Consider the following 252,330-nt stretch of genomic DNA (forward strand, 5'->3'; position numbering starts at 1 on the left):
TTGACGCGTCCAAAAAAGTATTATATTGAAAGATTTTTCCCAAATACGTAGATAGCAATTTAATACTTTGAAAGTGTCTCAGATTTGTTTATTACGTCACATCTTAGTGTGGCACAGGTCTACTACAAAAGTGGAATTTCGTAACAGAAATATGAACCCACTCCTTTTATTTCGTAGCCGATTTCATCTTGAAACTGAAATTAAGAAAATTAGTTAACAATGTCCTTGGTAAACAATAAAAAAATGTGTTAGACCCAATTCTTTAATACCTTATCATAATCTTTATGGCAAGTTTAAATTTTGTTGTAAGTCCACTTTATGCAAAAAAAAAGAAAAAAGGTAAAGTTCTCACCTGTGCTTGGCTCTATGCCATGAAGGCTATAGGGGGTGTGGGGGTAACGCCCCACACTTTCTTGATTCGTTCGTGAGTGGGAGTGATGTGATCAGCATCACGCCCCTGACCGCTTTTACTCCCAGGGTTTCCCCCACGTACCCATGTCATTCGACGCTGGGTGGGCGCTGGGGCCGCTTCCAACGTTAGAAAAGTTCCCGGGCTTGAACCGGCCGGGAATCGAACCCGGGGCCTATAGCATGGTAGTCAGACGCGTTACCGACTGAGTCACCGGCACAGATAGACTAATCTGAAGTGCATACAGTTTAAAGTGGGATCCGAACCACTATGTGCGATCACCTGGTATCGTACCCCAGACCCCTTGATTACAAGGCCTTCCACTACGCCATCAGTGAGGCGCACACAATCTTTGTATTTCGACCTTTTTAAACCTATATGTATCATATAAGAGGTTGTTTAACGTTGCTATGCCTCTATGGATTATATTTAGCCAGTATTCGAGCACATAGCGTCAGATTTCATAGAATATAAGCTTCTCTTCCATGTTTATGGTTTCCTGTCTGCAGTAGAAAAACTGGCAGGTTCCCATAGCTTTTCTTTCAATAGTCTTCCAATGGTTGCATATCATATCACTCAAATTTGATTCATTCGTTTCGAACACAATCCCCGATGGCGCAGTGGGATCGTGGGCGCCTTGTAATTAAGGGATCCCGGGTTCGATACTCGGTGGAGGAACATAGTGGTTCGGATCCCCCTTTAAACTGTAGGTCCATTGACGATTAGCCTAACAGCACATAAAGTGGACTTAAGACACCAAATCAAGCAACCAACACAATCCCGTTATTGTCCAGATTATCGAATCCAGAACCTTCGTCGCGAATAACATAAGCAGGAAGACAACGTGAAATAACCGAACAGAAACAGAACCTAAAACCTACATCGGATAGATTGAATTAAGTCGACGATACAGCACGGGTTCTGAAATGAAAAAGAATACGAAAGTTGAAGGACCTCTATACGCACCCACTTTTCCTCCACTCAATGGGGAAGATATCCTTCTAGCTGAGAAGCCTTTACGTAGGAGTGCCCTGAGAGAACTTCAAGGCCACGACGATAAAGTGTTCTACGTGCAATGACGGGACCATAACATACGTCAGATAGCTGTGTTCCTCCTTATTTCGTACGCCATTGATAACTGGAACACGTGACCTCGTCTATGGTAGAGCAGAAGCCTGCTTGCTTGCCACCACCCTTTAGTTCAGTGACCTTCGCCTGTAGTCAGCAAGAGTGAATGACTCACCATATACTTGTTGTCTGTGAGGCTACACAAGAATAGATATTTCGTCAGTGGCTGTAAGTATTGTTTCATCTGCAGTTATATCAGTTAACATTTCAATAGTTTCCTTCCTAATGGTTACGTTAGTGATAAACATGTAAATTAGCTCTCGAGAGTGAACGTTTTATCTATTTGAACGGGGGATTTTTATACAGCCTGCATGTATTATTTTTTCCTGAAACAAGAAGAAATTCGAAGACGCAAAAAGAGTTGTATAAGAGTAGTTAACAAAAGGAAAAAAGAAGAAGAAAACGAAAATGTAAATGCTGAAATAAATTATGGTAGAGATCGAGTGAATAACATTTTGTCATGGGGCCTCCTCGATGGCGTAGTGATAACGTAGTCGCCTTGTAATCAGTGGATCCCGGGTTTGATACACGGTGGATGCACATAGTGGTTAGTATCCCACTTTAAACTGAAGGTCGAGTCCAGATTATCATATCTGTGCACCAAACCAAAACTAAGAAAGAAATTGTCACAGTGTAAGAAAATTTCATGTTCAACCAGATACGAAACAAAAGGGAATAATATATTGCAGGTTGGAGTTCACATCTGTAGCATCTAACCAGCACAATTATGAATCGCAACATATCGTATCAGATCCATTTTTATTATACATGTATGATAATATAAGAGAAGTAGAGGAAATAGAAAACCAAGCGAAACACGGACGCCTTCTCCAGAATTTCAAATCTCGTTACATAAGGTTCTGGGTTGGAGTCCCGAACAGGCATGACTTTCTTGTTTTTGCCCTTTTATCTGCTTCATTTCATCATAATTCATCGTTATGGTTTACCTGCAGGGGAAGAATAATGACAATAATTGCCAATACAAAGCCAATGACAAACAGAACAACTCGATTACGGAGGTGCCAAGAAGAAACGAGACTTGACAGTGTCTCCGTCTCTCGGTTTGTCGAATTGAAAATTGCTCTCCCGTTCTCGGTCTCGATTAGTTAAATATAGAAATCGAAAATGTATGTGAATGAATATACATGTATTTTATATATTCCGGTTTTGTAGGAGATTTCGTGAGAGATGAAATAAGTACTCTTCCATCGTATTTATTTTTATAATTTTTATTCCCTGTTCGATGATCGCGACGATAAGGACGAGTGACCATTACATGAAATTGATGACGAAATAGTCAAACACCCCGACAAGGACGGTACTCAAACCCGGGAACTTTGGCGACGATATCGAATGTCAATCACTTAATGAGCTTGACCATCGAGCCTGCTTAATGTTGTTTCTGTCAGGTAATTCGTAATAATATCCCACATTCACTATCATTTGCTTCATAATTTATCTTATTGTTGTGATTAACCTGAATTCAAAGAATGAGTTGAAAGGCAAAAATGGAAGATTGAATGTCTGATGTTACTTCGTGCCGAATAATATGACGTGGTATTATGATATGAATTTTTTAATCATATAATATGCCTATTCATTCCATTGATTGATCTCAATTGAGCACACAAAATATGGTATAATGTCCACTCCATGGAGGAGCGGTTAGCACAGCGTGCTACGATGCCATGGGTCCCTGGTTAGAATCTCGACTTGGGCGTGGGTGTCCTTGGTAAGTGTCCCTTCATCAATTTCATCATAGCATCACTCATCTTCATCGTCGCTATTTGCCAAAAGTGAAAGAATAGCAAATCTAAATAACAAACATCCAATCAAATCGAACATCTCTACCAATTTAATTCTATACGGTACCGAATTCCCACTTTATTACTGCATCTTAAGTCATTTTACAGCATCTCAATTGCTTTCCGATTCGAAAACATTTGGAATGTTGTTTTGTGCAGTTGATTGTGCATTGTTTCGTTGTTTGGATTTTTTAATTAACGTCGCATTAATTAGTTTTAGACCAATCGTGACGGGGGAAGCAAGAGCACAAAGAAAGCGAAAAAGACAAGGAAGAGACCACGGCTTTCTTTAAAGATAGCATCCCGTGAATACAACTCAAGTGACTGCAGAATATTATGAATAAAATTTATTTCGCTTTTTCCTTTTATTTCTGTTTCAGTTATTTTACTTCGCTTTTCTTCTACCACTCGCGTTACTCGAGTCGGTGAGGAAGAATTATAAACTCGTGAAATGGACGATGGTACAAAAAAATATATGCCTCTCCCACGGTTCGATTTGGTTTGGTTTGATTTGGTGTTTTAAGTCCACTTTATGCGCAGTAAGGCTAATCGGGACTGGACCTACAGTTTAAAGTGGGATCCGAACCACTTGTGCCTCCACCGGGTATCGAACCCGGGACTCCCACGGTTCGAAACTGTCAGTACAAAATATTGTCTTATTTTTAAAATTTACGGGCAAATATGGTTTGTCACGTAGCAATTTTCGCTTATCTCTTTCTCAAGGGGTTCCATTGCCTCTCTGATGTCGTAGTGGTAACGTCTTCGCCATGTAATGAAAGGCTTTCGAATTCAATACCAAATAGAGAGGCATTTGGTTCGGATCCCATTTTAATCTGTAGGTCCAGTGCATGAACTGGACTTAAACAATTAACGTGTGGCATGTGGTCTGTGTTGAGAACCATCATTTCAGCGAACCTTCTTGACAATGACTCTAATATCACTCGAAAGAATAGTATTTTCTTACGAGTAGCTCTTGTCAAGAAACCAGTTCCTGAAATTTTCTTCTGGAGGCATCGTAGCACCCAGCTGTTTGTTGTGGCTGGGGCACGAGTCATGTGACTCATGCTATCAAAGCTCAATCCTTCCCGAGAACTCAGAATCACCAGGCAAACTTAAGCGAATATTTTGTTATTTGGGTTGCATAAACAACAGGCTTTAAGACGTTACGAAATTCTACGTCCCGTGGCCCAGGTATTTTTTTCTAAGACTGTACGTCCCGGTTGTAGTTTGGCGCCAGTGGTGGCAAGTGAGTGGACGTTACCAGTGTTTTTCATTTCTTTGGTTTGAAAGTGATTATTGAGGTTTGCTTTCCAGTTGTGATTTTTACATGAAGAAGGTAAGTTTCCGTTACTTTTTTACGTTTGAATCAGTAAAGATGAATATTGTTTGTGTATTATTTGCTTTCATCCGTTTTCCGAAAGTAAAAAAGGGGAAGATTGGGTACAGTGTACAGTACAGAAATTGATATCTCGTTCGTTTTCTTTTATTTTTGTTTCTTCAATTCGCAAAAAGTTGCAAGGGAAAAAGTAACAATGTTTGTAGACGTTATATAATTTTCTCTCTCTCTTAATATTTATTGTTATATGTATGTTTTTACAGTATAAAACTTTGTTGTAACAACGTGCCCCGGTACTGTAACAACTTGCCCCACTGTGGGGAAAGTTGTTACAATTTTCCGAGTTCCAAAAGTGTAACGTTTACAAGTTCATAATGTAAAGCTATTCCATTGGGAAAAATATATGCATTACGCAAAGGTGGTGACGGTTTAATACTGAAAATTTGATTATTGCATGTGCAGTAGGAAGCTCATAAAAAATCCGAAGACGAAATTTTAACAACTAGCACAGGTCTCCCCTACCTTCATTTTGATTATCGTGTGGATATTTGTTTAAATGGAGTTGTTACAAACACTGTGCGAATTAAACTTTTTGCTTTGGGGGGGGAGGAGCCCACACCAAGGCCGCTTGCAGGATATTTCTCTGGGGGGGAGCGAGATTTCATATCTTGTCCTGCGGTGATGATTGAGACTTGTATTGTTGTTTTCTTATTATCATTATTATTACCATTATTACATTATTATTATTGCTATATTATTATTATTACTTTACAAATCATAAAATTCAAACTGCTATCTACATAGAAACTGGATTCGCCTTTCCATAAACATCTATCACTTTGATGATGAACAGTTATCTGTCTTATGGTACAGTGGGATCCATGAGTATTGCCCTGCATATTGCCCATGACTATTTTGATTAATTTTTCTCTTACATCCTACGTGTTTTTAAGCAATGGATTTTTATGTATGCTGGTGCAGAAATTGTCAACAGCTTGTTTTGAGTTTTCTTTTAATTCTTGAAGCTCATATTGCGTCAAATGAAGTGCACGAACACGGTGATGGACAATTTGCACGGTAATGCTCATGGATCCCACTGTACTACGTATTTCACAAAGCACAGATATGAAACAGATATCACTTAATCTTCTGTCGCTCATGGTTCCTCTGATCCATGTTTTTATACACGCTGAAGGGTAGGTCTACTGTATAAAAAAGTAATAATTGAAAATAACGGAGTGTGTATTATCGAGGTTAGATCCTCACTTTTCGTAATCCGGAACAACCGAGAAGTTCCAAAGGATTTTATTTAAAAAGAGGTTAATTCTTCAGATTCTCTGCACCATAAATGTCCGAAATTTCTTGAAATTATCAGTTTTCATTCCGGAAGTGCAAAAACAATCAGATGAAGAGGAAATAGTGTGTACAGTCAACGGCAAAGATAATGGTAAGCAAATTGTCCACCGCTATTTTCTTTACTTTTTTTATTCTACATCCTGTGATGTTTTAAGGAATGAAACTATGTTCGTTAGAAGCAAGCATTGTTCTCTGCTTATTGACGTCTTTATTTCAATCCATTGTCAACACATTGTGTAATACCAGACCGAATGAAAATGGGTGTGGACAATTAGCCTACCGTTTCTTTCGCGGTCGGGTGTACAATTCGAGATTTAAACCTCAAAGGGAAATTTCCAAACTGAACTCACGCTCTTTGTAAAGCGTACACAGTACAGGCAATGGTTGATTGATTTGCTTTATTTTACTTCGCTTTTTGTGCCACTTTTGGCTAATTTGCGAAGATGGAGGTGAGTAATGATATGATGAAATTGATGAATGGACACTCACAAACATCCATGCCCAGGCCAGGATTCGAACCCAGGACCCCGGACCCCAGACCCCAGACTATAAATGGACACGAATGATTCTTCAGTTGTGATTGTTACACTTAGAAAATGGTATACTCTGTGCTTCGAGTTCAGTTTTCTTTGAGCGGGATAAAAACGTCCCTGGTAGGGATAAAAATAATTTTGTGGTGGGGTGGGGAGAATATCCGGCATCCACCCCGTTACTTCGCACACTGGTTACAAACCAGACATTTCGATAACACTAAATGGAAAGAAAATAGTTTCGAAAAAGAAACATAGATGGCAGCACAAGTAAAAGAATATAAAAATCGGAGGATAAGTATCGATCTAGTGAAAGTAGAAATATGATAAAAATCTGTAGAAAAGATTAAGACGTTGTATAAAAAATAGATAATGGATTAATACTTTCATAGACTTGCGTAATTACGAAACTATTGAGAATATCTAGATAAAAGCGGAAGCAAACCACATGAAAATTCATGTCAATGCTCTAGAAGGAATTCTTAACTGATCTTTTTTTTTCAGATTTTGAAATACCATAGCAATTTTTCGAAAGGAGGGGCAAATTTAAGGAGGGCACGTGTCACTTTGCTCCCGCCAAGTTACGCCTATGATCACGGTTGAACTGAGGGTAGAAATACGAGACGGTGCCCTCGGCAAATACGTCACTCGGCGTTGATGGGAGCCAACGAACTGACCAGCACGTTTCGCGTCCAATTTGCAAGGTCACGGGTGACAAAGGAGTCAGACGCTCGTTCAAGGTTACATCACGCCAGAGCGGTTCTCGGGAGAGATGATTTAACAGCATCTGCAGCCGGTGTTGGGAGAGGCAGGCCACGGACACGCAGCCCGTAAGTACCCATACGCATTCATTCAAGCCTTGTAGGCAAACAAGCGCCACTGTTTAAACCGCGTGTTGCTACTTTACTGGTAGCTCAATCTTACAAAAGCTTTGGTGAAGTCAATTTTGTGTACTACAAGCAAAACTCCGAAACAAAACTAACAAACTTTATCTTATGTACACTTTATATTAAGCCGTTTTGATGGCCCGACACCATCAACTCAAGATATCGAAGTGGGTTGGATAGGGGTGGGCGACCGAAAGGGGTTTACACAAAAAATTGTAATAAACAGAAGTGAGAAAGAGCTAATTTTGTGGGCAACAAAACTAAAACATTATGTTTTTTTCCGGTTTTAGATTCTAGTTAAACGTTACAATCTGAATCAATGCGTCAAATATTAGTATTTGAAATAAACCAGACAATAATCGTGTGATTTTAGTATATTCGGAAAACTAAATAAAGGAATGAAAAAAACTGGCGCGATCTCTTAAACAGGCTGATAAGCGAAACACAAATTTTGGCTTCTCATAACTTGCCGGGTCGAGAACATAGAGAAACATTATATACACGAGGAACAAGACAAAAATTCACGAAATTTCATAGACATGGTGAAATTGCCTTCGAAATATGCAACAACATTTCAGGCATATATCTTAAAATAAGAGTCACAATTGTTATCTAAGTTCCGAAATTCAAAATGAACTGATACAATTAACGAATAACAAAGTCAAAATGGTCATATAAAAAAAGTCTATATAGATTTACGAAGTTCACGTTCAGTTTCAATATTTACCTACTCAAAGTTCGTAACTTCTTCTTTTAAATCTTGGATAATTTTGTAAAGGTCAACAAGAGTTGGCACCTCTGCTGGCATGGCGGATTGTGGTCTCGCTTTGGAACAAGAATAACAACGCCATGTTTTACCCTTTATCTTACTTGCGCACATTTTAAATTGTATAACTCAATACACTCACACTACTGCACGTTCACTTTCTGCCTTGATCTGGCACAACACCTTCTGTGGTTGGCAATACTGTTTGTTTACATTTTGTGTAGGAGGTCACTGGAACGGGCTAAATTGATTGAATATCTGTATCAATGCTGCATATTGGATAGTAATTCTTATTCTACATTGTACTATAGTACATACAATTCTCAATGGGTTAGAATAGTCGTCATAACTCACTAAAAAGTCTTTAAATTCCATAAAATTACGGAGCACAGTCTACATCGCCCGTCAATTTGCCAAGGTTGCCAGGTTCTATATTATCCATAGAGAACGACATCACTACATCTCTAGACTCTTTAGAAATCGTGAGCGAATTCAGATCCAGGAAAAGCAGAGTAAGACTTTTTTAGGGTGAGTGAAATCATTAAATAGAATTTTAATTTTTAATTGAAGACTAAAATTGGTAAACGCTGTAAGTGCCACAATAATTCAAACACCGTTTTCCACGTTAAACTGTGAAATGTGGTAAACGTGAAATGTGGCTGGTAGCCCTCTAAGTAGTTCAAAGGGCGTGTAAAGAGGTCACTAGTGTGCACGTTCTTACAGGCTGATGTGCGGAACGATACGATTTCCCAACACTTTCGCTTTTGACATTTACAACGTTTACCACTTTTAGTCCTCAATTATTCTTATTATTATTTAAATTTGATAATCCTTTTGCTGATGTATGGCTGAAGATTTTGTATCGATTCACATTGAGATTTCAAATTTTAAGAACAGATTGGGGTCTCGCATTCTAATCTCGCCCTGGGCCCCGCGATATGTTGCTACGCCAATGTATGCAAATCAACTATCAACATATATCACTTGCAACATAGAAGATATATAATTATGTACACATGCAACGAGAAAATTAAAAATGCTATGTACTTACGTCATTCAACTTCAGGGTAATGTGCAGTGAGAAGGCATGTTCTGCAAGCACAACCGATTCTCGCACCAGGAGCAGATAATGACGACACTCGCATTAGTCAGCAACAATGCAAACGTCACACTGCGTAAAATTTATTTCCAGCACGTTACGGAACAACGCAGCTAATCATGTGACACATATTCTGAAGTTTTCGACGCATAACGCCGCATAGGTTGTCCAGGGCCGGCACAAGGGGGGGGGGGGGGGGCGAACCGTGCCACCGCCCAGAGCGGCAACATTTGAAGAGAAGAAAAAATAAGCCCATTGAAAACTTGAAAGTTATAATATTATATTATATAACTTGGAAGTTAAATATGCCAACCCGCCGTTTTCAAGGAACATATCAGTAGTCTCACTTTAAAACCTCTGAGTGCCATAAGGTGGGAAAGCAGATTCGATGCCTTAACTCCGTAGAGATATCAAGTGGGAGATGTCAATGATGCGCTCCTTCAAATAATTGACGACAAAAAAAAACTGTCCAAATGGTCGCACATGAGGCTCAGTGTATTCCTTTGCTCACTAGTTATCTGGTATGACTTTTTACTCCACGTAGTGTTGCCCACGGGACGAGACGGGACAGGCTTTTAAAAATTCGAGACGAGACGAGATTGATCATGTGTCCCGAGACAAACGAATATTTTCGAGACGAGACAGCATTTCACAGCATTTCCACGAGACGAGACAGGCCAAAGTCTCGTCTCGTGGTCAACACTAACTCCACGTAATGTAATGAGCAAATATCTTCAAAACATTAATCCACGATGTGTTAGATGCTGTTACATGATTTCTTTCAAACATATCAGCAGGAGTGATGACAAATTTCAAAGTTTCGATTATTTTAGCTCTAAGAGAAAGCTTTGAGCAGCTTAAACATCATAGTGAATCTTTCAATTTCCTTTATGATATTAGTAAGCATAACGAAATGCCATCTGATCTTTTGTCTGAAAAGTGTAGAAAACTTGCCGGAATGTAGGCTACTGTATTAAAAGATGAACTTGCTTTCGCCTATAACAACGCAATTACACTGAGACCTTAAACTGATAAAGGGTCATGATTTTGCACCTAATGTGAGTGTACAACTTCGAATTTATTAACTTTGTCGGTAACCGTGGCAAGTGGCGAACAAAGTTTTTTTTTGTTGGAAATTGAGGCTAATAAGAATACTATATCTTCGGCCAATCATGCCTAAAACACGCTTGTTTTCATTTTATGCAAAATAGCATTGTACGAAAAAGAATATTACATGTAAAGGTAAGGTTTCCTGTGCATATATTTTTTTATGTGTCATGAAGACACATTTAGGGAATGTGGGGATAGGGCATTCTCGATCTCGGCCATTTTGGAGATAATGTGATCAGCACCACTCTTCGGCCGCCTTTATCTCCCAGGGTTGCCCCCAGGTACCTATTAATTTGAGGCTGGGCGAACCCCAGAGCCGCTTTATGCGTGGACAACGCAGGAAAGAATTCAGGCCTTAGATCACCCACGCGGGAGATTCGGGAATGTTGCATGTAATTATTTTAAAAATCCAATCATTAAATCACAGACCTACAACGGTAAACATATGAAGTCAAGCCTTCATTTCTTTCCTAATACTTGTTACATTTAAGATACGTTTAAGAGAGAGAGAGAGTTTTCATAAAATATAATAACATAAAATTAGTGTCGCATTTTCAAAAGTTTAACCACAGAAGAGGAAGTATCTTAGTATGTGGTTTAACTGTGGTCAAGCGAGTACTGAAATAGCGTAACAAGCCTCATTATTTATTTTATAGTTTGATGTTTTACATAGGAATATATTGATTTTCAATTTCCAGTTGCTGCGTAATGACGGGGGAGGGGAGGGGGCGACATGCGCCGCCACCGCCCAGGGCGGCAAAATGACTAGCACCGGCCCTGAGGTTCTCAATCTGGTGCAATCAACTGATTTATATTAAAGGATGTTTTCTTTCATGCGTCATGCAAACAGTTTACTTTGACGAAAGAACAAACATCAAGAGCCTGGCAATACTAGGTGGCTTTACGTGGTATGATCTTTGTGTGCAAATTATCATTCCTGTTTCGAAAGGCTTTGGCAGGCAAATTTCTGTCCATTTGACCAGACCACGAATCAAATGAGTTTTATATCCGGGTCCAGTACTTCACACAGTGGACATCGTTCCATCTTTCCACTGCCATGCAGTCATATTCTACACTGGATATTTATAGGTTTGCTGAGTTGCCATGTTTCGGAAACACGTTTGCCAGACTTACCACCCGCTTCTTAAAAGCATACAGTTCGCTGGTTATTGTCTTCGTTTATGCATGTGTATGACCTGTTTCTTACAGAGGAGCAACCACAAATTTTTGTCTAAGGGGCGGGGAGAGGGGCAACCAGGATAAACGTGCCAATAATAATAATAATAATAATTTTGGTGGCTGTGCTAGTAGTAGTATCAGTGGCGGCAATTGGTTTCCAAAATGGGGGCAAGGACAGTTTCCGTTGGTACATCAGGTTTGGCATAGTGCGGAGGTAAACGTGACAAAAAGTGGGACGGGGCAACTGGCCCCCGCCTCCTAATCGCCGCCACTGAGTAGTATCACAGACATTATTATCCTCGTAAATCACGGAAAAATGGGTAGAAATCGGTGCTAAAGCATTTGTGTTGGAACTAACGAGTTGAAATATTTTTTCAACACGTTCAATTTCACATTAGCTAATAATGGAAAAGAAGCACACAAACTGTATTGTTGAAAGACAGAAAACGCATGACGAATAGAATTTCTTATACTTTTACATACTTAGAAACTATCAATCATTAGGATTTGCTGGCAGTGACAAACTGGTTCCGTGACAAATGGAACAATACACCATGTGGTTGCATGTGTTTCAGGCACGCCTTCTAAATATACTGACCAAAGTCAAGGTGCGCGGCCTGTTGCGAAATGAAGCTCTGCATACTTGTAACTTATCGTCCTAGGTTTGGAGTTCTCCTTGTGAGCATAAAATGAACTTCGTCACGATCTCGCAAGCACGAGATTCTGTATTCCAGATGTCCTTTCCTTTCTTCAATTCCGTTTCACCATTCAAGTCATCCAGGGTCAACAGGTAATTGATTTGGAACCTCCTTTTGCTATCGAGGATGCCAACATTTGAAAATTATCTGCATTATTGTTCGTTTGGACTCCTTACGCTTGATGGAACAGACACAAAAGAACGTTCACGCCCAGGCCGGGTGAACTGGTAACTCCGACAATTTCTGCTTATTGCCAAACAAACGTATTGTTTATTAGTCATTATAATGAATGTTCAGTGTTAAATCTTCAACTGTAATACAGACATCCCCATGACATTTTCCCCCCAGGGAGGTGCAATCCAGGTGTTGTTTTCAAGACAATACTGCGCCTCTTATTTCAAGCTTTAAATAAAGAAAACAACCATATCATAAACTCTCAAATCTATAGCTCCATGAATTGAAAATGGACCTCCTCCATGATGTAGTCGCAACACAATAGCCTAATCAACGAGGCCCAGTTAGATAGTTGCTGGGCGGATTCCACTTTAAACTGTAGTCCGTCCTAGTCCCGATTAGTCCATCTGTACTAGAAGTTGGCTTAAAACAATCTTTGACAAACTTATCTTGATTGGAAAACATAGTGAACACCTTTCAAAATGAAAATTGCAAAACGTGCAACAAACTTTAGAAACACCCTGCACTTCGTGTAGACATTACGTCATTATCATCTGGGTATCTCTTCTCGACTAAGAAAACAGGAAGTTGCGGAGTTAATGCTGCGCTAGTTCTACACGAAAAACAACAGGTTCCTTTCCTTGAATGCTTGGAAAGTCCTCGCGTCCTTTGATGCAATAGATCGAAATCAGCCACGGATTTTCTCACAGACAACCTGCAATTATCATGCCTTCCACCAGATGTCACCAGCAGAAGATAATTTCGTGCTGCTTGTGCCTAATGGTGAAGTGTGCGATGCAGTGTTCGAGGCTTTTCGTGTTGAGATATTAGGAGTTGTTTTACGTACAACAGATTCAACTCAAATCACACAAGTAAGTGTTTCTATTGCCTTATCTAAGAAAGTAAATTCATGGACAAAAACGGCTTAAAAGTTGTAACAACAGAACGACTGGATATCTAACAAGGTCATGCTTTTGGTAGGGTTTGTTTCTTTGATTTGTTGTCTTAAGTCCACTTTATGCGTTTAGTTACATACTTTCGAACTGCATAATTTGTATTCATGTCCAGATATTATTAGAATAATTGGTAACATTATCGTATGAGGGAAACGGATTCCTTCAAATTTACAGGAGAAAGTACTTACGGAAATCATTTTCTTTAGCGTTGTTGAAGTTCCTGAATGTAGATTTTGATCCATTTTAATGTGAATGCGTGTTGTTTTCTGTGAAAATCTCTGTCCGACACGCTGTTTCTGCTACCGCCATTTTTTTAAACTATGCTTGCCTAACCTAACTTAACCTAACCTAACCTTACGGAAAATGGTTTTTGGGGCTAACGTGAATGGTTTTTGGGGCTAACGTCAATGGTTTGTGGGGCTAACGTCAATGGTTTGTGAGGCTAAAGTCAGTGGTTTGCGACGTATTAGCATAATTTCAAATCCGGGCATGAAAGTAGATATTTTCCGGTGAACGAGGTTGCAACACTGCATAAATCGACAAAACACTCTCAGAACGCCCCCTAAACCAGTATGCTATCACGGCCATAATGTGTTACAGATTCGAAACAACAAGTAACAGTAAGTACTCGTAAATCTAAGAAATAGACATTGATATGCATTATTTCACTTTAGGAAATGTTCCACATTCGAAAATAACACGTTAGCAATGTAAAGAAGTCCGAAATATATGATTTGTAGGTGTTTCCCTCATACGATAATAGTACCGAATAATTAAATCAAGAAGACTTAGATGGGCAGGACGAGTGAAGAGTTTGTAGGATTCTTGTTGGGAAACCTGATGGTAAGAGACCAGTAGGATGGCCAAGACGAAGATGGAGCGACAACGTTGAGATGGACCTAAAGGAAATTGGTAAGGATGGAAAAGATTGGATTGATCTTGCCCAGGATAGGGACAGATGGAAGGCTTGTGTTGCAGCAACCATAAATCTACGGGTTTAAGAAAGGTAGTGAGTGAATGAGGGTAATCGGGATTGGACCTACAGTTTAAAGTGGAAACCCAATCACTGTGCAAAATGCCTCTACCTGACATCGAACCTGGTACCCCTTCATTACAAGGCGACGACTTTTAGGAGGGTTTATTTGCTTCTTAGTAGTGATGGCATGTACGTACCGAGTTCAAACCCTTTGAAACCGAGAACTACTCTATAGAAGTGATAGGAGACAGAGGCACACTGTGCCGATCTCCGTTGTTGAGTGGTTAGCACAGTGCAGCACGACGCCAGAGGTCCCGGGTTCAATCCCGGCCTGGGCATGGGATGTTCTTTGTGCCTCTCCCTTCATCATTTTCATCATATCATCCTCATCGTCGGGATAGGTCGAAAGTGACAGAAAAGAGATGATAAATGACAAAAATCGGTACTACTTTACTATACCGGAGACACCTATCAATGATTTATTTCGCAATTTTTTACATTGCTAACGTACTATTCTGCATTGCGGAACATTTCTTTAGGTGAAATAATGAATTTCTAACGAAAATAATGTCTATTTCATACATTAACGAGTACTTACTGTTGTTCCTTATTTCCCACAAACCATCCACGGGTAGCCCCAAAAACCATTGACGTTAGCCCAAAAATTCACGATAGCCCCCATGAACCATCACGGGGACGAGGTATGCCTACTAGGTTAGGTTAGGCCTGTTAGGTTAGGTTCCATTAGCACTCCTTTCGTTCAATTTAGCATATACGGACAACATCGGTTTCTCTCGAAAGAAAATACACGGTATTCTTTTAATTTTAACCTTCCACGTCCTGCATTCCACTTCTTTCTTCAAGATTCCGTGTTGAATTACAAATTCCACGGCATGTTCCACACCCGGCAACAACTTCACGACACATCCTCGACACGTCATCTTGTAGCAGCAGCAATAGCGCGTATTTTGCTCTCGTGCAGAAAGCAAATGGCGGCAGCAGCAATAGCGCGTCGGAAAGAGATTTTCATAGAAAACCACATGCATTCGCATTAAAATGGATCAAAACTACATTCCCGAACATCAACAACGCTACAGAAAATGATTTGCGTAAGTACTTTCTCCTTTAAATTTGAAGAAATCCGTCTCCGGTATAGTAAAGTGTTACCCAAAAATCAAATATAGAGACCCCAATGATCGTTAAGTCTGGCTTCTATCGAATTCCTCTCACTACCATATTTTCCCTCGGTTATTCCAGCTTAATGTTGGGGTGGTAATTTTAATGAAGTCCTCTCACTCTTTCTCGTCGTAATGAGTGTAATGGTTAATCTCTTATTTTCCATCTATTCCATAGCTTTACAAATTACATCAACGCGTGTCATAAAAAATAAATAGAGATGCACACAAGCAAGCAGTATCAAAATATAAATAAAACACCTCCAAGTAATAAGCCAATCCGAAAACCTAACCTACACAACTGACAATAAGAAGGCATCAAGGGGTTAAGCACGGGCTAAGTATACGACTATCTCTCCCACCTCAGAATTTTTTAGCTTTCCCTGTAAATATTAAGTTTTTAATACAACATAAACGGATTTTAAAGAGCGGAGACATGATATATGAATGTGCAATGAAATTATGCTCCATAATATCCGATCTTCATACTAGGTAATAATAACATCGTAGTTGGTTCTTTTGATGATATTTTGATGCCTGTCATTGTCCTAAAAGTGAATTTTGTACGGAATTCACGAGAAGGCACTTGTGCCAGAATCGCACAAATACAGCAAATGAACAAATACAAAATCTATACATGTATCATTTACGAACTTAACTGACTTACCTAACCGCCACTGCAAGTGAACAAATGAATAACAAGAATTACCTTGGAAAGGATACAAGAACTTACTGCCTACCCTAACACTAATTTATAGATAATATTTTGAATAGGAAAATATAATGCTCTAATATTCTTATGAAATTGGGCATAAAAGCCCCACTGTATAGTGTTCGAAATTGTAGAACAGTAACAGTAATGCATAAAAATAATTGGAAAAAATCATATTTACATTATTTATTAACTGAATATAATATCACTAAGAATAACTGAATGCATACGTGTTTTGTTCGGATTTTCTGTTCCTTGACATGTCTTTAACATTGGACTATTTTATATACAGGGTAAGTCAAAATGATGGACCCGATTACAGAAATTTATTCTGTGAAATCTAATAAACAGATGTTATTGTGAGACATGCGCTTCGAAAGGTTAACTTTCAAAGTTTAGTTTCCACGCAGTGTTTCCACTTTCTACCGCTAGGAGTCAGCAGCGAGCAGGAATATGGCGTTGGCTGGAGAACAGAGATCTTTCTGTGTGCTTGATTATCACGTGAACACAGGCACGTATCCAGGAATTCCTTTCGGGGGGGGCTCAACACTATTTTTTTAAGGGGTATAGTAAGAACCTCACAATTGTATGTTCAAGACCAGTGGTGGCAATTGGGTTCCAAAAAGGTGGGGGGGGGGGGTAGTGGAGTGCGGTGCAAGGAAAGTTTACTTTCTCTTAGCAGATAAGGCTTAACGTTAAGAGGCCATAATGTTGAGGCAAGAAAATAAAAAATGGGGAGCAACTATCCCTTAAATCGTCGCCACTGTCATTTTAATCAGAACGTGAAATCGGAACATTTTTTACCACTCGACTCCTCTGTTTACATGCATTAACATTGTGTGCCGGAACCATCTCGGTATGTGTGTTTGTCCATTTCTTCTCATCTGGCATAAAAACATCTATGGTGTCTTTGAGTGTTTTTACGAAGCTGTTACACATGCAAGGGATGGACAATCCACTCAACAACGCGAGATTCAAATTGTGGGCTGCGAACTGGACGCAGACAATTCTCGAGTATTTCACACTGTAGCGACACAAAAGGCCGCACAAACCTAATTTCGACTTGTGAAATCCTCAGGCGACACGGTGTGAAATCTCCCTTATTAGGCTACTGTCATTGTCACCTCGAAGTAGTAGCTCTTGTTGACCACAGAAAAAAATTCACCTCAACCGATGGGAATGCTCCTCAGTTTTCTTCTCTCTCCTATATTTTCTGTGCTTGTTCACTACAGGCAACACCTTACGATTTGATATACACAGGATATGTACTATGTAGACATTTTAACGAAAAATCGGTTGAAGTCTAGGTGGCTCAGTTGGTAGAGCCCTGATTCGGGTTCTGGCAGAGCCTGCAATTTCCACCTAAAATGTCTACATATGCAACATCTTCCTTTCTCTTCTCGACATTCATAAAATTTTCGGCTCTCTTTATGGTAGTTAAGTGTTTGAATGTGTTTCGAACCCAGTAGGCTTAAACAAAAGTTTTTATGTTTTTTTTTTTACCATGAAATTCTCGGACTGCATATACGAAATTTAGTTCTGGCAAAACTAAATCATCACTCAAAACTTTGATTTTCAGTTGATCTATGCAGCTTATTTCTGTTTTAATAAACCACTCCAGTATCCGGTACTGCTGAAATATTCACTTTAGAGAGAGAGAGGCCTTGATCTCTTCGGCCCTCGGACCCAGCTAGCACTACTCTGAGGCCCCGATTCGTTAATATTGCCAGTACTTCGACTCCTTCTCTCATTCAAGAACGTTCCCTCTCCCGCTTTCCAGAGATTAGAAATTACAACGAATCGCCCTACGTGTGGTGCTACCTTTGTTGTGCAGCTTCCAAATGCTGACAAGTCTCTACATAGTGCTCAAGTGCGCTGCGACAACACCGAAAGCGTAAGAAAAGTTTACGTGCAATATTATCAACAACAGGGTTATAGAACATTCTCCGTCTTGCCTCGATAATTTTCTATCTCCTTAAATCATCGTCACATTATTCAAGAAGCCAAAAACCTAATTTTATCTAGTGTAAAATAGAAAATTTCCTGGGGGGGGGGGGCTCGAGCAACCTCAATCCCACCTTGGATACGTGCTATTAACAATAACAGGGTTACAGAACATTCTTTGTCTTGTCTCGATAATTATTTCTCCCAAATTATCATCACATTATTCAAGAAGCCAAAATCCTAATTTTATCTAGTGTAAACAGAAAAAATTCCTGAAGGGGGCTCGAGCCTCCCGATTTCCACCTTGGATACGTGCTATTGACAATAATAAGGTTATAGAACGCTCTCCGTCTTGTCTCGATAATAATTTCTCTCAGATTTATAAATTTATTATCTTTACATTTTTGAAGACGCCAAAAATCTAATCTTATCTAGTGTAAATTGAAAAATTTCCTGAGAGGGGGCTCGAGCCACCTCATCCCCACCTTGGATACATGCTATTAACAATAACAGGGGTATAAACATGCTCCGTCTTGCCTCGATAATTATTTCTCTCCTTAGGCTACATTATTTTCACATTATTCAAGATGCCAAAAACCTAATTTTATCTAATGTAAACTGAAAAATTTCCTGGGGAGAGGGTCGAGCCCCCTGTGCCCCATCTTGGATACGTGCTATTATCAATAACAGGGTTACGGAACATTCTCCGTCTTGCCTCGATAATTATTTATTTCCTTAAATTATTGTCACATTATTTTATTTCACACCACAAGAAACCAAAAACCTCATTTTATCTAGTGTAAACCTAAAACTTTCGGGGGGGGCTCGAGCCCCCTAAGCCCCCCCTCTGGATACGTGCCTGCGTGAACAAGTCTGTGATTAGTGTGCAACGGCATTTCCGTACCAAATATAGGAGAGAACCACCTACGGGGAAGGCCATTCGTAAGTGGTATAAACATTTCAGAGATTCGGGCTGCATCTATAAACGAAAATCGACTTGCCATACGTCGACTGGGGAAGAGACAGTGGAACGAGTGCGAACATGTCTTGTGCGGAGTCCACAGAAGTCCACCTACCGGGCAGCGAGAGAACTTCAACTTCCACAGAAAACTGTCTGGCGGGTTCTGCGGAAAGGTTTACAAATGAAACCCTACCGCTTGCAACTAGTTCAAGCCTTAAAAGACACTGATTATGATTTGCCCTCATCCTTCTGTGCTGATTTCCTCGCATTAATGGAAACGGATGGGTTCTCTGAGAGGTTAATTTACAGTGATGAAGCAACTTTTCACCTTTCAGGGAAAGTGAATAGACGCAACGTAAGGATTTGGGGAACTGCTAACCCCCATGAATTTGTGGAACACGAACGCGATTCTCCCAAAGTGAATGCCTCTTGTGCCATTCCATGAAAAGATTTATGGGCCCTTTTTCTTCCATGAACGTACTGTGACAGGACTTGTTTTCCTTGATATGCTGCAACTATGGATCCTTCCACAGCTTGCAGAGGATAGCACAGATTTCATTCTCCAATTGGATGGTGTCCCTGCGCATTACCATGGCAACGTTTGCGACCATCAATGGGGCATTGGAACAACGTTGGATAGGCCGTGCATCTCCGGAGGATCTACCTCTCCTTCATTGGCCACCTCGTTCTCCCGACTTGCCCCATGTGATTTCTTCATGTGCGGTTTTGTCAAGGATCATGTTTACGTACCACCACTTCCAACAACATTGGATGACCTGCGTGCCCGCATCACAGCAGCCATTGCTGATATTGACCGCAACATGCTACACAAGGTTTGGCAGGAGATAAGACTATCGGCTTGATGTGTGCAGTGTTAGGCGAGGTGCTCACATAGAACACTTGTGATTTGTTTGAAAAAAACTTTGACAGTTTACCTTTCTTAGCACATGTCTCACAATAACATTTGTTTATTATGTTTCACAGAATAAATGTCTGAAATCGGGTCCATCATTTTGACTTACCCTATATATATATACAGATGAGGGACAAAATAATACGAACACCTGTGAAATTAGAGAAAATCTTTATTAATATGGGGTTGGACCACCCTGTGACTGAAGTACACTTTCTATGTGACGTGGGATGGACGCATAGAGGTCATGCACAATGTTTAAGGGAATATGGAGCCATTCTTCCTCCAGAGCAGTCTTCAATTCCGAAAGTGTGGCTGGAGGCGGAATTCGGCACGCAGCTTGGACTCCAAATATCGTCACAAATGTTTTATAATGTTCAAGTCAGGAGACTGTGGGGGCCATTCAAGATGTCCTACTTCATCGTCATGTTCTTCGAAACATGTTTGGACAGACCCAGCAGTGCGGATAGGAGCGTTGTCGTCTTGAAAAAGCGGCCGCTCCCCAGGAAATAAAGTCTGGGCAAAAGAATGGAGATGATCCCCCAGAATGCTCCGATAGTGATTGGTGTTAATCTTCCCATGCAGAAAAACAAGTGGTCCCACACCGTGCCAAGATATCACACCCATATCCATAATGGACCCACCTCCATGCTTCACAGTCGGCAAGAGGCAGTCAGGATGAAATGCATCTCGGGGCGTTCTCCACACATAAACGCGCCCGGTGGTCTGAAATAACGTGAATGTTGATTCATCAGACCAGATGACTTGTTGCCACTGCTGTGGGGACCAACTTCTGTGAGCTCTGCACCATTGGCGTCGCTTGACAGCATTACGTGATGTCACCAATGGCTTACGAATTGCCACTCGGCCATGAATGTTTGCAGCATGGAGTTCCCTCTTGACAGTTTTGGTTGAAAGGGGTCCTGGAGATGCCTGTTCATTTCAGATGTTATCTCGGATAACGATTACTTGTGATTTCGGGCCACTATGTGCTTCAACACCCTCCTATCCCAAGCAGCAAGCCTTGTCTTTCGTCCACTGTTGTGCTTTGAAGACGCCATCTTAACTTGTGTTGTGTACGCTGTCATAACGGCTGATACTGTGCTCCTTGCACACCCCACAAGGTTTGCGGTTTCTGTCACCGTGGCTCCAGGTGAACGTACTCCAACAATCATGCCTCTTTGGAACTCTGTAAGGTCTGACATTGCAGCGTCTCTTGAGAGCGTACGATAGACGAATGCACCACCAATGACTGCTGTTGACAGACTAATGCTTTCCCCTTCACAGCCACTAGGTGGCAGACTTCAGTGCCAGGTGGTGCTGCTGTACTGCCGGTGTGAAATGTGGCATACTTTTTCACAGGTGTTCGTATTATTTTGTCCCCCATCTGTATATCTTCTTGTCCTTGCCAAACATTTTGTATTTTATTCGTATGTTCATTTTCATCTTTACTTTGTGACATTTGATTATGATTGTATGTGTAACAGTGGTGTACATTGGAATTTTCTGTATAATGTTGGAAATGAATAAATAAATACAACAGCGCGAATGAACGAAATAATCTAAATAAAAATGGAAATGTGTTGTGAAACAATACAAATATCATCAAGCTACGCATATGCCGGAAGACGTTAGACCCAGTATCATATCGAAGCAAATAGGGGAAAATAGATTACATTTAAGCACAATGTCATGGTCCAAAGTAACATACCCTCTTCCTTTTCCCCAGACATCGAAAATAAACTACCTAGATCTATCAGGGTGTCTCGATCATGTCACAGGAAATAAGGAATATGATGTATATGACATTTATGTTGACTTGATCAGTGTAAATTGCACAGCTTAGATTGTTGTTCACGATTTTTATTGTTGCTTATTTACGTATTTCAGAAAGATGGGACCCATTACGAGCACATGCATTGCAACAACCAGCCTAATCATTTTGTACCTGTCCTTTTATGGAATTTCAAGTCAGAAGACTGACAGGTAAGTTCGATATTTATTAGTCTAATTGTAAGAAATACCTTGAACGAGTGTCAAAAGTATTGTAATATTGGTGTAATTCAGTACATTAAATTAAACAAAGAATCACATCGTCTCATTGCTAAAATAAAACATTAATTGTTTCATTTTAATAAATGACACTGAATTTACTTTTATGTATGTAAGCTACCTATATAAAACACTGGAACAAGCCATATTAAGTCGTTGTAAATAAGAATAAGAATTTTATCGATACAGCACAAAACTTTTCACAAATACTGAGACATGAGACGAGCACAATCATATGCGTAACTTGGCGGGGGCAAGGAGGAACTTTTGAATCTTTCCAATTTTCAGGTTTGTTTATTAAAATGTACAAGTTAGGGGATCTGAGGAGCAAATAAAGAGTAATATTTGTGATTTTGCAAACGTCACAGTTATTTAGCAAATAATCCTGTTTTTATTGGATGGAATCTCTTCCCGCAAACTCAAGCCCCCGGTTGATTCTGCCCCCTCAAAATTACGCCCAGCTTGAATCTTCCCCCTCAAAATTAGGTCGCAAGTTACGCCCATGAGCCCAATGCTATTAAATAATTTAATATGTTTAGTTTATATGTAATAGTATGTAACTTGTTTTTCCAACTGAAAAACTGTGTTGTAATGAGAAACACAATTATGGGCTGAAATTGCCAATTGAGCATTATGTACGTACATTTTCTTCTTCTTTTATTCCTGCATTATTTTTGTTGATTTAACAAATAAAATTCTACATGTGTAATATTGTACTGATTAAACCATGGAGCTTAAAAGAAGAGTTTTGTAGTTTCTAAAAGGATTATTGTATTTAATTAGAAGAGTATGTCACTGAGCTAAGTGTTAATTATAGGGTTGAATTCTCTGATCGGTTGGATATTGAATATTAATCCTAATATTCTGCGTTAAGAATGCAAAAGTTTGTGTTACTAGGATATACATTGCTATCCCATATTTTGTGCATTTTTATTTTACTTAGTTCAGTGACATTAATTACAAATAACTGGACTAGATTTCAATATTAGATATTCCTCAGACATTTGAATATAGAATTGTGTTAATTTCTTCCAATCCAGTGATACAACAGAATCTTCGTTTCAAATGGCTTTTACTAGTTTATAAGAGAGATGTTGTTTTCATCAACAAGTAAATTTGATCCGAAATCTAGTGGGAAATGATGTTGTGAATTCTTTAAGGAGCTAAATAGCAACTCTTGGAATGGTTTATTGAGTGTGTCAGTTCTTAAAAATCATACCATATTTTTGCTTCAAAGACAAATGGATTTACAGGAAGGCCAAGATCAGAAATGTGTGGGACCCTACCAAAACACAACTTGTGTGCCTTCGTGGTACGATGCAATAGCTTTATCTTTGTTTTGTAGTCCATGTGGTTTTCAGTTGACCTTTCATCCTTTGGGTATATTGACGAACCAGATGTGACCTGTGATATCTGAATGGAATATGGAATCCCTACATTCTATGCAAGGACCTTCTGCTCACTACGCTCAGATTGTAAAAGTATTAGTTTGCTAGTCAACCTCCTAGCTAGATATCTTGACCCCCCCCTACCAATGCATCGACATTTTATGTGCATCCTTCTATATTTTCTTCGCACCTATTGCATGCGACAGTTGTGTGCCGAAGTCTCATATACTTGAGGGATTCTAAAGGGTTTTCCAATAAGGGCGGGTCGATGTTGAAATGGAATAAAACAAGCTGTGTGTGAGGTATGAACGAAATTATTTTTTTGTTTGAAAGGCCCATGTATGCCATTCTGTATGGAATATAACATCGTTCAAATGTCCGCCGTGGCTTCTCACGGTGGCACGTATCCGAGTGGTCCAATTTTCAATGACTCTGCCGCATATATATGGCTGAATTTGAGTGATGGCCTGGCTGATGTTGACTTTAAGGGCATCGGTCGATTGCGGCTTATTGGCATAGACCTGCGACTTCAGTAAACCCCACAAGAAAAAGTCTAGCGGGGTCAAATCGCACGATTTTGGTGGCCAGTTCACGTCACCTCTGCGAGAGATAACCATACCCTCAAATCGTTCATGCAGAATGTCCATCGTGGCGTCCGCTGTGTGGCACGTAGCGCCGTCCTGCTGGAACCACATGTCGTCTATGTCCATATTGTTCAATTTGGGTCAAATGAAATCGGTTATCATCGTTCTGTATCGCTCGCCGTTGACTGTGATGGCCTCACCAACGTCGTTTTCAAAAAAAGTACGGACCAATGATGCCGCCGGCCCAAAATCCGCAACAAACAGTAACTTTTTGTGGATTGAATGCCACCTGGTGAACCTCGTGTGGGTTGGCGTCGTCCCATATACGGCAATTTTGCTTATTAACATAGCCATTCATTCAAAAATGCGCCTCGTCGCTAAAGATGATTTTTAGGCCAAAATTGGGATCCTCTTCCAAACGCTCCGAAGCCCAGTCAGCGAACAAACGGCGTTTTCTATGGTCATTAACTTTGAGCTCCTGGGTAAGTTGGATCTTGTACGGGTGTAGGCCCAAGTCCCGACGCAAAATTCGCCAAGTTGAAGTCTGCGAAAGGCCGAGTTCTTGTGCACCTCGAGGAATTGACTGCCTGGGGTTCTCCTGCACTCTTTCACAGACCGCGGCGATGTTCTCAGCCGATCTGGCGTTCCTTTGACGTACGGGTGTTGGCTGATTGTTTACCGAACCGGTCGTTTCGAATTTGGTCACCAAACGTTGGAGAGTCGACTTTGAAGGGCCACCGCGTCTGCAGTAAAATGGGCGCAACGCGCGCAACGTTTGCACTAACGAACACTCATTTTGATAATAGAGTTTTATCATTTGGACGCGCTGCTCAATTGTGAAACTTGCCATGGTGATTTGGCATCAGTGCCTGAAAAAGAAACAACAGATTAGACAGACGCCACCAAAACAACATGGCCGCCACAGGCTGCCAACATCGACCCGCCCTTATTGGAAAACCCTTTATTTCATTTTCAAAAAATAATCAAAAAGTTATTGTACTTGCTAAACCATATCTCTCGAGACATAAGAGGCAGTTAATTGGGCGATGTTGGGTAACTACGGTTACCAGATTACTATAGGGAATTTTAGGACATGCTGATCCAAGATGTATGACTTTTATTCAAAATGTAGAACACAAATCATGCGCAGTACATAATAAACATTACTAGAACATGTTAGTAAGGAATGTGAAATTGTCACATTTTCAGTTTATAAAAATTATTATTTTTGAGTTTTCTTTTCACAAAATTTCCTAACTTGTATTCAATATTAAACAATACACTTGTTACTACACGTGTTTTCAGTTGTATTTCTCAGAGGCGCCAATTTTTCTAAAAATTTCATGTTTAGTCAAAATATACTTATGAAACTCTGAAATTATACTGAACCAGTACCAAACATATTAAAGAATCTATGAAAAACTATTTCTCTCAACAGTTAATAAAAATTAATGAAAATGCTCCCTTAACATTAACATTATGACCTGGGGTCTCTTCCTCACTCGGGGTCTTGGATGAGTGATTTTTCTTCATCTACGTAGAAATTGAAATCAGCGATTCCAATGTCTGACAATGAATCAAAATAAAATTTTAGTGTTGAGTTTTGGAGTGCAGTCCATCGACTTATAACTTGCTTGATTTCTCTTTGTTCAATCGAAAAGCGCATTTTCTTAATTAATATTATGTGATACTAAAAATGTAGGACATTTATGATTTTTTTAAAATTCCTCCAGGACTCTGGACGTAAGGCTAACATGTAGGACATGTCCGGGAAAGAGAGGACGTCTAATAACCCTATGGGTAACGAATACACCATTTCTCTCTCTTTCCAGAAAGCACGTCATCTGGTCGTGGAATTGCGTGTCGGGGCGCTGCAAGAAGACACAGGTGGCTCTCGGCAACTCCTCCCAGTCCCTGTCCTCCTGCAAGCTGACATGCGGCGAGTTCAGAGCCCTCTGGCCGAGTCCCACGGGGGAGATCGAACTGGGGACCCGCCTTCTGCCGTTCTGCGCCGAGGATCTCAAGATCTCGCTGAGCAACGTGAGCTCGAGGAGGGTGGAGGACATGCTCACTCGCGCGTCCCAAACATTCCTCAGGCAGCTGAAGAACATGATGCCGAGCAGCTCTGCGTGTCTGCTGGGTAAGGGCGATGTGTTTATTACGGTGGAGATTAACGTGAGAAGCGACGATGTTGCTCTCAAGTGGGGAACGGACGAGAGTTATACACTCTGGATAGTGACGGTGCTGCCACGCATTCAGGTACGGATCACGGCCAACACTTACTTCGGGGCTCGCCATGGAATTGAGACTCTGAGCCAGCTCCTAGTGTGGGACGATTCTTCGGGCCATTTCAGCATAATTTCCCGCGCATATATTGTCGACCGACCCATATACACGCATCGTGGACTTCTGATAGACACTTCGAGGCATTTTTTCAGCATCAAGTCTATCAGAAGGACCATCGACGCCATGTCGTACAGTAAGTTGAACGTTCTCCACTGGCATCTCACGGACAGTCACAGCTTTCCGTTCAAATCGGAGAGGGTGCCTCAGATGGCGGAGTGGGGGGCGTACTCCGCCTCGGAGACTTACAGCATGAGCGACGTGAGGAGTATAGTCGAGTATGGACTTCTGCATGGTGTTCAGGTGATTCCGGAACTGGACGCTCCTGCTCACGCAGGAAATGGCTGGCAGTGGGGCAGCGAGGATGGTTTGGGGGAGCTTGCCGTATGCGTGAACGAGCAACCGTGGAGGGGTTACTGCATACAACCCCCATGCGGACAGCTGAACCCCATCAACGACAATGTGTATAACGTCCTCGAGAGAATCTACAATGATATGCTGGAGTCGTTCCAGAGCAGCGCGTTCCATATGGGAGGCGACGAGGTCTTCTTCCAGTGCTGGAACTCCACGGATGATATCGTGGACTGGCTGGAGAGAAGGAACGGTACCCGAACCGTGGACGACTTTGTAGACCTGTGGTTGATCTTCCAGGACAAAGCTTTAAGAGCTCTGGACAGGGCCAGCGCTGGAAACGCCTTACCTGTCATTTTATGGACGAGCAAGTTGACGGACAGAGACGTCATCAGGTACCTGGACAACAGACGCTACGTGATCCAAACCTGGGTACCAGCAACCAACAACCTACCAACGATACTCATGGACTTGGGGTACCGTGTCGTAATATCCACCAAAGACGCCTGGTACCTCGATCACGGCTTCTGGGGAACCACCTCGTACCACAACTGGAGAACTGTCTACGACAACAAGATCACTTCCTTGATACCTCGAGGAAAAGCAGACCGTTTACTTGGGGGCGAGGTCGCCATGTGGTCTGAACTTGTTGATGAGAACTCCCTGGACGTGAAGGTGTGGCCCAGGGCTGCTGCCTTGGCCGAGAGATTGTGGAGCGACCCCTACGTAGAGTCGAAGTTTGTGATGCATCGTTTCGCTCACCACCGCCAGAGGATGACCGACAGGGGCATTCGTGCAGACGCCGTGACCCCCGAATGGTGCTTCTTAAACGAAGATTCTTGTCTATGAAGACGCGTCAACTAGGACAGCGCTTGTTATAAAAGCACCAGCCTTGACGGAGTAACTTCACCTCGTCTCATATTGTGGGCAGACACCATACAGTCGTGATACAGCCCAAATGCATACTAAAATATTATGTTAAGCCATGCAGAGTTTACTCAGGTTAAATAATTTTATAGAAATGTGTATTTTTCCGCAAACACAAATCACAAATCAATCACAAAACCATCTGGTGATTAATATGTTACACTTAAAAACTGCTAATTTTCTCAATCTTGAAAAAAAATCATATCTCGTCAATAAACCAATTGTAATGTTTGTAAGTTTTTAGTTTTGTTAAAGCAATTAAAGGTAAACCATTACTGGTTTCTATGTCTATAAGTGCGGGGGGAGAGGAAAGAATGTGATTTCAGTAATAAATCATTCTAATTACACAATACCTATTAAACACTCACTGTGGATTTTATTTGTACCTCTGTAACATACTACTCTTTTTAACACAGTATTTCAAGTCTGTGTATCAGAAAACGTGCAATTTATATAGGTGGGCTAGTTGGACCCTTTTTATGCTGTGTTGTACAGGTTCAATTCTAAATTTAATCAGAATGTTTGTTAAATATCTTAGGCGTACTTACTAGAGTACTGCATTGGACCACATTCGCTCGAAAATACTCGATCGAATCTCTCTCATATATAGAATATCAAATATCATTTCAATGGGACAATAATCGTACAAATATATGTGTAAAAATTCGTCATGATAGTTTCAGCCCATAATCATCTATTCATTTTCATATATTGCTATCTATTTGGTAAGATAGACGAAATTACATTTTAACATGGAGATGATGACTATGCTCACTTCAGTTTCAATTTCACTGCATCTTTCACTTCACGATCCATATTTGAGAGCCCACTACTACAGAAAAATTACTGTTACACGTGAACTTCTGGGCTTCGAGCGTAGGACCGATCGTTTGAATGATCGAGCGTTATTCGCTCGAACAAAGAAACTGTCCATTCCGTAAGCCATCTAGCGTCATCCGTGCGAACTATTAGACGATCGAGCAAAAAGGCCTCGATGCAGCACACTAGTACATACCTTTAGTCGTCAAGTGATTAAAATAGAATATATTATCACAGGCTATAATTCAGCCTATGATTACTTCTAATAATCTTGCTTATGTGTCCTGTTAAATATAAAAATACTGTGTAAGAAAAATAAATAATATGTGCCAAGAGTTGGAATGATACATACAGTTTTATACATAATTTCTATATAATAGTGTGATGACACAAAGTGTAAGATTTTCACTATTAATTACTACAGTGTTTTAAAATTCAAATTAATTGATATTGTTCTTTAAATGCACAGGCACAATTTATACATATAAGTGCATGGATTGTACTTCTAGTGTTCCTAAATACGTTGGCTAATAAGGAATTGTGTTCCAGCATACTGCACCAACATCCTATATTGTAATTTCTGAATTACATGTTTTGAAGCATGCTTGTTCTGCTTGTATTGTGCCACAAATGATCTATATCTTTTCTAGGAAGATAAGATAATTTGACATAATAAAGCAATCCGAAATACCTGTGGATTCAGTGCATATCAATGATTCTTTTTCACTTTCCTTATAACTGTAGGTTAATTATAAGTGTAAAAAAGGTAGGTAAACTGACATGAATTTACAAACGTAAAAACATTGCACTATCAACTGAAAAAGCTGCGCAGTGTAAACATAAAAAAAGTACAAGTATGTAAAAAATGAGTTCATTTAGATTAGAAATTACACATCGAAACTATTGTCACTATTCATAACAGCGTGTACAAATTGCCTTGAAATCTATAAATATTGATCAGTATAAATATTTGTGAACCTAAGGTAAATAAACATTTTGTATTTTGCATTCTTGCTTAACGTCGTTTTCTGCTCGTTATGGGACAATGACAACGATAAGGTGGCTGATGATTCTCAATCCGAAACCGATTATTTTCCCTCCAACAATATAACAAGCATTCTGATTTATTTACATACAAACATTCCATAAATAATACAAATGTAAGCGTTCTCGTCTATTTTCGTGTAATATGTCGAGATTCTCTAACGTACAGAAAAATTATATAATTCGATAAAGCATGTATTAGTTTTCACAGTGATAACTTTACATGGACTATAACGTTATTTACAAAGCCATCAACATGCGGGTGTATATATTCTAACATATATAATATTTCTTCATTCCAAGTATGGTACAGTGGAATCCATGAGTATTACCGTGCAAATTGTCCATCACCATGTTCGTAGACTTTATTTGACGCAATAAGAGCATCAAGAATTAAAAGAAAACTCAAAACAAGCTGTTAATTTCTGCACCAGCATACATAAAAATCCATCGCTTAAAAGCACATAGAATGTGAGAGAAAAATTAATGAACAAGGTCATGGACAATTTGCACGGTAATACTCATGGATTCCATTGTACCTGTGAAAATACGTGTCAATTACCTACTACGTCTTTTTAATATAGACACAAGGGAGAGCATGTAAAATCCCAATTGATCTCCTTCCTTTGTTTCTACAAGGCACAACTTCGAATACCAACACAACAGAGGAGAGAAACAGTCCTACCACCAATAGGAAGAACGCACCCTGCAAATGAGCTATCTTTATGGCAATCGGCGAGCTGTCCTTCTCTTGAACCAGAGAGCTAAGGCGCTGGTCGGTGTAGTCATGGATAACTTCATTCTCCCAGAAGAAGGTGAGTCCTGACTCTATGAGCATGTGGATCACGCCATTGAGTGATTTCTTCAGCGGAGACTTCCTTTGCAGCATGAGGGCGATGTCCCCGTCGTACGCGTACCCTTTGGTGATGTGAAGCGCCTTCAGAAGGTTCCTGTCGACATACTCCCCGTTGCAGAAGAACCCGGTATCTATCTTCTCCACGACCGCGGCGAACTTGCCGCTCCAAAGAAGCCGTTTCAGCTCATCGACGTCTTTCTTCTGCCTGAACTTCGGGTAGAGTGCGCGCGTCACGGGATCTGCGGATTCCTTCACGATCTCTCCCCAGAAGTGGTGCCTGGATCCCCACTCCAGCCGGCTGTCCAGCAACTGCTGGATCGTGTCTATGGGTGGGTAGTACACGGGGATCGTGAGGAAAGAGACCAGCCCGCTGCAGTATGCGTTGGCGATGAGGAAGAAGAAAACGAGGCTCCATATCAAGTAGTTGCGGATGACCGAAGATTCTGGGAGCTTGATCCCTAGCTGATTGAGATAACTCCACGTGTAGAGAGCACAATCTTGATATCTAGAGTAGCGAGTGCCGTCGTCGTCCGGAAGCAGTTTCTGGAGTACTCGAGCGAAGAGACATAGAGTTAGGGACACAAAGACCAAAGATGCAAGCAACCCTCCCCACATTTCCTTCTGGAATGGCAGAAAAAGAGCCATCCACTTAGGAAGCGGTTTCGGATTTGGAGTTAGGAAAGACATGAAAGTCCTCCGATACGGTATGGTGTAGTCCATGTACTGTGAGAAGTTCTCCTCGATGTAGAAGGTGCCCACTCCAATCACCGCCCTTTCGGTGTATATGTCACCCATCACGCCGAAACCGGATCCGTCCGGATTCACACCTCCCCATCTGTCCTTCTGTCTCACCGTTGCGACCCAGGTGAAGTTCAGGAGCCTTGCACACGCGCGCAAGATGCGAAACTCGGTACCATCAAACTTGGTGACGTTGTCTTCCTCGTAGATGACGTCGAAGGGTGGGTACGAGAAGGTACTGATGTTCAGCACCTTTCCATGCAACTTTCTGGTCTTGTTCGGGAACAGGTCCTGCCCCAGCAGGAACAGATTCTCATCCCACTTGTCTAGCAGCTGAGCGGAACAGTTCAGGAAAGATTGCGTCAGGATATGGTACCGAGTAGATGATTCGTTGTGAACAGATTGCATCCATACAGAGTTCGGCACTCTCTGGAAGACAGGGTGAGCCAGCGAACTCCTCACCTCGTCCTCTTCTACTACATCGGTGGAAATTATCACAATTCTCCCTTCCTCATGAAATTTAGCCTCGTTCACGCCATGAACCAGAATGGGCAAGCACCATTGATGATTCCTCATGCTGACTATATACCCATAGCAACCTTGGACTAGCACATCTGAGAGCATATCGGCTAAAACATCCTTCCACTCTGTTGAATTCAACTCATCACTCATTGAGAGCTGGATAATAACTTTCGAGCCAAGGACTTCCACAAAATTCTCTTCAATCGCATGATCTGTGATTACTGTAGTACACTGGTACTGAGAAAGATATCTTGAAGTTACCGTTTTGACAAGTTGGGACAAAGTCTCGTCATTTTCGACGTCCTCAACAATGATATTACCAGTCGAAATAAAAGACAACATGTGAAGGTACCAAATACCAAACAGAGAGACAGCTGTAGGTTTCATTTATCGAAATAACTCTGGAAAGAGAGAACATAAAGGCAATCTCATCAGCACATTCACAATATTAATATCAAGGCTGACATATTCTCATTAAAAATAAGTGTATGGGGAAATGCAAATGTCAATAAATGCAAGTGCTGTGGAACCGATGTTTTAATTTTCCATTTTCGTACGTTCTACTGCCACAAGATTTTGAAAATAATAAAACATAGCTGTGTTCACGAAACCTAATCGCTAACGTAATATGCCTCTCTGATATTACTACACACTATAGGTAGTTGTCGATCTTTTAAGTTTATTCATTTATTCATTCCATCTTTCAAGTTTCCGTATTATATGATATCGCCTAAATATTATCTTACATCGTTACATTCAAAAATAGTAAAAAAAGAGCTGTTTTCAAATTTTACTTAACAATGGATTTGCATTCGAAATCAGCATCAATATTACTGCATATTTAGTTCTTTAGATATCGAAAAAGCACATTGATTGATTTCCGGATCAATGAAGGGGATTTGTGTCCCACTACGTTTGCTATATTCGTTCACGTGATTCACTCGGTTTTCCATTCACAAAGATCATTTTTCAAATGAATGATGCTATACCAGTATCTATGAACATTTGATCATCATTCATCATCGTTGCGACAAACCTAATTTAGCAGAAAAACAACATAAAATAATAAACAATAGATATGAGTAATGAATGATAAATATGAAAAGTACATGCACACCATCTTATAAATTGTAACGCTACCTATTAAGTACGCATCTTGGTGAAAGTAAACCCCGCGACAGGTTACGTTTGCAGCAACTTTCGCATATATAGACCCAAACGTGCGCGCAGAATATAGTTCCCCTGCAATACTGACAATTTCCTCAGTGTCTGCAATATGAACAGCTCGGCGGTTGAGGCAAGACTGGGACGGACTGTACTGAGCGCCGTTTTCACGCGGATTAATACATAAAACTTGCTGGAAACTTAACCTTAGTTAGTGGTAAATATAATTTTCTGTCATCAAAGTGAACCACGTCATGCTTATTTTTTTTAAAAAAGATTATGGTCTTTCGTCTAGCAAAGTGCAATTTCTTATATCTTATAACGCTTGATAATACTACAATAGATATTTTTAAAAGTAGAGTACTCGCCTAGGTGAACGCTTGTACAGTGGGATCCATGAGTATTACCGTGCAAATTGTCCATGGCTATTTTCATTAATTCTTCTCTTACATCCTGTGTGTTTTTAAGCGATGGATTTTTATGCCTGCTGGTGCAAAAGTCGTCAACAGCTTGTTTTGAGTTTTCTTTTAATTCTTGAAGCTTATATTGGTCAAATAAAGGGTATGAACATGGTGATGGACAATTTTCACGGTAATACTCATGGATCCCACTGTACACCATTTCCTTGGCGCTTTCTTGAGGGGTCATGTTATACGCTCCACTTTAGGAATAATACTGGAAAATACGTACTGTGCACGTTTCAAGTCTTGAGTCAATGTAATGTGTCTACTCTATGTGCTTTATATTTAATAAATTCGAATCAAAAAGAAAAAAAGTTTCGTTATCAGTCATAAAATGTCCTGTCTGTGTGGAATTCTTACAGATACGTTATGATGACATGTTGGACTCACACGAGATGTTCTTGGTAGTGTAAAATGTTCTGAGTGGTAAACGTTGAGCTAGATTTGTATTGTTGTCGAATTTCCTGTCTCTGACACTTACTTGACTCTCACTGTTGAAAAATATATTTGATTCTCTTCGACATAAGGCCCAATATCGATTATCTTCGAATACACATGCACAAAAAAGACAAGTGTCTAACGAACTAACTCTCTAGCCTTCTTAAACCCGAAGGTTCATGGCTGCAGCAACACAGGCCTTCCATCTGTCCCTATCTTGAGCAAGATCTATATATTCTTTTCCATCCCTACCGATTTCCCTTAGGTCCATCTCGATGTTGTCCCTCCATCTTCGTCTTGGCCTTCCTACTGGTCTCTTACCATCAGGTTTCCCAACAAGAATCCTGAAAACTCCTCTTTCCTCTCCCATTCGTGCCACATGGCCTGCCCACCTAAGTCTTCTTGATTTAATTATTCTGATAATATCTGGACATGAATACAAATTATGTAGTTCTAAATTATGTAACCTTCTCCACTCACCTGTCTCCTCATCCCTTTTAGGTCCAAAGATTTTCCTAAGGATCTTATTTTCAAATACTCTCAATTTATGTTCCTCTTTCAATGTAAGGGACCAAATTTCACACCCTTATAATACTACAGGCAAAATTACTGTTTTGTATATTTTAACTTTTAGATTCTTAGATATTAAACGAGAAGACAAAAGTTTATGAAGAGAGAAGTAACATGCATTTCCTGAATTAAGCCTACTTTTTATACTTGTAGACAAGTGTCTACAAGAAAGAATATGATGTATTTGTTTGCTTCTTCCGTTATATTAGAGAATCTCTTTCTACCTTTATTGTCCTGTCTTCAATACATATTTATTGGCATAATGAACAATGAGTTAATTACGAAGGAAATTGAAGGGCCAGAAAAACGTGGAACTAAAATATGATGGGGGGAGGGAATAATGGGGAGAGTGTAGTCATGGTGACGAGACGAGACGAGATTTGACAGTCTTGCCTCGACAGGTGTCGTCGAATGAGGTCTCGTTCTATTCTCAAATAGAAAGTTATACGAGAGAAAGACATAAAAGGGGGCGAGATTAGTAAAATCGTGTAGGCAACGGGAGAGGATTGTTTATCACGTACGTATGGAACCACAGAGCACAGATTCAGGTTGCCACTGTCATGTATTTTCATCGGTGAATATGCTACAAGCAAAAGTACACTACCGGTGCAGTGTTGCCACCAGAGACGCCGTCAAATTATTTATTTCTTAGTAGGGCTGAAATTAACACGAAACAAAATACTACAGTGTCTGTACTCATAAAATATTTATTACAAATAGAAACCAATCTTTAATAAAGCCATATAAAGTATTCATAAATTTATTTACTTCATAAAGTAGTTCGTAATTGAATCCATTTGCTGGTAATTTCAAGGTAACAAAAAATGTATTTTTCAAGAATAATTTTGTTTGGAAGTTCATTATTGACATGAAAATTAGCCTGGGGCAGCTGTGTAGGTTAACGGTATACATCATGTTAAGCAGCAAGGAACTCGGGAAACCCTACACGTAAGTAGCAAATGCACTCTCCTTAAAATAACTCCGGATTACCAGTTCTCTCTTTGAATAACTTTTAAAACGAAGATTAAAAATGGTAATTGCGAATAATTTGTGGTGTATACCGCCCCTACTTAGAAAGTAGATATGTGATATTCTCTCTTACAATTCCAGTCTCGTCCGAAAATAAATCCTGCGTACAGTTTTGGCATATTGTCTGACAAAAGAAATAAAATGTCAGTGGCAACCATGATTTATTACTTGGTTGCATACACAAAGGAAAAATCGCCGTTCTTAGAGTGTTCGTAGCGTCAGAACGAGACATCGACGAGCAAAACCTATCGGAGAAAAGTTATTTCCCTTCATGTACTCCAAACGATGTGAAAGTTTGTTGGTGCCTGCATGCAGTGGCGTACGCAAGGGGGGTTACGGGGTTTAAACCCCCCCCCCCCTTGAGCTTGTGAAATATTAAGAAAAATGCTGTGGAAAAAATTAAATGGCCAATTTTTCACAGTCAAAGATCTGGGACAATAATATTACTATTACTACTTCTACTACTACTACTACTACTACTAATAATAATAATAATAATAATAATGTGAATTATTATTTCCATGCATCATGGAGAAAAGCACAGGATTCCAAACACACGCGTCGTTCAGAGTGATGCCTTGAAAATAACCACGAGTTTATGAGGTTAGGTTAGGATAACTATGATTTAAAAGAGAAAAAAGTTCCTTTGTATCTCAGTTGCAACAATGTTCAACACACTGGCGTACGCAGGCTTTCTTTTTCGGGAGGGGCTGGAATAGTAAATGTGGATAGCAAATGGCTTCGATTTGGAGGGCAGGATGCATAATAAAATATTTCGTATTTTTGGAGCTTTTCAGTCTATTAAAATTGTATTCAAAGACAAAAATGATAATCGGGATTCACTTTAAAAGAGGTTTCGCATTTACACATTTTGATTTTTTAAAGTTCTTAACGGATTTTTATTTGAAAATTCTGATTTTATCAAAATTTCGGTAGGGGCTGGAACACCATCGGCCATCCCTCTAGGTAAGCCAGTGTTCAACGAACATGTACTTTCTTTGTGTGTGAACAATGAGAATTAACTAAATAAAGTTATTGGTACGTTGTAAGAGGCTAATGTATAGACAAAGGCTAGGCGGACAAGAATCAGTCACCAGTCCGCCTTCCCATTGTATTGTTTACCCAGCGGCGTAGTGCCCACGTAAGGCTTGTAAGTCCACCTTACAAGTTGAAATTATTGAAGAAAACGTATTTCATTCCCGTATTTATCGCTTGAACACACACAGAAATATCAGACTGCAAGTAGAACTTTTAACGAAACAATTGAGGACTTGTTTTGATTCGAGTTGTTTCTCTGTAAGGCTTCTTCAGAGGACTTACGTGTAGGTGAATGGAAGAAATGATTTGGACTCGCTCATGGCGGGTGTGTTTGCTTACGTAGTATCTTCTCAACCAATGACAGGGCACCCCGATTCTGGGACAGATGTAAGGCGCATTACGAGTGGGTGCTAACTGGCGAGAATTTCTGTCCCCAGGCAGGCGAAGCTTACGCTGGCATGGTTGCCGCTGCGTATGACTCATATGCTTGCCACGGTCGGAAGAGAACAAAGAAATTCGACTCCCGTGTTGCTTTAACAATGCTTGACGGGAGGTGTAACAAAACGCGTGTCATTTTTAATGTCTAAACTAACTATTAAGTTCACAAACGAGATGGTTTAATGTTGGATATTACCTCCATTAGAAGCAGCGAAGTTAACGATAAAAGAGGAATGTCTGGCAATCCTAGATCTGGCAGCGCCCGCAAAGTTTGTCGCGTGCATAATACTTAGCTTTATGATTTACAGATTTTTTTTTGACCTTTTCCTTTCATTAAGTTGCTTCATATGCTTTTCAAAATTTGCGCAAATATAGTAACCATGATAATAAGTAATATTCTCGAATGTATTTGCTTGCATTTGCAAATTGTATTCTACGCATTTCCCACAAATGCCTTTTTTAGTGAAAGAAAAAGAATATAAATATGACATGACCTTTCCAGAAGAGTTTGTGTCCTTAACTAAGCTGTACAAATTTTTTCAATTGCTACCAGTTGAAAGTTGAGCTACAGGTAATTTATTCTGAAGCCGAATATCGAGTAAATAGTGTGTTTGAACTTCATGAGTACTTGCATACTACCCATTTGAATGAAGCTGTTGAACAAGTGTACAAACTAACAGAATTGTTCCTCACTGTTCCTGCCTCAAGCTAATCGGTGGAAAGGTAGTTTTCTGCACTGAAGAGGATTCATACATTTCAACGCAGCACAAGACTCAGGCAAGGAAATCTGACTTGGGACTGATATCCATTGAAAAGGAGCTGCCAAAAACATTGGCCAGAAACTCCCGATTCTACGACGACGTGATTGAGGTGTTCAGACTAAAGGATCGTCGGATCGAGTTATAGTATAAATGAGAATTTTCATTAAGTAATATGCTATTATTGTTAACATAGAGTGTGTGCATTCTGTGTTTGAAATTGAGTGTGCCCATACATGACTTAGATTCAAATAGATTCTATTTAGTTAAAATGTTTCTAGGTTTTCTTTATCCAATATTCAGGTCAGATTTATCTAAGGAGGCCTTACACCTTTCATAGAATTACGCTACGCCACTGTGTTTACCGCAACACTTTTGAATCTCTCTCTTTAAAATGTCTCACCTTGTTGACTAGACGAATCAGGGAAAATTGCGCCCGGGAAAAATGCGCTCTCGCAATAAAAGTGGGAAAAATGCGCCCTCCTAAGAGTATCCACATTAGAAAGTGGGAAAAATGCGCCCAGCACACATGACCTTCACCAACTAATCCATTGAAGGGTTGGAATTCCCGGTTATCTAACTGTGTTCATTTGATTTCTTCTATCGCAATGATCCCCGGCGAGGACGTTGAAGATGTGTGGCTCCAAATCCATAGTACGGCGCCAGCAGAAGAGAAACTGACAGCGTTTCTTGACTACTTTGTACAACAATGGCTGCAAAATCCAAATCTACCAGTTGATGTTTGGCACTGTGGAGATGAAAAGCACCGCATGAACAATACTGTCGAAGGGTGGAACTATAAGCTGCAGGAGAAAGTTCGACTTCATCCCAACTTCTACACCCTTCTGAAGACTGAAGCAGGAAGAGGAATACAGCGGATACAAATATGACAGAGCTAGCATCGGTTTGGAAGGAACGAAGAGGATGAGCAGATTAGCAAAATTTTACATACTTACAAAACAAGCACACCCAAGGATCTTACCAAGTGCCTGAGAAGTCTGGCGTACATCCAAGAAATGGAGGAAAAGATCGTCAACGGAGGTCACAACAAATGGAAACACAAATGTAAATAAAAACTTTAATCAAATAAAATAAAAATTACAAAAGTAAAATAAAAAAAGAACATATGACAAAGGATATCATCTGCAGCTTCTAAACATGCCAGAAAAGAGAATATATTTACTGTACTTTAAAAAAATATATATCTTTCCTGACAGTCCCAAGCCTGTGTTAAGTGTGAGGGGAAGCTGCGTAAAGGTTGTTTTAATCAACATATTATCATATTGGTGAAGGTCGTGTGTGCTGGGCGCATTTTTCACACTTTTCATTGTGGTTACTCTTGGGAGGGCGCATTTTTCCCACTTTTATTGCGAGAGCGCACTTTTCCCGGGCGCATTTTTCCCGACACCGACTAGACAATTATTCAAACGACAATAAGCTTAACTATTGCAAAATGTTTTGTTGGTAAGAACAGCGAGATAATTCCAGATGTGAATTATCGGGGACATTTATGCGGGGAAAAAGCCGGAAAAATTCCAACCAATTTCCGGAATCGAATCCGGATCTCAGGCGTGATTGTCACTTTTCAGGCGCTCTACCGACCAGATCACAAAAGCTCTTTGGATGAGTTCCATACTTTGATTATTTCAATTTATTTTCATATATTTTGTTGTATTTATGAATCTTCTACACCCTTGAAATGTCTCACCTCGTTGACCAGACAATTATTTCGTAACAAAGAAACAAAACAATGCTCCCAGGATTTGATAAAAATCGAATGACTAGAAAGTAATTTCGTTCTATTGTTTTCATAAATACTATATTTATGTAGATCTCTACTACTTAATAGTAGTAGTAGTGGTATTTGTAGTATTATTAGTATTAATTCAGCTAATTAAATAATTATAAGTATTATTAATTAATTGTGATTATTATTATTTATTATTATTATTACAATAAAACAACGGTAATGTGAATTTGGAAAAGGTTTTAGAAATAACACCCCCTTAGATGAAATCCTGCGTACGCTACTGCCTGCATGTACGCATAAACACACACACTTACGACACTATACGTACCTGGCAGTTTCTGAATGTCTATACGACCCTGCAGAAATGGACAGGATAAAATATCTTCATTTGAAGTGCTTCCAGTTGCTAATGGGTCTGACATTGCGCAGTGCTCAGAGAGATATCATTCAGAAAGAGATGTCCCCACTTCAATACATGTTGACTCCCGTGCGTCATTCATGAGCGATTACACAATATTTTTTCTTTACGTTACGTACAGTAGGATCCACTAGTATCGCTCGGCAAATTGTCCATGACTATTATAATTAATTTTTCTCTTACATCCTATCTGTCTTTAAGCGATGGATTTTTATGTATGCTGGTGCAGAAGTTGTCAATACCTTGTTTTGAGTTTTCCTTTAATTCTTGAAGCTCTTATTGGGTCAAATAAAGTGCATGAACATGGTGATGGACAATTTGCACGGTAATATTCATGGATCCCAATGTACGAGTGCGATGGCTAAGGTTTTTACCAATAGTAGTTGCCAACTCCTCATTTTTAATGGGATATATACACATGTAGGTATCTAGTTATTTAATATGAAATTGAGAACAGCATTTTACAACTGAAAATAAGAAAGTGAAGTATTATGACACAGGGCAGATAATATTATATATATATATATATAAAAGTAAAAGCTTTTAATCTAATTTCTGTATTAATAGCAATAGTCATTATTATAATAATCCGTTTTAAGCCTTTAATCTTATTCTTTCAAGTGTTACCGAGAATAACAATAATTTAATATTAATACAAAAATTTGAAACGTATTTGAAATGCAGGAAGGGTGTTAACCACTTTGAAGCATTGTGATTTTGTGAATTTTAATACTCGATTAAAAAGCGGAGTTAATATATCTTAGTTTTGATCGATTGATTGAAATAAAAGTTTTGAGTGCGTCAGCACTGTAGGCCATTTTGCACCCCTCATTGTATGCGGGAAAATATTCTCTTACCTAAAATTCTGACTGAAAAAAATTAAAACAAGGGGTGTAAAAAGTCCCTTGGAAAAATTAAAAGTACACAAGACAAACACAACACATTAAAAAGTCAGAAAAACTAAAAGCTTCCTTGCAGACGGTGGAAGACAAGCTCTTCGCAGAAAGCTAAACATGTTTGAAAAACTACTGTTATCATCGCCCAAAGGCTAAAAGTCTGCCGGAAGTAAGCAAGATCGGCATATTTAATAAGAATAAGCCCAATACTTGAAACTACATTACAAACACGACCCAACGGAGGGTCCTGCCCTTGCAGCAAGTGACCATGGGTTAGACGGCTGTGTCCAATACGCATCCGGGTTCGAAGAACTTCTCGGCGAGAGGGATGGGACGAGCGTTACCGTCAAGGAATATAGATGTATTTTAGGAAGAGCATTCCGAGACACGGAGCTCTATCATTGGCCAGAAGCCGCAACGAGCTCTGACGTGACCAAGGGGATCTGTCAAGTGGCGAGGCTCGCGTAGCAATGGAAGCTTACGGGAAATATTTTCATTTTTAATTGTCCATATCTTGGTTCTATTAATCATTTGCGGCAGAATAATAAGCAAAACGCAAGGAATAAGACCTAGGCAATAATATGAAGAAGTTTACAGCACGCAATTACAATAAATGGCGTTATACAAATCAAACAAAAAGTAATCACGACTATCCTCTTATATCGCCCCTACATTGAAATCTGAAGTTGCGTATGGGTAAATAAATACAATTTTACGTATTAAATATTTCGCTACCACACCAATACTTATTATCCTTCATACCATCAAATTTTCACAGATGTTTGTTATTAATAATTTGTTCATTATAATTTATATTAGGCTGTCGCTGTTGTTATATGACGTCGCTTTTCCACGTATTTAGGGTAACCGCAACAATAAAAATTAATGATGAAATGATAAATTTGATGGGAGCGTAGGCTATATGAGTGTGGCGAGCACTGGTGTACGCAGGGGGGCTTAAGGTGCTGCAGCCCGCCAAAATTCTTTGAAAATAAAAAAATCAAATGAAGACAGTAATGAAGTAAAAAAAAAAAACAACTTTAAAATGACCCCCGATAATCTTTTTTGTGTTTGAATAACTTTTAAAACGAAGGATTAAAATGGTAATTGGAGCTCGTATCTAATGAAAATAGAACAGCGACAACGGGATATCAGCGAAATTGATTTTCGGCGATACATTCTATGAACCAATCTCATTCTGTTGAGTGAAGGTTAGATTCATGGCACTGAACCCTCGTACAATTTGAATTGAATTAACATAATCCTTGAGTGAGGTGGTAATGGGTTTTGGATATCTTTTTTTTGTAGATGTGAAAATCTTTAACTAGTGATGCACACATGCTTTCGCTTACATTAAGGTTTACACTATGGTAAAATTGCAGAGATATTCTACCTAAAATGATTTGTGTTTAAAATACCGTAACATCAAAATATGTTTTTTAGAAATTAATAAATAAATAATAAATGGATAAAATGCAATGTCGTTGGAAAGCGTAATCCCTTAATAAATTCAAAGAAACTCGTGCCAGCTCGATGGCGAATTTGGTCAACCGCGTGTTCGACTTCGAATCCCATCACTGAAGTTCCCGACTTGGAGTCACGTCGTGGGCATTTATGTTCTTTGTGCCTGCCCTTTCATCAATTTTATGTGATCAACACTCATCGCCGCGATTAACCAAAAGAGGTAAAAAAGCGACGTCAAATAACAAATACATGAACAATAGGCCTGGCCTCTGTCTTGGTTTAGCAATGTGATTTGTTAATCACTATACGGTGGAGGCCGAGGCGGAAATAAATATCAGGAAGAATAAAAATTTATTACAACTTACCCTTCCTGGAGACTTATGATTTTGAAGACGATGCTACCCACTGTCGTCTTTTTCTCGCTGCACTTGCTTCCATGGACTTGAGTTTCATTAGTTTATTCAAATGTCGAATTCTAATAAAAGTTCTTGTTCTGACATACAGGGAAATAATCTTTTCGTTAACTTCAGGAAATTTTGACTGAAGTACTGTCTTTAGAGTGTCCATAACTTTATGTTGCTTGGAAACAGTTGACCCATGGAAGGATGCAAACACAATCTCAAATTGAATAACTTTTTCCATATCCGAACCACTACGTGCCTCCACCGGGTACCGAACCCGGAATCCCTCGATTATAAGGCGATGACGCCACCACTACGCCATCGGGGAGCACAAGAATGTTTACCTTTGGCACGTTTATTCATGGTACAGACACCGAATACACGTAATACGACCTAAAATTACTCGCTTTATATTCAAGACCAACAGCACAAGCACTTCTGTAAACGAATACCTGATCGCTACTACTGGACCTGCAGATTTTTCTGACATCTGGGAGAAATCTGTGCCTCGAAGTTGGCTTATACCGAACAATGAAAGCCATGTCGCTTTCGGAAACTGGAAGCAATTACTTTCCATTTGAATGTTCCCAACTGCAGGTATGAACCCCCTCGGTGTACGTCAAATCGTCTATCGTATATTCCTTACCTGGAGAAATCGTTAGCGTAACGCTCTATGAACTCAGAAGCGAACCTTGGTTGAGGCATGTGTGTGTATCATTGTGTGTCTTATCTATTTCATCTTTCATTTTCATTTCATTGCCCTAGTTTGCTCTATATGTCAAAAAGCGACGTGAAATATTAAAACAGATTGATTGAATTGGCGTTTTAAGTCCAGTTTATGCACATTGAGGCTAATTGGGACTGTACCTTCAGTTTAAAGTGGGATCCGAGCCACTATGTGCCTCCACCGGGTACCGAACCCGGGATCCCTCGATTATAAGTCGATGACGCCACCACTACGCCATCCGGGAAGCCCTCAAAATAGAAATAGATGAGAACGTTCATTGGTTCAGTAACGATCTCGCTCCCCAGCGAAGGTTTAAGGCTCGAATCCCGCCTGGACATTGTGTCACTTTGCGGGTGTCCATCTATTTCATCTATTCATTACTCATCCTCGCCTTCCAATTAGGTAAAAGTTACAGGAAAGCAACCCAAAAATAAAAAAAAAATATTTGCCTCGTAATGATGCAATTTGACAAGGACGCCCGCAAGATTTTTTCACAGGAGAGGCAGCAGTGCTCAAAGAGGGAAAGGTTTTGGAATGCTATCTCTCTAGTTAAGAAAATCCTCTTACAGAATATTCCCCCACTAGGATAAATTGCATAGACATCCTCCGCCCACTACATTTTCTCTATGATTTTGGAATATACTCGTACTTATTATGTTATGCAGCAGTAATTTCAATTAATTCTTGTCAACAATAAGTCGCCCCTGCAAAGAAGTTGCTGAAATTCTACTGCTGGAAATTTTTAAAATACAACACTACCTGAATATATGTACAATATATTGACATAATTTGATGCATGTTTCTTCCGTACCAATTGTATTAATTTCCACGTAGTACACCCTGGACTGCATTCCACATACTAGTGACTAGCGAGGCTCTGGCGTTTGGACTCGTGGCCATTATAATCCTTGGTGGGGCTCGTATTGTGTTGTCCTTACATGTTTATGATGGTCCCTTCATCCGCCTCATCTTATCACCATTCATCCTCATCTTCGCGATTAGCCAGAAGTAGCAGAAAAACGAAATAATAACAAATCCATATTTGTGTATGTGTCGTTCATTTAAAGACGAATTTCTACTGGGTTGATCGCTACTTTGAGGATGAATGATGAACTAATGAGTGGAGAATGAGACAAACATTGCTGTATGCCTTACTATTGTTCAAACTGGGGTCTCTGGCTTCCTAAAGCGTTATGCTGTCATGGAGACCCGTTATATACATGTAGAGGAACTTACTTAAGCCTTTCCGTTCAATCTTACTCTCTCGATCCTGTTGCAGTTATGTCCACGCTATAATTAATTAAGTTAGTAAACTATTTGCATGAAAATATGCGCACGAGACTCTACTCCCACCCCCCTCCAGCACACACAGGCATTTCAAATTGTTTCACTTTACGATTTTTCGGGTGCTCTATCTATTGTGCTCGTCTCAAGATGAGACTCTCATCTAATAATCATTTAACTTCATTGCTGTGTCTCGTAATCAAGGGGTCCCGGGGTCGATACCCGGTGAAGGCACATGGTGGTTCGGATACCACTTTAACCTGTAGGTCCAGTCCCGATTAGCCTTACTGTGCATAAAGTGGACTTAAAACACCAAATCAACCAATCAACCAACCAACCAACTTTATTGCTGCGTGTAGAAGTGTAGACAAATAGTGTTAAAGAACCAAAGACATGGATTCCCTTTTTGCTGAATTCAGCATGAATTTGTTCGTTTGCCATCCTCAGTTAACTTGAGAAGGTACGGGAAAGCAGTGAAGAAGAACTACATGTTATAAACATTGCTTCCAAAGAGTTATAATCGCCTCCATGAGGCGATAAACTTGTATGATTTTACATGTTATTAAGCGGCCCGCAGCTGAGGGTTCCCCTTTTTGACGTCACTCTAGCAGAAGACCTTCACGTGCCGCCGCAGCGCGGGAAGCCGGAATAGCACCCCCTGCGTTACCGTATCCCACTCTTCCTGCCAAGTGTCAAGAAGACTACAACAAAACACATTCTGCAGGTCGCTAGTTGGCAGAAGGTGGAGGAGAACGCCGCCGTCTGCATCAGCAGACTAGGCGGCAGCATCGGCTGCTTCGTTCCCCTGTATGTCCACGTGACCAGGGACCCAGCAGAAGCGGAGATCATCACTGGCAGATAAGGACACGAGCCGTCGGAAAACTCATTACTGGATGCCGAGAATTCGGCGAATCCAGAGTCTGCAACGCGCTGGTCGAATCACTGCACACAAGGACTTTCTTCAGGCCATTGAAGACTGCAAAGTCCAGTGCCTAGAGGATGACATACAACTCTGCAGTATAGATGAAACAGTCAGGATGTATCAAGTAACTGGAACTTTCAGAGTCTAGTGGCCGTGTGCCCGAACGAAGATCAAATTTTAAACTCGGATCGGGAAAGGATCACTGGAAAATTCCATTGCACGAAGACGGTTCAACACTTGATCGCGATCTAGGAACATCAAAACTAGTTTATCTTCTGATCAGCCTTTCGCCACCGTTATGGTGTCTGATCCTGGTTTACGATACTGACGCTTCGACTGCAGGCAGTTGTTTTTTTAATATAAATAGAGCGGAAAGTGATATCGAGGTCGTGCAAACGCTTTCTTCTCCTACACGTCGATACTTTAACACATCACACTAATCGGTGGGGTTCTTGATTGTCATTTGTTTTAGCCAACCAATCAGGTATAGCCTTACAAATTAATCTCGGATCATTTGAACGGAATCTCGTGAACGTCGTTTTTCGTTGGTGCAATGCAAATATTTAAACCAAGTTCATTTAGAGTGGATTAAAATTGATCTCGTTCATCTGAACTTCGAAATAATCGGCGTTGGTGCACGCGGCCATAGGACGAAGGGGGCAAACAAATGATTCAACTGACTTGGACCCATCCGTATAAAACACGTTAAGATTGGGGTGCTTCGCGCGAAGCTCTAAGAATCACTGCTGGTATACCACCATCGGTGTTCCTGTCTTTCGAACAGCAGGAGAGGAAACTCCCAGGTCGGGAGAGGCGTATTTTCGCCTCGTGTCACTACATAGCTGACGCTTCATCACTAAGATATACGTATTTCATGATTTTTGAAATCATGAAATATATCTGAGTAATGAACCGTCACCTACGTCTATGTAAAGACACGAAGGAAAAATATGCAACACTGCTACACTGTAAAAACTTGACTGAAGAAATTACGGTCAAATCACCGTAAAAAATTACCATGATTTTTTTTTTTAACGGTCATTACATACAAACCCTAATAAATATAATTTTAATAATCTCCTTTTCAAAAATATATTTATGGTTCACGCAATTTATAATCCTAATCTATTTTTATGCATTATAAAATATACAAATTTATATTAAAAAACGGCTGGGTTTCCGTTTTGGTAAATAAATAGGCGTACTGTAAAATTTTAACGGTAGAATATTCTAACTTTCAGTAACTTCTAGCAGTGTAGCCAGAAGGTGATTCTATTAGGACTGACGCCGTAGGTTGCTTGTGTTTTAGAACCTACAGCACACAGCTGAACTAAAAATAGCCATGTTTTCTCTGGCCAATTCTTATGGCGTATGAAAGTGCCATTACCGACACAAATATGCGGGAAGTAGTTTGCTGAATTGATACTGTAATTTTTGTCCCCCTGTCGATTATTCTAAAGAAAAAACTATTCATAATTTTAAACTGTTCTCTAAGAAAGACGCAATAGCTGTTTTTTTTCTTTTTTCAACATCTTCCAACAACATATTTAAAAGTTCGACATTCTTTCATTTCTTTTGTCAATCATTATGGTAGATCGATGATTTCCATGTCAATTTATTAAAGTCATATTATGCTCAGCTAGGCTAATCGGGACTAAACCTTTGGTTTAAAATGGGATCCGAACCACTGTACAATACCCTTCGAATGCAAGGCTGCAGAGCTATCACTTCATCAACGCGAGTATACCATTGTTTAAAATACTGTATTGCTATTTCCATTTTCGACATCTCTTTTACAGACAAACAGAAGTTTTTCGCGGTAGCTCAGTCGTTAGGGCGTGTGACTACCATGCGACTCTGACTCTGGAGCCCACTCAGCGTCGTATAAAGTGGGTACCTGGAGGAAACTCTGGAGGGTAAAGGCGGCAGGGGCGTGGTGCTGATCACATCACCCCCAGCTCGGCCGAGATAAAGAAAGTGTGTGCCCTAACCCCACACCCCCTATACGCCTTCATGGCGTGGTGCAAAGCACAGGGGAGCACTTTACTTTTTTATTTTATTTTCGACATTTAACGTCACCTCTGTAGGTAAAGCGTGACCATGATGATGAATGCTGATAAAGAACGAATCCACGATTCAAACCCAGAACTCCGAGATCTCAGAGTACTATAACAGTGGTTGCCATCTCGGTGGCTGAGTTGATCGGGTTCACGATTTAGGAAGAATTCGAGTGCCAGGCTGGGTATTTTTGTTCCATTGTTAGTGTCCTTTCATCTCATCATCATTATTCATTCTCATCGTTGCGATTAGTAAAAAGTGACAGAAATGATGCAAAATAAGAATAATATAAATACACAGACCGACTGTCTGAAAATAAAAAAAAGATTTGTACAACTGCTCGTGAATGACGTCATGTTGCCAAATTGTATTGAACATTTCCTCTTCATTATTCAAGATATTTGACTTCAAATTGAGCGTTCCCATCATTGACTACAACAATTTTACTTTTTTGCAATGAGTGTCTATGAAATACTCATAATGTTATTAACCGGCCGTATGGAATTACTCTATCGTGTGAGAATACCAACAATACATAATAAAACAGCCAAATAGCAGGTTTGGAGGAATAACCCTTTCTTTCCGAGTGTTTGCATTGCTACATGGGAAGTGCTCGACAAACACAGATAATTTCACTTCTTGTCACGCGAATGTAGCAGTCCTGGTAGTTATTTCAAAGATTCTTCATTGCAATAGGTTGGTTCCAAGAAAATGCTGGTTGTCACGAGACACAAGGCACGACATTTACAAGCGGAGGCAAACATTTCTTACCAATAATCACTCATTGCACAACAGACTATCATTTGTTGAATTACTCGCTTATCTACTGCTCGAGTCAAAGATAACAATTCTATAATTTGAGCAATGATGTACAGAAAGTAAACACTTCTGTTCCGTTTCGCTATTCGTGCGAGTCAGGTCCATTTCAAAATAAATATTGTACCAAAATTGATTTATACAGGTAGGTCCATTGGAAATATTCAACGAACGCGATTTTGTGACGTGACGTGGAGGCTCTAAAGTGTTCGAAGAATAGCGCAATAAACCAGAATTGTCGTTTTAATTTGTGATTGGCTCTAACTTACTCTCTCTCCCTCTAGCCTTCTTAAACCCGAAAGTTTATGGCTGCAGCAACACAAGCCGTCCTTACATCTGTTCCTATCCTGGGCAAGATCAATCCAATCTTTTCAATCCATACCGATTTCATTTAGGTCCATCTCAACGTTATCCCTTCATCCTCGTCTTGGTCTTCCTACAGGCATCTTACCATCAGGTTTCCCAACAAGAATCCTGTAAACTCTTCTTGCCTCTCCCATTCGTGCTCTAACCTACATCACACAAAAATTCCCAAATTCAAAACGTATCATTTTAGAATGACTTCTTCTGTACGAGTAGAAGCTGACGCTATATAAGGATTACAGAAACCAATTTCCTGTGAAATTCAGACTACTAAATTTCAAAACTTTTCAGTGGGAAATTTTGAAAATATTTGTGTGCTCCTTAATGCAACTATCAATTTTGAGGTCATTGCGACGTAAGAGTTTTCATAGAGAGTTTATAAATAAAAACGTCCCTTTTCTGCCACTTTTGGCTAATCGCGACTACCTGCTCTTCAAAGTTGAACTAATGAGTAATACACAGCAATACTTGAAACCTTGTCTCCCGATCAGGAACAAACAGAATAATAATGCCTGTCATGTCGTAATGAGGCCTATCGTCTAGCTTTAGCGTTACCCGGCTAGGTAGGAGGCCTAGTTGGTCCTCATTGCACGTCACAGCAGTTGGATGGAGCGGCCAGTCAGACGAGCAACTCTATGAAATGTGTCCGCTTGGAGGCCGAAAGTAACCTCTACTGTAACGATTTAATGAACAACATCAACTTCCTTCAAGCTGCATCTCTTTAATTGTTCTTGCTTCGCCCTTAATTTACGATTGTGTCAATTAAACTAATGTTTACCGTATTTATAGGACTGCCAAGGCTTGACGTCTCAAGGTAGCATTTAAACTATTCGGTACTTTCCTGATAACGCCCTTTAGTCGTTAGAAACACAAGACTGGGCTTAATTTTCCATTTATTGTAGAATTTACCCATCTTTCGTAAGGAATCAGCATCTTCCACTTCGCAAATTAAGACTGCACTTACCTGGCTTTCATGCTGGCGCCTATGAACTTCGTGGGGACAATTTTTACATCCTCACAATACGTAATCGAAATCTCTTTAGAAAATTGTCATTTTCCTTGCTTGAAGATATTACATACTTTCTACGGCAAAACTCCATATTTTGAATATCAGATATTTTGCTCAGGTTTTTAACAAAAAACTAATTTTTATAAGTTTAAAATTAGTTAGGCACTTAAATTCATGCCAAGAATCTACTTGAAAGTACTATAAAATCTTGATTTTCAATTTTTTAAATCATTGCACAATCTTCACTACTATATAGTTATCAATATTTATTTTTGCGATTATGAACATAAATACATTATAAAATAATATAGATTATAGGTGCACCAAGTGATATTTCCTAAAACCAACCTGGTCGCAGTGTTTATTTTCAATATATGAACTTCCAAACCAGGCTAAAATGAGAGAATCGTTTGTTTCTTTGAACTATTTAAATTACAGCATCTTCGTAAAATAAGGCAACTCATCTAGTGCTACTTCATATGCTTTGAGCAGCACAGGTCCTCCAATTATAGGATTTCCAAGCCTTATTTCATCTCTCCACTTTCCAGCCGGCAGGTAGATGTCTCTACTGGTGGCTCCTTCGTCCAAGATTGGTGCTACTAGAATATCCTCCCCCAGTAGGTATTCTGAAATAATTAGTATTTGACGTCAGATTGAGGTAATCTCACAATCTCAATTATTCTCAAGTTTATTAAAAGTATAGAGGTGATGACGTAACGACGGTAGAAGGTGAATCATTACCTTCTCAATCTGAAAGCCTCATGGCTTGCTCCTGTCACGTGACTAAGCGTCATCAACTGGAGGCGAGATAGCCGCCATGTTTGATTTGCTTCTTCGGAATCAATGTTGGACCTTTTTAGTGAATATGGAATTGTAATGCAAATTTAAGAACTGTAATCGAGTTTACATGACGTGTAAATATGCTTAAATGTGGAAGAGGTATGGTGTATAAGTCTTGTGTACTCAATTGCAGAGGCAATTACAATGAAAAAGGTAAGAGTAACTTTCACATTTCTTCAAGATGTTGTTAAAAATGAGAAATTTTTAGGGCAATTCAATGTGATTCAGTTAAGTAACAAATGTTTTATACTAAAAAAATAAATAAGAGTAATAGTTCATGATGTAAACATTACATGTGTCCGGAATAGGCACCAAATATACTCGTAAATGTGGACAACATGTCAACATTTTTTTAAAAATATCAAATAATTTACCCTGAATTACAAACGTTGGTTAATATTACGTCTACCAAAGCAATTTGTTAGTGTAAATTTTATGCAAGCATTCGATAAATTATTCATATTATTTACACAAATGTTCAGTTTCAAAATGTGCTTAATGAAAGAAAGCTATACAACGGGGCAAAGTTGATACATGTGTACATTTATTCTTATTTTATCCCGCTTTATGCTTCTTTACGCTAATCGGAGGTTAATGGAAGATATGTTGTACATTCAAATACAAAGATGCGATGTGTAACAAGAACTTCGATGAAATATTCGTGTGTAAAATTATCCAAGAATATATTACTTATGTTTCAAATACAAATGTTTTCACACAGAAAGCATTTTGTTAAATAGCTATGTTAATGTGAACTACAAATGTATTAAATTTTTAAAACGGTTTCATATGAACTGCTTTTTATTTTTTGTCTTTGTGAAGCTTCAATGTTCGTAACTTTGATTATTAAATCAGTGATAATGTTTATTGTTTCATAATTTATTAACATTCTTCACGATTTTTTTAACAGAATGTAAAAAACAGTGTAAGGAAATATTCCAAATGTTTATTTCCCAAGTGAACGTTAAAATGGAAATATTAATCTGCTTTTTTTTTTCAATGAAACTCTTAAGTTATTGTCACAGATCTTACTAACGACAATGAAAAGATTCAATTTGTTTATTATCTTTCGTTCAATAAAGTCAATAGGATCGAAATTACAATGTGACAAATGATTTAGGTTTAGTCTTTATCACAGAAATGTAACATTGCCCTTGTACCAATTTCTTTCGCTTTTGCTGCAAGAATATAGAAATTAAGGTTTTGTATTGATATTGTATAGCTACACAGAATATCAAATATCTGCATTATCTGGTTGATTAATTTTGGGTAAACTTAAAGACAATTTAATTGATTAGGTAACTTGGAAAGTTTACGGTCAACCTAACATGTTTTTTGTTTTATTTAATCAATTGATTTTACATACAAAAGTTCATACAAAAGCGGTTACGAGTTTTACTGTAGCTGACCAATATTCCCGATAATATTTTTCAAAGATATACAATGTTTAAATTTTTCCGCCACGAAGTTTCTAACGGTTTTCAACACTTTCTTCGTGCTATGGTAGGAATCTTTGTGGTGGCCATAGTGACTTCCTGAATGAAAATGTTGGTGTAAATATTCAATATTATACATTTTTCTTCTAACTATATTCGTCGGGAGGGTAAATGTCAAAATTTAACTTCATAAGAGAAATAAATATACCTTAATTATCTACGGTAAAATTACGACAAGGAGTTTACAGCGTTAAGACGATCGCCTCCAGATGATGACGTCTTGACTGAGCGCTGTGGCCTGAACCTCAAGATGGTCTTGGGTGAATACGCATGAAGTCCAGCAAACAGATTCGCGAGTGTTCTTGCAGTGGGAAAATTTGCTATTTTTTATACGCACACATTCCTCATATGATCATGAAAATCACACCTTGAATCACTTCGTCAAAGATCATACGCACAATGCTTACCCGCCATGTTTTCAGTACAGGATGTGATCTGTTTGCCCGAAATATGGAGGCGGGCGTGATTTCGCGCAATGAATTGTGGGGGAAGTTGTTGGCTGAATATCATCCATTTCGTTGGCTAACAACTTTTTAAACTTTGAGTTTTGAGTTGAGCTTTGTTTTTAAGTCCACTTAATGCACAGGAAGGTCAATCGGGATTGGACATGCAGTTTACGGCAAAACTCCACATTTTGAAATGTAAATCAGTATTTTAAAGGTAGTTCTTACAGGGGCGGCGCCAGGGGGGCGCGAGGGGGTGCTTGCGCGCCCCTTAATTTCCTTCCGCACCCCTACGGTCAACTGAAAACACTAACCCTTAGAGTGTCATATTATGTAATGTCGTCATATTGAGCGCCGAATAAGTACTGAAGTAAGACCGTAACACTGCTTTCAAGGTATCACCAAGTCGTGCTCGGGAAATTATTTATTGTGAGTTGTAACGTGAAGGGTATAGTTTTCTTGTTAATATGTTCTGCTGTGTATTTGTTTCAAGTAACATATCTTGTAAACGTACCATTTCAGGCTTTTTCAAAACCCGTTAGGAAGAGGCCCAATGTTCAAGAAGAAATTTTACACTTCGTTGTTGGGGATAGTGCAAGGGATATTAACGAAGACGAAATTGCTGTGCACTTTGCGTTTTGTCCTAAAGTGTCTATATATTTTGTACCTCCATGAGTTACATTGAAAAGGTTCAAAAATTGTGTTTTTAAAGACAAGGATAATTTCATTTTGTATTTCACTACATAGTTCAATAAGACTGCAACGTGTATCTGAATGTTTACACTGTATGGCCACTTTCTTGGAGTATAAGACTTATCATATCACCATGGACGTCCAGGGGGAGGGCAAGGGGGGCACAGCCTCCCTGAAAATGAATGTCAATCTAAAGTTATTATATCTCACACATATAATTTCATTTCAGTCAATAATTTATGTTAATCAGTGGCGGCGAATAGGAGGTGCAGTTGCCCCCGCATAGGGAAAGCAAACTGTCCTTGTCACCCCCCGTTTTTGCACCTTGCTCCCCCAGTTTTGAAAGGTAGCATGCGTGTCTCATGTTTTCCTTATTTTCAGCATCGCACCCCCTAAATTTCTTTCCGCACCCCCTCAGCACCCCTAGATGATTAATCCTGGCGTCGCCGCTGGTTCTTTATTTCCATCAATATAGGTTATCCCTTTACTTCCCTACATGCCTAGTCACTAGTCAAATTACAGTCATAAAGTGACGCATGAAACAGAAGTCGCCAAGCTATGCATCTTACGCATTTGTTCCTAGATGCAGCAGTATGTTGAAAACGCGTGTGCCCTTCTCATTGAACATAAACGATGAGCAATATACGTATATGCTCTTAAACATTCACTTTTACAAAGATAACAAAAGGAAACGATATACTCATCATTCATGGTCGCACTCGAAATGTTCTACTTACCAGAATCAACTTTCTGTGCATCCTCATCTGCTGGGTCCACCCACCAGATTGGAGGGTTAACGGGGGTACCATCGACTGTCGCCCTCCTAGCAGCCTCTATGATCTTGTTAGAGAACTCCAGGTGTAAGTCAGTGAATTTGTGAGCTATTTCCACAGTCTGAAAAAAGAAGAAATAATCAAGAACTCAAATACAGGTACAGGCATGTCAAAAATTGAAATTTGAACCTAGAAAAATTGTAACACAGCGTTCTAAGAATGTTTAAGAAAGTAATTTCAAGCGTTTCATCAAGAGATACGACGTCGAATTGACATCGCCTGTAAAATAACTCAATTTGTATAGGAAACAGTTATTCACATTTCATCGTTCATGAGGGAAAAAGACGCGGGGAACTTTACTTAGCGTTGACACAAATTAATTTGAATTTATCTTTTCACATTTAACTTCGGTATCTCAAGAATTTATATTATCAATTTTGAATGAAATAATACCCAAATTAAATTTTTCCTGTAATTAGGAAGTACTTTAGTTCACGAACCACAACCTTTAAATTTGGAAAAACATATATTTTAGCTATAGCCCCTCTCCCCTCCACCAAACGTATTATATTCGATATAAATTATTTCTCGGGGCATTAATGTTATGTGTATTAATTAATAACAACTTGGTTATCAACACTCTTTGTATATGCAAGAAAATGATCGTGTAAGTATAGCCTTTAAATAAAATAAAAAAATGTATGTTTCTTGTGAAAATTATGTATTTTAGAAAATTTACGGTAGATTGAAGCGAGGGCAAAATGTTAACACCATAGGCATTATTATAAAACAACAGAATGGCTAGAGTATATTTAAGGATTGAATGTGCTTGTTGTTACCAAATATCGTGAAACCGCTGATTTTTAAAATGCAAATACAAAATGTGCAAAATTTAAAAGCGAAAGAGTAAGCAAATTTCAATTGATTTTGTAATGTGAACACTAGAGTGTTGCATCGAGGCCTTTTTGCTCGATCGTCTAATAGTTCGCACGGATGACGCTAGATGGCTTACGGAATGGACTGTTTCTTCGCTCGAGCGAATAACGCTCGAACATTCAAACGATGGGTATATACGCTCGAAGCCCAGTAGTACACGAATAACCGTAATTTGTCTGTGTAGTGGGCCTTCAAGTATGGATAGTGAAGTGATATTCTATACATTCGAGCGAATCACGCTCGAGCGTTGGAGATTAGATCGAGTATTTTCGAGCGAAAGTGGTCAAATGCAGTACTCTAGTGAACACTAACGATCGCTATATTATCTTTGAGGTCTATGATATTATATGAACATTTCGTTTCGTTTTTTAGAAACTGAAAAATATATTTGATTACCTCATTGTCGTAGTCCCAAGGGACATAGGAGAACTGAAGAGAGGGCATGAAGGTGGTAGCCTGAAGCCATCGTATGAAAAGTTCTTTGGTTGGCCCCTCGCCGTAACCATTGCCTCCAATCATATCAGGCAACACAAATGGATATCCCACCATATTCATTTGCAAAAGTGTTGTGATTAAGCTCTTCAACCCATTGTCGTAGCCCCAGCTGGAACCCTTATCCATCATCCGTACGAAGGTTGGCAGAGCCTGTGTTCTTCTTCCTACGCGAACCTCTATGAATTTCCCAAAGGATGAGACCGTCTCGACGTAGCTCGTGCTGAAGATGTTGGGTTCGAGTTCGGGATTACCGTGCAGGGATGGGGATTCTGGAAGCGTTCCTGTTTCGCCAGCATCGAACTTGAAAGAGTCCACACCGTGATACGTCTTCAAGGAATCAAGTCGAGATGTCCACCACTCTACCGCGTCAGAGTTGGTGAAATCGACTATCACCCCTTGTCCGTTCCACCACGACACTACCCCAGGAGCGCCAGTCCGGTTCCTGACACTGAATCCGGTATCGACCGCGTAAGTATACGAGGAGCAGCCCTCGTTGATGAAAGGGTGCACCCACAAGGTCACACGGAATCCCATCTTGTGAAGATCCTGCATCATATCACCCGGGTTAAGGAACCTGTCTCTGTCGAAGACTGCATCTCCGTAGCAGCTTTCCCACCTATCGTCGATCTCCAGCTGGCTATTGCCGAACCCGTACGAAACAATCTCGTTTGCAAACTCGCGAACGACGCTCTCATTGATGTCAGATTTGTATCTTGCCCAAGTCGACCATATTGGGTGACGAATCATGCGTTCGTCAGGAATGTCGGTCGGGCGACCAAGGAGAGTGTTCACGGCTTCTAAGTGAACCTCTCTCGCGTCGTCGCCTTGGCAGACGGAGTACCTGAGCTCCAACTCGCTTGTTTTGTCACGTGGCGGATAGGGGTCAGCTATTTTGCTGATGAAGCAGAGCGTGGTTGAGTCTTGGGATATGAACAAGGGGATGTCTTCAGGGACGTAGAGTGCCGAAGCGAGCGAACTCAGCCAATACGATTCGACCACACCCAAGAACTCGCCTTGTCCGGTGACGTATGGAGATTCTGACAAGGTCAGTGCCTGAACCGGCCACAGTTGATTCCACACCGAGGGACCACCGTACCATTGGGCATGACGTAAGCTGTTGCACTGCCGAATCTCTGTGTCGTTTGATGTAAGACGGAATTCTGCACACTCTGAACTCTGCCTCTGAACAGATAACTTCAACCGGTTGTTCCATCGGAAGCAAACATCACCATCATTACATCTGCTGGCTTCTCCAAAATTGTCCGCAAGATGAAGTTTGCTCTCCAGAATGGTTCTTTCATCTGTGAAACAAAATAATTATCTAACATAGCAGTCTCACTATAATATCGTGGAGATGTTATATTTAAAATGTCCGATGCCATGAGAAGAGATCTTCATACATGGTACATACAATAACGATCAAATCTTGCTAACTATCAGATAAATAGATTAATCACCGTAATAAGCAATAAAAAGAATTGGACTGTGGCTGTTCACCGAGAGTGGCATTGTGGAATACAGCTGACAAGCCGGTTTCCGGAGCGAAGAGGCCGATCCTCGAGTAAAAAAATATAAAAATACAACTTTGGAGCCAACGAACGGATTCGATTGAAATTTAAGACAGCCCAGTATCAGATTCTGATCGGCAAAAACCCAAAAACACAACACGATAGGAGGTGAATTAAGGGAGATGTTAAAGGTTAAAGAGCGAGAGTTGATGACAATAGGTACAGACTCCCCGTCGCTCTCTACGAAGCGACCGTGCAGAATATAATGGATCCGGGGAGAGGGTTGCCTCCCTTCGAGGAGTCGCTGTAGATAGGTCAAGGAACTCAAATTACACGGGCAAAGATAGAAGGGTAAGATGCCACGGTTTGAGTACGATTTAACAAGGCGTAGACCGAGAGGGTATCATAACGAACATTCGGAAGAGCACATAAATAGACAAGCGGGGAAGCGGAAAACACAGTTTATCTTACACAACCTCTCGGGAACCACCCGCGTACAAGTACTCGCCTCGTGTATCTAACCAATCAGTATTGTGTTTAGTTCGCCCGGGATTGTTTACAATCACGATGGAGTAGAGACCGCGAAAGAGCCCACTTGGGGGACGTCCACCCCCTTGTCTCCCTCGAAGATGCTGAGATCCAGAAGTGTGAAGCCTTACGGTCTAGAAACCATCTCATTCATCACGTCGCCAAGAGTATCAACATCTCCAAGAGGATTACATCAAACATATCCGGCAAAGGTAAGCCGTGTGTGAAGTGAAAATGGAGAAGCTTCTTACGCCCCGTCGTAACTATAAACGCCCAATGAACTGTCATATTTACGTATAAATTACTCATTGACCTTACTTATTACGGTGATTAGATAGTACCAGCGATAATTTTACCATGTAAATCAGAATACAACTTTAAGTCATTCAATTAGGCAAAGTACTTAACCTTCAGATTGTACGACACTATAAATTGTCGAGGTAATTATGTAAAGGTGATCCAAGTTAACCTCAAAAGCAACAATATAAAGGTAAACCTAATAACATTCAATTATACCTGCATAAAGGAGTAGTGTTTTCGTCCATGCTTAAGCTCCTACCTGAACATAAGATACCTGGAAACGGAAACGTGAATGTAAAAAATAAGTAATCAATGCTACTGTTTTTAAACATCACCCGAAACTAAATTAGTATTAATTAATGATGTATTTTGAAATGCCGAAGTATGCGTGAGAGAGTGGATGTAGGAATGTAAGGGGCATTAATGTAAGTGTTTTATGCATGTTCTCTTATCTAGCAATTATATCATATAAAGTAAACTAGCCCTGTTGTGTGTAATTTGCAACTGTAACATCTATTCTACCTCTATACAATCTCTTGGGCTCCAACTGATGGCACTTACCCTGGCACAAAAAAAGGTAAATACTGTATGAATCATTGCCTTTTGTTTATTTGTTTCTTGTTTGTTTACATTACCCATGTAATGTACAGCCGGAGTGTCGTCAGGCACACAATAAGGTAGACGCCGTTATAACACTGAAAATAATTCATATCCGCACGTTACCTATTAATCATATAAAACCTTTAATATATAATGTATAACGTCATTTTTAATAAAGTTTCGTACATATAATAGCTTAAAACATTTTACATTATCCGTTTATGTCGTCCTTGCTTCATTCTGTTTTCAAGTCCACTTTATGCACAGAAATGCTAATCTTGATTGGACCTATAGTTTAAAGTGGGATCCTAACCACAATGTGCCTCCACCAGGTATCGAACCCGGGACAACGACGTTACCACTGCGTCATCGGAGAGGGAAGTATGTCATGCACTGATTTTCGATCTGAAATATAGGGACCATTTATCCGTTTTCTTTACAAAGCTAAATTGGCTCAAATTAATTGATCGGCGAAAGGTACACAACCTCACCCTTCTCTATAGGGCAATCAGTTCAAAGGAAGCGGCTTATCTCTCGAGCAGATTCTCAATGCTTTCCGAATCACACAGCCTTGACACCAGATCGCGAGGGAGAACTCAACTACTCATCCCCCTTCATAACTCAAATTTTTATTCAAAATCTTTCACCGTTTCTACTTCTCGTCTTTGGAACTCACTGCCCCTCGAAATCCGGAACTCATCTTCAGCATATGTCTTTAAGACGCAATTAAAACATTTTTATTGGGTACAAACAGTTAGCACATTATATTTTAGTGATAAATTGAATACAGTTAAGCGCAGAAAAACACTGAAAACCCTTATTCACCTTAATATTTCAAATCCCTGACTACTGTCATGAATATCTGATTGTGTGTGTGTGTGTGTGGGTGTGTGTGTGTGTGTGTGTGTGTGTGTGTGTGTGTGCGCGTGTGTGTGTGCGTGTGTGTGTGTGTGTGTGTGTGTGTTTTGTTGTATGCTCGTGAGTATAGGTTAGGTTTTTATTCCCGTATGTATTTTTTTTCTTATCCTTTTTCTTTTGTAATTTTTTCTTTGTAATTTTATATTTCTCTTTCTTTATTTTAATATTTACCTTTCTATGTAATGGTTTAAATGTTGTTGTAAACATGGTTAAGTGGTAGGAAAGGCTACAAAGCCTTAACTTCGCCATGATAAACAAAACGCAATAAATAAATAAACAAATAAATAAATATATACTATACGAGACCAAGGTTCTATGTTGCAATATTGGGTAAGATATGACTTTTCCGCTGTTTTTATCCTATTGCCTATTTAATCAATTCCTCATTAATCATTATCGTCGCGATTAACTTAAAGAAATACACGAGAGGTATACGAGAAAACGGATAAAAAACCATGAATATTTTACACGTAAAATGCGTAATTTCACTAAAAGGAAAACAGCAAATTTCTAGTGCGTTCCGGAGTACGTCAAGGGTCCAACATAGGACCTCTTCTCTTTCTTCTATTAATCAACGACTTACCAGAACATTCGATTAATTCTAGGAAACTGTTATTTGCAGACGACCTGAAATTCTTTCAAAGAATAAAAAATATTGAAGACTGTGTGTGTCTACAACAAGACATAAATAGGTTGAGTGCGTGGTGCTTGCGCGACGGTCTTTCTCTTAATGTAGCAAAATGCTATTCCGTTACTTATTCTAAACAAAGAACGATCTTAAATTTTCAATATAAATTTAATAATACCAGTCTAAAAAAAATCTGAAACAGCAAAGGACCTAGGAATATATTTTGACTCTAAGCTAACTTTCACTCACCATATTAACAAAGTAATAGGCAACGCTTACAAACTTATCGTGTTCATTATTAGAATGGGCAGAGACTTTCGAGACACCCAAACGCTTAAGATATTACATTACTCATTAGTACGTTCAAAACTTGAATTCGGGTCTGTTGTATGGAACACTGACAGTATAGTACAGACTACAAAAATAGAGCGAGTACAATCAAAGATGTTACGTTATATGAAGTATAAACTTGAAGGTACTTATCCCAAATTTGATTCGTACAGTAATCTAATAGAGGAGCTCCGAATGCACAGGCTTGACGATCGAAGGACAGTGCGCGACCTGCTGCTCTGGAAAATATATAATGGAAAACTTCGCTCTCCTCTTTGGATCTCACAATTTAAATTACGCGTTCCTAACAATAAGACGCGACCCAATCATCAAACCTTTTTTGTGAATAGAGCGCGAACAAACATTGTCAAGAAATCCCCTATCTGGAGAATGAGTATTCTCTACAATGCCTTAGAAAAGCGTAACAAAAATATTGATTTGTTCTCTATGCCATATATACAATTTAAAAACTGTGTAATGAAAACAATATCAAATAATAGTCACTGAAGCATGTATGGAAACCTGTATCTCTGAACTCTCTAACTGGGCGCCAGCCTGTTGAGTTCATTATTGAAAATAAATGATGTTGGTAGGAAATGCCCATGAATATATACACACACCCAATCTGTTCAGGTGAGGTTTCTCGTATAATGTATTGAATGAGATACATGTATAACGCGAAGGATAAGATATAGATTTTCAATAAAAGATTTGATTCAAATTCCTGCAGTAAGTGATGCCCAAAACTTTCTATTTTACGAGATATAAAAAGTCAGTCAGGTTAATTGGATCAAGGATAGGTGACTTTTTATGTTACCCACCAAAGAATGCGAGTTCGAAATTTGGATTTCTCATCGACATGGTTCCAAGAAGAGGGAGCGAAAAACTACTAAACTAAAAACAGTATTGAGCACTAATTTACTTTTCCATTGCCTAACTCGAAAAATGAAAAGCCTTGACACTTTTAGACTGGTTTGCTGAACAGAGAAAGACGTATTTACAGTTTATCACGGAGTTGTCAGTCTCCAAACCATGCTTATTTAGTGTGGGCATATGCTCTGAAAAGGGACAAATGTAAGTGGATATGTTACATTTACTGCTTGTGTACATAAACATTATTTTCGTATGCCACACGTTAATCCTTGCTACCTACCATGCACATTAGACAATATCTGCATGCCAACACCATCTTCCGTGGACTCAAAATGAAGATTCAACCACAGTCTACCAGATTCATCATGCAAAAGAACTTTTTGCGGAGCTCCTCTTGCAACAGACAATGTAAAGAGAACACCTGTAATGAGAGGTAAGAAGTTTGTTTGATTTCGTTTACTTTACTTCGCTTTTTTGCCACTTTTGGATGAAGATGAGTGGTGATATGATGGAATTGATTGTAACCACTCCGCCAATCCGCCAGTCGGCTGAAACGTAGTAATAAGACACGTGGTATGTTATGCAATTGGTGGTATTTTTGGCTTAGGTCGGCTTCTGTTGGATTAATTCCATTGTTGTTCTTCAATGTTGCTTTTCTTCCAGGTTTGACTATATAATCGCGATGATGAGGATGAGTGATGAAATTCACGAAGAGACATTACAAACAACATCCATACCCAGGACTGGTTGTAGAGCTCTGAGTTAACCACTCTGCCACAGAGGACAGCGTACATAAAGAATCATTCGCTCCCTCATCTTTCCCGAACGTTCTTGAGTAGAGTATTTTTGTGACTCCCAGGCCAACTCTGATTTCTTGACCAAACGACCGCAAAAAGTTGAAAAACTCACTTTCTCTCCCCGTTCCGCGCCTCATTTATTACGCTGACGATATTTCACGGGCGCAAAAAGGCAGTGATGAGCGAAAGATGAGCTCTCACCCCCTCATCCTTCTCATCTTTCTCATTCTCTTTTTATTCTCTCATCTTCCTCTCATCCTCCTCTCATTCTCCCATCTTTCTCTTATCCTCTTATTTTTTTATTTTCTTATTTTCTTATTTTTTGAAAGATGAGTGCACCTTATCGTAATTTTCCAAGTCTGGGACCAAATGTTTATATATCGTGACCTACGTAAACCTCTCCTCTCATTCTCTCATTCTCTTATTTTTTGAAAGATGAGTGCACTTTATCGTAATTTTCCAAGTTTGGGACCAAATGTTTATATATTGTGACCTACGTAAACCTCTTCTCTTATCCTCTTATTCTCTCAATCTCTCAATCTCTCAATCTCTCATTCTCTCATTCTCTTTTTACCTTTAGAATATTGTCGTCAACATTAGAGATGAAGTTGGAGTGCTGGAATCAACGGGGCCAAATGTTTATATATAGTGATCTTCGTAAACCTCTCTCTCGGGGGGGAACGATGTGGCATATACACACGCGCGCGCTCTCATCTTCTCATTCTCTTATTCTCTCATTCTCTTATTCTCTTATTCTCTTATTTTTGAAAGATGAGTGTATTTTATCGTAATTTTCCAAGTCTGGGACCAAATGTTTATATATTGCGACCTACGTAAACCTCTCTCTCGGGGAGGGAACGATGTGCCACACACATACGTGCGCGCGTGCGTATGCCTCTTATTATTTTCCGTATTGTGACGCAAGCAAACAAAATAATAATTGTTGTTTTTTAGGATACCTGGCCCCTATAACCTCGCCGGGGGGTGCATGGTGGCGACGAAATTATCACGAGTTTAGATTTGTACTGTGAATGTTGTCAAAATTTAATCAATATTGTTTATTCTCGATGCTAGAATCTTACATAAATTATTCTCTAAAAACGAAAATCGATAATCCTATGCAAAGCCCCCCCCCCCAAGGCATTCAGGCAATTTCTAATGTTCGCGTGGATAGCGACGCTCGGTAGAATTTTTCCTGTCCCCTGTGGAGCAATTGTGTTTCGTCGCCCAATGTAACATTTTCATCACGGACCAAACTATCCACAGCGACCCCTCCCCGAACCCATTCACCTTGCATCCTCTTTCGCCCGAAGAGATTCTATTTTTTTCAGCTTTCCCACGGTTCTGAATGAAGAATCCATCACATCCCCGATAACAATAGAATCAGAGGGGGATGTGGCGGAAGCAAACACAGCAGCATCTTCCGCTTTTTGAGTTTTATACTAGGAATCGTTTGTTTCACACACCACACCCTGACGGGGCGTGGAATAGAGGCCGAGGGGAAATGATCGACAATACATACATGGGTGGAACTGTCAACGCCCCGTTTATTGTTATTTGTCCCTACAGAATATTGTGCACATCACAAAAATCTTTTGTTGAAAAAAATATAACATGAGTAAATCAGTCAACAAGGGTTTTTATTTGCTAGGACATTGACTATAGCGCTCATTGTGTTTTCACCAAAGAGAGTCGCGTGGAGTAGGAAGGAGAGAAGGAGAAAAAGGAGAGGAGTTCCTATATAACCTACCAGTTTTTTTGTACGTCATTATCATAGTGAACGTCAATCGTGGCAGTTCAGTATTTTTTAATTTGTTTGTCTGGCAGTATACATATATATCATCGTGGAAGTTTTAGTGAGTTACAAGTTTTATTTTGAAGTCTCTCTATCTCTCTTGAAAGGTGAACGTCAATCGTGGTAGTTCAGTATTCTTAATTGTTTATCTGGCAGTATACATATATATTATCGTGGAAGTTTTAGTGAGCTACAAGTTTTTATTTTGAAGTTTTTCTCTCTATCTCTGTTGAAAGGTAAGTTTTTATTTTTTCATGATATATTAATATTTTTTGTTTTTGCGTCTGACACACACATATTCAGAGGAGTCATAAAAAATTGACACACACTTACATGTCGTATATTTTTAACCTCCTACAACAGTGCACACACACATACATACATACATACATACATACATACATACATACATACATACTGTTCGCGTCTAATATATATGTGGAAGGAAAAAATATCTAGCATTTTTCAACTTTTTTTCCTTCTGTTTCAGTGCGCTTTCCACTACCACCACCACAACCCCCCCAAAAAATTTCTCTGTATATATATATAAATAACAGAGAGAAAAAATGGAACCGCAACCAGGTCCCTCCGGTCTTTGCGGGAAAGTGGCATGTCGCAACTGTGGAAAGTTGATTTCTAAACCTAATATTGCTAGGCATTTGAAAAAATGTCGTCTTCCGGATCATGATGTCGTAGTCCCGCCGGCAAAGAAACCTCGCATTGATGAGCATGAGGAGGGTGCTTTGAATAAAAGTGCACGTATCATAACGTATAAATCTGAAAGGGATGAAAAGTGTGACTCGAGCATCTTCCTCAACAATGTGAAATCTCTGGTAGTCGATAAATTACGTGATTGCCTCGTCAATGTTGCAATTAAAATTCATCTCGTCTTGACCCTGCTGTATGAGAAAGTTGTCTCGTCCGAGTCAAGCACTTTCAGCTTTTACGTAGGGTGTGAAAGCTTACACGATGACAATAACGAGAATCTTGACGAGATAGTGACACGGCTATTTGAGCACCTGACACAAAAACAAGAAGAGTTTGAAGGTAGAGGAAGTGGATGGAGTCTTTGCGGTCACAACCACATGTTAGAACTTCGAGTCTGCAATTTCAAACCATTACGCAGCACTCAAAAAAAAACAAAAAAACAAAAAAAGCAAAATGCAGTGTTGAACATACAAAGTAATGATCAGAAGAGTTTCTTATGGTCTGTCATCGCTGCATTACACCCAGCAAATAATCACCCCCAACGTCTGTCCAATTACAGAGGATACGAGGGAAGATACGAGAATATGATGAGAGGAATTTCCTATCCTGTGCCCCTGAATAAGATCAATCAATTTCTAAAAAACTATAGGGAGGAAAAAGGAGAATATATCGATATTTCTGTGTTTGGGGTTGACGATTCGGGCAATATTCGTGTGTTAAGACCTGCGAGAAGGCAGAATAATGTAATTCGACTCTTGCTTGTAGATGGCCGTTACAGTTTGATACGGAATTTCTCAGGATTAGTAGGAAGGCAGATCAGCAAGAATCGCGATAAGATCGAAATTTGCGATCGGTGTTTGAGAATTTTTCGCGGGGGTAAGAAGATGAGAGAACAGCACAAGTGTTTTGGCTCTGTGAATGCAGAACCTGAAGATGTCATGCCGGAACCCGGAACCAAGATGAAATTTCAGAAACACCAGGCTCTTCTCCACCATCCCGTCGTCCTTTATGCCGACTTTGAAAGCTTCCAAGTTCCCATGACGTCTTGCGACCCTGATCCCTCTACCTCAAGCACGACCCAAATTTTTCACCACGAGCCTTGCAGTTTCTCCATCTACGGAGAAAAATTGAATGATGTCATCTTGTATTGCGGACCTGATGCGGCAAAACATTTTGTTGAGAAGATAGCGGAATGCGCGAGAGAACTTGCACCCAGCCTGAAAGGCTCTTACGTTTCTCCACCTGCTCTCACAACAGAACAACAACAGAGACATGACGCGGCGACAAGATGCGAGGAGTGTAACCAGGCTTTCACCGCCGAAAATTACAAGGTCGTCCACCATAACCACCAGAATGGATTATTTCTAAGCACCATCTGTAATTCGTGCAATCTCAAAATTAAGGAGTCGCATTTTGTTGCCGTGTTTCTGCACTACACGGAGAAGTACGACACACATCTCTTCGTCAAAGAGCTCCACAACATAACTTCTCGAATCAGCATCATCCCGAGAACGAGCGAGAAATATATTGTGGTGAGAGTGTGGATCCCTCTCCAAGAAGGAGGAAGCGTGGAAGTGCGAATCCTGGACTCTTACAATTTCCTGTCCTCCGGCCTCGCAAGCCTTGCATCTCAACTTGGCGACGAAGATCTTGTGGCCACCAAGCAAAAATGTTTTTCGGGGAGAGATGAGAATTTGAATCTGTTGCGTCGCAAGGGTGTCTACCCCTACGAGTACGTCAACAATTTCGACAAATTTGACGAGACGGAACTTCCACCCCGGGAGGTATTTTATTCTTCTCTCACGGAGGACGTCTGTTCCGAAGAGGACTACGAACACGCTCGTAGTGTGTGGACGGCATTCAATTGCCAAACTTTTCGCGATTATCACGATCTTTATCTGAAATTGGACGTGACACTTCTGATGGATATTTTCGAATCGTTTCGTAAGAGATGCATCGCGATATACAAGTTGGATCCTGCGTATTTCTTCACCACGCCGGGATTGACTTGGGAATCGATGATGAAATACACCAACGTGGAACTGGGCCTCATCGCAGAGAAGGAACAGTATGCTTTCATGGAGAGTGCGATACGGGGTGGCATCGTCCAATGTCCCCGTCGCCATGCTCAAGCAAACAATCCTCATACGCCTGGTTACGATGCATCGAAGCCCAACACCTATATTGTCTACTGGGATGTCAACAACCTGTACGGCCACTCCATGTCCCAGTGTCTTCCCATCAGCGACTACGGGTGGATGACCGAAGAGGAACTCTCCTGCGAAGATTTTCTCAACTGGAGCGAAGATAATGAATGGGGCTGTTTCTTGGAAGTGGATCTCGATTATCCCGAAACGCTTCACGAGAAACATCACGGATTGGCCCTGGCCCCCACCAAGGAGAAGCCACCTGGAGGATCGGAGCCAAAACTCATACTAAGCATGGAGAACAAGCGGAATTACGTTCTGCACTACCGACTCCTCCAATTTTACATAAGTCACGGCTTGCAGTTGAAGAAAGTTCATAGAGGATTGAAGTTCCGACAGAGCAAGTGGCTCGAACCGTACATAGCCGAGAACACGCGCCGCAGAGCACAATCGACATCGCCTGCAGACAAGGATCTGTACAAACTGTTCAATAACGCCATCTACGGCAAGACGATGGAGAACGTGCGTAATTACATCGACGCAACGTTGGTCACGGACGAAAAGAAATTTGAGAAGATCGTCGCGTCACCCTACTTCAAAAACTTCACTATTTTCGACGAGAATCTAGTATTTGTTGAGAGGAACAAGAAGCAAGTGATGCTCAACAAGCCGATTGCCATAGGTGCCACCGTCCTTGAACTATCAAAATTGCACATGTACCAATCGTACTACGATCAGTTTCAACCTTTTTATGGAGATAACATCCAAATATGTTACATTGACACGGATAGCTTCATTTTTCTAATCCAAACACCAAGCCTCGAACATGATCTGACTAAGATGAAGCATCTGTTTGATTTTAGCAACTTACCATCAGGCCATCACTTACATTCGACAGAAAACAAAATGACGATTGGAAAATACAAAGATGAAGCGGCTGGTAATTACAGCAGGGAATTTGCGGGGCTTCGTGCCAAAATGTACTGTGTAAAGATTACAGAAGAAAAAGAGATCAAGAAGGCGAAGGGGGTAGGAAAAATAAGTACCAGCAAATTTAGCATGCGAGACTACAAAGAATGCCTTTTTCATGGTAAAAGGCAACTTAGCACCGATCATCGCATTGCAAGTAAATTGCATGATTTGTACACGACGCGCGTAACCAAGGTCGCATTGGATGGCAGAGACAACAAGTTACGCGTTCTCGATTGTCAAATCCACACGCGAGAGTGGGGGCACTACAATAAAAGCGATAAATGTGACGTGTGTTAACCGTAACCCCATAGTCATGAAGTCCGCTGTGTTTTTGAAGAAGAATGGCAGACGGAGGAAAAGAATGAAAGAGGGAGCCCTCGGGCGATGAAAAATAAGAGTTGAATTTAATGAGCCTCGATTTGGAGCGGGCTTAACAACATAATAACAGGTTGCAACTTTTCATCGCCCGAGGGCTCTCCCTTTCATTCTTTTCCTTTGTATGTTTTGAAGAATAGCAAAAAGCACGATGTGTTAAATAACTAACAAGAACAATGAATCTCTTTGGTTTTCGCAAACAAAGCAACATGGACACTGCATCACCAAATTTCAATAACCTCTTACCTTCCGTGTTATCTAAACTCAACGGTTTGTTAATCATTCACCTCAACAGCATTTGGACGGAAATAAATAACGATGTGGGCAAGATGTTTTATGTTTTTAATAACAATTTACATTTCTATGAAATTCCGATCGACGGGAAACTTCAAATCACCGTGAATCCGGAGAACGCAGGCGAAATCAAAATTTCTACCGGCAAGAACATTTTTCGAATCAAGCACGACAAGATACTTTCTAACATGTCGTACGATGTGTCTGCAGGAGATTATCTTTACGTGGAACTCCTCGGAGACTACGACAAACTTATTCCTCTCTTCGTAGAATTACGAATCGTCTATCCTATTATAAATAACCGTTAACCAAAAATGCCTAACGATATTTTCGGCAACACCAAGCGTGTAGACCATGCAGAAGAGATTCTCATGCTGGACGTTCGAGTTAAGAAGTTGAGGACCGATTTGATCGCTTTGCAGGAGACCTTAAACAAAAGTTTAGAGTCTGAGATCGCTACGCTCCAAACGCAATGTCTCGATCCCATTCTGAAAATCGATTCCGAACTGAAAACACTGATAAAAAATTATGTTGACGTACCTTCTTACGACAACATTCAAAATATACAGTTGAGCATGGATTCGCTTCAAAATGATTTGGCCAAATTACAGCAATTTCAATCGAAAAATGAAGATTTGGAAAAATTGAAACTCGAAATCGAAGAGCGAACTTCCGCAATAGAAAAGAATTTCTCTGAACTTCAAACCGTCGTGAATGATATTGATATAGAACGCTTGCAGGTTGTTGTTTCTAAATTACAAGAAGAATTCACCGGCACGTTGGAAGAAATCAAATCCAAGTTGCAGACTTTGGAAGATACAATGACGAACCTACCATCGTCGGACGAACTGCAGGTCATCGGTAAAAGCGTCGCGAACATAAAAATTCAACTGGAGGCTTATCAAGATTTCGAACACATTCAAACCACCATCGCTACGCTTCAGGCGTCCTTGGAATTGATCAACGAAGAAATTAAAAATATTCACGCTGAAGCAAGTGTGTTGACGAGCATTCAAGACACGTTGAGCACGGTTCAGCAGAAGATCGAATATTTAGAAAATTTGAACGTCGAAACGAATCTCGCTCATTTTCATCACGTACTGGACAACATACAGGGTGACTTGGAATCGTTACGAACGAGCGTGCCTTCAAGTGAAGATTTGGAAAAATTGAAAACGGCGGTGACGGCACTATCCGATTCGAGTGACATCAAAAGTTCATTGAGCGATCTCGAGAGTAAAGTGGCCAATCTCCCCACCTCCAAAGAATTACACGCCTTGAAAAGGAACATATCACGTATGCTGAAACGACTGGAAACAGAAACAGCGAACGTGGAACAGATTCGAGACGAACTTGCTTCGCTGGTGTCGACGCTGCCCACTTCGCAGAGCGTCGCCGACCTTCACACGCAGTTTACAGAGATGCGAATCATCGTGAACGATCTTACCGAGAAGAGCTCGAAATTGAATCAAATCGAGAACCTTCAGAACATTGTCGTCAACATCAGAGATCAAGTTGGAGTGCTGGAATCAACGCAGGAATCAACGCTGGCCTCTTTCGGTGCCAAGTTGCAAGAACTCAACGAAAGCTACAAGCAGTTGAACGTGGAAGTGAAAATCAAACCGTCATTTTCTACCGTAACGAATACCATAGTCGAGCATTTGGTACCCGTACAAAACACACTGGGTCAGCTTCACAGCAACCTCGTTAGCATCGATACTAAATTCGCTAAACTCCATTCTCTGCAAGCCATCGAAATTAACAGCGTACCCAATCAACAGAGAATCTCCACCTTCGTCGAAGGTAACAAACTGTACATGCTACATCCTTATCATCCGTACTACAAGTTTCTCCTCGATGGCACGATTCAGATAAACGAATTTTCGTACTGGTCTCACGGCAGAAAAGCTAGCGTTCCCACCATGACTTTGATATCGAATCGTGGTGTCCAGAAAGCAGGAAACATTCCTCTGGCACGTTGGAACGAAACGCGCAACATATATGAAATACACGAAGACGAAGATCTTACCGTTTTCGACGTGAGTGCCGGCGATAAGCTGATCATTCAAAACACGAGCGAAGTGCCACCCTCTTTGAATCCCATCACGCTGGTGCTTCTTTTGAAACGTAATCTCTAAAAATAATAAAAAATGTCTAGGCAAGCCATCGTCCAAGAATTGCATAAACCTGCACGCCGCAACTACGAACGTTTGGCTGTGGTAACCAAGGGAATCGACGACCTCTGGGAAAGCGACCTCGTCGAAATGAGTAGCGGCAAGTTAAAAAACCTACATAAATTGAACAAGGGCAACAAGTACCTCCTCACCGTCATAGACACATTTTCGAAATTCGCATGGGCTCTACCTTTGAAGGCGAAAACGGGAACGTGCGTCACGGAAGCATTCAAGACAATTTTTCGCGAAAGCGGCGGCAGACGACCTCGGTTTCTGCACACGGACAAAGGGAAGGAATTTTACAATGCCGTATTCCAAAAGTTTATTCGGAAACACAACGTTCAACATTACTCGACCTTCAGTGACGTCAAGGCCAGCATCGTGGAAAGATTCAATCGCACTCTGAAATCGCGCATGTGGTCACGCTTCACGCTTCAGGGAAGCTACAAGTGGGTCACTATTCTCCCGGAACTTGTTAACGACTATAATCACACACGGCACGCAACGATAGGCATGAAGCCAGCTGACGTTACCAGGTCTGACGAGCAACGTTTAATTTCTAGCGTTTACTGTCCAAAGTACATGCCCACGACAAAAAAAGCTAAATACAAAATTGGAGAACAGGTGAGGGTTAGTAAATTGAAGCGAACGTTTGACAGGGGTTTCACACGAAACTGGAGCACTGAACTTTTTACCGTGGTTCGAGTTCTACCCGGGAACCGTCACACGTATATAATAAAAGACAGTGGCGGTGAAATTTTATTGGGGCGCTTCTACGAGGAGGAACTCTCTAAAACTAAATACCCCGACACGTACCTTATCGAAAAAGTTTTGCGCAAGAGAGGCAACAAACTTTTGGTGAAATGGCTGGGACTTCCGGAAACAAGTTGGATCGATTCAAACGAAGTGATTCTATGAGTACGTGGAACGTGGTAAAGCGTCTACCTGATTCGGAAAGTGGAAGGAAGAAAAAAAACGGTGAATTGCTCCCCGACAGCATCCGCTGTCTGATCGTAGGACCTTCGGGGTGTGGAAAAACGACACTGCTCGTGGACAATTTTCTCCTCGCACCAAATTGGTTAGATTGGAAGAACAGGCACCTGTACGTGTTCTCGAAAAGTTTAGAGCAATCCAAATACCAGCAACTGATGAAACTGTACGATGGTCTGGACATTGCAACGTTCGCCTCGGAAATAAAACCACTCGACGATTGTCGTGAAAATTCAGTTGTTGTGTTCGACGATGCCATCCTGGAAAATCAAAATGAAATTCGCAACTTTTTCACGCAAGGTCGTCACAAAGGAATGGATTGCTTCTACCTAGCTCAAACGTTTTCCAAAATTCCAAAACAGTTAGTACGCGACAACGCTAATTTCATATGTTTGTTTCGTCAAGATCACACCAACCTCAAGCATGCATACGATGACTACGTAGGCGGAGACATGAACTACAATCAATTTTCGGAAGGCTGCTGCTCTACTTGCTGGAACGGTGACGATTTCGGATTCGCTACGATCGACATGACGAGGAAACCCAACGACGGAAAATACAGAAACAAAATCAACGACTTTCTAAACGTTGCAACGTTGTGAGAAACGACATATATAAATAACGTCATGACGAAACGAAAAATCGAAGACGAAAATCTTAAGCTTCGCGATTACCTTGCAAAACGCTTCAAAGGTTGGAAATCCGAAAATCGCGGATTCTACGAAGAGAAGAAACGTCAGGATCAACCTGTGATCGATGCCATCAGCGGTCTAGGTAAAGAAATTAAAAATGTCACGGAACAAAATAAAAATTTGATCAACGAACTCGTACCGCTCGCAGCTAAAAGTTACGCTGTACCCACGCCTATTTCAAGCATTCCTTCGACGCCGTTCGAACTGAAGGATGCACCGGCACGACGTCGAGCTATTGGTAGCACGTCCTCGTCTTCGGATAAAATTGAGTTGGGGCCTTTGGCACGAGACTACCTGAGTACGGGGAAATTCGACAAGGATGAAGTGTTCGGATTGTATCCCAGTATGGAAACCAGCGAAGGCGGCGGTGTGGTGTGGAAGATTGGGAAATCGAAGGTGACCTTCGAAGGCAACGACATTAAAGTCAATTTAGGCGACAAGGATAGTTGGAACAGGTATCCGGGTACGGTGGGACTGTGGGAACTCGTTGCCAAAAAGCAGCCGAAAGATTACACCGACGAAGATTACCAGAGTTACAAGGAAATTCTAATCATGACGGATGCCTTGTACCAGAACAACGACGCCTCGCAGAATAGGGTGAAATCGAGCAGCGGCGAGAAGTACAGGAATCTCATCAAACCGATTTGGAACCAGGTCAAAACAGGCAGCGGCGTCAAACGCTACAACACGTTACCCAAAGAATTTGTTTGGGTGGACGACGTTAGGAAACTCGTGGATCGATTGTTGGTGATAGCCGGCGAAGAGAATGCAGGTAACCGTAATTTCTACAACGAGAAGGTTGGCATCGTGGACATGATCAGCACGAAACTTTCCAACTTCATCGTGAACGACGACAAGGGCATAGGTTACCTGATCAAAATCATCAACACGCTGCCTCCGAAATTTTGGAACGTGGCCGAAGGAAAGGGGCTTGTGAACGACATCATCAACAAGTTACCTTTCGAGATGCATCTACCTGGCTACCAGTACTGCGGACCGGGTACCAAACTCGAGAAAAGATTGGAGAGAGGAGACAAGGGTGTGAATCCGTTGGACGCCGCATGCAAAGATCACGACATTGCTTACAACACCACGCAGACGGATCTGGACGCTCGTCACGAAGCAGACAGAAAGTTAGAGCACGCAGCTTTCGAAAGATTCGTGAGCAGAGACGCATCGTTGGGTGAACGGGTCGCCGCACTGGGTACCACCATCGCCATGAACACGAAACAAAAATTGGGGTGGGGTATATAAATAACATACAGTAAAAAAACAACATGGATTGCATAACTAATTTGCCACCCGAGCTACTATCTAAAATATTCAAAAAGGTAGTTAACGGAGATGTTAATAAACTTGTAAACATAGCAAGAACAATGCCGGAATTTCGCATCCCTTGTGAAATGGTTCTCAAGGACCTTCTTCGGGAGATCAGCGGCCTGAGGTGCGGTGATCTCAACATTCTGCTTTTGGCTGCAGGGCAAAAATTGGACGATAGGTCGGAGGAACTGTACGAGGCGATGCAGGGAAGAAGACAGTATACTGATGATTGGTACAAGTCTATGCAGGAGAGGAAAGATATCACTACGCACATCCTCGCGTTTTCCGAAGCACGAACTTTCTTCCTCTGTTAAAAAATAATAATATATATACGTGTCAAAAAAAAAAACTTGATATATAAATAACACACATCGTGAAAAATATAATCTTCGGTATATATAAATAACACACATCGTGAAAAACAATTAAATTTCTCTCTAACACTTTGAAATTTTTCTTTGATATGACGACCGAAAAAATAAGTGAGCTCCAAGCATTAAAACAAATGCTAAATTTGTCATTTGAGTATGTAAAAATTCGGGAATTGGAAGTCGACAAATCTTACACGATAACTTCCGGTTCAATCGTTTCTACCCAGTATGGTCCCAAGGTACGCCTGTTGCTCAACGCACAATACAGTTTATTTTTACCAGATCGATACGCTAACATGTTATCGGACGAGAAGCTATCTATTTTAATCGAGAACAAAACAAAAATCGTGTACAAGGGGACAAAGGAACTTCTTGGCAAGAAAACAAAGCACGTAATAGAATTTGTGTAGCGACTGCAAGGCCTTGAAAATATATAAATAACATACCGTAAAAAAACTACACAAGAAAAAATCTCAGAATATATATAAATAACATACTGCGAAAATAACGCATAGAGCATCAACATGAAGCCCAAGGGTGTCGTGTACCAGATACCATACTCCAATCTTAAAAATCTAGGTGCCCTCGATGGGTTACTCACCAAGAAACAACGCGAGAAGAAACGTTCTTGCTTGTCGAAAGGACATGGAATGAAATTGCTGCTCAGCACACCTCAATTGAAAAGATTGCAGCGTTCGCGGAAACAGCAAAAGATCGGAGGTTTCATATTCAGCATCCCGGCCATCCTAGCAGCATTGGGGGCCGTTGGAAGTTTGGCTGGCGGAAGTGCCGCCATCGCGAAAACCGTCATCGACTCGAAGAAGAACAAAGCCGAATTGGAAGAACAGAAACGTCACAACCTGGCCATGGAGAAGAAGGGGAAGGGCGTGATGAAGAAGTTTAAAAAAAAGAAACAGAAGCACTCACCAACCGAGACATTGAATCTCTGATCGAACCGTTACGAATCAAATACTTCAGAGGAGTTTTCATGTCCGACTCGTTACCTTCAGGCGTTAAAAGAAGAGAATGCGGAATAGTCAACTTGGACGGTCAAGAAAATCCAGGCACGCATTGGATATGTTACCACAAAAACGACAATGATAAAGCATTCGTTTTCGATTCTTTCGGAGGTGTTCCACCTACAAATTTAGTTCATTATCTGAAAACAAACAAAACCTCTATATACTACAACGACGAACGCATTCAAGATTTCGGAGACGTGAACTGCGGTCATCTCTGCCTCTCCGTGCTCGCGTTTCTCTCTAAAATAAATAACCCTACGATCGAGGATTTCCAGAAAGCATTGTGGAACCTCAAACAGCATCACTAGGATGGGCGTGTTCCATCTCACGAGTGAATCTTCAATCTTGAAACTCACGCTGCACGACGACATTGTCTATCCTAAATCCGTGGCTCTGCGTGCATTCTACAGCATGTACCTCATACCTAATGTTACGCAGCACAACAACAAAATTAGCGTCGGAAGCGAACACATCGTCGTCACGCCAGGACAATACAATCTTTCCACTTTGCAAGCTCAATTACCCAAAGGCACGTACCTTTCTCAAAATTCGGTCACGCACAGAGTGGAAATCCTATCCGCGACGGAGACCGTGGACCTGGGCACCATAGGAGAACTTTTAGGTTTCGAGAACAACACAAAACTCGAAGCTGGCATCAAGCACGTGGCAACAAACATTCCTAAATTTTTGGCCATAGAGACTCTGAACGTACACTGCAACGTGGCGGAAGGTATGATCACGAAATCTTCGGACGGATTGTTAGGAAGTCACAAGCAGACAGGAATCATAGCCACTTTCAAACCAAGTTCCGAGTTCATGGAACCGATCATCTACACGCCCTCTTCGCCGATCTATTTTCCAGTATGTCGCAACCGCATAGACGACATAGAGTTGGTGGTGACGAACGAGAAAGGAGACGTGGTGGATTTCGCAGGTGCAACAACTACTGCCATCGTGGAGATCAACGTATAATAAATAACCATACATATAAAATGGAGCAAATCGAAAGTTACGAATTGCAATCTTTCCCTCCCAACCGTCGCACGTTTGCCAATCTCAACGAGGCAAACAGGGAGGTCGAATACGACGTTGACGTAGGCGACGGGTTCGTTCATCCTCACAGAGCAGACCTCTACCTTCAATTCGACGTGGTGAAGAAAGAAAGCGGAGACACGTTTCCCGCAGCAGCAAACTTGATACTCGTAGACAACTTCGTGCCTCACCTGTTCTCGCAGGTGGAGGTGAGGAAACACAACACCGTCATTGACAGAATAGATTATCCAGGCATCACGTCGACGGCAGTGGGAACGTTGAAATTATCCAAAACGGACGCAGCATACTATCAGGCGGGAGGATTCGAAGCGGGGACCAAAATATCGACAACAAGTCACACGGTGCTCTTTCCCATGCGTCTGCTGCCTGGTTTCTTCTCCGATTACAAGGAGATCATGTGGAAGGGAGGACTGAGAGTCACGTTTCGAAGAGCGGCCAACGATAACAACGCAATAATGCGATACACCAACTTGAATGCCGACGGCACACCAATAGCCAACACTTTACCCGAAGCAGCCAAGTGCATCATCCGGAGCATGGAATTGAGAATGCCGGTGGTGGAATACGAGACAAACTATGCCCTCAAGTACAAAGCGGAGATCTTGAAAAGTCCGCAGGTACCGATTCACTTTCACGGTTACCAGTGCGTGCAGAAGATGGCGACGGGAAGTCACATGGAATTCGACGTGACGACGCAGTTCAACAACATACAGTTCGACATGCCAGATTTCGTCGTAGTGCTCTTTCAGACCGGGAGGGACAAGAATCAGGAAAAAGATTCCAGCAAATTCGACGACTGCAAGATCAAGAACGTTTATCTCAAAAATGGACGCAACGAAGTGTTCCCGCGCGAGAATTACAACCTCGACATGACCAAAAACGATTATCTCAAACTTTACGAAGCGTTTTCGGCTTACAAACGCGTGACCGAGGGAAGCGTGGACATGTACTACACGCCCAGCGAGTTCAAAACACGGAGACCCATGACCGTCATCAACACATCTAAGAGAAAGAAGGTTGTGGTCAACGATCGAACCAACATCAAGGTCGTCTGCGAGTTCCACGATGCCTTGCCCGAGGATACCCTATGCAGTGTCATCCTGATTGCAGAGAAGTCCTTCGCCTACGACGTGAAGAATGAGAGGGTCACAGAGCAGTTTTAACAAGTTTTTATCATCTATTTTCTTGCACAATAAGAAATTTTTAGTGCTAGCACAATCAGTTACAATGGCACAATACGAATTTCACTAGTTCAGATCAGTTACAAATGTCAATTTCATTAGTTATAAGTTACAATATCTTTTTTGCACTATAGCACGAGAGACAATCAGAAAATTTGCACAAAAAAAATTTGTTGTTGTTTTTACACGTGAAAATTAACAATAAAATTTCTTTTTTTTATCGTTTCAGATGCTGTCGAAACATCAAAAACACATACACACACACTAGAAAAAAAAGCATGCAACTTTATTTGTAACACGCACATATTCTCCATCTTCATCAAGAAAATATTATAATAAACATAATTATTTTTATCTATATCTCACAATAAAACTCTATATCCAAAAATATCACAACATCAAATAACACTAGAGTCGTTAGTACACGTTGCATGCATTACGGAGGTCCTCTGTAGGGTTTCATGGAAGTTTGGGGGAAAAAAAAAAAACACGTGAAACCCTACAGAGGTGCGGTTATCTAGAGCCGTAGCCGTTAGAACCTTTTTGGGTTGGGCACCACGCACCCTGGCGAGGTTAGGGGCCAGGCATCCTAAAAACAACAATTATTATTTTGTTTGTTTGTTTGTGTTACAATACGGAAATAATAAGAGGCATACGCGTGCGTGTGTGTGTGCGTGTGTGTGTGTGTGTGTGTGTGTGTGTGTGTGTGTATGTGTGTGTGTGTGTGTGTGTGTGTGTGTATGGTACATCGTTCCCCCCCGAGAGAGAGGTTTACGAAGATCACTATATATAAACATTTGGCCCCGTTGATTCCAGCACTCCAACTTCATCTCTAATGTTGACGACAATATTCTAAAGGTAAAAAGAGAATGAGAGAATGAGAGATTGAGAGATTGAGAGATTGAGAGAATAAGAGGATAAGAGAAGAGGTTTACGTAGGTCACAATATATAAACATTTGGTCCCAAACTTGGAAAATTACGATAAAGTGCACTCATCTTTCAAAAAATAAGAGAATGAGAGAATGAGAGAATGAGAGGAGAGGTTTACGTAGGTCACGATATATAAACATTTGGTCCCAGACTTGGAAAATTACGATAAGGTGCACTCATCTTTCAAAAAATAAGAAAATAAGAAAATAAAAAAATAAGAGGATAAGAGAAAGATGGGAGAATGAGAGGAGGATGAGAGGAAGATGAGAGAATAAAAAGAGAATGAGAAAGATGAGAAGGATGAGGGGGTGAGAGCTCATCTTTCGCTCATCACTGCCTTTTTGCGCCCGTGAAATATCGTCAGCGTAATAAATGAGGCGCGGAACGGGGAGAGAAAGTGAGTTTTTCAACTTTTTGCGGTCGTTTGGTCAAGAAATCAGAGTTGGCCTGGGAGTCACAAAAATACTCTACTTTCTTGCTCCACAGTCGGTCTATATTGACTTTCTCAAGAACTGTTATTGTTGCTAACTTTCTTATTCTACAACAAATTTAATGTTTTTTGTAGAAGCAATTAAATTAGCATTCTCGGATTTTTATAAATGAATTAGAGTTAATGAAAACCATCTTCTTGATCAAATATTTAATGGGAGATTGACGAAATGAGAAAACTTGTAATGGTGTAATTTCTCAGTTTTTCAAACTACATATTTGACTGTTATTTCTCGGTGGGGGTTAAAATAATACAGAAACGAAAATTTATCCTTATTGTCAGGAATCAGCACAATTCTCAACGGGACATCTACAGTGTCTTAATCAGGTTATGAATATCCATTAGATACAACTTCTAGTGGCCTCCAACTATACGCAAATTCCCGAAGACACACCTGCATGAATTTAGCCTAAAACACCGTTGACATAATATTAAATGAGCCTCAATATTTCCCTGCCATCTAAGCGACAAATAAAATGTTACAACAACTAAATAAAGATATTCTCCATGCTTAAAGTAATTTAAGTGATTGAACTCACCAAAAGCAAGCAAAATCAATTTATGGAACCTCATTTCCAGTTGAGTTTATCGAAACTAAAAACTTACGCCAAAACAAAGCTGTTACAAAACTAAGCAATTGAATGCATTCATTGATTCTGATTCTTGTTTATCACGATTCCGATTAGATTAGTCATCAGATAACAGGAGAATACACTAAATTATGTCATGCCATTCTGGGGAAAAAGAGATATGAGTGTGGACTACAGATAGCAAAACTTGACCTATAAAAGACAGCATCTTTTACCGTTTTACGTCACTTTTACCTCATTAGGCTAAGTTTGACAATGAGAATGAATGGTCAACTCTTGTTTCACGAAACGCAATTAAACTGGACTCGCAGGACAGGATTTTCCCCCCTGAAAATGCTCCTGTATAAAGCGGGTTTGGGGGCTCCACAAGGGAGTAAAGGCGACCGAAGCGTGATGATGATCACACCACCTCCGTCACGGCGGATATCCAGAATCTGAGGAGCTAACCTCTCCACACCCCTTCATGGCGCAGTAAAATTCACATGGGACAACTTTACCTAATTACATGTATATGTGTATTATGCAGATGTCTAATCGTATATGTATGCACACACAATACATAGTGCCTCTCCGATGGCGCAGTGGCAGCGTCGTCGCCTTGTAATCAAGGGGTCCCGGGTTCGATACCCGATAGAGGCACATAGTGGTTCGGATCCCACTTCAAACTGTAGGTCCAGTCCCGATTAGCCTTACTGTGCATAAAGTGGACTTAAAACACCAAATCAAACTAACACACAATACATGCAAACGCACAGAAATATTTCGTATGCGTCTTCGATACTTTTAAGCTTACATCGTTAATCACGGGGAAAATACTACGTTATGAATGTTTTCGTAATGATAATCAATATTATTATTATTCATTTATAGACAATTCCGTCAACGCATGCAACCAGATAATAAACACGAAGTTACAAACACGAGTGACTAATGTCGGGAAAGACATGCAAGTGCGTGTATTCCGGCAGCCTTGTGTCTACTAATCGAGCGCTTGACGTTTGGGACCTTATCCATTGCAGCTGCTCTTTCTGTACCATTATTACCTTTAATTGGATAAATCTTTCCCCATCGTGGAGGTACGTTTCGTGCATATAAATGCTATGGTCTGATATCAATGCTTGATTACTTAAGTTAATTTAATCTTAAGGGGTATTGAATATTATTAGAACGCATAGAACGGGACCCGTTGGGAATTATTATTCGAAAATATTAATTTGGCTTAGTTTGGAGGGAATCTTAGATAACTGCGCATAATATCTAGACTAGAGCATTCTTTTTAAATATTAATAATAATTTATTTAAGTGATGAGCAATATAAGAAGCAGGTACATCAATATGTCAAAATAGGAGGTACAAAATTACAGAATTCAATATATATTTATAAAATAATAATAATTCGATCCAAGAAGAATTTAAATAAATTGAGGTATTTGTAGAAAAATAATTGCGTACCTGTTGAAATTATACTACTATTATTCTCCAGAAAACTTTCCGTGTGACGTCACCTAATCATGTTCATAAATGTGCAATGGCTTCTTATAATAAAGACTCTTTATTTATACGGAACGTTATAATTAGTAGGTCATAGATGGCAATAATATTTGAGAGTCACCAGTTATCACCATAATGCAAGTACCTCGCTTTATCCTCACACACTGAAATACTATATCAAAACTAATCTAAATGATGGCGTTGGATTTAATAAATAGAGTCTGCATCGGCCTTGTTATACCTAAGAGGGCAGTGGCATATCCCTCAGGGCCCACCTGTAGATATTTAACTTTTCACTGTTACAAGTGTAATTCTAATTATGAACAGGTCTATAATACTTTATCCTTCAATATATTCTACTTATTAGAGCCCGGAAGTTCAGGCATTTATTTTCGTTAAAATAAGCAGGCAAAAAGGCATTTATAATGTGGAAAATAGGCACTAAAAATGAAAAAAAGGCAAAATAAAGCGAAGAAAGGCACATTTGGAAGTCACTTACTTTTATCTATAATCTCTGGCAAAATGTTAAAATCTACATTGGGAAGAGCATTTCAATTTTCTCCGTCTTGATTACACATAACTAAAAGCTGTTTTTTAAAGTTCTCAACATTCATTGATAGTCGTCTGTCAGAGAGAATGTTTTTCATAATAGAAAATGTTCTTTCTACTTCGACAGAAGTTATTGGAGCATACATAAAACAAGCTAATGTAGCTGGACTCATTTTGGTAACAGCATTTTCACCTTTTAGAATATCACAAATTGTTTTCAATTGTTTCAAGTCCTTATTTGCACTCACTACATGTTTGCACTTTTCCGCAACAGCTGACCCCTTTTCTCCTGGCACTTCCATCATCTGCTGCATAGATTCCTCGAAGATTTTCATGGATGCTATAAGTCTCTCACCTCTTTTTTCTAGCTTTGTAATTGTCTCTGGCAATGCACCATAATGTGCAAAAATAAACGACAGTTCATTCTTCAGTTCTGAATAGCACAGGAGTTTTTCACTTCACGAATTGAAGCCGCTTCATTTTCTGGAAGAGCATCGATCACCTCACTGATTTTTTCAAGGTTGTTAGCATAATATATAGCTGCTGATATCCAGGTTCCCCATCTTGTCAAGACTGGTTGCTCAGATAAACTAAGCTCAGGCGCAACTTCCTGAAATTTTCGGGTTCGAGAGGGAGATTTCAGAAATATCTTCTTTGTGTTCGAAATGAACCTGTCTCCTTCAGCAGTCAATCATGCACAAGGAAATGTTAACCGAAAGGCAATATCCTAACTCAGCATGAAATACTTTTTTCTCACACTTTTCTCCTTCAGCAATGTTGAAACATGCGTGAGTTCAATATTACTTAAATAAGGCGAAAATTATTCACATAATAAACGGACGAAAAATAAATGCCAACATATTTTTTTAAAAAATGGTCAAATTTCATTGAAAAAGGCAAAAAAAGGCATTACAATTAAAAATAGGCAGTGGGGTCCCAAATAGGCAAAATAGGCAAAATGAAAAGGCTTCTAAAACATTCGAAACAACATAAAAAACGTATATCCGGATAATTTTTATCAATATATGCAGTAGATAAAAAGAGGCATTTTGCCAAACTTCCGGGCTCTACTACTTATTAAACACATAGGCCTAACAACAAAATATAATAAACATGTTTTAGCCCACTGTTAGATGCATACACACATCAAAATTTATGATTCCTAACGCATACAAATTATAAATTTGTCACCGGGGACACGGTAGACTGGAACTATTGTTAAGTTAATATTAATACTCTTGTTATTATTTTCTATTACATTTCCATTCTTTACCTTGTCTGAATTATTTTATACATAAACACATTCTACTATTAATCCAAATCACTATTGCTATAATGAAATTTCAACGATTCCTAACACTGTAGAGAAGGAATTGTTCAGTTTCTGTATTTCTCAGTCTATATAGAGTGCTTCTCTTTCCTGGATGTACCTATCACACTCAAATCTATGATGTACGTATTGCTACATGTACAAATAGGGTTTCGTACAACATGAATCTTATATAAATTACTGTTTGTAGTTATATGTCTTGACCTGGAGCGATTTAGTAACACTACCACATATTTTACTTTTGTAAACTAAGATCTCATTCTATTAAAATTAGCTATGTTCTCATAAAATCCGCCCACATTTTGAAACTCATTTTCACACCGTTCCTTACAATTTTCCCTCATTTTTTCTTCACCCTCGCTAAAGGTTTCATGGTTTCAGTACTAGGACAGGATGAATTTGCCCTGCTTTCTTTCCGTAGGTAATAGGTATCTATTATTTCGTTTCCCAAATTTTGATAATGTTCCTTTACCTAGGTAAAATTTTTGTATTTCTTAAATTCTATAAACGTTTATGCAGTTTATAATACATGGAGAGCATTGAATAATAAATCGTAATTATCTTGCATTGCATTTAATACAGTTTTGGCATCAGTTAATATCAACACACTTTTCTATTATAAAATATGATTATAAATTATTTTATTTCTTCCTCTTCCCAGTTACTGAGAATGAAGCTTCTAGATCACATCCTCACCGCCACGCTGCTTCACGTGTCAATGCAAAGACCTACATACATATTTCCTGAATCACCCAAATGCACGTCAAGATTAATGATGTTGGACATAATGCCACTTATCAAGAGTTATTTTGGTATAGTGCCCTGCATAACCGTTATAGTGCCCAGGCAAGGTGATATAGCCCAAGAACTGCTGCAAGATTTTGCCGAAGAATTTCTGCATTCCGTTCCTATAGTTCTAGTACAAGTGGTAGAGAATGATAACGATTACTTCATGGAAGGAATTAGTGATATCTTAGAGAATTTATATTGCATTAGATACGTATTGATATTAGCAGACGACGAAATGCTGAGTTTCATTCTTGACTCTGAGTACTGCAATTCTGCGTTTGTTAGGACAGAGTTGCTGTTTGTTATTCATTGCAGCAACACAGTTCCGCTAAGGATTGTAACGGGTCATAAGAAGTCAGATCATGTGCTGAAAATATTTCTTGAAGATGATCGATTTAGAACTCAAAATGAGTCTTGTGATTTTTCGTTGTACAAATTCGACGTTTCTCGACTTCAAACATCCGAAAACGATACTATCGAAGTTAGCAATCTCGCGGATCTATCAATTAACATGAGCAATCAAGTCCTTCTTGTTACGACAGCTGAGTACATTCCTTTCACAGTCTTCGAAACGGATTCTCTCTCTTACAGCGGTAACTACTCTGGTATAGAATATCTTTTATTGGACGAAGTGGCTAAATTCTATAATTTCAGCTGGACAGTCACTCTTCCTGAAGAACAGTGGGGCGATCTGTTTGATAACGAGACAGGTACCGGCATGATAGGGGACGTCATCAACAGAGATGCAGATTTAGGAGTCGGTGGGTGCTGGCTTCAGTATGAAGGTACAGCTCCTGTTGACTCTTCGTTCCCTTACATGAAGATGTGCTTGACATTACTAGTGCCACGCCCAAGAGAAGTGAATACAATACATTCAGTGTTCTTACCTTTGCAAATGAACGTCTGGAGTACTGTTATTGTGTTTAGTGTGATCTGTTCCATACTGGTCCATTTGTGTGCACGTATTTTGAGGATCTACTTCCCACATAAAGCACCAAGCAGATACTTAGACATCCAGCAATGCTTTCTCAGCGTGATCAGTTTAATGGCGCAGCTGAGCCTAGGTAAATGGCCTAGCGAAACGGCAATTCGCCATATCTTAACATGGACACTAATTGTGTTCGTGTTAGTCGCATGCGCGTACTGTAGCACGCTGGTAGCATCCTTAACAATGCCGGAGTACGGCGAATCTGTGAGGACAGTCTCAGACTTCGTTCGGAGTTCCTTACTGTGGACCACGTACGAGGAAGACATATATGAGATATTAGAAGAAGCTAACGAATCTTCTGAACGAATAATAACCAAGAAATTCGTGTATGACAACGGAAGCTCCATGTCCCAGTTGGTTTCCACGGAAAACTATGCAGTGTTTGTGGAGTACTTGAAGTCTGGAAATGTTGGTTGCATTGAACATGTGAGCAAAGAGAATCTGAAGAAACTCCAGCTGATGTCAGAGTGTCTCTACACCATTGACATTGTCATTATATTTCAGAAATTTTCTCCTTACACGAATAAGTTCAACAAAGTAATCCATCGATTGTTGGAATCGGGGATTATTGGCCACTGGGAGGAACATATGACACTGCTGCACTCCAATCAGACAACTGATCTTCTCTTTCGTAAAATTTCCCTCACAGATTCCCCGCCTAATCCCATAAGGATCGAAGCACTCACGGGTGCCTTTATCTTTCTCAGTATAGGATGCTCATTAGGACTAGCAGCTTTCCTGGTTGAAATCATTGTGAATTTTGTAAAATGTTTTCACAAGAGAAAAGAAGTTCAAAGCATTGATTTCAAACTATATATCAATGAATTGTATTATATTAGATATAACCGTAAATATTAACCATAATTACAGCTATTAGAACAATATCTTCACAATATTTCATGGTATTATACAGTGTTTCCAACTGTTGCACTGTGACTAAGCTCCAGTGATATTGCTTTCAAATTAACACTAAACTATTTAGATATATAAATAAATAAAATACAAGAGTGCCATCCAATTATCATCCAGAATGTTATTGGAATGAACATTACCAGGGGCGGGGATTAAGGGACGTTGGGTGCAGTTGGCAACACTTTTTGCCACTTCTTGCCTCCGCACGATGGCATCTTAATATTAAGATTGTCTACCAAGATAAATTAAACTGTCCTTGCCATCAGTGGCGTACGCAAACGGGGGTTACGGGGTTTAAACCCCCCCCCCCTGAGCTTGTGAAATATTATGAAAAATGCTGTGGGGAAAATTTTAAATGGCCAATTTATCACAGTCAAAGATCTGGGACAATACTCTTACTATTACTACTACTACAACTAATAATAATAATAATAATAATAATTTGAATAATTATTTCCATGCAGCATGGAGAAAACCACAGCATTCCAAACACACGCTTCTTTCAGAGTGATGCCTTGAAAATAAACACGAATTCTTGAAAATGAAATATGAGGGTAACTATAATTTAAAAGAGAAAAAAGTTGTTTTGTATCTCAGTTGCAACAATGTTCAAGACACTGGCGTACGCAGAATTCTTTTTCGGGAGGGGCTGGAATAGTAAATGTGGATAGCACATGGCTTCGTTTTGTAGGGCAGGATGTATAATGAATTTTTTCGTATTGTTGAAGCTTTTGATAATCGGAACTCACCTTAAAAGAAGTTTCGCATTTACACATTTTGATTTTTTAAAACGGATTTTTATTTGAAAATTCTGATTTTTTCAAAACTTCGGTAGGGGCTGTAACATCATCAGCCACCCCTCTATGTACGCCAGTATTCAATGAACATGTATGTTTTGTGTGAACAATGAGAATTAACTAAATAAAGTTCTTGGTTCGTTGTAAGTGGCTAGCTAGGCGGCAGGGGCGCCACCAGGAGGGGGGGCGAGGGGGTGCTTGCGCACCTCTTAATTTTCTTCCGCACCCCCTTCAGACCACCTACGTCCAACTATAAACACTAACCCTTAGAGTGTCATTATTATGTCATGTCATATTGAGCACAGAATATTAGGTACTGAAGTAAGACCGTTATTATTGTAAGAGACAAGCAAGCACTGAAAGAGATGCCAATGTACGAATATACACTTTCCTATACTGGTGGCAGCCTCTATAAAGATCAGCGGCCCTTTTCTTCTTTCGTCAGCATTGTTGCTATGAATTTTTCTTATTTTGTTTCTTCAAGTGGTATGTTTGTGGTTTTCGATAACTTCCTATAGCTTAATGTGAGTTATGTTTTTTTTTTTCATTTTTGCATTGTTGATAAACGGTTTATTTTCCACCTACTTGTTCTTCCTCACACTGGAGCTAAAATTTCAGCTGCTTTCAAGGTATTACCAAGCCGTACTCGGGAAATTATTTAATGCGAGTTGTAACAAGAAGGTACGTTCTATGTACCTAGGTATTTGTTCCACGTAACATGTCTAGTAAACGTACGATTTCAGGCTTTTTCAAAAACTGTTAGGAGTCGGCCCAATGTTCACGAAGAAATTTTACAGTTCGTTGTTGGTAATAGTGCGGCAGAAGGGATTTTAACGAAGGCGAAGTTGCTCTGGACTTCGCGTTTTGTCCTGAAGTGGCAGACGGAAGGTACAATGTACTATGCATTTTGTACCTCCATTGGTTACATTGAAAAGTTCAAAAATTGTGTTTTTAAAGGCAAGGATAATTTCATTTTGTATTTCACTACATAGTTCAATAAGACTGCAACGTGCATCTGAATGTTTACACTGTATGACCACTTTCTGGGAGTATAAGACTTAAATGCACATCATCATGGACGTCCAGGGGAAGGGCAAGAGGGGAACATCCTCCCTGAAAATGAATGTCAACCAAAAGTTATATTTCACACATATAATTTCATCTCAGTGAGTAATTTTTGTTAACCAGTGGCGGCGATTAGGAGGTGCAGTTGCCCCCGCACTATGCTAAACCTTATCTATCAAGGGAAAGCAAACTGTCCTTGCCCACCCCCCCCCCCCCCGTTTTGGCACCTTGCTCCCCCAGTTTTGAAAGGTTGCATGCGTATTTATTACGTTTTCCTTGCTTTCAGCATCGCACCCCCTCAGCACCCCTAGATGATTAATGCTGGCGCCGCCGCTGCTAGGACGTACAAGAATACAGTCACCAGTTCGCCTTCCCATTGTTTACCGCAGCACGTTTGAATGTCTCTCTTTAAAATGTCTCACCTTGTTGACGAGACAATTATTCAAACGACAATAAGCTTAACTATTGCAAAATGTTTTGTTGGTAAGAACAGCGAGACAATCCAGATGTGAATTATCGGGAACATATATGCGGGGAAGAAGCCGGAAAAAGTCCAACCAATTTCGGGAATCGAACACGGATCTCTCGCGTGGTTGTCAGACGCTCAGTTTCCCTCGTCACTATATTAAGGAACACAAATCATGTTAGCACAAGAATCACGCTTTAAAGAAATCCAGAGCATGCAACAACTGCTTTCAACAATTCAAGTATTCGAAAATACATCTGTTGAACGTTAAAGTTATGGATGGATTACAATATCGGGATTCAGAGCATAATAATGTTGTAATCCCGTCTTACCTGGGTCACAGGGATGTTTCAATGATACATTTTAGGTAGAGCTTAATTGTACCTGTTAGCTGAACCTGCTCCGATTAAGAGGGAAGAGATATGGAAAGTTGAATTTAAAGGTTATTTACGCTTGTTCATACCTGGTAGGTGAGTGATGTTCTTGTCCAGATGCTTCTTGCAGACCGAATGGTGACTGATGCCAAGGTTCTATCCTGCGACCCTTGGCTCACAAATCCGAGCGATCTCGCGCGACTCGCTGCATGCTAGGCAGCCGTAACTTCGTGTTCCGTCGTCGTAGTTCTGTAGTTGTAATGTGTTGTAGAGTAAAGTGTAATCAGAGATTCATGTTCCAAATGAGCGTCGAATGAGAGTCAAAATCCAATGAGAGTCAAATGAGCGTTCGATGATAAAAGTAATCCAAATGAGAGCGAGTTCGGGGAGTGAGCTCCCTTTTATAATCTTAGGCTTCGAAAGGTTGTTAAACCTTTCGAACACGCTGGATCTTGTTTAGATCCGCGCGTTTGCCTTTCAGTCATTGTTTTCACGGAAGTTACAAGTTAGCGCATTCTTGGGATCGCCCGCTGGTCGGACAATTCCAGGAAATAAACAAGCGTAAATATTCTCTTGACGAGGTTTTTTCGTATTCGTAATCTCCATATCTCTACAATAAATAGAGCCCGGAAGTTTGGCAAAATGCCTCTTTTTATCTACTGCATATATTGATAAAATTTTTCCGGATATACGTTTCTTATGTTGTTTCGAATGTTTTGGAAGCCTTTTCATTTTGCCTATTTTGCCTATTTGGGACCCCACTGCCTATTTTTAATTATAATGCCTTTTTTGGCGTTTTCAATGAAATTTGACAATTTTTTTTAAAAAATGTGTATATAAATTATTTTTCACCAAAAAAACGTTGTTGGCATTAATTTTTCGTCCGTTTATTATGTGAATAATATTCGCCTTATTTAAGTAATATTGAACTCACGCATGTTTCAACATTGCTGAAGGAGAAAAGTGTGAGAAAAAAGTATTTCATGCTGAGTTAGGATATTGCCTTTCGGTTAACATTTCTTGTGCATGATTGACTGTTGAAGTGGACAGGTTGATTTCGAACACAAAGAAGATATTTCTGAAATCTTCCTCTCGAATCCGAAAATTTCAGGAAGTTGCGATTGAGCTTAGTTTACCTCAGCAACCAGTCTTGACGAGATGGGGAACCTGGATATCAGCAGCTATATATTATGCTAACAACCTTGAAAAAATCAGTGAGATGATCGATGCTCTTCCAGAAAATGAAGCGGCTTCAATTCGTGAAGCGAAAAAAAACCCTGTGCTATTCAAATTTATTTTTGCACATTAAGGTGCATTGCCAGAGACAATTACAATTATAGCATCCATGTACAACAAGGTTCCACTACAATTCCTGTTAGGCCAGCTGTATGTTAACTTTCAACTGCTTTGGAACCCCTGCATCAAATTAATTGAAACACACGCACGAGGAATGAAATTCTCGGAATTTTGGAAAGTGTTTGGCCCACAGTTGCATATGGCAAGTGAAATTGCGAAGAAGTCATCTGAATCCCAGGATGATTTTAAAATTGTAGAAGTCTCTTCATGTAAGTTAATGATGTTTGGAATTAAGATAAATAAGGAATTTTGTTGTTCTTAGGTAACTAAGATACAGCTAATACCACTTTCAATCTATACCCATATCGATGTCGATACCAATACTCAGGTATGAAAATTTTAACAGTTAAAATTTGGGGATAGACTAATATGAAATTTCACCTATACGTATAAAGTACCACAAACCATACAGGACATTTTCACCTACCGAAACCGTATGGATTCAATCACCGAAGCACTTGACACCTAACTTCAAGGAGGCAGATATTGTAGAAAGGTTGGGTGGAACTCACCTATACAAAGTGCGCTTTGCTGATGGAGCTCAAAGAGTGGTACATTCACGTTGGATTCGTCACAGGACACACGGACAACAAAACCTTCCAGAAACATGGGATGATGATAGTCCACCCGGACCAGAAGGCGCGGCGGAGAATCGAAATTCAGATTCCAAAATTACCCCACCTCAAGCAGACGTTGATGTCCATCAACCCCAAGACGCTGACGCTGTTCCACGACCAACATCCACTCCTCATGTGCCTAGAAGATCGACCAGGATTAAGGTACCCCCTGACAGATACGGGTACCCTTGTTAATTTTTTTTTGTAACTCTGGGAGGAATGTAGTGCTACCTCCTAGAGGAAGAAGACACAAGCTACTGTTGCTAGACATGAGTCTGTGCAAACAGAACCTGGAATGGCGAACGTAGTTTTGTTATAATGTAAAGTAGGTCTAAGGTTATAAATTTTGAATTTTAGGTTTCAAACTTAACATTATTATGATTAGTATGACAATTTATAATTATAAATACTTTATTTCTTTTTGTTTATGTTTGTCTTGTGTAGTAGTTGTGGTGTGTTTGTGTTTATATTGTATTATAGTTGTGATGTGTTTGTGTGTGTCTTGTGTAGTAATTGTGTTGTCTAATGTGTTTGTGTTTGTCTTGTGTAGTAGTTCCTCCATTCATATTGGGGGTTAGGCGTAGAGCTGACAACTCTGCACTGTAAAAAGAAAATGTCAAGAAACAGCAATATAAGGCCATGGATGTTCCCAAGGTAAAATATTCCGGAGGTAAAATAGTCCCCCGTTCGGATCTCCGGGTGGGGACTACTTTGGGAGGTCCCTGGACTAAGGATAAGATCTACGTAAGGAATAAGGCTATTAAATTAGGCACCTGGAATGTTCTAAGCCTTTACCGGCCTGGGGCATTTCAGTGTACAGTTAATGAGATAGTTAAGTATAAATTAGATGTAGTAGCTGTCCAGGAAGTTAGGTGGCTAGAAGAAGGGAATTGTAAAACTAAAAATTATACTTTTTTCTATGGTGGTACTGAAAATCATAATTTTGGAACAGGCTTTTTCATAAATAATAGAATTATCTCGGCTCTTAAAACAGTAGAATTTATTAATGATAGGATATCATATGCAGTTTTACAGGGTAGGTGGTGTAAAATTATTTTAATAAACATACATGCACCAACGGAAGATAAAGATGATAATACTAAAGATGATTTTTATACAGAGTTAGAACAGGTCTTTGATAAATTTTCTCAGTATGATATGAAAATTCTGTTAGGTGACTGTAATGCACAGATTGGCAAAGAAGAGACATTTAAACCCACGATTGGTAAAGAAAGTCTTCATGAATTAAGTAATGATAATGGTATAAGATTGATTACTTTTGCAACCTCAAAGAATTTAATTGGGAAAAGTACCACTTTTAAACATAAAGATATCCATAAATATACCTGGTCTTCTCCAGATGGTAAAACTCATAATCAGATAGATCATATTCTCATTGATAAGAGAAGGCATACTAGTATAATTGACGTTCGTACACATAGAGGTGCTGACTGTGCCAGTGACCATTATTTAGTAATTGCTAAATTAAGAGAAAGACTCTCAGTGATAAATCATAAGCAACAAAATCTAAAAGTTTTAAAATTTGATACAGGAAAGTTTACTGATGAAAGAACTAAGAAAGATTACCAAATTAAACTGTCAAATAGATTTGATGTTTTGCAGGATTTAAATGATGATGAAAATATAAATGAAACAGACGTAAATAAGAATTGGGAGCACATACGTAATGCAATAGAATCAGCAGCTAAAGAAAGTGTAGGATACCATAACCGAGAAAAAGTAAGCCATGGTTTGATAATGAATGTCATAATCTAATAGAAATAAGAAATCAGGCTAGACTTAGGTGGTTAAATAACTCTGATGATACAAATCTAAACAATTATAATAGAATAAAGCGAGAAGTTAACCGCACGTTTAGATGTAAAAAAAGAGATTACTTGAAAAGCAAAATTAACGAAATTGAAACAAACAGCAAAAATAAAAATATCAGAGATTTATATAAAGGTGTAAATGAGTTTAGAAAGGGGTGGCAACCTAAAGTAAACTTGATAAAAGATAAAGACGGTGATTTCCTAGCTGACCCAAGTGATATTCTAAATAGATGGAAGAACTACTTTAATGACCTTTTAAATGTTCATGTAGGAGATAAATCAGAAGTAAATGAAGTCCACACAGCAGAACCTTTAGTTCCAGAACCTAACTTGACTGAAGTTAAAGATGCTATTAAAAGGCTAAAGAATAACAAAGCACCTGGCATTGATTTAATACCAGCTGAGTTAATTAAATATGGTGGAAATTCATTAATATGTCAAATTCATAAATTAATTTGATTAATATGGAATAAAGAAGAAATCCCTCAACAGTGGAAAGAATCCATAATTGTTCCTGTGTTTAAAAAAGGTGATAAAATGAACTGCAATAATTACCGTGGAATTTCTCTACTCTCAACAACATATAAAATATTATCTAACATTCTTTTAACAAGACTAACCCCATATGCTAATGAAATTATAGGTGATTATCAATGTGGATTTAAACGTAACAGGTCAACTACAGATCAAATTTTTCACATCAGACAGACACTTGAAAAAAAATGGGAATATAATCAAAATGTCCATCAGCTATTCATTGATTTCAAAAAAGCATATGATTCGGTCAAAAGAGATAAATTATATAATATATTAGTAGAGTTTGGAATACCTAAGAAGCTTGTTAGTATGATAAAAGTATGCACCAGTGAAACAGAAAGTAAAATTCGTGTGGGTATTAATATGTCTGACAAATTTACAATTCATGATGGGTTAAAACAAGGAGATGCATTATCTCCATTGCTCTTTAATTTTGCCTTAGAATATGCTGTAAGGAAGGTAAAAGAAACTAAAGAAGGACTAAAATTAAATGGTGTGACCCAGTTGTTAGCATATGCAGATGATGTAGACTTACTGGGGGATGATGTGAATACAATTAAGAATAATGCTAAAATATTTTTCAAAACTGCTAAAGAGATAGGTTTGGAAGTTAACAAAGAGAAAACTAAATATATGCTTACAGGCCGAAACCAAGTGTTAGGTAATAATCAAAATCTAATTATTGATAACAACTCGTTTGAACCAGTTTCCAAATTCAAATACTTAGGAGTAATATTAACAAATGAAAATTATATTAAAGAGGAAATAAAAAGTAGGCTTAATTCAGGAAATGCATGTTACTTTTCTCTTCATAAACTTTTGTCTTCTCGTTTAATATCTAAGAAACTAAAAGTTAAAATATACAAAACCGTAATTTTGCCTGTAGTATTATATGGATGTGAAACTTGGTCCCTTACATTGAAAGAGGAACATAAATTGAGAGTATTTGAAAATAAGATCCTTAGGAAAATATTTGGACCTAAAAGGGATGAGGAGACAGGTGAGTGGAGAAGGTTACATAATTTAGAACTACATAATTTGTATTCATGTCCAGATATTATTAGAATAATCAAATCAAGAAGACTTAGGTGGGCAGGCCATGTGGCACGAATGGGAGAGGAAAGAGGAGTTTACAGGATTCTTGTTGGGAAACCTGATGGTAAGAGACCTGTCGGAAGGCCAAGACGAAGATGGAGGGACAACGTTGAGATGGACCTAAGGGAAATCGGTAGGGATGGAAAAGAGTATATAGAACTTGCTCAAGATAGGGAAAGATGGAAGGCCTGTGTTGCTGCAGCCATGAACCTTCGGGTTTAAGAAGGCTAGGGAGTTAGTTAGTTAGTTTAGTTTATGAAAATCTTCGAGGAATCTATGCAGCAGATGATGGAAGTGCCAGGAGAAAAGGAGTCAGCTGTTGCGGAAAAGTGCAAACGGGTAGTGAGTGCAAATGAGGACTTGAAACAATTGAAAACGATATGTGATATTCTAAAAGGTGAAAATGCTGTTACCGAAATGAGTCCAGCTACATTAGCTTGTTTTATGTATGCTCCAATAACTTCTGTCGAAGTAGAAACATAATTTTCTATTATGAAAAACATTCTCTCTGACAGACGACTATCAATGAATGTTGAGAACTTAAAAAGCACCTTGTAGTTATGTGCAATCAAGACGGACAAAATTGAAATGCTCTTTCCAATTTAGATTTTAACATTTTGCCAGAAATTAGAGATAAAAGTAAGCGACTTCTCAAATGTGCCTTTTTTCGGTTTATTTTGCCTTTTTTTCATTTTTAGTGCCTATTTTCCACATTATAAATGCCTTTTTGCCTGCCTATTTTAACGAAAATAAATGCCTGAACTTCCGGGCTCTAAAACAGCTACAATGCATAAAATGCACTTAAATTAAAGATTTCAAAAAAGCCTTTGTTTTTTCTTTCCGTATGACGATTTTCATTTGTATTTTTAATATTTAGTGTTGATTCTTGCCACTATGAGAATGAGTGGTGATTAGGTGAAATTGATGAAAGGTTACTTACAAAGACCACCCATGCTGAGGTAGGAACTCTAACCTGAGAAATCGACACCTATGGTCACAACTACACGTGGAAGAGAAAGAAAGCATTCTTATGCTCTCATCTGAGTTCCTTGTTCATCTAACCTTAATTCGGGGTGGATTTTGACCAATGAATATAAAGGAGTTACAACACAAGTCTTATTCAATATAAAGATTCGCATCAACGTAATTTAAAAATTGATTCCAGATTTCGTTTCTTTTGGCCTGGATGGATGCTATAATATCATCACCGTGGCTGCTCTACAACTTAACCAGCAAAACTATTATTTTTTATTGTTATTATTATTATTTTGTTAGTATAACTGCTTAATATTGTGTCATTGGAAATATTTAGCATTCATTTGAAAACTCTTAACATCGAATGGTCTCTGGACAAAATTATTTTAAAATGTTTATCAACATTCTCAAGATGTAATAAACAGTGGTCTTAATTACCAATCGGCACTGTTACGTCAGTTGAGTGTACGATAGTTGGATCATCCGCCAACCTCCGTGTCAGAGTGTTTTGCACAGCGCGCCTGATTCGAATCCCGGCGTGAGCACGGGTGTTCTTTGTGAGTGCCCCTTCATCAATATCATCACTGATATTCACGATTAACCAAAAGTGGTAGAAAAGCGAAGTAAAATAAACCAAATCAATCAGTATTTCAATCGCCCACAACAATGACGTCTGCTGTTGTTCAAAGGCGCTTGTGATTCAGGTAGGTTTTCTAATGACTTGCGTCATGCAGAAAGGTATAAAACACCAGGGTTCAAAACATTTGTGGCATAGTGAGGCATCTAATTGTCTAGCTAAAACATGCATTGATGATGTTTTATTGAAAACCCAGCCGACTTCAGGCAAATAAACAATACCTGTGGCGACTAATACCATAAGTAAATTATTAAGCAAAAAAGGGCCGACTCTTCCTTCGGATTGGCGTTCCCACCCGAAATGCCCATGCTACGTCACTGATCATAACAGTGCTGTATTTACATATGAAAACTGTTATTCCTGTCTATCAAGTTCCTAATAACGCATTATTCTATCGTTGACATTGTTGATTGAAATATCAACCCCGAGGATTCATTTTGAATGTTTAGTTTTTCTGTTGCCACATGCTATGATGAATTATTAGTTAAACTACGGGAGTATGAAGGACGCCTACATGATAAGAAAAAATTGAAGTCCTTAAAATATTTCCATTAGAACTACTCTTTGTGCCAATCACAAGTACCCGATTTCGCAATTGATTTCTTCTTGGTAAACAGATAACAATGATAACACGAACAAAGAAACAAAAGACAGATGCGATTCTTCGGATAAGGATGACTCCCCACCTTAATTTGAAACAAAATATTTGCGTTCTCTGTTTATTTAGATTGAGAAGTGGACGTAACAGATGCAGTAGTTGCCATGTAAACATTTAGTATAATCTCTAAAAGGGCAGAGGTCAAGTAAACGTCTTTTTCAATGAATATCGAAACGAGGAGGAGGTTGAAGAAACATCTGATCATTGTATTTGAATGTCGACTCCAATAACTACGCGCGATTGTTTCTTAAGGAAAGTAAAAGAAACAGGATATTATGAGCCATACCCCTTGAAGAATCCAAGTAGGGAAATAATATTACATCATATTATTATATTAGAGTCCTCCTCCGTGGCCGTGTGGTCTAAGGCTTTGGACTCCGACTGCGGGACGGCATGGGTTCTAGTCCACCTGGGTTCATTCTCTGGGTTTTCGGCCTGTGCATAGGACCGGTGGCAACCCACCATCGTGAGGACATTGGGGAGCTACGAGCGAGTAGCGTAATCTGGTCTCGGAAATCTTCTATAACGGCTGAGGGTTCAACGTGCTGACTCCACGTCACTCCACTACCGGTTGAAGAACTTCACACCTCTAGGTAGGATTGCAGGAGGAAGGGTGGCAGGTTCTTCCAGGGCTGTCAGGCCACGGATTATTACTAGTATTATATTATAAGATAAAAATATTGTGATTATGATATAATAATAATAAATGCAAATATGTAACTGGTACATAGGTTGATGACTAATATTAAATAAATATTTTTTTAATAAAATAACGGAATGTAATTCATTCCTGACATCGTTGTCATTCACTGAGTAGACGTCAGATTTTAGGTTTTTTACCTATTTTTTTCCTTTGCAGGTAAATAGGAAATAAGTTACGTCTGCGTTTCATTAAAAAACGCAAAACTGATGAAGTTTTATAATGCATAAAATAACCTATTTTGCTTTTTAGAACCTATTGTAGGTTTATGCACCTAAATCAAACCTTTTTTTTTAGGTTTTTATATTTTTTTATGTCTTGCAGGATATTTATATCACGCAGCAGTATTTGTTCCGTTTCGTGACGAAAGAATCAGTGACTAACGTAATTGAAACACCTCCCACCAAGTCCATGGTGATTATTCGAAGTTTTAAACAACATGTCTGGCACCAATGCTACCTGCACAGTCCAAAACGCAAACTTCAAATCTCTAAAAAATTCAAATTTTCGCCACTGCTAATGCTTCTGTTGAAAGATCATTTTCAGCATATAAGATGATCCTTACAAACAAAAGGCTGAGTTTGACTGTGGATAACATGAAAAATATTGTTATGTAGTTGTGATGGCAGATACAAGCAGATGTTTTTCCTATTTCAGACTGTTGAATTACCGCCTCTCACAACCAGCACACAGACACACACAAATATATTAACAATACAAGGGGACCGTGTGATTCCAATGCATCCAAAATATCTAAACGGTACATACAAAATATTTAAAATATTTAGTTTAAGACGGGGAATTTACATTTGCCATTTCACATACTCAGGCTCGAAATACAATAGAATTTCAAACTCAAATTTACATAATCAACTTCAATATCTTATTTTGCAAATCTTCCATCCATCAGATAGGTTCTGTTTTATTCTCCATTTTCTTTTCCTTCATCTTGAAAAACTTGCTTCGGCGTATAAATTGAAAGGGATTTGGACTAATAGAAGTTTCAAGAATCAGCCCAAGTGGATTCCTTGAAAGTTGTTGTGAAGTTGAAAGCTGCTTCCAATTCGCGAATCACTCTAACGTCCAATCCATCATACGTTGCACTATTGTCTGGCTTGAAAGCGTATGGAAAGAACACTATAATAGAACACTTCATGTTGAATCCTTGAAGCGTAGGTGCTTTTGTTGAAGGATGCTTAAACTCATGTTGTGGAACAACCGGAGCACCAGACTGTACCCAACCACGTTTTTCAACACTATACGAGAGAATATCTAACACGTTTCCGTGTCCATTGCCTAATCAATATTTTTCAGTAATTGTGAACGATTTCAAATTTTTTGGAACCTACTTCAGGATTTTCGAGCCTATTTTAAGATTTTTAGGACCTATTTCAACATTTTTAGAGCCTATTTTAACATTTTAGAACCTATTTTAGGATTTTTAGAACCTATTTTAGGATTTTAGAACCTATTTTAGGATATTTAGAGCCCATTTAGGAACCTAAAAACACACTTTATAGAACCTAAAAAATCCGAGGTCTACATATAAGCGAAGAGGACCATACAATTCTTCAGGCACAATGGATCCATACAATCAATTTTCATTTATAATCGGTGATGATATCGAATCTCTGGCGAATTTGCAGGGTGATATTTGTAGGGGGGATGGGGTTTCCCCTCCTCTGGGTATTTGTGTCCCCCTCTGCTTGATAAATTTTCTCCATGGGGGGATGTTATATGGCATAAACTCATTCTGTCCCTAGACAGTTATTAGAATTCCCCCCTTACTGGAAATTTCTTAAATACCACACTGCGGATATGTGATTTTGCTTCAAGTCTCTGAGTTATGTAGCTGTTATGACAGTTTCAGCACAAGCTAAAGTTACTAGTATCCCACATTGGTAACCCTTCTGAACTTTCCTTCTAAATCACGTATTATATTTCAATGACCTTATTTCCAAATTGTAACTATCCAACGAGTAACATTCTCTAAGCTATGAGGCACAGTATGAACAGAATTTTGAAAATGTCAGAAATGAACAAAAGGTACAAATGATTAATGATAATGTTTTGAATGTCTGTTTGTTTGAGTTGGTGTTTTAAGTGCACTTTACGCACTGTAAGGCTAATCGGGACTGGACCTACAGTTGAAAGTGGGATTCGAACCACTATGTGCCTCCACCGGGTAACGAACCCGGGACCCCCTTTACAAGGCGGCGACGCTACCACTGCGCCATCGGGGAGGCAACGTTTTGAATGTCGTACTCTTATATATTCGAAGGTAAGATTTCATAGGGTCTCGGCAATAGTGCATTTCATTTGGAAAATATACTAATAAATTGCACAAAGTGACATTTAAGAAATGGCAAAGAAATAGCATTGTACTGTGAGTGCAGGTATGTGTATTTGGTGAACACGAAAACGTATGTATTGATAAAAGCAGAACTTCTTGACCATTGTATGCTCGAGAGATTAATATCAGTTCACTCAACCAAACCACGCCACTCCGTCTTACGAAATAAATGGATGTCCATTACTCCAAGGCTTGCATTGAGTTCGAAAACGATTGCATGTGCTTTTAATGCACTTGTTCGCCTAAAAGCGTCATTTCTACTTGAAATGGGAAGAAATTCAGAGAATCGAGCATCCACTAGAAGCTTTTCGTTGTTCATCCATACATCACGGAAAATATCATGTGCAAGTATCCACAGGACAGCCGCATTGTGAAAAAAAAGGTATGGAAGCGAATAGGGTGGCATTATTGTCACTGTAACAGATAACATACACTAACTTACAGGTTTGTACAGTTTTGAGAGAATTGTCGCATGGTTGAAGTTGTTGTGATCAGTTGTATGACGTTGGAGTTCAGTCCATGGTGCAGCTGTGGTATTATGTTCAATATATTCAAACAGATCCTACTATTCATTCTGCTATTCGTGTGTTCTATATTCTGTGACTTGAGAATCCAAGAACCCAGCGGCAAAAACTCTTTGGCAATTGTAGCATTAGAGTTCTTCATACAGTGTAATTGTATTTTTATTATAACTGACACAAATGTCAAACCGTCACTTGTGTCTACGTTTAACATTGTCCCATCGCATATCAGGATGGATTATAATTTAACTAGTTCAAAGAAAGACATAGAGTTTCTTGTGCAAGGGCTAAACCAAGGTTGCAACTGTTTCGTTCTTGATACTAGGAAAATGTTTGAGACTCTTTCATCGTTAAAAAATGCTCGAAAGCGTGCTATATACAAAGGACCATCTAAGTTTATCCTTATTTTCAACGAAGTAGACAACGTCGAAAAGGTATCTGAAATACTTGGTGAACAGTTTGCTGTGAATGTTCTAATTGTACAGTACGTCGTTGAAGGCAATGGACACGGAAACGTGTTAGGTGTTCTCTCGTATAGTGTTGAAAAACGTGGTTGGGTACAGTCTGGTGCTCCGGTTGTTCCACAACATGAGTTTAAGCATCCTTCAACAAAAGCACCTACGCTTCAAGGAATCAACATGAAGTGTTCTATTATAGTGTTCTTTCCATACGCTTTCAAGCCAGACAATAGTGCAACGTATGATGGATTGGACGTTAGAGTGATTCGCGAATTGGAAGCAGCTTTCAACTTCACAACAACTTTCAAGGAATCCACATGGGCTGATTCTTCAAACAACTCCATCAATGGTGCACAGGGTGATGTTTATGAAGATGAAGCCGACATAGCAGCAGGTTGTGTTTACATTCTGTACCTGGATTCCAATTTCGTTGACTACACCAGGAGCTACGTAAAATCTTACGTAACACTCCTCGTTTCCGATCCAGAAATCTTACCACGCTGGGCAGCAATGTACAGACCTTTCAAAACAATGTTATGGATTGAAATCGCGATACTGTTCATCTTAAGTTGCCTTCTTATGCGTGGTCTCTCGCACTGGTGTCATCGTGCACTTCATCATCAACTGTACGATTACACAAAAAACCTAACCAGCTGCTCTTTCAGCGTTCTGCGCCTGTTGCTGTTTCAATCTTCAGCTATCTGGCCCAAAGAAGAACCCTTGCGACACCTCATCACCTGGACACAACTGATGTTTTTCCTCATCACGAGCGTGTATTGCAGCAACCTATTCCGTATTCTAACCTTCCCAATACGAGGAGAGCCAATCAGAACCCTTGAAGACTTCCACGTCAGTAACATACACTGGGCACAGCAAGATTACAGTTGGGCATACCCAGTGAAGGGGTCTCACGATAATTCGATGAAACTGTACGAGAAATTCAGAGTGGTACCTGAATCCAAAGATTACCAATCTCAAGTGTCGAACGGCAAAATCGCTGTCGCTGCGGAACTAATAGAAAAAGATGTCTTGAACGGTGTAGACTTCCTAGACGAGGAAACATGTAACTTGCTTCACATACTAGACGAGCATGAATATGTATATTACGCTTTGGTTTCACTGGCTGTAGCCAAAGGGTCCCCTCTGAGAAGTTATTTCGACCATACAATCGACTCTTTGGTCGAATCAGGCATAGTAAACTACTGGGTAGATGACGTGGTACGAACACATCGCTCTAGGATGCCACAGGATAATATAGGGCCGTACAAAGAAAACTTCTCCACACAGCCCAAAGTGTTGAGCATTTCTCAGTTGTTCAGTGTGTTCGTTTTACTTGGCGTTGGTCTTGCTATCTCTTCGATTGCGTTTCTGGTAGAAATATATTCATGAATTAAAGTAAAGTCACATTGGCAGAATAAGATCTTGAGAATAGTAAAGTTCTTGTATCTACGTGCATCTTGTGATTATAAGTTCAATTAATGAATTATTTCTTAAAACACTGTCATCATAATCTTCCCCAACAGCTGGTAAGATTAAAAGTTGGCATTGCCTAGGAACATCTGGTGAGTAATTGAGATATTGTACTACACACAAAAATCTCAGTCAGTACGATGCACATTTGGAACACAGGCGTAACCACAAGATTAGGGCTCCTGCCTCTCATGCGAGTGGTCCTGGGTTCGATTCCCGGTAGCATCGTATCCTAAATCGGAAGCTACTTGTAAAGACGTAGTAGCGGGCACCGGTCTCGAAAGCCAGAAAACAGCGGCGATGGGACTCGATGTTCTAATCACACGTCACCCAATGAAAAATAGCTTGGCAAGATCTGGCCCTCAAAGGGCTGTTGCTCCATAGAGTGTAGGGAGGATGCACATTAAAAAAATATATTAGCATTAGCCAATGTTCACGCCTGGGAGGAGAAAGAAAAGTTTGTAGGATCCTTGTTGGGAAACTTGTAGGATGGAATGTCATTGTTTAGATGGTGAAGACTGGATTGGTCATATCCAGGATTACAAATGGAAGATTTATGTTGTCTTGTGCACTGAACCTTCGGATTTAGAAATGTCAGAAATGTAGATAAGATAAAGGGCCCAACACTCATGTGTATGTGCAACTCTCTTATCATGAGAGTGTGCCGTCACTCTTAGAGCAGTTTGACTGCCGATATTTCATATTTTTGCATTCAATTTCGTCACACAAGCAGAAATCGCAGAAAATTACCTTATTTTATTGATGTAAGCCTTTCGTCTCCATATTCGCTAATGGATAGCCAAGTGAGTACATTACTTGGTACATTTATCTTAACTAGTGCGCCGACTATTACGTGCTAAAATATTGTTTGTGTCAAGCCTCTTTGGTAGTTGACTGCATTTCTTATTGATTGTGTCTGCGCAGATGAGAATGCCAAGTAAATTAACAGACATGTTACGTTTTGAGACCAACAGAGTAATGTTGATAAATAAAATTGGTACTTTGCACAGATAACAAGAACTCACATTCCACCTTCAAGGTCACAAACTTTATCTCTCTCTCTCTCTCTCTCTCTCTCTGTCTGTCCTTGTCATCCTCTATCTCTATGTAAGTTTCTCTCTCTCAGCCTCCCTCTCCTTGTTTGAGTTTCTGCTTTGAGTCCACTTTATGCACAGAAGGTCAATCGGGAATAGACCTACATTTTAAAGGGGGGAACCCCCGAAAAATGCCCTCCTACATGCGATATCGTCCCGGTGCCTTAAATTATACCGGAACGTCAAAGACGCGAAATATTTACCGGATTCCCCCGTTTATCCTTCTTCTTTATTTGTAATTTTCATTTTTTTACATGATGGTATTATTTAATATTATACCAGAAAAAGGACCAATTATTATTCGGAGACCAGAATAATCATTGGTTAACATATAATAGTGTTAGTAGGGTTAAAATGTTATTGTGTTAGATCTACAATTATTGATTTTAAGATGTTAAAGTTAGAGAGAGCAGGTTAGTAATCGGAACGTATATACTAGTGTAACGTTTATGAAATGAGATAAAAGAGTTATTAGGTTAAGGATTTAAAGTTGACAAAGTTACTAATTGAGAGTGGTAGGAAGTTCAAAGCTAATCTTTATTGTTAAAAGTTCTTCATCACCATGATATTAATAAAGGTCTAGTAAGAATTGTGGAGATTAGTAAATTCGAGACGATTAAGGGGAGAGAGTGTCTTACTGGAATCGCAGTAGGAAAAGTATGTACTGGAGAACATCAGTATGAGAAAGACCTCCTGGACCTGTGTAGAACCACTACGGGTCTCCACCGAGTATCGAACCCAGGACCCCTCTATTTCAGGGCGACGGCTTTACCACTATGCCACCGGGGCGACCCAAATATTGGACGTGGTGTTGTATTTAGACATTGCTGTGTTCAGTATTAAGTAACAAGAAACTTTTATCATCATTATTTCATTGATTACATGAACTACTGTGTGAGGTGATGGGACCCCACTCACCGGTTAAATGTCGAAACATAAAATATAACTGCAGAAAGTTCAGAAAAAAGTTATAAACCCTTCTCAAGGAATTCGTGGGCAAGTCAGTGGTAGTAAAACAAAGAAATTATTTACTGCAGCAAATAATAGTCAAGAATCCATTGCTCGGTTAGCATTCCGAAGAGTATACTTGGAAAATTTCAATTTGCTAATGCATCATGATATTTCGTCATGCAAAGCAGCATGTGAATATTTTATTTTGTTGCAAACAACATGACATCACGTACGTGACAAGACATGTGGAACAGAATTGATTTCTTCAACTTGTTCAAGTTCAGAAATTATGCGACAAACCTTCTATTCGATTTCTAAGGACATTACTAGAAAAATACCGAAAACTGGCGCCTAATAACAACGCTGCATGTTCCTTATTTTTCTTGTAGTGGACATTTCTAACAGCAGTATTTGATAATAGTGCATTATCTCTTGTGTAGAGCAAAGTTTTATTGCATACAATTAAGTTAACTGTTCTGTATTTATTAAGGTTTTATTAATTCAAACAAAATGAATTTTCCTGTTTTATAGTTTCAGACAAAATACTCTTAGAGTTGAAACGCACCCAGATTTATTTCAGGATATTAGAGAAAACATATGTAAAGGAAACGGGAAAACTGTATTTAAAAAAACGTGCTCAATTAATTTTCTTTAAATTTCACAATTTATGAAGTAAAGCATATATTTAGAATATAGAAGATAATTGCACTGAGATTTCCAGATGTATTCTGGGGTAAATAATTATTCAATTCTGCCTGACCTGAATCTTTATTAAATAATAGCACGTGCTCGATATTTCAATGTTTAATATCAACACGCACCTTCACCCCACGGATATGAACCCAGTGTGAATCTGTAAATTCGTAACACGCTGACAGTTTTGAAACAGCCAATACATTGAACAAAGTATTAGCGGCATATAATTCCAAACACTGCAATTCATAACTAGGGAAGGGATTTTAAGGTGCAGTACCTTTCCAAATATATAGCTGTTTTCACACCGATCGATCGAGATATGTATTTTAGGACATGAATTCAAGTAAAATGAACACACTTTGTTGCACCTTTTTCGTGAGATTAGCGCATTCCCCCCCCCCCCCCCTTTACCCTCTCTTTGATGCTTCGGCACCTTTTTACTTCCTTCTCTTTCATGTTTTGTTTAAAAATTGGACAGAATAATACATTATTTTCACTCTTCTTGAGCAGCTACATAAAATCCTATAGTCTCATTTTGTAGAGCACACACAGAAAACTAAATGCATCATATCGATTGATGCACCAGAATGCATCACACAAAAGTGTGTTTTATGGCTTTTTCAAAGAATCAGATTCACATTTGATGCATTTGGGTGAATTTTTGTATGTCGTGAAAGAAACAACGAAGTGTTTAATTTGATTCAAGTGAGGATTTCTTTCAGTCGATATGCACTTCAATGCATCAGTTGATGTGTTTTGATGCACCAGAATGCATCTCTTTCTATGATGCACTCAAATGTTTCGTCTGAGCTACACCAACTCTGTAGCTCAGACCAAACGTTTAAGTGCATCATCCAAAAAGATTCAGGAAGATGCATCAAGGAACATCAACTGATGCATTGAAGTGCAACTCGGCTAGGGTGACCAGGCGTCCTCTTATCCGCACATGTCCTCCTTTTTAGATGTCAGTCCGACGTCCGGACGGATTTTTCAAGAATCGGAAAATGACCTCCTTTTTTAGGAAAATGCTTCCACCCATAACGATCGACCAGGCGTTATTTTACATGGAAAGCATATCACTTGAGGCGCGATAAGTATTCTAGCAATGCTCATTGAGCACCAGGGAGCTCAACCACTATCATTTTGTCCAAATGAGCCTTCAACGCGTCCCAGACTGCAGTTCCTTTTCGAGTCACACATACGCGACACAAACGCGTAATGAGAAATTTGATTATTAAGTAATATTTACATTTATGAAATACCGAACTGCCAGCCTCCGGGCCGGAGTGGTTAGCACACAGCGCTACGATGCAAAAGGTCCCTGGTTCGAATCCCGGAACTAGAAAACAGTGGCAGATCCAGAAGTTACAGTTAGTTGGTAGGGAAGAATTTCAGTTTCAGCCCACAGAAAATCAATTCCAACGTACGGTTGCACTAGTCTATACAAAGAAGAAGTACTATAAACAGGAATATTGTTTTACAAAAATAGGGATCCAGGGCTGGAATAGATTGTTGTTATATGTTGGATGAAGCACATTTTATATATTTACGAAATTAACAGTTATGCAAATGTACTGCAATTTTTTTTTGCGGTGTCCTCTTTTTTATGTCTATGTCCTCCTTTTTCGCCAAGCCCTGTCCTCCTTTTTGAATGTATGTGTCTGGTCACCCTAATCTCGACTGAAAGAAATCCTCACTTGAATCACTTCGGTGTTTCTTTCACGACATACAAAAATGCACCCAAATGCATCAAATGTGAATCTGATTCTTTGAAGAAGCCATAAAACACACTTTAGTGCATCAATCGATATGACGCATTTAGTTCTCTGAGTGCAGAAGGAGAGTTATAAAACGGTATAATATAATCATTGCAGCCCCAATAGTTCTCAAGATAATGTAAAAAAAACCGCGAAAGAAAACACAAATTTCAAGAAAACCTATTCGGCAGAATAGGTTTCACTTGATGTTGAGCGGAGTTTCTCAACATTCGTATAAGGCTCTCCGTGAGCTCAAAGCGTCAGCGACGTACAGTCCAAAACATACAAATTAGCCCTTACACTGTTATACACTAACTCTGTGCATATACAGAGAAATTACAATGTAATTTTGTAACGAATTATGGACACTAATTATTAATTGCCGCTTGATGTTTAAATAATTGTTTTCGATTATATTTACTTCTGTATTAGTTCTCATTTTGCTTATTATTCTTGAGTGAGACTCACTAGAGTTGGGTTAAAACGTTGAGTGAATTAAAGGCACAATCACTACAAGCGTGTTTTTATTTGTAATTATAAGTTCTACTATAAAATTTCTACACAGAAAATCTGCAAGAGTTTGCAATATTTAATTTTGGGTATCACATGGTACAGATATTTCCCAGAGCGAGTTGACGCCATGGTGGACAACTATCAACGTGCTCTCCCACGGAGTGACAATTCGCACATTAATACAAAGGCAGAAACACAGAGTCCAAAAACGTGGAACACAAATATGCCTTGCAGATCCTGCACGGTGACGGCTTGAACCGAATTGTTGAAAGGTGCGCCATCTTGGAAAAGAAGTCCCTTGGTTTGGTTCGAGTACAAACGAGTACACTCCTCCTCCCAGTGGCAGATTATTCCAGCTTCTACGAGCTTCTGGATAATTCTGTTGAATCCTTCTGTGTAAGGTGATGCTTTCTGCAACATCATGACGATATCCGTCTCGTACAAGCTGTGCTCCATGAGGCGCAGCTTCCGAAGGGTGTCTGTGCGCAAATACTCAACGCAACCAACATTTCCAGATTCCAGCAGCTCGACGAACACAGCATAGTTGTTTTCCGAGACAAGATCGTCCATTGTACTCCCATCATCATGAATAAATCTTCGGGACAGTTCTTGTTCAAGTGGTTCCTCAGATTTCTTCAGAAGTTCTTGCATATATGTTTCGTAGCCCAACCAAGAAAAACCGCTTTTGACCAAATCGCTCAGAGAGTTTATGGGAGGTTCGTACAATGGCACTGTAAGAAAAGACACTAAGCTGCTCGAGTACGCGCAGGTTACAAGCATGAACGCTATAAGCATCCACGTTGTTAGATGACGAAGTGTGTAATCCTCAGGGCACTCGGCACCAAACTGAACCAGGAAACGGAGAACATGCATGCAACATTCTTCAAGACCCTTGTACCCTGTAGTTCGTTTTATGGGGAAAATCCCATGCAGAATGTTCGAAAACGCATAAAGCACTAATGAACAAATGATACAAAAGTTACCTAAGCCGATCCACATATTTGCTCTGAAAGGTAGGAGCAAGGAGTATATCTTAGGGATCTGTTTAGGATGTGGAGTAATCATGGTCAACCCCATCTTCATATACGGTGTAGAATAATCGATGGGTGCATTTCCTTCATCTTGAAGCCAACATCCAGAAAAGCCAATGTCCGCTTTGTAACCAACGACATCACCTAGCATACCAGATCCTGTTCCATTGTGAAATTCACCCCACATCTCCACAGGATGCACAACCTTCCACGTGAAGTTATAAGCAGATGCCAACTCGTACAAGATAAGGAACTCAATCCCTGTATAATTATCCTCTCCCGTGTCGTTTAGTTCAACGACAAACGGAGGATAAGCAGCAGTTGTCACCGTCAACGATTTAGCGTTCAGGTTGCTATGTTTCTCAAGAAATAAGTTAGCTCTTCTCGCAAAATGGTTTCCATCCCACACGTCCAGTTGAAGATTATTGCCGCTTATGCGAGTTACAAATTCAAAACTCGCAGTGTAACCGTTCGAGTAACGATCAACGATTACTAGATTTGGAAGAAATTCTGACAAAGAATCATCTAGAATAGACATCAGTGAACTGTTGCCAGAACATGACGCAGCAATGAATTGCTCAACCCTGCCAGGAAAGTGCCGTTCCTTCAACATCACCAACACGCTGCGCAACGAAGTCACATCATTAGCTAATATCAGGGAAACTGGACATTGCACTGAAATCGCTACACTTTTCCCGAACATTTTCTTACTTCTTGCATCAGTGGCTACATTGAAAATAGGACACGATTCTGCCAATGTGGCAAGCCCTGGTACGAAGGAGGCAGCATTATCGCACCTTTCTCTTAGAATCAATACGCATGATGGAGTTCGATGAAATTTTCTTGTCAAATGATTCAGCATCTTCAGAATACTAATTTCCAGAAGGTTGTGTTGTAAAACTGGTAATTCTGCAACAGAACTAACTAAGACTGACAATGATATAGCTATAGATAGAAGGATGCTCTTATCTCCTTTTGCAAATGGCATCTGAAAGAATAAACATAATATTGACAGTTATTTCCAAATGTTCTTTTAACAATATAAACAAGAAATTTGTCCTTCCCTAATACATATAAATGAAAAAAGAATTGTTTCCTACGTGGACACTGGCGTACGCAGAAGGGGCTGATTTTTGAGAAAATCAACATTTTGAAATAAGAACAGTGAAGAACTCTCGAAAATCCTCCCTCAAAATGACCCCATATTGCCATTTTTGAGTGGAAAGTTTTTAATATACGAAATATCTTATTGTGTATGCCGCCTCCAAGAAAACACCTGCACAATTCAGCCCCCCCCCCAAAAAAATCCTGCGTCCGCGAGTGTACGTGGAATAGAAATATTGGCAGTTTCTCGTTAAGAAATGAAAAGCCATTGGACCTAAAATAATTAAAGTTTAGATTATTAGTTCCAAAGACTGTATATAATAGGAATGCACTTCAGTAATATTATTATTATTTGAGTGAGTTCTAGCATTTCACCGTGTGGCCCTCGCATAGCACAAGGTCATGGCAAAGCAGTATATAAAATAAATAATACACACTATTAGATTTTGCATGAGCTTCAGCAGGTTTTCAAAGTATTGAACATTCACATTACCCATTTTACAAGACATACACATAAGCTACTTTTTAAACGTGAAATCAAAATTACTTTATAGTTATTTACTCTAGTATGCGCATAAACATCTCACGATATTTTAAGTTGATGCATGAGAATCAACTTCACGATTTCACCATGTTTGACACTAAATTTTGTACTTTACAAACTGAAATAAAGCCTATAAAGTTATATTTCACATATATGTAAGCAGTAACATCTCCCATTTACGTATGAAAGACAATGTCGTCCATATGCCCACTCCTACTGAGTCTGCATGCATTTATACGCTCCACAAAATTAACCCTCTCGCAGATGTCTGTCCCGATGCCTCCAATCACCCGTATGATTTCCGCCTTTAGTTCCAAAAGGGTTCGTGGTTTGTTGGCGTACACCTGTGATTTCACAAACCCCCATAAGAAGAAATCGCAGGGTGTAAGATCACATGACCTTGCCGGCCATTCCTGGTCACCGTGCAAAGAGATCACTCGTTGCGGGAATTTTTCATGGAGTTCCATATCCTAACCACAACAAACGAGTCAAAACAATTGGCGCTACATTAATCGGCATGACAACAGATACCAACATTGGTAAGAAAAGGTCTGCCAACCTCGAAACAAAACACTCGATTCAAATTCGCCGTCCTATACGGAACACCCTTTATTTATGTATAAGCTAATGATGTTACTACATAAATTAAGTCATTTTTTTTTATGAAGGCCGTGAACCATGAGGCAACAGTGTCTTTCTTGGCCATAGCCCACCCTAGCCCCATCGTCGCAAAACACATGTGTTGACTTAATTGAAACTACAGAACAATCGTTTCAAGCAATTTCGTCAGGGTGTTGCCTTATGTCGAACGAAAACTTCCGAACGCATAAAGTATCCAACGGACCCACCTCTACGAACCTTTACAATAACATTTAATGTTTACCATACGTACTTACCGTTAGTTCCAACAGAATACTTTGAACCGGAAACTTTGAACCTTACTCGCTTTTCCTTTCAGAATAGACCCTTACAACCGTGGCTTATTATTGTAAATGTCCAGCAACCTTCGATACAATTCCATTACCGTAATAGAATGCGAGAAAAAGTTTAAAATCGTTATCAACGACAAGCCAAGTAGTTTTGCGTTAAATGTCAAAATGTTTAAACGGAAGGCTACACGTGAAGTAAGAACTCCCTTCTTTATCATTTAGGAATATGGCACGCCCGATATTCTAACAATAGGCGTTGTCAAACATTTTATGTCCGTCACATAAACATGTCAAAAAGTTGTTAAGGGTGTTCGAATATAATAACTCTCGTTGAAGGAAGGAAATCCATTCCAATGAGGCTACAATGGCATCTGAGCTGTCGGCATTGACAGGGGTGAATTATTAAATGAAACGTTTCAGCCAAAAAAATTGTTCCGAATGTTTCTATCTGCTTCCACTCTGTATGTCTTATCTACACCTTTCTCACTTTCTCCTTCTTTACACTGTGCGTATGTTCCGGCAGGGGTGCCCACAGGGGGGTTTTATGGCGCAGGTTGCGCCATAAAGATTTTTCGGGGGATTTTTCCCTTCAAATAATATAAAATTCAACATTTATATCTTTTCCAAAATATATGTAAAAATGTTACACCTTAAATGCACCATATTTAATCCATTAGATGAAGACATGAAAGCGTTTAGGGCATTTTCGAGGGGGGATATGAACTCGTACATATTAGGCCTTAATTGACACGTGGGTTCTAAGGGGGATTCTGAATTAAACTTGGGGGGACAGTATCCAACTCTAGGTCTTATAATATGGCGAGTACATTAGTTAGAGGGAGATTGAGCATTAAATTGAAGGGGGTATCCAATTCTTGTGTATTACTATTGTCTTAGACTGTTGTGGAAATTGGGGTGAGGAGACAGAATTATTTTTTTTGGAGGAGGCAATATCCACTATTCAATATTAACAGTAAGTCTAAAATTGGCATGGAAATTTTGGTGGTAGGATTGAGTATGAAATTTAAAGGGGAAGATAGAAAGCTCTTGATAAAGTGCTAAATCTTAGATTGTCAAGGGATTTCTGTAGTGGAGAGAGAGTTCGATCATTACATTTTGGAGACTGTATTTAGCGATAAGGCATCCACACGTTTTCGACCCCGAAGGAAAAACTGGAAAAGGAAAAGACTAAATATCTCTGGATCTTAAGAAAGTATTGACACCCCATTCGATTAATATTCTTCAAAGCCTACAAAGAAATGAATGTAAAAATTTTCTTGCTCGTTTCGCTCGCAGTGTCTTTTTGCTACGATGTGTGCTTGGCGCTTTAATGAGATGAATATGAACTTTTTATACTAAAGCTGCATTACAAGATAAGCGATATTCTCGATTGATTGATTTGGTGTTTTAAGTCCACTTTATGCACTCTAAGGCTAATCGGGACTGAACCTACAGTCTAAAGTGGGATCCACGCGATATTCTCGATTATGATGAACGATTTTAGGGGTGGTCTTGAATGAAAGCACCCCTGTTTAGGGAGGAGGGGCAGATCAATTATAATGTTCAGTAAAGCTAAGGAAAAAGTTACTTTCGGTAGACACGCTGTCGTAATTAAATATTTTGTGGGGATTACGATATGATTTGGGGGGAGACATGACATGATTTTGGGGAGGATGCGCCATTGGCCTTGGGGGGGGGGGCACCCCTGTGTTCCGGACAATATTATTGTCGCTTTCCTTCAAAACCCAAAAAAGCTGCCACATCACTAGCTGCTCCACTTGAAATGTTACACGCTCCTGTGACGGTTACTTTCCAAACCAAGTGGGAGTAAGCAAACGCCAATCATATTTTCAAACCTGGCAATGATAACGACACTGCGTTTTAGAGAAAGGGGCCTTGATTTTCGGTGTTATTTTTCTCCAAAATCGATGATATTTTCTCCAAATTTGCATTTATATTTAGCACCCTTTTTTTAAAAAAATGTATCTCAAATTACACATTCCTTGTGCTTTCAAACTACTTTTCTCATTTGTAGGTCACATAACGTACGCCTGTTCGTGGCAGTTTCATATGTTGGACACGATTTTTAATGAAGTTATTTTTTCCATTACTTCCTGTTCCTAAATAAGGCAGGCAAAGATGACAAAATGAGGACTGACAACTAAAACATGAATACTAACATCACACCCCTTTCGAAAATCCTGGCACACCACTGGCAACAAATAAAACAAACGTTCCACTTTCAAGTTGACGAATCATGTTGAACTCATCTCGGAAAGTAGATGCATAACTTAAAATTACAATCATCCGGAAAATAATTATAATAATAAATTACTATCACTAGTTATCGACTATAGTAACAATCAGTGGCGGCGATTGGGTTTCAAATCTAGGGGGGCAAGGTTCCAAAACTGACGGGGAGAGGGGGTTAAGGACCCTTTAATTTTTCCTTGGTAGATAAAGTTTAGCATAGTGCGCGGGCAAAAGTGGGGGTCAACTGGTTCTTTTCCTTGTGGTTGCTCTAGCACAATTTATCAGCATTTAGATTTATTTCACACATTATTTCTTATCGGGAGGGTTGGCAATGCTGCATCCATTTGACAACAGACCACTGAGAGGGAAATTGTAGAGGAGCAATTGGCCCCCTCGATTCCAAATTTTATGCAAATAGGAATATATTTCGTAAAATTTTCTTGCTCGCTTTGCTCGCAATGCCTGCTTTTCTCAATCTCCTCAAGTTCAGAGCTGTAGCTAATGGGCGCCGAATGATCTACATAAAAAAAAAAAAAGTTGTGAAAGAAAGAATGCCTTGGCGCCCCGTGATATTATTTGCACCCTATTAGAGGCAAATAGGGGGGCAAACATTGATGGCCAAGGGCACATGTAGCGGGGCACAGAAGAGCAATTTCCCCCCTCGATTTCAAATTTTATGCAAATAAAAATACATTTCGTAAAATTTTCTATCTCGCTTCGCTCGCAATGCCTGCTTTCATCAGTCTTGTGAAGTTCAGACCCGTAGCTAAGGGGCGACGTGAATCGGCCATGGAATGTCATGGCGCCTTGTGAAATTATTTGCCCCCTATTAAATCAATATTGTTTTCAGTTGCAAAAATTGGATCTAAAAACTTTCTTGCTCGCTTAGCTCGCATTCTGCTTGTTTTCGCTAATGTGGGTTGAATGTATGTATTGAATAAACTTTGAATACGTACACAATTCAGTGTTAGGATGTTGCATATGCATATGTCGCTCCATGTTGCATATGTGTAAAACATAACTTGTACATGAAAGTTATGCATGTTATATGTACAAAAATAATTATATTTGGAAGCATTCATAGGCGCCGACTCCATGTGGCTTGGGGGGCTTTAGCCCCCCCCCAATGTTAACGATGTGGGGGCAGAGCCCCCCAAATAATTTTGCTTAAGAGGATCTAATGTATTATTTTGCCGTCTATTGTAAAGTTTACTCTGAATTGTGCCACATGAACTTTACTTTAAATACACATTTGAAATGTTCTAGACCATCAACAGGGTGGCTACAAACAAGCAGAAATGAAATTCCCGGACTTTTCCAGGTTTTCCAGGACAAAATTTACATTTTTCCCTGACAATTACAAACTAAACTAAATTGATGTTTCTGCAAATGGAAATAATAAACTCATACACATCCACGTATGGTTTTGTTAAGTACCAAAATTATCTTCTATGAAATTGACTTAATTTCTCTATTCTCTATGATTTGAATTCAAACTGCAAAATAGTGAATTTGGAAAATTATTACAATTCACAAGCTACGGAAGGATTATGGAATTTTGTCATACGCAGTAAGTTTAAAATAAAATACTTGATTATTTATAAAGTTACGACTAAATGAGATAAGAGTGAAGAGTGATTGATTAAGAAATACAATTTGTAATTTATCAGTCTTCCTATACATTCTCGGTATTATATGTTGATATTTCCACTAAGGTTTGGAACCCTCTGCTTGCAAGAACCATGACGTCAGACTCATTTTTCGATGCATGAAGCTACGAGGGGCGATCAGGTTGCTCCGACCCTAGCATATAAGGAATGACGTTATGATTGATTTTTTATTTTGTTGTTGTTAAGTGATCCTTTATATGCTTTCATTCTGAATTGCAAGTCTGAGTAGCGTACAGTTTTCTTTTTACAGGGGTTTAACTGAGTGAAGTTGTGTCAATGTGCCAGAATGGAGAAAACTGAGGTGAAAGCGGTGATCAAATATTTTGTGAAGAAGAAGTGGACGGTATCCAAAATTCATGAGGACTTGGTGGATACACTAGGGGACACTGCTCCTTCATATAGTATGGTGAAGAGATGGTGTCGTGAGTTTAATTGTGGGAGAGAGTCGTGTGAGGATGAACATGCAGGTGGAGCACCAAAAACTGTCATGACGACCGAAAACATTAACAAAGTCCACAATATCGTGCTGAAGGATCGTCGAGTCACTATCCGTCTTGTTGCTGAGATGTGTGACCTGTCATTTGGTACTGTTCAAAACATAATTACCCAGGAATTGCAAATGAAAAAAATTGCTGCAAGATGGGTCCCTCGAAACCTAACCCCAGATTAGAAGCGCACCTGAGTGCTCATCAGTCAAGAACTTCTTGACAAGTTCCGTGCTGATATAGACGATTTCCTTGCCCGATTTGTAACTATGGATGAAACATGGGTCCATCACTTCGACCCAGAAACAAAATCACAACGCATGGAGTGGAAACACCCACATTCTCCACCAACGAAGAAGGTCAAGGTGCAAACGTCAGCCAAGAAGGTGAAGGCCTCAATTTTCTGGGACTGCAAGGGTGTCCTTCTTGTGGACTATCTACAAAGAGACCAAACCATCAGTGGCACATACTACAGTGACCTAATCAAAAAATTACGTGATTCCATCAAGAAAAAGAGGCGTGGGATGTTGTCCCGTGGTGTGCTCCTTTACCAGGACAATGAACCTGTCCACACCTCACGCATTGCGAGGGCCGCTATCGCAGATGCATCGTTCGAATTGTTGCCGCACTCACCATATTCCCCAGATTTGGCCCCCAGTGATTTCTATTTGTTCAAACATTTGAAGAATGACATTCGTGGGCAAAAAAATTCTGATGATTCTGAGGTGATAAGGGCTGTGGACTCATGGTTGGAGGACCAGTCGGAAGATTTTTTTGGCAAGGTATCCAGGCGTTGGAGCACCGATGGGAAAAGTGCATTGGAGTTGCAGGGGAGTATGTTGAGAATAATAAAAAAAATTGAAACCCTATTGCCGCTCTTTCTATGTTAGGGTCAGAGCAACCTGATCGCCCCTCGTACTTCTCTCTTCTCTGTAAAGCAAACAACTTAACTCTTGCATATAAGTGAAACAATTGAATCGAACAAAATAAAGTGTCATATTTCCTTACATTATCGAAGGGATTTCTGCTTCAGTACAGTATATCCAAGTGAAGTACTGTGAAACTGACAACATGCAGTTATACCATTATTGTTGACGAGAAGGGTATGTAGGCATTAGAAATTTAATGCAAGGAATTTATAGAATTGCATTGTATAGATACCTGTTTTAGCTAACTACACATTAAAACAGGACACTCTAATAATAAAAGCTTCTGAAAGTTCATATACGAGGGGCATCCTGAAAAAAGCTCCAATGGTGCCTATACGCAGCACTAGTGGTCGGAGAGCGACACACACACATGCAGGCAGGAAGAAGTGGCATGTAGCTGTAATCTGGTACAGTTGCAATGCAGCCGGTCTAGGACAGTTCTAGGTTAAAGATTGCAGCTCTCATACAGTCTCTCACAGACTGCGATGTAGCCTACATTGCACGCTCAGTTCGAATAGGTGAAAAACATCCCGGTTCTCCCCAGCAGGGGATCGACCCTGAGTCTCTCGCATAGTAGTCAGACGCCCTAACGACTGAGCTCCATTATTACTCGCTCGATAAATGCTGATGGTGCGCACTTAGCTTGGTAATTCAAAACATATCTCGTGCGACAAATACGAAGATGTGGCTCCCATGTGACGGTAGATACCAGCTGCGGCTCGTGCATTATTTTCCTGGGGGTTCACCGAAGTCATATGACACATATTCAGTTTCCGCAAATACTTTCTTCTCGAAACAAAGGGATCGGGGGGGGGGGGGCTTAAAAGATTGGTACATAATTATTTCATAGAATGAGGTTTCATAGCAGAGTTTCATAATAATTATCATAAATTACTGTGACTCAAATGAAATTATATGTGGATAATAAATAGTTTTACGTTGACATTAATTCTCCAGGCGAGTGTGACCTTTTTCCGTTCGGAAGTCCATGCCTGCAATTATAAAACGAATATTCACAATGTTTCTACAATTATTAAAGGGAAATGGCAACCAATTGCATGTGCGTACCAGATACCTGAGACCCTATCATTGAAACGCTACAGCTTTTATTTCCTTTTTTCAAATTTGGAGTTGGTCAACCAGCACCGCTTTATCTCTAATTTGCTTTCAACAGACGAGACATTTTGTTTCCGTTAATTGTATGCATTTTAGCGGTCATTTCTTACTTGCGCAGACGGCAACACCTACACTGCATCAAATGACGTAACATAGTCCATCCTTCGGAGCATCAATACTTTGCAACAACTATGAAAGCACTTCGAAAACTTACAAAATTGAAATATTGAAACCGACAGTGTTTGTCACATCTTCCTTTCTTGTCTAAGATCGCGGCATTCTTTTACTTTCACATATCCGAAGTGTTTCCATCTTTAAGGAAAAAGTCTGAATACATGCTCGAATTATTTTAGTAATGTATTTATTTTATTTTAATTCATCGCGTCTATTTCCAACATTCATTCATTTCTACTCATCCTTCTCTGCCCAATTTTGCATTTATGCCAAGAAGTTCGGCACAAAAATTATTCAACAGAGAAGATTGAATATGTAACGAATGCGCTTCAAAGTTGAACCTCATAGGGCAACACTGGAAGAGAGGAACCAGCTGGGTCTCGCTTGCAGCGAGGACGGTGCCTTCTGGCTTCTGCTGTGGCTTCTGAGAGAGCACGAACTGCGCATGACCGTTGGGTGGAGATCGAGGTTCCTCAATATCCTCTTCCATGTATTTTGCTCATATAGCTACCCCGAGCTTCTGCCTGCCGCCCGAACCTTCACTATGGCAGGAGCTCTCCTGTGGGGGTTCAGCTGAGGGTCTGCACGAGGGCGGCCGACTCGCGGTTTCTCTTTCTCAGCAATATAATTTGCAGTGTTACGGACACAAATGCATGACTTCGCGTGTAGAAATTTTAGCGAAAAATTGTCAAAAGGTAAAGACATTGTTTATTGTCCATTCTCAAGGTAAATGCCGTATAAGTGGGGGTTCACTGATCCTGTGCGCTATAGGGCCAACCGCGCCTGGTAGATACGCACTCGATCTCCTGTTAGAACCCTGCCACTTTGCTCTGTGATGCAAATGGTTTTGATAGAAGTTGAAAAAATCGTGGGAAATACATGATTTAATGTGGCTCTCAGAATTATTCCATGTACGTATAACTCTATAGTTTACTCTTGAGTAAAATGTTGGAAAACTTGCATGTTCTATGTACACAAACATGGCCTAGAAAAGACAAGAATGTTGGATTTCATGGAATTTTTCGTTGTTTTAGGACATTTTCTTTAAAAAATCGCCAAAAACGCCAACAATTCGCATTTTATGACAAATTCGCATTATTTCGATATTTCGAACGGGCGAAAAATGTGTCCAGACATCACTGCACATTCCTAAACATAACTTCGCAGCAATTACCATTTTTCACGGTTTTCGCGTTTGCGAAAAATCAATGTCCCTACTAATTGGAAATTACTTTCTGGCCACCCCTCGTATAAATTAGTAGATGGAAAGTGAAAATTTAGTAGGGCTGACAGAGAAAAGTCAATTCTTGAAGAAAGTGATTTGCTTTTATGATTGAATGATTCGAGTAAATATGATATTAAAATATTTACGTATTTATTATTAGTATTTTATTTCATAATATTGGACATTAACCTTACTCAGCGAGAGATTAATGACCATCTCTCACGAGTTTAAACAGACAGGACAGAGAGTGACAATAATTTCATTGTAATACTACTAGTGTTGCAGTAAATTTGAGGTTGGGAGCATGCACTTGCCAATTTTTATAACGTTCACCAACGCAGGTTTATGTTTCACTTTTTCGTGATAGTATTCAATATATATTCCATTTGGTTGGATTCTTCTTGATATCTAAGAATAGTGCAATGCCATTGTAAACGTATGTTAACTTGTGCGAAACCAGTAATACGTCAGGATGATGAAAGAAAACCTTCGTAAGCACTGCTACATTAGATAAGGTGAAGTGAGCCAGAAGAGTAATAAAATTCCAGCAGCATATTTGCAGTCTAAAGCTCTTCTTGTTTATGCATGCGATTTTTGTTGGATATTGCAGTCCATGCTATTTCTGTCGCATGTTGTAGTGAGATACTTTGTCGGGTGGCGATATTCGACAAAAATCGCATGTATCAATGGAACCTATTTGTTTCCATGTTCCTTCAGTTTGCCCAACAAAATGCCTTACTACGATGTCCGACAACTATCGGACGGCGCCACCCGCTCTTATCCCATCCATCTGTTGACAAGTCCCCTTACTACTCCCATACGGACATGAAAAAATTATAATTCAATGCATTTTCCACATAATATTTAAGAGGCTTAATCTTTACTCCCCCGATGATACCATATGGTATCATGGTGCTGATTACGGAATGAATGTGCTTTTTGTACCTTCATACTCTTATGTTTGGGTGGAAACTCTAACACAGGTCTGGAGCAGGCCTGGAAAATTCATATTGATGACCAACCTTCCCCCCTCTCCGCAACATATCCATGCCACATTTCCGAGAAGAGTTTCACATTTTGGCTCATTATTCCACTTGTATGGCCCCCAGGAACATGAAACATTTTTCAATATCTTTGGAAACGTCCATTCTTTGAAGAGAATACTAAGGTTTGCGCCTTCTCCCCAAAATAGCGGCAGAAGAGGGGGCAAACTCCAATTTTTATTTTTTTTTTCATTGAAATTCAGTGGTCGCACCCCCAACCCCCCCCCCCCTTCCTCGGTTCAGCGTTCTATATTGCACACGGTTACATGCTATGATGTTTTAGCTGCAAAACAAAACAAATGAAGTAGATTGCTCCCATAGTGCCCGAGTTATAACAATTTTCTGAGCAATATGCAAATTACCTATTTTTCGTAAAAAAAATATTAAAAAAATCACATTTTGGTTTATTATTCAACTTGTATGGCACCCAAGAACATGAAACATGTTTCATTATCTTGAGAAATGTCTATTCTTCGAAAAGAATACTAAAGTTCGCTCCTTCTTCCCAAATAGGAGAAGAGGGGGCAAACTCCAGATTTTTATGGTTTTTTTCATTGAAATTCGGGGGTCGCGCCCCCCAAACCCCCTTTCTCGGTTCGGCGTTCTGAATTGTACACGGTTGCATGCTCTGATATTTTAGCTGCAAAACAAAACTTATCCGAAGTAGATTGCTCCCATAGTGCCAGAGTTATAACAATTTTCTGAGCAATATGCAAATTACCAATTTTTCGTAAAAAACAGAGTTTCACATTTTGGCTTATTATTCAACTTGTATGGCACCCAAGAACATGAAACATGTTTCATTCTCTTTGCAAACATACATTCTTTGAAGAGAATACTAAGGTTTGCACCTTCTCCCCAAAATAGCTGGAGAAGAGGGGGCAAACTCAAGATTTTTATGTTTTTTCATTGAAATTCCGGGGTTGCGCCCCCATGCCCCCCTTCCTCGGTCCGGCGTCTTGAATTGTACACGGTTGCATGTTCTGATGTTATAGCTTAAAAACAAAACTTATCCGAAGTAGATTGCTCCCATAGTGCCCGAGTTATAACAATTTACCTCCAAAAATGAAAATTACCTATTTTTCTTAAAAAAATCACATTTTGGCTTATTATTCAACTTGTATGGCACCCAAGAACATGAAACATGTTACGTTCTCTTCAGAAATGTCCATTCTTTGAAAAGAATACTAAAGTTCGCGCGCTCTCCCCAAAATAGCGGGGAAGAACTTGAAGAAGGTGAAACTCCAGATTTTTACGTTTTTCCCATTGAAATTCGGGGGTCGTGCCCCAAGCTCCCCTTCATCGGTCCGGCGTTCTGAATTGTACACGGTTGCATGCTCTTATGTTTTAGCTGCAAAACAAAACTTATCCGAAGAAGATTGCTCCCATAGTGCCCGAGTTATAACAATTTTCTGAGCAGTATGCAAATTACCTATTATTTGTAAAAAAAAATAAAAAAATAAAATCACATTTTGGTTTATTATCCAACTTGTATGGCACCCAATAACATGAAACATTTTTCATTCTCTTGAAAAATGTTCATTATTTGAAAAGAATACTAAAGTTCGCGACTTCTCCCCAAAATAGCGGGAGAAGAGTGGGCAAACTCCAGATTTTTGTTTTTTTCCATTGAAATTCGTGCCCCTCAAGCCCCCTTCCTCGGTCCGGCGTTCTGAGTTGTACACGGTTGCATGCTCTGATGTTCTAGCTGCAAAACAAAACTTATCCGAAGTAGATTATTCCCATAGTGCCCGAGTTATAACAATTTTCCTACAAAGAGTGCTCGAATTTAAAATTTAGGGTGAGAAGCCCAGGCGAGAGAAATTTCTCTCTCTTTCTCTCTCTCTCCTCCTACCATCACTGGTTTCTGGCGCCGTGGTTGTATTGCACATAAAAGGGGCCTAAAAGTTGAGGCCGAAACTTACGAACGAGATTTCCTGTTCCCGTGCAGTTCCATAACGATATCTTTAAATAAATAATAAAAAAAAGTCAATGAAGACGAAATTCCCTGACATTTCCCTGACTTTTTTTTGTCACCTCAAATTCCCTGACTTTTCCCGGTTTTCCAGGTCTGTCGCCACCCTGATCAACTTTGGGGGCTGAGACCGCTAAACCATCAACTTTGGGGGGGCTATAACCAGAGACAACAAAACACATGACTTATTACTATATACAAAGAATGTAATTATGAGTATTGTTAAAATTTTTACTAAAAAAAAGTTTCAAAAGACGATGTGCATGAACTAAATAATGGATGGGACGTTCGGGCTACAAATGGCTCTCACATGACATTCAGAAGGACATCATTGATACATTAGGAAGATCTGTTTTGCGCTCCGTGGTAGCAGATATTAAAAGTCGAGAATATTTTGCTATAATGGTTGACGAAACTTGTGACATATCCATCCGTGGACAATTAATATTCTGCATTGGAACTGTGAATAAAAATTTTAATATTTTTGAGGAATTCATGGGCTTTTATGAGATTCCGAACACTGAGGCCAAAACTTAAAAAAGGAAGAGAGTGAGTCATTCATTAATTTATTTCAGTGAACAGAGCCCGCCCCCCAATAATTTTGACAAGTCGGCGCCCCTGGAAGCATTTATCATTCATTTTCTGCCATTCAAAAATACAGTTTGTGTGCTTGTTTTCCATTATTAGCTAATGTGAAATTGAACGTGTTGAAAAATTATTTCAAATCGTTTGTTCCAAACAAAAAATTGATGATATTCAAGCACAAGATAAAATCAATGCTTCTGAAGCATGTTTTTTATTCTATAGCTGAATACATGGAAGCAACTTTTACATAAGACAAATGTACATAATGTAGTATAATCACATATTATTCTTGTAAAATTAAATGTCAAATGAAAGTGGATAATTAGTATCACCTAGAAGTAGGCTGTAATGTTCTATATCATCTCATGTTATACATTTTTTGTGATTTTGATATAATACCAGAGTAAGACCCAATTTTTTACAATTTTTGGCTATATATTTTGTATTTGTAAAATCTATTACTTCTTCTTCTTCTTTTTTTTGTCCCTGTCAGCATTATCTTGTCGACTTTGGACATCGTTATTGTTTTTTTTTTTAATTTATTTTAATGTTTTCTTCTAAAGTTGGCAGTTAGTCTCACAAATTAACAAATTAATCGGAATCACAAATATATAACAATTATTATAAATAATTCACTTTTTTTTGTCCATTTTGCTGTTTCTTAAAAATCACTTTATATTTCAAGTCTACATTTTCGAGAATATGCATACAGCATCCATATTAATGAAGGGGATAAATCTGTTAAAATGGATGATAGTGATATTGGAAATGGAATTTTTAAACGTTGAAAACCTTTGTAGAGTATGATTTGTTGTACTGAATAGATTGGACATTCTAGAATTAAATGTTGAGCATCAGGATTATTATTGCCACATTTACAATTTTCTTGAGTTTTAATTTTTATTTTTGCTAAATGTGCTGGTGTACGTACGTGTCCTGTTCTTAATCTATTAATAAAAACTATGACTTGCCGTGGGAGTGTGTATGAATTGAACCAAGGGACTTTAGATTTAAATTCTGCAATCCATCTATATGTGTTGCCCACAAACTTAAATTGATCTTTGCACCATTTATTCCATTGTTCCATAAGTTTGATTTTTACTCGTGGTAATAAATCAGTATACATTAACCTATTGAAACTTATGAGTTGTAAATCTCTGGCCTGTTTAGCGTATATGTCCACTCTATCATTTCCTACATTAATATCATGTGCTTTGACATAACTGAATTGTATGTCAATGTTTCTTTTGCAAGCAAGTTGAATTTGTTGAATAATTAAAATAATAAGATATGATTGGTGACATAATTTGGGATAGGATGTAGATAATGCTTGAAGAACACTCAGCGAATCTGTAAGGAGAAGAATTTTTTTAAAGTCTTCCGCTATTCCATATTGTAAGGCTTTGTATAGGGCGTAACTTTCCGCAGTAAAAATAGATGAATCTATAGGTAATCTAAATTGTTGATAAATGTTTTTCTCTGGGATGTAATAGGCACATCCTACACTATTGTTATTCTTAGAACCATCGGTGTAAATCATTACATGCATTGGCCATTTTTCTCTGTACAATGCATGTAAACCTAGATCTCTGAAGTGGATTGAACATTGAGTATATAATGGAATATCTAGTTGATAGATCAAAGGATGTAAGAGAGTGAAAGTATTAGATCGAAGTTCTGGAAATAAGTAATGACAGTATACAAGGAAATATGAGGTGGTATGAGGATTTATTACATCGGCTTCAGCCCATTGTTTTTGTATTTCAAACAATTTATTAAATGGATGATGATGATTTTCCCATGATTTAAGGAGGAATTTTATTGTTAATTGAATCCGCCTGTGACTCAAAGAAGTCTCTTTACTCTCCATATAAACACTTACATTGGGGCTTGATTGCATAAGACCTAGACAAATTCTCAATGCTTTTCTTTGTAATATATCTATTTTGTCGAGTAGATTGGATTTTGCTCCCCCGTAGCTGAAAGCTGCATAGTCGAAAAATGAGCGAAAGCAATTTTTATAAAAGAGAAGTAAAATTTTTGGGTGGCCTCCCCATTTTGTTGTTGTCATGCTACGAATTATGTTTAAAAACTTTTGACCTTTGTTTAATAAATATAAAATGTGTGTATTCCATGTAAAACGTCTATCAAAATGTATACCTAAATATTTGTGAGAATCTGTCACTGGGATGTCAGAAATTTGTAAAATATTATTGGGATAACTATCTGTGCGTTTGTTATTAAAGCAAAATCTATTAATGTAGTATTGTATTGTAATGTAAGTATTGACATGTCCTATATTACCATGTACTGTAATTTGTACACACCGGTAGTCCTTGGACGCAAATAAACTAAACTAAACTAAACTAAATGCTCTAGCACCGACTTCTACCCCCGTTTTGGGTAATTTATGAGGATAATAACGTCTTTGATACTACTACTACCACTAGTAATAATAAAAATGTCATTATTTTGTTGTTATTATTATTATTGGTACAGTTATCCTAGTACTTGCCCCCCAGACAAAAAATCGTGTTTGCCCCTCTGACCTCCTGACCTGTAAGGCTATAAGTAAGGCGAATTATAATTATATAAAATACAAAGTGTTACAGAGATTTCGTAGAGTGATAAACTAGCTTACCTCTGAATTTTCGTTCAAAACATCTCGTCCAAATCAGAATACCACTGAGAACGAACTAAAAAATGTCTACAAAAATTTGTACTGGTATTTTGTCATAATATAGTTCCCATATTACATAAGCACATGCGCAAGAGAGAAGTTTCACCATATTAGCAAAAGATGACTAATTAACACAAAACAAATTCTTACAGTACATATTAACTAACACAAGCGTATCTCCGAATCCGCGCACAAACTAATTTCAGCAATCATCTGGCAATGTTGTCAGATAAAAAAAATAATTTATGGTCCAGAAAAACAACTGGAACTTCCCCCGAAAATAGCTTTGGGTGGGATGAGTGAATCATTTGTCTCGTGTGCAGTTGGATGCGCAAGTAACTTACTCTCAATGATTTTTCTTGCATTGTACATAGTTTTTTGCAATGAAATTGTGTTGATGCTGATTAAGAAGTTGTTGGCTTCCTTGAAAAGCAAAGTGAATACATGGCAATGGACAATTTGTGCATCCGATTCTACGAAGTCTAGTGAAAAAATAATATTATATACAGCGTGACAATCACATGCACCGTGCTCTCGTATTATTTATTGTATCGTTTTGTTTTGATTTATTTCATTCATGAATCACATGTTTGCAAATACATATAATATCTGTATATGCTAAAATGATTTTAGAAAATCAGGATTCATTTCTTCATCACTCTTTGCTTGTTCAAGTCCATTAGCGTTATAACACTGTATAAATTACCTTATAATGCAATGCTAGAACAGAACGATCATCTGTGATCAAAAGTAAACACGCCTGAATATATTCGATTCGAGTATCATAAGAAATGTTTGTATGGTGTAACATGTGGAAGGCGACATAAGTGTAGGATAACAATAACGTAGGCTATGCGATGTAGGTATTAACAAAATTATATCCACTAACACTTTAGTTTTGTGTTGTCATGTGTGCAATTTAAAAGTTACGTAATGCTTTACATCAAGTTCTCATTCATTTTAGGTCCAGATCAATAGAAAGCGTATTTGAACTAAGCAGCTAGTTTGTAAGAACATAATTCATCCTTCATCCTTCTGGTGGAAGGATCATTAATATTAGTTATATTCGCTTACGTTTCTGTTCAAATCTGTATGTAGTATCTTTACGATACCAGTTTATATCGTGGAATTCTGTAGGGGGTACCTTTCTAACTTTTGAAATCGAAGGACACGAATTTTGGTGTCGAAATCTTTAATCACAAACAAGGTAGCATGAATCTTTCGGTAACAGTTTCATACATCGGACACACAGTTCTTGGTATCTATTTGACCGGAAAATCATGTCAAATGTTTCGAACCCACCCTTTTTTTTTTTAACTATGCTTGCCTAACCTAACCTAACCTTATCGGAATGGTTCGTGGGGCTATCCGTCAGCTAGTCGTGCATAATGTACAATTTGCACACGTGACGAACACGATAGTAGGTATTTTTCGGATATCATTCGCAAAGTAAGCGATATCGCACCATTACGTGCGTTCGGTAGCGCTTAGAAAAATGTGTTATTTTAGTAGAAAAAGTGTTTTGGGGTAACAGTTGTATAAGCCGGAGACACATTAAGCTCGTTTATTTTCACATAAAAATCATTGCTACTTACCTCATATGCATTACAGAACATTTTTCAAGCTGGGGATAACTTTTTTCCATTAAAAACACATTGTTTTTTACATTATAATTCTTTATTTGTCGTTGCTAATTCGGCGGCCAAATCTTGACTCACGTCTGTCGTCAGCTGATATGCAGTATTGTCAGCTGATGTGCAGTGTTTCCAAACCTATGAACCTATAAATGCCGTACAAGCTATTCACAAAATTATATGAATCGAAAATTGTTCCACAAACCATTCACGTAAAGTTAGGTTAGGTTCAGTTAGGTTAGGAAAATTTAGAAAAATAAATTTCAACAAAAAAAATTAACTTTCACTACACTTAAATGTATTGCATCCTACCGGCTTGCGTAAAAAATTCATGGACTCTTCTCTCCAGTGGAAAATTTCTCTTGAAGAGGTATTCCGATAAGTAGCCCGTGAAGTGATATTTCTTGCGACCAAACATTGGGATGGAATGACGGACATTACGCCAAGCTCTCTCGATGTTTTGAGAATGAACTTCTACATTGGCGCCTCTCATTCTTTGCAAGTTTTCATGATGGATATGTCCACTTGCAGGTGTGTCGATGAACTCCACACTGTGGGTAACTCTGAGGTGCGTGTACCCTGCTCCCTGCAAGTTTATATATGCTTTCCAGCAATCTGAAATAATAATTGTTCCAGGAAGGATGAATTGCTGTATTACTTGCAGGAGAGTTTGTTCGTTGCGGTTTTCTACAGGAACCATGAAGAAACGTTCACTGTTCTTCCTTTCAATTCCTCCAAACACCAACTGGACGTGCCCTTCTATTCAAACATTTTTTGGTCTTTCCGAACTTTGCTTCATCAACTTCTACAACAACTCCCGGACCTCCCGGTCTCGAATTCGCAATCACCCAGTCTTCACACACGTGTCTGCAGTGGTTTGACCAATCCACAATTGTTACTGAACAGATGTTCAGTTCGAATTCGATGAATTGTTGACTTGGGTAGGGCAACAACAGCCAAAGCTTACAAAATTTGACGATCTTCGGTACACTTAATTTACTTTGTCCTATAAATGTACCCTGCCTTGCCGAGATTTTGAATCCACATGGAAATCTTTTATACATTAATCTACCGCGCCCCTGCACTCTTTTCGAACATATATACAGCCATTTCCCATCCCGTGCAATGTGTAGCTTACACATACTAGAACATTTCGGACATTCCATTTCTTCCTTCACGATTCTATGTTCAATTAAAAAATCTCTAGGATCTTCAATATCCGGGAACATTTTAACAACGCAACCTTGACACGTCATCTTGTCAAACTGCCGCGAGGTTGCTACACTGAGAGGGGGTTACATAACCGAACGCACGGAACATTTGATTCACGTAGTCGACGGTAATGGCGGCACGAGTTATCGTATAACGGAAATGCATGAATGACGAAAAATACCTTACTTACAGGCCAAATAAGTTGCACGATTCGAAAAAACAATTTCCCCGGTTTCAGAAAGTCCTCAAGAACGCAATTCCGTAAGTACTTTCTCGTCTTTTCGGAGCGATTTTACAATACAGGGAATTTCTCCATTTTGTTTGAAATTCGGCATACTCACTAATTTTGGCCCCCTAATCACGAATCTGCAGTCAAAATTTGGCGCTCACACGTGGAAATAGCAAAATAATCGAAATGAAGTTCTTATTTCCACACCCTCGATTTCCGAATTTCCCGCCGGTTCCGGGCTCCGCCCCTGGGGTAATCGACCTACCGCCCCCAACCGCTATCGCGGCCCCGCCTCCGCTCCGCTCCGGCTTCCCGCCTATATCTATAGACTCCCTGTTAAGGGCATGTTAGAAAGTGGCCGGATTCACCTGCCCCAAATAAGCGCCAAATTTTTACGTGAGCGCCAAATTTTAAGTGCAGATTCGTGATTAGGAGACCCAAATTAGTAAGTAACCGAAAATTCAAACAAATTGGAGAAATTCCCTGTATTGTTAAATTATACCGTCTTTTCTCCTGTAAATTTGAAGAAATCCATCTCCGACTTATACAACCGTTACCTTTTTTTTAAACTATGCTTGCCTAACCTAACCTTACCTAACCTTATCGGAATGGTTCGTGGGCTATCCGTCAGCTAGTCGTGCATAATGTACAATTTGCACACGTGACGAACACGATAGTAGGTATTTTTCAGATATCATTCGCAAAGTAAGCGATATCGCACCATTGCGTCCGTTCGGTAGTGCTTAGAAAAATGTGTTATTTTAGTAGAGAAAGTGTTTGTTTTCGTGTAAAAAGCATAATGGCACCTTGAACTATGTTCCACAAAACACAATTGGTAAGTACGAACCATGCGAAACACAAAATATCCGATTTTAATGTGTCTCCGATCTATGAAACTGGTACCAATCTTTGTGCAAGAAGTTTGTAAATATTTTTAACATATTAAGATTCTTGCACATGTATACACAATCTTAAATATTCTATCTTAAAATGTGTCAATTTTAATTCCTTACTGTTGACCAGTAAATTGAGTTATGTAGCTACATTTATTGTTTCTTTCTTGTGTAGGATGTGGGTACTTTCCATGAGAAGAGGTAGTTTATTGGAGAATGAAGCAACTTTTTGAACTTTTTCTTTTTGGGGTGAGTTTTCTATTTGATCATGTGAAAGCTATAGTAGCCACGGTATGAATGCACAATATAGAGAATGTCTAAAATTCCTTTCCTACTTCTTATACTCACTAAACATGCAGTCCTGGTAACGTATCTGGAGTTAAGATTTGGGGGTCATGTGTAAAAATTGTACACTTACGTCTATATATGTTGCAAAATTACATTCTTCATTACTGCAATCATTCTCCATACGTAAACATAACAACCATATTTGATGGTATGAAAAAGTGACGTTCGGCATTAGTTGGGCTGTCTACAGCGTTGCCACACTGTTCCTTCATTACTTGCAGGCCATTAGTTTTTGCTTTTTTACTTGAAGATCATTATTCGTTGAAGCATGGCATTGCAGACTTTGATTAGAGGTAAGTTTGGCAACGGTGTTCGAGCATTCTCTAGAAAAATGGCATTTTGCGCAGTAAGGAAGCTAGTGCTACAAAACTTACATTTTGTTACAATATGTGCTCATTGGGAAAAGATTTAACTGATATCCCCACAAACCATTTCCGGTAAGGTTAGGGTAAGAAACTATCGGTACTACTTTACTATACTGGAGACACCTATCAATGATTTATTTCACAATTTTTTACATTGCTAACGTACTATTCTGCATTGCGGAACATATCTTTAGGTGAAATAATGAATTTCTAACGAAAAATACCTAAATTTAAAAAAAAAATTAAAAACATTTCACTAATTTTTTCACCAAAAAAAGTTGAATTTTTGACATAAAGTGTATTTATTAAACCATTGACGTTAGCCAAAAAATTCACGATAGCCCCACGAACCATCACGGGCACGATGTATGCCTACTAGGTTAGGTTAGGCCCGTTAGGTTTGGTTCAATTTAGCATATATGGACAACATCGGTTTTTCTCCATGACGTGCAGAAAGCTAATGGCGGCAGCAGCAATAGCGCATCGGAAATAGAATTTTGTAGAAAACCACATGCATTAGTATTAAAATGGATCAATACTACATTACCGAACATCAACAACGCTACAGAAAATTATTTGCGTAAGTACTTTCTCCTGTAAATTTGAAGAAATCCGTCTCCGATATAGTAAAGTGTTACCAAACTATCTTCAATTTCGTTATTATTTGGTATATTAATTAATTTTGGCCTCCTAATCAGTACACGAACCATGCACGGGTAGCCTCACAAACCATTGACGGATAGCACCACGAAACATTTCCGGCAAGGTTAGGTTAGGTTAGGCAAGCATACTTAAAATTTGGTTCGCAAAAAAATGCAATACAGCTCTAAAAAAAATCCACTTATATCGGCTTTTTTCGTGATTTCCAGACGTGACGCCCTCATTTTAACAACAGATTCATGATTAGAAGGCCAAATTTAGTTAGTATACCAAATATTAACGAAATTGGAGACATTCTCTATATTCTGCATTCGCTGCGTAGCCACAAATGAAAATTTCTCAATCCAAATGTTTTTTGGTTTACAATTAAAATTTCAAAACATCAGTACTAGAGGATAATTTTTGAAATCATCCAGGATTCTGCAGTAATGGTTTACATCTTTTTGTGCATGCAGATAATTGTAAAGCTAATTAACGTAAATGGTTATAGATGGAAAATATGGACAAGGAAGAAATCATTGGGAAAATTCTGATAAAGTACCTTGTAGTGAAATCCATAAAATGTATGGCCTAGTTTCCAATTGCAGATGATTGCAAATGTGGGAATTGCATTCCCTTTGTACTTAACAGGAAAGTGTATAAGTATGCATTTTCAGTATCTGTCAATGATGGTTGTTACCAAGATTTGTGTTAGGTACTCATTTAGATGCATCATTGCAATGCAATAAGTCAGCCTATGTAGTATGACGTAGCTAGTTTTCTTTGTACTATAAGTCTTTCCAGACTAATCTTAATATTTCAGATTCTTTATGTTGTCATTTTGACAACACATTGAAGAATAACACTTTTGTGAATTTGAGTGCCTTTTTTACTTCAGTTTTGGAAAAATAGGAGCAAAAAAGCATGTTACTGGCTTAGTTCATACTTTCAGAGGGTACTATTATTGTATGAGGGAAACACCTACGATTCATATATTTCGGACTTCTTTACATTGCTAACGTGTTATTTTCGAATGTGGAACATTTCCTAAAGTGAAATAATGCATATCCATGTCTATTTCTTAGATTTACGAGTACTTACTGTTACTTGTTGTTTCGAATCTGTAACACATTATGGCCAGGATAGCGTACTGGTTTAGGGGGCGTTCTGAGAGTGTTTTGTCGATTTATGCAGTGTTGCAACCTCGTTCACCGGAAAATATCTACTTTCATGCCCGGATTTGAAATTATGCTAATACGTGGCAAACCATTGACATTAGCCTCACAAACCATTCGCGTTAACCCCAAAAACCATTCACGTTAGCCCCAAAAACCATTTTCCGTAAGGTTAGGTTAGGCAAGCATAGTTAAAAAAAATAATTAAAAATACTCGACACGTCATGTTCTAGTGAAAACACGGCGAGGCTGAAACACTGGCTACGGGGTTGCATCATCTTAACACATGGAACATTGCACTCTCGTGCAGAAAGCAAATGGCGGGAGCAGAAACAGCGTGTCTGACAGAGATTTTCGCAGAAAACAACACGTATTCACATTAAAATGGATCAAATCTACATTCAGGAACTTCCACAATGCTAAAGAAAATGATTTCCGTAAGTACTTTCTCCTGTAAATTTGAAGGAATCCGTTTCCCTCATACGATAATGTTACCCTTTCAGAGTAAAATATCTTAGTAATTGATGGTGTCCACATATTAAAATAAATCTTTCACAACAGAAACATGAAAGATCTACAGAAGGGTGCAATCAGTCCTCATGCCTGCAAATTTCACTACAAGTCAAACATACTATTTCCGTGATAATAATGATGTCTCAATTTTCATGCCACTGTCAGAACTGACCCACCTTAGTCAATCCATTATCATGTCATTAGTTTCAGCTAGATTGAATATTGATTCTCCTCCTCCCCAATTGCAGATTGATGTCTTCGTCTGTGGTAACAACACAAACATTTACCAGATGAGAAATCCATTTTACCCATCTGTTGTTAGGGTAACCAAATAATAACAACCATTATTTATTTCGTGTGATTGTCTCACTTTCCAGTTTGAAGTAGATGTTTTTGTTCAGGCAAGTCTGTAGATAGAGACAGTGTACGTTTGTAATTTCATAACAGAATAATGAATCAAAAAAAGTAATTGCTTCTTTCCATGTAAATGCAGCTAAATCATGAGTCGCACCTTTTTGTATAATTCTGATGTAGTTCTTGAATCTTTCCTGGTCAGGGCTGTCCTGGATATGGGGCATTCCACGAAAAGTAATCTTACTCCATGTAAAGAACAAAATGAATTAATCTGGAAATTGTTATTTTTATTAATTGAATTAAGGTTTAAATGTTTGTGAATGCATATAATTTGCACATTTCACAAAAATTACTGTCATCTGGGGTCTACATGCTTCACAGACAAATATAGTCAAACTTTGCTACATTTTTAAAGCGTCACACACGACCCACTTTCATTAGCTTTTCGTGCATTCAGGCCATGTCATCTTACTCAATTTTCTTTTCATTTGCTAGCAGACACCACAAAGTACTTCATAATTAGTTCATTATGAATATTTTAATCCAGTATTATGTCTAGAACCTTATGTTTTCTGTGTGAAATGTCAGACACGTAACTGGCAGGTGCCATATGCTTTGGAACTTCCAAACGCCAACATCACTTACCTTCACTTCGAGTGATGTTAGCCTTCACTTCGAGTGACGTTAACCTTCACTTCAAGTGACTTTAACCTTCACTTCGAGTGACGTTAGCCTTCACTTCGAGTGACGTTAAGCTTCACTTCGAGTGATGTTAGCCTTCACTTCGAGTGACATTAAGCTTCACTTCGAGTGACGTTAACCTTCACTTCGAGTGACGTTAACCTTCACTTCGAGTGACGTTAGCCTTCACTTTGAGTGACGTTGGTAACACTTTACTATACCAGAGACGGATTTCTTCAAATTTACAGGAGAAAGTACTTACGCAAATCATTTTCTGTAGGGTTGTTGATGTTCGGGAATGTAGTTTTGATCCATTTTAATGCGAATGCATGTGGTTTTGTACGAAAATCTATTTCCGACGCGCTATTGCTGCTGCCGCCATTTGCTTTCTGAACGAGAGCACAAAATGTCCGTATATGCTAAACTGAATGAAAGGAGTGCTAATGGAACCTAACCTAACAGGCCAAACCTAACCTAGTAGGCATACCTCGTCCCCGTGATGGTTTATGGGGCTATCGTGAATTTTTGGGCTAATGTCAATGGTTTTTGGGGCTACCCGTGGATGGTTTGTGGGAAATGAGGAACAACAGTAAGTACTCGTTAATGTAAGAAATAGACATTATTTTCGTTAGAAATTCATTATTTCACCTAAATAAATGTTCCGCAATGCAGAATAGTACAATAGCAATGTAAAAAATTGCAAAATAAATCATTGATAGGTGTCTCTGGTATAGTAAAGTAGTACCGTGACGTTAACCTTCACTTCGAGTGACGTTAGCATTCACTTCGAGTGACATTAACCTTCACTTCGAGTGACGTTAACCTTCACTTCGAGTGACGTTAACCTTCACTTCGAGTGACGTTAACCTTCACTTCGAGTGACGTTAACCTTCACTTCGAGTGACGTTAACCTTCACTTCGAGTGACGTTAACCTTCACTTCGAGTGACGTTAACCTTCACTTCGAGTGACGTTAGACTTCACTTTGAGTGCCGTTAGACTTCACTTTGAGTGACGTTAGACTTCACTTCGAGTTACGTTAGACTTCACTTCGAGTGACGTTAACCTTCACTTCGAGTGACGTTAACCTTCACTTTGAGTGACGTTAGCCTTCACTTCGAGTGACGTTAACCTTCACTTCGAGTGACGTTAGCCTTCACTTCGAGTGACGTTAGCTGTCAGAAGCGCACCTGCAACTAATCTGGCTGATATCCCAAGCATCCCAAGCGAATCTCTTCAGAATTTTAGTATGTTTAACAGTTTTGATTAATTGAAGTATAGTGCAACAGGTTTACCACTGTGAACCTTTTGTTTCTTTCGGTTGTAGTGAAAAATTCATTTTACTTGCTTTACCCTGCCTTGTCTGTCTTCTTACGCTAATTATGATGGTGAGGAAATATTATCATTAAAATTCAAGAAGGGGCACTCGGAAAAAAATGTCCAGGTAGTGATTCAAATGAAGAACCTTCAATGAGAATATTGCGAGATGGCTGCAAACAAGGGAACGGAGAATGCTACTTTGATATTTTTACTAAGCAGGCGTGATCAGTGAAATCTCAATAGAATATGGAAACTACATTTTGTGCAAGGTGTGGCTTTACTCCACTGCACTCAGAATTTAAGATCTGTGCCATTGGATGGGAAGATGTGTTTCTTATGACTGGCCTGCATACAGCTGTCAGCTCACACCTTAACTTTTTCATGATGAAGGAGAAGGGGGGACAGGAAGAAGTTAGAAGAGGAAGAAGATTATTGTAATCTGTCAGCCTCCATGGTGGATTTGTTAGCACATGGTGGCAGTGATTCTGGGTTCAAATCAGTACCTGGGCATTGGTGTTTGTCAATGTCCATTTATCAATTTCATCATATGATTCCTCATCTCCATCTTTGCAATTAGTCAAAAGTTGCAGAAAAGCAAAGAGAAGTAAACCAAATCAATTGATTATTGTAATGAAGGAATTTGTTGTGAAACCATTAAAATACACCCAGAAATACATGATGTGTAATGTAACAATCACGAGGAAATACATGATGAGTGGTTCTCTTTTAATAGGAAAGTTAAGTTCCCCGGACCATGAAGACAAATAGGGGATTTTTAATCTTGCAGTTTTGGAGGTGATGTGATGAGCACCATGCTCCGGCTGCCTTCACCCCCAGAGTTGCTTTGTGCAGGGACAAAACTGGAAAAATTCCAACCTTAGATCATCTACCATTGAAATTGAACCAGGACCTCCCGCATGGCAGTCAGATGCCCTACTGGCTGTTGGTAGCAATTTGTTATATGTTCACTTTTATATTCAGATAGACTTATCAGAACTGTACACAAAATCAGAATTCGTATCTTCATTTTTTTGTCTAAGATGTCGATAATTCCGGCCACAAACAAACTGCGAGAGAGAAATTTAGACATGGCGTGGTGCTATGCACAGGGGAACACTTTACCTTTTACCTTTTTTGAAAGAATTTCAGTTAATATGAACACTGGTGCGAAAACATACCATCCTTGTTTTGAAGCCCATTGTACAGTTATTAGATCAATGCAATTAAAAAGACATAAACATATAGAACATCCCTTTGCCATTACTTTTGCACACTACATCAAGAACATTAGTGCAAACAACAATTATGATTACTTTTTTCCCCCAGGTGCACTATATTCGGCCATTGCCTTGCTTCAGTTGTGATGCTCTAACAAAGAGCATTCAACAATGCCTGGGGCTATTAATTGAAATCCAAAGAATTGGATTACTTTTACAATTGCACATCGACAGTGTGGTGCGGAGACAAACCAGTGGGCATAATGGGTTAATGTACTCAATTTTGTGATTCATATTTTGGATGCAAATCAGACATTAGGAATTTTTTTACAACGTAAAATATATTGGACATTAATATTATACTTATTGCTGTTTTAATTTTTTAAAATTAAAATCAAAGTGTCCCCAGAAATCCAACCTGGGTCCACTTAATTATGAGGTGCAGCCTTGGAAATTTTACTGTGTTTCTTCCTTGTTCTATTTCATCAATTCCTTGTTAATCTTCATTTGCATGATTAACCTAGAGATGTACAAAGTAGAGTAGCCTACTGCATTGGACCACTTTTGCTCGAAAATACTCGATCGAATCTGTTTTCATGTGTTTCTATGTATTTATAAGATAGACTAAAATACATTTTAACATGGAGAGGATGACTTTATGTTCACTTTAGTTTCAATTTCTCTGCACCTTTCACTTCACGATCCATTTTGAGAGCCCACTACAACAGAGAAATTATGGTTACACGTGAACTACTGGACTTTGAATGTATACCGATCGTCGAATGTTCGAGCAAAGAAACTGTCCATTCCGTAAGCCATATAGAACTATTAGACGATCGAGCAAAAAGGCTTCGATGCAGCACTCTAGTACAAAGTAAATACAATAAAAAGTTACAGAAATAATGAAACCAATGCTGCTGGTGATAGCTAATTCATCTTTTATCTTCCAGAGTTTCTTTTCTGTGTGCTCGTGTGGGTATCTGTTGCATTCAATTGAAGGTGAAGTGGGGAGAGGGAACTACACTTACTACAGCTTGATGTATGAAGGTCCTATTTCCTTGAAACTCTTTACCTTGTAAGTAATCGTGTAGATATCCAATATGGTATTTAAGTGTAACTCTGATGATGATAATAATCGTCTTTATTAAAGCAGGCATATTTCGACCTCTTGGGCTGCTCTTACAATGAACCCTTTGTTCGCAGGAAACTGACAAAGCAAAATTTAAAAAAAACACATGAAGTATTTATATAAAAATATATATATTATGGAATTAGTAAAGAAGTAACAATAATATAAACAGAAAGTAAGTTACATTAATACTAATCATGATATTTTATGATAAAATAAGGAAGGACTTGAGATGACCGGACCGCTCTCAGATTTTCTTCATATTTGGCATACTCACTAATTGAGGCCTCCTAATCACGAATCTGAAGTTAAAATTTGTCGGAAACGTCTAGAAATTGCAAAATAAGCGAAAATAAGGCATTAGTTTTCGGAATGGAAACTGCCGATTTTCGCGAAATTTTTTGTTTCACAACCAAATATATATATTCCTGATACTACCACGACACCAAATTTTAACTATGTTTGCCTAACCTAACTGAACTAACCTAACCACGCACCAATGGTTCGTGGAGCTAGCGTCAATGGTTCACAATTTCTAGATGTGACCGACAAATTTTAACTTCAGATTCGTGATTAGGAGGCCTCAATTAGTGAGTATGTCAAATATGAAGAAAATCGGAGAGGGGTCCGGTCATCTCAAGTCATACCTAAAATAATAATGATAATAAGTGAAATAAAATAAAAATAATAAAAAATACATCAAATTGAAAATACTTAAAAATTACAGAATTGATAAAAAGGGGCAATAATATAAACACAAAGTAAGTTACATATAATACTAATAGTTGCATTATTTTATGGTAAAAGTAATAATGATAATATTAAAAAGAAAGAATAATAAAAACAACCAGGAGAAGTTTTTTTTGGTCCCTTGACTAGTTTTGATGCTTTTGCTGTTCCAACAGGCATTGCTCAAGGTTTGTTTTGAATATGGTGTGGGTATTTATAGATTTCAGCATCTGATGTCATATACATTAGAATACATAATATTTGTAGAAATATTTAGGGGGTGTGGGATCCTGAACAGTTGTGGAATTTTTAATTGGTTATTTCTTGAAGATTTGGGTACTAAAAATGTTCGAAGTTTCTTGGAAATGGTAGTTTTTATTGCAGAAATGTGAAAACTATCACTTGAGAGAGAAGTAGTGTGTATAATTCGAATTTATCCGGAACATTTCCCATATTTGTTGCATTCCAATCTTGTACCACACGTGCCCTAGAAATATGGGGTCACTAAATTTTCTACTTAACAAGGATGTGTTTATGAGGGGGACGGGTGCAAGGGGTCCGAACCCTGCCTCGTCCCGAAAGACTTACCAAGTATTAAAATTAAATAATGAAAATATACTTGTTTAGCATTTGTTATATAATTGATGGTTATTTCCGCTGAACTTATTGGAAGGCAAGGTAGTGGAATCATATGGCTTTGATGGACAGTTCCAATGATTTATGCACACTACTACTTACGACAATATGTGTAAAATATTAATCAGGAACTTTACTTTTTGTCAATCGCCTTTTTTATTATTCAATAAATATTCAATTCTTTATCTCTTTGATATTAATTTCCTTACCAGGATAGTTGTTTTTACACAAATGTTGGCAATCTTAACTACATGAAAGATATATAATGAATACATGCTCTTATATCTCGATTCTTATACCATATTTGTACCAATTAATGTAATTATAACAATATAATATTAATTAATTTAATTAAATATAATTTTTCTAATTAAAATGTTGTTTTATTATTATTGAGATAATTAGTTGACCCCCAAATATATTTCTGGATACATGCCTGCTATTTTCCTAATTTATCAGTTTATTTATTATTGGTTCCAGACAGCATGAACATTCATAGAAATTAATTATTATATTTCTTCCTTCATTACAGATCAGGTGATGCAGACTTGTATATATCGCAGCATATATCGAAGCCAACCTACGAACTTGACTCCCACTGCCTGCTCTCGGCCTCCTGCGGTGTTGACAACATTGATATTCCCAGAAGGTATTGGCAGTTTCTGCAGTTTGTTTTTAATAGTGAAAAAGTTATTTTCGTGCATTTTTATCCAAGTTAATTTTACCACATGTTTTTTTTAGTTCTTGGCTCTTAGAGATCATATTTATTAATTTGTATTTTCAATAAATTAAAAATACAAAATTTTGTTACATGAAATGAGTATCTTTTTTGTGCAACGACATTTCGGGAACAACTGTTCCCTTCTTCAGGTCTTTTTTTCCCCTCGGCTATCTGAAATATGTCGTAGCCTCATGAAACATGTCATTCGTCAGGAAAAAGGAAACTACAAATTTGGAAAATGCTTCTAAAATCTTTGCTTCCCCCATTTTCTCTATCATTTGTTAAAACTATCACTATAAAACCTTTGCACTAAAAATCCTATGTACAATTAAAACATTAAAAAAAATCATATTATTGTTGTTGTATATGTTTCCAAGTGCAATTGCCATAAGTTACAAAAATTAGCACATGTTATCTGGGCTATGTACTGTACTTCCATAATCAGCCAGAGCGTCATCGCTTTGTAATCAAGGCATCCTGGGTTCGATACCTGGTGGAGGCACATAGTGGTTTGGATCCCACTTTAAGCTGTAGGTCCAATCCCGATTAGCCTTACTGTGCATAAAGTGGACTTAAAACACCAAATCAAACAATCAATAAGCAGCCAGAGGTATTTGCGATTAGCCAAGTGTGGCGAATCAAATCAATCAATCATGTGCTTCTGTCAGGGCCAGTCCACATCAAATCATACAGCCATTTAATTTAACCCACCACCCCAAATTTTCATCAAATTCCCTACATTTGGTTTAGAAGATGCAGGGGGTATAAAATATGCTGAAACACACCCGCAGCAAAAAAATGGAATCTTGCATTCCATTATTTCAAGACCTTATTGTTGTAAATTTGGATTTGTCTTGAGAAATAAGTAAGCTTGCTTAAAGGAATACAGGTTCATGTTCTCTAGGGTTAAAGAAAAAATAATCAAAAGTTTATGGGTCAGTTTCAGAATAGTTTTTCACCATGAGCTCTGTTTTGATAGTGGATGAAAATTGCTACATCATCATCATTCTTTGCCATTTCCTGCCTTTGGCTGGGTCTGCATAGAAGTCCAGCCTCTCCATTTTTTCCTGGTCTTTCGCCACGCCTCTCTTTCCACCGACATCTTGGTCTCTCCCTTGGCCTTATTCCCACTCCTTGTGCACTGTAAGCTCTTACTGGTAGTCTTTCTGCATCCAGCCTCTTCATGTATCCCAACCATCTCATCTGTGCCTGATCTATCCTGTCCTGAAGCTTCACCACACCCACTGTCTGTCAGATCTCCTCATTCCTTATTCTATCCCTTTTAGTCTTCCCCAATATGCTCCTTAAAAATTTCATCTCCACTGCCTGCATCTTTCTTTTGTCTCTCTCTGTTATTGTCCAAGTCTCTGCTCCATACATAATTGTATAGTACCTTTGTTGCATTTCATAGGTACATCCCTGTTCCTTATTAATCTTCAAACACTTTGATATAGTCTACCACCCATTTCTCCTCTTCTGTTTACCTCCTCTCAATTATGCTTCCTAGATATTTGAAGCTCTCCATTTTGATAGTGGATGAGAATTGCTACAGTGATAACTTAATATAACGGGTGTACACAAATGAATATCGGAGTTTTAAACTTGTATATTTTCTATGCTATACACATTACAAATATGAACCATATATGAAATGAAAGAGTAAGTCACCGAGTTTCGAATCTACGCATGCGCAAAATTAGTTTCGTAACTCTGCCGCTTGGCAGAGCCATTCGTAGATGGCAACTCCCAAGCGTAAGTCTTTTTGTGTGTTGGAACTCGCAAGGTCTAATTCAGTTGTTACAGTTCAACGGGCATATCGGCGAAGATTTGGAAGTGACACCCCCCCCCCCCCAATCTGACAACAACATCCGTAGGTCTTATAACCAGTTTAAGACGACAGGATGCTTGTGTAAAGGTAAAAGTTCCGGATGGCCGCGTGTATCAGGCGAGAAGGTGAAAAGTGTCAGAACGGCTTTCACTCGCAGTCCTAGAAAATCTGTCCAGCAGGCGAGTCAAGAACTAGCAATGCCAACAATGACAGTGTGGAAAGTGTTAGGGAAAAGACCCCAAATGAGACTGTACCGTCTGCAGCTGTTACAGGCCCTAAAGCCTGCAAATCATTTGGCTCGTAGGAACTTCTGCACACAAATTCTTAATCAAGAAGATGACTATTTTCTTAGTCGTGTGATTTTCAGCAATGAATTCACATTTCATCCAAGTGGAAAAGTGAACACACAAGACCAATACCATACCACGAAAAGCAGGACCACACCATGATGCCACCTCCACCGAATTTCACTGTGAGTACGATACAGTCCTGTAAACAGCATTCACCGGGCATATGCCACACCCACACACGTCCATCGGACCACCACATCTGGTAGCGCGATTCATCACTCCATAGGACGGATTTCCATTGTTCGAGAGTCCAATGGCGGCATTCCTTGCACCACTGTAACCGACTGGTCGCATTGCAGGCTGTGAACTGCTGCGCGGCAATGAAAACCAAGTGCGACGATCTCCCGGCGGACAGTACGATCACTTGCAGCACTACTGGAAGCTCATCGAAACTCCTGTGCCACCATCTGTAACGACGCCTTCCGGTTTGACTTCACCACACGTTTCAAGCATCGATGGTCACGATCTGTTAATATTTTTGGTTTACTGGGTCTGGGTCGGCATGGCATGACCCCCTCTCGCTCCCACTTCACGATAACATCACTCACTGTCGACCGGGGTAGCTGAAATTTGTTGGAAATCTCACAGGTCGAATGCCCAAACCTGTGGGCTCCAATGATCATCCCTCTTTCCGCCTCACTCAGTTCGTGTCGTCTGTCCATATTGACTGCTGTAGCTGGTAGGAGTGTATTCTCAACCGGCAATGCCTTTTATAGGTTGTATGACATGTACAGACAATCCCGAACACTTTTTGAGGGGTGTCCGGTGACTAATGGCAACATAGTGTGTATGAAGGGTCAGGGGGAATAAACAAGCTAAGTAAGTAAGTGGCTCAGTCGGTAACGCGTCTGACTACCATGCTAAAGGTCCCGGGTTCGATCCCCGGCCGGTTCAAATCCGGGAACTTTTCTAACGATGGAAGCGGCCCCGGCGCCCACCCAGCGTCGAATAACATGGGTACCTGGGGGAAACCCTGGGGGGTAAAGGCGGCCAGGGGCGTGATGCTGATCACATCACCCCCACTCACGACCAGATCAAGAAAGTGTGGGGCGTTACCCCCACACCCCCTATACGCCTTCATGGCGTGGTGCTATGCACAGGGGAACACTTTTTTTTTTTTTTTTTAAAGTAAGTAAAAGAGTGGTTTCATTTCCTGCCATGTAGATGCTGTACTGGGCTTTACAACATGCTGTCTTTCATTTGACTTCCAATAATTAAAGCATATATCCCCCCCTCCTTTTTATTTTCATGTTCAGTACAGTTTTGCAACTAAAAGTTCATTTTCTGTAATCTGACGAAAGTTGACATACCTGTTGTCTTCCCTTGATATGAGTATGTTAGTTATGAGTAAGCATTATTGAATTCCCTGGAAAAGTTTGACAAAATAGTGGGAAGCCTGTTTTCATTAAATTTCAGAACTTGCCCGAGAGAATCTATTCATCATTCGTCACCAGAATAGCTTCAAGACTTACTTTAAAATTAGAATAGTTCGTGAAGAATCTCTCCAATATGTTGTCACAATCCTGTCTCGTTATTGAACTTTCAGATTTGCCAGGCCCATTGGAATTGGAGTCTACGGCCACCCGTCGCATGAAGTGAGCAGGTACCTCCTGCAGGTGATCCATCAAGACTGGGAGGAGAGTCTTCACTACCAGGACCTCGATGAAGAGGCTGCTAACTACCCCAGTCCCGAGAGGAACTTCTCTGGAGGAGAGGTAAGACCATTTCTTCTTCTTTCTCTAACCTTTATACCTTTACTGCATCGAGGATGCCTCGACCCGCTGTTTCTATTCTTCCCCGTTCATGACCTTCTTTGTTATTTCTATTTTTCTTCATATTTCTTTCACCATGTCCTCGTATGACTTCCTTGGTCTATTATTGGGCCTTCTTCCTTCTGGTCTTGCCTCCAGGAACTGCTTGGGTTTCCTTTCCTCCTCCCCTTCTGGCTACGTGGCCAAACCATTTAATTTGTCTTTTCATGAGTTGGTTTACAATTGTTTTGCTACAGCTGTTCCCTTATCCTCTCCAGTTCTTACTCTGTCTCTTCTTGTTTTCCTACTATCTTTTGGTAGCATTTCTCTTCTACAGTTGTTATCTTACAAGATACTTTCCTTTCCTTGGCCAGCTTTCACTTCCATACAGTAGTATTGTAACTTATTTCACTTCCATACAGTAGCATTGTAACTTATTTCACTTCCATACAGTAGTATTGCAACTTATTTCACTTCCATACAGTAGTATTGTAACTTATTTCACTTCCATACAGTAGTATTGTAACTTATTTCACTTCCATACAGTAGTATTGTAACTTATTTCACTTCCATACAGTAGTATTGTAACTTATTTCACTTCCATACAGTAGTATTGTAACTTATTTCACTTCCATACAGTAGTATTGTAACTTATTTCACTTCCATACTGTAGTATTGTAACTTATTTCACTTCCATACAGTAGTATTGTAACTTATTTCACTTCCATACAGTAGTATTGTAACTTATTTCACTTCCATACAGTAGTATTGTAACTTATTTCACTTCCATACAGTAGTATTGTAACTTATTTCACTTCCATACAGTAGTATTGTAACTTATTTCACTTCCATACAGTAGTATTGTAACTTATTTCACTTCCATACAGTAGTATTGCAACTTATTTCACTTCCATACAGTAGTATTGTAACTTATTTCACTTCCATACAGTAGTATTGTAACTTATTTCACTTCCATACAGTAGTATTGTAACTTATTTCACTTCCATACAGTAGTATTGTAACTTATTTCACTTCCATACAGTAGTATTGTAACTTATTTCACTTCCATTCAGTAGTATTCTAACTTATTTCACTTCCATGCAGTAGTATTGTAACTTATTTCACTTGCATGCAGTAGTATTGTAACTTATTTCACTTGCATGCAGTGGTATTGTAACTTATTTCACTTCCATGCAGTGGTATTGTAACTTATTTCACTTCCATGCAGTGGTATTGTAACTTATTTCACTTCCATGCAGTGGTATTGTAACTTATTTCACTTCCATACAGTAGTATTGCCCTCCTTCTATTTATTATTTTCCGAACATTGCCTGGTTCAATTGATAGTATGTATTATTTGCTTTTCATACAGAATTTTAAACTTCTAGCCCTATTTTCCCATTTCAGAAGTGTTAATATTGGGAATCAGCATTTTCTATTTGATTGAATTGTTGTTTTGAGTCCACTTTATCGACAGAGAGGCTAATCCGGACTGCAGTAAGATCTGAACCACTGTGCCTCCACCAGGTATCGAACATGGGGCGAAATTGAAAAAGTGTCGATTTTACATTACTTGCTAACATGTTCTAGTAATGTGCTATTATCTACTTAACATATGTGTCCTACATTTCCCTTGTAGTGATCTGGTAAACCTAGCGCTGATGGCTATTCCCTCAACCAGTGTAACAATGTGTCTGGGTTTTTCTCTTACCATTAACCAGTTGTGGCTGGTAGACAAGGAAAGGAAAATGAAAGCAAATTTGTCAGAGTCTATTGATTTCGTGTATTTTACTCGTCTTTTCTGCCACAATGGAGTAATCAGATGAGCAATGATGAAATTGATGAAGGGACACAAGGAACACCCATGTTTATTTGTTTTAAGTCCACTTTATGCACAGGAAGGCTAATCGGGATTAGACCTACAGTTTAAAGTGGGACCCAAATCACTTTACCTCCACCGGGTATCAGACTTGTGATCCCTTAATTACTAGTAGACGACGTTATCACTATGCTATTGGGGAGTTCAACCCTGGCATCGGAGCACACTAACCACTCTGCCACGAAGGTCGGCAGAGCCAATTTCAATCTTGTTTTAGGATGGGCCACCCTTATAACCAGCGTTCAACATTTCCAATTTGTTTTCAGGAAGTGGAGGAGGAGTCGTTCCTGTGGAGTCTGGTGTGGTCCGTAACGGAGATCGTTTTGGAAGTTCTGCTCCTGTGACATGCCCACGTTATTCTACACTGCCTGCTGTGTTGCCGACAATGCCCGTTCCCTCGACGGAGAGTTGATTAGTCATTTTGTACAGATTTTGTGACGTGTATATACAGATTTGCCTGGACTAGCCATATTGATACAGGTACACCTACAATATTTTAATTTTAAACGTTGATATTTCACATGTACAAGGCAGGTGCAAAAAGTCAGTGTCATGATCAGAATGGCATGTTTTTATGCTTTTTAACCCTTACCTGTGCCATACAAAAACTTACCTGAGGGGGAGAGGACTCAGAGGCCCATAATTTTTTATCACTAAAATTCAATAAATCACTTTGTTATTGAATCACTGCTTCCTTAGCTGTTTATATAGGTGCAATTATATAATAATTACAAAAATTACATCATTAATAATAAAAAATAAAAGAATGGAGAGCTGTAATTGCGGAGGTCAAGGTTCATCCAGAACTGTAGTGCGGTATTAGTTAGTAAGTAATAGAAAAATAAGAACCAATTATTGTATGAGTGTCACATATTTTATCGTTCGCTAAACCTAAAAAAAATAATATATTAATGGGTCATTTCACGAAAAGTGGTTTTACGCCATGTAAATAAGAAAATTAATTAATCTAAAAATTATTAATGTTTTAATTGCATTTGTTTGCGAATGCATGTAATTTCCATTTTTCACCAACATAAATAACTAGTAGCTGTAGCCTATATGCTTCACAGACAAATTAAGTCAAATTTTGCTACGTTTTTAAAAATAGGCTTTAAAAATCCTAAAATAGGTTCTAAAAAATCTTAAATTAGGCTCAAAAAAGCCTGAAGTAGGTTCCAAAAAATGTAAAATGGTTCAAAATTCGGGAAAAATACTGATTAGGTACAGCCGTTAAGAAACAAAATTTCAATTTTTGGATACATTGCAATCACACAGACCCTTCATATTGTTAATATATATTTGTGTTTGTGGGGTGAGAGGTGGTAATACGTAAGGTTGAAATATAGAAAATATCTGCATGTACTCTTGAATTTTTGAAAATATCGCCTTTAAAACCAGGAATTGTAGTTGAATTTTATCAAGGTCCTAGAGTGACCAACCTGAATACATAACAATTTTTTTCATGTTATCCAGTCAAACTCCACGTTTTGTCTGCAAGGATTTATAACATGATATTTCAACATAAAGTCAGTGGTGCAAATTTGAATGTTGAAACATTACTTTGCAAGGCATGAATGCCACAAAGCACAGAACTGAAGCGAAGGTGAGCAAGACCACATGGATAAGAAATTTGCACTTTGGACCGTGCAGTGGTGCCAGACATTTTGCTTTGTTTAGAGTTTTGAAAAACATAGACTTGGATCAAGGGAAATCGACAGAAAATTTGTTTCAAGCACGTTCATCATTTACTTTTTTTTGGTTCCAAAGCAAGATAATACCTCTGTGTGATACAAAAAAAAATCCTTACAAACCTTAAAAAATACATAAAAACCTAAAAAAAAGGTTTGATTTAGGTGGATAAACCTGAAATAGGTTATAACAAGCATATAGGTTATTTTAGGCACTATAAAACTTCGTCAGTTGTTGAGTTTTTAATGAAGCGTTGACATAACTTATTATTTCTTATTTACCTGCAAGGGAAAAAAAATAGGTTAAAAACCTAAAGAAGTGTAATAATGAGGTAGCAATTGCCCTGTCCCAATGTGCATCCTTCCATATTTGATTTGCTTATTGGAAAAACACCAACCTTCATGTGGGAGGGGTTAGCACAGTGTAACAAGACACTAGGGGTCCTGGGTTCGAATCCCAGCCTGGACATAGATGTTCTTTGTGACTGTCCTTTCATCAATTTCATCACGTCATCGCTCATCCTCATCGTCTCGATAAATACCAAAAATCAAATCAAATATTGGACAAGGGATATAATGAATAGCAATTCATCGTCATGCTTACAAAGAATCAAGGTTCAAATCTGCCCATAAACCATAATTTTCCATGAGTGTAACTAGTGTGTGGCTCATTTAACAATATATTTGTCGTTATATTGCAGGTGCCAGAGACCTACGAACGAAGATGATAGTTATTTTTGATTGAAGACTATGTACGTTCAGTGACAAAGGTTTTTCCTGCAAGCAACTGGAAACTTGACTCTCTGATGCCGATTTGTGAGTTTACAAGCGCCTGATAAATAAGGATTGTTGGTGCCTGCCTATTGAGCACTTGTAAGCCCAAAAATACCACATCAGATGGTGACTGATTGGGAGAGAACTTTTGCTGCTGACTTTTCAATGAATGTAACAATAAATAAATCAGGAAATGGACTCTTTCATAATTGTAATAATGTGTAAATAAAAATTCATACTTTTTCATATTATCTTTCATTACTGTCTTACCTCCAATGATTTAACATTGTCACAGTATGTAGGTTGGCTGTGTACAAGAGGCCTAACGTTATTGAAGCAGCAGTATTTTCATGTTAATGACATTTTGATCTGTTCCATGCCGTTACATTATTAGTGTACTTTTTATGGCACTTTTGGCAAATCACGATGACAAGGATGAGTGATTAGATGAATTATGAAGGGGTTAGGACTTGAACCAAGGAACTTCTGTGGTGAGATCGAAAATAAACCACTTAACGCTCTCAGCATCCTATCCAACACACCCACCATTCTCGTACCACATTTTGCAGCAGCAAAAATATCTAGTGCGAAGACATCTCAAAATTCAACAGCAATGGATTTATACAAGTCACGGGATTAGTGGGGATGACTGTACGAAGCACCAACTAGGAAGACAGTTCTGCGTTCTGCCTTATGATTGGATAATGGGCAACTGCTGCCAAACCAAACACCAAGGGAAGTGCAGAATTCTCTCGTATGCTACATTCTGCATATCGTCACATGAGAACTATAAATGGGTTTCAGGTGCTGTCGGGATTCGCACAGCTGCAATGTTCAAGGACAATTTTGTTTGTCGTGTGCGAGGAAATATCATGAAATAAGGTGAAAACTGGACAATAACCGACGTAAACAAGGTTCAAGTCCCGCACCATGGCCTTGCAGTCTAAGGTGTCATGCTTTGGGCTCTGGCTACGGGACACACGCAGCTTCAAGTCTCCTTGGGGGAAGCATAACAACTTTTCTCCTGAGATTTTGACCTGTGTATGGGATCGGTGGCCACTCGCCATCGTGAGGAAATTGGAAAGCTACGAACGAGTAGCGACAAAGAAAACCTACAACAACGAGGGAGGGGTGTTTATGGTGCTGACCACACGTCGCCCACCCTGTAAATGGGCAACTGATCTCCCATCTGGTGGGAGAGAGGCTGACAGTCATACGGTTGGCCTAGGCCCTGAATGAGCTGTTACACCATAGGTGGTGGTGGTTGTTATAATTATTAGTAGTAATAGTAGTATTATTAACCAAGGTTCAAATCTCCCGCCTGCCTGCTTGAATTCCGTATGCTTACAAGAACTGGCCTCAATCATGGCTGCTCGAAGCCACAATGCAACAGTTTGTGACGTAGGTGAAACATACCTACAGGAACTTTACTCAATGAGGTTTTCAGTTTTCTTTAATCAAGCTTCTCTGAATCGCTCTATGTGGAGTCAGATATGTATACTTCCAATCCTTAGCAGTAAGGTGGAGTCATGTATCTCCATTTACTGATTCCTTTTAAGACTCGGAAGATGTATTATTTTCTCTCTTCTGTAATTTCGATAAATTGGAGTTACTCGAGTTCGCACAGTGATATTTCATTGCTCAAGTCGGGAGTGCCAATTTGTAGCCTGCCACATATAACACCACAAAGGCAAAGTGACCCAAGGACTAGGGTTTTTATTCACCTTTCTCCCTCCTCAACAACACACAAGGATGAAGTATTTACAACAGGACTCATGTTTGTTGTATTTTTGCACCCTTGGCATGGACTTTCCCAGGGTTTTCCAGGGAGAAGCAAGGAAGGTAATTTTTCCGGGAAGGTAAATGAGGTATATTTACATTGACCCCAGAAAAACACTCCAGTTTGAATTTACGATTTTCGTGCAACACTCTTCTAAACAAAAATCACGTGTGCGAAATATATATTTTTTGGTTCAAATTTATTTTCGAGGGAGGGGGCTGGCGCCCCCGTTGACCCCCCCTCCCGGGCATCTATTTGTGTTGGGTTTTGTGGATAAACTACGAGTACAGCGCCTTGAATAACGTAGTGTGGAAAACGACCCAAGAAACTGGTTCCCCAGACGGATGAGAAACACAGATGGCAGTGCGATCAATGTCGGTGCTAATTTTCTTATGAAAGTAATGCAGCTTTGTTAGTTTTTGGAATATATTATGTAGATTTGTTTGTCTTGAAAGGCGGTATGTGAATTGATGGAAACAGTTATATTTGTGGAGTGATTTGCAGTCACGAAATGGCATTAATTTGGAAAGAAAAGTAAAATAAAATTAATAAATAGCATGCATAACACAAGAAGAAACATCGCAATGTGATTCCGGACGTCAGGTCTTGGACTGTGTATTAGAGTTTATTTTTCTATGTTATTAGAATATAAATAGTATCCTGAGAGATATTTCATACCGAGGAGACAAACCACAAATGTTGCTTGAAAGCGAGCAGTCGGAAATCAATGCAGCCTTTCGAACCGTAGGGACAAAAGCTCTGACCACCGTTTCCTCAAGGAGATTTTACACCAAAGCAACACGCGACAAACGATACGAGCATTTCACACCAAAGTGACATCGGTCATTCGGTCCAAGGCAACTTTCATACCAAAGCGACACATGTTGCTTGGAAAGGAGCCAATCAAGAGCAACATTTCACATCGTAGCAGCATGATGGGAAGCACAGGCCAGCGTTCGGTTAGTGAAATCCTCAAGTAATAAGTGTCATGTGCCGCTTGTCGCTTTGGTGCGCAATCTCACTAAAGCAAGACACTCATTGAATCGTGCATGCGCGAACAACAAACCACGGCAACATGTTGCAAGCTATTGAGGAAATGGCCCAGTTTGAGTGACGCAGAAGCGACAAAGCGACACGTGTGGTTTATCGTGTCGCCTAGAGCTGTTGTTGTAATGTGCAGTTTATCGTGTCGCCTATCTGTTGTTCGCAAGCAACGCTTGCTAATAGACTGAAGGCACAATGTCGCTTGTCACTTAGTTGGGAACTCCCCCTGTAGCGCGTCGCTTCGGTCTCAGCACCCTTCCTTTAAGGAGCTTTCCGACCGAAGTAACAAGTAGCATGCGAATATGCCATATGAACGTGTCGTTTGCTGTTTGGACCCTCATGTGCATTAATGAATGCTATTTTACAGTCTGGAAGTGTGTGTCACTAGTGTGACAGTGTGAACATCCCGTGTTGCTTGTCCCATTGGTTTGAAAGTTGCCTTACACTCATGTCGATGGCACTAAGAAAGTTTTGTGGGGTTCCACTTGTCGTTTCATGCAATCATCATCGCCGCGATTAGTTTAAAGCGGAAGAAAGAGACAGTAAATATCACAAATACAAATGCTTCAGTGTGTATATCTTTAAAAGAAATGATGATGATGATGATAATAATAATGAACATAATTCATACACAAAAATTGTGTAGGTCCAGTCCCGATTAGCCATACTGTGCATAAAGTGGACTTAAAACACCAACTCAAACCAATACACAAAAATTTAGTTGCCAAGAGCATTCCACGCGTATTTTTTCTCCCGTATTATTAACGAAAGTATGACGATAACAGGACCCGGTCGACTATCTAGAATGTTCGTTAATATCTTCGCGACCACTGTACCAAATATCATAGCAATTATCACATTCATAGAAATGCTTCATGTAAAAGAATCAGACGTTGCAGCGAAAACTCCATTTACTTCAGTAGCGAAGCGTAGTCTTACGAAGGAGGCAAGCAATGTTTCAGTACAACAAAACATGTAGTACAATGGCACGCCAAGAGGAGGATTAAAGGTTTATAGCCTCATTGGCCATTACCTTCTCAATATGAAAGCCTAATGGCTTGCTCCGGTCACGTGACTAAACGTCATCAACTGGAGGGGAGATAGCTGCCATGTTTGATTTGCTTTTTCGGAATCAATGTTGGACCTTTTTAGTGAATATGGAATTGTAATGCAAATTTGAGAACTGTAATCGAGTTTACATGACGTGTAAATATGCTTAAATGTGGAAGAGGTATGGTGTATAAGTCTTGTGTACTCAATTGCAGAGGCAATTACAATGAAAAAGGTAAGAGTAACATTCACGTTTCTTCAAGATGATGTTAAAAATGAGAAATTTTTAGGGCAATTCCGTGTGATTCAGTCGCTACGAAAAGATACAAGGTAAGTAACAAATGTTTTATACTAAAAAATAAATAAGAGTAATAGTTCATGATGTAAACATTTCATGTGTCCGAAATAGGCATCAAATATACTCGTAAATGTGGACAACTTGTCAACATTTTTTTTAGAATTATCAAATAATTTACCCTGAATTACAAACGTTGGTTAATATTACGTCTACCAAAGCAATTTGTTAGTGTAAATTTTATGCAAGCATTCGATAAATTATTCATATTATTTACACAAATTTTCAGTTTCAAAATGCTTAATGAAAGAAAGCTATACAACGGGGCAAAGTTGATGCATGCGTACATTTATTCTTATTTTATCCCGCTTTATGCTTCTTTATGCTAATCGGAGGCTAATGGAAGCTATGTTGTACATTTAAATACAAAGGTGCGATGTGTAACAAGAACGTCGATGAAATATTCGTGTGTAAAACTATCCAAGAATATATATATTACTTATGTTTCAAATACAAATGTTTTCACACAGAAAGCATTTTGTTACCTAGCTATGTTAATATGAACTACAAATGTATTAAATTTTTAAAACTGTTTCATATGAACTGCTTTTTATTTTTTGTCTTTGTGAAGCTTCAATGTTCGTAACTTTGATTATTAAATCAGTGATAATGTTTATTGTTTCATAATTTATTAACATTTTTCACGATTTTTCTAACGGAATGTAAAAAACAGTGTAAGGAAATATTCCAAATGTGTATTTCCCAAGTGAACGTTAAAATGGAAATATTAATCTGCTTTTTTTCTCAATGAAACTCTTAAGTTATTGTCACAAATCTTACTAACGACAATGAAAAAATTCAATTTGTTTATTAGCTATCTTTCGTTCAATAAAGTCAATAGGATCGAAATTACAATGTGACAAATTATTTACGTTTAGTCTTTATACATAAAAATGTAACATTGCCCTTGTACCAATTTCTTTCGCTTTTGCTGCAAGAATATAGAAATTAAGGTTTTGTATTGAGATTGTATAGCTACACAGAATATCTGCATTATCTGGTTGATTAATTTTGGGTAAACTTAAAGACAATTTAATTGATTAGGTAACTTGGAAAGTTTACGATCAACCTAACATGTTTTTTATTTAATCAATTCATTTTACACACAAAAGTTCATACAAAAGCGGTTACGAGTTTTACTGTAGCTGACCAATATTCCCGATAATATTTTTCAAAGATATACAATGTTTAAATATTTCCGACAAGAAGTTTCTAACGGTTTTCAACTCTTTCTTTGTGCTATGGTAGGAATTTTTGTGGTGGCCATACTGACTTCCTGAATGAAAATTTTGGTGTAAATATTCAATAATATACATTTTTCTTCTAACTATATTCGTCGGGAGGGTAAATGTCAAAATTTAACTTCATAAGAGAAATAAATATACCTTAATTATCTACAGTAAAATTACGTCAAGGAGTTTACAGCGTTAAGACGATCGCCTCCAGATGATGACGTCTTGACTGAGCGCTGTGGCCTGAACCTCAAGATGGTCTTGCATTGGCCCGGTCGCTGGATTTGTCAAAATATCATAATAAAGTGACGGTTCTAAAAATAAACCATATGATCCTCAAACGTCACATTTACTTTCGAAATTCCAGGTAACAAACGGATTTAGGTAAAATAACTCATTCATTTAATTTACACTGGGTGATTGTAATTTAGGATTTGTGGGCACCCTAAAAATCGCATTCGGAGTCAAACATTAAAATAAAAAGTTAAACACAAACTTTAAAAATTTCATTTCAAACCAAAGAAACACATGAATAGACGATGTACTCACCACAATAAATTCCAAACTCCTTTGCATATATAGGAAATTTCCCGCTATCGAACAATTCAACAAATCTTAGGGCCTCAAGGTTCTCAAAACGTGAAGACACTCCCATGCTCTTTCCACAACTGGAAAGCATCCACGCAAGATCACTTTGGAAATCTCTGAAACGACCGAAAGTGATACCAACCTATTTCCTTAATTTTATCCCTCATCGGAAGGAAAGATATATCAGTATGGAGATAGAAATTAAGCGGTGGAATCAGAATCATTACAGCAGAAAGAGTATATACATAATATTTAAGTAATAAAGTGTCATACAGAGGCGGGGCCGGGGCCGGGGGAGAGTTGGCCCCCCTTTGGCCCAGTATTCCTAAGAAAAGGAAAGTCAAAGGCAGGAAAAGATGACAAAATGAGGAGACTACTACAAAAAATCCTGGGAGCACCAATTGTGTCATAATAATAAAACTTAAAACATGTTCTTGTGTTCATAATGTGTACAATGTATACGATTTAATTGTGCTGTGTAAATATCAGTAGAGAGTTCTTTTTAGATAGCTTTATTTTCACCCCAAGTTTTATTCAAAAGCAGTCAATTTATTGAATGTGGTTGTAAAATTTGTGAAACAGCTCACTTGAATTACTGTGTAAATAATTTGGCAGTTGCAAACACTGGTGCGGTCAACACTTTTGACGTAATTTGAGCTGGACCGAGGTGGACACAGGGTGCAGACCAAGGTCCGTCGAATCTTCCCTCTCTCCCTGGGGAAACTCTTCACGGGGTTGCAGACATTTCACTTCCTGGAAACACAAACCCCCGCCCTTTACCATCTCGCCCGAACTCCCAATATCCATTTTTTTTACGCGTTTTACAATTCGCGAAATCTAAAATAAATTGTAATATAAAATGATATATACCTAGGTATATGGAATTTTGAACAATGATAATAACTTATTTTAGTTATTTTATGACTAAGAATTATTTTTATATTCGCGATCTTGTTTACGTGTTCATGAAGACAAATATTCTTCACTCGTAGTTTTTTGTGGCAATATATCCTTCTGCTTTCGGTTGAGCTCGGCTATTTTCGGGAATAACGCAAGCTCAGCAAGCAGAGCTTTTGGTATAAGCGTTGTGGACGGGTTCCACTCGAATTTCACGCTTCGCCATGTGACTCCTTCCGGTGCGTTATTTTCCCGCAGAGCAGCCGCAAGCATTGAGGCTGGTGCTTGCTACAGAGCTGCTGAGGGAGTTTGCGGCCGTAATTTTTCGCGAAATCGAGTGCGATGGAAACGAAATAAGGCTGAAACATTAAGTACATTAAATGATATTCGAATAATGCAAGCAGTGCTTGCATTGCTTGTACTATATCTTCGCCTCTGATTTACTTCCATTATAAGCAGTCGAACACCAAGCACCGGGGTCAACACCAGCGGATCATTTTCGAGTGGAACCAGCCAGAGAGCGCAGAACCGTGCGCGTTTTCCACACTACGTTATTCAAGGCGCTGTACTACAGGTAGAGAGAATTCGTATGACAATGTTATTCTGGAAGTAGTTCGAACAAATCCCGTGAGAGCACTAGCGGGCAAGCAGCTCATAGTGACATCTATGGACAAGTGTCGAACTATGTGTAGCGTATGGTTTATCAGATGAGAGACTGAAAAAAAATCGCGATTAAAATTAACCGATATGCCATCTGGTGGGACTTTCAGGAACTAGTCTAAGTAGGATACGTTGTGTTGAAGTCGTTTAAAGCATGGGGAATATGCGAAAGAGTAAAGTCTGCTGTTCAGGTTTTTTTGTGCTCTAAATCGTTTTATGGGTCAGAACAAATGAAAAGTTTTCATGTATTTCCACCCCGTGGAATCAACAAAATGAAATTTGTAAATAAATCAGGGGAAACTTAATTGATTGACAGAAGATTGGCATGGGGAATAACACTGTAATTCGGCAAGGAAATTACGAAGAATGCACGAGTCTATTCACTTTATTTTTCGAGAGATTGCCATGAAAGTAAAGTTTTAAATTGTACTTTATAAATAAAACCTTTTTCTTTTTCGAAAAGTCATGAAGCGTCTTGTCCAATGCATTCATGTATTATGTATGTGTGAAAATTGGAACAGGTGCAAGTCGATTAAGAGAGAAGATGAAAATAGTTTGAGAATGAATTAATGTCAAATGTAACCAGAAAAAGAAAATGGAAATGCTAATGTTGCTGCTTCATTCAGTACGATGTCATTTTTCAGTGAGGATAGCCTGGTCATGAAATCGTGAATATTATCGAGAAAGAACTGCAACGATATGTTTGCAATTTGCTCCTCCCAGCTTTTCAAGTATATGTCAATTTCAATGTCTTTATTTTCAAATAATTTCCGAGAATCCCAGTTACAACATGAGGTGCAGATGCAGAGGCGTGGCGTGCATGTAGCCGGTGTTACCGTAGGTAACAGCAAAATGTAAAGAATTAAAAAGTTGTTTCAATAAAATGACATCATTGTTAAATACGTTAATGAACACCGTTGCCGTCGAGCAGATATTGCCTAGGACATTTTTTCTGCAGCCGACAGAAGCGAAGAGGGAGGCCGTTCGGCTACCCTGAAGAGGCAACAAGGGAGAAGAGGGCGCCAATGCAACGAAAGAGCGGGGAAGGACTTTGGGGCATAGTGTGTTATGGGGTTATTTATATACCTGTTAAGGGACCCTGTTGCCGTTCAGACCTACCGGATCAGCCAGTGTTGTCACATCGGATTGGCAGAAAAGAGCTGAATCCCGCCTAAAATAGGAATACCATTTCTGTGAAGAAACTGGAGGTAGACTGCAGAGCCAAGGCTGGATTGAACTACAACTGAGACCAGCTAGGTAATAGACGAAAATATAGTTCCTTGGTCTGATTCGTGATTTGGACAAACCTTGCTCCAAAATACTAAGTTGGCAACAGTAGTACGTACCACACAAACGACAAACTGACCCGAGAAAAGTGTGGTTCTTATTCTTCCCCTTCGCACCTCTCTTCTTCCCCTTCGCACCTCATTGCAGAGATACAGAGACAGATGGAGAATTGACAAGGGTCTACCACTATTCATTGGATGTTCATGATAACTGTCTCATGAGTGGTAGTTCTTTCTAGGAGTGTTTGTGGCTAAATCACTGTGCTGATTGCAAAACAAGAACGAAATTAACAAATATCTAGCTCCAAGACATGTTTTCGGGGTGATAACGACTAGCAGGCATAATTGTCGTACTGATAGCCGGTAACACTTTTGAAAAAGTCACGCCACGCCACTGTGCAGATGATATAGCACTGCTTTGAAGAACCAGTGCGTTTACATTAGTTTCGTCTGCGTTTTCCCTGTTATTTTTGCCAATCATAATTAAATGCTTCGTTCTCATCACAGCTTCACTTTCGTTAGAGTTCCTGAAATTAACATCGCATTCGCAATATTTAAAAATATCGCATAATTTAAACGTTTCTCCTCCACAGCAGCCATGACAACACGTTGCTGTTTCGTACTACTACTGAATGTATACAAAGAGTTATCCTACTTAGAGCGGCCATATTGGAACCACGAGCAAAACAACCTGCGCAGACCCGCGACTCCTGTGCACCGTACTCCCGCGAGTAGGGGAGGGGGAGAGTGGACCATGCTTCCTTATGGCCCTAGGTGGTGGGAAGAAGGGAAAGCTGCACGGGGACTTTTCGTCCCAAGGTTTCTTTCCTTGTGGTCGATCTATAGCGCTCAGGTGGTAATTTTTAATCGCGAATGGTTCAACCCTGGTTTGTCTATAGGTTCAACTGTTAGAAAATACCCATCCCCATGTACAGTGGGATCCATGAGTATTTTCATGCAAATTGTCCATCAACATGTTCGTGCACTTTATTTGACCCAATAAGAGCTTCAAGAATTAAAAGAAAACTCAAAACAAGCTGTTGATAACTTCTGCACCAGCATACATAAAAATCCATCGCTGAAAAACAGATAGGATATAGGAGAAAAATTAATGAAAATTGTCATGGACAATTTGCACGGCAATACTCATGGATCCCACTGTACAAACGGGCTTGAAATCACAAGAATATTTTCATCACGTTTTATCTTCCTGGCTCCTACTCAGGCCCGTAGCTAGAGGGGGGCAGGGGGGCAACTGCCCCGCCCCCCTGTGAAAAATACGGAACACATTCCTACCTGGAATTCTCTCTAATCTTTACAATTATATCATGTGTTACTCTAGCATCATAACAAAGACACTTATTGCTTTTGTGATTTATTAGGGTGTATAGGATTCCGTATAATGTCGTTTCAGGATTGGGGGGGGGGGGGCGTGATTCCCTTCCAGATTCAGACTTCGGGAAATGATTTCGCAATTTTCAGTATCTAGAACAGTGGTGACATTTTGAGTACGGTAGTCTTGTATTAAAGGTGCCTAATGTGTTCGGATGTTTTTCTTGGATGTGTTACTTGGAACTGCTTAATTTTTTGTTTCCCAAGTCTACCTTTTGGTAATAATGATTCATGTGGTAGAGAGAGGGAATGGATATTTGACTTGTTATTTAGCGTTGCTTTTCTGCCACTTCTAGCTAATCAATCGCAACAATGAGTGATGACGTGAAATTGATGAAGAAACACTCATAAACAGTGCCGCAAACACAGGGGGCTGGGGGGATTGTCCTCCCCCCGAACTTGGATGTAAGTCCAATGTAGGGGAAGCAAACATTGAAGTAAAAAAAACAAGACTAGGAGAAGCTAAGAATAGCAGGGCAATTGGATACTCGTGATGGAATTAGTTTTCACGTGTTCCTTGCATTTTTCTTCCAGACGGCCAAGGCCACTTGCAAGGGGCACAGAGGGCAATTGCCCCCCCTCCTCGATTACAAATTTTATACAAGTAAAAGTACATTTCGTAAAATTTTCTTGCTCACTCCGCTCGCAATGCCTCCTATTCTTATAGTCCAGTTCAGAGCCATAGCTATGGGGTGGCAGGAGTCGGCCATGGGAGCCAAACAATCTATATGAAAGGAAAATGTTAAAGAGAATGCCATGCCGCTCCGTAAAATTATTTGCGCCCTATCAAAACAATTTCTTCCTATGAAACTTAATATGAAATATTAATGATGACACTGTAATCCAAGAAGTCGTTGATCAATCAAGGGATTCCTATTTGTTTGTCAGGTGTCAAACACATGTATTTCACCTAGGATTCAGACAATATTTTGCAAAATGGTTAACATGACCAGTAGGTAAACATTGTCTGTAGTGATGCAAGAGTCTCCCCTTTGAAAGAAATAGAGTCAGTGGTGGACTAAGGGACCCATGTTTTAATGTTTTAGCAAGTACAAAAAAATGTATTACAAATTTTTACACAATTCATCAAAGTGTAGATAATATGTAACCATTATTATTTAATTAATTCAATCATCAAAGTGTAGATAATATGTAACCATTATTATTTAATTAATTCAATTTTTCTTCCGTAACACAACACAATGGTGTTGTTGGATTCTCGTTCGATTCCTTTGTGCGTAAAAATCTTGCATGCTGGAAACTAGAGGGAATCATTATGAAGCATGATTTATAAAGGCCTCCCTTAATTAGTTCTACAGAGAGGCCCAAAGCTGTTGGTACATATTAATCGTCCATTAACATTATCGACCTGTAAATATCAAGTAGATGCAGTCCCTATCAGCCTATTTATGTTAAACTTTATATTCTTTGGCAATCTGGAAAGGTCATTATCGAAATATTGCTATTTGATGTGGCTCGAAGTTGTTTTTTTTTTGTTCCTTTGAGTTTCAAGATAACATCCCTTTTCTGTTACTTATCTCTTTTGGGGGAGGGGGTCCTACTATATCTGCCAATGCGACACCGTATATTAAAAATTGCCCCCTCTAGGATTGACTTCACCCCCCCCCCTCCTTACAAAGAATTCCTGGCTACGGGGCTGCTCCTACTTCATCACGTATAAACATAACATATAGATAGATAGTTTACGATTACAAGGATGGACTTACACAAGCTATGTAAATTATTGTACTGAACACAATATGTGATAATTATTATAGCTTTTGCTATTATTAGTTTCTAAAATGTCTTAAATTAGACATGTGAAAAGTTCAAATTTTGTGGATAACATGATAAAGTTTTATCTGCAGTCTTGCAGACAGATAAATTTAGGAATATTTCAAATCGTCCATCTGAAAAGTAATCCATCACGGATTTTCGATCAATATTTTCCATCACTCTTAATTTGCACCCTTGTAATCTTGTGTTCAGTGGCGTGCCCAGGATTTTCGAAAGGGAGGGGTTATGTGTACATTTTTAAAGTAGTCAGTCCTCATTTTGCCATATTTTCCTGCCTTTGACGTTCTTTTTCATTTTTTAGAAATACTGGACCAAAAGGGGGGGGGTATAACCCCCACCAATCCCCCCCCTTGGGCACGCCACTGCTTGTGTTGTATCCTGAAATATTCGCTTCCCTTCAATGCGTTACCTAACACTACGGCGATGGTAGAAGTTGCAATTAAAGATTTGCTATTAACATTCATTTATCGCCTGTGGCGAGGTAAAAAATCGATCAGTTAACGCCCTTCTCGGCCACCGAGCTTGCATGTGTCTCGTTTTCGGCGTCGGTATCTAAACTGTAGCCTCGGTTTCTTGCATGGGCATCGGGAGGAGGCTGGGGTCGAATCAACCCACCTCTAGAAATTGGCAACGTTCAAGTTACAAAAATCGGAAAGATTGTTATTTTTATGGTTAATAACGGAAATATAATCAATCCAGTTACTTATTATTCGAACAGAATGACGAACTAAAGAAAATGCGTTAAATCGAAAAAATTGAGTGTAATACAGTTTATAATTACATATTCTATAGTTTAAACCAAAAAATGAATGGTTTCATAGTTTTCAAAATGCGAAAAAAATAGAGTTTTGTGTGAAATATCACAACATAAAGAATAATAATAATAAAATTGTCTTTATTGGAGCGGGCGTGTTTCGCCTCTAGGGCCCTTCTTACAACAGACCCTTGTCTGAAATATTAATACAATATAATGGAAAAAAGAGTATACATTGAAAGAAAAAAATAAAACATGAAAAGTATTACATATCAATACAAATAAGAACAATTTTATATATATACACGTACAGTCATGGAAAAAAGTTCTTCCCCATAAGGCTTTAATAGGAGCAAGTAATGCAGGAGGGTAGGCAACACATATTGCACCCTTCGCTGATCGGGTGATTTTGCCTGTCTTAACACCGAGAAATGTGTTCCACGCGAAGGTCAACATGACAGGAAAGCAAAGAGGGTCACGTGACTATTGGTTACGTGGAGTGTTGTGCTTCTCCACGTCCCCAGTTCTTGATCCACATTGCAGAAAAAGTAGAGCTGCATGCAATATATGAAAATAGGTTGTTTTCAACTACACGCTTAATTATGATTTTCCCAATTGTAAATCTATCAGACGTGTCTCCCGATTTAGTCGGGACAGTCTTTTACTTTGAATTCCTGTTTGTCATAGGCGTAACTTGACGGGAGCAGAAAGGGCATTTGTAACCCCCCCCCCAAAAAAAAAATCTGGTTTCTTAAAGCTGCTAAAACAGGAATTAAATACTATGATTTGACGCGTCCAAAAAAAGTATTATATTGAAATATGTTTCCCAAATACGTAGATAGAAATTTAATACTTTGAAAGTGTCTCAGATTTGTTTATTGTCACAACTTAGTGTGGCACAGGTCTACTACAAAAGTGGAATTTCGTAACAGAAATATGAACCCACTCCTTTTATTTCGTAGCCGATTTCATCTTGAAACTGAAATTAAGAATATTAGTTAACAATGTCATTGGTAAACAATAAAAAAATGTGTTAGACCCAATTCTTTAATACCTTATCATAATCTTTATCGCAAGTTGAAATTTTGTTGTAAGTCCACTGTATGCAAAAAAAAAAAAAAAAAGGTAAAGTTCTCACCTGTGCTTGGCGCTACGCCATGAAGGCGTATAGGGGGTGTGGGGGTAACGCCCCACACTTTCTTGATTCGTTCGTGAGTGGGGGTGATGTGATCAGCATCACGCCGCCCCACACTTTCTTGATTCGTTCGTGAGTGGGGGTGATGTGATGAGCATCACGCCGCCCCACACTTTCTTGATTCGTTCGTGAGTGGGGGTGATGTGATCTGCATCACGCCCCTGACCGCCTTTACCACCAGGGTTTCCCCCAGGTACCCATGTCATTCGACGCTGGGTGGGCGCTGGGGCCGCTTCCAACGTTAGAAAAGTTCCCGGGCTTGAACCGGCCGGGACTCGAACCCGGGACCTATAGCATGGTAGTCAGACGCGTTACCGACTGAGTCACCGGCACAGATAGACTAATCTGAAGTGCATACAGTTTAAAGTGGGATCCGAACCACTATGTGCGATCACCTGGTATCGTACCCCAGACCCCTTGATTACAAGGCCTTATCACTACGCCATCAGTGAGGGGCACACAATCTTTGTATTTTGACCTTTTTAAACCTATATGTATCATATAAGAGGTTGTTTAACGTTCTTATGCCTCTATGGATTATATTTAGCCAGTATTCGAGCACATAGCGTCAGGTTTCATAGAATATAAGCTTCTCTTCCATGTTTATGGTTTCCTGTCTGCAGTAGAAAAACTGCCAGGTTCCCAAAGGTTTTCTTTCAATAGTCTTCCAATGGTTGCATATCATATCACTCAAATTTGATTCATTCGTTTCGAACACAATCCCGGATGGCGCAGTGGGATCGTGGGCGCCTTGTAATTAAGGGATCCCGGGTTCGATACTCGGTGGAGGAACATAGTGGTTCGGATCCCCCTTTAAACATAGGTCCATTCACGATTAGCCTAACAGGACATAAAGTGGACTTAAGACACCAAATCAAGCAACTAACACAATCCCGTTATTGTCCAGATTATCGAATCCAGAACCTTCGTCGCGAATAACATAAGCAGGAAGACAACGTGAAATAACCGAACAGAAACAGAACCTAAAACCTACATCGAATAGATTGGATTAAGTCGACGATACAGCACGGGTTCTGAAATGAAAAAGAATACGAAAGTTGAAGGACCTCTATACGCACCCACTTTTCCTCCACTCAATGGGGAAGATATCCTTCTAGCTGAGAAGCCTTTACGTAGGAGTGCCCTGAGGGAACTTCAAGGCCACGACGATAAACTGTTCTATGTGCAATGACGGGACCAAAACATACGGCAGATAGCTGTGTTCCTCCTTATTTCGTACGCCATTGATAACTGGAACACGTGACCTCGTCTTTGGTAGAGCAGAAGCCAGTTTGCTTGCCACCACCCTTTAGTTCAGTGACCTTCGCCCGTAGTCAGCAAGAGTGAATGACTCACCATATACTTGTCTGTGAGGCTACACAAGAATAGATATTTCGTTTGTGGCTGTAAGTATTGTTTCATCTGCAGTTATATCAGTTACCATTTCAATAGTTTCCTTCCTAATGGTGACGTTAGTGATAAACATGTAAATTAGTTCTCGAGAGTGAACGTTTTATCTATTTGAACGGGGGATTTTTATACAGCCTGCATGTATTATTTTTTCCTGAAACAAGAAGAAATTCGAAGACGCAAAAAGAGTTGTATAAGAGTAGTTAACAAAAGGAAAAAAAGAAGAAGAAATCGAAAATGTAAATGCTGAAATAAATTATGGTAGAGATCGAGTGAATAACATTTTGTCATGGGGCCTCCTCGATGGCGTAGTGATAACGTCGTCGCCTTGTAATCAGTGGATCCCGGGTTTGATACACGGTGGATGCACATAGTGGTTAGTATCCCACTTTAAACTGAAGGTCGAGTCCAGATTAGCATATCTGTGCACCAAACCAAAACTAAGAAAGAAATTGTCACAGTGTAACAAAATTTCATGTTCAACCACATACGAAACACAAGGGAATAATATATTGCAGTTTGGAGTTCACATCTGTAGCATCTAACCAGCACAATTATGAATCGCAACATATCGTATCAGATCCATTTTTATTATACATGTATGATAATATAAGAGAAGTAGAGGAAAGAGAAAACCAAGCGAAACACGGACGCCTTCTCCAGAATTTCAAATCTCGTTACATAAGGTTCTGGGTTGGAGTCCCGAACAGGCATGACTTTCTTGTTCTTGCCCTTTTATCTGCTTCATTTCATCATAATTCGTCGTTATGGTTTACCTGCAGGGGAAGAATACTGGCAATAATTGCCAATACAAAGCCAATGACAAACAGAACAACTCGATTACGGAGGTGCCAAGAAGAAACGAGACTTGACAGTTTCTCCGTCTCTCGGTTTGTCGAATTGAAAATTGCTCTCCCGTTCTCGGTCTCGATTAGTTAAATATAGAAATCGAAAATGTATGTGAATGAATATACATGTATTTTATATATTTCGGTTTTGTAGGAGATTTCGTGAGAGATGAAATAAGTACTCTTCCATCGTATTTATTTTTATAATTTTTATTCCCTGTTCGATGATCGCGACGATAAGGACGAGTGACCATTACATGAAATTGATGACGAAATAGTCAAACACCCCCGACAAGGACGGTACTCAAACCCGGGAACTTTGGCGACGATATCGAATGTCAATCACTTAATGAGCTTGACCACCGAGCCTGCTTAATGTTGTTTCTGTCAGGTAATTCGTAATAATATCCCACATTCACTATCATTTGCTTCATAATTTATCTTTTTGTTGTGATTAACCTGAATTCAAAGAATTAGTTGAAAGGCAAAAATGCAAGATTGAATGTCTCTGATGTTACTTCGTGCCGAATAATATGACGTGGTATTATGATATGAATTTATTAATCATATAATATGCCTATTCATTCCATTGATTGATCCCAATTGAGCACACAAAATATGCTATAATGTCCACTCCATGGAGGAGTGGTTAGCACAGCGCGCTACGATGCCATGGGTCCCTGGTTAGAATCTCGACTTGGGCGTGGGTGTCCTTGGTAAGTGTCCCTTCATCAATTTCATCATAGCATCACTCATCTTCATCGTCGCTATTTGCCAAAAGTGAAAGAATAGCAAATCTAAATAACAAACATCCAATCAAATCGAACATCTCTACCGATTTAATTCTATACGGTAGCGAATTCCCACTTTATTACTGCATCTTCTGCATCTTAAGTCATTTTACAGCATCTCAATTGTTTTCCGATTCGAAAACATTTGGAATGTTGTTTTGTGCAGTTGATTCGTTGTTTGGATTGTTTAATTAACGTCGCATTAATTAGTTTTAGACCAATCGTGACGGGGGAAGCAAGAGCACAAAGAAAGCGAAAAAGACAAGGAAGAGACCACGGCTTTCTTTAAAGATAGCATCCCGTGAATACAACTCAAGTGACTGCAGAATATTATGAATAAAATTTATTTCGCTTTTTCCTTTTATTTCTGTTTCAGTTATTTTACTTCGCTTTTCTTCTACCACTCGCGTTACTCGTGTCGGTGAGGAAGAATTATAAACTCGTGAAATGGACGATGGTACAAAAAAATATATGCCTCTCCCACGGTTCGAAACTGTCAGTACAAAATAGTCTTATTTTTAAAATTTACGGGCAAATATGGTTTGTCACGTAGCAATTTTCGCTTATCTCTTTCTCAAGGGGTTCCATTGCCTCTCTGATGTCGTAGTGGTAACGTCTTCGCCATGTAATGAAAGGCTTTCGAATTCAATACCAAATAGAGAGGCATTTGGTTCGGATCCCATTTTAATCTGTAGGTCCAGTGCATGAACTGGACTTAAACAATTAACGTGTGGCATGTGGTCTGTGATGAGAACCATCATTTCAGCGAACCTCTTGACAATGACTCTAATATCACTTGAAAGAATAGTATTTCTTTACGAGTAGGTCTTGTCAAGAAACCAGTTCCTGAAATTTTCTTCTGGAGGCATCGTAGCACCCAGCTGTTTGTTGTGGCTGGGGCACGAGTCATGTGACTCATGCTATCAAAGCTCAATCCTTCCCGAGAACTCAGAATCACCAGGCAAACTTAAGCGAATATTTTGTTATTTGGGTTGCATAAACAACAGGCTTTAAGACGTTACGAAATTCTACGTCCCGTGGCCCAGGTATTTTTTTCTAAGACTGTACATACGTGTATATGTATATATAATGGGAGAAAAACAGATTTACCTATAAATTGTTGAACATAGATATCTAATGTTTGTTGTTTTGGTCTTTAGTACATAAGTATATATATTCAGTAATCTGGAACAATGAATAATATAATAATAATAATAATAATGAAGTGAGATAAAATAATGAAATTATAAGATTTATATGCACACAGTTTATAAAAGTTACAGTGAGTATTTTTATGAATGAAAAGTTGCTCGTGATTAAGTATTTCGCTGCCTTGCCAGTAGATACTGTTTGAGAATATTTTTAAATAGCTTGTGGCTGTTGATGGATGTTAGGTTGGGAGGGAATTCCATTCTTTAGTGGCAGTTACGGTATATGATTTTCCGTAGGTGGTCGTATTATGTACTGGGACTGACAATAATTTTTTCGTCGTATTACATGTCCATGTCTGCTCGAATTTGTGTTCAGTTTCTGAAAGAGATATGCAGGCTTCTTGTTGCCTAGTACTTTATGTGTTATACATAGGGCCTACTATGGCTAAAATTCCCCCTAACTTTTAAACATCTTTATTGAACGAAGTGTGTACAAGTTAATAACAAGCTACAATAACTATGCATTTCAGTAGACTAACTGTATAAAATGTGTAAGAAATATAATAATTATAATATAAAAAACAATTGTGCTGGATATTCACTCTAGTGGATCGAGTAGAAAAATCTCTCCAAGGATTAATAATAATATATTTGGAAAAAATAGGTATATTTTATGGGTTTATAATATAATATGAATCATAAGCATTATAATGATAATAATAATAATAATTATTATTGTCCTTATTTCTAATATTCAAGTTTTATCATTGGCCCAACCCCCTTTCTCGCAACAAACATTTCGTGCGACGGCCATAGTCTAGTGTCGAGCCTTGAAACAACATATAAAAAATGTAAAACAATGCTTATAGAAAACATAAGTTTTGCTTATTAAACAGCATTTATTATATGTATAAGTCACGCTCTTGGTACTGAACTGAGTAGCATACAATTTCGATTTTCACTTCATATTCCAGTTTACTAAAGTTCAACCGAGACGAAATAGCCTAAGTCTTCGTCTCGTCTCGATGAAACAAATGTCTCATTGTAAGTCTTGTCCAGAACTTCGAAATTGTGCCGAGACTTGAGTCGTGTTTCGTGTGTGTTGGTCATCATGAAAAATAGAAGTATTTTGCGGAAAGGATTCGTTTATTCTAATTCATACAAACGAAAATGGACATATAAGCGATAAAAAAAGTAAGAAATGCAGAACGGAAAAGTTGCAATTGGCAAATCGAAGCGTCAATTATTGTGAAAAGCAAAATTATTCACTTTTTCGTCGCGGTTTGAATGCTGTTTGAAATCAAGATAGGTTTATGTCAATAACAAGGAGCACAAGAAATATGATTGTGCTTGTTAACGATTACTTCATTCTTATTGTTGATTTTCGTCATGGCTTTACAGCTTTTTTTTTCATTCGAGAATTCAATGTTTATCGTTCGCGATCGCTGAAAGGTGTTAGACATGATAAATCGAAAAATTGATTATTAGCCACTGACACGTGGTATTTGAATGTTTGATGTAGCGTGGATTCTACGCTCGGAACGAAACCTGGTGAGTTGTCTCGTAACCACATAGTAAAGGTTGAATTGAATTGAATTGCATTTCTGTACTGTACAGTTTTTGACGAACAAAATCTACCACTGATGAAAAGTTTGAGCAGATCTCACACGGTTAAAATGACAGAATTTATGCCTCGTTATAAGCTAATCTCATATTTTGTACTTCCTTTTAAATGAACAAGACGATATTAATATTTCCAATCAAGTTGATAAAAGTAGTCAACATTCGTGACTTATAATCAGTGATGTGCGTCTACGCGTAAACAACGATAGTCTACATTCTACACGTAGACTATTTCATACACGTAGATTACGTAATCTATGTAAACAACATGGCGAAAGTTGATAACTTAGCAAAGGGCGCCGTGGAATTAAAAGAAAATTATACTGCGTATCAGTTGCTGATGTGTAAGGTGAACTTTTCATACTATTTCTTTCAACTTCGAACAATTTCTCACCTAGGAAGAAACCTAATATAGGAAATATTCTAGTGTTTTGTGGGAAAAATACCACTCTTGCCCACGACTGCCATCTGTTGTTGTTTTTTGCATACTATTTATCTTCTTCCATAGTTGGTAATAGATGAGAAGAGAAATTTTGTTGTAAATAGGGTTCTTTTCATTTCGTTGGGAACCAATATAGTAAAAATGTCACTTTCATTTCATGAAACCCTTGAAAATAAATTTTAATGCACTTTAGATTGTCTACGTAGAGTGCATCACACATAAATTTGCCGTTGCGTAGAAACGAATTTTCGTTTCGTCTCACTCTCTCTTAGCATCACGTGTTCTACCCTGCTCGAAAACCTTCGCTATTGTTGCCATATTGTCATTCCATTCCTGGACACACTCGCGCAAACATCATTGAAAACAATTGAATAGCGCTCCAGCTCGCGGTTCCCACGTTCGGCAGGGACGGTAATGTGGCAATATAGCACGGCGTAGTGGTTGCTTCTTTTATGCAGTGCATGTCCATTGGCTAGCTAGTAACTAGTGTTGCCAACTGTAATAATGAAGCACTATTTCTGCCACGGAAGGGGAAAGGCAGGTAAAGTGGCGGTGAGTTTTGTTGGATTGGAAGCACCATATTTTTATTTTATACTAAGTATTTGACCGATTTGACGTTGTGTGCGTGTATTGCGTGTGTGTATGTAAAAGTGTGTGTTTGCTAATGAACGTTAAATTCCATAATGCCTCCAGTTCTGTCGAAGTTGAAATCAAAAACCTTGCATAGCCAAGCTCGGGAAATTCTAAGCAACGTGCACGAGTTCATGAAGGAGGAAGCCAGGTTTAATTCACAAATTGTTCATATTTCATAATTTTGAAATTATTCAAAATAAATAAATTATGTGGCTCCATCATCATTTCAACTCTGGCTCCGGCACGTGTTCTTGTAGAAATTGCATAGAGGAGGCTGTCATTTTTGCTGCTTAATGTGATACATATTGTTTTCTGTGTTAAAATTGCCATGTTTTGATGGGTGACCAAGTTCATAGCAGGGCCGGCGGAAGGGGAGGGCGAACCGTGCCATCGCCCAGAGCGGCAAAATTTGAAGAGAAGAAAAAAATAAGCCTATTGAAAACTGTGATCGAGCGAGATATTCTTTTGCGCTGAATAGTATTGAAATAGCATAAGAAGTCTCATTATTTATTTTATATTTTGATGTTTTAGTTAGGAATATATTGATTTTCAATTTTCCGTTGCTGCGTAATGACCGGGGGGGGGGGGGTCGAAATAGAGCGGCATCTGCCGCCACCTCCCAGGGAGGCAAAATGACTAGAGCCGGCCCTGGTTCATAACAAAAGAAAAAGCCGCGCAGCTTATCGTCTAGTGGCAGTATATGTACTTGTTATTGTTGTGGAAGCGGCATCCTTTGTAAATGTACAACAAAGGCAACCGACTGTCGCCGATCTCAGAGAGGAAATAATAATACTGCTTGAGGAGGAGTGTTATGGTGCAATTGTAGCGGTTTAACACGTTGGCATGTTATTATCTGCCGTTGCAGTTCCATACCAGTGTATATGGGTTTTGGGAGTGAAAAGTTAGAACGCCACCAGTGCATTAATGCAATGAAAAATAATATATATATATTTTTTAATTTTGTTTGAAATCACTCAAATAAGGAATCGTAAGAAGAAGTCTTCTTTGCAGCATTTTTGGTAATTTTACTTATGTGTTAGTTCATATTTTGCGAATTTTTAGTCCATATGTATGTAGCTACATACAAAGCCACTTGTTAGTACATATTAATCCTAGTCCTGGTATAATGCATGACGTTTAAAACTCAACGTTAGATAGACCTGAATTCTCTAATTTTATTGTTGTACGTAACAGCTGTGCATCGGCGCACTGCAGCAATTTTTCTATCTGCTCCATTAGCAACACTGCTTCTTTAGTTGTTTCGCGCATCGCACGGCAGAACTATCTGCGCTGGACTCTAGTCTATGTAAACTACAACTCAATGTAATCTACGCGTAGATTACGTGTAGACAACGCATGTAGACGTAAACTTATAGTCTACGGCACATCACTGCTTATAATGCACGTACGTTTATTAGACATAGGTGTGGGCAGACCCTCTGATTAAGGAGGGAAAAGCCTTGATGGAAGGTCAGCAGGAGAAAGAGAAACCTCATTCCATCTCACTGTTTTATTATATTGATGGGTACCAAATATGGGTGTTTATTTAGTGTGTGTATCCAGACCACACCAAAAATCACTCTATTAGTGGCACAAAGGTTCTCTGTTCCCCTCCCCCTTTATTTTCCTACTCTGTGGTTCAGGCTAATTTACATACAAACATAATTTCGTACAGAAGATTCAAAACAACTACACATAATTTATTAATTTCCAATGTGTGACCAATTTATACCAAATAGCTAGGCTAACGAATAAAATGCGTGAGTCTTTTAATAACAATAAATTTGCTGGAGAACGAAGTGAGACAGTCCAATTACATAGGAAATAAACCCGCCGTAGTTGCTTGGAACCTTCATCGCCTTGAAAATGTTATTCTTTAAAGTAGGGTGACCAGATATTTGTTGTCCAAAAAGAATATAGTCTATAGGTTGAAGGTGCGCATGCACAAAACATAAAAAGAAAACGAAAATAAGGGTGGCTATTTGTTATTCCTTCTATTATAGCCTCTATAAAATAGGCCTACACTCTAAAGATTCAAATTACTTAAGGGTCTAATGTAATTAGCTAATTACAAATACTTACTCACCAATGGGCACCATCCTTCATGCTTATGGGATGATTTTGCTTTCTTGAGTATGTTTAATTCGTCCTTTATTGCCAGTCCAAACTCTTCACAGGTCATGTCCACATTGAATTTTACTTTCATTACTTGTTCGAGTGTTGACACCAGGAGTGTACTTTTTTCCTCTCGCCAATAAGTTTTAATAACACAATCAAAATTTGTACCAGGCAGAGTAAACAAGAATTTTATAAGAGGCACAATCACTTTTAAATGTGACCCAGCCTGTACTAAATCTTTGCACGCTGACCTCCACTTACCCATCATTGATTCTTTTCATTCCCCCCAATCTTCAAGATGTTTTTCAACGGCTTTTGAAATTGCACAGTAAGTTTCAAAAATATCATTATTAGTGCTGAGCCGATACCGATGCCGATGTATCGGTATCGACCGATACCAGTGGTATCGGTATCGGAAAGTATCGGTTGGAATTCAGCTAACGATACCAGCCGATACTTTCCGGCATTTTAGTCTTTCACGGGGTCCGCAAAAATCCCGCGCGTCTTCTTGACAATCTAATTATCCTGGACATTATGCAAAATTAAAACTTCATTTCTATTTTACACTAATTTTGCACAAAAAAACTATATTTTGTGACAAAATAATATCTATTGTAATATTATGATGCAATTCTTGAATATTCTAAAGCAAATTTCTTGGTATGTTGATGCATATAATTGGAGGAGAATATTTTGAACAAATTTTAATTATTGCAATTTTCAAGTATCGGTATCGGTATCGGTGGGAATCGGTAAGAGTATCGGCATCGGTTCAAAGTGGTATTGGCTCAGCCCTAATCATTATCATTAAATTCCAATGAATTTGAAATATGTTTTGCTTGATGATGGAATATGAAAATGACTTCAAATTATTCATAGGAAATTCTTGAGTCAAGAAGTAAATACTTCAGTTTGTTGACATCTTGACGTTTTCCGTTCTGTGGATTTTAAGGCATTTTTACGCGTAAAATAATGAATGAAATTAAATAGCAAGGAAAAGAGTATATTTGGGGATTTTTGGAAATTAAAAAGAGTACAGAGTATATATATGAACCTCTAAAAGAGTATAATACTCTTTAAAAGAGTATGTCTGGTCACCCTATTTAAAGAGAATACTATTGTTTAAAAACGATAATAAGATTTCTCTACACTAAATTTCCAAGGGAGAGGAACTGCACCCCCTTGACCCCTCCCCCGGGCGCACTCCTATGGCTAGCATATCTTACGATCAATTTTGTTCATCAAGGAAGTTATCCAAATTGAAAGGCTCTCTTAATAACTGTGATATATTTAATACAATATGGTCACGTTACGAAATAAATAGCAGTAATCCTTGACCTAAAATAGACTAAAGGGAAGAGTTGTACAAAAGAAGCACTCAATCAGATGTGACCAATAAAAGAAACACGGTCACAAATTGCATGTACGTATTTCGTTTCTCTTTGTTCACGTTTTACTTCACAAAAGCTTCTAAGATGGCGCTGCTGATAAAAGACAGCACAAAAGATCGTAGATATATGATTGTAGATTATCGTTGTTTCTTACTTGTAGAACGATATTAGAAGGGTGAGAAGATTTTTTGACCTGGTTCTCTTACCCTAACACTTAATAGATGTTTTGAACTTGGAATCGAAACTGAGTTCAAACTTTAAAAATCAAGACGTGACCGTGAACGAGATTGAGGTACGTGTCCTTGCGGGTAAGAGACGATATGTAAGTAACTGAGAGGAGGAACGTCAGGTAAGGTGAGTTATGATTGGTGCACAATAAAGTTAATGCCCATTGAGATAATAAGATCTGCCATTATTCATGCAAAGCAACAGATTTGTGTTCTATGGCACGGAAGGCGACTATCTTTCGCCTCTACATATTACGCTGAGGAAATTATTTTTCCTGTTACAGTAACATTTCTTCTTGTACCTCTGAATAGCGGACATCTATAAATAACGAACATTTCTTAATTCCCCGGCATAAATACATGAGGTATATGGAAACATTTCTTAATAATTAACATTAGCATGTGTGTTACAATGGCAGACATGAAAACAATAAACATTAAATGAAAAGACGGCAAAATCATCAATGCCTACTAGTGTTTGCAAAATTGTACGTGCATTAGAAGTAAGTATGGAAAATTTGCATGCAAGATAAATTTTGTTCGTTGAACTTAGAACAAATTCAAAACATTGTACATAAAACATTTTGTTGCGCAAATTAAGTTTTTATAAAAAAAGGTAAAGTGCTCTCCTGTGCATAGCACCACGCCATGAAGGCGTATAGGGGGTCTGGGGGTAACGCACCACACTTTCTTGATCCGGTCGTAGTTGGGAGTGATGTGATCAGCATCACGCCCCTGACCACCTTTACCCCCCAGGATTTCTCCCAGGTACCCATGTTATTCGACGCTGGGTGGGCGCCGGGGCAGCATTGTAAATTTGATCCGAATAGCGGACACTTCTCAATAACGGACATTTCTGGTGTCCGTTATAGAGACGTTCTACTGTATTCTTTTTTACTTGATATTGTACTTTACAATTGAAACGTTTCTCCTTCTGTTTCAGGCTTAACTTACCATGAATTATTTCGTCAGGGATCCTAGACATCTAAGAAGAATCTTTCTTATAATTTCTTGTATATGTATTGGCAAACTTACAGTTCAAGCTTCAATTCTTCCTGTTACAAGAACCAACGAAGATAAACACACTTTGTTCACCTTAGTTAAGCATGTCGTCAAGAAATATTACTTCGAATCTCGTTGTGGTGTCATTGTAGGAGATGACAAACAATCAACAGAGGATATGATAAACGTTTGGTATGAATCCATTCACGTGTCGATTATAACTGTGTACCTAAGAGAGACGGAAGCCGATTCAGAAATGTCAAGTGTGGAATTGGCATTGAATTACGCTCATATTGAAGGTTGTTCAGATTTTTTAGTAGCTTTCAGAAGCTTATCGTCGATGGAAAGATTGCTGGATGAAAAACTTAAGAATGTTCTAGTCTGTTCCCAGTGTCGTTACCTAGTGCTGCCATCTGGTGGCGGGAATGAATCTCTTGTGGATGTCATCATCCACTCTGCTTTACATAGTGTCTCTCAAGTTGCCGTGATAGATAAAGTTTCAGGAGTTGAACAAAATGATTCGTACGCGATCTACGTACATGGAGTAGAAGGTGATTCCTCTGCTATTATCTTTGGCATTTGGGTGTCAGGTAGATTCATCAAGAACAATTATGTGTTTAACAAGTACTTGAAGAATCTTCACGGACGTAGGCTGAAAGTTTCTTCGTTTAACTTCCCACCGTTTGCTGTCATCGAAAGAAACAACGAATCCCTCGTCCACTACGATGGTATAGAGTTGCAATTACTAACTCTTATTGCTCAAGCTATGAACTTTACATGGACGCTGCAGGAACCAGAGGACAAACAGAAGTGGGGGAAGCTGTACTTCAATGGAACTTACACTGGGGTGAAAGGTGATCTTGCTTATCAACGTGCAGACATCGGAATAGCAGGGATGATAGTCTATTATGATTATGTAGATGACATGTCCTTCACGACACCTCACAGCACAATGTGCTTCACTTTCCTTGCACCAAAACCAGATCAGATTGCTAAATGGTTGTCCATTGTGTTGCCTTTTGAGGCTATGCTGTGGTGTGTTGTATTTGTGAGTTTTGTGCTAAGCTCTTTCGTCCTGTACTCATGGGCTCACCTTCAGAAGTTCTTGATCTCTCAGTCTAGCTGCAGATACATGCATTTCCGTGAGTGCCTCCTGGACGTTTACCGCACATTAGTCTTAACGAGTATCGCATACCCTGCGGAAATGTCCATCAGGCATATCATCCTTTGGATTTCCATGTGGTCGTTCCTAGTGTCTACTTGCTATACCAGTGGGCTCATGTCCTTCCTGTGTTTCCCAGCTTTCTCAAAACCTGTTGATAATTTGCACAAATTAGCTGATAGTAGAATCACCTGGGGCTCTCTAGGACAACTTGTCCCGTTCGTTCTGGGCAACTCCCCTGATCCCAAAATTCGCTCCCTCAACAAGAAATTCCAGCTGATTCAGAGTCAAGAGGAAGCAAACGAGAAATTGAAGACAGGCAAGTATGCTGTGACAGTCCAGGTACTTGGTAAAGACTATGTGGCCGAGGCTGAATTCGTCGATCCACAAACATGGAAATCTCTGCTCTTAATGAACGAATGCATTGTTAAATACAGTATATCAATAGGTCTGCAACGAGATTCTGTTCATAGACAGATGTTTGATAGAGTAATCAATAGACTGGCAGAAACGGGCTTGATATACTTCTGGCAAAAGGAAACCATCAGGCTAACCCCTCAGAAAATAAAGTATGTTTTAGACTATAACCCAGACAAGAGTGACGAGCCTGTTAGGTTAAGCATGTACAACCTCCAAGGAATATTTTACTTCCTTCTGATTGGATTGTTCATAGCTACTGTTAAATTCATTGTAGAATGTGGACAATTCTGCTATGTAATGCAGAACTTTCGCGGATGACGTCAGTGCAAGTCTGTGGACATAATTTTATGAGTCCAGGCAGAGTCAAAACTGAAAATATAATGGAAAAATCGTATAAACAACTAAAATAAATGTATGGTAAAGTATGTGGGATTTGCCACTTAAGAATGCTATCACACAACAACAAAAATCAAATACAGTGAATACCTGTTAAAGTGTGTACCTTCATTGTGGTTAACGCACTTGTAGAAAATTGAAGAAGTACTGTTTTAGACATACAAATGCTTGAAAAATCAATAAGCAAACACTGTCGATTAATTGCTCAAAAGATTGCTCATTTCTGCAATTGGTGTAAATTCTTCATTGAGAGATCACAATCAGGTAGCCTATTGATCTGTGTAAATATGTGAACATCAGGAGCGGTAGCAGAACATTTTGAGGAGATGATTGGGTAAAATTTCAGATCTTACTCTGTCTCTCTCTCTCTCTCTCTCTCTTTCTCATTCTCTCTTCCACTTAACCTTTTCTCCCACTTGCCTTTCTCTTTTCCCCCGGAGCGAGACAACGTTTTGAAAATCGAGACAAGAACGAGAAGACTTCTGTATATCTAGAAAAGACGAGACTTATTTCCGAGAATATCGGCCTCGCTCAAAACTTTTGTATGAAAATAAATACTTAAATCAAATTTACTTTAATGTGTAAAGCGGGCATCTACCGGGTGGCAAGAATTAAAGTTACCCAACTCAGAGCCCTCTGTAGCCTGTTCGAGGGATCGTAGAACTCTGAAATTTGGTGAATCCACTATGCAGACCATGGGGAAGAGGATGGCCATAGAAAAAGAGTTCAATTTTCCTACAACAGGTTGAAATGTGGCGTTGTATTTCCATGATGGGTTGTAATAATGACGTAAACTGCTCCAATTGGTTATGGATTTGCCTTTACCTTGCAATCTTGCAATAAACGAGATATTATTTTCTCACAACTTCCAGCCACTAACAAATGTCTTTCTAATTAATAAAGAGTGAAAAAATGGCGTATTGGTTCAATAAGCAAGATTATTCGCTAGATTGAATCGAATGTTATGTGGATTTAATTGAAGGACTTGTGTAGTAAGATTAAGTAGTGTTTAGATTATTATCTATTGTGATAGAAAAGGACAAAAGTTGATTGATAATAATCAAATCTATTACAGTTTAAGACGTTCAATATCCCTTTGGATTGTATTAGAGATGTGCTTTAACTGTCTCGTTTATTTATCATAATGGATCAAAAGGGAAGCAATATTGTTGAGGACGGACATAGTGCTATAATACTATAACCAGTGATAATATTGATATAATATCATCTGATTCAAAACATGAAGAAAATGATGTAAATGATGTCATGGACATTTCACACAAAGTAAATGGGCCGAATAAAAGAAAGAACAATACAATACAAAATGAAATGGGTAACAAAAGTTCTAGGATGGAACACACTACCAATCATGAAGAAAAAATATACCAGTATGACATAGGTGCCAACGAACCCTATTTAGTGATAATAGAAAGTAGAAACCAACAGTTAGGAAATTTGCATCCAGTTAAAGTTGGATATATGTTGATGGATAATAATGTGAAAGTAAAGTATGTAGATCAAAGTGGACGAAATAGAGTTCGAGCATTATTCAACACGTCACAAGAAGCTAATAACTTTGTGAAAAATAAAGTGTTATTAGACAAGTTAGGAGTAAATGCCAGAATTCCTAAATCTTTAGTGGAGAAGGAAGGCCTTGTGTTTGGAATACCCACAGAATTTGAAATGCAGTATTTGGAAAGCAGTATAGAAAGCCCAGTGCTAGTGACTAAGATGGAAAGAATGAAGAAGAAAATATGGCGGAATGATGGGTCATTTAAGCTTGAACCTACTCAAGTCTTATGTGTAACTTTTAAGGGGACAGTTTTACCACAATACATAGCAGTTGGAAAACAAATAGTTGAGGTAGTGCCACGTGTGAAACCAGTGTTGCAATGTAATAGATGTTTCAGATTTGCTCACACAGGTCAACAGTGCAAGGGTAAAAAATTGTGTTATAAATGTGGCCAAGATTATCACGAAGGAAACTGCGAAATGAGTGAAACATGTATAAATTGCAAAGGAGATCATAATGCTTGCAACAAAATGTGCTCAAAATATCAGGATGAAAAGCAAATTCAAATTATTATGGCCGAGAAAAACATCTCATACTATGAAGCAAAAGGTATTGTGACGGGAAATAATTTAAAAAATATATCATGTGAACAAAAAATTAAATTATTTAGGGATCAATTTCAACATGAAACTGTTCGAAGAAGCGGATTGGAATTCCCTCCCATCAAAAAGAGTTATGTGAATGAGAAGAATGCACCAACAAGTGATAAGTGCAAGGAGGGCAGAGAGAGTTATTGTGCGAGTTTTGTAACTCAAATGGCGGAACAAAAGAAAATAGCAAAAGAGAATAGTGGTCAAAAAATGAGAGTACAATGCAGCAAAGTTGTTACATCACCTCCAAAGAAGATTATGAAAACGGCTACAAGACGTATTGTACAACTCCCACGGGAAAACAAAAAGGATGTGAACGTGGATTCTTCATCCTCATCAGACACAGAAAAAGAACAAATAAAATACAAATATCCAGTATATTTGAGAGAATCCCCTTATAGTAAGCAAGAACAAGATATGGACAATATAAATTGCAGAAGATATTCGGATCGTAAATCAGTTTCTTGTAGACAAAAGGAAATATATCAGTCATTGTTGGACCTTTTACCAGACATGATTGAATCAGTTCGTGATTTAAATGATTCCAGGAAGAAACAGAAGATTTTAATTTCAATGCAACAAATTATAGGAAAGATAATTGCAATATTATCAGAAAGTTAAACTTGTAGAAGAGGATCAATAGGTATGTCTTTTATAGTGCAATGGAATATAAATTCATTTACAGCTAGAAGATTAGAAGTATTACAAATTATAGATGAGCATCATCCAGGTATATTGAGTTTGTCCGAATTTCGTGGTAGACAGCATCAATATTATCAAATACCTCATTACGAGTTAATATCTAATTTACATACTAAAGATACAAGAGGTGTAGGTTTATATATACATGAAAGTATAAAATTTAAAAGAGTAACATTACCAGAATCATTAGGGTTGATAAAATTATTTAATGTAGAATTAATAGCAGTAAAAATTAAGATGAACACATTAGAGTGTACAATAGATTCAATTTATATTCCATCGAGTTATAAATCTCAACATATTAAAGTCACACACTTTAATGAATTATTATATTATGTCCATGACAATGTCATTATCACAGGTGATATGAATGCTCATCATGAAGCATGGGGTTGTAATTATAGAGATGCATTAGGATGTAGTATTTTGGACTGGATTAGTGATCGATCATTACATTTCATGAACGATGGGTCAGCTACTCATTATCCATGGAATGGTAAATCACCAACAGCCATAGATTTAACTATTGTGTCAAATAATATAATAAATAAATTGTTTTGGGAAGTAGATTTTGTGAATAGGGGTAGTGATCATTTGCCAATTTGCATTACACTGTTAAATGATGCACACTCAGTACCTAAAATATATTCATTACCAATTAGAAGGTGGCAGGTTAAAAACATCGATTGGGAATTATATTCTATAATTTTGGACACTTATATCTCAATGGAAGATATTAAACAGGAACAAAACATAACGTGTCAACGTTATTTACAATTAATAACATATGCAATGGATATTGTAGCTAAACGGAAGAAAATTAATAATAAAAACAACTTTCCTACTATAAGTTGGTGGAATGATGAGTGTCAAGATGCAAAAGAAGAAAGAATAAGATTGTCTGAAATATTTGCTGAACAACCTTTGCCAAATAATTGGATAAATTTAAAACAAGTAATTGCTAAAGGCAAAACGTATCTTTCATAAAGCAAAAAGGCAAGCATGGGAAGAATTCTGTGAATCATTATCACCATCTGTTAAAACAAACACAATTTGGAAAAAAATAAATTTTCTTAAAAAAGGACATAAAATTAAAGTTTCACCTATAACAACAATTTGGCAAGAACATTTTGAAAAAAAGTTTACACCTAGTTATGTAAGAAATAAAATACCCGAGATTATAAATAATATAAGTTCCAGTGATGAAATTTATTCAAAAATAACATTGCAAGAATTAAGAGAAACTCTAAGTAATATAAAATCAACTGCTCCAGGATACGACGGAATAACGTATGAAATGATAGGACATCAATCGGACAATGCATTAAAAGTACTTGTAAATATTTATAATAATATTCTGAGAAGTGGAAATGTGCCACAAAACTGGAAAACACATCTGATACTACCTATACTTAAATCAACTAAAGATCCGAAAGAAGCTGAATCATATCGACCTATTACGTTGGCTCCTACAATTGAGAAGATATTTGAAAGATTATTATTAAAAAGATTAGAGTGGTATTTTGAGAAAGAACAATATTTTTATCCCTATCAGTTTGGTTTTAGGCTAAACAAGGGTTGTATTGATGCATTATCAACATTAACATTGCATGTTCAAAATGCAATGTATAAGAAACAATATACATTTGCTCACTTTATAGATATACAAGGTGCATATGATAGCGTTGATCCTCATATATTAATTGATATGTTAAATCAGACAAATACTCCGAAAATAATTATGAAGATAATATGGAACTTGATTATAAATAGGAAAATATTATTTTGGTTTCAGGACACACTTAGTGGGCCCAGTACCACTTCACAAGGATTACCTCAGGGAAGTCCACTGAGTCCATTATTATTTAATATATATATGAGAGGAATATTTCAATTTCATAATTCTACAATAAAAATAATTCAGTATGCAGACGACTTGTGTATATTAGGATCATTTTGTAATCCATATGAAGGTATTCAGAAAATAGAAAATAATTTTTATAAAGTGAAATGTTGGCTGGAGAGAATGAACTTTATCATATCACAGAACAAGTCAGCAGCTGTATGTTTTAATAACAAAAGTGAACATAAATATCCAAATACGTTGACACAAATTGCTGGTATTCCATTTCAAAATAAAATAAAATATTTAGGAATTAATTTTGATAGAAAATTAATGTGGATGGATCATATAAGGTATTTACAAGCTAAAGGTGAAAAAATTTTCAACATGCTTAAAATTTTAGGAAATACTAATTGGGGTGCTCACCCAAGAATAATGCTTTTATTTTACAAAAACTTTTTTAGGCCTAAGCTCGAATACGGATGCAGTATATATGGAAATGCTACAGAAAGAATTCTATCTAAGATAGATAGTTTAGAAAGAAAAGTCTTGAAGAGATCATTGGGTCTCATGAATTCAGCTCCCAATGTAGGAGTTTATTTAGAATCCATAGAAAAACCTTTTAAGTATAGATGCAAATGGATTACAAATAAATTCGTTTTCAAGTGCTGGGAAACACAAGAACATCCAGTAAATAAACTTATGCAAGACCAATGGATTTTATATCAAGAGAACAAAATAAAGGGACAATATTCAACTTTCCTACAATGTAAAATAGAACTTCAAGATTTATTTTCTACAATAATAACGCATAGCAAACATCCAATTTATGAAATTTCATATGATCAAATACCGGTAAGGAATATTTCATTAACAAGTTATGAAAATATTCAATTATATTTACAAAATTGGGAGAATTATAGATTCATATACACAGATGCATCAAAAAATAAAGAAGAAGTAGGATGTGCTTTTATTGACTCTTCAAATGGAAATATTAAAAAGTTTAGACTACCTGGAGAGTGTTCTATTTTCTCGGCAGAAGCATATGGAATATATCGTGCATTGATGTACATTAATAATATTCCAGATAAAAGGATATTAATATTAACAGATGCTAAAAGTGTTTTGTACAGTGTGCAATCTTCATATAAAAAGTTATATAAGGCATCAGCATTGGTACTTTACATAATAAGATTGTATGTTAAGTTAACTACAGAGGGAAGGACAATTCATTTTGCATATATACCAGCACATTCAGGGTTTCATTATAATGAACTGGCAGATAAAAATGCTAAAGAAGCAAGACTTATGGATCACAGAACGAATATATTATTATCATATACAGATATGTTACCAAGAGTTAAAAACAAAATTCAACAAGATTGGGAGATATGGTTCAAACAAAAATTTACATATATGGGTCATTCATATAAAAATGTACTAAATTTAAACAATAAGACTCCGTGGTTTTATACATTTAATATACCCAGAAAGTTTTTAGTTTTAATACTAAGATTGAGATCAGGTCACATACGTTTAAATCACCATTTATATAAAATTAATTTAGTAAATTCACCTATGTGCAAGTGCAATCTAGATCAGGAAGATGCTCATCATGTTATATTTCAATGTCCACTTTATACCACTCAAAGGGAGATGTTATTCAAGAATTTAATAAAGAAAGGAATACCTCTTCCAACTTCTTTATCCTGTTTAATATCGTCACCAGATGTAACAATTGTATTTATCATTTGTAGATTTTTTCATGATATTAATATAGACATATGAAAATTGTAAATATTCAAAATGTGTAACTTGATATAGTCACCAGATATAACAATTGTATTTATTATCAATTTTAAATTTGTATGATAATGATGTAGATAAATTATGTATAAGAAAACTGTATATATTCAAAATTTGTAATTTGTGTAACAGTGTCATGCATGACATATTTTTAGGACACTTGGTGTAGAGCTGGTATAACAGCTAAAACCAATAAAGTATGAATGAATATGAATCTAATTAATAACTCAGCTAAATCACTTAACGTGATTATTTTAAACCCATCATGGAAGTACAGCGCCACGTTTCAACCTGGTGGCGGAAAATTGAACTATTTTTTTATGGCCATCCTCTTCCCCATGGTCTGCACAGTGGATTCACCAAATTTCAGAGTTCTACGATGCCTCAAACAGGCTACAGAGGTCTCTGAGTTGGGTAACTTTAATTCTGGCCACCCATTACGTGATTACGTATAAATAAGTAATATATTTTGCTTATCAAAATTGCAGTTGTTATCCTGTACAGTGTGGTTGCATATATTCACGATGAAATTCCATTATCAGAACTTCGAAGAGCTTCGAACACACCTCAGATGAAAAATTCTGGATATACCTCTGTATCCAGAACAGGTAAAGTTTGCATGGAGATACAGAAATCTAGATTATACTGGTCGCATTTGCAGCTGGCGGCTGGGAAACAGGGAATCGGCGATCAGTTGAATTTTCTTCGCCTGACATCGGGCATTTTCGAGTCACAAGGCACCAAACACTGTTAGCAAGACGATTTCGTTCGAGCGCGAAATAGTTCGCACGGACGACGCTAGGTACGGAATTGAGAGCTTCTTCGCTCGAGCGAATAACGATCGAACAGGCAAAACGAGCGGTATACAATACATTCGAAGCTCAGTAGTACACGTGTAGCCGTAATTTGTCTGTGGTGGTGGGCCTTCAATATGGATCATGACGTGAAAGATGCAGTGAAATTTAAACTTAAGTGTACATAGTGATCATTTCCATGTAAAAATATAGTGTGGACTGAAACTGCCAGGACAGATATTTTACATATATGTAGCTACGATTAAAATTATATTCCACTGTACACGCTCTAGGGTGGGTGACTCGGGCGAAAGTAACAGGGCCTGATGCTATAAATCTTCGGTGAACAATAAACACAACGACGTTATAGTTACGTCACAGCGCAAAGAATAATAGTAAATGTATAATAAGTAACGCTGTGTCTAGGCATTTGGGGCTCCAAATTTCATTCTAAGATTTATTTTCAGGTTAATTAATATAGCAAAAGAAAAATGTTCAGCTTTCGAAAAATTCTCGTCTGTTTACATCTGGGCCTATTTCAGGAATGGGCCTAATGCTGCGGCATCAATAGCACCCACCTTAATCCGGCCCTGAACCCATGCAGTATTCTAGTAAATGCAAAAAGTGCTAGTAAATATAAATCTTTTAGAATAATCTGGAGTACTTGCTGCTGCTTGTTATCTGCATCCTATCTCTCCTTATCTGTTTCAACTTTCAAGTGCTCATATTAGGGTATTTCTACTCAACTTTATTTGGGACTGATAAATCTGCACAACCAGGTAGATAACTCAAGTGCATTGTAATGTATATATTTCACCTTGTCTGTCCTGATTTTCGTCATTATCATTATCATCTATTCTTATGTGTACATTTTCAATTGGTCCTGAACTTACACAAGCAATGTTATTAAAATTTACATTGTTTCATATAATTAAACGAATATTGTATATTAACTATTTGTGATTGAAATTTTTGCGCAACCCTTCTTATGTCATATATTCTGAGCATAAGCGTAACTTGGCTAGGGCAAGGGAGGGGGGCACTTGCCTACTAAAATTTTAAAGTTTATTGAAATTTACAAGTTATGGGTATTTTTGTTAATCTCCTGGGACATCAGGAGCAAAGAAATACAGAGTAATTTTTTGATTTCGCAAATGTAACATTTATTTAGCAACTGTTCCCAATGATAAGCCCCAAGTTCGACCCTCTAAGTTAGGTTTCAAGTTATGCTCATGATTCTGAGTGTATCTTTACAGTTCAGGACATGAACTTCGATTCTTATATCATGCCCAGTAGTCTTGTCTAAGCTTGAAATGACGCCACTCAACCCACTAATTGCGCCCGACGAGATATGAATTTTACCTTATTTCCTTTATTTCTGCACAATTCTGTTTTCTGCAGTGGTACATGGCTACGCTAAAAACATACCCCCAAGCTATTATCCCCCGTCACCCTCTTGAAACATGTAAGGGGGGTGGAGGCTGAAGGTTTCTGATATTTTCCAGGATAAAAGATTCTTTATCGCTGCCCTCAAGAGTGTATACTTTCAGGACTCATTTTAATTCAAATAATGTTGCATTTTCTTATTTTACGTCGCTTATATGTTTCTTTGGGCTAATCGCGACGATGAGAACGATTAGATTAAATTGATGAAGAGACATCCATAAAGAAATAACAATGTCTAGGCCAGAGCTCGAATCCGGAACTTTCGGTATCCAAATCATAAGTCTATCACTCCAATCGACTGATTCAGCCACTGGGACGGCTCAAATTGTGTAAGCAAGAACCTAATATTTAATGTCGCTATTGTTATAGTTACTTCATTTGCTGACAATTCGAAAAATGAAGTATTATGAAACAAAAACCATATTGCTATGGCGACAATCAGTAATAGACTATTACAAACATGGACGTGTTTGTCCCATCATGCATTTTACCAGTTCACTATTCATATTTCATCCTTGACGTCGGAATTAACCCAAAAGGTAGAAAAGTGACGTAAAGTATCCTATCTAGGAAAAAAGTTTATTTTTCTTTGGAAAGTAATACCCATATCGTACGTTTGTTTTTGTGTCCACTTTATGCACAGAAAGGCTAATCGGACTGGGCTTACAGTTTAAAGTGGGATTCGAACCACTATGTGCCTCTCCCTCTACGGGTATTGAACCCGGGAACCATGGCACCCAAGTACTGTACTCAGGGCCGTATCAAGGTTTGTGGAGGCCCCTGGGCAGAATGTTTCGTGTGGGCCCCCATTTTTTTATTATTTTTTACTAGGAGCTTTATTAGCTCAATATGTTAACCACCAATTTTCAGCAGTTGACATGATAGGTCTGATTTTAGAATCAGTAGTCATTCACAATAGAACATATCGCAGATAGGTTTGCAGGGAGAATAGCACAGTAAAATAAAAGTTACAGGACGAAAATTGTAGCACTATAGCAGCAGTAAAATTCTGCGTCTAAATGTCTACAGTATATTATGAAGAGTGAACACCGTAACTAAAATATACAGTAAAAACTAAGGGGGTTGAGACGGAAACAGAAAACACAAAAGCACTGCTGAAAGTTAGTGTCCCGTAGTTCACTGATGCACCGAGAGAGAACGCTAGTATCTCCACAATTTTTTCCCCTAGAAAAACTCACAGTTCTAATACGATGTTATTGAAAAAAGTTATGTACCTCGTAGGATTCTTTATTATCTTAATCGTATCTGAGAATTGACTGTTTGAATAAGTGTGCCTTATTTCCACACCACAGCCAAATCAATCCATGGTATAAAGTATACTGAGCTTCAGATATCTACAAACAGATCGACTGAGAGCTGTGCTACAATTGGATCCAGAAGAGTGTAGACATACGACAATATTGAAGTTTCTTTCATTTTTTTAAATACAACTTCTTGTGTAATTTTTTACAAGCATAGCCAGCTGTTTTTTTTTTTTTTTTTGTGGAGGCCCTTCACAGCTTCCTTTTGTTGGGGGCCCCGGGGCAATTGCCCCAGTAGCCTATAGGTTAATCCGCCCCTGACTGTACTAAACGTAACTAAACTAAACTTTCTCGTGATTGCCAGGTATCATCCACTAATGCCAACTACTGAAATGCCATCATCTTCTTATTGAAATGAACAATTTTATGCATATTTTTCGACCGATTTCTTCTTCTCTTCTGAGCCTGGGCTTCGCAGGTAGCCTAGATAGCCTGGAATATACGCTCCTGGGTTCAACAAATTAAAAATAATAATAATAATAAACTGGTGTGGTTCTTATTCTCAAGCAACAAGTTTGGTACGGGATGAATTGAAAGTCCTACAAAAGGATGCAACTGTGCTGTTCCAAACAGTGGTTTCTGTTCCTGAAATTAGGCACACACAGGGTATGTACTACGTAGATTTTGTCTTGGTCGAGCCTGCATTTTTCGCTGAAAAATCTACGTAGTGATTCCTGTTATTTGAAAATGATAAAAGTAAAAGGAAGAGAAATTTCCATCATAAAATTGCAGGAAATAGTAATTTTCTCTACAACATGATGGCCGATACCCCCTACCCTACCCCTTTTCGGTACTACCGATTTATTAATTGCAGGTTGCACCATGTACTTAGTGCTTCTTTACACCGAGAGATGAAACTATACCGCGTTTGTTAGAACCTGTCCCGTTTCCCGCGCTAGGGATCGCTCGACAGTTTCGGTGCCAATGAGAAACGAGGAAAAAATCGTCTGCTGGGCAGCGAGGAGCGAATGGAAGCCAGAAGAGAGGCGCTTACGTAGACGCTGATGCCACGTTGCGTATTTTAATTGGCTGCCTGGCTTTGACTTTCCCCAGCACGGAGAAAAGCAAGCGATCAGCTAGCGCGGGAACCGGGACAAGTTGTAACAAACGCGGCGTTATGCGCAACCTGTCGGCAGTACAGTGGGATCCATGAGTATTACCGTGCAAATTGTCCATCACCATGTTTGTGCACTTTATTTGACCCAATAAGAGCTTCAAGAATTAAAAGAAAACTCGAAACAAGCTGTTGACAACTTCTGCACCAGCATACATAAAATCCATCGCTTAACAACACATAGAATGTGGGAGAAAATTTAATGAAAATAGGCATGGACAATTTGCGGAGCAATACTAGTGGATCCGACTGTACTATCGAAATACGTGCGTAATCACAGATGTAGAAGCAGTGGCGCAGGAACGTTTTTAATTTGGGGGGGTACAAAATTCAGCCTCCCATATATATATGTCCAATCAAGTGTCGCAATAATAATAATTAGGATAATTATATTTAATTAAATTAATATATTAATTAATTAAATATGTACATTAATTAATATTGTATTAATATTACATGAATAGGTAAAAGATAGTAAAAGAATTGAAATATAACAGCAAGTATTCATTATCTAGCTTACGTGTAGTTAAGATCGCCATGATTTGCACAAAACAACTGCCCTGGCAAGGAATTTAATGTCAGATAGAAAAAGAATTGAATATTTATTGAATAACAAAAAAGGAGTTAGATCCAATTAACGAAAAGTAAAGTTCCTGATTAATATTTTATGGATATTATCATTAGTAGTGTGCAGTGGCGTCGCTAGGCCATCTGCTTTGGGGGGCTGCAATCAGATACATGACTTACTACTATTGTAAATATTTTTAATGTTTGAAAATAGCAAAGTGATTAATAAGACAATAATATATAACAAGCATAAGGAATTAAAACTAACATAGACTTACTGCATTAATTTTTATGAAAACAGATGGATATTCTTGTCCTGTTTTTCTAATGCTGGTGAACTATGTCTTTATGTATCAGCTGTACTCTTTGGTTCGAATTTCTTGCAAAATTATCAATAACACAATCCACACACAATTCATGACACTCTTCCTTTTCTATGGCCAGTATTGCAAGTGAGGAAAGTCTGTCTTGGCCCATACTATTACGCAAAAATGTCTTGATTCTCTTCAAACAGCTAAAACTCCTCTCACACGATGCTGATGTCACAGGAATTGTCACAGGAATTTGCAACATTCTGCATAAGTTCGGAAACATGTCTTTGGGAATGGCGTCATTAAATGTACTATGGATGTGATGGTGTATGTCAAGTTCTTCAGGTAATTTTTTGTATCTATAGGTATGTTCCTGCATTAACAATTGTTCAAATATGTTTTCTCGAAATACTGTATGTAATAATAGCTAAAAGTTGGGGGGGCTTATCGAGGGATTGGGGGGGGGGGCTGAAGCCACCCCAAAAAGGGCCTAGCGACGCCACTGGTAGTGTGCATAAATCTTTGGAATCCTTCAAAGCCGTATGAGCCAAATTCCTTGCCTTCCAATAAGTTCAGCGGATAAAACCATCGAGTATACAGGGTGCAGCAGAAATAACTCCCGGATTTCATTAGTGAATAACAAAGCAACGATAGATGTTATGCAAAATTTTATTTCACAGTTGGAAAGAACAAGGATTACCATTTTGTTTCCCATATGTACCGAGACAACTCCATGAACGCCTCTACATTTTTGAGGAAGACGGCACGCAGTTAATGTAACGTCTGACCGTTATGTATGGAAGTAGACCTAGTGGCCCGGTTCTAAGCCCTCATTTGAGGCTCGAATCATCATTTGAGGCTCAGTGTTGCCAACTCACCCCACGAAAATTTCACCAACTGATATTTTGAAGCCTTTCACGGTGTATGTTAACCTCACAAGCAGTGTTGCCAACTCGGGCGAGGCGTAGCTTTTCACGGTGTATGTTAACCTCACCAGCAGTGTTTCCAACTCGGCGTAGCCTTTCACGGTGTATAATTTTTTAGCTTTTTTTTGTGTGTGAGTGTACATGAGTAGATAGTATTTGTACTTCTGAGGCCAACTTTGATTTCTTGACCAAACGACCACAAAAAGTTGAAAAACTCATTTTCTCTCCCTGTTCCGCGCCTCATTTATTGCGCTGACGATGTTTCACGGGGGCAAAAAGGCAGTGATGAGTGAAAGATGAGCTCTCATTCTCTCATCCTTCTCATCTTTCTCATCTTTCTCATTGTTCTTTCATTCTCTTTTTATTCTCCTCTCATCCTCTCATCTTTTTTTATTCTCTCATTTTTTTATTCTTTTATTTTCTTATTTTTTGAAAGATGAGTGCACCTTATCGTAATTTTCCAAGTCTGGGACCAAATGTTTATATATCGTGACCTACGTAAACCTCTCCTCTCATTCTCTCATTCTCTCATTCTTTTATTTTTTGAAAGATGAGTGCACTTTATCGTAATTTTCCAAGTTTGGGACCAAATGTTTATATATTGTGACCTACGTAAACCTCTTCTCTTATCCTCTTATTCTCTCAATCTCTCAATCTCTCAATCTCTCAATCTCTCATTCTCTCATTCTCTCTACCTTTAGAATATTGTCGTCAACATTAGAGATGAAGTTGGAGTGCTGGAATCAACGGGGCCAAATGTTTATATATATCGTGATCTTCGTAAACCTCTTCTCTCGGGGAGGGAACGATGTGGCATATACACACGCGCGCGCTCTCATCCTCTCATCTTCTCATCTTCTCATCTTCTCATCTTCTTATTTTTTGAAAGATGAGTGCACCTTATCGTAATTTTCCAAGTCCGGGACCCAAATGTTTATATATATCGTGACCTTCGTAAACCTCTCTCTCGGGGGAAGAATGTGGCATATACACACGCACGCACGCACGCGCGCGCATATGTATTGTAACACAAACAAACAAACAAAATAATAATTGTTGTTTTTAGGATGCCTGGCCCCTATAACCTCGCCAGGGTGCGTGGTAACGGCGAAATCATCACGAGTTTAGATTTGTACTGCGAATGTTGTCAAAAATTTAATCAATGTTGTTTATTCTCGATGCTAGAATCTTACATAGATTATTCTCTAAAACGAAAATTGATAATCCTAAGCCAAGCCCCCAAGCTATTCAGGCAATTTCTAATGTTCGCGTGGATAGCGACGCTCGGTAGAATTTTTCCTGTCCCTGTGGAGAAATTGTGTTTCATCGCTCAATGTAACATTTTCATCACGGACCAAACTATCCACAGCAACCCCTCCCCGAACCCATTCACCTTACATCCTCTTTCGCCCGAAGAGATTCTATTTTTTTTCAGCTTTCCCACGGTTCTGAATAAAGAATCTATTACATCCCCGATAACAATAGAATCAGAAGCGAATGTGGCGGAAGCAAACACAGCAGCATCTTCCGCTTTTTGAGTTTTGTGCTGGGAATCGTTTGTTTCACACACCACACCCTGACGGGGCGTGGAATAGAGGCCGAGGGGAAATAATCGACAATACATGCATGGGTGGAACTATCAACGTCCCGTTTATTGTTATTTGTCCCCTACAGGATATTGTGCACATCACAAAAATCTTTTGTTGAAAAAATATGGCATGAATAAATCAGTTAACAAGAGTTTTATTTGCTAAAACATTAACTATAACCCTCATTGTGTTTTCACCAAAAAGAGTCGCATGGAGTAGGAAGGAGAGAAGGAGAAAAAAAAGGAGTTCCTATATAACGTACTAGTTTCTTCTTTTGTACATCATTATCATAGTGAACGTCAATCGTGGCAGTTCAGTATTTTTTAATTTGTTTATCTGGCAGTATACATATATATCATCGTGGAAGTTTTTAGTGAGCTACAAGTTTTTATTTTGAAGTTTTTCTATTTCTCTTGAAGGGTGAACGTCAATCGTGACAGTTCAGTATTCTTAATTGTTTGTCTGGCAGTATACATATATATCATCGTGGAAGTTTTAGTGAGCTACAAGTTTTTATTTTGAAGTCTCTCTCCACCTCTCTTGAAAGGTAAGTTTTTATTTTCATGATATATTAATATTTTTGTTTTGCGTCTGACACACACATATTCAGAGGAGCCATAAAAAATTGACACACACTTACATGTCCCATATTTTTAACCTCCTACAACAGTGCACACACACATACATACATACATACTGTTCGCCTCTAATATATATGTGGAAGGAAAAAAATGTCGAGCATTTTTTCAATTTTTTTTTCTTCTGTTTCAGTGCGCTTTCCACTACCACTACCACAACCCCCCCAAAAAAATTTCTCTGTATATATATATAAATAACAGAGAGAAAAAATGGAACCGCAACCAGGTCCCTCCGGTCTTGGCGAGAAAGTGGCATGTCGCAACTGTAGAAAGTTGATTTCTAAACCTAATATTGCTAGGCATTTGAAAAAATGTCGTTTACCGAAACATGATGACGCCCCCCCGGCAAAGAAATCTCGCACTGATGGGCATGAAGTTGGTGCTTTGAATAAAAGTGCACGCATCATAACGTATAAATCTGGAAGCGATGAAAAGTGTGACTCAAGCACCTTCCTCAACAATGTGAAATCTCAGGTAGTCGATAAATTACGTGATTGCCTCGTCAATGTTGCAATTAAAATTCATCTCGTCTTGACCCTGCTGTATGAGAAAGTTGTCTCGTCCGAGTCAAGTACTTTTAGCTTTTACGTAGGGTGTGAAGCCTTACACGATGACAATAACGAGGATCTTGACGAGATAGTGACACGGCTATTTGATCACCTGACACAAAAACAAGAAGAGTTTGAAGGTAGAGGAAGTGGATGGAGTCTTTGCGGTCACAACCACATGTTAGAACTTCGAGTCTGCAATTTCAAACCATTACGCAGCACTCAAAAAAAACAAAAAACAAAAAAAAAAGCAAAATGCAGTGTTGAACATACAAAGTAATGATCAGAAGAGTTTCCTATGGTCTGTCATCGCCGCATTACACCCAGCTAATAATCACCCCCAACGCCTGTCCAATTACAGAGGATATGAGGGGATATACGAGAATATGATGAGAGGAATTTCCTATCCTGTGCCCCTGAATAAGATCAATCAATTTGAAAAAAACTATAGAGAGGAAAAAGGAAAAGATATCAATATTTCTGTGTTTGGGGTTGACGATTGCGACAACATTCGTGTGTTAAGACCTGCGAGAAGCCTGAATAATGTAATTCGACTCTTGCTTGTAGATGGCCGTTACAGTTTGATACGGAATTTCTCAGGATTAGTAGGAAGACAGATCAGCAAGCATCACGATAAGATCGAAATTTGCGATCGGTGTTTGAGAATTTTTCGCGGAGGTAAAAAGATGAGAGAACAGCACAAGTGTTTTGGCTCTGTGAATGCAGAACCCGAAGATGTCATGCCGGAACCCGGAACCAAGATGAAATTTCAGAAACACCAGGCTCTTCTCCACCATCCCGTCGTCCTTTATGCTGACTTTGAAAGCTTCCAAGTTCCCATGACGTCTTGCAACCCTGATCCCTCTACCTCAAGCACGACCCAAATTTTTCACCACGAGCCTTGCAGTTTCTCCATCTACGGAGAAAAATTAAATGATGTCATCTTGTATTGCGGACCCGATGCGGCAAAACATTTTGTTACGAAGATAGCGGAATACGCGAGAGAACTTGCACCCAGCCTGAAAGGCTCTTACGTTTCTCCACCTGCTCTCACGACGGAACAACAACGGAGACATGACGCGGCGACAAGATGCGAGGAGTGTAACCAGGCTTTCACCCCCGAAAATTACAAGGTCGTCCACCATGACCACCAGAATGGATTATTTCTAAGCACCATCTGTAATTCGTGCAATCTTAAAATTAAGGAGTCGCATTTTGTTGCCGTGTTTCTGCACTACACGGAGAAGTACGACACACATCTCTTCGTCAAAGAGCTCCACAACATAACTTCTCGAATCAGCATCATTCCGAGAACGAGCGAGAAGTATATTACAGTGAGAGTGTGGATCCCTCTCGAAGAAGGAGGAAGCGTGGAAGTGCGAATCCTGGACTCGTACAATTTCCTGTCCTCCAGCCTCGCAAGCCTTGCAGCTCAACTTGGCGACGAAGATCTTGTGGCCACCAAACAAAAATGTTTTTCGGGGAGAGATGAGAATTTGAATCTGTTGCGCCGCAAGGGCGTCTACCCCTACGAGTACGTCAACGATTTCGAGAAATTTGACGAGACGGAACTTCCACCCCGGGAGGTATTTTATTCTTGTCTCACGGAGGACGTCTGTTCCGAAGAGGACTACGAACACGCTCGTAGTGTATGGACGGCATTCAATTGCCAAACTTTTCGCGATTATCACGATCTCTATCTCAAATTGGACGTGACTCTCCTCATGGACATTTTCGAATCGTTTCGTAAGAGATGCATCGCGATATACAAGTTGGATCCTGCGTATTTCTTCACCACGCCGGGATTGACTTGGGAATCGATGATGAAATACACCAACGTGGAACTGGGCCTCATCGCAGAGAAGGAACAGTATGCTTTCATGGAGAGTGCGATACGGGGTGGCATCGTCCAATGTCCCCGACGCCATGCTCAAGCAAACAATCCTCATACGTCTGGTTACGATGCATCGAAGCCCAACACCTATATTGTCTACTGGGATGTCAACAACCTGTACGGCCACTCCATGTCCCAGTGTCTTCCCATCAGCGACTACGGGTGGATGACCGAAGAGGAACTCTCCTGCGAAGATTTTCTCAACTGGAGCGAAGATAATGAATGGGGCTGTTTCTTGGAAGTGGATCTCGATTATCCCGAAACGCTTCACGAGAAACATCACGGATTGGCCCTGGCCCCCACCAAGGAGAAGCCACCTGGAGGATCGGAGCCAAAACTCATACTAAGCATGGAGAACAAGCGGAATTACGTTCTGCACTACCGACTCCTCCAATTTTACATAAGTCACGGCTTGCAGTTGAAGAAAGTTCATAGAGGATTGAAGTTCCGACAGAGCAAGTGGCTCGAACCCTACATAGCCGAGAACACGCGCCGCAGAGCGCAATCGACATCGCCTGCAGACAAGGATCTGTACAAACTGTTCAATAATGCCATCTACGGCAAGACGATGGAGAACGTGCGTAATTACATCGACGCAACGTTGGTCACGGACGAAAAGAAATTTGAGAAGATCGTCGCGTCACCCTACTTCAAAAACTTCACTATTTTCGACGAGAATCTAGTATTTGTTGAGAGGAACAAGAAGCAAGTGATGCTCAACAAGCCGATTGCCATAGGTGCCACTGTCCTTGAACTATCAAAATTGCACATGTACCAATCGTACTACGATCAGTTTCAACCCTTTTATGGAGATAACATCCAAATATGTTACATTGATACGGATAGCTTCATTTTTCTAATCCAAACACCAAGCCTCGAACATGATCTGACTAAGATGAAGCATCTGTTTGATTTTAGCAACTTATCATCAGGCCATCACTTGCATTCGACAGAAAACAAAATTACGATTGGAAAGTTCAAAGATGAAGCGGCTGGTAATTACAGCAGGGAATTTGCGGGGCTTCGTGCCAAAATGTACTGTGTAAAGATTACAGAAGAAAAAGAGATCAAGAAGGCGAAGGGGGTAGGAAAAATAAGTACCAGCAAATTTAGCATGCAAGACTACAAAGAATGCCTTTTTCATGGTAAAAGGCAACTCAGCACCGATCATCGCATTGCAAGTAAATTGCATGATTTGCACACGACGCGCGTAACCAAGGTCGCATTGGATGCAACGGACAACAAGTTACGTGTTCTCGATTGTCAAATCCACACGCGAGAGTGGGGGCACTACAATAAAAGCGATAAATGTGGCGTGTGTTAACCGTAACCTCATAGCCATGAAGTTCGCTGTGTTTTTGCTATTCTTCTTCAAAAACAGACGGAGGAAAAGAATGAAAGAGGGAGCCCTCGGGCGATGAAAAATAAGAGTTGAATTTAATGAGCCTCGGTTTGAGCGGGCTTAACAACATAATAACAGGTTGCAACTTTTCATCGCCCGAGGGCTCCCCCTTTCATTCTCTTCCTCCGTATGTTTTGAAGAATAGCAAAAAAGCACAATGCGTTAAATAACTAACAAGGACAATGAATCTCTTTGGTTTTCGCAAACAAAGCAACATGGACACTGCATCACCAAATTCCAATAACCTCTTACCTTCCGTGTTATCTAAACTCAATGGTCTACTAATTGTACATCTTAATAGTATATGGACGGAAATAAATAACGATGTGGGCAAGATGTTTTATGTTTTTAATAACAATTTATATTTCTATGAAATTCCGATCGACGGGAAACTTCAAATCACCGTGAATCCGGAGAACACAGGCGAAATCAAAATTTCTACCGGCAAGAACATTTTTCGAATGAAGCACGACAAGATACTTTCTAACATGTCGTACGATGTGTCTGCAGGAGATTATCTTTACGTGGAACTCCTCGGAGACTATGACAAACTTATTCCTCTCTTCGTAGAATTACGAATCGTCTATCCTATTATAAATAACCGTTAACCAAAAATGCCTAACGATATTTTCGGCAACACCAAGCGTGTAGACCATGCAGAAGAGATTCTCATGTTGGACGTTCGTGTTAAGAAGTTGAGGACCGATTTGATCGCTTTGCAGGAGACCTTAAACAAAAGTTTAGAGTCTGAGATCGCTACGCTCCAAACACAATGTCTCGATCCCATTCTGAAAATCGATTCCGAACTGAAAACACTGATAAAAAATTATGTCGACGTACCTTCTTACGACAACATTCAAAATATACAGTTGAGCATGGATTCGCTTCAAAATGATTTGGCCAAATTACAGCAATTTCAATCGAAAAATGAAGATTTGGAAAAATTGAAACTCGAAATCGAAGAGCGAACTTCCGCAATAGAAAAGAATTTCTCTGAACTTCAAACCGTCGTGAATGATATTGATATAGAACGCTTGCAGGTCGTTGTTTCTAAATTACAAGAAGAATTCACCGGCACGTTGGAAGAAATCAAATCCAAGTTGCAGACTTTGGAAGATACAATGACAAACCTACCATCGTCGGACGAACTGCAGGTCATCGGTAAAAGCGTCGCGAACATAAAAATTCAACTGGAGGCGTATCGAGATTTCGAACACATTCAAACCACCATCGCCACGCTTCAGGCGTCTCTGGAGTTGATCAACGAAGAAATTAAAAATATTCACGCTGAAGCAAGTGTGTTGACGAGTATTCAGGACACGTTAAGCACAGTTCAGCAGAAGATCCAATATTTGGAAAATTTGAACGTCGAATCCAATCTTACTCATTTTCATCACGTACTGGACAACATACAGGGTGACTTGGAATCGTTACGAACGAGCGTGCCTTCGAGCGAAGATTTGGAAAAATTGAAAACGGCGGTGACGGCACTATCCGATTCGAGTGACATCAAAAGTTCGTTGAGCGATCTCGAGAGTAAAGTGGCCAATCTCCCCACCTCCAAAGAATTACACGCTTTGAAAAGGAACATATCTCGAATGCTGAAACGACTGGAAACGGAAACGGCGAACGTGGAACAGATTCGAGACGAACTTGCTTCGCTGGTGTCGACGCTGCCCACTTCGCAGAGCGTCGCCGACCTTCACACGCAGTTTACAGAGATGCGAATCATCGTGAACGATCTTACCGAGAAGAGCTCGAAATTGAATCAAATCGAGAACCTTCAGAACATTGTCGTCAACATCAGAGATCAAGTTGGAGTGCTGGAATCAACGCAGGAATCAACGCTGGCCTCTTTCGGTGCCAAGTTGCAAGAACTCAACGAAAGCTACAAGCAGTTGAACGTGGAAGTGAAAATCAAACCGTCATTTTCTACCGTAACAGATACCATAGTCGAGCATTTGGTGCCCGTACAAAACACACTGGGTCAGCTTCACAGCAACCTCGTTAGCATCGATACTAAATTCGCTAAACTGCATTCTCTGCAAGCTATCGAAATCAACAGCGTACCCAATCAACAGAGAATCTCCACCTTCGTCGAAGGTTAACAAACTGTACATGCTACATCCTTATCATCCGTACTACAAGTTTCTCCTCGATGGCACGATTCAGATAAACGAATTTTCGTACTGGTCTCACGGCAGAAAAGCTAGCGTTCCCACCATGACTTTGATATCGAATCGTGGTGTCCAGAAAGCAGGAAACATTCCTCTGGCGCGTTGGAACGAAACGCGCAACATATATGAAATACACGAAGACGAAGATCTTACTGTTTTCGACGTGAGTGCCGGCGATAAGCTGATCATTCAAAACACGAGCGAAGTGCCACCCTCTTTGAATCCCATCACGCTTGTGCTTCTTTTGAAACGTAATCTCTAAAAATAATAAAAAAATGTCTAGGCAAGCCATCGTCCAAGAATTGCATAAACCTGCACGCCGCAACTACGAACGTTTGGCTGTGGTAACCAAGGGAATCGACGACCTCTGGGAAAGCGACCTCGTCGAAATGAGTAGCGGCAAGTTAAAAAACGTGCATAAATTGAACAATGGCAACAAGTACCTCCTCACTGTCATAGACACATTTTCGAAATTCGCATGGGCTCTACCTTTGAAGGCGAAAACAGGAACGTGCGTCACGGAAGCATTCAAGACAATTTTTCGCGAAAGCGGCGGCAGACGACCTCGGTTTCTGCACACGGACAAAGGGAAGGAATTTTACAATGCAGTATTCCAAAAGTTTATTCGGAAACACAACGTTCAACATTACTCGACCTTCAGTGACGTCAAGGCCAGCATCGTGGAAAGATTCAATCGCACTCTGAAATCGCGCATGTGGTCACGCTTCACGCTTCAGGGAAGCTACAAGTGGGTCACTATTCTTCCGGAACTTGTTAACGACTATAATCACACACGGCACGCAACGATAGGCATGAAGCCAGCTGACGTTACCAAGTCTGACGAGCAACGTTTAATTTCTAGCGTTTACTGTCCAAAGTACACGCCCACGACAAAAAAAGCTAAATACAAAATTGGAGAACAGGTGAGGGTCAGTAAATTGAAGCGAACGTTCGACAGGGGTTTCACACGAAACTGGAGCACTGAACTTTTTACCGTGGTTCGAGTTCTACCCGGGAACCGTCACACGTATATAATAAAAGACAGTGGCGGTGAAATTTTATTGGGGCGCTTCTACGAGGAGGAACTCTCTAAAACTAAATACCCCGACACGTACCTTATCGAAAAAGTTTTGCGCAAGAGAGGCAACAAAAGTAGTGCTTATTGGGCGCTTCAAAATAGTACTTAGTAGGTATCCTCTTTTTTTATCAATCGAATATCATTTTTTGACATACTTTGACAATTTTTTGTCGATGTTTTAGCGTTTAGCGATGTTTTAGTACAAATTTTCACCATACTTATTTTTTCCCCACTCGTACTTGGTAGGTATATCATGATGTTACGTGATACAACTTAACCTATCCTTTTTTTACGATTATTTAATTTTTTTATGATCCTAAGTGATATAACTTAACCTATCATTTTTTTTATTTATGCACTGTTTGAACGTTATTATTTGAGGATCATATTTTGTAGGTATTTTTTTTTTATCAATCGAATATAAGTTTTTGAGATATTTTGACAATTTTTTGTCGATGTTATAGCGTTTAGCGATGTTTTAGTACAAATTTTCACCGCACTCATTTTTTTCCCCACTCGTACTTGGTAGGTATATCACGATCTTACGTGATACAACTTAACCTATTTTTTTTTTACGATTTTTTAATTTTTTTTACGATCCTAAGTGATATAACTTAACCTATTATTTTTTTTATTTACGCACCGAACTAACCTACAGGGGGGACTCTGTTTGTTTTAATATTTCAGTATTATAAGGTTTTCACAAATTTTATATAACCTAAAATGTGTTGGATGTTGATTTTTAGTATGTGGCAATTTTTTATGAATTTAAAACTGTTCCGTCACCCTCTTGTTCTTTACGTCGTGGACGAAGGACTTCTCTGCAATCAGGATGACGCTGCATAGAGTATCGGCAGGCAGCGCGTCGAGGAACTCGCAAACATCCACTCTACAAAAATTCTACTATATGATTTTTCACTGGCTAAGCTAACCTACAAATAGGAATTGGCAGCACTGACTTATAAACCCACTGGGTCTTCTTGGCATGTTTTTTCATGATGTGTTGCCAGGCTATTGGGCATCTTGGCGTATACAATGTATATATTTTGAGAGGGGGGTTATAGCTTTTTATGCTGTACGAATACTAAAAACTTGACAGTGACAACCAACAGAGTAAATAAACCTACATGCAGAAACTAACAACACTAGTTTCTGACAGTGAATTTGAAATAAAATATTAAACAAAATACATGAGTAAGCACTGTGATTACAAATAATACCAGTGTTATGCCCCCCCCAACTCCAACTGGACAACTGGGGAAAATAATTGTACAACAATTTGTACCTAATTGTACAATACTTGTACCTAATTGTACAACATATACACAGACATAAAAAAGAGAGCCTTCTCGTAACTTACTTCATGCACAATTTATATGATTTTACAACTGTGAAAAGAAAGCATATGTGTTCTGTATGCACACATTTATTCTTATTTTTCGAAGTTGAATGGAAGCACGTGTTTTTTACGCTCTCGTAATACTGACCTTGCCCCAGTGATTTTAAATTGCTTCCATCCGGTTTTTTTTTCTGTGCTATTTCCGCGTGCACGCAACATTCGCTTTCAATAGACAGAAAGGAGTGTTAGTATAGCAGGCTCCGAGTTTACAATTTATTAAATTAAACAATAATTTATGTAAGAATATACTTGTACTTACCGAACACAAAATAATAAAAGCACATGTGAATTTTTGCGTGTGTTCATGTTATATGACGACTGAGTAAAAAATAATGTTGGCTCCCCGAAAGATAAAAGTTCCTGGTTCGACATCAGATGCATGCAAATTTTATGTTTTGCTCTCCAAAATCTTGATTTTTATGTTTGTGCTATTTGTCATACAGCAGAGGAGAAGAGGGGAGAGGGGAGGGGAGGGGGTACTATTAGCGCCATCTATTAGCAAACAATAGAAATAAAAAAGTAGGGTCAAACTTTTTCAACACCCAAAAATTTTAAACGTCCTCGTTTAGTAATACGATCAGCAGAAGACGTTTGAAAGAGTACTCTTAGTCGAGAAAGCTAATTGCTAGGGCCCATATATTGCTAAAATGTTCTTTGATTTGCATATTTCTCATACCGCCATATGTTGTTCTAGTTGACTTCTTCCAAAAAAATGCTAATTAGCGAGAGTTAATTAAGCCAGGCAAGTAAAAGAAGCAAATAGGGCAACATGTGGCGGCGTGGAAATATGATAAAATTCGAATTAAAATTGGAGGATATTTTGCATTTTTTTCCTATAATGTACAAAACATTTACCGTACATAATCTTTTCTATTTACAACAGTATAAAATAAGAGGAATATGCGACAATATCCATATTAATTAGGAAGGTGTGTTGTATGCTAGGTTAGCTAATTGTGTCTTCTACAGCTTCACTCTATAGAGGAAAAATGAAAAAAAAGAGCTCTACAAAAACTAACGCTCTTAACAATATTGTACGCCCCGTGAAAATTATATATAAATAAGGCATAAGTGTATTATCTGCTTTCATGTCAGATTTTCCCGACTTGTGAGCTGTAGTGTTTAGGTGACAAGCGGCTCGCTCAAATATAATACCGTTGACAATATTGTACGCCCCGTGAAAATTATATATAAATAAGGCATAAGTGTATTATCTGCTTTCATGTCAGATTTTCCCGACCTGTGAGCTGTAGTGTTTAGGCGACAAGCGGCTCGCTCAAATATAATACCGTTGACAATATTGTACGCCCCGTGAAAATTATATATAAATAAGGCATAAGTGTATTATCTGCTTTCATGTCAGATTTTCCCGACCTGTGAGCTGTAGTGTTTAGGCGACAAGCGGCTCGCTCAAATATAATACCGTTGACAATATTGAACGCCCCGTGAAAATTATATATAAATAAGGCATAAGCGTATTATCTGCTTTCATGTCAGATTTTACCGACCTGTGAGCTGTAGTGTTTAGGTGACAAGCGACGTGCTCAAATATAATACCGTTGACAATATTGTACGCCCCGTGAAAATTATATATAAATAAGGCATAAGCGTATTATCTACTTTCATGTTAGATTTTCCCGACTTGTGAGCTGTAGTGTTTAGGTGACAAGCGGCTCGCTCAAATATAATACCGTTGACAATATTGTACGCCCCGTGAAAATTATATATAAATAAGGCATAAGTGTATTATCTGCTTTCATGTCAGATTTTCCCGACCTGTGAGCTGTAGTGTTTAGGCGACAAGCGGCTCGCTCAAATATAATACCGTTGACAATATTGTACGCCCCGTGAAAATTATATATAAATAAGGCATAAGTGTATTATCTGCTTTCATGTCAGATTTTCCCGACCTGTGAGCTGTAGTGTTTAGGCGACAAGCGGCTCGCTCAAATATAATACCGTTGACAATATTGAACGCCCTGTGAAAATTATATATAAATAAGGCATAAGCGTATTATCTGCTTTCATGTCAGATTTTACCGACCTGTGAGCTGTAGTGTTTAGGTGACAAGCGACGTGCTCAAATATAATACCGTTGACAATATTGAACGCCCCGTGAAAATTATATATAAATAAGGCATAAGCGTATTATCTACTTTCATGTTAGATTTTACCGACCTGTGAGCTGTAGTGTTTAGGCGACAAGCGGCTCGCTCAAATATAATACCGTTGACAATATTGAACGCCCTGTGAAAATTATATATAAATAAGGCATAAGCGTATTATCTGCTTTCATGTCAGATTTTGCCGACCTGTGAGCTGTAGTGTTTAGGTGACAAGCGACGCACTCAAATATAATACCGTTGACAATATTGTACGCCCCGTGAAAATTATATATAAATAAGGCATAAGCGTATTATCTGCTTTCATGTCAGATTTTGCCGACCTGTGAGCTGTAGTGTTTAGGTGACAAGCGACGCGCTCAAATATAATACTGTTGACAATATTGAACGCCCCGTGAAAATTACATATAAATAAGGCATAAGCGTATTATCTGCTTTCATGTCAGATTTTGCCGACCTGTGAGCTGTAGTGTTTAGGCGACAAGCGGCTCGCTTAAATATAATACCGTTGACAATATTGTACGCCCCGTGAAAATTACATATAAATAAGGCATAAGCGTATTATCTGCTTTCATGTCAGATTTTCCCGACCTGTGAGCTGTAGTGTTTAGGTGACAAGCGACCTGCTGAAATATAATACCGTTGACAATATTGAACGCCCCGTGAAAATTATATATAAATAAGGCATAAACGTATTATCTGCTTTCATGTCAGATTTTCCCGACCTGTGAGCTGTAGTGTTTAGGTGACAAGCGACGCACTCAAATATAATACCGTTGACAATATTGTACGCCCCGTGAAAATTATATATAAATAAGGCATAAGCGTATTATCTGCTTTCATGTCAGATTTTGCCGACCTGTGAGCTGTAGTGTTTAGGTGACAAGCGACGCACTCAAATATAATACCGTTGACAATATTGAACGCCCTGTGAAAATTATATATAAATAAGGCATAAGCGTATTATCTACTTTCATGTGAGATTTTGCCGACCTGTGAGCTGTAGTGTTTAGGTGACAAGCGACGCGCTCAAATATAATACTGTTGACAATATTGTACGCCCCGTGAAAATTATATATAAATAAGGCATAAGCGTATTATCTGCTTTCATGTCAGATTTTGCCGACCTGTGAGCTGTAGTGTTTAGGTGACAAGCGACGCGCTCAAATATAATACCCCACCGTTCGGTAGGGACGCTAATGTGGCAATATAGCACGGCGTAGTGCTTGCTTCTTTTATGCAGTGCATGTTCATTGGCTAGCTAGTAACTAGTGTTGCCAACTGTAATAATGAAGCACTATTTCTGTCATGGAAGGGGAAAAGGCAGGTAAAGTGGCGGTGAGTTTTGTTGGATTGGAAGCACCATATTTTTATTTTATACTAAGTATTTGACCGGTTTGATGTTGTGTGCGTGTATTGTGTGTGTGTATGTAAAAGTGTGTGTTTGCTAATGAATGTTAAATTCCATAATGCCTCCAGTTCTGTCGAAGTTGAAATCAAAAATCTTGCATAGCCAAGCTCGGGAAATTCTAAGCAACGTGCACGAGTTCATGAAGGAGGAAGCTAGTCATGGTGTTAGCATCCCAATAAAGCATTTTGGCAAGAGAGCAGCGAACAGCAGCAACAAATTGTTCATATTTTATAATTTTGGAATTATTCAAAATAAATAAATTATGTAGCTCTAACATCATTTCAACTCTGGCTCCGGCACGTGTTCTTGTAGAAATTGCATAGAGGAGGCTGTTATTTTTGCTGCTTAATGCGATACATATTGTTTTCTGTGTTAAAATTGCCATGCTTTGATGGGTGATAAGCCTATTGAAAACTGTGATCGAGCGAGATATTTTTTTGCGCTGAATAGTATTGAAATAACATAAGAAGTCTCATTATTTATTTTATATTTTGATGTTTTAGTTAGGAATATATTGATTTTCAATTTTCCGTTGCTGCGTAATGACCGGGGGGGTCGAAATAGAGCGGCATCTGCCGCCACCTCCCAGGGAGGCAAAATGACTGCTTCAGGAGGAGTGTTATGGTGCAATTGTAGCGATTTAACACGTTGGCATGTTATTATCTGCCGTTGCAGTTCCATACCAGTGTATACGGGTTTTGGAAGTGAAAAGTTAAAACGCCACCAGTGCATTAATGCAATGAAAAATAATATATATATTTTTTTTTATTTTGTTTGAAATTACTCAAATAAGGAATTGTATGAAGAAGTCTTCTTTGCAGTATTTTTGGTAATTTTACTTATGTGTTAGTTCATATTTTGCGAATTTTTAGTCTATATGTATGTAGCTACATACAAAGTTACTTGTTAGTACATATTAATCCTAGTCCTGGTATAATGCATGACGTTTAAAACTCAATGTTAGATAGACCTGAATTCTCTAATTTTATTGTTGTATGTAACAGCTGTGCATCGGCGCACTGCATCGATTTTTCTATCTGCTCTATTAGCAACACTGCTTTTTTAGTTGTTTCGCGCATCGCATGGCAGAATTATCTGCGCTGGACTCTACCCAGTGCGGCGACCTGTTCACCCAGCGATGTGTCTCTGCTCACGAACCTTTCGAAAGCTGCATGTTCTAATTTTTTGTCTGTTTTGTGACGTGCGTCCAGATCCGTCTGCGTGGTGTTGTAAGCGATGTCGTGATCTTTGCATGCCGCGTCCAACGGATTCACACCCTTGTCTCCTCTCTCCAATTTTTTCTCGAGTTTGGTACCCGGTCCGCAGTACTGGCAGCCAGGTAAATGCATCTCAAAAAGTAACTTGTTACCTTTTGACAACAGGCACCTGTACGTGTTCTCGAAAAGTTTGGAGCAATCCAAATACCAGTAACTGATGAAACTGTACGATGGTCTGGACATTGCAACGTATATAAATAAACGTCGTTTCTCACAACGTTACGTATATACGTATATAAATAAACGTCGTTTCTCACAACGTTACAACGTTTAGAAAGTCGTTGATTTTGTTTCTGTATTTTCCGTCGTTGGGTTTCCTCGTCATGTCGATCGTCGCGAATCCGAAATCGTCACCGTTCCAGCAAGTAGAGCAGCAACGTTCCGAAAATTAATTGTAGTTCATGTCTCCGCCTACGTAGTCATCGTACGCGTGCTTGAGGTTGGTATAATCTTGACGAAACAAACATATGAAATTAGCGTTGTCGCGTACTAACTGTTTTGGAATTTTGGAAAATATTTGAGCTAGGTAGAAGCAATCCATTTTTTTTGTGACGACCTTGCGTGAAAAAGTTGCGAATTTCATTTTGATTTTCCAAGATGGCGTCGTCGAACACAACGACTAAATTTTCACGACAATCGTCGAGTGGTTTTATTTCCGAGGCAAACGTTGCAATGTCCAGACCATCGTACAGTTTCATCAGTTACTGGTATTTGGATTGCTCCAAACTTTTCGAGAACACGTACAGGTGCCTGTTGTCAAAAGGTAACAAGTTACTTTTTGAGATGCATTTACCTGGCTACCAGTACTGCGGACCGGGTACCAAACTCGAGAAAAAATTGGAGAGAGGAGACAAGGGTGTGAATCCGTTGGACGCGGCATGCAAAGATCACGACATCGCTTACAACACCACGCAGACGGATCTGGACGCACGTCACAAAACAGACAAAAAATTAGAACATGCAGCTTTCGAAAGGTTCGTGAGCAGAGACACATCGCTGGGTGAACAGGTCGCCGCACTGGGTAGAGTCCAGCGCAGATAATTCTGCCATGCGATGCGCGAAACAACTAAAAAAGCAGTGTTGCTAATAGAGCAGATAGAAAAATCGATGCAGTGCGCCGATGCACAGCTGTTACATACAACAATAAAATTAGAGAATTCAGGTCTATCTAACATTGAGTTTTAAACGTCATGCATTATACCAGGACTAGGATTAATATGTACTAACAAGTAACTTTGTATGTAGCTACATACATATAGACTAAAAATTCGCAAAATATGAACTAACACATAAGTAAAATTACCAAAAATACTGCAAAGAAGACTTCTTCATACAATTCCTTATTTGAGTAATTTCAAACAAAATAAAAAAAAATATATATATTATTTTTCATTGCATTAATGCACTGGTGGCGTTTTAACTTTTCACTTCCAAAACCCGTATACACTGGTATGGAACTGCAACGGCAGATAATAACATGCCAACGTGTTAAATCGCTACAATTGCACCATAACACTCCTCCTGAAGCAGTCATTTTGCCTCCCTGGGAGGTGGCGGCAGATGCCGCTCTATTTCGACCCCCCCCGGTCATTACGCAGCAACGGAAAATTGAAAATCAATATATTCCTAACTAAAACATCAAAATATAAAATAAATAATGAGACTTCTTATGTTATTTCAATACTATTCAGCGCAAAAAAATATCTCGCTCGATCACAGTTTTCAATAGGCTTATCACCCATCAAAGCATGGCAATTTTAACACAGAAAACAATATGTATCGCATTAAGCAGCAAAAATAACAGCCTCCTCTATGCAATTTCTACAAGAACACGTGCCGGAGCCAGAGTTGAAATGATGTTAGAGCTACATAATTTATTTATTTTGAATAATTCCAAAATTATAAAATATGAACAATTTGTTGCTGCTGTTCGCTGCTCTCTTGCCAAAATGCTTTATTGGGATGCTAACACCATGACTAGCTTCCTCCTTCATGAACTCGTGCACGTTGCTTAGAATTTCCCGAGCTTGGCTATGCAAGATTTTTGATTTCAACTTCGACAGAACTGGAGGCATTATGGAATTTAACATTCATTAGCAAACACACACTTTTACATACACACACACAATACACGCACACAACATCAAACCGGTCAAATACTTAGTATAAAATAAAAATATGGTGCTTCCAATCCAACAAAACTCACCGCCACTTTACCTGCCTTTTCCCCTTCCATGACAGAAATAGTGCTTCATTATTACAGTTGGCAACACTAGTTACTAGCTAGCCAATGAACATGCACTGCATAAAAGAAGCAAGCACTACGCCGTGCTATATTGCCACATTAGCGTCCCTACCGAACGGTGGGGTATTATATTTGAGCGCGTCGCTTGTCACCTAAACACTACAGCTCACAGGTCGGCAAAATCTGACATGAAAGCAGATAATACGCTTATGCCTTATTTATATATAATTTTCACGGGGCGTACAATATTGTCAACAGTATTATATTTGAGCGCGTCGCTTGTCACCTAAACACTACAGCTCACAGGTCGGCAAAATCTGACATGAAAGTAGATAATACGCTTATGCCTTATTTATATATAATTTTCACAGGGCGTTCAATATTGTCAACGGTATTATATTTGAGTGCGTCGCTTGTCACCTAAACACTACAGCTCACAGGTCGGCAAAATCTGACATGAAAGCAGATAATACGCTTATGCCTTATTTATATATAATTTTCACGGGGCGTACAATATTGTCAACGGTATTATATTTGAGTGCGTCGCTTGTCACCTAAACACTACAGCTCACAGGTCGGGAAAATCTGACATGAAAGCAGATAATACGTTTATGCCTTATTTATATATAATTTTCACGGGGCGTTCAATATTGTCAACGGTATTATATTTCAGCAGGTCGCTTGTCACCTAAACACTACAGCTCACAGGTCGGGAAAATCTGACATGAAAGCAGATAATACGCTTATGCCTTATTTCACGGGGCGTACAATATTGTCAACGGTATTATATTTAAGCGAGCCGCTTGTCGCCTAAACACTACAGCTCACAGGTCGGCAAAATCTGACATGAAAGCAGATAATACGCTTATGCCTTATTTATATGTAATTTTCACGGGGCGTTCAATATTGTCAACAGTATTATATTTGAGCGCGTCGCTTGTCACCTAAACACTACAGCTCACAGGTCGGCAAAATCTGACATGAAAGCAGATAATACGCTTATGCCTTATTTATATATAATTTTCACGGGGCGTACAATATTGTCAACGGTATTATATTTGAGTGCGTCGCTTGTCACCTAAACACTACAGCTCACAGGTCGGCAAAATCTGACATGAAAGCAGATAATACGCTTATGCCTTATTTATATATAATTTTCACAGGGCGTTCAATATTGTCAACGGTATTATATTTGAGCGAGCCGCTTGTCGCCTAAACACTACAGCTCACAGGTCGGTAAAATCTAACATGAAAGTAGATAATACGCTTATGCCTTATTTATATATAATTTTCACGGGGCGTTCAATATTGTCAACGGTATTATATTTGAGCACGTCGCTTGTCACCTAAACACTACAGCTCACAGGTCGGTAAAATCTGACATGAAAGCAGATAATACGCTTATGCCTTATTTATATATAATTTTCACAGGGCGTTCAATATTGTCAACGGTATTATATTTGAGCGAGCCGCTTGTCGCCTAAACACTACAGCTCACAGGTCGGGAAAATCTGACATGAAAGCAGATAATACACTTATGCCTTATTTATATATAATTTTCACGGGGCGTACAATATTGTCAACGGTATTATATTTGAGCGAGCCGCTTGTCGCCTAAACACTACAGCTCACAGGTCGGGAAAATCTGACATGAAAGCAGATAATACACTTATGCCTTATTTATATATAATTTTCACGGGGCGTACAATATTGTCAACGGTATTATATTTGAGCGAGCCGCTTGTCACCTAAACACTACAGCTCACAAGTCGGGAAAATCTAACATGAAAGTAGATAATACGCTTATGCCTTATTTATATATAATTTTCACGGGGCGTACAATATTGTCAACGGTATTATATTTGAGCACGTCGCTTGTCACCTAAACACTACAGCTCACAGGTCGGTAAAATCTGACATGAAAGCAGATAATACGCTTATGCCTTATTTATATATAATTTTCACGGGGCGTTCAATATTGTCAACGGTATTATATTTGAGCAAGCCGCTTGTCGCCTAAACACTACAGCTCACAGGTCGGGAAAATCTGACATGAAAGCAGATAATACACTTATGCCTTATTTATATATAATTTTCACGGGGCGTACAATATTGTCAACGGTATTATATTTGAGCGAGCCGCTTGTCGCCTAAACACTACAGCTCACAGGTCGGGAAAATCTGACATGAAAGCAGATAATACACTTATGCCTTATTTATATATAATTTTCACGGGGCGTACAATATTGTCAACGGTATTATATTTGAGCGAGCCGCTTGTCACCTAAACACTACAGCTCACAAGTCGGGAAAATCTGACATGAAAGCAGATAATACACTTATGCCTTATTTATATATAATTTTCACGGGGCGTACAATATTGTTAAGAGCGTTAGTTTTTGTAGAGCTCTCTTTTTTCATTTTTCCTCTATAGAGTGAAGCTGTAGAAGACACAATTAGCTAAGCTAGCATACAACACACCTTCCTAATTAATATGGATATTGTCGCATATTCCTCTTATTTTATACTGTTGTAAATAGAAAAGATTATGTACGGTAAATGTTTTGTACATTATAGGAAAAAAATGCAAAATATCCTCCAATTTTAATTCGAATTTTATCGAATTTTTACATATTTCCACGCCGCCACATGTTGCCCTATTTGCTTCTTTTACTTGCCTGGCTTAATTAACTCTCGCTAATTAGCATTTTTTTGGAAGAAGTCAACTAGAACAACATATGGCGGTATGAGAAATATGCAAATCAAAGAACATTTTAGCAATATATGGGCCCTAGCAATTAGCTTTCTCGACTAAGAGTACTCTTTCAAACGTCTTCTGCTGATCGTATTACTAAACGAGGACGTTTAAAATTTTTGGGTGTTGAAAAAGTTTGACCCTACTTTTTTATTTCTATTGTTTGCTAATAGATGGCGCTAATAGTACCCCCTCCCCTCCCCTCTCCCCTCTTCTCCTCTGCTGTATGACAAATAGCACAAACATAAAAATCAAGATTTTGGAGAGCAAAACATAAAATTTGCATGCATCTGATGTCGAACCAGGAACTTTTATCTTTCGGGGAGCCAACATTATTTTTTACTCAGTCGTCATATAACATGAACACACGCAAAAATTCACATGTGCTTTTATTATTTTGTGTTCGGTAAGTACAAGTATATTCTTACATAAATTATTGTTTAATTTAATAAATTGTAAACTCGGAGCCTGCTATACTAACACTCCTTTCTGTCTATTGAAAGCGAATGTTGCGTGCACGCGGAAATAGCACAGAAAAAAAAACCGGATGGAAGCAATTTAAAATCACTGGGGCAAGGTCAGTATTACGAGAGCGTAAAAAACACGTGCTTCCATTCAACTTCGAAAAATAAGAATAAATGTGTGCATACAGAACACATATGCTTTCTTTTCACAGTTGTAAAATCATATAAATTGTGCATGAAGTAAGTTACGAGAAGGCTCTCTTTTTTATGTCTGTGTATATGTTGTACAATTAGGTACAAGTATTGTACAATTAGGTACAAATTGTTGTACAATTATTTTCCCCAGTTGTCCAGTTGGAGTTGGGGGGGGCATAACACTGGTATTATTTGTAATCACAGTGCTTACTCATGTATTTTGTTTAATATTTTATTTCAAATTCACTGTCAGAAACTAGTGTTGTTAGTTTCTGCATGTAGGTTTATTTACTCTGTTGGTTGTCACTGTCAAGTTTTTAGTATTCGTACAGCATAAAAAGCTATAACCCCCCTCTCAAAATATATACATTGTATACGCCAAGATGCCCAATAGCCTGGCAACACATCATGAAAAAACATGCCAAGAAGACCCAGTGGGTTTATAAGTCAGTGCTGCCAATTCCTATTTGTAGGTTAGCTTAGCCAGTGAAAAATCATATAGTAGAATTTTTGTAGAGTGGATGTTTGCGAGTTCCACGACGCGCTGCCTGCCGATACTCTATGCAGCGTCATCCTGATTGCAGAGAAGTCCTTCGTCCACGACGTAAAGAACAAGAGGGTGACGGAACAGTTTTAAATTCATAAAAAATTGCCACATACTAAAAATCAACATCCAACACATTTTAGGTTATATAAAATTTGTGAAAACCTTATAATACTGAAATATTAAAACAAACAGAGTCCCCCCTGTAGGTTAGTTCGGTGCGTAAATAAAAAAAATAATAGGTTAAGTTATATCACTTAGGATCGTAAAAAAAATTAAAAAATCGTAAAAAAAAAATAGGTTAAGTTGTATCACGTAAGATCGTGATATACCTACCAAGTACGAGTGGGGAAAAAAATGAGTGCGGTGAAAATTTGTACTAAAACATCGCTAAACGCTATAACATCGACAAAAAATTGTCAAAATATCTCAAAAACTTATATTCGATTGATAAAAAAAAATACCTACAAAATATGATCCTCAAATAATAACGTTCAAACAGTGCATAAATAAAAAAAATGATAGGTTAAGTTATATCACTTAGGATCATAAAAAAATTAAATAATCGTAAAAAAAGGATAGGTTAAGTTGTATCACGTAACATCATGATATACCTACCAAGTACGAGTGGGGAAAAAATAAGTATGGTGAAAATTTGTACTAAAACATCGCTAAACGCTAAAACATCGACAAAAAATTGTCAAAGTATGTCAAAAAATGATATTCGATTGATAAAAAAAGAGGATACCTACTAAGTACTATTTTGAAGCGCCCAATAAGCACTACTAACAAACTTTTGGTGAAATGGCTGGGACTTCCGGAAACAAGTTGGATCGATTCAAACGAAGTGATTCTATGAGTACGTGGAATGTTGTGAAACGTTTACCTAATTCGGAAAGTCAAACGAAGAAAAAAAACGGTGAATTGCTTCCCGACAGCATCCGCTGTCTGATCGTAGGACCTTCGGGGTGTGGAAAAACGACACTGCTCGTGGACAATTTTCTCCTCGCACCGAATTGGTTAGATTGGAAGAACAGGCACCTGTACGTGTTCTCGAAAAGTTTGGAGCAATCCAAATACCAGCAACTGATGAAACTGTACGATGGTCTGGACATTGCAACGTTTGCTTCGGAAATAAAACCACTCGACGATTGTCGTGAAAATTCAGTCGTTGTGTTCGACGACGCCATCCTGGAAAATCAAAATGAAATTCGCAACTTTTTCACGCAAGGTCGTCACAAAGGAATGGATTGCTTCTACCTAGCTCAAACGTTTTCCAAAATTCCAAAACAGTTAGTACGCGACAACGCTAATTTCATATGTTTGTTTCGTCAAGATCACACCAACCTCAAGCATGCGTACGATGACTACGTAGGCGGAGACATGAACTACAATCAATTTTCGGAAGGCTGCTGCTCTACTTGCTGGAACGGTGACGATTTCGGATTCGCTACGATCGACATGACGAGGAAACCCAACGACGGAAAATACAGAAACAAAATCAACGACTTTCTAAACGTTGCAACGTTGTGAGAAACGACGTATATAAATAACGTCATGACGAAACGAAAAATCGAAGACGAAAATCTCAAGCTTCGCGATTACCTTGCGAAACGCTTCAAAGGTTGGAAATCCGAAAATCGCGGATTCTACGAAGAGAAGAAACGTCAGGATCAACCTGTGATCGATGCCATCAGCGGTCTAGGTAAAGAAATTAAAAGTGTCACGGAACAAAATAAAAATTTGATTAATGAACTCGTACCGCTCGCAGCTAAAAGTTACGCTGTACCCACGCCTATTTCAAGCATTCCTTCGACGCCGTTCGAACTGAAGGATGCACCGGCACGACGTCGAGCCATAGGCAGCACGTCTTCGGATAAGATCGAGTTGGGACCTTTGGCACGAGACTACCTGAGCACGGGGAAATTCGACAAGGATGAAGTGTTCGGATTGTATCCCAGCATGGAAACCAGCGAAGGCGGCGGTGTGGTGTGGAAGATTGGGAAATCGAAGGTGACCTTCGAAGGCAACGACATTAAAGTCAATTTAGGCGACAAGGATAGTTGGAACAGGTATCCGGGTACGGTGGGACTGTGGGAACTCGTTGCCAAAAAGCAGCCGAAAGATTACACCGACGAAGATTACCAGAGTTACAAGGAAATTCTGATCATGACGGATGCCTTGTACCAAAACAACGACGCCTCGCAGAATAGGGTGAAATCGAGTAGCGGCGAGAAGTACAGGAATCTCATCAAACCGATTTGGAACCAGGTCAAAACAGGCAGCGGGGTCAAACGCTACAACACGTTACCCAAAGAATTCGTTTGGGTGGACGACGTGAGGAAGCTCGTGGACCGATTGTTGGTGATAGCCGGCGAAGAGAATGCAGGTAATCGTAATTTCTACAACGAGAAGGTTGGCATCGTGGACATGATCAGCACGAAACTTTCCAACTTCATCGTGAACGACGACAAGGGCATAGGTTACCTGATCAAAATCATCAACACGCTGCCTCCGAAATTTTGGAACGTGGCCGAAGGAAAGGGGCTTGTGAACGACATCATCAACAAGTTACCTTTCGAGATGCATCTACCTGGCTACCAGTACTGCGGACCGGGTACCAAACTCGAGAAAAGATTGGAGAGAGGAGACAAGGGTGTGAATCCGTTGGACGCGGCATGCAAAGATCATGACATTGCTTACAACACCACGCAGACGGATCTGGACGCACGTCACGAAGCAGACAGAAAGTTAGAGCACGCAGCTTTCGAAAGATTCGTGAGCAGAGACGCATCGCTGGGTGAACGGGTCGCCGCACTGGGTACCACCATTGCCATGAACACGAAACAAAAATTGGGGTGGGGTATATAAATAACATACAGTAAAAAATCAACATGTCTCGTATAACTGATTTGCCACCCGAGCTACTATCTAAAATATTCAAAAAGATAGTTAACGGAGATGTTAATAAACTTGTAATCATAGCAAAAACGACGCCGGAATTTCGCATCCCTTGTGAAATGGTTCTCAAGGACCATCTTCGGGAGATCAGTGGCCTGAGGTGCGGTGATCTCAACATTCTGCTTTTGGCCGCAGGGGAGAAATTAAACGATAGGTTCGATGAATTGCACGAGGCAAGGCAGGGAAGAAGACGATATACTGATGATTGGTACAAGTCTATGCAGGAGACGGAAGATATTATTACGCACATCATCGCGTTTTCCGAAGCACGGACTTTCTTCCTCTGTTAAAAAAATAATAATATATATACATGTCAAAAAAACTTGATATATAAATAACATACATCGTGAAAAAACAATTAAATTTCTCTCTAACACTTTGAAATTTTTTGATATGACGACTGAAAAAATAAGTGATCTCCAAGCATTAAAACAAATGCTAAATTTGTCAGTCGAGTATGTAAAAATTCAGGAATTGGAAGTCGACAAACCTTACACGATAACTTCCGGTTCAATCGTTTCTACCCAGTATGGTCCCAAGGTACGCCTGTTGCTCAACGCACAATACAGTCTATTTTTACCAGATCGATACGCTAACATGTTATCCGACGAGAACCTATCTATTTTAATCGAGAACAAAACTCGAATCGTGTACAAGGGGACAAAGGAACTTCTTGGCAAGAAAACGAAGCACGTAATAGAATTTGTGTAACGACTGCGAGGCCTTGAAAATATATAAATAACATGCCGTAAAAAAACTACACAAAAAAAATCTCAGAATATATATATAAATAACATACCGTGAAAATAACACATAGAGCATCAACATGAAGCCCAAGGGTGTCGTGTACCAGATACCATACTCCAATCTGAAAAATCTAGGTGCCCTCGATGGGTTACTCACCAAGAAACAACGCGAGAAGAAACGTTCTTGCTTGTCGAAAGGACACGGAATGAAATTGCTGCTCAGCACACCTCAATTGAAAAGATTGCAGCGTTCGCGGAAACAGCAAAAGATCGGAGGTTTCATATTCAGCATCCCGGCCATCCTGGCAGCATTGGGGGCCGTTGGAAGTTTGGCTGGCGGAAGTGCCGCCATCGCGAAAACCGTCATCGACTCGAAGAAGAACAAAGCGGAATTGGAAGAACAGAAACGTCACAACCTGGCCATGGAGAAGAAAGGGAAGGGCGTGATGAGAAAATTTAAAAAAAAGAAACAGAAGCACTCACCAACCGAGACATTGAATCTCTGATCGAACCGTTACGAATCAAATACTTCAGAGGAGTTTTCATGTCCGACTCGCTACCTTCAAGCGTTAAAAGAAGAGAATGCGGAGTAGTCAACTTGGACGGTCAAGAAAATCCAGGCACGCATTGGATATGTTACCACAAAAACGACAATGATAAAGCATTCGTTTTCGATTCTTTCGGAGGTGTTCCACCTACAAATTTAATTCATTATCTGAAGACGAACAAAACCTCTATATACTACAACGACGAACGCATTCAAGATTTCGGAGACGTGAACTGCGGTCATCTCTGCCTCTCCGTGCTCGCGTTTCTCTCTAAAATAAATAACCCTACGATCGAGGATTTCCAGAAAGCATTGTGGAACCTCAAACAGCATCACTAGGATGGGCGTGTTCCATCTCACGAGCGAATCTTCAATCTTGAAACTCATGCTGCACGACGACATCGTCTATCCTAAATCCGTGGCTCTGCGTGCATTCTACAGCATGTACCTCATACCTAACGTCACGCAGCACAACAACAAAATTAGCGTAGGAAGCGAACACATCGTCGTCACGCCAGGCCAATACAATCTTTCTACTTTGCAAGCTCAATTACCCAAAGGCACGTATCTTTCTCAAAATTCGGTCACGCACAGAGTGGAAATCCTATCCGCGACGGAGACCGTGGACCTGGGCACCATGGGAGAGCTTTTAGGTTTCGAGAACGACACCAAACTCGAGGCTGGCATTAAGCACGTAGCAACCAACATTCCTAAATTCTTGGCCATAGAGACTCTGAACGTACACTGTAACGTGGCGGAAGGCATGATCACGAAATCCTCGGACGGATTACTGGGAAGTCACAAGCAGACGGGAATCATCGCCACGTTCAAACCCAGTTCCGAGTTCATGGAACCGATCATCTACACGCCCTCTTCGCCGATCTATTTTCCAGTATGTCGCAACCGCATAGACGACATAGAGTTGGTGGTGACGAACGAGAAAGGAGACGTGGTGGATTTCGCAGGTGCAACAACTACTGCCATCGTGGAGATCAACGTATAATAAATAACCATACATGTAAAATGGAGCAAATCGAAAGTTACGAATTGCAATCTTTCCCTCCCAACCGTCGCACGTTCGCCAATCTTAACGAGGCAAACAGGGAGATCGAATACGACGTTGACGTAGGCGATGGGTTCATTCATCCTCACAGAGCGGACCTCTACCTTCAATTCGACGTGGTGAAGAAAGAAAGCGGAGACGCGTTTCCCGCAGCAGCAAATTTGATACTCGTGGACAACTTCGTGCCTCACCTGTTCTCGCAGGTGGAGGTGAGGAAACATAACACCGTCATCGACAGAATAGATTATCCAGGCATCACGTCGACGGCAGTGGGAACGTTGAAATTATCCAAAACAGACGCAGCATACTATCAGGCGGGAGGATTCGAAGCGGGGACCAAAATATCGACGAAAAGTCACACGGCGCTCTTTCCCATGCGTCTGCTGCCTGGTTTCTTCTCCGATTACAAGGAGATCATGTGGAAGGGAGGACTGAGAGTCACGTTTCGAAGAGCGGCCAACGATAACAACGCAATAATGCGATACACCAACTTGAATGCCGACGGCACGCCGATAGCCAACACTTTACCCGAAGCAGCCAAGTGCATCATCCGGAGCATGGAATTGAGAATGCCGGTGGTGGAATACGAGACAAACTATGCCCTCAAGTACAAAGCGGAGATCTTGAAAAGTCCGCAGGTACCGATTCACTTTCACGGTTACCAGTGCGTGCAGAAGATGGCGACGGGAAGTCACATGGAATTCGACGTGACGACGCAGTTCAACAACATACAGTTCGACATGCCAGATTTCGTCGTAGTGCTTTTTCAGACCGGGAGGGACAAGAATCAGGAAAAAGATTCCAGCAAATTCGACGACTGCAAGATCAAGAACGTATATCTCAAGAACGGAAGGAACGAAGTGTTCCCGCGCGAGAATTACAACCTCGACATGACCAAAAACGATTATCTCAAACTTTACGAAGCGTTTTCGGCTTACAAACGCGTGACCGAGGGAAGTGTGGACATGTACTACACGCCCAGCGAGTTCAAAACACGGAGACCCATGACCGTCATCAACACATCTAAGAGAAAGAAGGTTGTGGTCAACGATCGAACCAACATCAAGGTCGTCTGCGAGTTCCACGATGCCTTGCCCGAGGATACCCTATGCAGTGTCATCCTGATTGCAGAGAAGTCCTTCGCCTACGACGTGAAGAATGAGAGGGTCACAGAGCAGTTTTAACAAGTTTTTATCATCTATTTTCTTGCACAATAAGAAATTTTTAGTGCTAGCACAATCAGTTACAATGGCACAATACGAATTTCACTAGTTCAGATCAGTTACAAATGTCAATTTCATTAGTTATAAGTTACAATATCTTTTTTGCACTATAGCACGAGAGACAATCAGAAAATTTGCACAAAAAATTTTGTTGTTTTTACACGTGAAAATTAACAATAAAATTTCTTTCTTATCGTTTCAGATGCTGTCGAAACATCAAAACACATATACACATACACACACTAGAAAAAAAAGCATGCAACTTTATTTGTAACACACACATACATTCTCCATCTTCATCAAGAAAATATTATAATAAACATAATTATTTTTATCTATATCTCACAATAAAACTCTATATCCAAAAATATCACAACATCAAATAACACTAGAGTCGTTAGTACACGTTGCATGCATTACGGAGGTCCTCTGTAGGGTTTCATGGAAGTTTGGGGGAAAAAAAAAACACGTGAAACCCTACAGAGGTGCGGTTATCTAGAGCCGTAGCCGTTAGAACCTTTTTGGGTTGGGCACCACTCACCCTGGCGAGGTTAGGGGCCAGGTATCCTAAAAAACAACAATTATTATTTTGTTTGTTTGTTTGCTTGTGTTACAATACGGAAATAATAAGAGGCATACGCGCGCGTGTGTGTGAGTGTGTGTGTGTGTGTGTGTGTGTGTGTGTGTGTGTGTGTGTGTGTGTGTGTGTGTGTGTGTGTGTGTGTGTGTGTGTGTGTGTGTGTGGTACATCGTTCCCTCCCCGAGAGAAGAGGTTTACGAAGATCACGATATATATAAACATTTGGCCCCGTTGATTCCAGCACTCCAACTTCATCTCTAATGTTGACGACAATATTCTAAAGGTAGAGAGAATGAGAGAATGAGAGATTGAGAGATTGAGAGATTGAGAGAATAAGAGGATAAGAGAAGAGGTTTACGTAGGTCACAATATATAAACATTTGGTCCCAAACTTGGAAAATTACGATAAAGTGCACTCATCTTTCAAAAAATAAAAGAATGAGAGAATGAGAGAATGAGAGGAGAGGTTTACGTAGGTCACGATATATAAACATTTGGTCCCAGACTTGGAAAATTACGATAAGGTGCACTCATCTTTCAAAAAATAAGAAAATAAGAGAATAAAAAAATGAGAGAATAAAAAAAGATGAGAGGATGAGAGGAGAATAAAAAGAGAATGAAAGAACAATGAGAAAGATGAGAAAGATGAGAAGGATGAGAGAATGAGAGCTCATCTTTCACTCATCACTGCCTTTTTGCCCCCGTGAAACATCGTCAGCGCAATAAATGAGGCGCGGAACAGGGAGAGAAAATGAGTTTTTCAACTTTTTGTGGTCGTTTGGTCAAGAAATCAAAGTTGGCCTCAGAAGTACAAATACTATCTACTTACATGTGTTCGGGCGAGGCGTAGCTTTTTACGGTGTATGTTAACCCCACTAGCCTCAGCGTACATGAGAGTTCTGAATTTTTTTTTGAGGCTGGAATCATTATTTGAGGCTCGTCGTAGCTTTTTATGATGTATATTTTGAGGGCAGAGTTGGCAACACTGTGGCCTATTACTGTAGCTTTTTATGAGGAGGGTCTATTGCCCTCTGTTTACATCTGGCAACACTGCCGTAGATTGACAGTGTTGTTAAACCTACTGGGTTTTTCACTGTAAATTTTTATTAAAAGACCTGAGGGGTCTATGTATTTTTTATGTTTGGCAATACTGTTGGGGGCCTAGTGTTGGCAACACTGTGGGTTTTTACTGTAGTTTTTTATGAGGGGGGTCTATTGCCCTCTGTTTATATTTGGCAACTCTATTGGATGTTTTTTTTTTAGGCTTGGGTTTTGCCAACCCATCCGAAGAAAATTCCACTATATGATATTTTACTGGCTAAGCTAACCTACAAATAGGAATTGGCAACACTGACGAGCATCAAATGATGATTTCGAGCCTCAAATGATGATTCGAGCCTCGTCGGTGTTGCCTACCCACTCTACAAAAATTCTACTATATGATTTTTCACAGGCTAAGCTAACCTACAAATAGGAGTTGGCAGCACTGACTTATAAACCCATTGGGTCCTCTTGGCATGTTTTTTCATGATGTGTTGCTAGGCTATTGAGCATCTTGGCATATACAATGTATATATTTTGAGGGGGGGGGTTATAGCTTTTTATGCTGTACGAATACTGGAAGCTTGACAGTGACAACCAACAGAGTAGGTAAACCTACATCCAGGAACTGGCAACACTAGTTTCTGACAGTGAATTTGAAATAAAATATTAAACAAAATACATGAGTACAGTGGCGTACGCAAGGGGGGGTTACGGGGTTTAAACCCCCCCCTTGAGCTTGTGAAATATGAAAAATGCTGTGGAAAAAAATGTAAATGGCCAATTTACCACAGTCAAAGATCTGGGACAATACTATTACTACATATACTACTACTACTACTACTACTACCACTAATAATAATAATAATAATAATAATAATAATAATAATTTGAATTATTATTTCCATGTAGCATGGAGAAAAGCACAGCATTCCAAGCACACGAGTCTTTCAGAGTGATGCCTTGAAATTAAGCACAAGTTCTTGAAAGTGAAATGTGAGGGTAACTATGATTTAAAAGAGAAATAAAATGTTTTGTATTTCAGTTGCAACAATGTTCAATACTCTGGCGTACGCAGTTTTTTTGGGGGGAGGAGGGGCCGGATGTGGATAACACATGGCTTCGTTTTGGAGGGCAGGATGCATAATAATATATTTCGTATTTTTGGAGCTTTTCAGTCTATCAAAATTGTATTCAAAGACAAAAATGGTAATCGGGATTCACTTTAAAAGAGATTTCGTATTTACACATTTTGATTTTTTAAAGTTCTTAACGGATTTTTATTTGAAAATTCTGATTTTCTCAAAATTTTGGTAGGGGCTGTAGCATCATCGATAGAGGCATGCATATTTTGTTTTTGACAAAAAGAAAACGAAATTTGAAATAACACATTGCAATGTTAATTTTTAAGATTTCTGAAAGGTGTGAGGTGCATTTTCCTACTCTGTTTTGTCACGAAATGATGCGAAATGAAATGCAAAATAGACTCTTAAACACGAAATTTACCGTTTATATACCGACGCGACACTTTCTGAAGTCTGAAGTATCCTGTGTGTTATGCAATTCACGGAAAATTGATTAATTTTGCTGTAAATATTTGAAAAGCAAAAATGGACTCCTCTATACAGGAATAAACGTAATATTCTGATAATGATTTAATGTGCTATTAGAAGGGATATGTTTATTTTGTGTAATAGTACAGTTTTTAAATCAAATTGAGATTATATTCACATTTTTAAAACCAAAATGTAATTTTATATACCGCTTTTTCACCGCTATAACAGCGAAATTTCATTTTATTTACAGCTTTTGAACCCGAAATTGACTCTGTTTTTGTACTGAAATTTTTCATTTTTATTTACCAAAAGTATGTGCCTCTAACCATCGGCCATGCCTCTACGTACGCCAGTAGTGGTATTTGTACTATTATAAACCCGAGAAAGGAAGAGCTCCCCTCAAGCAGATTTGCTACACTTAAAACTAGCTCAACATGCCCATATGAGTTTTTTGCTCAAGTGTGGAACTCTTGCCTAATCCAAGATTTTTGTAAAAATGCCCTCGGGAATTTTTCAGAAAGGAAGAGCTTTTTCGGAAAAGGAAGAGCCTCCTCAGATTGATTTGTCTATACTTACAAAAGGCACTTCTGTGAGATTGTTGTCCATAAACTTGTCAAAAATATGCCCCTCCTCATATTTTTTTTGCCCACACTTAAAATTAAGCCAAGATGCTTATAAAACCCACACCCATACACACACCCATACACACCCACACCCACCCACACCCACCCACACATATTTACTTCCGGTCCACTTCCGGTCCACTTCCGGTTTACTTCCGGTCCACTTCCGGTTTACTTCCGGTCCACTTCCGGTTTACTTCCGGTCCACTTCCGGTCCACTTCCGGTTTGCCTACTTCCGGCCCACTTGTGACCTACTTCTGATTTATTTCTATTGCATCATGTTTTGCAACAAATTATTAGACATGTGTTGTTTTCTGATTGGTTGCTTATGACATAATTTGATGATGTGTTATATTCTGATTGGCCTATTGTTTCAGATGTGTTGTTTTCTGATTGGTTGCTTATGACATAATTTGATGATGTGTTATATTCTGATTGGCTTATTGTTTCAATGCGGTCCGTGCTTAGGGTATATAAAGAGATTTTGCATTGCATATCAGCCAGTATTGTAAGAGCTTTTGAAGAGTAAGGTTGTGTTGTTGCAGTGCTGAACCCAACTGATATTTTTATCCAGCATAGAGTTTTGATTTGAACCCCAAGAAATTTTATATAAATACCAAAGCCAAAAATATTAACATACATATACACATACACACACACACACAAAGCACAGTGTTGAACCCAACTGATCCAGCATAGAGTTTTGATTTGAATCCCAAGAAATTGTATATAAATACCAAAGCCAAAAAATATTAAGTGTATACACACCTACACACATATACACACACAAAGCACAGTGTTGAACTCAACTGATATTTTTTATTCAGTATAAAGTTTTGAATTGAATCCCAAGAAATTGTATATAATAAACAACAACAAAAATGCCGAATCAAAAATATTGTAATCAGTGCAATAAAAATATATTTAGCTCTAATTGGGCCAGACACCAAAAAATTTGTAATCCAGACAAATACAGAACTCCCACAAAAATTTGCCCCAAATGCAACAGAAAATATAACATGGAATATTTCGCATATACACATAAAAATACTTGCTCTGCTTTGCCCTCTCAACCATCCACATCTGCTCTGAAAAGAAGGCACGAAGTACGTCTTAATGCCAGAGCAGCAAAACAGCCACGCTATGAACCCATCCGTAGCAGTTTTAACGGCCAATTAAGGGATCACCGTTTTGTATCAGAGCCAAGATGTGGCATTGAGAATTTCTTGAACAGTGTAAATCCTAAAGTGCAGGCAATTCTAAATGCACAAAATGGCTCTTATAAGCTCTTTCTCAAATTGTTTGTACAATATAAGAAACCAAACGCTACAAAATTTACACACCCCCACGTAACAGAAACTGTACCGGTATATTCAAATGCAAATTTAGACACAATAATAAGCAGCTTGATAAATCAACTGAATATCAAACACTCTGAATTTGCGGCAAAAGAATCAGGATGGAGCCTATGCGGCTCTCCGCACAAGTTATATGTTAATATTTCTGAATTCAACCCATTACAAGGATCTACATATCTGCCATTACCTGCCAATATCAAAAACAAAAGAGCCGTGGTCAATATTGAAAATACCGACCAGAAATGCTTTTTGTGGTGTATATTAGCTGCTTTGTATCCAGTTTCAAGGCATCCTGAGAGAATAACTTATTACAAACAGCATGAACATGATTTTGACGAGGCAATGGAGGGTTTGGAATATCCAATGTCAGTTCAGAATATTGACAAATTTGAAAAAAGAGCCAGGCACATCGATGGCAAACAATTATCTATTAATGTATTTACTTGTTCCACTGGCAATTGCTCGATAGATCCTCTCAGAATCAGTACACTTGATGATGAATCTGCAATTCCGATTGATCTGCTCTTAATTGAAAAGGATGGTACATATCATTACACTCTGATACATAATCTTGAAGCTTTGGTGAGAACACAACTAGACAAAACTCATACAATATTCAAGTTGTGCAGAAGATGTTTAACTGAATTTGATGGTAGAAAAATGGTGAATGGGGTTTGTCAAAAGAGTGCAGAAATTGCTAAAAACAAGTTAATTGAGCATCTGAAATACTGTGGGAATCATAAACCTGTTCATATGGTGATGCCCAATCCAAGTGAAAATTGCAAATTCAAAAAGTATGAAGCCTCGTTGGAACACCCAGCATATATTGTCTGGGATTCTGAATCAAATCTCAAATCTCTTGCATTCTGTAGCCCAGATCCCGAAGAATCTTCAAGTACATCATACCAGCAACATGAACCTTCCAGCTTTTGTTATGTGGTTGTACAGGATGGTATTGTTACTAAAGAATATTCATACAAGGGACCAAATGCCATCAAAATATTTGCACATAGAATAGAAAATGAGTGCCGTGACATAGCATATAACATCTTATTAAAATCAAAACCCATGTTGCCTTTAACAGAGGAACAGATTGAAGATTTCAACAATGCAGAAAAATGCCCGGTATGTGATTCTGAATTTTCAGATACAAATATCAAGGTACATCACCATTCTCATACAGATGGTCGATATAAACAGGCCCTGTGTAATAGCTGCAATATTAAGATCAAGAGACCAAGATTTATCCCCATATTTTGCCATGGAGCATCCAATTATGATTTCCATCATCTGATCAGATACGAGGGGTTTGACAAGCAGAATTTAAATATTTTAGCTGAAAATGATGAGAAATATATATCTATTAGCAAGATAATTAAAGTTGATGGTGTTCCTATTCACATAAGATTTCTTGATTCTTACAGATTTTTATCTGCTAGCCTGGATACACTGGCCACTCAATTATCTGATGATCAATTCAAAATCACACGTGCATTGTTTCCAAATCAGGACCTGAAATTAATTAGGCGGAAGGGTGTATATCCATATGACTATGTTACAGGTTTTTCTAAATTCGATGAGTGTTCTCTGCCACCACAAGAAGCGTTTTACAGCAGAATCAGAGGATCTGGAATCACTGATGAAGATTATCACCATGCTCAGTTGATGTGGAACAATTTAAAATGCAAGACATTTGGTGATTATCACATGGCATATTTGAAACTTGATGTCACCCTCTTAGCTGATATATTGCAGGCATTCAGAAAATCTTCCATGAAAAATTATGGACTGGACCCAGTGTATTTTTACAGTGCCCCGGGTCTAGCATGGTCTGCAACGTTTTTGAACACCAAAAAGCAATTGGATCTGATCCACGATCAAGATATGTATCTGTTTATGGAGAAATGTATAAGAGGGGGGATGGTGCAATGTTCCCAGAGATATGCCAGAGCAAATAACAAGCATATGCCTGATTATGATCCAGCACGGCCATCAAATTATATACTGTATGTAGATGCAAACAACCTCTATGGTCACGCTATGATGCAAAAACTGCCATATGCAGGGCTTGAATGGGTCGAAAATTTCAATATTGAGGATCTTCAGGATTTTGATGACAGTAACTGTGGCCTCTTCTTAGAGGTTGATCTGATAATTCCAGATCATTTGCACAACAAATTTTCTGATCTGTCCCCAATTCCCGAGGTTCAGTGCTCACCTGGCTCTAAACAGAAGAAGCTCATGATGACTCTGGAGCCAAAACAGGGTTATGTTATATATTACAAAAACCTCCAGTTCCTGATGAAACATGGTGTTCAAGTGACCAAAGTTGGCAAAGTTTTGAGGTTCAGGCACTCAAGATGGTTGAAACCATACATTGATACAAACACGGAGCTTCGAACATCTGCAAAGAGCCAATTTGATAAGGCCTTGTTTAAATTGATGGTGAATTCTGTGTATGGCAAAACAATTGAAAATGTCAGAAAACATACCGATGTTAAAATAATTACTGACCCCAGCCGGAGCAAAAAATTGGTTGCAAAGCCCAACTTCAATTACAGAAGAATTTATGATGAGCACATGGCTCTTTTCAACATGATGAAAACAAAGATTAAGTTTGATAAACCTATTTACGTAGGGGCTGCGATATTGGAATTGTCCAAATTACATATGTTAACATTGTATTATGATGTGCTGAAACCTTTTTATGGTGATCGTGTAAAATTATTGTACATGGACACGGATAGTTTTATTCTTGATATTCAAACAGAAGATGTTTATCAAGATATGGCACAGCCTGAATTGTTTCAATACTTTGATACCAGTGAACATACAAGAATTCAACCCCACAACAAAAAGGTGCCTGGCAAGTTAAAAGATGAGACATGTGGTGATGCTATTGTAGAATTTGCTGGGTTAAGTGCCAAGGTGTACAGTTTTAAAACATGTAGTGCTGTTGTCAAAAAGGCCAAGGGTATTGGCAGAGTTACTGTGGAAAAAGATCTTGTATTTGAAGATTATAAAAATTGCATCAAATCCCAGAGTTCAATTAGAACATCAGAAAATAGAATTCAGAGTGAGGATCACTTATTGACTTCAAATGTTGTAAGAAAAGTGGCCCTGGACCCACATGATGATAAGAGATGCATTTTATCATGTGACATACATACTCTACCTTGGGGGCATTGTGATTTGAAAAATGGGGATCAATGCCCAATTACAGAGCATGATTTGAAATAAATAAACATGCCTATGAACTTATTTGGGTTCAAGAAACAAGGTATTATGGAGCTACCAACACCACAACCCTCTCCTGATATGCTGTCTAAACTGAGTGGCTTGTTAATTATTCATCTGAACAGCATACTTACAGATAATAATGATGAAACAGGCAAAACATTGTACATATTTAACAATAATTTAAATCATTACCAATTACCTGTAGGTGGGCAATTGCAATTTATTACAACCCCTGAGGGTGATGTCAAGATTTCAGTAGGGAGAAATATTTATAGAATTAAGCACTCAAACATGATTTCTGGCACTGTATATACTGTTTCTGCTGGTGACTGCTTATATATTGAGGTCCCTGGATCCTATGACAAGCTTATACCCTTTTTTATAGAATTAAGAATCAGATACTCTATAATAAATAACCACTAAAATAAAAATGCCTAATGATATATTTGGCCATACAAGACATGAAGATCACAGTGATGAGATTCTGATGCTTGATGTCAGAGTCAAGAAATTAAGAAGTGATTTACAAGCTTTACAAACCACACTCAATGCCAGTCTTCAATTAGAAATTACAAATTTGCAATCACAATGCATGGACCCTCTTCTTAAAATTGATTCTGAACTCAAAGTGCTGCTTCAGAAATATACTGATTTGGCCACATTGGATAATTTTCAAAGTTTGGAAGAAGCTGTAGCAGCTCTTCAAGCCAAATTTAAGACCCAGGCCACCAACTCCGAGCAATTGAAACAACAATTGGAAGAGCAGATAAATAATGTCCAGACACAGCTCCAAACAATTGTCAAAAGCATAAAATCACAAGAAGATTTTGATCTAGTCATTTCCACTCTAAAAGAACAGATTCAGTCACTCCAGATACCTAATCTGGGCCCTCTGAACAATGCCATAGCCGAGGTTAAAGAAAAAATTGAGACACTTGAAAATTTTATGAACAACTTGCCATCTTCTGATGCTTTGAGTGCAATAACTCGGAGTGTTGCAAACATTAAGCTGCAACTTGAAACATATGAAGATTTTGGAAAAATTCAAAGTTCCATAACCCATCTTGAAGGTACAATAGCAGCAGTGCAAAGTGATTTGGCAAATGTACTAGAATCCCGATTGCCTGGAATTGTAGATACCCTTGTCAGTGTCCAGCACCAAATCACAAAGCTTGAAAACCTCAACACTGAATCTGAGCTATCTCATTTTCATCACTTGATCGATGATATCCAAACAAAGCTTGAAATTTTACAGCAATCAACACCCTCTCAGGCAGATATAGCCCTGCTCCAAAATGCTATGCAAAATGTGGCTGATGCTTCTGAATTAAACAATGTGAAATTGGCACTTGAATCTTTGCAAAATACTGTATCAAATCTGCCCACATCACAGGAACTTAAAAATATTAAGAGAACAGTGAATCGCATATTGAAATCAGAAGATATCAAGAATATCCAGACAGAGATCAAACAACTCACTCAGACAGTGGCCACTCTTCCAACCAATCAACATATTAATGAACTGCATGCTCTGTTTGAGGATATCAGAAGACAGGTCCATGATCTTACTGCTCAAAATTCAAAATTGGCAGTTGTTGAAAATTTGCAACAAATTGTAGCTAATATCAAGCAACAGCTAGGGACCATGGAATCCAATCAAGCAAATGCTCTGTCTGTTTTTGCCACCCAGCTTCAAGAGATTGTGCAACAATACAAGAGACTTGCTGTGGACATAAAAATCAAGCCAGGCCATGATGATGTTGTTAGGACCATCAATGAGCACCTTGAATCTGTAACAAGCAGATTGCTCACAGCAGAAAAAGAAATAACAGGCATAATCGAGAATCCAAAACATTCAGTAATTCTTGAATTGTACAGCATCCCCAACAAAGAATATGATTCACCATTTACACCAGGTGGCAAAATATATATGCTGTCCCCTGCACAATTTTATTACCAGTTTTTTGTTGGGGGCACATTGAGACCAATCAAGATCAAATATTGGCTTCAACCACAGGCACACCACTACCCTACCTTATCAATAACAAATGCTGATAACAAAGTGAAAATCACCAGTGTAGAATTGGAGGATTTTACAGATCCCAATACATTAGAAACAGCCTATACTGAAGATGATGGCTCTTTGGAATTTAAAATACAAATAGGGGACAAATTATATTTAGAAAATCCTGCAGTCTCAGCTGCTGAACACCCCATAGTTGCAATATTCTTGTTTTCATATTATGTCTAGACAAATTATTGTTGATGAACTACACAGACAAGCCAGGCATAATTTTAAGAGACTCCCAGTAGTCACAAAGGGCATAGATGATTTATGGCAGAGCGACTTGATTGAGTTGTCAAGTGGGCAGTTGAAAAACTTAGACAAAATCAACAAGGGCTACAAGTATCTACTCACTGTGATAGACACATTTTCAAAATTTGCCTGGGCTGTGCCACTCAAATCCAAGACTGGAAAATGTGTTACAGAAGCCATCAGGACAATCATCAACCATTCAGGAAGATCCCCGCGCTATTTGCAAACAGATAATGGCAAAGAATTTTATAATTCAGTGTTTCAACAATTTATTAAAAGCCAGTCAATAAAACATTATTCGAGTTACAGTGATCTCAAAGCCTCAATTGTAGAGAGATTCAACAGAACCCTAAAAAATCTTATGTATAAACAATTTACCCTCCAAGGTAATTATAAATGGCTTAATATTCTTCCAGAACTTCTACATAAATATAACAACTCGGTCCATTCCACAATCAACATGAAACCCTCTGAAGTAACTTCATCTGATGAGCAAAAATTGATCAGGACTGTTTATTATCCTAGATACCAGCCAACAACAAGAAAGGCCAAATACAGGGTGGGTGACCAAGTAAGAATCAGCAAATATAAGCACTTATTCAAATGAGGCTTTACGAGAAACTGGAGCACCGAATTATTTACAGTAGTTCAAGTTAAACCCGGGACCCTTAACACATATATAATAAAAGATCATCGAGGAGAAATTCTCAAAGGCAGGTTCTATGAACAAGAGCTCAGCAAAACTAAACAGCCTGACACATATCTCATAGAAAAAATCATCCGCAGAAAAGGCAACAAGTTATTTGTCAAATGGCTGGGTCATCCGGAAAACAGCTGGATCGATGCAAACAAAGTGATAATATGAGCACCTGGGATGTTATAAAAAGGCTGCCAGAACCTGAACAACAGAATAAGAGAAATGGCAACTTGCTGCCTGATAATATTAGGTGTCTTATTGTTGGGCCATCTGCTTGTGGTAAAACTACACTAATGGTTGATAATTTTTTATTGGCACCCAACTGGTTAGACTGGAAAAACAGGCACTTGTATGTCTTCTCTAAGAGCTTGGAACAATTAAAATATCAGCAGCTGATGAAGCTATATGATGGATTGGATATTGCCACTTTTGAACCAGATGTTAAGCCATTAGATGAATGTCTCGATAATTCTGTTGTTGTGTTTGATGACGTTATACTGGATAATCAAAACAAGGTTAGAAATTTCTTTACACAGGGCCGACACAAAAACATTGATTGCTTCTACCTGGCACAGACTTTTTCTAAAATACCGAAGCAACTGATCCGAGACAACAGCAATTTTATATGTGTGTTTCATCAAGATCATACCAACCTCAAACACATACATGATGAATATGTAGGTGGGGACTTGAGCTACAATGATTTTTCCAAGTTTTGCAGTAGATGCTGGAACCAGGACAGTTATGGGTTTGTCACAATTGATATGACAAGAACACCCAATAGCGGCAAATACAGAAATAAAATCAACGATTTTCTAGACGTTGAGACATAAATAAACAACCATGAAACGACCAGTCATTGATGATCTTAAGTTAAGAGATTATCTTGTAAAAAGATTTAAGGGATGGAAATCAGAGAACCGGGGAATTTATGAAAAACACAAACAAACAGAACAGCCTGTAATTGATGCTATTAATAATTTAGGTAAGAATATCAAAACTGTTACAGAGCAAAATCAAGATTTGATCACAGAGCTTGTACCTGTAGCTGCAAGGAACATATTAGATTATCCATTCACCCCACTTTCCAGTATTCATACACCTAGTCCTGTTGCTCCTCGAAGAATTGAAGCTACTCAGGATCCTATTGAATTGGGTCTTCTTGCTCAAAAATATTTAAGCACACCTAAAGACAATAAAGATGAGGTTTTTGGCTTATATGCTGACACAGAGCTTGATGGCAGTATCATACATAGAATCGGTAATTTCAGAGTAACTTTTATGGGAGATGATATAATTGTTTATTCAGAATCTCGTCTCGGAGAAAAAGGTGCTTTTGTTAAGTACACCGGCACACCTGGATTGTGGGAACTGATAACTAGGAAAAGGCCTGGCAGCTATACAGATCAAGATTATGAGGATTACAAAGAAATATTAATAAAATCAGATGCTCTATACCAGAACAATGATCCCACACAAAAAAGAGTCAAGTCTAGCAGTGGGGCAAAATACAACAATTTAATCAAGCCCATATGGTCACAGATCAAGACTGGCAGTGGAATCAAACAATACAACACCCTGCCTAAAGAATTTGTGTGGGTTGATGATGTCAGGAAACTTGTAGATAGGTTATTGGTGATAGCTGGGGAAGAAAATGCTGGCAACCACAATTTTTACAATGAAAAGGTTGGAATTATGGACATGATAAGCACCAAATTGTCTAATTTTATAGTGAATGACCCTAAGGGGATTGGATATCTCATAAAAATTATTAATACTCTACCACCTAAATTTTGGAATGTTTCTGAGGGTCGGGGGCTGGTTAATGACATTATAAACAAACTGCCATTTGAACTACACATTCCAGGCTATCAGTATTGTGGTCCCGGCACAAAATTGGACCATAGATTAAACAGAGGGGACCCTGGTGTTAATCCTTTAGATGCTGCTTGCAGAGACCATGACATAGCATACAACACAGATTCTGATCTTGACAAGAGACATGTTGCAGACAAGAAATTAGAAGAGGCTGCATTTGGTAGATTTGTAAGCAAAGATGCTTCTTTAAGTGAAAAAATAGCAGCATTGGGAACCACCATAGCTATGAGCACCAAACAAAAACTGGGGTGGGGGCTGTGAATATGTATATAATAAACCTACAATGAAGGCCAAGGGTGTTATGTATCAAATACCTTATGCAGGTCTCAAATCTCTTAAAACTATTGACAGTCTTTTAACCAAAAAGCAGCGCAAGAAAAAAAATTCTTGTCTTGCAAAGGGACATGGTATGAAATTGTTGCTTAGTACCCCCCAATTAAAAAAATTACAGCAATCAAGAAAAAAATCACATGTAGGGGGTTTCATATTTACTATCCCGGCCATCTTAGCTGCTCTCGGGGCTGTGGGGAGCTTGGCTGGGGGATCAGCTGCCATAGCAAAAACAGTAATAGATGCCAAGAAGAATAGGGCAGAATTAGATGAGCAGAAGCGCCATAACCTGGCAATGGAGAAAAAAGGCAAAGGTGTCATGAGTAAGTTTAAAAAAAACAAGAGCCGCTTACAAACCAAGATATTGAAGCTTTAATCAAGCCATTGGGCATCAAACATTTTAGAGGTGTGTACATGTCTGATTCTTTACCGGAACAACCACTCAACAAAGAGTGTGGCATTGTTAATTTGGATGAGTACAAAAATCAGGGCACTCACTGGATTTGTTATCTTAAATATTTAAACAATAAGGCATTTGTGTTTGATTCATTTGGAGGTGTTCCACCTGAAAATTTAATAAAATATCTAAAATCAGCTAATCTTTATTACAATAATGCCCGTGTTCAAAATTTCAAAGATGTTAATTGTGGACATTTGTGTTTATCTGTTCTCAGATATATGTCTCAAATAAATAAACCATCAATTGAAAATTTTCAAAAAGCCCTGTGGTATCTGAAACATCATGGGGGTATTCCATCTCACCAGCCAAAATTCAATATTGAAACTCAAATTACATGATGACATAGTGTATCCCAAAACAATAGCTCTCAGAGCATTTTACGGCATGTACCTGATCCCTAATATTACACACCACAACAATACAATTGCAATAGGGGATCAAAAAATTGTCATCACTCCAGGGCAGTATAATCTGTCCACTCTAAATGCTCAATTACCCAGAGGTGTAGTATTAAGTCAAAATTCTGTCACTCACAGAGTAGAGATTGTATCTGCTACGGAGACAGTGCATCTGGGTACTATAGGAGAGCTGTTAGGCTTTGAGAACAACACAAAACTTGAAGCAGGCATCAAACACACTGCTATGAATATACCTAAATTCTTAGCCATAGAGACTCTGAATATTCACTGTAATGTGGCCGAGGGTATGATCACCAAATCAAATGGGATAGGCACTCACAAACAAACCGGCATCATTGCAACATTCAAACCTAATTCTGAATTCATGGAGCCAATCATCTACAATCCATCCCCAACATTATATTTTCCTGTGTGCCATAATAGAATAGATTACATTGAATTGATGGTCACTAATGAAAAAGAAGAATTAGTTGATTTTGCTGGAGCCACAACAACTGCTATCATAGAGATTAATATTTAAATAAAAATACATACAATGGAAAATATTGAGAGTTATGAGCTACAATCATTCCCCCCAAACAGGAGGACATTTGCAAATTTAAATCAACCCAACACAGAGATTGAGGTTGATCTTGATGTTGGGGATGGCTTTATACACCCCCACAGAGCAGATCTATATATCAAATTTGATGTTGTAAAGCTCGATGGAACAGATTATCCGGCAAATTCAAATATAAGATTGGTAGACAATTTTGTGCCGCATCTGTTCTCTGAAATTGAGATCAGAAAGCATGGCGTTGTTATAAACAGAGTGGATTATCCAGGCATTACCTCCACGGCTTTGGCCACATTAAAATTATCCAAAACCGAGGCTTCATACTACAGAATCGGTGGATTTGAAGCTGGTGATAAGATATTAACCAAGAGCCACACAGTGCTGTTCCCGATGCGCCTGTTGCCAGGATTCTTCTCAGATTACAAAGAAATTATGTGGAAGGGGGGGTTAAGAATTACATTTAGAAGAGCTGCCAATGATAATAATGCTTTGATGAGGTACAGTACATTAAACCCTACAGGAGAAGCTCTGCCTAATACCCTACCTGATGCAGGCAAATGCATTATTCAGACTATGGAGCTAAGAATCCCTGTTGTTGAATATGAGGCCAGTTATGCTCTTAAATACAAAGCTGATATAATAAAAAATCCACAGGTTCTTTTACAATTTTATACATATCAATGTGTACAGAAGCCCGCCACTGGTACCTATTATGAGTTTGATGCTACAAATTCATTCTCCAGTATTCAATACGACATGCCTGATTTTGTGGTGGTACTGTTTCAGACTGGAAGACACAATAATCAGGAAAAAAATTCAAGTAAATTTGATAACTGCAACATCAAGAACATATATCTTAAAAATGGCAGAAATGAGGTATTTCCTAGAGAAAATTACAATTTAGACATGTCCAAGGATGATTTTCTTAAATTATATGAGGCTTTTTCTTCCTTCAAGCGCGTCACTACTGGCAATACTGACATGTATTACACACCAGATGAATTCAAAGCACGGAGGCCCATGTTTGTAATCAACACTTCAAAAAGGAAACAAGTTGTGGTGAATGACAGGACAAACATTAAAATTATCTGTGAATTCCATGAAGCTTTACCCGATGACACCATATGTAGTGTCATTCTCATAGGCGAAAAATCATATGTTTATGATGTAAGAAATGAGAGAGTCACGGAGCAATTCTAGAAGAATTACATTATCTTAATACTAGATATACAAATTGAAGCTGGTATCCAATTAAACTTAAACCGGAAGTGGACCGGAAGTAAACCGGAAGTGGACCGGAAGTAAACCGGAAGTGGACCGGAAGTAAACCGGAAGTGGACCGGAAGTGGACCGGAAGTAAATATGTGTGGGTGGGTGTGGGTGGGTGTGGGTGTGTATGGGTGTGTGTATGGGTGTGGGTGGCCTAGTTTTAAGTGTGGTCAAGAGGGGCATTTTTTTGACAAGTTTATGGACAACAATCTCACAGAAGTGCCTTTTGTAAGTATAGACAAGGAGGCTCTTCCTTTCCGAAAAAGCTCTTCCTTTCCGAAAAATTCTTGAGGGCATTTTTACAAAAATCTTGGATTATGCAAGAGTTCCACACTTAAGCAAAAAACTCATGTAGGCATGTTGAGCAAGTTTTAAGTGTAGCAAATCTGCTCGAGGGGGGCTCTTCCTTTCTCGGGTTTATAATAGTACAAATACCACTACTTACGCCAGTGTTCAACGAACATGTATTTTTTTGTGTGAACAATGAGAATTAACTAAAGAAAGTTCTTGGTTCGTTGTTAGAGGCTAATGCATAGACAAAGGCTAGGCGGACAAGAATACAGTCAGCAATTCGCCTTCCCATTATATTGTTTACCACAGCTCGTTTGAATGTCTCTCTTTAAAATGTCTCACCTTGTTCACTAGACAATTATTCAAACGACAATAAGCTTAACTATTGTAAAATGTTTTGTTGGCAAGAACAGGGAGACAATTCAGATGTGAATTATCGGGGACATTTATGCGGGGAAGAAGCCGGAAAAATTCCAACCAATTTCGGGAATCGAATCCGGATCTCCCGCGGGATTGTCAGATGCTCTACCGACCAGACCACCGCAGCTTCTTGGATGAGTTCCATACTTTAATTATTTCAATTTATTTTAATGTATTTTCGTGTTTTATGGATTTTCTTCACCTTGAAATGTCTCACCTCGTTGACCAGACAAAAAACAAAAACAAAAACAAAAAAATGCTCCCAGGATTTGATAAAAATCGAATGATTAGAAAGTAATTTATTTCTATTGTTTTCATAAATGGTATATTTATGTAGATCTCTACTACATAATAGTAGTAGTGGTATTAGTAGTAGCATTAGTAGTAATTCAGCTAATTAATTAATTATAAGTATTATTAATTAATTGTGATTATTATTATTTAATTAAAGTATAATAAATCAAAGGTAATGTGAATTTGGAGAAAGTTTTAGAAATAACCCCCCCTTGACGAAATCCTGCGTACGCTACTGCATGAGTAAGCACTGTGATTACAAATAGTACCAGTGTTATGCCCCCAACTCCAACTGGACAACTGGGGAAAATAATTGTACAACAACTTGTACCTAATTGTACAATACTTATACCTAATTGTACAACATATACACAGACATAAAAGAGAGAGCCTTCCCGCAACTTACTTCATGTACAATTTATATGATTTTACAACTGTGAAAAGAAAGCATATGTGTTCTGTATGCACACATTTATTCTTATTTTTCGAAGTTGAATGAAAGCACATGTTTTTACGCTCTCGTAATACTAACCTTGCTCCACTGATTTTAAATTGCTTCCATCCGCTTTTTTTTTTCTGTTATTTCCGTATGCACGCAACATTCGCTTTCAATAGACAGAAGGAGTGTTAGTATAGCAGGCTCCGAGTTTACAATTTATTAAATTAAACAATAATTTATGTAAGAATATACTTGTACTTACCGAACACAAAATAATAAAAAGCACATGTGAATATTTGCGTGTGTTCATGTTATATGACGACTGAGTAAAAAAATAATGTTGACTCTCCGAAAGATAAAAGTTCCTAGTTCGACATCAGATGCATGCAAATTTTATGTTTTGCTCTCCAAAATCTTGATTTTTATGTTTGTGCTATTTGTCATACAGCAGAGGAGAAGAGGGGAGAGGGAGGGGAGGGGGTACTATTAGCGCCATCTATTAGCAAACAATAGAAATAAAAAGTAGGGTCAAACTTTTTCAACACCCAAACATTTTAAACGTCTTCACGTAGTAATACGATAGCTGAAGATGTTTAAAAGAGTACTCTTAGTCGACGAAGCTAATTGCTAGGGCCCTTATATTACTAAAATATTCTTTAATTTGCATATTTCTCATACCGCCATATGTTGTTCTATTTGACTTCTTCCAAAAAAAATGCTAATTAGCGAGAGTTAATTAAGCAAGGCAAGTAAAAGAAGCAAATAGGACAACATATGGCGGCGTGAGAATATGTAAAAAATTCGATTCAGAGGTGGATCGAATTAAAGTTGGGGGATATTTTGCATTTTTTCCCTATAATGTACAAAACATTTACCGTACATAATTTTTTCTATTTACAACAGTATAAAATAAGAGGAATGTGTGACAATATCCATATTAATTAGGAAAGTATGTTGTATGCTAGGTTAGCTAATTGTGTCTTCTACAGCTTCACTGTATAGAGGGAAGATGGAAAAAGAGAGCTCTACAAAAAACTGGTGCTCTTAACAATATTGTACGTCCGTGAAAATTACATATAAATAAGACATAAACGTATTATCTGCTTTCATGTCAGATTTTACCAACCTGTGAGCTGTAGTGTTTAGGTGACAAGCGACCTGCTCAAATATGATACTGTTGACAAATATTGTACGTCCGTGAAAATTATATATAAATAAGACTTAAACGTATTATCTGCTTTCATGTCAGATTTTGCCAACCTGTGAGCTGTAGTGTTTAGGTGACAAACGACCTGCTCAAATATGATACTGTTGATAATATTGTACGTCCGTGAAAATTATATATAAATAAGACTTAAGCGTATTATCTGCTTTCATGTCAGATTTTACCAACCTGTAAGTTGTAGTGTTTAGGTGACAAACGACCTGCTCAAATATGATACTGTTGACAATATTGTACGCCCGTGAAAATTACATATAAATAAGACTTAAGCGTATTATCTGCTTTCATGTCAGATTTTACCAACCTGTGAGCTGTAGTGTTTAGGTGACAAGCGACCTGCTCAAATATGATACTGTTGACAATATTGTACGCCCGTGAAAATTAAATATAAATAAGACATAAACGTATTATCTGCTTTCATGTCAGATTTTACCAACCTGTGAGCTGTAGTGTTTAGGTGACAAGCGACCTGCTCAAATATGATACTGTTGACAATATTGTACGCCCGTGAAAATTATATATAAATAAGACATAAGCGTATTATCTGCTTTCATGTCAGATTTTGCCGACCTGTGAGCTGTAGTGTTTAGGTGACAAGCGACCTGCTCAAATATGATACTGTTGACAAATATTGTACGCCCGTGAAAATTACATATAAATAAGACATAAGCGTATTATCTGCTTTCATGTCAGATTTTGCCGACCTGTGAGCTGTAGTGTTTAGGTGACAAACGACCTGCTCAAATATGATACTGTTGATAATATTGTACGTCCGTGAAAATTACATATAAATAAGACTTAAACGTATTATCTGCTTTCATGTCAGATTTTACCAACCTGTAAGTTGTAGTGTTTAGGTGACAAACGACCTGCTCAAATATGATACTGTTGATAATATTGTACGTCCGTGAAAATTACATATAAATAAGACATAAGCGTATTATCTGCTTTCATGTCAGATTTTACCAACCTGTAAGTTGTAGTGTTTAGGTGACAAACGACCTGCTCAAATATGATACTGTTGACAATATTGTACGCCCGTGAAAATTACATATAAATAAGACATAAGCGTATTATCTGCTTTCATGTCAGATTTTGCCAACCTGTGAGCTGTAGTGTTTAGGTGACAAGCGACCTGCTCAAATATGATACTGTTGACAAATATTGTACGTCCGTGAAAATTACATATAAATAAGACATAAGCGTATTATCTGCTTTCATGTGAAATTTTGCCAACCTGTAAGCTGTAGTGTTTAGGTGACAAACGACCTGCTCAAATATGATACTGTTGACAATATTGTACGCCCGTGAAAATTACATATAAATAAAACTTAAGCGTATTATCTGCTTTCATGTCAGATTTTACCAACCTGTGAGCTGTAGTGTTTAGGTGACAAGCGACCTGCTCAAATATGATACTGTTGACAATATTGTACGCCCGTGAAAATTACATATAAATAAGACATAAGCGTATTATCTGCTTTCATGTGAAATTTTGCCAACCTGTAAGCTGTAGTGTTTAGGTGACAAGCGACCTGCTCAAATATGATACTGTTGACAATATTGTACGCCCGTGAAAATTAAATATAAATAAGACATAAACGTATTATCTGCTTTCATGTCAGATTTTACCAACCTGTGAGCTGTAGTGTTTAGGTGACAAGCGACCTGCTCAAATATGATACTGTTGACAATATTGTTCGTATATTGTATTGTATAGGAGACTAGAAGCATATAATTTGGCGAAAAAAAAACCCAAATAAGGTCATAGAAAATAGTTAAAAAAAAATTAACAATTATATTTTGCATTGCACAGCATTAGGTATTAAATAACATACCCCCCAAAAATCTCTGCATTATGCGTTCTGAAAAAAATTGCCCTACGTGCCAAATTACTATGTCAAGTAAAAATTTTCAAAGACACTGTCGTACTTGTGTGCCGGGAAAGCGAATATGTGCAACCAAATTGTGCTCTAAGTGTGGAAAAAATATTTCTATTGCCAACTTCAAGCGACACCAGCTTATTTGCAAGAGCACTGGAACATCTCTACCGCAACCTTCCAAGCGAAAGGTAGAAGTAACCTCCCTCGATGCATCGCCACCTGCCAAACGCGTCAAGCTGGCGAAGAAAGCAGACCGATTTGCGTTTGAGCATTTATTAGAAGACTTTAACATAACATCAGACAGCTTCTGCGATGTGCGTAGTTTTCTGGAGAGCGAGCGAGCTAAGATAATATCCATCCTCAACGATGCATTGGCTACATACTCCACTAAATTCTATGCTGTGCTATGCTGCAAGTATAAGAAACCGTCTGATGAAATATATAAATTCTTCCATGCCACAAAAGCAAAAACACTGCATCAGGCAGATATCACTGACCTCGACAGCATCTACGACAAGTTTGTCGAGGAGTTTGTGGCAAAGCACGAGGAGCATAAGGCTAAAGGCTCGGGCGGTTCGCTGTGTGGCGACCCCCACGAACTTCGTCTGAAACTTAGCAAGTCCCTGCCACTGGCAGGGTCTAGCTATATTGCCCTGCCACCCGAGGTTGAAGCAAGGAAAGCTGTTCTCAATATTCAAACAAAGACACCAAATGCTTCCTCTGGTCGGTGCTGGCAGCATTGCACCCTGTTCACTGGAAAAACCACTCGTACCGTGTTGCACACTACAAGCAGTATGAGTCGGAACTGGAGGATGCAATGGCCGGGATTGCCTACCCTGTAGAAGTCTCGCATATTCACAAGTTTGAGGTTCGTGCTCGTGACTTGTTGGGCCTGCAATTAGCCATCAATGTTTACGGTCTCACCGAGAACAAACATGAGGTCCACCCCATCCGGGTGAGCAACGTGAGCAACAACAACGAGGTACGAGAAATCAACGTCCTGCTCATCAAGGACGAAACCCATCACCATTACACCCTTATCCGTTCCCTCTCTCGGCTTGTTTCGACCCAACGGAGCAGTGATAGTCGCCACGTCGAGGTGTGTCGCAGGTGCTTGTTTATATTTCATAATCGAGAACAGCAGGATTACCGGCGCATCAGAGGTCCCAACATTGCTGCTGAGAAGCTAGCTCGCCACATGTTCTACTGTGGTACCAACAAGCCTGCACGAATTATCCTGCCCGAACCTGGTGCAGTAGAGTGCTTTCGCATGCACAGTGCTATGGTGAAGCATCCTGCCTATATTGTAGCAGACTTCGAGGCCTTTCTTCAACCTCTGTCTAACTGCGAGCCCAACCCCGAAACATCCTCTACCATTGCTTTCCAAATCCACGAGGCCTCGAGTTACTCCTATGTTGTGGTGTGGCGAGACCAACATATTGCCTCCGAGCCCTATGTGTATCGCGGTCCCGACCCGGTCAAACACTTTCTGGAGAGAATGCAACAGGAAGCCATCAAGATAGGGAAGGTGCTGTTGGCCCCCAAGCCCATGCTGCCTCTGTCTCCCAAAAACAAGCATCAGCACGAAATGGCTCTAAATTGTCCTGTTTGCAACTCGGTCTTCACTGACGATAACAAAAAGGTCCACCACCATGACCATTATGGGACCGGAAGCTACATTGGCCCGTGGTGCAACAGATGTAACTTGAGAGCCAGGGACCCGCGCTTCATACCGGTCTTTTTTCACAATGGCTCGGGATATGATTTCCATCACTTGGTCACACATCTAGGGTACGACAATGCGAGAATCAATGTCCTGGCACAGAACGAGGAGCGTTATATTAGCGTCAGCAAGTGGGTGCCGATCCCCGACTCAAAAAGCAGCAGCATCGAGCTTCGGTTCCTCGACTCTCTGAGGTTCCTCCAGGCAAGCCTCGATGCTCTTGCTGGGAAGCTCAGAGACGACCAACTAGCCATTACCACATCAAGTTTCCCGAACTTAGATGTCGCACTCATCAGACGTAAAGGGGTCTACCCCTACGAATACGTCACAGACCCTTCCAAGTTCGAAGAAGAGTTGCTGCCTCCCCAGGATAAGTTCTACAGCCAGCTGAGAGGTTCAGGTATTACCGACGAGGAGTACAAGCATGCTCAGTCTATGTGGGTCGAGTTGGGTTGCCGAACTTTCGGTGATTACCACGATGCATACCTGAAGCTTGATGTGACGCTTCTTGCCGATGTGTTCCAGGCGTTTCGGGCGACTGCGATAAACATTTACAACCTGGACCCTGTATATTTTTACAGCCTTCCTGGACTGGCATGGTCGGCCATGCTCCTGCTGACTAAAGTTAAACTTTCACTTATCTCCGATATTGATATCATGCTTTTCATCGAGAGAGCTATCCGGGGCGGCATGGTCCAAGTGTCGCAACGCTTCGCACACGCCAACAATCACCACATGGCCACTGGTTACGACCCCTCCCAACCATCAAGCTACATCATGTACACTGACGTGAATAATCTTTACGGGCACTCCATGATGCAGCCACTCCCAACAGGAGAGTTTAAGTGGGTTGATCCTTTATACCACGACATCGAAAAAAAATGCGACGAGTTTGGGTTTTTTGCCGAGGTGGACCTTGACTTCCCCGAGAAGCTGCAGGATACATTCTGTGACCTTTCGCCTGCTCCGGAAGTCAAGTGCCCACCTGGCTCGGATCAACCGAAGCTCGTCATGGACTTGGAGCCCAAAAAGCGTTATGTGCTACACTACCGGAACCTCCAGTGGTTAATGCAGCAAGGGGTCTCGGTCAAAGCAGTTTACGACGTGCTCTTGTTCAGGCAGTCTCCATGGTTGAAGCCGTACATCGAACTGAACACCAACCATCGCACTGCTGCCACTTCGGAACTTGATCGCGATTTTTTCAAATTAATGAACAATGCGGTATTTGGGAAGACCATGGAGAATGTGCGAAATCGCGTTGATGTGAGGTTGGTGACGAAGAAAACACAGTGTCGTCGACTTGTTGCAAGCCCGCTGTTCGGGTCTCGAACAATTTACAACGAACAGATGTCTCTGATTCACATGAACCGGGGCAAGGTGCTACTCAACAAGCCCATCTATGTGGGAGCTGCAGTTTTGGATCTGAGCAAGTTGTGCATGTTCGAGACATATTACGGCATACTACGTGCACACTACAACCACAATATCTCGCTCCTCTACACAGACACAGACAGCTTGGTGTACCATGTTCGCACGGCCGATGCGTATGGTGATAAAGCCAAAGTTCCAGCTCTTGTCAAGCTCTTCGACACATCGGGCTATCCCCAGCTAAACCGGTATGGAATTCTGCCCCGGAACAAAAAAATACCCGGCAAACTCAAGGACGAGAAAGACGGGGATGTGATTGTGGAGTTTGCTGGACTTCGTGCCAAAGCCTATGCGATCCGGGCTGAGGGTTCTGTAACAAAAAAAGCAAAGGGTGTAAGTAGGCAAGTGGTTCGGGAGCACCTCAAGTTTGAGGATTACATCGAGTGCCTCAGAACAAAATCGCCCATTCTACAAAAAGAGCATCGTATCCAAAGCGTCGATCATGTGCTTACAACTAATATTGTCAGGAAAGTTGCTCTGGATGCACACGACGACAAGAGGTGTATTCTTGAATGTGGGGTCCATACACTTCCGTGGGGCCACTATCGCCTCCAAACTAGTAAGACCTGCCCAGAGTGCAACAAAAAGTAATAGGCAATGCGAAAAAAAAACAATTTTAATTTACTTCCACTTCCTCGATTACATGCATGCATGGCACAGCAAAATTAAACTTCTGGAAACTGCTAATTACAATTTGTACTTATATATATAAAATTCCACATTTCTTATTGTGTGCTATTTTTTTTATTTATTTAAAACTGTTCAGTCACTCTTTCATTCTTGACGTCATACACAAATGTTTTCTCTGCAATAAGAATGACACTGAACAGAGTATCTGCAGGCAAGGCATCGTGGAACTCGCATACAATCTTGATGTTGGTACGATCGTTGACCACCACTTGCTTTCTTTTCGTGGTGTTGATGACGGTCATGGGTCTCCGTGCTTTGAATTCGCTGGGCGCGTAGTACATGTCCACGCTTCCTTCGGTCACGCGTTTGTAAGCCGTGTAAGCTTCGTAAAGTTTGAGGTAATCGTCTTTGGTCATGTCGAGGTTGTAATTCTCGCGCGGGAACACTTCGTTCCTACCGTTCTTCAGATAAACGTTCTTGATCTTGCAGTCGTCGAACTTGCTGGAATCTTTTTCCTGATAGTTATCGCGTCCGGTCTGAAAAAGCACTACGACGAAATCTGGCATGTCGAACTGTATGTTGTTGAACTGTGTCGTCACGTCGAATTCCATGTGACTTCCCGACGCCATCTTCTGCACGCACTGGTAACCGTGAAAGTGAATCGGCACCTGCGGACTTTTCAAGATCTCCGCTTTGTACTTGAGGGCGTAGTTCGTTTCGTATTCCACCACCGGCATTCTCAATTCCATGCTCCGGATGACGCATTTCGCTGCTTCGGGTAAAGTGTTGGCTATCGGCGTGGTGCCGTCCGGACCCAAAGTAGCGTATCGCATCAGTGCGTCGTTGTCGTTGGCCGCTCTTCGAAACGTGATCCTCAGTCCTCCCTTCCACATGATCTCCTTGTAGTCCGAGAAGAAACCAGGCAGCAGACGCATGGGAAAGAGCACCGTGTGACTTCTCGTCGATATTTTGGTCCCGGCTTCGAATCCCCCGGCCTGGTAGTACGCTGCGTCTGTTTTGGATAATTTCAACGTTCCCACTGCCGTCGACGTGATGCCTGGATAATCTATTCTGTCGATGACGGTGTTGTGTTTCCTCACCTCCACCTGCGAGAACAGGTGAGGCACGAAGTTGTCCACGAGTATCAAGTTTGCTGCTGCAGGAAACGCGTCTCCGCTTTCCTTCTTCACCACGTCGAATTGAAGGTAGAGGTCCGCTCTGTGAGGATGAATGAACCCGTCGCCTACGTCCACGTCGTATTCGATCTCCCTGTTCGCTTCGTTCAGATTGGCGAACGTGCGACGGTTGGGAGGGAAAGATTGCAATTCGTAACTTTCGATTTGCTCCATTTTACATGTATGGTTATTTATTATACGTTGATCTCCACGATGGCCGTCGTAGTGGCACCTGCGAAATCCACCACGTCTCCTTTCTCGTTCGTCACCACCAACTCTATGTCGTCTATGCGGTTGCGACATACTGGAAAATAGATCGGCGAAGAGGGTGTGTAGATGATCGGTTCCATGAACTCGGAACTTGGTTTGAAAGTGGCTATGATTCCCGTCTGCTTGTGACTTCCTAATAATCCGTCCGAAGATTTCGTGATCATGCCTTCCGCCACGTTGCAGTGTACGTTCAGAGTCTCTATGGCCAAGAATTTAGGAATGTTGGTTGCTACGTGCTTGATGCCAGCTTCGAGTTTTGGGTGGTTGTTCTCGAAACCTAAAAGTTCTCCCATGGTGCCCAGGTCCACGGTCTCCGTCGCGGATAGGATTTCCACTCTGTGCGTGACCGAATTTTGAGAAAGGTATGTACCTTTGGGTAATTGAGCTTGCAAAGTGGAAAGATTGTATTGTCCTGGCGTGACGACGATGTGTTCGCTTCCGACGCTAATTTTGTTGTTGTGCTGCGTGACGTTAGGTATGAGGTACATGCTGTAGAATGCACGCAGAGCCACGGATTTAGGATAGACGATGTCGTCGTGCAGCGTGAGTTTCAAGATTGAAGATTCGCTCGTGAGATGGAACACGCCCATCCTAGTGATGCTGTTTGAGGTTCCACAATGCTTTCTGGAAATCCTCGATCGTAGGGTTATTTATTTTAGAGAGAAACGCGAGCACGGAGAGGCAGAGATGACCGCAGTTCACGTCTCCGAAATTTTGAATGCGTTCGTCGTTGTAGTATATAGAGGTTTTGTTCGTTTTCAGATAATGAATTAAATTTGTAGGTGGAACACCTCCGAAAGAATCGAAAACGAATGCTTTATCATTGTCGTTTTTGTGGTAACATATCCAATGCGTGCCTGGATTTTCTTGACCGTCCAAGTTGACTACTCCGCATTCTCTTCTTTTGACGGTTGAAGGTAACGAGTCGGACATGAAAACTCCTCTGAAGTGTTTGATTCGTAACGGTCCGATCAGAGATTCAATGTCTCGGTTGGTGAGTGCTGTTGTTTCTTTTTTTTAAACTTCTTCATCACGCCCTTCCCCCCTTTCTTCTCCATGGCCAGGTTGTGACGTTTCTGTTCTTCCAATTCCGCTTTGTTCTTCTTCGATTCGATGACGGTTTTCGCGATGGCGGCACTTCCGCCGGCCAAACTTCCCACGGCCCCCAATGCTGCCAGGATGGCGGGGATGCTGAATATGAAACCTCCGATCTTTTGCTGTTTCCGCGAACGCTGCAATCTTTTCAATTGAGGTGTGCTGAGCAGTAATTTCATTCCGTGTCCTTTCGACAAGCAAGAACGTTTCTTCTCGCGTTGTTTCTTGGTGAGTAACCCATCGAGAGCACCTAGATTTTTTAGATTGGAGTATGGTATCTGGTACACGACACCCTTGGGCTTCATGTTGATGCTCTATGTGTTATTTTCACGGTATGTTATTTATATATATATTCTGAGATTTTTTCTTGTGTAGTTTTTTTACGGTATGTTATTTATATACCCCACCCCAATTTTTGTTTCGTGTTCATGGCGATGGTGGTACCCAGTGCGGCGACCCGTTCACCCAGCGATGCGTCTCTGCTCACGAACCTTTCGAAAGCTGCATGTTCCAATTTTTTGTCTGCTTCGTGACGTGCGTCCAGATCCGTCTGCGTGGTGTTGTAGGCGATGTCGTGATCTTTGCATGCCGCGTCCAACGGATTCACACCCTTGTCTCCTCTCTCCAATCTTTTCTCGAGTTTGGTACCCGGTCCGCAGTACTGGTAGCCAGGTAGATGCATCTCGAAAGGTAACTTGTTGATGATGTCGTTCACGAGTCCCTTTCCTTTGGCCACGTTCCAAAATTTCGGAGGCAGCGTGTTGATGATTTTGATCAGGTAACCTATGCCCTTGTCGTCGTTCACGATGAAGTTGGAAAGTTTCGTGCTGATCATGTCCACGATGCCAACCTTCTCGTTGTAGAAATTACGATTGCCTGCATTCTCTTCGCCGGCTATCACCAACAATCGGTCCACGAGTTTCCTAACGTCGTCCACCCAAACGAATTCTTTGGGTAACGTGTTGTAGCGTTTGACGCCGCTGCCTGTTTTGACCTGGTTCCAAATCGGTTTGATGAGATTCCTGTACTTCTCGCCGCTGCTCGATTTCACCCTATTCTGCGAGGCGTCGTTGTTCTGGTACAAGGCATCCGTCATGATCAGAATTTCCTTGTAACTTTGGTAATCTTCGTCGGTGTAATCTTTCGGCTGCTTTTTGGCAACGAGTTCCCACAGTCCCACCGTACCCGGATACCTGTTCCAACTATCCTTGTCGCCTAAATTGACTTTAATGTCGTTGCCTTCGAAGGTCACCTTCGATTTCCCAATCTTCCACACCACACCGCCGCCTTCGCTGGTTTCCATGCTGGGATACAATCCGAACACTTCATCCTTGTCGAATTTCCCCGTGCTCAGGTAGTCTCGTGCCAAAGGTCCCAACTCGATTTTATCCGAAGACGTGCTGCCTATGGCTCGACGTCGTGCCGGTGCATCCTTCAGTTCGAACGGCGTCGAAGGAATGCTCGAAATAGGCGTGGGTACGGCGTAACTTTTAGCTGCGAGCGGTACGAGTTCGTTGATCAAATTTTTATTTTGTTCCGTGACACTTTTAATTTCTTTACCTAGACTGCTGATGGCATCGATCACGGGTTGATCCTGACGTTTCTTCTCTTCGTAGAATCCGCGATTCTCGGATTTCCAACCTTTGAAGCGTTTCGCGAGGTAATCGCGAAGCTTGAGATTTTCGTCTTCGATTTTTCGTTTCGTCATGACGTTATTTATACACGTCGTTTCTCACAACGTTGCAACGTTTAGAAAGTCGTTGATTTTGTTTCTGTATTTTCCGTCGTTGGGTTTCCTCGTCATGTCGATCGTCGCGAATCCGAAATCGTCACTGTTCCAGCAAGTAGAGCAGCAGCGTTCCGAAAATTGATTGTAGTTCATGTCTCCGCCTACGTAGTCATCGTACGCGTGCTTGAGGTTGGTGTGATCTTGACGAAACAAACATATGAAATTAGCGTTGTCGCGTACTAACTGTTTTGGAATTTTGGAAAACGTTTGAGCTAGGTAGAAGCAATCCATTTTTTTGTGACGACCTTGCGTGAAAAAATTGCGAATTTCATTTTGATTTTCCAGGATGGCGTCGTCGAACACAACGACTGAATTTTCACGACAATCGTCGAGTGGTTTTATTTCCGAGGCGAACGTTGCAATATCCAGACCATCGTACAGTTTCATCAGTTGCTGGTATTTGGATTGCTCCAAACTTTTCGAGAACACGTACAGGTGCCTGTTCTTCCAATCTAACCAATTCGGTGCGAGGAGAAAATTGTCCACGAGCAGTGTCGTTTTCCCACACCCCGAAGGACCTACGATCAGACAGCGGATGCTGTCGGGAAGCAACTTGCCGTTCTTTTTTTTTCTCGTTTGACTTTCCGGATCCGGTAGACGCTTCACCACGTTCCACGTACTCACAAGATCACTTTGTCCGCGTCGATCCAACTTTTTCCGGAAGTCCCAGCCATTTGACAAACAGTTTGTCACCTTTCCTACGCAATACTTTCTCGATGAGGTACGTGTCGGGGTGTTTTGTTTTAGAGAGTTCCTCTTCGTAAAATCTTCCTTTCAAAATCTCGCCGCTACTATCTTTTATTATATACGTGTGTCGGTTTCCGGGTAGAACTCGAACCACCGTAAAGAGTTCCGTGCTCCAATTTTTTGTGAATCCCTTCTCGAAGGTGCGTTTGAATTTGCTGATCCTCACCTGGTCTCCAATTTTGTATTTAGCTTTTTTTGTCGTGGGTGTGTACTTTGGACAGTAAACTGTAGAAATTAAACGCTGCTCGTCGGACTTGGTAACGTCGGCTGGCTTCATGCCTATTGTTCTGTGTACCGTATCATTATAGGTGTCGACGAGTTCCGGCAGGATGTCGACCCATTTGTAATTTCCCCGAAGCGTGAATCGTTTCCACATGTGTGTTTTCAAGGTTCGATTGAATCTTTCCACGATGCTGGCTTTGATGTGACTGAAGGTCGAATAATGTTGAATCTTGTGTTTTTGAATAAACTTTTGGAATACGGCGTTGTAAAATTCTTTACCGTTGTCCGTTTGCAGAAACCGTGGTTGTCTGCCGCCGCTTTCGCGAAAAATTAATTTGAATGCTTCCGTGACGCATGTTCCCGTTTTCGCCTTCAAAGGTAGAGCCCATGCGAATTTCGAAAATGTGTCTATGACGGTGAGGAGGTACTTGTTGCCCTTGTTCAATTTATGTACGTTTTTCAAATTGCCGCTACTCATCTCCACGAGGTCGCTTTGCCAGAGGTCGTCGATGCCCTTGGTTACCACAGCCAAACGTTCGTAGTTACGGCGTGCAGGTTTATGCAATTCTTCGACGATGGCTTGCCTAGACATTTTTTTAGAGATTACGTTTCAAGAGAAGCACAAGCGTGATGGGATTCAAAGAGGGTGGCACTTCGCTCGTGTTTTGAATGATCAGCTTATCGCCGGCACTCACGTCGAAAACGGTAAGATCTTCGTCTTCGTGTATTTCATATATGTTGCGCGTTTCGTTCCAACGTGCCAGAGGAATGTTTCCTGCTTTCTGGACACCACGATTCGATATCAAAGTCATGGTGGGAACGCTAGCTTTTCTACCGTGAGACCAGTACGAAAATTCGTTTATCTGAATCGTGCCATCGAGGAGAAACTTGTAGTACGGATGATAAGGATGCAACATGTACAGTTTGTTACCTTCGACGAACGTGGAGATTCTCTGTTGATTGGGTACGCTGTTGATTTCGATGGCTTGCAGAGAATGCAGTTTAGCGAATTTAGTGTCGACGCCGAGCAGATTACTGTGAACTTGTCCGAGTTTATTTTCGATGGGCAGCAAATGCTCGATTATGGTATCCGTTACGGCAGAAAACGACGGTTTGATTTTCACTTCCACGTTCAACTGCTTGTAGTTTTCGTTGAGTTCTTGCAACTTGGCACCGAAAGAGGCCAGCGTCGATTCCTGCGTGGATTCCAGCACTCCAACTTGATCTCTGATGTTGACGACAATGTTCTGAAGGTTCTCGACTTGATTCAATTTCGAGCTCTTCTCGGTAAGATCGTTCACGATCCTTCGCATCTCTGTAAACTGCGTGTGAAGGTCGGCGACGCTCTGCGAAGTGGGCAGCGTCGACACCAGCGAACTAATTTCGTCTCGAATCTGTTCCACGTTCGCCGTTTCCGTTTCTAGTCGTTTCAGCATTCGAGATATGTTTCTTTTCAAAGCGTGCAATTCTTTGGAGGTGGGGAGATTGGCCACCCTACTCCCGAGATCGCTCAATGAACTTTTGATGTCGTTCGAATCGGATAGTGCCGTCACCGCCGTTTTCAATTTTTCCAAATCTTCGCTCGAAGGCACGCTCGTCCGTAACGATTCCAAGTCACCCTGTATGTTGTCGAGTACGTGATGAAAATGAGCGAGATTCGTTTCGACGTTCAAATTTTCTAAATATTCGATCTTCTGCTGAACCGTGCTTAACGTGTCTTGAATGCTCGTCAACGCTCTTGCTTCAGCGTGAATATTTTTAATTTCTTCGTTGATCAATTCCAAGGACGCCTGAAGCGTAGCGATGGTGGTTTGAATGTGTTCGAAATCTTGATAGGCCTCCAATTGAATTTTTATGTTCGCGACGCTTTTACCGATGACCTGCAGTTCGTCCGACGATGGTAGGTTCGTCATTGTATCTTCCAAAGTCTGCAACTTGGATTTAATTTCTTCCAACGTGCTGGTGAATTCTTCTTGTAATTTGGAAACAACGACATGTAAGCGTTCTGCGTCTATATCGTTCACGACGGTTTGAAGTTCAGAGAAATTCTTTTCTATTGCGGAAGTTCGTTCTTCGATTTCGAGTTTCAATTTTTCCAAATCTTCATTTTTCGATTGAAATTGCTGTAATTTGGCCAAATCATTTTGAAGCGAATCCACGCTCAACTGTATATTTTGAACGCTGTCGTAAGAAGGTACGTCGACATAATTTTTTATGAGCGTTTTCAGTTCGGAATCGATTTTCAGAATGGGGTCGAGACATTGCGTTTGGAGCGTAGCGATTTCCGACTCTAAACTTTTGTTTAAGGTCTCCTGCAAAGCAATCAAATCGGTCCTCAACTTCTTAACTCGAATGTCCAACATGAGAATCTCTTCTGCGTGGTCTACACGCTTGGTGTTGCCGAAAATGTCGTTAGGCATTTTTGGTTAACGGTTATTTATAATAGGATAAACGATTCGTAATTCTACAAAGAGAGGAATGAGTTTGTCGTAATCTCCGAGAAGTTCCATATAAAAATAATCTCCTGCAGAAACATCGTACGTAATGTTAGAAAGCATCTTGTCGTGCTTGATTCGAAAAATATTCTTGCCGGTAGAAATTTTGATTTCGCCTGCGTTTTCCGGATTCACGGTGATTTGAAGTTTCCCGTCGATCGGAATTTCGTAGAAATGTAAATTGTTATTAAAAACATAAAACATCTTGACCACATCGTCATTCAGTTTCGTCCAAATGCTGTTGAGATGAACAATCAGTAAACCATTGAGTTTAGATAATACGGAAGGTAAGAGGTTATTGAAATTTGGCGGTGCAGTCTCCATGTTGATCTGTTTGCGGAAGCCAAAAAGATTCATTGTCCTTGTTAGTTATTTAAGAATACGGTCAAAGTTTTTTTTTGTAATGACAGGCAAAGTTTTTTTTTGTTTGCTTGCGTCACAATACAGGCACGCGCGCGCGCGTGTGTGTGCGACATATTGTTCCCGAAAGAGGTTTACAAAGGTCACGATATATAAACATTTGGTCCCACAGTTGGAAAATTACGATAAGATGCATTCATCCTTCAAGGATGAGAGAATGCATTCGTCACAATACACGCGCGTGCGTGTAAAAATTATACACCGTGAAAAGCTACGACGAGTTGGAAACACTGCTGGTAGGGTTAACATACACCATAAAAAGCTACGCCTCGACCCCGAGTTGGCAACACTGCTTGTGAGGTTAACATACACCGTGAAAGGCTTCAAAATATCATATAGTGGAATTTTTGTAGAGTGGGTTGGCAACACCGACGAGTCTTGAATTATTATTTGAGGCTCGAATCATCATTTGATGCTCGAATCATCATTTGAGGCTCGAAATCATCATTTGATGCTCGTCAGTGTTGCCAATTCCTATTTGTAGGTTAGCTTAGCCAGTAAAATATCATATAGTGGAATTTTCTTCGGATGGGTTGGCAAAACGCAAGCCTAAAAAAAAAACATCCAATAGAGTTGCCAAATATAAACAGAGGGCAATAGACCCCCCTCATAAAAAACTACAGTAAAAACCCACAGTGTTGCAACACTAGGCCCCCAACAGTATTGCCAAACATAAAAAATACATAGACCCCTCAGGTCTTTTAATAAAAATTTACAGTGAAAAACCCAGTAGGTTTAACAACACTGTCAATCTACGGCAGTGTTGCCAGATGTAAACAGAGGGCAATAGACCCCCCTCATAAAAAGCTACAGTAATAGGCCACAGTGTTGCCAACTCTGCCCTCAAAATATACATCATAAAAAGCTACGACGAGCCTCAAATAATGATTCCAGCCTCAAAAAAAAATTCAGAACTCTCATGTACGCTGAGGCTAGTGGGGTTAACATACACCGTAAAAAGCTACGCCTCGCCCGAACACATGTACACTCACACACAAAAAAAAGCTAAAAAATTATACACCGTGAAAGGCTACGCCGAGTTGGAAACACTGCTGGTGAGGTTAACATACACCGTGAAAAGCTACGCCTCGCCCGAGTTGGCAACACTGCTTGTGAGGTTAACATACACCGTGAAAGGCTTCAAAATATCAGTTGGTGAAATTTTCGTGGGGTGAGTTGGCAACACTGAGCCTCAAATGATGATTCGAGCCTCAAATGAGGGCTTAGAACCGGGCCACTAGGTCTACTTATGGATGTTACGCAACTTCCTGCAGCCGCAATCGAACGAACGTGGCAAATTGGCTGTGTGGTTCCAACAGGATGGTGCCACAGCACGCGTATCGATGAACGTGCTACGTGAAATGTTTCCAGGGCGTCTGATCTCACTTTTAAGTCACCTTCCATGGCCAACTCGTTCCCCCGAGCTCGCACCCTTCTGTGGGAGTACCTGCAGGCTAAAGTTTACCAAGGAAGGCCGAGGACAGCCAATGATCTGAAAGATGGTATCAGACAGGAAAGAGCGACAATACCGACCAGACATGACTAGGAGGGTAATGCAGAACTTCAGGGCGAGACTTCAGAAATGCGTACACCGTGCAGATCGGCATTTGAACGATATCATTTTAAAACAAAGTCAACTATGTCACCCAAAATGGTGACTTGTGGTAATTTTGTAAATAATAATTGGAACATTTTGTTCCTTGCAAATGTGCAATAAAATGGTAAACCTTGTTCTTTCCAACTGTGCAATAAAGTTTTGCATAACATTTATCGTTGCTTTGTTATTCACAAATGAAATCCGGGAGATATTTCTGCCGCACCCTAACTTTGAATTGTTACGCTGTTCAAGCATGGTATTGGCATTGATGAAAATTGAGTATAACAAATGCTAAACAATTATATTTTGATAAATTACTTTTACTACTTGGTAAGTCTTTTGGGGGGAAGGGGTCCGGACCCCCTGGACCCCCACAAAAACGTCCTTGATACCTAGGTATAATGTGAAGCCATGAGAAATATTCTCTTTTAGAACAGCACACACGAATGTCCTGTTATTTAATGCAAAATATGCATAAATATTTTTCATTGTTTTTGTTAGAATTTAAGTTTAAAAAACAAACAAAAAAAACAGATTTTAAAATCAGATAACAATTCTGAAACATATAAGGCTAAGCTCTGGACCTCATTCTGGGCTTATTTGGATTTCACGGAACGGAAAATCAGGAGTGAGGGGGATCTTGAGCCACCCCAACCAGGAATAATTATCTCCCACCCACTGGATATAGAAACTACAATATATAGAGTTCCACTTCTGATCCGTTCATTCTAATTTTAAAAGACCAATAGCTACGCATAAAAATATCTTTAAACAATTTATGGCAGATGTGTACCACATCCAATGCCTTTTAGAAGCCATGTATATTTGGTATTTTTTCAGACATCTATAGGGTGTTGTATTAAAAAAGAAAAAAATGAGTTCAGATGGTTCCCAATCAACTCGTCAGAAGTCTAACTTTGAAATATTTGTGAAAAATATGACAAATCATTTATTTGTAATATAATTAGCTGTACCTAATGACGCTCTTCAAGTACTGAAAGTAATATCATTCGGTTCATTTACAAAACCGAAATCCTTCAGCTCTCAGAAGTAGCAAGGAAAGCCATACCCTCAAAAGTTTATTCTTTCTTTTCAATTTTTGGTGGACAATGTGAAGAGCCGGCCAAGGTTTATTTTCGTATGTAGTGGTATTAAATGCAGATACATGCGTGTGTTTTAGGATGACATGTCAATTTCTCGTTTATTTGAAAATGTAAACTTTAATGTAAGCAGAAGCATGTGCGCGTCACAGTTAAAGATTTTCGCATCTACAAAGAGAATCCAAAACACATTCCCACCTCGCCGTACTCCGTGGCGGAGGGGAGTCGACCTCCGTGGCGAAGTGGTTAGCAGAGCGCGCTACAACGCCAGGGGTTCTGGGTTCGAGTCCCGGGTAAGGCATGGGTATTTGTGTTCGTCTAGTTGATAAGAGACAAAGAAAAATGTAAGAATTGTAAAGTGTAAAAGTGAGAAAAAGAGTGAATGGTGGGGGATACCTCCGTGTAGGAGGTATTTCCTTTAAAAAAAAAAAAAAAGAGGGGTTAGCATAGCGCGCTATGACGCCTGAGGTCCCAGGTTCGAATCCTGGCCTGCCCATGGGTGTTATTTTTGAGTGTCCATCAATTTCATCATATCATCATCACTCACCTCATCTTCGCGATTAGCCAAAAGTGGCAGAAATGCGAAGTAAAATAAACCAAATCAATCAATCAAATATTCCCATCTTACTCCCAGAGACCTTGTAAATCCAATCCAAAATCTACCAATAGAACCTACAGTGAGTCTCATTTATCTCGTGCATTCATCTGACTAATGTAATTTTCTTACAATTTGACTTTAGAGTTTTTGTGTTGCATTCGATATCACAATTAGATTTTAAGCAATTTATGTCCAATTATAAGTATACCTAATACATAGGTAAAAAATAGTCCCCCTCTGATAAAATCGCAAATTGCACCCTGTTTAAATGTCTAGGAAAGATTTCATTTCACCTAGGAATGGCATCGCGATGCGATGAGTCGAGAATTGTCACAGCCTCATCTTGTATCCTGTGTGGTGAGGTCCTTCTCGTTCTTGTTTGTGCTTATTTTTCTTTCGGTTTCCACTCTGAAGTTATGAAAACTTATTCCAAATTTACCTCATTCTCAGATAGGCTAATCGGCACTCTATTTTTTTTAAAAAAATATATCTTAATATATAGGTTTAAGTATTGTTTTCCCAACACCATCTTACAAATTTATGAAAAATATGGGTGAAGTACAGGAGTGCATTGTAACCCCCCCCCCCCCCCAGTTGGTCTGTCGTGTCTCGTCTCGTTCGTGTAAGTGTTCCGTTTCGGAAAATTCCATTATAAATATTCAAAAGAAAATGGGGTCAGTCATATACTCTTCTGATGAAGATTTGTATCTTATCTTCGAATCGACGCGACCACTGCTTTAGAAATGTGTACCTCCCCCCCCTTACACAAAGCAGCAATCGTCTGCAGCGTAATTGTCTGAGAGTCAATCTGATTCCATCGTTCCACACACATTTTAAACAATTTTCATCTCGTTAAAGAGGTTTCCAAGAACTTAGGTCAATGAACTAACTAGTAGCAAGCACAATGTAGTATAATAAGTTTACAATTAAATGTTTTGAATTGCTGTGGTAAGGACTATAATGCTTAAAATTTTTAAACAATAATACATTTTTTATTGGGCGAATTGATAATAGGTAATTATAACAGTAGCACCTTCCGTCTGCTGTCAAATTACCAAAAGGGGGTACAACTCGATTTACGGATTTAGGGGGTACAGTACCCCCCTTCAAAAATTTGCGGGGGTACAATGTACCCCTGTGCCCCCCCCCCCCCCGTTCCTGCGCCACTGTGTAGAAGTGTAAGAAAAAATCAGCTGATTTTCGTACGGCAAACTGGCACTCGACATCACTCAAATTGTAACGCATTGACAAAAATGAGAACTTAATAATATCGGGGGACAAGTCATCTTGCGAGTTTGACTAATTTCCGAGAGATAAGAAAGAATTTAATGGCATTTAATCTACAGCTTTTGCTTATCTTGAACATCCTATGTCGCTTTTATTTTCTATACGTAAATAAGTGAATATTGGCTTTGCTCGTAAAAATAGTTTTTTATCTTCCGCAATGCAAAAAG

At 39.2% G+C, this 252,330-nt stretch overlaps 7 protein-coding genes across 11 annotated transcripts; 4 read left to right on the forward strand and 3 right to left on the reverse strand.

Moving 5' to 3' along the window:
• The first annotated feature begins 7,324 nt into the window (after window positions 1-7,324).
• Window positions 7,325-29,179, forward strand: Hexo2 (beta-hexosaminidase 2). Of its 2 annotated transcripts, none has more exons than XM_083143694.1 (3): window positions 7,325-7,394; window positions 22,005-22,100; window positions 25,971-29,179. In XM_083143694.1, the coding sequence occupies exons 2-3, from the start codon at window positions 22,009-22,011 to the stop codon at window positions 27,679-27,681; spliced, it is 1,803 nt and encodes a 600-aa protein (XP_082999820.1). In that variant the 5' UTR covers window positions 7,325-7,394; window positions 22,005-22,008; the 3' UTR covers window positions 27,682-29,179. The 2 variants fall into 2 exon arrangements, with proteins under 2 accessions (XP_082999820.1, XP_082999819.1); XM_083143693.1 differs by lacking the exon at window positions 7,325-7,394 and adding an exon at window positions 13,122-13,349.
• A 1,008-nt stretch (window positions 29,180-30,187) lies between these two features.
• On the reverse strand, window positions 30,188-31,888 carry LOC146004589 (putative glutamate receptor). Its single transcript, XM_083143457.1, has one exon. The coding sequence runs from the start codon at window positions 31,886-31,888 to the stop codon at window positions 30,188-30,190; it is 1,701 nt and encodes a 566-aa protein (XP_082999583.1).
• Window positions 31,889-50,071: 18,183 nt separating this feature from the next.
• Window positions 50,072-123,866, reverse strand: LOC146004608 (alpha-galactosidase MYORG-like). Of its 2 annotated transcripts, none has more exons than XM_083143482.1 (5): window positions 123,691-123,866; window positions 61,384-61,524; window positions 55,320-56,719; window positions 53,952-54,108; window positions 50,072-50,368 (listed from the first exon to the last, which is right to left on the reverse strand). In XM_083143482.1, the coding sequence occupies exons 2-5, from the start codon at window positions 61,406-61,408 to the stop codon at window positions 50,175-50,177; spliced, it is 1,776 nt and encodes a 591-aa protein (XP_082999608.1). In that variant the 5' UTR covers window positions 61,409-61,524; window positions 123,691-123,866; the 3' UTR covers window positions 50,072-50,174. The 2 variants fall into 2 exon arrangements, with proteins under 2 accessions (XP_082999608.1, XP_082999607.1); XM_083143481.1 differs by lacking the exon at window positions 123,691-123,866 and adding an exon at window positions 78,955-79,032.
• On the forward strand, window positions 99,281-100,894 carry LOC146004590 (glutamate receptor ionotropic, kainate glr-3-like). Its single transcript, XM_083143458.1, has one exon. It carries the CDS (start codon window positions 99,281-99,283, stop codon window positions 100,892-100,894), a length of 1,614 nt encoding a protein of 537 aa, XP_082999584.1.
• Window positions 106,128-107,555, reverse strand: LOC146004591 (glutamate receptor ionotropic, delta-1-like). Its single transcript, XM_083143459.1, has one exon. The coding sequence runs from the start codon at window positions 107,553-107,555 to the stop codon at window positions 106,128-106,130; it is 1,428 nt and encodes a 475-aa protein (XP_082999585.1).
• A 595-nt stretch (window positions 123,867-124,461) lies between the features above and the next one.
• On the forward strand, window positions 124,462-146,031 carry LOC146004679 (UPF0669 protein C6orf120-like). 3 transcript variants are annotated; one of them, XM_083143607.1, is made up of 7 exons: window positions 124,462-124,592; window positions 127,873-127,946; window positions 135,259-135,383; window positions 137,335-137,451; window positions 141,248-141,416; window positions 143,598-143,811; window positions 145,721-146,031. In XM_083143607.1, the coding sequence occupies exons 2-6, from the start codon at window positions 127,914-127,916 to the stop codon at window positions 143,673-143,675; spliced, it is 522 nt and encodes a 173-aa protein (XP_082999733.1). In that variant the 5' UTR covers window positions 124,462-124,592; window positions 127,873-127,913; the 3' UTR covers window positions 143,676-143,811; window positions 145,721-146,031. The 3 variants fall into 3 exon arrangements, with proteins under 3 accessions (XP_082999733.1, XP_082999732.1, XP_082999734.1); XM_083143606.1 differs by having other exon boundaries at window positions 124,462-124,588; XM_083143608.1 differs by lacking the exon at window positions 127,873-127,946 and having other exon boundaries at window positions 124,462-124,588.
• A 25,513-nt stretch (window positions 146,032-171,544) lies between these two features.
• LOC146004675 (ionotropic receptor 21a-like) lies at window positions 171,545-173,525 on the forward strand. Its single transcript, XM_083143598.1, has one exon. It carries the CDS (start codon window positions 171,638-171,640, stop codon window positions 173,357-173,359), a length of 1,722 nt encoding a protein of 573 aa, XP_082999724.1. The 5' UTR covers window positions 171,545-171,637; the 3' UTR covers window positions 173,360-173,525.
• The last annotated feature ends 78,805 nt before the right edge of the window (window positions 173,526-252,330 follow it).

This window comes from Lepisma saccharinum, chromosome 22 (assembly GCF_977018435.1).
Source record: "Lepisma saccharinum chromosome 22, izLepSacc3.1, whole genome shotgun sequence".
Classification (NCBI taxonomy): domain Eukaryota; kingdom Metazoa; phylum Arthropoda; class Insecta; order Zygentoma; family Lepismatidae; genus Lepisma; species Lepisma saccharinum.

Bases quoted from the DNA above. Each gene is read 5' to 3' on its own strand.
- LOC146004679 (XM_083143607.1), top strand. From the start codon at position 127,914: ATGAAGCAACTTTTTGAACTTTTTCTTTTTGGG. The intron at 127,947-135,258 runs GTGAGTTTTCTA...TTTATCTTCCAG, and splicing joins TTGAACTTTTTCTTTTTGGG to AGTTTCTTTTCTGTGTGCTC. The intron at 135,384-137,334 runs GTAAGTAATCGT...CCTTCATTACAG, and splicing joins TCCTTGAAACTCTTTACCTT to ATCAGGTGATGCAGACTTGT.
- Hexo2 (XM_083143694.1), top strand. From the start codon at position 22,009: ATGGGACCCATTACGAGCACATGCATTGCAACAACCAGCCTAATCATT. The intron at 22,101-25,970 runs GTAAGTTCGATA...CTCTCTTTCCAG, and splicing joins TCAAGTCAGAAGACTGACAG to AAAGCACGTCATCTGGTCGT.
- LOC146004608 (XM_083143481.1), bottom strand. From the start codon at position 78,988: ATGAGGTTCCATAAATTGATTTTGCTTGCTTTTG. The intron at 61,525-78,954 runs GTGAGTTCAATC...CTCTCATTACAG, and splicing joins ATTGATTTTGCTTGCTTTTG to GTGTTCTCTTTACATTGTCT. The intron at 54,109-55,319 runs GTAATCAAATAT...TTCTTTTTTCAG, and splicing joins CTTGGGACTACGACAATGAG to ACTGTGGAAATAGCTCACAA.
- LOC146004590 (XM_083143458.1), top strand. From the start codon at position 99,281: ATGGATTATAATTTAACTAGTTCAAAGAAAGACATAGAGTTTCTTGTG.
- LOC146004675 (XM_083143598.1), top strand. From the start codon at position 171,638: ATGATAAACGTTTGGTATGAATCCATTCACGTGTCGATTATAACTGTG.
- LOC146004591 (XM_083143459.1), bottom strand. From the start codon at position 107,555: ATGTCTATTCTAGATGATTCTTTGTCAGAATTTCTTCCAAATCTAGTA.
- LOC146004589 (XM_083143457.1), bottom strand. From the start codon at position 31,888: ATGAGTGATGAGTTGAATTCAACAGAGTGGAAGGATGTTTTAGCCGAT.